The sequence below is a fragment of the Pseudonaja textilis genome, chromosome 4 (genome assembly GCF_049901715.1).
Source record: "Pseudonaja textilis isolate UNSWEBS1 chromosome 4, rPseTex1.2, whole genome shotgun sequence".
In the NCBI taxonomy this organism is placed as follows: Eukaryota; Metazoa; Chordata; class Lepidosauria; order Squamata; family Elapidae; genus Pseudonaja; species Pseudonaja textilis.
Genome location: NC_141993.1, coordinates 57,160,786 through 57,381,359, shown reverse-complemented (window position 1 = coordinate 57,381,359; position 220,574 = coordinate 57,160,786). Strand labels below are relative to the sequence as shown.

Here is a 220,574-nt window from a genome sequence, read left to right as displayed (position 1 = left end):
ATAATCAGTTGGGCTAAGAAATGTATGAAGGCTGTGGGAAAATGAGATTCTGAGAATTGGTACCTATGCATTTTCAAATAGCTTTTGTGGATAATTCTTGATACATTTACATAGTATATTGGCAGCATCCACTACATACTCACTGCTTCCTTCATATCTAGTCTTAGTAATGTGTGAAACCTGGATTTTGTTTACCAAAAAAACCTAAATTGAAACACAAAGGACAAATTATATATATTATGTATTATATTGAAATTATCTTGGTGCCATTAGTAAATGATATATTTACCGTGTGTGATCAGAATAAAACTGAGCCATAAACTGGGAAAAATTAATTACTGTATGATACCAAAATCAGATAACAAGTTTTCATATAGAATTGTATTACATTATTAGTTTTCTCACATATATGGTTTAACACATATAAAATAGAATTAAAAATAACAATGAATAATGACAGCACCATAAACATATATATCTTTAAGTACAATCATACAAAAAGAAATGCTATAATTTTGTTCCTTTATAAATTCTTCCTATGCAGAAAGAACACATACATTATGTGGCTATAATTAACATTATATATCATCTAGCATTGCTTTGTAAGTGAACGTTTTTCACAAAAGATCACATTCTACAATGCAGATGGAAGCCGTTTTGGCTCCAAGAGCTGCATAGGAAAAAGGGTTTAGCTCTAGATTAACACCCCCTGTTATTCCAACCCTCTGCTAGTCCAACCCTCTGCTCAGGCAAGAAATCCTATACCATTTCAGACAAATGGTTATCCAATCTCTTCTTTAAAATGTCCAGTATTGCAGCATTCACAACTTCTGGAGGCAAATTGTTCACTGATTAACTTCTAACTATCAGAAAATTTCTCCTTAGTTCTAGGCTGCTTTTCCCTTGATTAGTTTTCATCCATTGCTTCTTGTCCTGCCTTCAGGTGCTTTGGAGAATAGGTTGATTTCCTCTTCTTTGTGGCAACCCCTTAGATACTGTAGGCAGCTTTTAATTCATAGATGTACTGTACTACCAATCAGTATCAGTAAGGGGGGGCGGAGGCAGTGAGCAAAGAACTGCTGAACTTCCTACTAAAGCAACAGGTGACCAGAAATTCTTATGCTATGTTTTTCATCAGGTTTTCATCCTTTAGAAATCTGCAACAATAACATACTGTACTGTGCTGTCCACATATTCCTGAGCTCTGAAAAAGCTCTGAAAAGGCTATAAAAATATTTCACTTCCTTTTTAAATGATTTTTTTCTGTATTAATTCTGAACATTGGAATTTCCTAAAGAGACTCGGAATATCTTAATATTTTTTTTCTTCTATAGTAGCACACTATCAAGGAGTACATTATCACCATTCTTTCGTGGTGAATGGGGAACAGAATGAAGACTGAGAGCCCTAAACAAAAATGATATTAATTTTAAGTTACAGTAATTAGATTAACAGGATTGTTCTGCATGTATTTGATTATTATTGCTTCACATTCACAATTACTATTTGGTAGAAACTTTTGGATGAGGTCTGATGATTCTTTCTAAACTTTGAAAGACACCAAATTGTGGACCTCTGATAAACAGTATATGGACAGAGAATCAAGACCACTGTGTATATTTTACTATACAAAAGACAGTATTTACAAATTGGACCATCATTCTTAGTAATGAAATTGAATTCAAGTTCTGCCTTTGTATACTGAAGAGTGACATGCTATATGTGCTTGATTTTTTTGAGCAAGGAACTCCAAGAACATCAGAATTGAAGTTTGATCACAAGAAATAAGCTAAATATAAAGCATATTCAAAAACTCATCCAGGCAGGAAAGACAAAAATTTTCAACTCTCGTTATGGACCATTTGCTTAATCTTTGACAAGATGCTTGACATAGCAGAGATCCGTTGTGCGTCTTTAATCTGATATGCCTGAAACTGAAAAAAAAAAATCATATTATATCAAATAACATATCCATTACAGTAGAGCTGGCTTTTAAGAAGATATTCAGATCCAACAGCTTCCAGGATAAGGATACTGATAGGTTAGGGGAATCAGTATTGCCATGTGGTGGTACAAGTCTTGATCTCTTTGTGTGCTGTGGTGTCACAGGCACATCCTAAAAGGGCAAAGAATGTAACACCATGACATTACTACTATCATTCTCACAAAAAGCGAAAAATCCCCTGCAGACTGCTGCATTATTCTATAATTAGGATGGGTTCAATTTCCATACTTCTTTATTGGAATGGTTAATTTGCCAGTAACTGTTTCCCACAGTGGTTGGCAGGCATGTTGGTATTCTGGATAAGATTTACAAAAAGAATTGCTAAATGCATCCATAATAAATGGTTTTGTATTTCCTCTTTCTCATACTACCTCACTGTTTCTTACATATATAACAACCTTGCTGGAATTGCACAACTTACCACTGTGACAGTATATATTATATACCTCTTCCTGAAATTGGTATTCTAGATTCTATTGGGATGATGCTTTCTGATGTTTCTGTTCTCACACCCACGTTGGTTTATATTTGTCCTCAGCCTTATTAGGCACTACTGTATTGTCATATCAAACACTGCTGTATGTTTGTTTTGCCTGGCCTGTTTCATTTTCTTTTGATCAGACCTTGGGCTCTGACTGTTTATTTAACAGAGAGAAATGTGCCCTCAACTGAGTCAGTGGTGGTTGCCTGTGGATCTTTAATAATTTCTTAGCAGTGATGTTCAATAGCACATAGTCTAACACCCCCCCACCCCCACCCCCGCATAATGCTTGATGTATTGCTGATTTCTCTTTGGGAAGTAGTTTTTCTTTCTTTGAGCAATCTACTTTTCTGCTGTAAGGTGTGTTTCTTTTTCTTTAGTAATTTTACCAGTTTATAGTTAAAAGGCTAAAACAGTACAGCAATTAACTTAAAAACAATGAAGTAATAACCCAAGGGAAAAAAAGTAGTAATTTTTTTTATTAACTTGACATATTTATGCCAAAGAACAGAAAAAAACTTAGGGCTAGGTAGAAGCCCAATGAAAAACAGGTAGCACTCTTAAGAACAATAGGTCCAGAACAAAGGTGTTAAACCAAATTAAAACGCAACTGGAAAATATTTAACAAAAAAAAAAAAAAACACTAAGATAGATAACATTGCATTTTAAAATGAAATAATAACAAATTTAATTGCAATGCTCCAGATTTGTGACTTGCAAGAAGCACTGCACGTTTGCTGTCTTCTTTTAACTGCAGCAGCAAGGATTGCTTGGCGCTGCCACAGTGCAGAGTGAGCAGGACCATTACGTGACAGGTATTCTCTCTCTTAGTCTACGCTGCAGCAACAACTAGTAAGTTTATGGTGGAGGTTAATTTGAGGCAGTGAGATTATGCCTTTACCCTGCGACTGGTGGCAGGCAGCCTTGCACTGGTAGCTGACTTGCTCCAGATCTCCTGCACACAAAGGAGTGCTTTCCTCCAAAACAGTTTGAATTAATTTCTTTCTACCCTTCAAAAAAGGCTGAGTTTCCCATCTCCCTCTGGAAGAGGCTAATTCCTTCCTCCCAAACAGGTTGAGTCTGTAAATTACCCGAAGTCATTTAAATTGTGAGATAGGTGGTGTCTAAATTGATAAATAAATAAACATGAATGTCTCTTCAGAAATTATCTCTAACTCTCAGACCTCCTCACTTGTAAATACAGTGTATTATTGCTTTTGGTTAAAGTTTTATCACAGGAGATTTGAACGCAGCAGAGACCCTCATTAGAGAATATAATTGAGGAGCTTGCTGAAATAATACTGAGTAATTAAGCTGTAGAATGCCCCATTAAAAAGAAAAATGTCCACATATTTATAAGATGCAAAGTAAGGACTTAGCTCAGTCATCAGTGAATGCTAACAAACACGCATTGTATTTGTAGTAAAAATTACATAAATGAAGATGGAAAACCTTCCCTTGTCGGAGACAAGGGAGGAGCTGGCGCCGTGACGATACAGCTTGCAATCGAGCTCTTCGATTGCAGCCGATATCTTCATTTCCGGCCGGTCCAAACGGACCTAAACCATCCCGTAGGGATGGCTATTGTGAAGAGCGTACCCTGTGGACTCCGGGGACACCTCAAAGTCCCTGGATGACCCGGGAGAAGCTCTTTTTCCTGACAGTGGAGAGGCAGCCCCCATGCTGCTGAAGTCAGGGCAGCTCCAGAAAGAAAGAGTCTGAAAGAAAGTCTGTCGGTTGGGTGAGAAACTTTTTTTTTCTAATTTTTTGAGGTTTGAAAGGACACTTTGATTATTAGAAGAAATCTGTGTGATTTTTGACAAAACTGATTAAGCAGCGTTTTTTTAAGGGAGACGTCAAAGCGAGGCTTTATTTGTTTTTGGTTTTTTTTTGCTACCGGACTTCATTGTTATTTACTGGATAACCGGACTGTTCCTTTTTATATATATATTTTCTATTCTCCCTTTGGATTTTTTATATTCTAATTTTTTTAAGGCTAGAGGCTCCCTTTGGTTATTTTTTTTTTCTCCTTGTTTGCTTTTTATATATATGTATATATTTCCTGCGGGCTTTTTTTATTTTAATTATGCTATCCTGAGAGGAGGGGGGAAAGTGAGAACTAAGAAACTTTGTAACACTGCCAACTAGAGGCTCAGAAATATTCTACTTGAACTGGAGAGATGTGAAAGACTCCTTCTCAAGGACATTTCTTGATAAGATAGAGGGAAGAGCGCTGTAGAATATTATTACAGGTGCTTTTCTGGATTTCTGTCTATAATTAAATATCTATGGTTTAGCTTTGAAGCTTGTGGGAAAGAGAAGGGAGTCATAATTAGAGCCTTGGACAACTAAGCAGAGTGCAGTGTATTGTTTTCTACTTTCCTTTTTTAATCTTTTTTTTAGTTCCGCTACCCCCTCCACCAGCATTATTGTATATTTTTATTCTAGTAAGGTCTTTATTTTTAATTTTTATTTATTTTCAAGGGGAAGCCTTTGAATTCTTCATTTTTATTTTATTTATTTTTTCCATTGGGATTTTTGCTTTTCTTTTTAATGTATACTTTTGGACTATCTTTTTTTTTTCTTTTCTCAACTGAGATTTTTTTGGCTGGATTAAGGTGTGGAATTTGAAGAAATTTATTTGGGATTTTTGTTTCTTTTTATTTATAATTCTGGATTATTTTGGTCTCCTTGTCTTTTCTTTTTAAATTGGGATTCTTTAATTGGAAGAACCTGAAGATTCTACTTCTCTCTTTTTTTTTTCTCTTCTCTTGCTTTGTTTTCTTTTTTTTTATTATTACTACTACTGGGCTTGCTTCTTTTTATTTTTATTTTTTATCTTGGATTACTCTACAATTGGATTAGGGTTAGGAAGAACTTGAAGAATCTCCTTTTTTCTTTTTCTTTTTTTTTCTTTTTTCTCCTTTTTTTTTCTCTCTCTCTCTCTCCCTCACTATTGGATTTTTTTGCTGCTGGACCTTTCCATTTTGGATTATAACTGGCTACGTTTTTGATTGGATTAAATTTGAAAGAATTTGAAGATTTTGAACCACCTAAAATGAGTAGGAAACTTATACCCCCGGGTGCTTCCATATCTTCTTCTGCTTCTTCACCATCTGGAGGACAACGTTCAATGCAGGTAATGCCAAAGCAAGATAAAGAACAAGAAAAAGTAACTTTACTGATGATCATGCAAGGAATTCAAGACCTTAAGACAAAAATAGATATCATTGAACAAAGAACAGGGAAGACTGAAGAAAAGGTGGAAAATATCCAACAGATGATGATGAAATATGATGTGAGAATTCAAAAAGTTGAAGAAGAGGGTGAACGAAGAGTGGAGAAGATTGGAAATATTCATACTAGATTAATGGTGGTTGAACAAGAAAAAAGCGAGATGTTGAAGTGGGAGATGGAGAGGTCCAAATTTTATCTTAGATTTCAAAATATAGAGGAAGAAAAAGGGCAAGATTTGGCTGCGATAATGATAGAAATCTTGGCTGTTGTTTTGGAAACAACAGAGGAAAAGATGATGGATGGAGTAGATGAGATATACCGTGTTTCCACAAGATATGCGATGAGAAATAACCTACCCAGAGAAGTCCACATTAGATTTACTAAAAAATCTATTAAGACACAGATTTTACAAGCGGCAAGAGAGAAGGTATTTAAATACAAAGGTAAAGAAATCCGGGTCCTAAAACAAATACCTAGAAGAGTGAGAGAGATGAGAGGAGAATATCAATTTCTGACCAAAGCGTTATTGAAGAAGGAGGTGAATTATAGATGGCTGATCCCAGAAGGATTGATGTTTATATGGCAAGAACAGAGATATAGAATTGATTCAGTTGAGAAAGCAGAACTCTTCTACGCAGATTCTTTTGGAAGGAGAGAGGAAGAGGTAGAAAAAGAGGTCTTATTAACTGAATCCCAAGAGGAACAAATGGAGATGGTAAAAGAAGAAGGTGTAGTATGTGGACAGGTGGATATCAAAGACCAACGTGAACCAAGAAGTATGAGACCCGCCAAGACTAAATATAAAATATCATCATGGAAGAGAAAAAATTGATAACAATGAACATAAATGGATTGAATTTAGCGGCCAAGAGAAGGAAGACTTTTCATAAACTAGGGAAATTAAAGTTTGACATAATTTGTTTATAAGAAGTAGAGAAGACATTATATACGGGAGCCTTTGTGGTTAAACTGGGAGAAGATAAAAAAAACAATGTTATTTGAAAATTCCAGTTTGGTTATCGACGTTAGAAGCTTTTTCTTATTCTATAATCTATAAAAAGGAACAAACAGTTAGATATGGGGAATTACTAGATGAAAAGGGTGAACTTAAATTGATACAAAAATTAGAGGAATAAGGTACACAGACAATTGGCTTTCTTATGCGCAGATACACTCAAGGTATGATGAAGATTCCAAAACAGAGGGATTTTACGATAAACAGATCGATTTAGATAAGATTTTGACAGGTACTAATGAAAAGATGATTAAAAAACTATATGGTTACTTATTGGGAATTAAGCTAGAGGAAGAATAAGTTAAAGAAACTATGATTGCTTGGGGGAGGAATTTTGGATATGGGATTGATTTAGAGAAATGGCAGAAATTATGGTCGCAAAATTATAAAATGACAATGTTTACAGTTTATAAAGAAAATTTGTATAAGATGTTTTATAGGTGGCATCTCCCCCCGACAAGGATAGCAAGAATGTTTAAGAACAAATCAGAAAAACTTTTGGAAATGTCATCAGATACCTGGTTCATATCACCATATGTGGTCGACTTGTGAGGATGCCAGAAAATACTGGACTAAAATCCACATGTGGTTGGAAAAAACGACTAAGAGACATATAGACTTGAAACCGGAGTTTTTCTTATTGGGAATCTTACTAGAGGTTTATAGTAAAGATTTGAAATACTTGATTGTAAATGTATTGACTGTGGCTAGGATTGTATTTGCAAAAAATTGGAAAAATGAGAAAATTCTATTGCAGGAGGAAATTATTAAGAAAATATTGGAATGTGCTGAGATGAGTAGATTGATATTTGAAATTAGAGAGCAAGAAGATAAACAACTTTATACAATTTGGGACCTTTTCTATCAATGGCTGGATGATGAAATACAAAAATAGAATATTTAGAATGTTAGGTAATAAGGAATATTATTGACTTTTCTTCTCCCTTTTCTCTTGTTACTTGACATTACATTTATAAAATGTTTTTTTTCTTTTTTCTTAAGATACAATTGGTATGATTATATGATTTGTTATAGAATAAATTACTTAAATTATAGTTATCTCATAAGGCATGATTGAATAAAAGTATAGTCAAATCCTTTTTTTTAATAATGATATGTGGATATATAAGTTTGAATTGATAATAAGAGTTATTATGTAATGTAACTGTAATTGTGACTACGAAATGAATGCACAAAACCGATGAACCAACCGACACACTGTATATAAGTATCGAGGAGAGCAGATGTTTTTATGTTTTTGTTTGTTTGTTTGTTTGTTAAAAAAACAATAAAATTGTTTTCAAAAAAAAAAAATGTCCACATATTTATAAGATGCAAACTAAGGACTTAGCTCAGTCATCAGTGAATGCTAACAAACACGCATTGTATTTGTAGTAAAAATTACATAAATGAAGATGGAAAACCTTCCCTTCTATTTAAATTTCATTTATACCTAAACATCTTGAAGAAATGTAAGCAGAAAATTTATATATGTATATGTAGTTAAATGGTTACATGTAAAAGTACATCAATAAAAAATTGAATGAGCCTTCAATTATTATACTAGAGAATCCATGGGAAAATTGCAAGCTCTTACTGACAGGCCTGGAAAAAGATCAAATTATAAATTTTAAACCTCATATTTATAACTAATTACCTTGCTAAGCAGCATATCAAAAAAGGAAGTATCCCAGTAGTCCCTGTTTTCAGCTGGGAGTCGAAGTAAAGCTTTCAGACCATTATCCTTCTGATGGAATTTCTTGCCTTCTCTCTGGGCAAAATGAAACTTTAGGAAATATGTAGGACTTATGGCAAAGCTTTCCACTTTGGGATACAAAGCAGTTAGGTCCAGACTATCATTCTTGAACAGATTTTGTTCTGGATATAAAAAATGAGGAAGATCTTTGGTCACCAAGCAGCAGAGTAAGATCACCAGCAGACGATATACTGATCCTTCCAGACTCAGCCAGTCTTCAGAGGAAGGAAAAAAATGAGTAGCCCACAGCAATATCATCTAGAAGGAAATAGGAATAATTACTAAAGGCAGTGCAAAAAAGCCTTTCAAATACACTTAAAAACCAACATTGAATATATTGATCTATACTCTGGTAAATAATTCATATTTTAAAAGTTGGGGAAAATCTACTTTTCCCAACTTTGGGACACTAAAAGTAGTTTCCTTGTACAGATAGTCCTTGACTTACAACCACAAATTGAGCCCAACATTTCTGTTGTTAAGTAAAACAGTTGTTAAGTGAGTTTTGCCCCATTTTACAACCTTTCTTGCCTCACTTGTTAAGTGAATCACTGCAGTAATTTAGCAACCTTGTTAAGTGAATCTGGCTTCCCCATTGACTTTGCTTTTCAGAAGATTGCAAAAGATGATGACATGACCCTGTGACACTGGAACCCTCATAAATATGACTCAGTTGCCAAGTGCCTGAATTTTTATCACATGACCGTGGAGCTGCTGCATAGGTCATAACTATGAAAAATAGTCATAAGTCACTTTTTTCTGTGCCATTGTAACTTTGAACAGTCACTAAACAAACTCTTTTAAGTTGAGAACTACCTGTAGTCTTCAAACTTTTGGCCCTTATTAAACATTTAAAATGCAGCTTACTGTAAGAAACTGAATAGATCTTTTGAGCTTAATTCACAATAATAGATGGACCACTACTTTTTGAGCCTGTCTTATCTACGTTTCTTGGTGAAATACATGGCAAATTTTACTTAGGGTTAGATCACCATTAATTCAGAGAGCAAAATGGACATTGCCCACAGATTCATAGTGCATCAATACGTTTAGGAAGACGCTGACTTTTTGAGCTCACCTTATCTATATTTCCTAATTAAAATACATGGGGAAATCGCATGGTGGGGCAGTTCCATTTAGGGTTAGGTCTTCATGAATTCAGACATCAAAATAGACATTCGCAATAGATTTGTAGCATGTCATATGCCTAGAAGAATGCTGACTTCTTGAGCTTCCTTATCTATATCTCCTGGTAAAATATATGAGAAAATACCATTGGGAAACAAATCTACTTAGGATTAGCATTATGTCTCCATGAATTCAGAGTAAAATGGACATCGCCAACAGATTTGTAGTGCATCAATATGCTTAGGAGAGTGCTAATATTTCGAGTCTACCTTATCTATGTTTCCTGGTAAAATACATGGTAAAATTTGATTGGGGAGCAAATCTCTTAGAGTTAGGGTTAGGTATCCACAAATTCAGAGAGCAAAATGGGCATTGCCATCAGATTCATAGCTTGTTGATACACTTACGAGAGCACTGACTTTTTGAGCCTGCTAAAGCTACATTTCCCAGTAAAATACATGTGCCACGCAGCAAAGATATTGTTTGAACTTGGTAGACATTGTTTTGGAGGTATAGTAGAGTTCCCTGGGTTAATGGTGTAGGGAACAGTGCATTGAAGATGTTGCTTCTTTGATTTTCCTAAGCTTTTAAAGTTGCAATTAAAAATGCAGGTACTAGAAGCTTAAAAAGCCATTCATAAAAGCAAGATAAGCTTAATAAACTATTGTCCAATTAATAACAGGATTCATAAACAAAGCTGAACAAGAACAAACCATAAGTCTTACTTCACTCTGAAATTGGCCTCATTTCTCAAATGAACATATAGCTAGCTAAAATCAAAAGGTGCAATAATTAAGCTATATTTTTTTGTGAGCTGTATGGCATACACCCAGATTTTTTTTTTTTAACATGCATACACCCAGATTTTTGTAAAACGTGTTCTACTACTCCATCTTTTCTGCAGCGGTAAGGAATGGATCACATCCAAAACATGAAATTCTAACTGCCCAAGCAGCATTTTATATTCTGCTTAGGTTGTAAAAATTCAAAGCCCTACATTGAGTGAAAGCAAATGTTCAGAAAATTTCAGAGGTGCTCCCACTTACAGATTTGCAATCATGTTTAATTTACACAATATTCAGCAGTTTGTGTAAGCCATATTTAATATTTGTTTAATTACTATATGAAGCGCAGAGAATTAAGTGGGACTCATTATGCCTGATTTTCAGTACTCTATGATGTTCCATAGTGGGCCCATTTGCCAATCAGACATTAGAGAAGAAACCCAGGAAGAAAAAGACATCTGATCATTCTCTTATTATTATCTTTTCTGTGTTAAACTATTATATTAATAGCGATATATCTGAACAAAAATTAAGTTTTGCACTCCTTGAAAAAAATTCCACCAACCTTCAAATGTTGAAATGTGAGCCCCTTTTCTTCCCCTTTCTCTCTCCAATACTCATGGTTTATTTGGTCAAGAAGGCAGAGACTGTCCAGGCGATATCCCTTTAGAGTGCTTACAATTTGAACAAGTTTCGAGATGGGACGATTGGTGGAGTACCTAACAAGAAAAATATGCAACTAGAAGTTGACACTTTATTTCAGACTTTAGTCTGCTTCACTGTAGGATTCATTTATTTACAATCCATATTAATATCCATGCGGAGAATTACTGGAGAAATCAGCATGCATATTAGTATTCAAACTGATTTCTTGAGGACATGGCTACCTAAAACAAGGTGCCTCTCCATTCCTAACACTTCAACTTGCAAAGGTCATGAAATTATAATTGAATATCCAGAGAACTAAGGACTTTCTAGTTCTGTTTTAACGGACCTAGAGTCTGTGGAGGCAGCTTTTGTGATTCTAAAGGAGGATGCATTGTTTCTAAGCTGAACATAAATGACAAAGATCAGTTCACAAAAAAAACCAGTTCCTTACACAGTTCCGACATTCAAAACTATACAGATTTCTATGCCAACGTTAAAACATTCTTGTACAATCAGAATATAATATAATCATATGTTTCCTCCTAGGAAGAAAAGTGTATAGGTATATGTATCTAGAATTCAAAATGTTTCTGTTTCATAATGCATTGGTTTATCTCTCAGATTTGATGGTAAATATTTGCACTAAAAGGTGAATAGCATTCCATATATATACTGTGGAACATATAGGCATGTCAAGGGTGGGATATTCAGGTTCAGTAACATTTCCCTCTGACATACTATAACCAGGGCTATCATTTTATATGCTATTTTTGTTTTATGTATGTAGCTATTTCAGTCACTGCCTCATTTGCAGATATGTAACAAGTAAAATCAGCCCATAGGTAATATTAGCATATCTCTAGCCTCCCTCATTTTGTTACCATTATCTTGATAGTTGTGTGCTAGCAAGACTTCCCCACCTATTGTGCACTATACATTTATTCTGGCCAGATCAAATAGATTTTCTGCTTTGATTCTGAAGTCTCTGGGGATTCTTTATTTATATACCAAAGAGAGATAATTATTTTGTAAAATAAAACTTAAAGATACCTAGGAAAGTGAAATTCAGCTGTAACAAAATTCAAGATTGCGCTCAAGGTTCATTCTGGCACTGCATTATATAAATATTCAAATCACAATTTTCCAACATAGCAGAGCAATAATTGCATGGAAACAAAATTTCAAAATCAGCACAGATCCATTGTTTACTCTAAAAGCTCACCAGATTAAGATTTTATATTAATGTGAAGCTGCTACATCAAAAAGGAGAGGCATTTGGATTCCAACTTACTGAGGTTCACAATGAGTGGGACATAAAGCACTACTTCCCAGTATGAATAGAGGGCAAACTTATTTTGGCCAAAATACAATTCTTCAAATTCACAGGTTCAAAGCCATATATAGCTTTAAATATCAATACTAACACCTTGGTCCCAGTGTATTGGTAACCAGTGCAGTGATCTCAACATAGCAACATAGCAATATGACTCTAATACTTTGCCATCAGCAGTTGGAGTATAGTTAATGAATCAACTGCAGCTTCTAAGTTGTATACAAAGGAGCCACCTTGTAAAGTGTGTTTCTAAATATGAAGTGATGGGAAACTGAGTTGCTATTGCAACAGCATCCCAATCTGAGAAAGCCACCAACTGACCTGCCAGGTGAAGCTGGGAAAAGGTCTTCCTGGGTAGGAAGATATGATACTGATGCATCAGTAACAAACTGCACTGCTTCTTCTACAGGAACTTATTTTCTATACAGCAATTGACTTTGGTATATGATTGGCAATTGTTTAGATTTTAGGGGTAATCTAATATACTATTCTATCAGAGAGTTGCCATTCTGGTCCATATTCTAACCATAGTAAGAATGAATTTAACAGTTGACCGCTTTTATATTGGGATTATTTATGACCAATGATAGCCCTTTGCAAATACTTAAAGGCAGATCTATCAAGGTCATTAGTATAAGGCAGCTACATTTAATATTGGTATGAATTATTATTTTTCTCAGCCTTTCTATGACATATAATAATATGTAATCTTGAGAGGAGGATACTTGGTGTCAACTAATTTACTATAAGACATATTTATCACAATTAGTAATAAAGATCTAGTTTAAAAGTTTTCTAGAGTAGAGCTAGAAGTCACTCTGAAGAAGGAGCTTACAACTTGGTCAATTCGAAACATTGTTATACTGTATATATTTGATGTTTTCTATTTATTGTGTAAATACTTAAGATCATGAGAATTAGGGCATTACAGGTAGTCTTCTCTTAAGGATGATAAGTGGGACCAGTATTTTTATCACTAAGTAACACAATTGTACAACATCACATGACTGTGATGCTTGGTGATAGAAATTCCAGCATTTCCTGTTGCTGTTGTTAAGCAGATCCCACAATATTAAGCACAACTTCATGGGGTCACTATTTGTGACCTCCTGCTGGCTTGCCCAATGATTTTGTTTACAGGAAGCCAGCAAAAAAGGGTCACAAATGGTAATCATGTGATCATGGAGAGGCTGCAACCATCATATGTATAATGTCTGGTTATTAGTGTCACTCATTCATAATACCATCATAAGTTTAAATAGTTGCTTCATGAGTGGTTATTAAGTGAGGACCACCTGTACAAGCATGTGAGAATAAATAAAAAAATTGGTCTACTTTTAGTACTCAGAAGCCCATGTGTGTACCTAAAACTGTTTTTAAGTGCTGTGTCCTTGGAATAAATATATAGATATGATTTCCAAGTCATTTATTTATATTTATATGTATACAATCCCATGAAGCAAGCAAGATGCACAAAGTGGAGAAGCTGTGAGATTTAAACTTCCATTTTGAGACTGATCAAATTACCAGAGAATTTGGAGCTCAGACAGCAGTAAGAATGAGTCCACAGAACTATCAGAACCTGATGAGAATTCAGCACCTCTGCACAAGTGTTTACAATCTCTGCATGGCTTTATGAAGAACAAACAACTACTGACAGCAGCAGATTATATGTAATCTATTCCGGATGCCAACCACTTTGATTTTTATCTATACAGATTTTATGAGTAGATATAATAGTACATATCATGCCTAAACACGTTGCTTAAGAAAACTGCAGCAATACTTTGTTTGACAGCTTAAATTATAAACATCAAACAAAGTTTTGGATAGCACAACAATGCTTTGACATTGTATTGTTTGTTCCTTATATCAACTGTGAAAAATGAAAAACTTTCTGTGAGAAAGTTTTGTGGCCAGCAACCATACTTAATATTCTTGGTGGGTATGAAAACTGCTGTGGTAGAACAAACACCTCAGTAAATGGAATAAGATGTTAACTTTTCCTCTGAATTTTGAATGTTTTTAAATAATTTATTTTAAACTTATAAGTGTTATAGGATGTTTATTGTGTTTCCCATCTCAAAATGATAGATTTCCCTTCCTTTGATTTTTGACAATTTTATTATAAGAGGACTCCAAGGGGCTAGAAAGCACAGGTCTGGAGAGACATGTAACCTTGAAACCTCGTTACTTTAGGACAGTATCATAGAATTTTGGACAAAATGTTCTACTCCAAATTCTGTTCTAAGATAATTGAGTCTACATCTAAGCAACCCTGATACACTGTATGTAACCAATGTGTTATCTCTTCATGAGGGGATACTTACAGTCCCTTATAATATGTATCCAGAAGGAACAAACATTTCCCTATGGGTAAAGAAACTTTGTATTTTATAAAGCTAATTTTCCCATGTAAATTTTGGATATGTGAGTCCATGCTGCTGGAAATTCTGATCTGCCAGGAAAGGCTACCCAGCCTGTATATTTTTCTCAGAAATCTTGAGATTCACAAGAAGAAGACAGGTTACATCCACTGCATTCATACTTGCATTTAAAAAGAAGCACATCTTCAGCCTTCATGAACTTGGTGTAAAAATATGATAATACGTTGGTAGATTTGAATTGGAATCCAGAAGCCATGCATATGATCTATCTTTTTCCTTCCTTTACACCAGGGGTCTCCAACCTTGGCAACTTTAAGACTTGTGGACTTCAACTCCCAGAGTTCCTCAGCCAGCTTTGCTATACTATATATATACTTGTTGAAGTCCACAAGTCTTAAAGTTGCCAAGGTTGGAGACCCCTGCTTTACACTATACCATATACATCTTAGAAGTGCATCTGGGATGAGGCCTTTATGTTAAAAGATGGGCCTTTTCCAATAAGGCAGCTTTCACAACAGCATCATTTTTACCTCCAGTGATGATAACTGGCAGGGATGAAAACAGCTTCTTGAGTGACTTTGCTCAGACTGCCTTTTGGGAAACCTCTTTCTTGCCAGTTGTTCAGAACATCCTTCTTTCTCCTCATTACTGGTATAATGTTGAAGCAGATCATTTTCCAGTCACTGGAGACCAACAAAGGCAGCTGCATCCCATCCTCATTTAACCTTTCAGCACTAAGTTCACCTGATTTAAGGGGAAAAACATAGTGAAAGTCAAAGGACTATAGCAAACTAATTGTCAACTTCAGCCTCCTTAGCTCCCAGGTCTTAGCATCTTTGACAAATATAATGCTTGTGTCCAAGAGCACACACAGAAAGCAATGCAAACCCCTAATATCAATGATAAATGCCATGATATGAAACTTACATCACAAAGAGAGAGTACTGGAGGAGTCTACTTATGAAAAGTTAAGTATAATTTGCGTACAATAATCAAAATCAATATGATTATTGTACAAAAATTATACTTAGTTCTGTAAGTTTGCAGAATTACTTAATAGAGGGGTCCCCGACCCCAGTCCATGGACTGGAACCAGGCCACAACATGCCAGAAACCGGTCGATGTAAACAAGCGAAGCCCCATCTGTGGGATACAGGCAGCATGTAAAACCACACACCCTCCAGTCTCTGGAAAAGCCTCGCTCCATGGAACTGGTCCCTGGAGTCCAAAAGGTTGTAGACTGCCAGTAAAGTAATTCTCCATATTATCTTAATTAAATGAAATACAGGTAGTTCTTGGCTTACAACCATTTCTTTAGTGACCATTCAAAGTTACAATAGCACTGAAAAAATTATTTATGATTGTTTTTCATGCTTACAGTTGCAGCATCCCCATGGTCACATGATCAAAATTCAGACACTTGGCAACTGACTCATATTCATGATGGTTGTAGTGTCCTGGGATCATGTGATCGCCTTTTGTGACCTACTGGTAAGCAAAGTAAATGAGAAAGCCAGATTCACTTAATGACCATGTTACTAACTTAATTGCAGTGATTCACTTAACATCTGATGCAAGAAAGATTGTAAAATGGGGCAAAACTCATTTAACAAATGTCTCACCTAGCAATAGAAATTTGGGGCTCAACTGTGGTCCTAAGTCAAGGACTAATGTACTTATATGTCAAGAATCGTTGGGACTCTCCCATTCTTTAAAAAGAATTCATACTGATTTGTCTGAATCAGACACTATACCTTAAAACCGATTCCATATTTTAGCAATTTTGAATCCTAGCCTGCCTTCCCTCAATTTTTCTATACAACTTGGTAAAATAATTTACCCCACCAGCCCCTGGGAGGATTGCAGTGTGGAATTTCCTATTAAAAGATGTCAAGTCAGGTCATCTCCCAGGATATGTTCCAAGAGAAGGAAAAAAGTAGAGCAAATAAATTTGACAGTGGTAGGAGAAAGGATGGATCTGAGGGCCAGGGCTACATGTCCCATGAAAATAACTCACTATGTGGGGCACATGTTAAGAATAATTTGTGGTCCAGGGTAGGCAGGTATTAATGAGATATTGATACTTTGTGGAAATAACTAAATTTGTACTAAAATGTTCAGTTATTTAACAAAAGTCAATTTTGTTCCTTTATTTCTATGTTTCTATGTTATGTATATCTTCCCACATCCCACCCAGTTACATTTTATTAGAGACTTAAACAATTTCTAAAGCAGAAATAGATTTAATGATGGCAGCAGAACAAAGAGATAATAAAGGGAACGACCTCCATAACAAGGAAGGCAGGTGACACCCTCTCTTGCCTATCTGTCACTACCATACTTCAAAGTATTCTCACACCTAAACAAAGAAAGTTAAAGTAGGGAGAATAAACTTCTGTGGTATAAAAATTTGACATTATTATGACAACAGTAGGGCCAATACATAAAAGCTGTTTTAAGGAGAAAATTGTAAGAGTCCACCCTTACAAGTAATACCGTAGCAGTTAATTCTGTAATAACAATTAAATGAAAATACGCCAATGGTTTCCCTCATTTTGCCCAATAGCCAGGCCAGAAGTAACTTACTTTAACAGGACTGAAATAGTTTATGATGGCTTTCTGTGTATCAGAATTCTGGACACATGGATTTACAACTTTGGGTCTCTTGAGCGAATTCTTTCATTCCTGCCCAAGTTTTGAAATTTAAAAAAATATATATTTCAGTTGTTTTTGTTGCAAGCAAGCATCCTCCTGATACAGGAACACAATTTCCATCACCACAGATAACTGCTACCTAATAGTGATAGGAATTACAGTCCATTCATCTGAGGGTACCAAGTTTAGAAAATTAGCAGAAAAAAATTAAATAGTGTTTTGAAATCAACATAAGTATCCATAGTAGAGTTAGCAGTGGTTGACAGCTCACATGTGTTGTTCAAGTTCTTATTTGAATAACTGCTAGTTGTGGGGAAACAACAAAGAGAAAAGCTTGGGACTTGTTCAGATCCTGACCTGTTATGCATATTCGCATAATGCAAACATGTTAGTTTTTCCCCCACATTATCTGTTTTTCAGTGCTTAATGTTTATTCCATGTGTCTTCCAATAGCAGCATATCATTAGAAGGGTGGGGCAGAAAAGAAATTTGTATTGCCTTTTTCTGCCCTATCTCTGAATCTACAACCCTCATAATCTTATAATTGCCTTTTCTGTATAAACATATTTTTGTCATTTTTATCAATACCACATTTAGTTTTGATTGTACAATTCAAGCAACCATATTATTAGTAATATTTTAGAAATATATTTAACATTAATATAAACTTTCCTTATCTTTAAAAGTTTAACTTATCTAAACCATTATAATATTAACCATTTCTAGTTTATATTGCTTGATTTCCACTGTATCCAGAGATCTGTATTTATAATGTTTTATTCACTTCTTATAGTGTAGTAAAACTTGAGGAAAAAATATGTGCCTGGACTACTTTATTTACTTATCTATCATATGATGATAACTCTGAACAGCATGTACGTTCCCAACATTCATAAATTATGAGAACATTCAGCCCAGCAACTCTCCACAACAAAGGGACCTCGATCTCAATCTTTTTCCACCATTACCAACTGAAACCTCCCCTTTAAGAAAGAAGAGAATAACCACCAAATGGCGATCATCACTCCCAGCCTCAGAGACTATCCCAATAAATACCATGATAAATAGTGAAGGCTACTGAGATACCAGGCAATATTCAGTTGGACACATTTATCCTATCCTATTATCACCAGACTACCATAATATGTGTAATCTGGAATGTTTTCTAATATAAATTGTAAGTTAAATACAAAATGAGTGAGATTTGTAACAGAATGTTAGCAAGCTCTATTCAGTCCAAGCAACTATGTCTTGTTTTATTTCCTTTCCATTTAGTTTTTCATTACTTCATTGTGCTCAGCATTGTGTTCAGTTCTCACTGGGCCATTAGGTTTTATTCTGGTTCTACTTTTTGTAAAGGTTTATTCAAATCATTTATGTATTTGCCTTTGATAAAATCATTGAGGACATGTGAAGTGTCATGTGCTTGGAGAAGCAAATGCCGTTGTTTTCAAAATGAACAATCTAGCAAAAATAAGTATCATGGAAGATTCTAGAGCAGATCATAAAGAGACTTATCAGCTTTAACAAAATTAAACTGTATATTAATTTACATATATACTATACAAGGCAAAGCTACCTAGCAGTCTTCTCCACAATCAAGTAGATAAATACCTTAAAACATTGTGGTCATTACTAGAAAAAAACATAGTTTTGTAAACATTAAGTCTTGCTATATTAACATTGCAGCACCTAACTTTTTAATAGGGAATGTTTCTTAACAGAAGATGGGTATGTTACAGACGCAGTAGATCTTACTGAGAGCCAGATTGGTGTAGTAATTAAGGTGTTCACCTAGAAACCAAGAAACTGTGGCCTTCCTTAAACTGACTGGGTTATTTTCTCTTATTCCTATCTGACTCACAAAGTTGTTGGTTGGGGAAAATAGGAGGAAGGAGTATCAGTTATGTTCACTGTCTTGAGTTATATTTTTTTATTGGAAACCATCCAAAGTCACTTAGGTAAGATAGATTGTATAGAAATCTGATGAATAATTAATAAATATAAAAAGGCAAGATCAATAGCAGCAGCATCTTGATTTCAAAGTACCTCACAAAATTCTAATTAATTAAGTATGAGGTAGCATATGTCAAATAAACATGTATTTGGTTGGAGAATTGTACTCAAAGATTGCTTATCAGTGTCTCCTTATTAACTCAACAGTGATAATTGATGCCACAAGATTCTGTACTGGATCCATGAGTTTTCAGTATTTTTAATTAATATCTTAGATATAGTTATCTCATTGAAATCTATGTTTTAGTGATTTGGATGAAATGACTTCATTTGACCTGAATGAAATCACATTTACAGATGACACAAAATTGAATAGTATAGCTAATATGATAGAAGACAAAATTCAGAGTGACTTTGGCCGGGGAAAGAAATAGCTGAAAATAACAGAAATAAAATTGAATAAGGACAAAAGCAGAGTTATGACCTTGGAAACAAAAATAAATGAATAGAATAAAATGACAAATGACTTAATATTAATACTCATGAAAGAATTATGGTTGATTGCAAATGAAGTCAGTGTCTGATGTCACTGTCATAAAAGCAAATGAATGTTTTTTTTGTCTACATCATAGAAATATATTTTCTAAATTACAAAAGTAAGAGTTCCACTTCTTGTTTGTTTGTTTGTTTGGATCAGTATACTTCACTGAATATACTACTGTATCCAGTTATCCACAACATACTTCAGAAACTTGAAATAGGTTCAGAGAAGCCCTGTTAGAATGTCTTAGTAACTAAGTATTCTAAAGAGTTTGAAAGAGGCTAGTTTGTTTGGCCTTCTAACCATCATTAAAACTGTTGAAAATCAAGGAACTTGATCAATGAATAGAGGCATAGATCTGCTGGATGTAAATAGCTTATTTCAAGTCCATGACTCTGTAATTTGATCTGAAGTGAATAGAGACAAGTATATGTATCCCACCCTTTTGTTCTGAGTATCTTTCATGTCTGTCCATATTCAGTTTAAACTAAATAATTGTATTAAGGGGGAACACAACAACCATGAAGCTGCTCACTAACAATAAAAATCTGGATTAAATAGGAAAAATAAGTCAGCTGGTCATAGTCTGCTGAAATGCACTTATTGTAATTAAAATTATTTCACAATTTTATAGGTTTGTAAATTGTTTTAAATTTTGTGTAGCCTAATGATGCACATATAAAAGGATACCTTCAGATTATAGAAATCTGCATTCTGGTTTGTTGTCTTTCTAGTAATGTATTTCCTCTGTTTCAGAAATAAATTAAAAACCTGCCGTGGAAGATGTTTATAGTATATAGGTATGTAAATATTCTTCAAATAGGAAATACGTTTTCAATTCTTCAGGAACTTTATAAAATATTTTAATTTTTTGATGTAACTGTTATTTTTTTATGTTTGGTTCTTGCTGTGGTATAATTATTACTTTGCTTTTATGTTTTTTACTGTAAATTGATTCAGTGTTAAATCATTTCCTGTAATTCTTCCTGGCTTGATACAAATACCTGAGAAAACATTGCTGTAGGGTGTAACAGCACCAAGCAGATTGGAAATCAGCAGTCACATGAGGAGAAAAATGCATTCCCTTAAAAACAGGTAGAAACCAAATCCCTTGAGCAAGAAAAAACTTATCCCAAGCAAAGTATAGCATCACAATAAGTAAGCATTTGCTTTTGAGCAGAACAATTTGAGACTGGATAACAACACAGTGTGATTGTTATAAATGTAAATGAGAGCTGTAAAAAAATCTGCTAAATTTACTTATAAATTTTAAAGTAAGCCAACTAGGGCAAAGCAACATATATGCTCATTTCCAGCCCAGTGAACTGTCCTTAGATAATGGACCATAAGAAATAAGTAGTACAGAGCCATCCTAGTTGATTTGATTAAGAGCACCTGTGCCTTTTCAGGCTTCAGTGGGAACTTGAAAAAAAGCAAGCTATCACTATCTTAAGGAATCCACCCATTAAAGTGGTACTTTTTTCAAGTCACATTCTTTTAATGAATAACAGAAAGGTGCCATGCCAATGTGAAGAATGAAACACTTCTGATTAATGTTCAACATGTAAAGCTTTGCCTTCTCCAGAAATGACTCAAAAGAAGTTCTTTGGGATTTGTGCAAACATCACTACTTTGCTATTCTTAAAGTAGCTGGACCTGTTTCCAAATTTCTATATAAACCTGAAAAAATATGGGTGCTTCCACAATTAGCAAGTATGACATATTCACTCTTGTGAGGTGTAAAACATTTCTTCTAAAATTCTAAAGCATTCTTTTAAAGCATTATTTAGTACTTAAAGAGAAAGGCAGTTTTTATTTTTGGAAGATAGATGTCATACAAATAGGGCGACCAGATCTGGGCTGCAAAAATCAGAAAGAGCACTAGATGTTAGCAAAAAATTAACATATTCTTTATTCTTTTGCTGCCATTTTTTGATCTAGATTCTTACCATTCAGATCTAGCAAAGTTCTCTGACATTGGTAAGGTCAGTAAAGAGATACCACAATAATTGTAACTGTATTATCTCCTATTAACTTATTATCTCTGTGTGTGTTTGTGTGTTTCTGTATGTTTGTGTAAACATAACCACATTATTTAAACTTATTACCTGGTTAACATTATTTAACTGGTAGTGCCTGTGAAGCTCTTGCCCGTACAATGAAATGAACAAACAGTTTGGGAAAACATTTAAAGCAGCTGAACATAGCAGTTCAGTGATATGGTTGCTTTTACAATTTGGAGAGATCTACTCAGTCCATTCTACAGTATTAGAGAGCCCTTTTTGAATTATTTGAATAAGTCAGATTAATTTTCACCCCCAAAATGACACAATTATCCTGCTACTAAACAAGCAGTCATCTATTTTCATATCCAGAGAGTTTACTATCATATTTGGGCTTATTGAACTTCTAATAGTATTTTAAACATTTTAAAATAGCACATTATTAAAATTGCATCCCTCCTTACATAGAGGATTGCCCTCTTCTATTTATGCTGAGTGAATTTTTCAGTGGTTACAGTGTGTTGATAAGCTGCCACATATATAATGCCAAAGTATCAGGTTCTGGTATCTGCCATAACATGTTCAGCATTCCTGGACAGAACTGTTGTCATAGTTTGATGTATTGTCTAATATACTTCCTAAAGAAATTTATTACTACATAATAGTTGTACAATTGCAAGATCAACCTAGAATCTCAGTACTGAAATGTGCTTTAATCTAAGCAATGTGTTGCATAAAAGATCTACATTTAACTAGATATCCAACAAACATCACATCCAGCCTTATTAGCAGGAAGAAAGAATCACCAAGGATAAAGCCTAAAGGAATATTAAAGAAATACAAGAAAGTAAACCTCCAAATTAATTGCATCTCAGACAAAAGCATTTAGTTCCAAAATTCAAGATGTCCCATATTATAGAAGATAATACGAAGTTTCTTTTTTTCTACTTTATGATGCTGAAAATAACAAGTATACTTTATTATTGATACAGTAGCTGATAGCCTGTGTTTTCTTCAAATTAATGGAACAAATAGCAATTTACCTATGTATTAACTCAAGCTCTTCACCCATTCACTGCCTCTACCACTTCTCATGATGGTTTGATAGGATTTTAATATTGTATTATTTTCAACATGTAAATTTAATAAATAAATTTTCAACAAGCTAACAATTGATTTTGAATTTGCAGATTCCTGAAAAGATTTTGGGGAAATCCTAGGGATCCTAGGGTCAAACTTTAAGAAACACTCCTGCCATGCATTTTACATGGAGTTGCCTTTGAAAATGACCCAACAGTGCCCAAGATATTGGACTAAGAGCTACTACTATAATATAATACCTGTTCCATTGTGTTGGTTACCAATACATGTCCAAGCTGAGTTCAAAGTTCTGGTTTTGACCTAGTAAGCTCTTTATTACTTGGATCCAATGTACCTTGGTACTTTCCTCCAAAGTGATACTGCTTGTCCCATGTAGTTTTCCAGGACAAGGATGCTTTGGGCTCTATCCGTCAGAAGGATCAGACAGAGCATGTCCTGGGTAATCAGTTTTACTCAGTAATGGCCCCAACATAGTGGAATAACTATCCATGGGAGATTCTCCTGATAAGTTTGCTATTGATTTTTCATAAAGTTGGCAATGTGATTTTGTTTGAGCACTTTTATGTGTGTGTGTTTGTGCATGTATGTGTACGTGTGTAGCACAAATCTATTTGTGTGTAGCACAAATCTGCTGTTTGTGGCAATTGGGCACCAGGTGGTTGCTATGTTACTATAATTTTGAATACTGTGCTAATTCATACTGGAGTTTTCTTTGAATTAATTTATGAAACTACCTAGAATCTAGGTTGCTAGATTGTGTAGACATGAACAAAATTAAATAAATCAATAAATACAAAATAATCTTCAAAGTCTAGCTCCCTATGATGAAGAGTCAACATTTAGTGAGTACTCAAAGCAAGCATTTAGTATCTGGAAAAACAAAATAAACCACATTGTGGATTCATTGGTTTGTTTATAATGTAATAAAATGCGTTGTCAGAGATAATTAGTATGGCAGACACAGTTCTTTCACTAATGCTTGCACATTTGCTGGATCCTTTAATTAGGAGCACTGTTGAAAGTTTGTAATATGTAATGAGAGAATGAGTATGTCTTTTTTAAAAGCAAAGAATACCATAAAGGGTTCTTTCTTTCTTTCATCCTATCTCCTTTTCTGTAGCAGTAGCAAGCAAATTCTTTTTAATGTTTCGCTTCAGTTTTATTAAACTGGCCACTGTGAACTCATCTCTACTACAGTGAAATTACAAGTTACATAGATGCCTGTGGTTAATATTGTATTATTAAGTTTGTTTTTATCAGCAATATAATCACCTTGTCTCAATTACTATATATTAGAACAAGATAGTGCGCTATTGCAAATGCTAACCTTTTATGAGTGCGCACTTTAATTGGATAACTGTACACCATACTAGCTTATATTGTTCTTCCTGGTTCTCTAGTGTGTTTTATCATTCACGCTTGGAGAATAGTACAACATATACATTGTAATTTTTTTGACATATACCCTCATGAGAATAACATGCTGGTTTGATTAATAATTTAAATCTAGCCTCTTGTATTCTTCCAATCCTCTCACTTTTTTTCCAATGATAATCCTGAATAAAGATTTTTAAAAATATTTTAAATAGCTTGCTATCGTTCTTTCTTTACCTCCGAGACAGTACCTGGCTTAATAAGGTTCTGGTGCTTGCAGTGAACAATGGCAGCAACTATCAATTCTTTCAGAAGATGAAGAACTTTGCCTGGCACAATATGTCCTCTGGAATCGGTGTCATCCATAGCACTGAACACATCTTCTTTGGTCCAGTTTTCTAGGTTGGTTTCTTGCTTGGGTACCCCTAAATAGCATGGTCCTGGCATCTGGCAATTCCTATGAGTAACATTCTCAGAATTACTTGGTTCATCTGTACATGGTTGCATCAAGAGAACCTCAGCATTGACACATAAGGGAACCTCCATGGTAACTTCATCTTCTGCAGCTGAGAGGGAAAATTCCAAGGCTTCCAAGTTTCTTGAATAATCCACTATAATTCTAGGATCCATTGTCTTGACTCTTTCCAGTACAATAAATAAAATGTTTTCTGCCTTTTGAAAATGCTGCACTCTCTGATATTCACGGGACTGAATCACCTGAAGGTAGCTGTGCCAGTTAGGAACCTTTCCTGCCATGATGGAAGGTGGGCAGAGATGAAATGCCTCCTGTAAATCCTCTTGTTGCCCAAGGTAGCTCTGGAAGCAGACAAAAACATTGGTACAGCCCTGAAAAAAAAAAAACATGATATGCATAGAGGTGGGAGGGAAAGGTGTGGCCAGGAGAACTAGAGCAGGGAGGAGCAGCATATGCAGTAAAATTCCACTCATGCATTAAAAATGCCCTCCTATTTCCCTGTTTCATTGTTGATAAGGTGCCAAGTTATTTTAAAACAGTCAAACTGGTATGTTCAGGTAATACAGCTGAGGCATCTGGCTGTCTCAATATTATTTTCTGGTACATCAGACTTGTCCTACTCCGCTAGCCTGAAAAACTGGGTTTACTGGAATAAATCCATGCAGATTAAAGTGGGGTTAATCCAGCTGTGTTGACCCAGCATTCAGTTCCCACTCAGTCACAAAGCTTACCACAACAATAGTCAACATCTCAACAGACTTTGTAGTGAAGGAAAATGGTATGAATCAACTTAATTCCTGGGTAACTTATGGGCTGATGAAATATAAATGGGCTATCAAAGTAATACTGCCAATGGTAATTCTTCTATGATTATGCAACATTTTGGGTGGTCACTCACACCTTAGTGGCCTCACATTTGGACTGTTGCAATATGCTCTACATACGGCTTTCTTTGAAGTTTACTGCATCCAGAATGCAGAAAAGCAGGTAGTTATGGACACAGCTTGTTACATCCATGTGACACAATTACTCAGCAAGCTGCACTGACACTCAGTAGGCTTCTGGGTGCAATTCAAGGTGTGCCAGTTATCACCTTTATAGTCCTACATGACATGGGGCTGGATTACTTGTGGGGCCCTTCTCCCAAGACCATCTATTCACCTCATACACTCCCATAGGGAGCACACATTCTATGTTATCTCTGTTAAAACTTTGCCATCTTCTTGTACTTTTTGACGCTTGTCCCTGTGCTCTTTAATGATCTCCCTCGCCCTGTCCTGATACACAGTAGTCAGCCCAAATCTGTTTGCTGTTGTATAAGCCATCAAAACCTAGGTTCCCCACCACAACCACCACCACCCCGGCATTGGAGTCCAGTTGAATAGAATTCTCTTGGTTGTTTTAATTATTGTGTACAATTATCATTTTATATTTTATATGTTGGTTTGATTTTTAAAAAATGTTAAGTAACTATGGATTTTTTTTTTCTGTTTACTGTTTGTTTTTTGTTGCATGCCACCCAGTCTCATTGAGTTGGGCACCCTATAAAACCAGTGAATAAATAAATTATTAAAATGAATCATTGAACAAATCAACTCAGAAGTCTCACTGGAACTACAAATAAACAGGCCTAAATTATCTGGTGTTACACATATTGTGCAAAGACCAAATTCTTTGGTGAAGGTACTAACATTGGGAAAATGAAAGGAGAAAGAAGAAGAGGATGATCAGTAGCAAGGTAGATGGATGCACAGTAACAAAGAGCGCACTTCTGAAGATCAGAAAGATCAAAATAAGGACAGGCCATCCTAGACAACCACTTGCTAGAAGTCAACAATGTAATAGCACATCAATCAATAGGTACTTACAACATATATCAGTGTACAAGAAACTCAAAGATACAGAACAAAATTAACTCTAGTAAATTTATTTTTTTAAAGAGCTATGTAAAAAGATCACAAGAGAAACAAAAGTTTTAATTCTGAGAAGACAAGTCTAAGATTGCATTATATCAAGAAGTCTTCAAGAACATTACAAACTGGTGACTAGGGACTTTGTATAACGTACTTAAAATGTTTTATCTTTTTATGTTTATGTTTACATTTAATTCAGGAAAAATTTTGAAGAATACAGCCTAATAACATCGTTGATTCTAAAAAAGATTACTCAGTGCCACACCTTGATATATTAACTGTATTTTGTTTTAAAGGAAATGTTGCTATATCAAATAAAAGGAAATACTGTCTATAATTGATTGCTTAGAGCAGCCTTTTCCGATCTGGAATCTTTCAAGTAAATTGGACTTTAGCTCCCAACAGCTATTGCTTATGCTAATAAGACTTACAGAAATTATGGCTCAATAGGAAACATATGGACCCACACATGCTCCCTTAAAAAAAAACGTTTTAAATGAATGCATTGCTGGAGGTATACTGATTTAATATTTATGTTGAAAGCCACTTCACAAATACTGCTAATAAATTCTTTATGAATTGTCTACATATTTAATTATCCTTATCATAGATATGGAAATAAAATGTAATATGACTTATCAAGCATATTTCCTAGAATATCCTGCATAACTATGATGCATTAATAAGGAAATGAGATTAATGTTACACAAAAAAGACTATTTAAAAAAATAAAGATTCAATCGCTGGAATAAAGTTTTCCGCCGACATATACTGTCGAGTAAAATAGTAAAAGGTGGTGTCGAATGTTTTGTGGATGTGACTCTTGGTTCAGATTGTCTTCTAGAGAACGTCCAATTGTCCTGTGAACAGAGTATTTCCCATTTTCTCTGCAGCCTGACCTAGAAAAACAGTTCGGTTTGCCGCGTCTCTTGTCACCATGGCAACCCCGGGTGCATTCTATTTCTATGACAACATGAGGGACTCAGCGTTCTCATTGCCCTAGCAACTTGAGCCAGGTCTCTTACACGCCTCCTCGGCAGGGAAAAGGCAGGGAAGAAGGATCAACAGTCACTGACACCGGATTAATTGGGACACAAATATGCATGCACTTCTCTTGTTCTGCAAGTAGCGAGAAGTCTTGCTAGGCTAGCGTTGGTTTCCCTCTTCGGACTTGACCCGGTTTTGAGCGATGAGCGAGGGAAATGTGGAGAAGCCAAGTTTAAGGTTGGAAGCCGCTATCCAGGTTAGTGAAAGAGCAGCTTTTTAATACCTCCCCTCGAATCCCTGCACCGGAGACAAATTCCTTGTTTGTCTAATCACGCTTGGCCAAATAAAATATTCCAACTGACTAATTTCGAGGTAAAACAGGACTAAGCTCACCCACTCCTATCTCTCAATATTCCATTCCTAGAGGATCACCTGCGAGGCGGGGGGGGGGCACAAAAGGTGGGGAATACATTGAATCCTGAAGGCATAGTTCCGATGTTCAGCTTGGGTAGTGAAATAAAGAGGGTGGGAGCAGGTTAGTGGGCTCCCCTACAGTTTTTTTTTTCTAGGCAAAATACAGCTGATGGAATGCTAATTTTGTTTTTAAAAAGACACTGTAATAACTTTAACTGACTTTATTCTATGGGTTTCAATTTAAGTGATCCCTCGATGCAAATACCAGTGTAATAATTAGAATATTGACCAATGAGTCAATAATTCCAAATTCTACTCTCTCATGTCTCAAAGTTTGTTGGAGTGTAATGAGCCGCAATATCTTTTACCTCAAAAGGAGTTGTGAGAAGAATGTAAGTGAAGGACAATCTACATATTAAGGTCTAGATTTAGGGCTTGAAAAAGGGAAATAGATTGCGGTTTCTTAAATAGTTTCAAATTAAACGGAGAAGCTCTAGGAACAAGATTAATTTCTCATGCTTTTTTCTACATGGAACATTTATAAGAAAAGTTTGATGTCATGGCCAAATTAAATTGGAATGCAGGAAAGTTGTATCAAGTATTACAACATATAGTTTATAGAAATCATGAGGCCATGCTTAGTAAAGATCCTGCACAGGCCAGTATCTTAAACTAGATAGTGATTTAATTATTTGTAGTTTTGTATTTTGTAAACAAAGCTATAGTAGTTTGTCACTCAATTTATGGAAAAGGGGCAAAAAAAGTAGGTTAGTAGGCTTTATAAACCCACTCAATTTTGTTTATTCAATAAAGCATGATTAAGTAAATTAACCATAGGTTAAGATATTATGTGAACATGTTCTTATGCCTACTATTATGATTCAGAGCCAGCCATATAATACAATGTTATTTCTTTTCAGACTATTGTAATCTAAAGAGCACTGACATTTATTGCATAGTCATAAGCTTTGCCAAAAGTTGCATGCCCTGATATTATTTAAAATATAATCAGTAACATCAGCAACAATTACTATTTTTTTTTCCTTTGGAGTAAAGTTGCCTTGGATTTTTTGGAGTTGTCAACATTTTAAATACACTAGAGGGCAGTAAGATTTAAGGATTGAGAATAAAGAACAAAGGAGTAGTGAGGGCAAGAAAATTGCTTTCCAAGTAACTAAACAATTAACAGCATTCTTTTATGCAAGTTTACTCAGGAAGCACATTGTGCTTAATGGGACTCATCCCCAAATATGTATGGAAACTATTGCAGCTCTGGAGTGCAATTTCATAGTGCTTTAAATTTTGCAATGATTTTTACTGAACTTAACTAAGACTTCTCAGTGAAATTCTGTAGAATTCAGATACATACAATTCAAACTTCTCCTATACTGGGTACAGTTCCATTGGGAATATAAAACTAGATCACCACAGAGGAAACTAAACATATATCATCTCCTAGGATAATTTGCAAAACAAATAATAACCCTGGAGGTTACATTATAATTTTAGCAGTATTCAAAAATTGTTTAGAAAGGCAGCTTTTGGATTCTTCGTTCATCTGCCACTTTAAATAAGTGCAAATAAGTTTCAGGTCTCTCTTTCTCTCTAGTTCAGAATAAACATCTATAGGCTAGATCTGCTTTACCAGTATTCAGACTCCACCCGTATATTGTATAAACCCAGGAACTTCTAATAAAGCCAGCATTTTCAACAGAAATAACACAAGCAAGCTTTAGCTAATTGTGAAGGACTCCAAAGGAGCCAATTCTTACAGTACTTAAATTAGATTGCTCTTAGAAAAAGGGGACAAGATATCTTTGAAGTGTAATTGAGCATTCTGCTACATATATAGTACAGTTCTCGATTTACAACAGTTCATATAGTTACCGTTCAAAGTTACAATAGCTTTAAAAATGTGACTGATAACAATTGTGCACACTTAATGACATTGCAGCATCCCCATGGTCATGTGATTTTCATTTGGATGCTTGACAACTGACTTACATTTATGACAGTTGCAGTGTCCTGGGATCATGTGATCTCCTTTTGCAACCTTCTGACGAGCAAAGTCAATAGGAAAACCAGATTCGCTTAACAACCATGTTACTAATTTAGTCATAAAATGGGGCAAAACTCACTTAACAAATTTCTCACTTAGCAACATAAATTTGGGTCTCAGTTGTGGTTGTAAGTTGAGGAAAACCTATACAACTGTTTAACATAACAGCCAGTTTATGGTTCCTATTCAAAAGGGTACTTTCAAGAGTAGAACATAAAACCTTTTATGCTGTAACTGGTTTCTCTAACCTATTTGAAATGTAATACATTTGACAATAATGATGTGATCAGTTATTATTAATCTATCATGGTCATAGAAAATGTCAGCTTTCTATTGTGCTAATTTACAAACTAACAGCCGGAGAACCGGTAGTGGAAATTTTGAGTAGTTCAGAAAACCATCAAATACCACCTCTGACTGGAGATTTTACAGTATCCTTCCCCTGCCATGCCCACCAAGCCACACCCACAGAAACGGTAGTAAAAAAAATTGAATCCCACCACTGAGTAGCATGTTGTATTTATTTATTTGTTTGGTTGGTTGGTTGGTTGGTTGGTTGGTTGGTTGGTTGGTTGGTTGGTTTGTCAATTGCTTACAAGATAATAGGTATAAGTAAAAACATAGTTATGAATGCCATGGATACATATAAGAACCCAACCGAGAAATAATTCACTTATTGTTCAGTGTAACTAACAGAATAGGTTAATTATATAAGCTATGACTAAGTGAACGATTGGTAAGTATGTCATGGGAACATCACCTCAAAGTTACACAAGGTTTATATACTTATTGGTGGATAGCACTTTCTTTCACTTTTTGTGAATGGACAGCGTTGGCTGATACTTTGACCTGATTGATTTTTTTTCCACAGCTGCCCCATTTGTGCCAGCCTCTCCGACTGCAAAGGGAGCAGCTCTCTCCATGGTCCCTTTTCAGAGGCTCTGTAGTACAGTTGTAACTCATTATGAAGCTATTTTTTTTTAATCCGTGCCTTTGCTGATAGGCAACTTGACTGTTACAGTTATACAACTGGCATTTTTGCAACTCTCACATTTTTTTTTTTATATTCAAGCACAGCATCTGTTATGTTAAAAGGCAGAAATGCTAAAATGATTTAGAATGAACAGTACTAGTTGCTTCAGGGAGATGATTCCCTTACAAAACTATGTATTCCTCAGGGTTCTTTTTCCTGCAAGTTTTACAACTTTAACTATCATGTGTGTTATGTTAGTGCAATGTTTCTCAATTTCAGCAACTTTAAGATGTATGGACTTCGACTCCCAGAATTCCCCAGGCAGATTGTGGGATTTGAAATCCACACATCTTAAAGCTACTGAGATTGAGAAGCACTGATGTATTGTAGTATTTAATTAGATCATAACCTTTGGGTTGTTTCTTTACAATTATCTTTCTTTTACTCACATTTGAGAAAATTAAGAGATCAAATAAGATGTTCAATCTGTCCCCATCCCGTATCAAGAATGACACCCAAAATATATACACTGATTTTACAAATGGGTATATAATTACAGTTCTTTTTCATGATAGGACAATAAGCAGATAATACATCTATGACTACATATATGCGTGCAAACACAATGAGTGCAAACACATTCCTAATGCAACATGCTTCTAAGTTTCTCAGGGATAGTATTATGTCAACCTATTGAGACAAGTGAAATATCCAGGTGCAAATCAAAATATAGCAGAGATCAGACCTGGATAACAAACTACACCTAATTTGAGTCCAAGTTTGCAATTACAACAAAACAAACAATATTGACAGAGAGTTCTAGCATATAGCGGTGTCTGAGCAAGAAATCAATGGACTGTTGATTTTGCATATATCAAATCCTTCTCTTTAGCCTCTAAACACAAAACACATCCACTTTTTCCCCCTGCTCCAATTTTGCTAATTTGTTAAGAAATTGCCCCAGGCATTCAGTAATCACATGAGTAGAATAATGGCTATGTTTGTATGCTAGTTATCAGAAGGAGATGCGTTTCTTACCTTTGTCAGATGATGATTCTGACTTGTGCTTGGGTTTCAATCAAATTCGTACCACTTTGGGAGAACTGGTTGTTAACTTTCTGAATAGTTTGGTGAAGTGGTTGTTGGAAAAAATAATTAGGGCAGAGAACCAGTTGTTAAATTATTTGAATCCCACCACTGGATTAAATGTATTAAACTACATTCAGTGAACACCTGGTTTGCCATATTAGTTCTGTCACACTGCATACAGAATGGCTTTCCTAACCCTTCTCTTCTGATTTTTAAATTCTCACTTTAAAAAAAAATCTTTTATACTGATATAAAATCTGTACCTTTTTACACTTTACACATTTTAGCTTTTTACTTTATTTTTCTTTCTAATAGCTGTACCCCAATCCCTTAGGCTGGCCTATGATAATAAAAACCCAATTTGATTTGTTACCTTTATCATTTTAAGGGAGGTAATAAAAATCCAAGAAACTGAAGTGATCATTAAAGACAAAATTCAGAGTTACATAAGCACTTAAAGCACATTGCCACCAACCTCTTGACTTTTTTTTTTAATTTCCAGGAGAGATTTTTAAACACAGTAGTAGTTCAGTAGCACTACTGTGTTTTATTTATTTATGTATTTTTAAACTTCAAAGGCAGCAGCAATTACGATAGTGCCCAAAATATTCTTATATTCCTATAAACATAGTAGAGCTGCATCAGTAGAAGTATCATTGTCATAGCATTATTACACAGACAGACACCTGGATAGCTTTATCAACAAGAAGAGAAATGTTTCTATTCACTATAATCTGCTTAAATACCAAATCTCATCTTCACAAGAGAGTCATAAATTGCTAACATTTCCTGGGACAAATTAAACTTTTCTTCTGTACTAGTACATAAATTTAAAGGCATAATGCACCAGGGAATAATATATTTCAAATAGCAGTGATATTGCTATTTGACCAAAAAATATGCTCTCTGAAATTTTACAGATAAAAATAAAGTCTAGAGCAGTGGTAGTCAACCTGGTCGCTACCGCCCACTAGTGGGCGTTCCAGCTTTCATGGTGGGTGATAGGGGTTTAGTCCCCTACTTTATAAATCACCATTACTGTGGAACTAGTGGGCAGTTAGAAAATTTTACTAACAGAGATACAAAAGTGGGCGGTAGGTATAAAAAGATTGACTACCACTGGTCTAGAGTATCATTTTCAGTAGTGATATGTTGATATAATTTCTTGATGGAATACAATGGAGAGAAGAATCCCAAATGCCAGGAACATTATTTCATTAGAGTCCAACAGTTTACAGAAATGAATTCCTTTTCAAGAGCAGTCTAAAAGCAAAAACCAACACAGAAGAAAAGATTAATATATATAATATGCTTACAATATGCATACAATAATATACCAGACAATATATACCCGAACTGATTCAGTTTATGTATAAAATAGGATCGCCTCATGTTTTAGTATAGGCAAATGAATGTATTTCTTTAAAAACAGTGTTCTTATATCTATTTATTTAGCTTAATTACCACAGATAAGAATGTTGCTATAATAAATACCAAGTGAATATCAACAAGAAACATGAACATTCTTCAGTATATTACATGTGTTTTGGCATAGATAAAAAGTAAAAAAATAAAAGAGCCCTCTAAAGCCAAAAGCACAGTAATTATTTTACCTTGTAAACATTTATAAATTGTTGAATGAGTTGAAAACAACTGTTATGATTTATAGTACAAAAAAATGTGAACTGGGCAAAATACTTAAAGGAAAATATATCTTTAAAATCAGAGGTAGATTCTGAATGTCTTCATCTGGTCCTTTAGACTATTCTGTGATAAAATCCATTTGCATTTTTTTTTTTGTAAACAATCTGAGTTTTCCTTCAAAAATGCTTTAGAATCAAAGTACAAATCTGTAATATTTTGTCTAAAATGTTTTTCTAAAAGGAACTCCTGTTTGGCACTGCCAAAATATTCTTTTGTACTGATCATTAAAAGTTTAATAGTTACTATTAAATAGGTACTGTATGGCATACACAACATGAGGAGCAGAGGTGGGATTCTACCAGTTCGCACCTATTCACTAGAACCGGTTGTTAACATTCTAAGCATTCGGAGAACTGGTTGTTAGAAAAAATTACTGGCCTAATCCTGTAAGGAAGGCAGGAAGGAAACATTCTGGTGTTGCTTACAGAAACTACCTCTCTGTTAACCCTTACTACATTCTTGGCAGGACTTGACTTCCTGTCTCAGGAACTTCTCTGGAGATTTTTTCCCTCCTTTGCTAGTACTTTGCTTGTGTGGAGTGACCATTTAAAATTACATTGACCCTGAAAAATGTGACATGACCATTTTTCACACTTACAACCGTTGCAGCATCCCCACAGTCATGAGAGACCAGGCAAGGAGATGCGTGCCTCAATGTGAGTGATATTGAGTTGGCCTCACCCAGCCAATAACATGACCACCAAGCCATATCCACCCAGTCACATGACCACCTAGCCACGCCTACCACCTAAGCTATGCCCACAGAACCAGTTGTTAAAAATTTGAATCCCACCCCTGAGGAGGAGATAAGTTGTTTGCCTTTCCTGGTTTATTTCTTTCTTTTTTAAATAATAATCTGAGTTTTGTCTAGTATTTTCTGGAATTCTCTCATCTAATTACTTACTAGTCCTGACTCCACCAAAAACTGAAACACCCCTAACTATGGTATGAGCATACCCTATTAGCCTTTTGTATATGACATATTCATTTTTCTCATCCTTAGTTCATAGCTGTAGCAAAGTCTTTACGTATTCCAAGTTTAAAGTTATATTTTTACTGTTATTAAGGTTAGGATGCTGCATCAATATGATGATAAAGGGCTAGGATCTGTATGGCCTTGTACAATGTCTCAATTCATTCCTTTCAACATTCCTTTAGACAAGCTGAATGCATACTAAACTGAGAGGGTAAAAGCTGAGCTATGATGCTGGGTTTACTCCCAGGCTTGCAAAGTTCTCTAGCCCCACATCTTGCTGGTCATATATTAAATGTTGCTGACTGGGAAGAGCAAGACTATGCAATTAAATTCAGCACTCCAGCAACCATAGAAACACACACACACACACACACACACACACACAGAGAGAGAGAGAGAGAGAGAGGGGGAGAGAGAGAGAGAGAGAGAGAGAGACTTCACACACCTGTAAACAGTGTATCTTCACTCATAGATATGGAGGAGTGTTTCCAAGTAGTCCATCTTCTATCAGTGGCTGACTAAAATCCAACATGTTTTTAGCCTGGCTTTGATGTTTGAGTGTATTTCAGACCCTAGAAGATACAGTGCTGCATCCCCGAGCAAGCAGAGATGACAAAGCATTGACTGTGCGAGGGGAAGGAGAAAAGGCTGCACCTGTAACGATCCCAGCCAGAATTCGACAGATTATTACACAAAGTTTTTCTGATCCATCATCCGCAGGTACTGCCTTAAATTGGACATCCCTTTAGCAGATAATGTGTGTGGATTCAAATGCAGGGAAATGGCAGGAAGACTGACTCTCATAAATTGATACTAGAAATGGATTGACTTCCTAACTGGATGTGTTCTGGATGAGTTGCTCCAGTACCTCCCAGAATTTCCTTCACAAACGTGAAAAGATTGCTAGTCATCTATTTTTTCCAGTAAAATATTTAGTTTCCTCTGGTTCCAAGGCAGAGTATCAATTAAGTGGCTGTCAATTTGGAAAAGTGACTGGATCCATTTCCACGCTGTCAGTCCCAATCACTCCTTAAATGAGCATAAGCCATTTCTATAATAGCTCATAATGATCCTGATTGCATCAAGAGATGAGTAGTACTCCCTCCACTTGACCAACGAGGGAGTGTAGAAATTGGCTAACATTACATCTCAGTTCTATTGTGGAAAGGACAAAACATGTTGATGCTCAGTATCCATCACATATTTTATAGTCATTGGCAAAATAGTTTTAGTGCACAACTACTTCTCATTTATTTTTTTTACAGGAAGGCTAAAGGAGTTGTGATAAGAGGTTCTATGAAACTGGAAACAGCAAACTCTTTCAGGGGCTCTTTCAAGAAGAATGTGTATTCAAAATAAGGAAGCAAGTCTTCATATACCATAGACCTGGAGGCTGGGTTGATTTTTTTTTTCCAGGCTTAGTTTTTCTTAGGTCCTCAATTTTGCAAATTTCAGAAACTATGTGAAAATGTCTATGGACATTTAACATCATTTCATGTGCATTTCTCTGTAGGTATGCATCCTTGTGAGCATCTTTTCTACTATATTCATTTTCAAATTATTCTATATTCAAATTGTTCTACAAATTGAGGTTGCTTTGATGTAGTCTGTCTAATCAAGTTCTGATGCAACAGATTTATCATCCATCTCTATTTATGTCAAATATTTGCTAAATCCAAAATGCCAGCTTATTCTTTTTGATGTTAAGTGCTGGTGTTCAAATCTATTTACTATTGGCATTACATTGCTAAGAGAATTGTCCATGTTCCTGCTTCCTAAAAACAAGAGTATGTGGTGTTTGTGTATATGCATAAAGCTACACCTCCAGATAAAATAACAATACTGTATTGATTTCAAGCCACTAATTGATTGACTTGCCATAATCTATTGATGAATGTTTCAGATTTACAAAAAACAGACCTTCCAGCCAATATGCAAGAAGAAAACCGCTTATTGCAGAAGGAACTTTCTCGCCTCGAGGACCTGTTGGCACACACTCGTGCAGAGAAGGATGAGTTGGCTAGTAAATATCAAGCTATTAGTGAAAGGGTAAGAATTAGATATGTAACTTAATAAAGTAATTTTTGAATGAAGATTTATTGATAGAAGTGGGAACCGACATTCAAGTAATCATAGGAGTTTACTGGTTGTGAGCATATTTCATGTATAACACACAGGGAGGGAAAGATAAAAATGAAGGCGTATGTACAAAATATATATTATGTGTATGTATGTATCGGTAGAAATTTTGCATTTCAACATTTATTTAAAGGAGATAGTAATTTTAGTTCCACCATGTCTGGTGGATTGATATGACTTCTAAATGAAAGTCTTTTATGGGTGGGAGAGCTATGATATGAAAGGTGGTTAGTAATTTAAATAGTATTTTAGATTTTAAGAAATCAGATTGCTCCAAATTACAGTCTGTGATGGTAATGTCTGTTTAATAACTGATTTAGATCATTTGAATGAGTAAGTTACAGTATATAGAGTAGGTTTGCCATATTTCTTCAGAACATATAAAATTGTACAGGATGAGAAATTAATTCAAGTTTTGTTTTAAGTTACCGGATGAATATTAAAGAACATATTTCTTTAAATTAATTTAGAGACAAAATAAACTGCTAATAAACTAGCACAGCAGGATAAGTCTTGAGGATTGAATACTGTTTATATTTGCATTTGTTCTCTCTTTTTTTAAACAGATTAACTCTGTATTTTTAAGCATTTGCATTAATTGATATAATGGATGTGGCATATATTTATGCAATTCTAAAACTATGTTTTCATTTGAATAATATCTTTGGCAGAGTGTCTCCATTTCCATGAATAAATGTGTTCTTTTTGAGACACACTGTTTTTAAAAGAAGCTAACTATTTTTAAAAAATTTGTTTTGATCTTTTGAGATGGCACAAGAAAAGTTCTGTCTGAGTGAATTTCCCATACTGGATAAGCCAAGCAAATAATTTTCAAGAAAAAAAGTATATCTGTCCTTAAGTGGGCGTAACATAAATAATTGTGGCATAATTGCAGAAATGAATAAGTTCATGATCACCCCCTGCACCATCCATCTGCGCATGTGCATGCGACCCCCAGCGCGTGCTGCACATCTCTGCACATGCACACGTGTCTCCCATGTACCCCCCGTGCATGCCGCCAGATACCCGACAATCAGCTGTCGGGCGGTGGTGGTGCGCGCACATGCGCAGTGGGCTCTTCGGGGCAAGCTCTCGCGTGCTGGGAAAAATGGCTCTGCATGCCACTTCTGGCACATGTGCCACAAGTTTGCCATCACAGGTATATGGATTGTTTGAATATGATACTTCTCAAAGAATATTTATTTTAGCAAAATCTTTGAAAGTACTTCTGGAAACAGACCTGTTGTTTATTGTCAGAAAAGTGGTAAACCATTTTTTTTCACTCATGGAAATGGATCCTGACACATTGTACTTACATAACTTTTAAGAAACCAGCCCCTGATTTTTTGCTATTCTGTATGCAGAACCTTGTTTTGCCAATTGGATCACAGCAGGTATTTATTTCTGTAGCTGCAGCAAGCACAACGAGCAGAGGAGGAAGGAAGCACAGCGTTCCTGCAGATGAGACAGCAGTTTAAATCGGATGAAAAAGCACATAAGCGTAAGATGCAAGCCTTCCAGGATGGGCAACAGCATCAGGCTCAGCTAGTACAGAAGATGCAAAATAAGGTGAGTGGAATTACTTCTGTCAGTTGTGACTATGACAGGATCCTTTTGATGCAGCAAATAAGGAGTTTATAGCTTATGATCTTTTTGATGGAGTTTATAAGGATTAAACGTATTGAGGGTTTGTGCTGTAGTTCTTCATTAATTTGGAAGGTCCTCTGTTGAACAGTCAGAATACAGACTCCTAGCAGTTCTGGCTTCCTTCTGTTGCAATGCTTGCTAGCATAGGGGTAACATTCATGATTACATTTGACCTGCTGCTATTTTCTTTCTAGCCCAGTTTAACATCGAGAAGGACAGGCAAGTCATCCAAATTACTCATCATGACACTATGTTCAATTTTGCAAGCCATCAGAAACCTTAATACAAGAGGGATGAATGTGAATCTAGGATGAGTAATGGATTGGATGAAGGCAAACATATTAAAAGTTAATCTTTTCCTTCTACAAGATCAGAATTGGAGATGCTTCCTGATCTTTGTTTACGAATGTGCAGGTTTTATTTATTTATTTAGCATATGGCATCAGAGGTCATGCAATCACTGATATACAAATTTAGTTTAAATAAAGTGTCAGTAAATATACTGTGTGTGTATGTGTATGTGTACCATAATAAAATCACCATAATATGAAGCCATAGAATTGCAATGGGATAGATATTTTTCTAATTTGATACTTTAGGAACAGATGATAACAAGTTAGTAATAATTTTCTCGTGAAATATAATAGTTAATAAATAATAATATAGTGTTTCTTATTAGTTATTAATGAATGAGTTAATAATAATTAACTTATTAGGATGATGTGCCCTGTTATGTTTACTTTATTACATTTATTTCTGGAGAATGTGTTCATTGTTTTTTGCAAGTACATCTTCCATCTCTTAAACCTGTCCCTTCTATGAAATTATAGGATTCTGTTAAAAAAAGTTGCTGGAAATGGCTGATAGAGCTCTACACTTTTCAGACAAGTTTTTGAACTGCCCTATCATAGGTTCCACTCCCTGATTACAGAAAAACACTAAATATTTACTGCTTTATTACTTTTTAGAAACTTAAACTCTGTGCTTAAACACACTTTACTTATTAATTTATATTTAATATATTTAATTTAATTACAATTTCACTGATTTATTCTCTGTGAAAGAGAATTAAAAACTGTAGCCATTTAATAAAATAATATTTTAATAGAATTGTGATGATAAAAATTAGTTCTCATAATGAACTTTTAATCAGCATTCCTCATGTTGGTGTAGGAGAAGGAAAATTAGAGCTTGGGGACAGAGTCAAGAGAGGAATTAGTCTGGAGTCGTTAAGTTCAAGTGGTCCAAGTCCAGCCCTCTTGAATCCAGAAAACTCTTATCTATCACCAATTAAGTGCTGATCTTTGGTTGACTAGATTCCTGTGTATAGACATGAATAATAAATAACCTTAACTGAAACTTAACACATTGTCCTGATTCCTTGCATCTGACAGTCTTCAGAATTTGAAGTGCTCTTTAACCTATAAACCATGCCAATGATTTTCAACCTGTGGTCCATGGACCCCTGGGGTGGGGCACGATGTCATCACAGGAGTTCCACAAAAACTTGAAGAAATATTATGATTTAAATGGTTTAAAATTTTAGTTAAGCCTTGGAAAGTCCATGGCCATGGTCCCTGCCCACAAAAGGTATTTAAAGGGGGTCTGTGGTGAAGAAAAAAATTGAAAACCCCTGAATTATGCTATTTCAGAAATTACGATAATGGATATGTAATATGTTTTGTGGACACCAAATTGGGGAAGGATGATTTAAACAAATAATTTGCCAAAGGAATCACACAATCTAGATAGATGTGCGAATAGTAGCTTTCAACTGTCATATGGGTGATTTTTAGGATGTATGCAATAGCTACTATGAGGCAGAAACATATTTTCTATCTAAAAAGTTCTTTTTTAGGCTTTCAGAGAAGAATTAAAGAAACGAGGTACCAGCATTGGCCAGTTTTGTACCAGCCCATTAAACCAAAAGATCAGTTTGGAGTTTATTTGAAAGCAGTTTCCATAGGAATTTACAGGGTTCACACAACATGCTAAAACAAAAACAAAGCCAAAACCCCACCCCCACATTATGACTTAGCAAATCTGAATACTAACTAGATGTTTCGATCTATGAAACCTTCATCTCTGAAAAAAATTTCTGGGGAACAAACAGCCTTCCCAAGTTAATGTTCTTCAGTTGTGTTCAATTAGTTTCCATATGCACAAGACATTTGGCCAAAATCTGTATCCCATAGGATAGAGAGTGAGGAAATATCTTTGAAAAAGACTAATTTCTAATGTTTAGAGGGTTATATCGCTGAAAGTGAAAGTTCTTCCCTATTGCATCTTCTGCTTAATATTCACACTCATTGATTTCCCCCTCCTAAATCTTTACTTTTTAAAATCTATGCTACACATCCAAAAATGTTTTTCTTTTTGACATTTTAAAGGCTTCCCTCCCATAGTATATTCCTTTTCTTCTCCCACTTTAGTTTTGTCAGATTTCTGCTTTTCTTCTTACTTTTAATTTGACCTGGTTTTTATCACAATTTACATTTTATATATTTGTCTTCCCCATCTTCCCCACTCCCCACAAAAACCTACAATATCCCAAATAGATGACTTAGTGACAATCCAGGGAAGATTTCATATAAAGATGAATATATTGTCTCTTAAACTGCCTGAGAAATTAGGGCTGGGCTAACAGATCTGATTTCAAGTCTTGCTGCTGGCCAAGTATGATGGAGCCAGAATGAAAAAAAATATACACTGGATTTGATTGCATTTAAGTGTAAAATTAATTGGAAATTGCAGTTAAAATATATTCATTCCCTATGTATTTCATAATATGCTTTAAAAATTATAATTTTTGGAAAGGGCTGGCTTGACTTGGAATCTCAAGATGCACAACCCTGACCTCCTGGATCAAACTTCTATTTCTTTTACTTTAGTTAAATCATCTTCCCTCAGCTGCTCTGTTCTTTGTTCTTTCTTTTTCTCTTGAATATTCCGATTACCTAAATCCCTTTCTCCATCATGGTATAGGTATTGCAATACAAGAAAAGATGTGGAGAACTGGAACAGGAGTTACTGGAGAAAACCTCTGAGTGTGAGCGTCATAAACAGATGGTCTGTATTTTATATGAGGTTCCCTCCCCCATTAATGATAAAGCATATGGCAGGGGTCCTCAATCCCTGGTCTGCGACACACACATAATGCCATCCCCCCTTCACCCTCCCCCACCCCACTGCCACTGCTGTCACAGCTGCTGGACTGCAGAGCCAGAAAAATTGGGGACCACTGGCATAGGGCACTTAAACTCTTAACATTGTGCATAACCATGTTCTACAACGTCATGTTCAATTCAGTGGAGTGAATGTTTGGAAACTAGCCTAGCCAGCCAAAAATCATATCTGATATACATGTTTGTTGTATAATTCATATCATTTCAAGATTCCCACAGGTTTTATGAATGTCCAGTTGTTTCTTCCAGTAATGTATAGTTTTGATTTTAAAAAGCTAGCCGAGTTCTTTATTGTGAGACAAATCTTTTATTCAACCAGCTAGCAATGATAATTTAAGGCTAAGCCAGTTAACCAAGAAAAAATAAATTTTCTATGCATGTGGGTGATACCCTACAGAAGTCCTCTGGGTGGCTTTCATACAGTTACAATGTATATAAAATAAACTATTAAAACTTTTTAAAAGTGCTGTGCAAATTATAGGCGAAAACCATATTCTTTTAAAAGACAAAATGTATATGGAAGGTTGCATTGTGACCCTGTATTGTTAGCCATTGGAATACTTGTGAAGGTTTCTAAGCTGCTGACATTTGCCAAAAAACATTAATATCTGTAGAAAAAGGCATTGCAGCAGTCAGCAGACAGGCAGAGATTACACAGAACACTCAAATATTCAGTTTTCTACATTTATAAGCTTGGATGTTAATGCAGCAGTTAATTAATAAATAAAAACCTTGTGAAGTCCAAACTTATATTTGTAGTTCTCTGCATACAGTTATCCTAGCAACTCTATATGATATATAGCAGGTACCTGAAAATAACAGCCAAATTAATCTTAGTACTCTCATTGTTCATCGTAGAGGCGCTATCTTGGGTTGTGTATAATAGCTTCCCAAGCTGGTTGTTCTATCTATCTTGGATTTCAAATTCTAGAACTTTTAGCATTTGCTATGATATTTGGAAGTCATCCAGGTTGGAGACAGTTTTTTAAAAAAATTCAGTTAAACAAGTTACAGTGTTTCTGAAACACTGCAAAACTTTACAGAACCTGAACAAAGAAGCATATGGAATTAATAAGCAAGGATGTTTTTACCTCTGTTAAGGCTTCTTTGGTGCTCTGGAAAAATGTATACCTGATTGAGCGTTGTTGTTATTTTGTTTGTGTGTCTTAGTATATTATTATCATTATATGAACTAATTTTAGAATGGCCATGGAATTTTTATACATAAAAATAAAATTTGAAGGAAAGAAATATCTAAATTGTTTGATATCAGGAGCAAATGCACAAAATAAAAAGGTTGTCTAATCTGGATATTAAAATTGTTCAAGCATTAATGGGGATTTGAGTAGATTAAAGGAAAATCTTAAAACTGCAAAAAAAAGACAAAAACAGGATCAAAACATACTGAAAGAGGAAAAGAAAAGAGAAGTAAAAGCATGTGTTATAGAAGTGAGAAATCTGCCTCTTCGTGGGACTTCTAACTATGGTAGCCATTGGAGAACCATATCAGTGAGGTAACATACAGAGTTATGCAAACTGAAGTCTTTTCCTTGACTGATGCAAATTCAACTCAGAACACATTTCATTTCTAGAAATTGCCAGTTGATGGCATTTTATAACATACCTTTTCTCTCAAATCTTGAAGCTCAAATCTTGTAAAGGAAAGTTTCAGGATTTTAAGTAAGCAAATTGTATGGCGTATGATACGTGCAATTGCATACATATCCCAAATCTGCTAATGAATCTTTCTGTACTTTAATTATTGTTATAATTCAGTCTGTCATCTTTTCTTCTTCCTAGCTGCAGACAAGATTAGACTCAACAGAATTACGTTTACGACGCATTGAACATGACAATAATACAGAGTTGGAGAACACTCTCATCCACCTAGAAAAAGAGCAGCAGAGGTAACATTGGTATTTTTCTGGGATGAATTGTTTATTTTATTTGGAAGACTCCAAGTCAGGGAAGGCTAATTAGTTGCTTTAAACTGAAATGTACAACTACAGGCCACTGAAATTTTATGTGACGTTAGCAATATCCTTTTTATGACATATTATTGCAACTACGAGGAAGGCCTTTGAGTTAGATTTGAGAGATCTAGGTCCCATTTCTTGTACTTTAATCCTTCTTACCTACCATTTTTCACACTTACGACCATTGCAGTATCCCCATGGTAATATGATCAAAATTTGGACTCTTGGCAACTAGTTCACATTTATGACAATTGCAGCGCCCTAGGGTCATATGACCATCTTTTGTGAACTTCTGATAAGCAAAGTCAATGGGGAAGCCAGATTCACTTAACAACTGTGTTACTAACTTAACAACTGCAATGATTCACTTCTGTGGCAAGAAAGGACATAAAATGGGACAAAATTTACTTAACAAATGTCTCACTTAGCAACATAAATTCTGGGCTCAATTGTGGTTGTACGTTGTGGATTACCTATAGTACTATTGTGCCTTTTGTTTTGTTTTCCTGTAGGAGTGCTACCCTTTCTCAGATGAACACTTTACTTCAGGAACAGCTGGAAGAGGTGAAATGCTCAAAACAGAGACTAGCTGGGGAGCTAGAGAGGAATGCTACTGATATGCACAGGCTGAGAAGTGAACTAGAACAGAAGGTATCTCTTTGGTACAAAGGCAGGAAGTATTGCTTGATATTTTGGGGGGAATGACTTATTACACTATGACTAGAGATGTATTAGTTCCACGTTACATTATTATAATGCATCAGGGTAATTTGTTTATATTTTTCTTTGTGTGTTTATTTATGTGGTGATTTTAATCAATTTAATATTCAAACTGGGTCAACTGTTTATAATTTCATTTAGTTCCAGGATTCACTCTATATTTTCCTTATCTTATTGTTGCTGTTGGGAAAAAAATCAAGGCACGAGGCATATGGAGTTAATTAAACTAAGCCTTTCTGATACCACTACATCCAGGAGGCAGCTTTCAATTATAGAAGAATATAATATTAACTATAATATTCATACACTTCCATTGCTTTGGGAAATGCTGCATCCTGTATACCCTCTTCTCTAATAATCTCACCCTGCTAACTGAAGCCTTCTGCACTATGTGCAAAATAGGTTTTGGAGGTGGGAGTGATTTGGAATGGTTTAAACAGAGGATTACAAGCATGGTTCTTCCCAATCTAATTCCAATCTGGATTAGGAATTCCTCCTCCACTTTGTTTCAGCTTTAACATGTATTGCATGCCTACTAATTGCATGATTATAATCATACCCGGTTTTGTCCTCATTATTAGTTTGTTGGAAGGGTTGACTTTTCCCTTTCCATGTGTTTCTCTCTTTTTTTGGTGAAATTTTGGAAAGGTTAGTTTATGCTTAGTTAAACTCACTGAATATAGAACTTTTGTTTTAAAAAATGTAGAATAGGCTTTGTCCAACAAATAACTGACTCATCTCTCAAAATGGTAAATAAATTCACAAATGTATTGGAAATATTGTAGTATATGTGAATTTGGTTTAATTCAACAAGTTCAACAATTTTACTATGGATTTGTTTTTATATGTATACAATTTTGTTCAACTATTTAGCACAATATTCCACCCATAGTTTTTATAGATTTATGCAACAAAAGCATATATTTCTGGGTGGGAAAGGCAAAGATGGAGATTGCATATAAAGGGGGAAGACAACTAGTTCCACTGATTTAAAAGAAACTATTATTTATATGTTTGCCAAATTAGACCTAAGACAGAGAAAATATGTAGACAATTGTTATTTCTTCAATGAAAGATACTTTCCTACTTTTTGCATTATATTGCCTACAAGTACTTTGTCTACTATAAAGAAACGCTGTAGTAAAATATTCAGCTTTTATTACCAACTTTTTTGTTGGAACAACGTGTCTATTATTGCGTATATAAGAGTTGTATTATTAGAATTATATTTTTTGGCTCTCTGATTATTTGGCATAGGTTCATAAATCTTACAAGTATCAGATCACAATATGAATCTTTCTATGTGTATATTTTTGGAAAATAAGATTCCTCTTTCTCTTTCCTACACTAACTAGGTTGATGGTAGGATTTGGGTTTTTTACTATATTTAACCCAAAACTGAACTTTACCTTTCTGGACAATAATCTTGGTCATTTTGATTCCATATTAATTTTTGACATTATTTGGAATACTTTAAACCAGATATATTGCTTAGTTCAAGCTCTTATTTGTTCAGCCAGAGAAGATGCTAACCTTACCACGCAGAATGGAGAATTTACAGTTTTGTTACATTTGCAAGATAATGTAGCAGTTTCTCTCTTGGTTTCAAAGTGTACAGGTAGTCCTTGATTTACATCAGTTCATTTAGTGACCATTCAAAGTTAAAATGACACTGAAAAAAAGTGACTTATGATCTTTTTCACACTTACAACAGTTGCAACATCCCCATGGTCACATGATCAAAATTTAGACAGTTGCAGTGTTCCAAGGTCATGTGATCATCTTTTGTGACTTTTTGACAAGCAAATTCAACAGGGAAGCCAGATTTACTTAACAACTTTGTTACTAATTTAACAACTGTAGTGATTCACTTAATAACTGTGACAAGAAAGGTCATAAAATGGGGCAAAGCTCACTTAAATGTCTCACTTAACAACATAAATTTTGGGCTCAATTGTGGTCATAAGTCGAAGACTACCTGTAGCTTATGAGAAGCAAAATGTTACTTAGCACTTATAAGTAATGTATTTTTTCTTACGTTTTTCTTCATTACTTATATCTTTTTCACTTATACTCTTTCAAGATATTAAATATAATTAATGACAAGAAACCAAGTAATGCATTTTTGATGTTGCTTTTTTCCAAAGTTCATAATATTGGTAGTCCACAACTTACTACTGTTCATTTAGTGATCATTCAAATGTACAATGGCACTGAAAATAGTGACATGGCCATTTTTCACACTTTATGACCATTGCAGCATTTCCATGGTCACATGATTTATATTCGGATACTTGATGACTGGTTCATATTTATGACAGTTGCATGTTCAGGGGTCATGTGATCACATTTTACAGTCTTCTGACAAAGTCAATGGGCAAGCCAGGTTCACTTAATAACCATGTTACTAAGGTAACAATGGCAGTGATTCACTTAACAAATGTGGCAACGAAAGTTGTAAAAATGGGGCAAAACTCACATAACAAATTTCTCATTTAGCGACATAAATGTTGTGCTCAATTGTGATCATAAGTCGAGATCACCTGTACTTTACCATGTTCCCCTTTCCAGGAATTTCAGTAAAATGTAGGTAAATAATCAGTAATCCTACTATTTGCCTGTTCTACATTTCCCTGACTTCATAAGACTTACACAGAATTCTGTAGTATTGTAGAAGATTGCTTTAAAAGAGTAATTATTAATAGTATGGATGATCCCTTTGGCCAGGGCTGTCAAACTCATGGCCTGCGGGCCGAATGCATCAAGCTCTGGCCATGCCCACAGCAGGTTTAGCAAAGGGGGGGAAGTCCCGTTAGTCACATGATGCCACCATGAAGACATGAGTTTGACAACCCTGCCTAGCTATTCTCCATCAATAAAATGTTAAAAGTGATGGAATTTACTGTGTGTCAGTCATGTTTTTCCCACTGTTCTTTCCAGAGCTATGATTCCTATCTCAGCAATGAACACAGTGGGATTCTCCTGCTATGGCGTCAAGCAGCCACACTTCGTGGGAACTTCGTAGAGCTTCGCACAACAGTAGAGAGGTGAGCATTATCTAAATTTACCATTGCTATAAGAATGTTTCTCATTGTTCTGCAGAAAACAGGAATGCTCTGAAACATCAGATACCACTGTCCTTATGCCCTTGTAAGAGCCCTATTTTTAAAAAAATTGATGTGGTCAAAATATTATTTCCAAGCATGAAATAATACTTTGGGACTTGATGGTTATCCTCAAATTAGGAAATGGTTATCCTTAAGTCAGGTTATCCTCAATAATAGTGATGCTCAAGTCAGGAAAACTGACAAAAAGTAGCTCTGAATGCTTCAGCACCCCTCATTTGACTAATATAACCAGGGGTGGGATTCAGCCAGTTTGGACCAGTTTGGGCAAACCAGATGTTAAATTTACATCTGGTTTGCCAAACTGGTAGTTGAACTGACCAGCTGGCCCCGCCCTGCCCACCCCGCCCTACCCCTCCCAGGAGTCTCCATGCAGCCTGTTTTGGATGCAGGTAAGTGCAGGGTCCACACAGAGGCTCTGGAAGGGTGAAAAACAACACACCCAGAAATTCTAGAAGTCTGGAAACGGGCCTGTTTCTGGCTTCTGGAGGGCTTCCAGAGCCTGTGGGAGGCTGTTTTTGCTCTCCCAGAGGCCTGAGGGAAACCTCCGGACTCTGGGGAAGGCAAAAAACTCTTGGAAGTTCCAGTAGGCCACACCCACCATGGGTACGCCCACCCAGCTACTGGACAGAGAACCGGTTGTTGGGATTTTTGAATCCTACCCCTGAATATAACTGATATATACCTGGAAATATTAAAATATATAATGTTAGTATTATATATATATAAAATAAAGAACAGATTTCTCAGTACATTGCATCCTGTTAATTTTGCACAAAATAAAACAGCAATTCAAATTATTGACAATTATTGACAATCACTGACATGCCATTTTTGTACCACCTGGAAATGTTAGGTAATTCTATATACAGTAGAATTCTCAGTGAACAAAGATATTTTTCTCTCATTCCCAGGGGACTTGCTGAAGCAGGAACAGACATGGCAAGAGCTTCCCGCCGCCTCCAAACTGCCTGTCTCAATTTGGATTCCAATTTGCGCCTTTCTGAGAATAGCTCTACCTGTTTGCTAGAGAAGCAGCTTCGGGAGAAAGTCCGAGAGATGATTCAGCTACAGAGTTCTTGGGATGGAGAAAAGGCTGTTCTAAACTCCAAGTGAGAAGAATACTACTGTGTCTTTGATTTCTAAATTTCTACAGATTATTAAAGGACAAGAAGATTTAAAAGGCCTGTTGTGGGATAGGCAACCTTTTGAGTCTGGGGACACAGTTGGAATTTTGAGAACACATTACCCTATAAAATGACTGTCTTAGTGAATATAGTTAGTCATAAAACATCTACTTCCCAGACAATAAATTAGCCCTCCAGGATTCCCTTTCTCATCCCTGTTGAATTTTTATGGGACTCAAGGCAACTGTAAATAGATAAGTTAGAGGCTGGAACTTTGAAAGTCACATCCTGATTTCTTGACTTTCTTAACAAAAACAACAAAGATTGTAATGACATCTGAAAGAATAACAGACATAATTAAATACATTTTTTTTATAATAACCATCATATGCATCTTACTTCTATATCAAAGTATAGCTTGTGTGCCAGCAAAATTCCTTTTTCAGGGCTATATTACATACATCTGATTTAGTACAGTTAGATGTATGAAGTTTATATGATAATACCGGTAAATGTACTGTATATGGTATCTTTAAGCAGGAGTGTCAAACTCAATTTCATTGAAGGCTGCATCAGGGTTGTGTTTGATCTCGGGGCCTGCTGGGCGTGGCCAGGGTGGGCATGGCCAGCTCGACATCACTCATGTCAGGGGTGCCTGTGGTGACCCGAACACTCTACCAGCAAAATGGAACTCGGGAGGGCTGCACGCGGTCCTCCCGAGCTCCATTTTTGCTAGCAGAGGGCTGCAGGAAGTCGTCGCAGCCTAAAATAAAGTTCAGGTGGGCCACACAAGGTCCTCCAAGCTCCATTTTCACTGGCAGAGGCACTGTAGGCTGGTCCTTTGCTATTTCCAGGGTGGCCCCATGGGCCAGATCTAAGTACCTCGCAGACCAAATCTGGCCCGTGGGTCTTGAGTTTGACACCCCTGTCTTTAGGCATCTAGTTGAGACAGAAGGCCCAGTGAGGTCAGAAGAGTGGTATAAATAAGCATGCTTATTTACCCTGAGCTTGAGGACACAGGAAACCACACACACACACACACACACACACGGAAGGTCCCCAGGAAACAGCATTATCAAGAGCCTTTCAATATATCAGGCAGAAAGTAAAAAAGTACATGTTGGAATGCTGGTTGAAGGACTGACTCTTTAAGTTTGCACTCCTTAAGAAAGAGGGCAGATGAGGCAACCAGGCCTATGGAGGATATAGGCTATTTTCATTGCCTCCAATCTCTGGTTCCAGAACTTGCTCCTCCTGAGCATTTGTGTCAACAATACAAAGTTTCTTGCTGGATTTGCTTTTTTCTTATCATTCTGTGGTCTGGATTACATAGCATATTGTGATCTAATCACTTTCAGCTCTTTTCTCCAGCCTCTTTAAGCTGATATGTGAATTGGAACTTTTGTTTCTTTATAATGATCTCAAAGATGATCTCAAAGATGATCTCAAAGATATAAATAACATATTCTTTATGAGTTACTGATTAATCCTCCTGACTAATACATCTTCTGTGTCTGGTTTCTTGTCTTAACAGGATTACTGAATTGACCACTTTGGGTGATAAGCTTAAGGAACAGAACACAAAGAAAGACAAGACAATCTCTGCTTTAAAAATGGACATTCAGAAATTGGTACAACCCCCCCCCAACCTCAACCCTACTTTCTGTCATTCTGTCAAACAAAACCCCATCTGTTTTCCACCACAAGCATTCTCAAAAAGGGCCTAATAATCACATTGAGCCACAATACTAGATTGATTTGCCTACTCATGTTTCTCTGTTTTTCCCCCATGTCCATTTCTGAGCAACTGCTTGTCTTTGAACACTAGGAAGCCAGTAAAATTGGAGATCTAGAAGAAATGAAGGATCTGAAAGAAGAAACTGAATCTTTGCAACATACTTTAAAAAATATTACAAAGGTGTGTGAAATATTAAATCACAATGTATTTTGTAGATAAAATAGGTATACCATTTACCTTGGTGTATGGTACATATTTTATGTAAAATATAGAAAACTACATTTTAAAAAATGTAAATAAGATACCATCCATTAGAAAATTATGTAGCACAGACCTCACTGAAATGAATGGAAACTATGAAAGAGTATTCTGCTGTAGAGGATAAGCATTTGGTGGCCAGTATCACACTTTCACAGATTGTGCCCTTGTGTAATAGAATTGAGTTATTTGGTCTGGTTCCTAAAAGCCATCTGTTTTTTTGGCACAAGCTTACTTTCTGGTTCCTAAATCTTAAACCAACAAAATTGACAGCAATTATTTTTTATGAGGAAAAAAAAAGATGGATGTGAACTTTCTACCTGAACATTTCTTTTCATATAAGGAAGGTCCTACTGTATTCCTAAAACTGTTCCTCTGAAATTGCAAGAAAAAATTTCATCCCAACTTTTTGTCACCACTATATAGAGGGTATGGATATTATTTGCCTGTCTTTAAACAAGTTTAAAGAAATGATAGGTTAAATTCCCATCTGATATCTAGTGGTCACCTATGTATGTTTAGTAACAATAGTATTTTTAAATCCCAAATTTCCATGGCCTCAGATTGCACAGGCCACATATCTCTCTTGTCTCACACAAGTTGATATTGAATGAACATCCTTCTTCCTTTAGAGGATGCCCTTGAAACATACTCTATTAAATATCCAATGAGAAGACCCAAACTCACATTGCTCTTTATTTGCAGATGGGTCTCCAACCTTGAGCAATATTCCTTTGCTAGCTATAATAAAATACTCTAGGGCTGCACTAAATTAAGGATCCAAACATCTGTCCTCTTGAGTGCAAAGCAGGGGGCTCTGAAGTACTGATCTGAGATCCCAACATGTTGAATAAACATCAGTCAGGAGGCAAATATTGGAAAACAAGTAGCCACCTACCTCAATATAGTTTCATAGGAAGGTTTTGTACTATATGTTATAATTTTACTGCAGCTATATAAAGCTATACCATAGAGAACAATAGTTCAAAAATACTGGGAAAGTAATGGAATTGTTATCTCAATACACTGTGACCTAAGACCTACTGCCCTTATTTCTGGTTGTTAAATAAAATTATAAATATGTTTGTTGTACTTCACAATGCCATCTGAATTTAACTTAAGAGACTCTGGAATCCAACTCTGACATTCTAGGCAGTACTCATGCACCAGAATCTTTTCAATAACATTCACTTGATTAGGATTTACTTCTTCTGAACTTTCCTTTTAGTTGGCTCTTGCTGAATCAAAGAACATAGAACTTATCTCCAAAGAAAATGCCAAAGCTCTACCAGAAGAAGACACTCTATGGCACACTTATCCCCTAGGCTTTAGCTCACCTCAGCACCAATGGGCAATTCAGTCCCGGATACATTCTCCATCCTGCCAGAATGCAGCAATACAAGCAGTGCAAGCCCTTATCCAAAAGTCACAACAGCGTGAGCAGGTTGGATACACTAGTGTTTTTATTTTATTTATTAAAGTTTTATCTACTTATATGTCATCCAGGTCTGAGCAACTAACATACCTAAATGCAATAATAAGATTAAAATATAATTTAACAAAATAGTACAATATAATTAATTACTTAATAGGCTGAGAAATAAGCCATATCAATTCCTCTTCCATATCAATTCTCAAATGTTCACACAGTCAAGTTTTCATTCATTGAAAAAAGCCAGGAAAAGTGGGGCCCATCTGATCTCTGAGGCAGAATTATTCCAGATAAGGGAAGCAGACAGTCCAGCCCTTGTTCCATGTGAGTTACAACCCCTTGAGATATAGGTCCAGATACAATCAAGTTTAATAATTCATATACATTTCAAATAATATTAAATATATTTATTTAGGAGTTGTGACTTTTATGGAGAATGGGTCAGTTGTGATTTTCCCCAACTTTTAAATGCAATTCCCTGTAACATTTGGCTGCAAAGGCAGTTAAGACAATTTGGAATCAATCTGCAGTGCTGGATGTTGAGAAAGTTGTAAGTGCACTGGAGTAGAAAGATTTTTACTTGGGGAATTCAGAAACACTTATTAATTCCAATATATGTTGATTTATAGTATTTTAGATCTGGGCTAAAATATTTTTCCCAGGTTTTTGTTTTGTTTTTATAAAATTGAGAAATTGGAGATAATATCTGGAAGTTGTAACAAAAGTTTAAGTGAAGATGTTTGTAATTCTGTGGTCTATTTTTCTTCTTTTTTTCCTATAAAAGCACCTAGGCCACCATTCTAAATGGTGGCTTTGTAATACATAGCCAAGTGGCTGACCTTTTATGAATGAAATTAAAATATCCTTTGGAATCAAGTATTATCACTCAGAGCAGCAACTTATCTCCTTTCTATAGTAAAATTTAGAACAAAACATACTGAACAATGTCTAAATATCACACAGACCCTCACAACAAAAAAGTTGTTAGTATTCTTTCCTATTTTGTCTAGGGAATTGGGGGGAGAGTTACTTTGCCCTAGCTTATTTATAAATTAAACAGATATCAGAAACATCCTATAAGTGTGCCATGTTCGTTATTTTAATGTATTTTGAGTTGGCTAGGTTTATTTTCTGTCCAAGAAGTAAGCAGCGTGATGCTGGTACTTCAATTAAAGCTCACATTTTAGTGGCTATTGCTACCCATGCATGAATGCTGGCCATCCCAGGTGGATTTTGTGAATGCTGGAAAGATATATATGATCTGCAGCTGCAGATTTACATCTTCAATTGTTTAACTATAGTGGACTGTAGTAAACAGCTGCTGGAGATAATTTCAGGTAGTAAAGCAGTAACCAGAGATCAGCACTGAACTCTTTCTGCACTTACAGCTGTTCTCCCCAGCTGCTCTTCTTCCAGGCAGGTGAAACTGAAAAGAAGTCCAAATGGGATAGGCAGAGCACCTGGGGGATAGAGGAAATATTCAGCGGTCCTTACCGTCTCTCTCTGTGAAATCCATTCCCACTTCCCATGCATAGGAAGTTTCCTACCTTTAAACTATCCACATTGGCTTAATTACATGCAAAGCCTCTACCTTTCTGTTTGAACTGTCATGTCCATTTCAGATAATTTCCATTGTGATATAGAAGTTAAGAGTATTAGATTAAGATTTGGAAGTTCACAATTCAGATTTTGACTGTAAAGTTTCTGGGTAATTTAGCCTGGGTATTGCTCTAAGCATAATGTAGCCTACCTAAGAGATTTGTGGTAAACATTAATAAAAAGAAAACCCAAAAGGATAAAGCTGCATATTGAACCCATCAGCAAGTAGATGGGAAAGGAAATTTATGAATAATAAATGACCTTGGCATTTTTGCAAACTCTCAATTTTCTTTCCTTAAACTTATTCCCAACTGCCATTCACATAGACATTCTGAAAAACTTCTCACCCATCCATTTTGTTGTCTTATATGTTCCACGTATATTGAAAACTACTTGAATAATGCCTGTTTTCTTTTCATTTCTCTGTATATCTGAGAAAAAGCTATAGATCAGGAAACAACCTATGATTCCAACAAGGCAGGATACAGCCATCAACTACTTTTGGGAGGGGAAGGCCTACAGAGGCAGGATACAGCCATCAACTACTTTGGGGAGGGGAAGGTCTACTTTTGACTATGGAGCTAGACTTCAACAATCTCACCACCAAAAATCAGAAGCGTAGTGTAGGGAGAAAAATCCAGTCCGGTTCCAAGCCAGGAGAAAAAAATGCTGGAAATAAAACGGAGGCTGGTTGTTTATTTGGTTTTCCAGAAACTTCAGTGACAGCAGCATGTTTCGGGGGTGGCTAACAAAATGGCTAAGTGAGTGGATGGATTTTTATAGGGTTCTGGGGTTTGGTGATTGAGATGTGGAGGTTGTGCAATGTAGTGAGTCTTGTGTCTTACTTTTCCATGGTGGTAGGTTAATCCTATTATGTCCTAAAGATCATGTCCTGTCCTTAGAATTTGGGTGGGGGAATATAAATTCTTAATTCCATCAGCTCCAGCCTGGGGGAGTTTATGGCTGAAGGCGTTTTGTTTATGAATAGATTGGCCTGGTCTTTCTGAATGGATACCAAATCTCCATCCCAAAGGACCAGTCTCTTCTGCTTGAGGTTGTTTTCCTGTGGCAGGAAGACTGGGGCTGCTTTCTGCCTTTAAGAACATATTTCTCCATTTCTCCTCTGGGGAAATATTCTATCCTGCTTCTTTTTAATATTAAGAACAAAAAGTATTTTAATCTGACAGGGGAGTTTCCTACAATAGTTTTCCACAATTTGTGAGACAGAACATACACAAAGTATATATAAGCTGGAAGATCTCAGCCCATTTTCTATCATTATCACATCCTCAGCATCCCACTTTGAAATTTTAAGTTCCCCAAAGATTATGCATTCCATTTTAGATAAATGCTATTTTATAAAACTTGTCATCTCTTTATTAATACGTATTCTCACGCACTTGCTTCACTATGTTTCAGTGGAATGTGAAATTCCTAAGAGAGGAAATGTATATGCAAAGTCTAGATTTTACCAATGGAAATAAAATTCTTCTTTTTACTCCTATACTCCTTCATACAATTGATGCTAAAGAAAGAAAGAAGATAAAAGCTGTTCCTCTCCCATCCTTTTTACATGGCAAAGAAATAGCTATTATAACTCCTTTGACAGCCATAATTATCTAGCACATTGTCAGTGAGAGAAGATATAGCTCATCAGAAGGGCCCAGGGACTGATTTTGAGGCATAAGTTTCAGTACTTGTTTTCAAGGTTTCTTTTAGAAAAACCCAGATCCATTGCTGTAAAGATTTGACTCATTAGAATGGACAAAGATACTGATTGGAGCACTTGGTTTATCTGTTTAATGTGGAGAGGTTTTCTCTCCCCTCGTGTATGCTTTGTGGCATTTGATGTGCAAAGAACTTCCTGTTTGATCTCTATGAACAGGAATTGCATGTGCAGTTGGAATCCTGCAGAGATATCCTGGGATCTGTCAAGAAGCAGCTTGCGGACTGCCAGCAGGAAATGAAGGCAGCTGATCAACAGCTGCAGGAACAGAAGCAGGAATGTGAAGAGCTGACAAGAGCCCTGGAGGACTGCAGGCAGAAAGCACAGCATTGGAAATCCTCAGTGGAAGTTTTACAAAGGTGAAGGGGTGGGTGGGAAGAGGCTTGGCCTATTACTGTAATGATCTCAAGGGGCACGGCTTTGACTCAGTTCTTCTGGCAGTTGCACCAGTTGTGGCCTCAGAAGATGCATCATATAACTTTATTTTAGTGATTTGTCACTTGCAAAAACTCTTCTCGTTATGCAGATTCCCATAACTTCTGGGGAAGGGCTTTGGCACAGTAACAGAGTATCTATTTGCACACAGAAAATTCCAAATTAGTATTTCCAAACAGAACTGGAAAACTCTGCTGGAGAGTTGTTGCCAATCATTAAGTAAATCAGAATGTGGCACATGCTGCTCCACCAGAATGCTTTTTTTACATCATTACAACTCTGATTTTATTGCCAAAATTCTGTGATAAGTTACCAAGCAACAGCCCTTTTTGATGGGTTGTATGCTAGTATATGTATTTCTTTTATTGCCAAATAAAAGGTATGGTTTTTTAAAAAGTAAAAAAAAACCTCCAGTTATGGGGGGAAAGGTCAAAAATATTGGTATTTCCCTTCTGATGACATCTTCACATCAATTTTATGTCCCTGTAGCCCTTTGTCAATGAAAACATACTGTAGATTGTTAAAATGCTGCAGCTCCTGGTCACAAAAATATTGCCTGGTTCTGAGTTAGGTAGAGTTATTTTTTGACCGAATATAAAGCAGCCCCTTATGTCTCTATAGTGCTTTTTCAACACTGTCTTCTGTAAAATCGATATGTATTAGATCATTGTAGTTGTCTGTGGTTTCGACTTGGAAATACTGGGCATGATCCATTGCTGTTTACAAATACTGAGCCAAAGAATGTGTTAAAGAGGTTGGCTTTAATGGTGTCATTGTTGCAGTCTTTACCATTAGGTCCTTTCAGGGATGGGGTGGACCTTGAGTCTTTTAGTTTGTTGTTTACAAAATTGTAGAAAGCACAGGTGGAATTGGTGCGTAGAAGGTTTTCTTCTTGTTTAATGCGATAATTGGTGCATTCAGTTTTTATCTGGTGGCATAAATTTTTGTATTGGCTTTTGAAATTGGCAACATGAACAGATTTGTTTTTCAGCCAAAGTGATTTCTTTTTGGATTGAAGCTTCCTTATTGTTTTGGGTAATTTGTTTTTTTCTGGTTTTGGGAGTTGTTAATGGTACATATAGTTTGATGACACTTTTGACTTCAAGTAAAAAGATGTTGTAATGGTCTTCTACAGTATTGCATCCAGAGAATAAAAATTGCCAATCAAGGGATGAGAGTTCATTGTTTATAAGATCATAGTTGCCTTTTTTGAGGTTATAATTGGGGATTCTGTCATTGTGATGATTTTTGTGTTGAGCCAAAGGTCAATCATGTTGTGGTCACTGTTGGAAAAGGATTCTTTAATTTGTATTCCATAAATTGAATTCAAACTATTGCAGAAGATGAGATCGAGGCAGTTGTTAAGTCTAGTGTGGTTGGTTACTAGTTGTTCTAGTCCCAGATTTGTTACTGCATTGTAGAAGGTTGCATGAGTGGGTTCAGTTGTACATTAGTTAAGGGTCCAGTTAATATGAGGTAGATTGAAGTCACCAAGAAAGATAAAAGTGTGTGGGCAGGATGCTGCCCATGTTAGTAGTGTATTTAGCTTGTTTGCATGTTTGATGTCATAATCAGGGGCTCTGTAACATAGTAAGAACTGAAATTTGATATTTAAGGACAGTTCACAGATGATGGTCTCAGGAATAGCAAGCTCCTGGGTAACTTGGATATTTTTTAGATGTAGGGACTTTTTATAGAAGATAGCAACACCACCTCCTCTACGGATTTCATGATCTGATCAGTAAATATGATAGTCTCTTACTGTGGTAATGGAGTCAGGGAGAGATGTGTTGAGCCATGTTTCACAGACAAATATAATGTCAAATTTAGCTGTATTTAGTAAGAAGAGAAATTCAGGTATTTTATTTACAGGGCTTATTTACTGGCTTTAAGGCCAGTTGTGGTTGGAATAGAGGTAGTTAGGGGTGTGCATGCCTCGTTTTGAGTGATGTTGGATTAGATGGGGTGGGGTTTGATGCAGAGTTGTGGGTTGTGTGACTTTCTTTTGATGCAATCAGCTCTGTAGTCAATTTATAGGTCCTTTTCTCCATTGTCTAGACAGTTTTTGAGTTCTGTTCACGGGAGCGAATTCTTTACAGTATGGTCTTGAGCGAAGTTTTTTGTGGTTGGGATTGGTTTTTGCAATGGCATTTATTGTATGAATGAATATGCATTTGCTGGACTCATTTTTGCATACAACTCTACAAAATCTTGGGGCCACAGAGCCGTCACTGTATTTGTACCCATGGCCATCTCTGGTTATTTCAATTATATCTTCAGGAGAGATGTTTGTTGTATTTGAGTTGCTTATGAAATCACGAACTTTGGTGATGTCATCTGATTCGTTGGTGTCTTCGAGACCAAATAAGATGGCATTTGGATATTTCTGTTCACGTTCCATGGTGTCTGTGATGACCCGTAGTCTCTCAAAATAACCCCAAACCCAAAACATATATTAAAGTCCGGTAAGGCCTTCAACTTAACTTCATTGTTTTATTAGGCACAGTTTAAAGTCACAAAAGTAAATAATAAGGCAAACAGAATACCAAAACAAACCGCATTGATGAGAGTTCCGAAGCAAGCCAAGATAACTAATCATAAACTCTAGGAAAATAACTGAGAAAAGTCCATGGGAAAAACGCCAGCAAAAATAAACCTCTTTCAAGGTGAACACTAAATTGATTCCTGCAAATTCTAACTGCGCAGTTTGCAAATTTATATACATAGCCCCCACCTGCAAGCCACGAGGTGGATTATGGTAATCTCCTCTTGAGTAGACCTCACTTTTCCCTGATCCTCTCCTCCCTGCATGAGCTAGGATGGATAGGTGATGGGCCTGGATCCTCCTCTGACTGCTCAGCCGGCCTCTGCCCTTCCCCAGCCTCCTCCACCACCTCTGGAGCCACACTCTCATTCCCTGTTGGCTGTTCCTCCTCTTTCTCAGACTCAGTCTCCACCAGGGGCATGACAGTGTCTCTGATGAGTAAGGAGATATTATTTGTGGAATTATTTGAAGGGATAGTAATTGTTTGTGGCTGTGGTTTGGTGGTTATTTTTGGCTGTAGTTGTGATTGTAGTTGAGGTAGTGGTTGTGGCTGTTGTGGAATTTGATTTTGAGCTGATAGGTGCTCACTTATCTGTGCTGTATTTTTTTTTCAAGAGAAATTAGGCTTGCTTGTATAATTGTTTCAAAACGTGTTGCTAAGCGTTCTTCTATTGAGTGAATGAGTGATTCTATGCTTTCAACTTTGTCAGGTAGAGTACTCAGTTTGTTTAGCTTAGGAGAGCATAATGGACATAGATAAAAGAATGTATCTGAATTTTTAACCATATCAGCTAGGCTTTTGTTTGCGTTTAAGCAGGCAGGGTGGGCTAGATTATTGCATAGGCGGCATTTGATGTAAATTTCGCTTTCATTGATGGTTTCAAGATAGAAGAAGTCTGGGAGGTCATTGGTAGAGATATTTTTCTTTTGTTTGGGTTTGGAGTTTTTGGCTGGCATGGTCAATGGCAATAGTACAGTAATCAATTACAATGGCTAGTTAATGTGATAGGCAGACAGTTACTTAATGAATGTTGGTAATTACTAAATGTTAATTGATATGTTAGAGAACAAATCAAAAGTAAGATTGCTTATTACTAAAAATCAATCAATCAGTTGGTTATTCAAATCACTCTAATCAAATAATTTTGCTAAGCAACAAACAGCCTAATTTATTACAGTAATTACTAAACACACTGGTCAATTAAATTCACTAAATCACTGATTTTACTAATCAGATATTCAGTAATTACACTATATGCACCAAACACTCAATCATACTAAGCAATAAAAACAATAAATCAATTGATCATTTGATAAAAATTAATTATTTTAAAGAAATTGATGTTTTTGAGATAATGAAAATAATGAAGTAGCATGGAGTAGTATTGAGGGTTATTGCTTTGCTTTGTTTTGCTTAGCTGTTGCTGATATCTGAGAATAGGTTTATAACCCTTGATAAACTGGCAGGAGGTCTTTTTTCCTGGGCTGTTTGAAAACAATCAATGAGCAAGGGTTTACACTCTCTTGTTTTGTAGATGGAGTTTTTGAGATAGTAAAGATGCAAAGATGTTGAAATGGGGATCTCTGGCTCCTTCTTCAGCAGAGATAAACAGAACAATTCACTGGGAGGCAACAGGAAACTTTTGGTTTTGTTTTCCCTTGATGAACGGGATTTCTGGCCCCCTCCTAGTTAATTTAAATACACTTTCAAAGTTTGTTGCTTTTAAGAGAAAGAGAAAGAAAGATAGTCTTGCACTGGCAATTTGAACAGTTTATATTTTTACTATTTAGACTCAGATTTGTATTGAGCATTCGCTCCTGGCTTCAATATACTTCTGCTTCTATCACAGGAAATAAAATTGCTTCCAATCTTCACAGGAGTTCAGTTATAACAATACTTCCCTACTTATTGAAAGTCCAAAGTTACTGTCCTTTTAAAGAGCAAGTCCAGATTAGCAATTTGGGGAAGAGGGAAGAGGGAAGGAGGGGTGGCAGGGGGGAAGCAGTCTGTTTCACACCCTGGCTGCAAACATCTGAAGACTGACTCACAGCTCCTGGTGCTCACCGCCCTGCAAGGATGGGATGAATCTCACTGTCTCACCACCCTGCAAGGATGATCATTGATATAGTGGTATTATAGTGGTATTGTTTAGCTTTGATGTTTATAAAAGCATATGTATACAAGTGATTTGTTCAGAGAAAGTTATTTGGCAAGGAAAGGTATCCAGTAACATATAAAGAGGATATTTACAGATCCTCTAAATGCAGACATAGTAGTGAACAAATGCAACTTCCTATGCAAATGCATTTTATAGCCTCACAGCAATGCAAAAGACTCTCTTGTGGGTGTCAGTAGGGTACATCTTCGAAAAGGCCTCTACTGCAGCTCTCTACTGTTAGATAGGATAATAATGGTAAAAGCACACCTAGAATTTTAAAGGTTAGTATTACTGCCTTAAATTGTTCCTCATGAGCAATATTTTACATATGCAAGATGGTGCAAGAATTTATTTCTTTCATGCTGCATCATTAACATGAGTGTCAAACACAAGACTCACAGGCCAATGTGGTCAGATCTGGGCTGGGAGGTTGTCCTAGTCTACCCAATGTGAAGAGAAAAGATCAGGTCAGCCTGGCTTCGGTCCAGTGTACCCAGTGCAAAGAGGAAAGATTAGGCCAGCATGGCTTCGGCCCGGTCTACCCAATGTGAAGAGGAAACATGCCAGCAGTTTGGGGAGTGGCATCAAGATGGCCATGCCCACCCAGTTGGCCACACCTGCCCGGCCCCCCAAGGTCAACCACAGCCCTGATGCGGACCTCAACGAAATTGAGTTTGATACTGCCGTCTTGTAATTCCAAGTAAAAATAGTGGGGGAAAAGAAGCCAAACAACAACAACAATAACAATAATAATTCTTCGGGTTCTTGTATACCTTAATCCAATTGATTGGTTAGATAGCAGTAAAAACTCAAAAATGGAACAAAAGACCATAAACACACAAAAAAAGAAAAAATTGTTAAATCCTGGAACAAGCAGAAAAATAAAAAATAAAAAACTAAAGAAGAGAAAAGAAAAGTTCTTCAGGTTCTTCAACACCTTAATCCAATTAAAAAGTCTCAGGTATAAAAGGATGCATAACAAAAAAAAAGAAAGCCAAAAAAAAACCCCAATATGGAAGGTAAATAGAAAAAAAAAATACAAGGGAGGGAGAGAGAAAAAAGAAAAGAGACTACTTCCTTAAAAAAAAAAAGGAAGGAAAGCATTAATACTAAAGCTTTTCCTTTAAAATAAAATGCAAACGTAAAAATTAGACTTCAAAAACAAAAAGAAAGACAAAAACAAGTTCCAAAAGGCCAAAGATCCAAATAGCTATTACAAAAAGTAAGCTAGTAAGGAGGGTGGGGGGGGTTAAAGTAAGAAATAGCCCAGCTTTAAAAAAGTAAAAATAGCATACTGCACCTTGTTTGGTTATCCAAGGCTTTTGTTAAAAGTTATAACTCTCTTCTCCAGAGTCTTATCACCTTTTTTTTCCTATAAACTTCAACACCAGACTGCAGCTATTGATAGAAACCCAGAAGAGCACCTGCAATAATACTCTCCCATGCTCTTCCCTCTATCTTATCAAATGACAATGTCCTTGAAAAGAAGTCTCAGTTCTTTCTCAGCTTTGTCTGGTCAAGCCTTTAGTTGGCAGTGTTACAAAGTTTCTTCTGCTTTCACTTTCCCCCTCCTTTTCCAAACAAGATATAATAAAAAGTAATTAAAAAGGGGGAAAGATATTTAAAAAGATGACTAGAAGGGAGTCTCTAGCCTAAAATACTATAAAGTCAAAAAGGAAAGAAAGAATAGGTGGAGGAAGAGAAAAAAAAAACCAGTCCAGTTTCAAAATCTAAAATCATGTGTAAAAAAATCTAGCAATGAGAAAAAAAATAAAAAAATATTACTTTGACTTCCTGTTTAAAATCGCTACTTAATCACTTCTGTCAAAACTTTTACAGATTCTTTCTTTTCCTTAGGGTGTCCTTTCAAATCTTAAAATAAAGAAAAAATTCTCACCAAACCGGCACACTTTCTCATTCCGTTCTCTTTTGTTTCGGAACTGTCCCAACTTCAGCAGCTTTAATGGCTGCCTCTTTGCCGCTGGCAAAAAGAGCTTCTCCTGGATCTACCAGGGATTCACCGCCAGCCCAACTCATGTCAGGGTGGTTATTGTGGGGAAAATAGGAGAGGGGAGGTATGTTGAATATGTTGCCACCCTGAATTATTTGTAAAAATAATAAAGGCAGGATACAAATAAATAATAAAATAAATACATTTCTGCCCTATTCCTCCTTGGGAAAGAAAAGTCCTCTCAGCCCTTGAGCACAGCCATCAAACAGTCCCTGGCCTTATTTTCAGGACCAGTTGGTGTCAGGACCAGCTGATGTCAACAGGGAAGACATCAGATTTCTCTGAAGGGCATTTTTGCATTACTACATACATTTATCCAGACAATAAGAAGGACCTAAGAAATAGTTGTTGGATCCAAAGTCCCATTAGTACCAGCAAGCAATGCTGTTTAATCCATGGTTGACCCAGATCATAAATAGCTTTCCAGCCAGGAACCTGGGAAGGCAGTATGCAGAATGGGGATTTGCCTGACCGCCATTCCTTACTGTAGTGCAAAAGCAAAATATTTACTGATGTCATCATGACCAAGTTTTTTAAAAAATAAGTTTAAAGGAATTATTTTGATCCTTATGTTAAATGAAATGTACCTCTATTTGTTTGCTTGTGTCGGTCTATTGTAAATGAAAATGTGGATCTAGTATATCTAGTTAGTCTACTATGAGATCATCTCAAATCCTGCCTCCCAACTTCCTATAGCATTATAAACACTATAAATTAAAGGAAGATAATACAGCCTATGGTAGTGAAAGCTCGGCAAAGCTTCTTTGAAAAGTGGACAGACAAGATTTGATTTCTAGTAAAGGAAGTAAAAAAATTACTGAATTATCTCATCACTCCCTTCCAGTTCTGTCCCACACTTTTCTTCCAATAAGTATTTAAAATGTATGACTTTTATAACTGGTCAAAAAGCAAAGGGGTAAATAGCTGGAAAGAAAGGATTTTGGTGTGTGTGTGTGTGTCTGTGTGTGTGTGTGTGTGTGTGTGTGTGTGTACCTGTTTCTTCTACATTGTCTGGTAGAAAATAAATTATTCATCCAAGCCCTATTTTGCAAAGAAGCAATTGGTCTTTAGAGGTATGCAATGATAGTTCCACCCTGACAGCCAAGGCATGCCCATGTCTGAATGATCTTGACCCAAAATTGTTCATATTTTTTCCTCATTTCTCAGAGAGAAGGAGGCCATGGAGATAGCAGTAGAAAGCCAGTCTCAACAGCTTGATGCCTCCCATTTGGAGGTAGAGCGCCTGAAATCAATGAATGGAGATCTACAGAAACAGCGAAAACTCCTCGAAGAGCAAAAAGAAGATGCAATTAAGGAAAAGGAGAGGACAAGGAAGGAATTGGAGTGTGGGTGAGATGCTGCAATTGTGTCTCTAAGACTGTGTAATGAAAGAGAAATAGTCCAAGAGGATATTGGTGGGCAGCAGTTACTAGAAGACAGCTAAGACATTCCATTATGTGGGTGGGAAAGTAATATGTGAAGAACAAATCCTTTTCACCCATTAGAAGCCCCAAAATCTTTAAGAAAGACCTATCAAATTGCTTAAACATTTCAGGGCTAATTAATTCAGAATTTTAAAACAATAACTAAAGATAGAAAATTGAAGATACAGTAGGGAGAAAACATTTATTTATGCAACAGTTGTGGAATTTGATACTGCAATATATGAAGGCAATCATTTTAGTTTACTTAAAAATGGAGATATTTATGGAGAACAGTCAATAATCAGCTTAGATTTGACTACAGTTAATTGTTATTCCACAATCAGAGACAGCACAACTTTAATGGTTGTTACTGGAAAAGAACAGTAAGAATATCTATTTGCCTTTATGTTTAACCAGAATCCTTTCCAGAATCATGGTTACATGGGATTTTTTTAAGAATGCTGGAGTGGGGTGTTTTAACAGATCTCTTCCATTCTCATTATTGCAATCTTGTCAGTGATTACATCAGTATTCCTTACTAAATGTAAGGACAGTACAAATAGGTTTTGGAATCTTTTGGCCAATATGCCAAAGTCCAGTCTCCTTGCAAACATACTCATCTTGTTTTGTGCAGATTAGGATCTCTAATCCAGACAATACCATGCAAGTCAATATCCATATTCTCTAACTCAGATTTTGAATACAAACATGGTATCCCCACACATTCAGGAAGTATCAACAATGTGTTCGGCATAATCTGCTATGATTAGTTAAACTGCAAAGACTTTACTCTTTCCACAGGCAAAGGTCTCTGGAGCAACTTGAGGAAAAAATGTCAATCCTGAAAAAAGAGTTAGTGAATGTGAAGGAATCTTTGAATCAGGCCATTCTGGAGAAAGATATACTGGAGAGTGCAAAGGAAGGCTTGAGCAAAGCACTTTCCAAAGTAAGGATTGCTTTTTGATGTGTTTTCGCATGCCATTGGGCTCTATTCCCATCTTTGCCCTGACTGGGGAGTTGTCTCCACTTTCAGTTCAGAAGTAGTCTTGCTGCAACATTTCACTCTGTCATATTATCTTGCTTTTCTACGAAATATTTTATGTAGAATATTCTATGTAAAACCTTTAAGAAGTGTTAAGTACGTCTTTATTTTACCAGTTTTTGCTTGCAAAATGATGTTAACACCAGCCAGTGGTGGGATTCAGCCAGTTCACACCGGTTCAGGCAAACCAGTTGTTAAATTACCCACTCCCTGCTATCAAAATGGATTCCCAGCACAAGGAAAGGAGAAGGATGCTTTCCCTTTTTCTTCTCTCTGCTCCTCCTTCCCTCATGCTGTCCTCTCCATTGCAACGCAGCGTAGTGCCCAGGATCCACTTTGATAGCCAGGAGAGTGTGTAATTTAACAACTGGTTCACCCAGCGTCACGTTGGCCATCGCGGGAGGTTCATCCTGCATGTGCAGCGGAGCTGGAGGATGGGGATGAACCATACCTCTCATAACAGCCAACTTGACCCTGGGTGAACCGGTTGTTAAATTATTTGAATCCCACCACTGACACTAAGTAAACAAAAATGAGTATTGGCCTTAATTCTGTAGATTCATATTGTACTTGAACCTGACCTTGAACCATTATTTCCCAGATGAATGCTGACATTTTAGTCAGTCTACACTAATATATAAACTTTCTCCTTGGAAAAGGTATATTTGACTATGGTGATATGTACCTTAACTCCTATTTTTGTAAGCCATTGGAATAAGTCACTCACAGTTGAACTTTTGAATCAGACCCTAAATAATTGTCCATTTGGGGTGGGAGTTCCAAATGGAAATCATGAAAGCACAGAATGAAGAAAGCCACTTTAATTGCATCAGATCTATATTACAACTATAGAGAAGAGTGTTCAAACCTTCAGGGTTTCAAAAAAATTCAAGAGAGATTGAACTGGATCTTGGGAACATCTTACTCTGTTGCTGAAGCTGCTCTTCTGAGTTGTGGTATAAGCTTTAAAGCCATATTTGGAACAGGCGATCTGAAAAACAACTTTCTGTAATAGAAGACTACCTGAACATAAAGTTCTTCAGCAATGGCTTCCTTTATGTCTGCAAATTGTATCCCAATTGTAGGGATAGAAAAGGCATTTTGTTAGTTGCAGGCCTTTGCTTTTTCCTAATGGCTTTCTGCCACTGCATAAAGATCTTTTTCTGTTTTGAAAGCCTTCGGTTTCCAACAGATTAATTGGATTGCTCATACTTGGATACTGTTCCCAGCTAGCTTGTTTTTTAACATGTTTCTTATAATTATGGTGTTTAAAAATATGTATAGGGGTTTGTGCACAAAGAAAGGAATGATAGTGTACCAAAGCTTGCTCTAATCAGCTGTGGTGAACTTACTTTGCTGTCCTAGAAAGTTTAGGTGATGGGTGTAGATTTACCAACTGGAGGACATCAGATTGGAGAAAGGTAGTTTAAAATACTAGAATATGTCATTCTCTAATCATAAAGATCATAAATTGTTTTCCTGATGATGGTAATTAAATAATCTGAAAAAAATACAATAAAACTATTATTATCCTTTACTTTATTGCAAATCAATGATTGGGAGGGGAGAATAGGAAATCTGAAACAGGCTAATGCTGTAGAAGAAAAGAGCCAAAGTTTATTTTTCACAACTTTAGAGAGGGAAAAGCAGAAGTATGGATGAAGTGCCTTCCCTGCTGTCATATTTTCAGCAATTTAAGTGCAAAGTTAGATCTCTTTTCTCAGAAATATTATGCCCACTATGAAATATTATAAAGTCTTTGGGCAGTTCCTTCATGAGTAAGTGTGTTGGTCAAAAACTTCAGTAAAAACTACCACAGCTGCTCATGTTGGCTCAGCTTAAGTGAGTAGCAGAATTTTTTTTTGCCACCCACTCTTTTGGCCTGCTTAACATTTCTGGAAGAGAAATGGCATTTTCCTAATAAGAATATTTTTGATTACATAATGATCTTAAAGTGAAATAGCACTTTCATTTCAACATATGGATGCCAAAGATCCTTCTCATCTTGCTTTAGATGCAATTAAATTTGAGTAGTATTGAATAGGGAATGATCTGGTCAGATTTACATTTGTGAAATGTGGTGTTTTAATAAGATCCTTGATCCTTATGGGAATAATTTTGCATAACCTTTATTTTAACCAACATCTGATCAAATAACTAGCACTCAAAAAAGTATGCATTTTCTCTGAGGAATCCATGCATTGTATCAAAGAGAGAATCCAGGCAGAGAGAGACATTGAAGTAAACATGCATTCAAAATTAAAGAATTCTTTATCGTTTCCTGCAGATAGATGGAGAGTTTTATACCATTTTTTCTTGGAAAAGAACAGTCATTAAAAATAGTTATTATGCTTACAGTTTATCTATATAGTAAAAATGATAAGGTTTGATGAGCATAGTCTAATCTGAGTATGCCTACAATTTCCACCTCAGGTTGAAGCCAGCAACACTGAGCTTGAACTCTCTATACACAAGATGAAATCAGAAGATGCTGAACTAAGGGACTCACTAGCCAGGATGGGAGCTCTAAATGAAGGACTAGCAAATGATAAAATCAAACTAAACCACATCATCTTCCAGGTAACAGGATACCACAGTAATTGTGCAATTTTCAGGCATCAGGACCATGGATTAAGTTGCAGTTCAGATTATTTATTGCTCATGCCTATGCACAAGAATCTTAGTTAACTAATGGTCAGTACTAAATTGGCAGTGGTAAGAGTTAAAGGAATTCAAAATTCAAGAAGGGTGGCACTTGTACCTCTTATGACAACATAATGACTCCAAGCTGATTCCTCTCTTGACTCCCTCCCCCCACCCCCCCACCCCCGCTCTGCCTTTCTTTCTTCTACAGCTAGGAACAGACTTTAGCAAAGAGCAATAACTGTGCATGTCAGCTTGCTTGCACTTGATGAATAACTTTCAAGTGTTAAAGATTTAAATACTGAATGATAACTAATAACAGATTCTTAGATCAGAAGTAAACATATTAATTCCATTTTGTTCAAGAGACAAGGCAGTTACAGTATATTCTTCAAGGTGATAGTAAAGAATACCATTTTGTTTTATATTTTTATAATTGAACTCATACCTCTTTTTCTTTAAAAAGTGTTCCAAATATCTAAACCTGTCTTTTTGTATATTATATAATAAAGGTAAGGGAGCAATTCCTGTGTGAATTTAGTTAAATAAATATATAAAATGAGCTCTGCTATTGCTGCATATTCTCTGACGTTAATCTCCCATTCTTGTATTATTGGCAAAGTTTCACTTTTTTAATATTGTAGCAAATTGGTTCTGGTCACTGCCAGATTATGATTATGATACTTTTTGTTGATTCTCTCTGGAATTATTCCTAGTAAAAATATATGTGGATTTAGTTAACAGTTTTTTTTTTAAAAAAAAAACATAATGCTTAAGTGTTATTTCCTTCCAACATTTTGGGTTTACACACCTACACACACACCTACACATGCACAAAACCAATGCAATATACAGTAGTAGAATGTATTCTTTTTATTATTGCATTTCCCGCATTAATTATTGTTTCATTTGCCCAGCTTAGGAATCATTGACAGGGCTTGATACTATCTATAAAACATTTTTTCCAATTTTTCCTAAAATTATAACTTGGAATGCATTTTATTGATTTTTCTATAGATCTTCCCATTGTTGCAATTTAATTATGTCTTTGATATTTCGCATTCTATTTTATCCTACAAAAAAATTTTTTATTTTTTCTATCAAAAAAATTTATAGAAGAGTCCCAATAGATATTAATTTTGTTTACATGTTTCAAATTTAGTTACCTTTTTTGAGGTGTCTTGTTCTTCCCTGAGGTCACTTTAGGCACATTACCATCATTAAGCAATTCTTGCTATGTCTCTACAGCAGTACGATTTCTGAATCCAGATAAACCACATTAGCATAGATGCTGTTTTATGGATAGTATAATAATTCTGTCAATAATTCCAAAGATGGACAAACCATACAATAATCAATGCAAGGAATGCAATAATACATAGAACATTCTACAATGGGCATTGTTTTGTGTGTGTGTGTGTGTATGTACATATTTATAGATACGTACATGTATATACTACAAATACACACACACACACATACACACATATAAATTACTGTAATTATGTTGGAATAAAAAGTATTTGAAAGTGATGCTAATGCTGAAATCACCATTCTTATCGTCAGGAAGTTCCAATATTTTTTTTTGCAGTCTTTCTTCTTCTCCTCCTTCTCCTTCTCTTCCTCGTCTTCTGCTGCTGTTCTATTTATTTCTATATACCATTAATACCTATGAAATCCATTGGCTAAACTGTCTCCTTCTAAAACTAATATTCTGTTATTTGGATATTTTATCCATGTTATTATCCATAATAGACAATTTTCTTTTCAATTTTTGAATCTTACTCTTGTTTCTTTTCCACTCCATATGAATCTGTTAATTATTCTTTGTCATTCCTACAAAATTTTATCTGAAATTTGAACTGTTGCAAAAGCTTGCAGAAAACAAGCCATTTGTGATAGTTGCTGTTTGGCATTACTATATAATAATGTTTTGAATTGCATTCATTTTGTCTTGGTCCTCTACATATAGTCACTTGCTTTGTGAAATAGGAAGCTATATAAATTTGACAAATAAATAAAGTGTATATAATTCCTAGGTCTGAGAGAGGGAAACTAGCCCAGAGTCACTCATGTGCCTTTCTGCCTAAGGCATAACTCCAATTCAAAGTGTCTCAGTTTTTAGCTTGGTTCGTTAACAATCACACCAAACAAAGTAAAATATTGCAGATGTTTTTAAATTTATAAATTGTGGATTACTCCTAAGAGGAGATGAGAGTAAACAGGGTTTTTTTTAATGATGCGGTTTCAATTATATACACATGCACAGCGCACCTGCCTACATATATCCATTTAAAGTAACTTCATTAAGGCAATGACAATGGGAGTAGTTTAAAACCCTCTTTAGTGATCCCATTGCTGTATCTGCCCCTACATTAATAATAATAATAATGTGGATGTTCATTACATACATACTGTACATCTCAGTTGGCTTTTAAGGTTGCAGGCTGGAGAACTGCAGACGGCTGGAGATGTGCAAGTCACATATATAAAATTTAAATCAAATCTTGCCTAAAATGTTTTTCAGCACAAATGCCAAATCTATATTTACTAGGAATGCTCAATCAAATAACCAATATTTCTGTCCTGTTGTTTATTCTCTATTTGACACTTGCACATTTGGTAGAAATTTGTCAAAACATGGAACTAGGTAAATAAACAAACAATCTGACTTGGAGAAGGCAAGGGGAAAAGGTGTGTGTTTATTGTGTGTACCTGTGGTGTGTGAGTGTGTACACCAGCATATATCTATATAGAGGTGTATCTCTGTAAAATTTCTGATTCCTGATCCAACAGTCTATGGTTACAAAGTTGTTCATTTATTCTCAAAGGCAGTTTGGAACTTACAAATAAAGTTACTGTAAGATCGTACTCCTATGATTTCTCAAACAAATATTTCCGCATCATTCCCTTATGGTGGCATGACTCCAAGTTAAGCCTGCCATTTATGTTCCTGTCCACCTTCTGTCCTCCCACTTCTAGAACTTGTACATTCCTGTGTTTTCTCTTATTGTGCAGCTTGAAGATGAGAAGAGCAAGTTGGTAGGGAGGAAGCAGGAGCTGGAGCACGAGCAAGTGGTTTGGCGAGAACAGCTTGCACACTTTGAAAAGGAGCAGATGCACATGAGGGCAGAGAAACAAGAATTGGAGCGGAGTTGCCAAGCCTCCGAAGAGAAAGGGGAGATGCTGGAAGGAGAAATAGCCTTACTGAGAAGGGAAAGAGTCCAGCTACAGGACCAGATGATGCAGGTATGAAAAGATGCGGAGGCCATTTATCGCGGCAAAGTACAGTATGTACAAAGGAATTGGCTTGGATCAGCTTGGTTATTCTGATTCAGACTTTTGCATTTAGCCGGATAACTCTGGAAAGATGACAAACAGAGCTTGGTAAACAACTCGACCTACTTACATTCTGTAGCCAAATGAATTAATGCAAATCACCTGAAGTTATTGTAGTTTTGGTTTTCTTGATTACTAACATTATGGGGAGATTAAGTTAACTTTGCATCCCTACCACCAAGGACACTTTGTTCCCTCTCTTTATATTCTGGCATGTTAGGTATATGGAATAGTATTAGGATCCATGGATTGTTATGTGATAAGGATCTGAATAGATCTGAATAGATCTCTGTAAAGGCTGTAAATTTTAAGATATAAAGGATTCATTTTAATAATAGTTTCTGTGAGGGAACCCAGAGGTTTTCGTAGAAGACTTGCATTCAAAGTTGTAGCCCAGTGAACACAGGAGTGAGAAAAAAAAATTCTCCAGAAAAAAATTAATGGATCATTTTAGTCATTGCATTGATAACATTCTTCTTTCGAAAGTTTGCCTCTTTTATGAGTTCTTCAGCTCCTGCTACTAATATCTCTCTCTCCCTCTCTCTCTCCCCCTCTCTCTCCCTCTCCCTCCCTCCTCCCCCCACCCCCCGCCCCATCTCTCTTGCATGTTTTTGTCTATATTCTACCAGCTAAATAGCCAGAAACAAACTCTAGGTGAGCAACTGGCCCAGAGCCACAGAGAAATTGAAATGCAGACGGATTCACTCATCCGTGTGCTACAAGAGAAGGAAGAGATAGCTAAGGAAAAGGCACAGCTGGCTGTGGAGCTCACTGCAATGCAGAGGCAGAAGAAGTTGTTAACTGAGGAGACAGACACTCTCAGGTAATGATTATCTCTGATGAAACAACAGTACATGAAACAGCACAGTGACCTGCAGTTACATGCAAGTAAATTCTTAATGAACATTAGGAAAAAAATATTAACAGTAAGAACAGTTATATATTGGAATCAATTACTGAGGGAAGTGGAAGTCTCCCTTTTAATGAATAGATTCAAGAAGAGCAGCCATTTATCAGGAATACTTCGATTTGGATATAAATCACTCCTTTTAATTCAATGATTTGATGATTCCCTAACAGTTAGATTATAGATTAAGTTAAAGCTTAAGTTAACTTAATGATTCAGTTTTGAGTGTCTTCACATTACATCAGGTAAGATTTGCTTTATACTTGCTTAAACACATGAACTTCTGAACTCAAAACAGAGATGAAATGTTCACATGAAGATAGGCTATGGAGAAGTACTTCATAATATATTAAATGAGACAGGAAAGATTTAACCCATTCCTGAATCATATATATTTATTATTTTACCAATTGCCTAAGGAGCCAATTAAAATAAATTTTCATGATTTCACCACCACACAGAAAATTAATACAGTGATGCTTTCCTGGTCTAAATTGGATAGCTTTACTTTTGTTGCATATTCTTTTAATTTGGAGTAGGCTGCTTGCCTTCCAAAATCATCCAAACCTTTAAAGGAAACTGTTGTCCTGGCAAATGAATTATTTACTAATTGTTGGCTTTAACTAACTCAAACTTGGGTGGTGAAGGGTTTTTTTTGTTCTTACTTGACCAGCAGAAGAAGAGATTGGACAACCATTTGGCAGGGGGTTATTGTATTATTATTTTATTCTGTTAACAATGTACTTCTCTATTTCTGCAATTGTCTAATTTGCTGCTTCCATTCTTTTTTTTTTTAACCTTCTTGGCTCTGCTTTGCAGCTTTTGGTTCTCCACATTCCATAGAAACATGTTTGCTTTGTACAGTAATAATTATAGTAATGCCTCTCGTTTTCCTTGCTTTAGCTGCCCCAGTGTGATGAATGGGTCAGTTGGAGCAAAAAAGTAAATTATGGAAGAGAATAGGAGAGTTGTAGTTCAAAGTAAGATCTGTACACAAATGCAGCTGTGCTCAAGGCCTACTTCAAGACAACCATTAGTTCCTGAACGGACATTACTTTAACAGATTGATGGCTCCAGCTCCTCCTGTTGCAAAGCTGGATTTCTCAATACTCTCTAGAGTATAGGTGTCCCAAGTCAGAGATTTATTCTTCATCCCAATGAAGTGATGCCAAAACTATAAATGATCATAAAACTGTGCTGGCTAATTTCTCATCTCTGTTCATTTCTAATTTGTGACTGTTATCACATAGCTCCTGCAAATCCATTTCTAAAATCTCAGTGAAATAATGTTTAGTTCTGTATTATTAATATGTGTGTAGTGATTGAAAAACTAAAGAAATCTGAATAAACATGATGGTTTCCAACTTTTTCCTCATTACATGACTTATTTTATAATTGTTTTAGCAGATAGTGGTATCTAGCCAACATTGTCAAGTACTATCTATGGGTCTAGATGCTAAGTAAGGTCAGGCCAGGTTAGTATTTAGATGAGAGAACATCAAAGAAGCTTGGGATTATAAAGGACTATAAACTGGGAAGTAAGAAAAAAATCTTGAAAGAAAGCAATGGCAAATTATATTGGTACTACTGCTTAGAAAACTTCAGGATGCACCCATGTAATTACAGGAGTTGGGTTCAATTTGTGGGTGACTTTATTTTTGCACTGATTTCCTGCATCTTCTACAAAAACAAAAACTAATGTTTATGGTTCTCAGAGTATCTTTTCCCACAAATACAGTGGAGACATCTTGCCTTCTGGATTTCACATGAGTGAATGGTGTCAGATCCTATGGTGGGTTGTATTACCAGTGCCAACAAACATGTATGTACAGGTAGCCCTTAATTCATGACCACAAGCTGGCTGGGAAGGTTACAAGTGATGATCACAGGATTCTGGGACAATGAAACTGTCATAAATACATGCCTATTGCCAAGCCCCCAAATATTGATCACATAACCATGGGGATTCTGCAACCATCATAAGTGAAAAATGGTCATAACTCACTTTTTTCAGTGCTGTTGTAACTTCAAACAGTTGCTGAACAAATTGTTGTAAGTTGAGGACTACTTGTAAATACTAGCTGAACAATAGCCTCTTTTTAAAATCATTGCTTTGTGGGTATCTGCAGATTCAAGGTGAAGACAGCCTAATTGATTGGCACTGATTATATCCTAATGTGCTTTTAGAATGGAGAAGGAATCCCTGGAAACCAGCCTTTTTGAGGCACAAGAGCTGACTGCTCAACTTGAGGCCCGCAAGGAACAATTAGAAGGAGAAAATCAAGGCATTGGTCTTTCTAGGAAGGCCCTTCAAGGTACAGTATGCACAATCTGATTCAACAATTCATTTGGATTAAAAAAAATCAGCAAGTCTGAGTTTTTTCACTGAGTTTATTTTATGTGGCGTACCAGAATACAGCATTAGCTGTTGTTTTTATTTTTGGTTCCCATGCTGTTTCTTCTTCCTGGGAGGTCCTTGGGAGGTCCAGCAGTCAGAATGTGTAGACAATTTAGCCACAACAAAGTCACATTGCCCATGGTGCACCACAAGGAGACTAGTCTGCATTGCACCCATTTTCACTGAGTGATAATATTTCATAAGAGGTACATTTTTTGTCCAATTCTGGGTATTTTAGCTGGGTATTTTAAATCCACTGTGTGCCAGGCAACTTTTTAAAAATGTTTGTGTTAAGATTATGCCTAACATGGTTGGTTGTTAGCATTCTCATAATAACTAGTGAAAACACAGAAAATAGAGAGCAAAATAAACATTTTCATGCTAGAATCACATGCAAAGTGAAGTCTTAAAAAAAAACTGTTTTGATACCAAAGTTTTTACAATGTCTTCAAGTTGGATTTAGGAGTGAACAGTTAGATGAGTTGTGAGATGATATATGTTGCTGCAACATCACACCACAGATTCATTTTCAGTTAGTAATTTTTTCACAGGTATTATTACCAAGCTAGCTGTCTAGTTTCCAGTAAATTGGTTTCCCAAGTGAAGTTTTTCTGCTACCACATCACACTGCTAATTCATATTCAGTCTGCAATTAATTACTAGTTGTTCTGGTGCTTTTTAATTAACAGTCACATTATTTGAACAGAAAAGATACTAGTTCAATTTTTTAAAGTAGCTATAACTTTTTTTCTAAATGGTGTTGGAAAATCTATAATCAAACTTGCATTTTCCAGATGCAGTGCCAATTTCATTATTCATTTTGATCAAAAGCAAAGAAAATGTTCCAAGAAATAGGACAAATACTTAACAGTCTTCAATAATTAATATTAGTTTTATGGTTCATTTTTGTCAGAACATCAGATTTTGCAACATTAGAAAATCAGTATTGTTGCAGCAAGATATTGAAAAACTAAAGTACATCCTTCTTTTGGATCACCTATATTTGTGAGAGATAATATTGGTTGAAAAACACAGCAACTCAGTGTCTTGAAGAAATGAAGAATTTTTAATGAAAGACTATTCTAGTCACATCTGATCTCCAGATTGCACCTGTCAACAAATTACTTTTTGGACAACAGTGTTGCATATTCAAATATGCAAGGCTTGCATATGTGACAGTGATGCCTATCTGCTCCAGATTATAAATAGCTTTATATTTTTTAAAATTGGAAAGTAGGTGATCTTTTTTTCTTTTGTGCTTAGTATCTGTTACTCTTGTTCTTTTATTGGTTTTTATTTTCAATGTTTATTGAAATCAACATATTTTTTAATAAAATCAATGGGGTATATTTTAATCTCATAGCGAACTCTGTGTTACCTTCTGAATAACAGTTCTTTGAAATATCAACTTCTGGAAAGCAGAAAATGGCTTTGACCCTTATATGCATGTTTCTGGGGCTCTTGAATGCATTTGGTAGTTCATTCTATGACAGATAATGCTGAATTGGGCTGACCATTGGCCTGGGCTTATTGGTAGTTTTCTCTATTTTATTTTGGCTCTCTGGAAGTTTTAGCAAGTTGGTTATCAGTGGCTATAATCAAATTCAAAAGCAGATACACAAAACATGTAAGAGAAAACAATATTTAAAAATGATATTAATAAAAAATAGAGAATGGGATTATTATCTTTTGGAGGAATAATATCAGTGAATTAAAAGACAATGGTGAAGTCTGGTATGATTGAAATCTTTTTCAACATTCTGTATATTGGAAAATACCTAAGAATCTCTTCTAAATAGAGCTTGTTTTCTTTCACAGCGGAATTAGGAAAGGTTCGGCAAGAACTTGAGCTTCAAGAGAATACCCTGAGAAAAGAGATAGAGAAGTTGAAGCACCAGTTGACTCAAACAGAAGAAGAGTGTCAGTTGTCTATGAAACATCAAAAGCAAGCTTTTGAAGAGGACCTTGGGACTCTTAGAAAAGAGAAGGTCAGTGATGCAGGTCCAAGAATTAAATAGTCCTTGATCAATTTGTAATGATTGGTATCAAATAGTCCCTGCCTCCCTAAAATCAGTTCTAATATACATATCAAGTTCCACAGTTGGTAGCTATGTTTGGAATAAAAGCAACAAACCAACATGTGGCAAAAATGAATGTATTTATAATTATATGAATTTTAATCAACCACAATCTATTTCATCAGAATCCATTAAAATATTGTTTAAGGAGCTATAAGAACAAATGTTGGATTTATAAGAATACATTTGCCTCATTACTATAATCTAACTAATAAAAGAATTTTGAGAATTTACATGCATACCTGCTATGAGATCATGCTCCTTGCTAGGTACAAACACATTATGAGGATACTGATCATCTCAAACTTTCTGACAGTAGTATCTACTGTAATATTTTGCCATGGAGTTAATATAAACAATTTAGAATTCCCATTAAATGGACAAAATAAAATCAAAGAGTACTATCCAGTTTGATGCAAATGTGATAAATTCTCTTTGTCTATTCGACTCTCATTATTTAGGAGTTCCTAATATATTCATCTTAAATAAATTGTTGGAGAAAATTATATAATTGTATTTGTCTGCTGTGAGGAATTAGTTTCAACCTAGTTTACATCACAATCATATGTTTTTGAGAAGGATGATTGTGAGATGAGATGCCTTTTGAGTTGATGCTTCCCTTCCCCAGCCTTATACCAGTAGTTTTAAACATAAAAGGTCCAAGATTAGTAAGAAATCCAGGATAGTAGAGAAATACCATAATTAACAAGCTTTGACTGACATTTTTCTTATGAATATTAGATTATAAATCTTCAGGTCTAGTTGCTGGTTTTTGGAATGAAAAGCTAAAGAACATATAAACTTGATTAATAAACCATAAGGTTGATGTAGCTAAACATAGACCAGCATGAAGTTCCACATATATTCTCTTATGTTCAAGCCTTTTAATGTAATGCTTTTTAATAATATTTTTAAAAAGAGTAGACTAGGTGACCAATTTAGTTCCCCCATAAAACATGCAGCATTCCCAATTATAGTAAGGATATATTGCCAGCTTGGGCACATTTTGGGCATTATGCCACAGGTGCGACTAAAGCCCAGTTTTATACAAGGTGTGCTTGTGCTATTCTATTCAAAACTAGGGTCTCCAATCTAGAGATTATCTTGCAAACCAACAAATTGTTTCCAGCATCCCAGCAACTATAGAAGATACACTAGATATCTCTATACATTCAAGATTCTCTAATACTTTTTTAATAAATCATGAAAGTAACTGTATTACTAAAAATACAGAATTAGAATAGAATGTATTATGCAAAAGTTTGATCTTTAAACATGGATCTTCTCTCTCTAGCAATGAAGTTCAGCGACTAAGTTCAGGTTATTACGGTAGTTGTAAGTCAACTTATTTTAACCTATACTATAAAGTTATTATGATGATAAAATACAAGGACCCACACAGAAGATCTATGGAAAGAAGAATGTGATAGCAACCTATATTAATATATCTATGAACAATAATTATTTATAAATTGCATATTTTAATTCAAAATTTGAATAGAAGAGAATATATGTAGCTCAGGGTTAAACTGTGAAGACTTGGTGTTCTCTGAATTTGCTGTGTGCTTGTAGACATTTCATTATCCAAATAAGTAACATCACCAATAATATCATCATCCACAAGTCAAATTTATTTCCAAGCATATCATGCATGAATAAATAGTCCATGGCCCAGTACTCCATTTGCAAAGACCATGAGAGTGCAAAAAAACAAATTTCATCAATGCAAATATTTGTGCTTTAATTTCAGAAATATGACTAGTGTGGAAATAGAGGGTGTTAAGGAGGTCTTTAATTCCAATTCTTGATATCTTGTGAAATGGCCTAATATGTGCAAAATCTAGCTGCATGATACCCAAGTAAAATGCAATTATAAGATTACTAATAAGACTAAGGTGCCTTTTTGAAGTAAATAACTACCATATTTAGCTTTATGCATCTTCATCCCAAAACTGAGCAAGAATGAAAGCCAGAAATTTTCTGATCAATCCATTCTAGTAACAACACCATTGCATTAAACAGCAATCAGGAGGAGGAATTCAGTAAAAGTTGTCTTCCCCCATATTTGACTTATTGAAATCATTATTAAATTACCTTTATTAAATGTCTAAGGAGATTCTCAGTCATCCAAGTCATGGTTGTCCCAAAGGTTCTTTTTCAAAAGGCAACTGGGCTTTGTTTTTCCTTGAAGATGTTTTGCTTCTCATCCAAGAAGCTTCTTCAGATATGACTGAACATTCTTGGATAAGTGAAACATCTTCAAAGAAAAACAAAGTCCAGTTACCTTGTGAAAAAGCACCATTGGGATGCCTTTACTTCAGTTTGTTTTCTATATACTCTGAAATTCTATGAGATCAAAATCTGGAGACAGGATTTTAATTGCACTGTGCCCAAATTCAATAATATTTTAGTTGATAAATACAATATACTACTGATACTAGGAGATCCTGCGTCTGGCACTGATGGAGGAGAAAGATGAAACTGTCAGCTGTCTTCAGCAAGAGAAGGAAGAACTGGTGTCCAAGTATGAAGCTGAGAAGAGGGAGCTCATGGAGGAAATCCTCACCTTACAGCAGCGCAGAGATGAAAGCCTCCTCATGCTAGAAAATGAAAAGCAAAAGGTGAGGAGAGACAGTTGAAAAGTTATACAAGACGGAAGGAAACTTTGTTCCCGATCTCTCCCACAATATTATCCGCTGAGGCTATTACATATAGGAATTTACTCAGAGCTCAATGAACAGGGACTATCAACATGATCCACGCTGGGTAGTATTCAGAAGGGGAAAGAAGGGTATTTTCATCAAAAAATATTTCTTGAAGTGGTAGAATTGCATCTGGTTCTATTATCTGAATTGAAAACTTGATAATTTGTTCAAGTCATCTTTTTAAGGCAACAAACCTGATTCATGTTGTCTGGGCTAATAAGGAAATTGGGATGTACTTTCTTTTTCATACATTTTTTAAAAAGAAGTAACATTCTTATTTTAGCACTAAATACATAATAAATATCTGTGTTTTGTGGGAAAGTATGTTAAAATCTAATTTTCATACTTTTCTAAAAAAAATGATATATAGATTGAAATAGAAGACAGTTAAAACGTGTTGATGAGTAAGCACAAAAGAAACTGAAAGAGACTGATCCAGGCATTCTTAATATCTAATAGCTTTCAGTATCCTTGAGTTATTCTGGTATCATTTGCTACAAACCTTGTTTTAATGGGAATACAATATTTATTTATTTAATTTTACTAGACAGTATTACTCATATAAAATGGGAAGCAGATGGTCCCAGTGCCATTCCAGGGAATCACCCCTGACCCAGGGAGTTATTGCAGCTGGCTGACCTTCTATGCCAGATCTTTGTTGCAGTTTGGTACTAGAACTGGACATATAATACTATCCAATTAGTGCTTTGTTTTAGTTACATTTTGTTGAACAAATAAAAAGCTACTCTACAAATCATAGTTACAAATCACTGTAACACCTTAGCCCAAACTAAACAAAATACATATTGTAATGGCTTGAATTAAGTGTAAATTGAAAATTGCTAGCAGCCGTTGTTTTGTGCAACAGAGAAAGGCAACTGAGGTAAACACAAAGAGGTATCAAAAAGAATTACAGCACTGACAGGCTATGTACTTCTACAGAGGAAAAAGTAAACAAAATAGCCATGCTTCCTGTCCATCAAATGTGATTTTGTTCCTCCCGATAAACATCCCTGAGAATTTTGCTTTAGGGTAACCTTGAAAAAATATGGTGTCCTGATGAATCCATCCCTGTACCATTCTTGGCAACAACACAAAAGGGGTTTCCCATGCCCATCTTCTATGATGTTTTACATTATCCCAGTCTAGTTCATAGCTCTGATACTTCTTGATGATTTTCCAACTAAATCCTAAACTGGTCAGACCTTGCTAGGTTTCTGAGATCAAATACTATTTTAAAAATCTGTTAATAATATCAACATTGTTAATAAATAAAGGTCATAAAATATAGTCAGGACAGTGTAAAGTTGATAAAGTTGATGAGGATGTCTGTTCTCATCATCTTCAGGTAGTCTCTCAAAAAGAAGCTGAAAAGAATCTCCTTGTGGAAAAGCTCAATGAGTTACAACGAGAGCTGAAATACACCAGGTCTGAGATGGAACAGCTGAAGCTTGACAGTCTAAAGCGACAAGAGCAGGATAAGGTACGTATGAATTTTTTTCTGTGACATTGAGGGCAGAATTTTATTCCTCGCAGCTCTTTCAAGCCAAAGAAGGTCTAGGACCAAGCAGATCAGAAGATAACTTCTTATCCTTCATGTCTAGTAGATAGAAGGATTTGCTTTTGACTCTCCATATGAAGGTCACCTTTTATGGAACTCCCACAATAAAGCCAGCTTGCTTTGGTCCTTAAGGGACATCCACAAAAAAGGTGAAGATGTTTTTGTTCTGCCAGTTACATGCCAGAAGTGGGTTTTTATTCTTACTGCTGTATTGTTAAGTTTGTTCTGTTGGCAGTGACGACCGACTTCATTACTTTTGTACTGAATTCTAATGGTAATGATTCTTGAGTTCTTTTAAAAGTAGAAAGAATACAAATTTAAAATGTTGTTGGGTCCTTAAGCATTTTATTTTTCAGTATTGTTATTAAAATGAAAGGTAAAAAGATTAATAGAAATAACAAAACAGTACAGGCTTAAAACCTAAAATTTTGAAATCTATTTTGTGAAATTATTGGATTCTCAGAACTGTATATTCAGCTCAGCAGGAACCACAGAAAGGGATGGGATCTGACAGGTTTTCTTTTGCTTATGCTTTGGTGGAAAAATGTAAATTTCAGAAAAGTGTAAAATTGAGACAGATTGCTGTAAAGTTTTGTTTTCAACCCCAGTTACATTATTTTAAGCCTTTTATTGACATGCAGTGGCTCTCTAGGGAGTATAAAATATTAGCATACATTTCATGAAATTAGAAATAAAGCATATAAAGGAAATCAAAACATAGAAAATGTAAAAGTACAGGCTAGCAGTGAAGGGAGAGCATCAGCTGGAAATTTCATGTATGACTTAATATTGTCCTGTGTCTGCCTCCAGTTCTCAGTCGTGAAAATCATAAGATGCCAGCACTTATTTAGGGTTCTATTTTGTTGACATTTGTAATCAAAAGTTTATTTCCAGCTATAAATAAACTGAGATTAAGAAAAAAACCACAGATTAAGTTTCACAGAATTCATATTCCAATAGTTTCTAGGAAATCTATAATGCCATAAGGGGGTATTGTTCTTGCAAAAAATAAAGTCAGCTCTTTTTTTTTTTTTTACACTTCTGCCCAGCCAGATGGACTAAAAATGGCACCTTATTTGAAGCGCCTTCTCATGATCTTGATATAAATGAGGGTAACAAGGAAAAGAAAACATGTTTATAAGCCATATGTGTGTATACACAGCAGCTTATGAGAACTATTGAATACATTTAGGACTATACAATTATATTAAATATTATTTTAACAATATTTAATATTGAAGTGCATTTTAGAACTTTAATTATTACATGTATGTTTCCCCCTTGCCTTTGGAAAAGGAAAACAGTCACCCATGAGAAATTTAGTTGCATAAAAACACTTTGTGGTAATGGGTGACTACACTCAGCTCTATGGTCAAGGAGGTGAGTTCCCTATCCCAATACAGCATCTCTCCACTCCCTTAAAGAAACAAAATGTTGGAGAACTATAGCTCTGCCCAATTCCCCACTGTCATAAAATACCAAGAGCTTCTCTGAGGGAAGACAGCTATTCATGGGGAAAGGACCACCCATTCTTGCTCCATAGATGAGGTACACAGGTGTGGGATTGATGTAAGGGGACCAGTTTTTCAGGGCAGAATATAAACCACCAAAGGACTCCTAGTTACAAGGCTGAAGTGTGCAAGGGAAAAACCTATCCAGGTGTGCGAATGATAGAAGAAAATGTGCTGGGGTAGAAGAGGGGACAGGATTCTCAAGCTGACCAATGGAAATTAAACAGCACAGGCAGATAATTTTTTAATGTAATTCCTGAACTACTGTAGCCTTAATTTGAATCAAAGTTTTTATGGTTGCTTGTAATATTTTCTTTTGTTTTAAGACAAGAAAATTGATTCATGGATTTTGTGGTCCTGATTCATCAAGGTTTTTTAAAAAGAAAATATGTACTCAAAAAGCATTGGAACATAACTAATAAAAATTCCAATTATTTGAAATTAATGTGGCACAGCACCGAGGATGAAATACTAGCAACTCTAGGAAGTTTTCAGAAGGAAAGAACTAGTGCAGAATAACCTTGCTTTTTTGTAAATATGTAGAGGAGCGTGCAAAGAGATAAGTAGATACTGGTGATGTCATGGGGACATCTAACATAGGGACACTATGCTGACACAGGCATTCTTTGATTTCACTCCATTCTCCTGGCTCCACATTTTGTTTCTCATAATACATCTCTGGGTTTTTTCCTTTTTTCAATAGCCCTTTTGTGGGATTGTTTGATTCTGCTTTTAAATAAAAACACATTGGCAATATCAGCCAGAGCCCTCTTGTATCTCCAGAGAAATCTATTCACAAACTTGCAAAGCACAGCCTCTTAAGACAAAGCAAACAAACAGTACAACAAGGGTGAGAAACCCCACCAGAACAAATCTGAAAAGCATTTCAGCTGGAAAGATTGACTGAGAACCAGCAGAGAGCCAGCTTTAAAACAAATACATTCCCTGAAGGACTGTAAACAGTAACTCCACCCCAATTGCTTAGAGCAGCGCAGAATGACAGAAACTGGCCCTGTTGCTGTGATTTCCTGGAAATCTTATTTCTAGCCCTCAGTTTCTTGCTTTATGAAACAACTTTAAACTCATTGATGACTGGGATCCTTCTGAGACGGGACCTGATTCAGTGAGCTATTTTCTGCAAGGTAGTACATGCAGAAACAGAGTAGGAACAGAGGCTGGAACAGAGAAGGGCGAGGTAACAAATGCAAGCCAGATGCTCCTCCCCAGGGTAAGGATGTTGCAATTCATAGCTGGAAGTCGCATGGCTGTGTTCCATGCATGGTCCAAACTCCGTCCTCTTGGAGAAGTTTATGAGTGGCTTGCAAAGCAGTGAGCAAGTTCTTGGCTCCAGAAGAAAAGATCTTGCCCAAGAGCATCTCATTTCCTGGAGCTCCCCCTCTCTGAATCCCCAGAGGAGTTCCCTTCAGCCTAGATGGCAAAACACAGCCTTCCAAACACAACAAGGGAAGCAGAAATCATCCTACTCTACTCTGGGAAACGCAGTGCCTGCCAGGGGTTTCCTGCCCTTCCCCCCCACAGAGAGGAATAGAGCATTTTGTGATGTTACTCCTACCTTTTCTACTGCTTTCCTATCATTTAAAAGACGGGTCTATATGATTTATTCAAAGAGAAGCCAACTGTTTTTCTTAAAAAAAATCATCATCATACTAGGACCGTGGAAAAGATTTGCTAGGTGAATAGAAATGACTATGCAACTAACAACAACAACATTTCCCTTTCAAAGTAACAAAACCCAGAAACATGCACATGTATGCTGGCTAGGAATTCTGGCAGCTGCATTACAAACACATCCAGAGATCAGAAGTTTGGCAGTAGTCTTGAAGTGCTTCAAGATTTACCCAGTTAAAATTCGAAGCAATGTATGCAATGAGGTGATGACAAGGAATATGTTGGCTAACCTTGCCTCACATGTAACATTCCTGTACCAGTGTTGCAGCCATCTGTAGATATTATTTCTGCAACAGGGAGAGTAATGATCATAGAAACTGGGATAAAAGTCAGCAGGCAAAGTTAGTTAGCATGTCCCTGCTCTCTAATCACATAATCAAACTACTTGAGGTAACATAACTACCTCTGAAATAAGTTTCTCAAGAGATCACAGCTCTACGTTAGCCCAGGAATTCTGGAAATTATAGTTCCACACATCTGGAAGTCACAGGGTTGAAAAGTTTGAACTCTCCTAAATCAGAGGATCAAAATGATCAGTGATGTTTCCTCCAAGAAGTCCTGTGATGCGGGTGTTGTTTCCAATTATAAATGGGATGATTGAAAAAGCCAGATGTGTTCAATAATGTCCTGGGGCCAATACCTCTGACACTCATTATTAAGTAATTGTTAAGTGAATTATTATGTATTCTAACTATTTTAGCCTAAACCACTTGGTTAACTCTGGAAATGGTTTTGCCCTCCAGATGTATTGGATTACACCTTCCAACAGCTATAGTCAGGATGACTAACTATATTAGCTGCAGATAATAAATTGTCATCATATCTGGAAGGCATAGGATTGGGAAATATTAATGTTCTTGAGGAATCTTGGATGATGCACCTATATAGACTATATCCTATCATCAGGATTGGGCCGTGTCTCAGACTGCTGCTTCTTAGATAGCACTAGGTGGCACTAAGTATCCACAAGTCAATTCCCCATGTAGGCAAGAGACTTTTCTTATAAGGCAAAAGATAAATATTAGGGAAAAATTAAATATAGCCCATGGCAACAGAATCTAAGTCTTAGATAGCATAGGCAAAGCATATATGGGAATAATACACCAGAATTCATCAGAATACAGATATACTGATTGTCCTGAATTGATCAGGTTGAAACAGTAGAATCTCTGATGTTTTGAATAATGTTTTATTTTTAAAAAGTATGGGTTCAGAGGGATAGATGTAAAAGAGACAGGCAATGTAAACATAGTTAAAATTATGTGGAAATTTAGTAAGATATAAAGTGTATAGTAAACTATCCCAGTTTTATAGTAGTAGACAACTAATTACTCTAATTGAAAGTATGTTATTGTGGATTGTGAACAAAAGTTTTAAAAATGTTTTTTATATATGGAAAGTATGAATGTTTAATATCATCTAGAAAAGAGCAATGCAGAGACATTAGACCAACCTGCTTGATTTTTAACCCTTTGTATCCCTGTAGTCCATGATCTATAATTTGGTTCAGTAATCATCCCTCTTCTCTTTTGTATACAATTTCAATATGTAGAAAGGCACTACTATTTATGACATATCATCAAAAAAGCAAATTGATTAACAAGACAATACAAATATATTCAATACTACATTACAAATCCTCTCTAACACCCAATCTTCCTTTTCTCTCCTTTAGACAGATCTGGGCAAATTTAACTCATGTCTTTGGATTTGCTATTAGGGTGGTCATTATTTATTGGGTTTATTAGGGTTTTTTTTCAAAAGGGTTTTTGTTTCAATAAACAAAAGTCTCTATGTGCCTAACACAGACTTTTCTATCATAGCCAGTGGTTATTCCTTCAGCATTTTACACGAAATTTTCTTTCTGTACCTATGGAAATTATCTGTCATGCTTGCTATGAATCCTGAACTATACCTGAATCCCACCCAAAGTTCAGAAATCGAAGTCTCCCAGGGTGATGCCAATATATTCCCAATAGATCCCTTAGTCCTTTTATAGCAAGTTGGTCACCTTCCCTTTTTTCAATCCAGATGACTATTGTTTTTGTCTCTACCCAGGGAATAAAATAATCAACTCCATGTTTTATCCCACTTTCCCATGATACTGTACACTTCAACCCGCTTCATCCTTCATGCAGCTGCAACTGTTTATACATCTCTTCATTTTTGTCTTCTGCCTGTGACTTTTGCAATAGTCATTCTACTTCCACTGCTCCTCATACTGCCCACTGTCTTCCACATGCTGGCTAACTAGTTTCTAATGGCAGCACCAATAGATAAAGCCAGGGGTGGGCTTCAAATTTTTTAGCAAGGGGCTCTCTGCCGTAATGACTGGTTGGGTGGAAGTCGCTGGGTGGCTGGGTGGACATGGCTAGGTGGTCATGTGATTGGATGGGCATGTGATTGGGTGGGCATGGCTAGGTTGTTACGTGACTGGGTGGGTGTGGCCAACGCCGCTTCTTTGCCCTAATTTCCTAAAAAAAGATATATACTAAAAGGTTGTTTATTATTTCGTGCATTTGATACTTAAATAAAAGACTGGGTGAAACCAGGCTTAATAGCAGTAACTGTGAGAGAGATCTTGGAGTCTTAGTGGAGTTTCTGGTGAGTTACATGATTCTTATTATTTGGGAATTAATCCCCTCGGAGGCAGGGCAAGGAGTTTCTAGTGGCTATAGTGTCTGATTTTCTCAATGGCTCTCCCTTGCAAGTGCTGAGTGGATTGTTTATCTAGCTTGCAACATTTTTATGAGGTGTAAAGTGCTCTTGGCTAAACGCCCAGCAGTTCAATTAAGCCTATTAAGAGCTTTCCCTTGCTGCTTGTCTTTCTGAGGTTATTGGGGGCTCTCTGAGCCCCGCATAATTTTAGCTGGGAACTCTCCCGAGTCCCTGAGAGTCCCTAGCAGCCCACCCCTGGATAAAGCCATCCTTAAGTACAGTAATCACAGGATGGCTATGATACCAGAACCCTAATTGCAATTTCTGGCCTCTAATTTCTGCCCTGTCTATGCCAGCAGCCCATGCCTCCTGATCCAGTTTGATCTCCTTAAGTCTTGCCTGCCTGCCATCAGCTCAAATAAGGCAAGACACAGCTCCTATCTGTCTTAGTTCTTCTTTCCCTTTTCCAGTCTTGACTCCTGTTAGAACTGATAGAACTCTTTATGTTCCAGCCACATAATACCTTGATGCTCTTTAATTTGGCATGCTGTGGTAACCTACTCAGCTTACGTTTCCAGGTTAAAACCGATGCAACAGCACTATGCAAAGTGCTTTTATTACTAGTTCAGATTAAAAGATGAGTAACTCAGTAATACATTGCATGTCTGGCATGCATAAGATCCAGATTGACAAACCAAGAATGAAATCAGCAACATAAATAGTAATCCTTCCTTCCAAAATCCCCTTTATTACTATTGTCAGGCTACCGGTTTACTTCCATGAGGAAATAGAATTGAAGAAGGAGGAGGGAAATATCACTTTCTCTTCAAAGGAAAATAGATTGGCCATTTCAAGTTCAACAGAAGCACCCACAGAACTCCCCATGGGAATCCAGTCCTTCTGATCAAATGATACAAGTCACGGTGGTGTAGAGTCTTCTGCCAAGATAATGGAAAGTGCAGCTGCTTGCTGAACTGGTTCCCTGAGGCAGTCTTGAAGAGCAAGATGTTGGGAGGAATAAAATGCCTTCACCTGTTCTCTCAGCTGCCATACTTCTTTTACTGAGTTCTGAGAGGTTTAGCAGGAGCCATCCTGAATTTTGTTTTGATCATTTATTGCATAAATTGCTTCTACACATCCAGTATTATTCATCTTTATTGCTTATGTTATAAAGCAGCGGTCTCCAAACTTGACAACTTTAAGACTTGTGGACTTCAACTCCCAGAATTCTCCAGCCAGCACTAGTCTTAAAGTTGCCAAGTTTGGAGACCCCTGTTATAGAGTCTGTAGGTAGCAGCACCAGCTAATCTTGCCTGGACTCAGAGATTCTCTTTGGTTGGAATTTGAGTAGGAGAGTTCCAAGGAATCCTGGGCTGTAGGCTAGACTGGGCAGGTAAACACATCTTGGAAGAGGGCAGTAACAAACAGTTTCTGTACTGTTGCAAAGAATACTGCCTGAATGTGTTCAGGTTGTCACCAGGAGTTGAACTCAGTTTGAAGGATGTTCATCTTTTACAATGCTATAATATAGTGCCCCCCAATCTTTTGGACACCAGGGACCAGTTCTGTGGAGAGGTGTTTTTCTGTGGACTGGAGGTGGCATAATTTTTCGCATGCTGCCTATATCCCATGATTAGGGCTTTGTTTGTTTGTATGGATCAGTTTCTTTCACAGACTGGGGGTTGGGGACCCCTACTATAATGTACAGTGTGTGTTGAATTGTATTACACTGCTATACGCTTTCAGTACTGTACACTTCAAAATCTAACCAATGATTAGTTTTTGCAGTTCTTCTTTTCTAGGTAGATCAAACTATCCATGGTAGAAACATAGGACTGGAAAGGGCCATTTAGCTTTGGGTTGAACTTGATACTTGATACAACATTCAATCTAATCTCAATGGTGGGATCATAATAAAATATCCCTAAGCGATATCCAGTGAAAGAAAGCCCAACATTTTTCTGAGTAATTGGTTTTAACTCAAAATTGTCTTACTTAAGAAGTTTTCTCTAAAGTTTTCACAGATTCAACCATATCTCCCAAAATTCCTCATTGCTACTTGTGCTGACTGGGGTTTCTCAAAAACTGTTCAACAGTTCGAAAGGGTATCTGATTTTCCATTTGTGCCACTGATGCTCTGGTTACAAATCACGTGCCAATCCCATCTCAAATTTTGGATCATAGCCCCCATAATTCCACTAAAATTTATTATTGAACTAATTTTTTTTAATGTAATTGAAAGGAAATATTAAATATATGAAAAGTAAATCATATTAACCAAATTAACTTAGAATTCATTACTTTTAAATTAATGATAATGTAAATAAAATGTAGTTTTAATAGGACATTGCTCTTTTGGTTATCCTGGCCCTGGTCTTGTTCTAGAGCAGGGGTGTCAAACTGGATTTTTTCTAGGGCCGGATCAGCATTGTAGTTCTTCTCTATGGGCTGGCTGGGGGCGGAGAGACAGGACGGGATGCCTCCTGCAGCACCCTGCTGGCCAAAAATGGGTCATGTGCCCCCCATGACCGGTTTTGATTGCCAGAGGTACCGTGGGCTAGTCCTTTGCTATTTCCAGGCCGGCCCTGTGGGACAGTTTAAGCACCCTGTGGACCCATGGGCCTTCAGTTTGACACCCCTGTTCTATAGTCCTTGCTTGGTTATTCAGGAAATATAAGTTGCATGTTGCTGCTTTACTCTATACCTTAAAGTTAAATTTGCATCATTTCATATAAATGTAGCAAAAGTAGGACTGTAAGCAGCCTGTTGCTGCTTACATTTCCCAATTCCCATACAGCCTCTTGGCTTCAGTTTCCAGTATCTTCCTTTTCTCTTTTGCCAAGGGATTCATTTCCCATAAAAGATGCAAATGTTCCAATTAGTAGTTTTTACTAGATGACTAAGTTGCTTGTCTCAATTCTGCTACATGATCCCATGCCATAGAAGAGGAAGAACACCCAAAGCATGAATTGTAGCAGGGAAATATATTGGTATTTTTATTTCTCCTTTTCTGACCCACCAAAAGGGGCATTAATTCAGCCTACTGATAGTTTGAATGTTTGTCAAAACTTTTGGACAATGTAATTTTTGAAGTTGAGTATAGGATTATGGATATCTAGTAGCAGCAAAGGACCAACTCATCAATCTTTATGTTTCTGCTGAGCTTATTTGAGATCAAAACATAAATAATACAATAACTCTACGTAGATCCAAATGTTTTCTGTTGCCCATATTTTCACCAGAGTGTTGCTGAGTTAAGCCAGGGTAGTATATATGATCTAATCACTCACTTTCAGTTTTGGGACATGATGACTATGAAATACAATTTCATACAATCATTAATTGCCAGAAAGGAAAAACAAAACAAAACTCTCAACCAAGATTAAAAGTATGGACTTTAGTATCATACAAAGTTTGGTTGGTGAAAGTTGTTAGCAAATGTTTAGGTTTAGAGCAGAGGTGACAAACTCACGTCATCACAGCATGGTCGCATGACATATCAGGACATTTTTCCCCTTCGCTAAACTGGGTGTGGGTGTGGCCAGCATGTGTTGCATCCAGCCTATGGGACCGGGAATTTGACAGCCTTCGTTTAGAGCACCCTTCCCATTCTGCATCCTGGGAACTTTCCAAAGATGTGGATTTCCAATCCTATGATTCCCAAGCAGTATGGCCATTGCTGAGAATTCTGAAAGTAAGTCCATACTTGATCGGGAGGGGATATCCAAGCTGAAGCCTGGAGGATCAAGAGCAGCTTAATGGCATCTGCAATAGAGGTTTGTGGGCTGTTTGGAAAAGGAGAGGGACAATATAAGATCCTACCTAAGACAAAGAGTCAGACCAAGTTGAAGTGTCCCCCAACTCAGTATGTTGCAAATATCATTCATAGAATAGGAATAATTTTGGTTGCTTTAGTTGGTTGATATCTCACATTAAGCCATAGTGTGGTTTGGCATAATTGAGATACTGTTATTTGAAAGTAATGGTATGTTATGCAAACATAAAATTATGGCTACTTTAACCAAGGTTTGGTTATATAGCTGTAACTTTGAATGGTTGTAAATTCAATCTTTATATAACATAATTAATAGATTTTATAAAATATTAACTTGCAAAGGATTGGCATCTTTCGGTATACAGTGTTTGCTTGATATTGGACTTCTTTCTTTTATTCTATCAGTATGCAAGTGAAACACTCAAGAATGTTTCAATCTCAGATGTCTGAATTCACTTTCCAAGAAGAGAAAGAAACTGACACTGAAGAAAATAAAATTAATTGCTTTAGTAGTGGTATTTGTGGAGAGCAGTATCCTTTATTAAAAGGATTAGCAAACCAGATATAGTTTCATTCTATGACCATAAGGCTTCTTTCATGATATGGATAGCATAGCCTGATTTCACCATTCCAATTTCTTGTTTAATTTAAATAACTACAGTTTGTCTAAGTGCAACACCTACATTTCTAAGGGATGTAAATATCAAATAATGTACATAGTGCTTGATAGTTATATTCCTTTCTATGCACAAAGCACATTTTAGCACTTAAGAAAATTATCACAAAGTCACTGAAATAGGCATGAGGTGGGATCTTTGCTCACTAACACATTTTAAGGGAACTCAGCCTATACTGTAGTGATAGAAAAAGCTGCTGGCATAATGATGCATTGTCTCAGCTCTTTTGGCATTCCTCTATGTTTTACTATTGGCTGGAGTTCTGTGATATAGAAAACAGTGAGATAAGGCTACATAAATCATGGCCTGTGCTCAAGGAAAAGTGAACATCAGGAGAACAGAAGGTACAATTAGTTTTCCCCAGCCATTCTGAAGATTTTGTGAATCACTAAGGAAGAAAAGTTTACAGTTCAGTTATGTAATGCAATTTTCCTGTTCTGATACTTGATACTTAAACCTCTTGCAGGTTCTAACAATCTGTGCTTCTATAGATCTTATGAGATGGATCAATCCAAGTAGTTGCTAAAGGAAAATGTAACCCTATTTAAATTTGTATTGAACCTATAAAGCAAAGCTAGCTCAAGCTCATGCCATACTTCTTCCTATGTCATCTTCATTACAGAACACAATTACCAGCATCAACAAAGAACTACAGACCTTCCAGGCACAATTTGAAGATGCAATGGCTGCACACCAGAAAGAGGCAAAACGTTTAAATGAACATATAAAGGAGCTGGCAAGAGAGAAAGAACTTAGTGAGCGGGAGGTATGTATGTCTCTTTAGCTGTCACGTCTGGCCATTTCTTCTCTATCCTTATTGAATATTGGTCCTCCAAAGTGGACTGCATATCCATTTGTCAGCATGGGCTATCAGTGCAGGCTGAGAATATAGACAGATTTGAACTCTAAAGTCTTCTGCTTCCATAGAAGTTAAGAGTGATAAATGTTAGCAGAAACACCTGACAAAACATTTTAGGAAATAGATGTTAGAGATGCGCCATTCTTCAAATGTCAGAGTAATATGATGAAGGAGGAGGTTCAATTCATAACATTGCCACCTCTAGACAGACAAATTTAGCAAGCTTTGAAACACTGCAAACCTCTCTAAAAGGACATCAGCTATGTCTGAGAGCAGAATCAATCCATTCCTAGATTTGCTGGGATGTATTTGAAACTGCCATGGAACTTTTCCTGAAGAACTGTTGGGCAGTCTGTTTCCTCTTTTGCAGAAATTCTTACCCAGCTCTTTTCTCTAGCATATTCTCTGGGTTTCCAGGACAGCAGAACTTGAAATTATAATAGGTCAGTTTCACAACGTCTTTGAGAGTTTGGGGAATGGAAATGATTATACAAATGGTGCCGTGTTGTTCCCTGGATGAGTTTAAACCCCAGGGGCTTTTATCATAGCACGTTGAACTTGTTGAAAAGCTGTCATCTGCATGTATTCTGGATGGATGTGGCCTCCTGCAGAGCATGTGGAGTATCCAATGTGTTCCCAAGATGGGTATTGGCTAGAGAAATTGGCACTGATCCAGCTAGTCAGTGCCTTTACTCCAGTTCCAACACCGGCTTGTCATTGGTTAAATTGGAAGCAGAAATCACTGTCCACCCTGTCATATCCCCACTTTTTAATATCCAACTCTAGAGGGTGGTTTTTTTTTACATTCTTCCAAATATCTGCAACTCTGAAAAACTTCCCCAGATGGTAACCCTCACCCACTGCCAGATGTTTCCAGGGTTCTAATTCTTTATAAACTGAGAACGCAGAACAAAAATGACCCCCAGCCTGAGGGAGGAAAGAGAAAGAAAGGGATGGGGTGAGGGGGAAATAGAAAATTAAAGGACATAAAAGAGGAAAAGAGAGTAATTTAACATGACAGGCTGTTTATTTTGGCAAAAAATAGCCTCCTTTCAACAGATTTCAAAGTCCAGCCCCAGGAGGGACCACACAAGCAAGAGAAGAGGGTTGTTTCAGAGGGCAGGGAGGGCAGAAGGAATGGGGATGGGGTGAAGGGGTGAGGAAGATCTTCAGAGATGAAGGCAGGATGGGCAGAACAAGACTAACAGGATGGGAACAGAGACAACAGCACGCAAGGGAAAGAGGGAGAGGGGAGGGGGAGAAGTAAGTTGAGGGACTAATATAACAAGCTGAGGGCAAAGAAACACAGAGCAAAATCCTCACAGGCGCCAGCATTGACCTACTTATCACCATGGGAACCATAACATTTTCACAGCCTTTTAACTTGAGGAAGTCAGCCTTGAGTTGAACAGAGCTGCCCTCCCATATGTACAAGAACACTGACACGGACTTTTCTGTGCATGTACACTCCACATAACAATAGTTAAGCATGGCAGTCTATTTTGGCAAGCCGCCAGTAGCATGTATCTGTCCGTTGCTCACCTAGAGATTCTTGTTGTCCAGGATTCTCATGTACCTATCTGTTCTTTTTATGTAAACTTAATTACTTGAATTCACAGACTATTATGTGTGTGTGTGTGTGGAGTCACACTTAAATGCACGTTCACTCCTACCCATGCAACACGTGTCTTTTTCTCCCACCCTTGATACCTTCTTCCATGTGTCTAAGCCTCAGCTGGAGGCTTGGCAACCTAGGCATGATTTCAAAAGAGGCTGTTTATAAATGTTAGTCAATATATAATTATAATAATTTTATTATGAGCTTAGTTGCAATATTCTTGTGAAGGAGAAAACACAGAGAGGAATTAACCAGGAAAGAGTGAATGTGAATGGGGGGAGGGGAAGAGTTTTGTGTGATGTTTTCTTTTCAGTCCCATCCCCTGCAAACCCCCTCTCCTTATCCTGGGGAATAAAAACAGTTTATTTTATGATGGATCGCCCTTCTCTTTGGTCACTGACCTTTCTTCGTGAATTTCTATTGAGCTCAGCAGAAAAATTCTGAGTGCATTTGTGGATCCCATATGTGGGTGGGGGCTGGTAGAAAAAGGGTCTCACCCTAATCCTTCTCAAAAACAGAACAACAATAACACAGAGCTGGTTGGAATGAGCCAGGCCAACAGGGAGGATCTGGATAATGTTAGAGCTTTTCAGAGTAAAAAGATTTTTTTAAAAAAAGAAAAGAAAACTCAAAAGAAAAACATAGGACATTGAGGTTCTTATACAATTCTCCTACCCTTCCCCAAAAATACACAGGGCACAGGTCATTTCACAAACAAGCACAGCTTTCCAAGGAAGGCTGAATAAAATCCAGGCCATTCTTTCTTCTCCATTTTAATTCACACTGAAGTTCATGGGAAAGTTGTTAAGATGTTCTGTGGCTGTCCAGCTGAAGTTCAAATGGTACATGTGCACTGATACCAGTTTAATCTAGGAATTTCATCTATGTTGTCATATGCAATTATTCGGAAACTTCAAAATTGATCTTCCATTTTTACTGCTGTCATTTCTTCCAACCTTTTGTTGTAAATCCTTTGTTGGTAGAACCCATCCTCTCTTGCAGACAAGGTGGAATTAGTCATCTTTTATGTAATTCAAGAATGGGAAAGAAATCAGGGAAGAAGGAAAGTTTTGAGGACAGATCTGTAGACCTCATCAAGTTGAAGAAGATTGCTATATTTTTGCAATACAATTCCCGCAGAGCAGATATAGTCAATTCTCACTATTTGCAGATTCTGTATTTACAAATACACTTACTTGCTTAAATGTACTGTAACCCCCAAATCAATACTCAGAGCACCTTCATGGTCATTCACAGATATATGCAGAGTGGCAAAAAAAAAATTTTGAGTTACTCAATGTGCACATTTTCAACTGAGGTCGAACAAGGTGACACTCTGCCTTCTGGGTCCTATATTTCCTTTACGATCATTGATTGGATATTTGCTCATTCAGAGCTTGCAACAACTTTACAGATCATTATTATCACAAATAACACAAACTGACTGCACTTTTAAAAAAATCAATGTAATTCTCTTAATATAGACATACAAAACTTCTCAGTGTAGAGTGTATGAAACAGAACAGCCTTAAGATTACTGAAAGCCATGAGCTATTATTATAGTCAGTTTTCAATTCTTCCAATTAATTCGTTATTTGCTTCCTTCCAGATACACATTTGCTCTCTTCTTACTCATTTTCACCCTGAAATCTACATGCATATACAGTACTGACATCTTCAACAATATATCACACTATCTTGATAACTAAGAGCCATTTACTGGGAGATGCATAAACTACAAATTTTGCTCATTCTTCAGCAGAGACACAAGTTCAAGCTGAGATAAATCTACATTTCATCACATTCACTCTTGAACACATTCCTTATTTAAAAGTAGTAAAAAGGTTAAAATTAACAGAGAGTTATATGAATCGAAGAAACCTCATATCTTAGGTTGTCAGCTAAAATGTTACATATTAGTTGGTGCTCTCAGTGCTGGCTTGACCATATATTGCCATGAATATTTTAGAATTTTAGTTTCAGAAGGAGGGGTGGTGTTGGCACCTCCTAATGTTTGGCAACAAATTATAAGGCTGCTTTTGAGTATCTTGGCTTTCCCTAAGGACTCAGAAGTTACAGGAATAGCAGTTTCTATTCTTGTTTCCGTCTCTTTGGAAGCAGTGGTCAGGGTAGAGTGTTGGCATTTTTATAATGTTTAGGCTTTATTTACAAATACAAAGTCTGAGCATTATAGGAAGCATCAAGCTGAGAACAAGGGAAGGTCTTGTAATGTGTCAGTGAGAATGTTGGACTTGAACAAGAGAAATACTCTGTTTCTAGTCCATAGTCATGGAAGATTACTTGATATCTTTTAGCCAGTCACTCTTTCTTAAACCAACCTACTTGTCATGGTTATTGTTCTTTTTCAAGACCAGAATGTTGCCTCACTGTCTCCTTCCCTTCCCCCACTCTCTCTCTTTTTCAGTTTTCCAAAACCAGCTTCATTTGTCCTTTTTATGAGCTGCTCTAATTGATATTATCCTTGTTAGTGTGGGGAACGCACAATAAAATATGTCAGTTTAGAAGGAGTTTTGTATCAGAAAACCATATTTTAACAATCAACTTCTATAAAAAAACATTACTGTCCATCAATATTATTTGCCTAACAAAAATATTAGCCACAAGCTACCTTAGTAACAATATGAAAGGTAGGTCAAATTTTCATTAGAAATTTTTTGTCTAATATTTCAGACAGTGACATATCATCATGACTCATTTCTCATTTAAAAAGGAAGTCAGTAAAATTCTACAGTATAAACTTAACATTCAAAAGTAAGTCCTACTGAACACCTTTCTTCTTAATAGACATATATATCATTCTAATATATGTAGATGATAGATTTTGTTTTTATTGCTACTTTCCCCTTTAGTTAATATACACCAGCTCAGTGTTAGGCTTTAGATTAGGATTATATTTCCCCAAAACTTGCATTATAAATACTTCCTTTGTTCAGATATAGATAAAATAAAAAGATTGCTGAAGTTCAATATAGTTGGAGGGGCAAATTGTACTCAGTTGCAGATGTGTGCCTTTCCCGCTGGAGATCAAATTTTCATCTGCATGTTTTAATCAATCAACCAAAACTACAATCCACTGCATACTGACCATATGATACAGATAGAAGAGAATATTTGTGGTTCAGTCTTGAAAAGTGGGGTCCTTGGTACTTTCTGAGCTTGATTGTTTTCTTGCAGATGTTTCACTACCAACTCGGTAACATCACCTAGACCATCCTAGCACTGATGATACCTAGTTTAGTAATGAAACATCTGCAAAAAAGCAAACAAGCTCAGAGAGCACCAAGGACTTCATGACCGTTGAATGATAGGACTTATTTCTTGGTAGTAGATGCCTAATAACATGTGCATGGTGCCTTTAATTGTGTGTTTTGCCTCCAACCTCACTCTGGAACTACACCAATATCAATTTCCCTGGAGTAAATTCCCTAGAAGTCATTAAGTTTATTTTCCAAAATGCCTTAAAATTGATGTAGCTTTTTCTTAAAGGTAGAACAGTTCAAAGTCCAACTACGGTTGGCAGAAGATACCCATGCAGATGTTCACAAAGAACTCACTGAGCTTCACAAGAGACTGCAGGAGTCAGAAGAGGCGTGTGATCAGCGACAAAAAGAGCTACTGGAATTTCACAGGGCTGTAGCAGATGAGAGCAGAGAAAAGGAAGCACTTCAGAAGTCCAATGCTGACCTCAGAACAGCTGTCAAAAAAACAGAGAATGAGAAGCTCAGGTCAGCAGACTTGGCACAGTGTCAGGCTGGGAGAAGAAGCTGATACACATTGATGGAACAGGCGTATGTTTTTAGCAATGACTGATAATAAACACTTGACCTCTTGTAGACTGCAGAGAATCAAGGAAGAACGAGAACAGAAGATTGCCATTCTGGAAGAAGCAAAAGCCGCAGTTGAGGTAGAGGTGGGAGAGCTCCGAGTAAATCTACGGGAAGTAGAGAAGGCACACATGGAGGCCAGAAGGGAACTTCAGGAACTGCGCAGAGAGGTAGCTTACAAACAGACTTTCTTGTTGTTCAATTCAGGTCCAAGAATGTAACAGGTTGATGAAGAGAAACACTTGACATGATCAATGGAGGTTAGGAAGGATGTATGCAAGATCATTTGACATTATAGCAAATTAGTAGCATCATCCTAAATGTACTTACTGCTATTATTTGAAAATCCTTTGGAAAGTATCCTGATATCATTTTTCCATGTAATGACTGTCTCTTCAATTATGATGTAGTTTTGTTCCTAGAACTTCTTTTCGTTTTCAGGCCTTCCTCATATCACATGACACATATACAACCTACAGGCAGTATGTTCTCGCTGAAGAATCTGTTAGTTTTCTATTAGACTTCTATGTTTGGGGTATGATACAGTCAACCATGGCAGTTAGTTACCAATGATGGCAATACTTTTATGCAGACGAGTCCACATGTAGGTTGGGAATTTGGGGCACATATTCTGAATGGAAGAGTAGCTACATCCAAATTCTTCCTGCACAGGTAAAGTCCCTGGAGAGCAAGCACAGCAAGAAAACCCAGGAGGTCACTGAATTACAACATCAGTTGCTGCAAAAAGAACAACAGGAACAGCAGAACAGCAAAGAGGTCCTGGATCTTAAACAGAAGATATCTACTCTGGAGATTGGCCATGATTCTGCTCACAAGGAGGTAACAATGAGATAATAGCAAAGAGCAATTATTTGATGGGAGAAGAATTGAAGATAACAGATAATCAGAGTTGGAAGGGACCTTATAGGTCATCTAGTCCAGCCCCCCACCCAAGCAGGAGACCCATACACCCAGAGTAAGTTGAGACAGTGAAAGAAGGCAGCATTTTGTCAAAGAATGCAATGGAGATAAGATGTGTGATAAACTGCATACTTAATCGGATAAGGATGTAATTGTGAAGACCAACCCATATAGTAATAGAGTATTTTTATGTGTAATGGAGATGAAGTGTCCTTTTGAGTTGAAGTTGACTTGGTGACTTATAGAAAAATAGAAACATAGAAAATTGATGGCAGAAAAAGGCCTATGGTCCATCGATGTGATTTTCTTAACAATAGTATATGCTAAGAAATAATCTGCCACTATTTTTTTTTCCGGGATTTTTTTCCCATTTCCCTATTTAAAACTTCAGCTCTGTAATTTTCTGGAATCTCTCCTCCATATATACATTGCCCTCATGACTTTGTTTCCTTCCAGGTGTTGAACTTGCAGAAGAAGCTGTCTTCTGCAGAGGTAAAATCCCAACTTCAAGAGCAGGATTTAAAGCACAGCCTTGCAGAGAGTTGTATCAAGGAGAAAAAGTGGAAGGATGAACTCCATAGCCTGGAAGTGAAGCTTCAGGAAGCAAGCAGGTCAAATGAGAGTCTGCAGCTGCGCCTCAGCACCTGTGAGGGATGTATCCATGGCTTAGAAACAGAACTAGCCAAAACTGAGGCAACCAAGAGAGAGGTTGAACTGAAGTTAGTGGCAGTCCACTCCACTCTCCGTCGCACACTGGGACTTGGCAGTCGGAGTCCATCTCCCCAACGATCCTCGTCTCCAGTCAAAGGTTATTTTAAAAATTCTTCTCACTGCTATGGGCTAAATTAGATTAGCAACTCAGAATCTTTTGGAGTGCGCAGTTATAATAGATTCATAAATGTAATGAAATTAATGAACAAACAACTGGAAAATTGCTGTATTTTGAACCAGGAGAATGAAATACTCTAGGGGTCAGTCTTTATATTGCATAATACCATAGCTTTAAATGTGATTTATTGAATAAGTCCATAGTTGATTTATGGCACTAATCCAGAAATCATGATTTACAAACTACAAAGGCAGAATTTAGAAACTATACTAATCAAAACTATGTATTTAATAGCTTCTTATCTCATGTACCTTAGCCAAAAAGAAATTCTCCATAGCTAAAAGGCAGTGGACAATGGTGGTATAACCATCTGAAAAGATGTAAGTAGCTAATTATGGTAATATCCTCTCCTTAGGCAACAGAAAGCTTTTACAAATTAAAAAATATAAGATCTGTTAGATAGCCTTATTAATTAAATGAATGAATGAATCCTAAATTATGTAGTCTGCTAAGTCTTTTCTTCTGGAAATCCATTTCAACCTTGTCCTTTGGCTGAGACCAAGCAAGTACTTGGTTTTTTTTTAATAGGACCCAGTGGACACCAAACACCTGCATCTCGCACTGGTTCACCTGAGAGGAGCCGCTCCCGTTCACCATTTCATCGAACTTCTCCACTCAGGAGTGAGCAAACCACAAGTGAAATTGATCCAGAAGTAGTTCGAGATGCTTTGAAAGACTTCCTTCAGGAGCTACGGGATACCCAAAGAGAGAGGGTAAGCAAGGTCAAACATTTCTTCTAAGTTCTACCCCCATCGATTTAAATGGTATAAATTCATGAACTTTGAAAAACTCATAGCTATGAATTTGGTGTTTTATAAAACTATAAGAGCACATTCACTAATTTATCACAATCTGAATGCAGGGCAACTTTATTTTAATAAAGCTAATGCTAAGGAGTTGTGGCAAAATAGTGCCTTTCTTTTTGTGCTTCTGTTCATATTTTCCTGTCAGTACAAAGAAACATTAGTTCTCATATCAATTGAAGGAGAAGTTAAAAATAAAATCTATAATTAGGTGACTATTAAAAATAGGTTTTATAATCCATTGATTTCCATTAGGTTATCCATATTCTTTCAAATCTTCGTTCAATTTCTTCATTCATAGGATCAATCCAGAGAAAGTGGAATATTCTAAGGTTGAAATTCATTGTACAAAAATTGAGTCTTACTTATGAACGTATTGAAGTAGCAACATTTAAGTATTAGGAAGTATGCTTAAGACATAAACAGAATAGGCCTGGAATTATGCACTAGAGCCGTGATGGTGAACATATGGCACGCGTGGCACAGGTGGCATGCAGCGCTCTCTCTGTGCGCGCACAAGCCTAGTTCAGCTCTACCCCGCGCGCCTCCTGCCAGCCAGCTGGTCGTCAGGTCTCTGCTGCGCATGTGCAGGAGATGGGACATGTGCAGGGAGTGGAGTGGGGGGGCACACGTGCATGTAGGAGGTGCATGCGGGGGACAGGGGGCATGCACATGGTGGTTGCATTTGGGGGGTTCAGGCGAGCCCATCTGCTTTGGGCAGTCCGTCAGGAAAATATTAGCCATCACTGCACTAGAGTCTCTGTTCTGCTTTTCAGCCTATGTAAGAATGCATCCCTTAAGCATGTGTTTCTAGACATCCACTTGAAATAATATGCCATGCTTTTTTTCGGTATCCTGTTAGCTTTAAGGGCGTTTACTAGAAATTATCATCAAAGTTTCAGCATGATTATTTGAATGCCTGGAGAGCATTATGCACATAAATCTATCTAATCATTCTGGATCAAAGCCAATAATGGCTTAAAATATGTAACAAATGAATTAGTCCATTTCTTTTACTCACAGCAAAAATGGTTTATTTTATGTAATGCTATGTTTTAGCACTGATAATCTCCACAGTTGTCATCATCATCATCAACATTTCTAGAGCATCAAGTCCTTAAGGACTTTCGATAATGTACAGATAAAATACATAATAAATAATAAATAAACATGCAATAAAAGGACAGTATAAATAAATAAAAAGTACACAAATACTACTGAAAAATTAGTAATTATATTAGGTGAATTAAACCAAAGTAAATAAACTAGGAAATTAATCTGAGGAGCTTCTGGAAGGTAAACAGAGTGGAAGCCAACCAGATTTCCATTGGGACATCATTCCAAACAGCTGAAAAGTAGCATAATAATGCTTTGCCACTCTCACTCCCCTAAATTTCCTAACTACTATATCATTAGTACTTTTTTCTGGTGAATCAAGCTGGTTAGGCCCATTCCAATGAGAGAATGCAGTTCTGCAAATAACTAGGTACCAAATTATGTAAGGCTTTATGGACTAGTACCATGACTTTAAATTGCATCCAAATGCCTATTAGAACCAGTTCAGGGCTTGCAATGAGTTGCTCCCATCAGCAAACAGTGTCCAGTTGTAGACCACTTTCCTCTAAACCAGAGGTGTCAAACTCGATTTCATTGAGGGCCACATCAGAGTTGTGTTTTTGGCTGTGACAGCCTCCTGTAATCCTCTGCCAGTGAAAACAGAGCTTGAGAGGGTCACATGGCCGTCATATGCTCTGTTTTGGGCTGTGATGGCTTCCTGCAACCCTCTGCTAGCAAAAATGGAGCTCAGGAGGGCCACAGGCAGCCCTCTGGAGCTCCATTTTTGCTGGCAGAGGCACCGCGGACCAGTCCTGTGCTGTTTCCAGGGCAGCCCCGTGGAATCTAAGCACCCTGCAGGCCAGATCTGGCCCCCAAGCCTTGAGTTTGACACCCCTGCTCTAAACCAACTACAGTTTCTGAGTGATCTTCAAGGCAGGCCTATGTAGAGCATGTTGTTATAATCTAAACAGATGGTGATAAGAATATGAGTCACTGCAGCATGATTTCCACCCCCCCACACACGAAAGTTTATAACTGGCTAACTAGCCAAAGCTAGGAAAATTCTTCCCACCCCACCCCCAGGAGTCACAGCCTTAATTTACTATTCCTGAAAAATCCCCATCCATGAACCTGTATCTTCATGAGTAGTACCTTCCCATCAAGTGATACCACTGGAGCAGACAGAAAACCCCATGGAGAAACAGTAAATTCATTTTTAAAAAATTCAGTTTAAGCCTATCTTTCAAAACTGAGACTTCAATGGTATCACCAGCCTGGGGTAGCAATACGGAGCTGGGTACTATAAACATATCGATATTAGAGAACTGCCAGCTAAGCTGGCAGGATGGATCAAGTGAGAGCCTAGCTTGGAGTTATTGTGTAGCCACAAACAGCATAAGCATCACCTCCCTCTAAATCCATAAAGCCTTATCTGGTCATTTTCAGGGGAAGGCAAGCAATCTGGTGAGATTCTTATGGCACTGTATTACAATGCAGTGATGAACAATAAATTTCCAGCCTGAGGTTAACTATGAGTTTTCTGGTTGCTTGCACCTGAGATTTGATGAAACCAATCCCCAAAAACTTTTGATGAACTTGCCTGGTGCCTTCATGTAAATGTTAAATAGCAGAAGGAGAGAGCTGACCCTTGCAGCACTCCGCAAGGGATTAAGCATGATCTCTCCTGTCCCACTAGCACCAAATGGAATTGTTGATAAAGAAAGTAGATGAACCAGTGCAATACAGTGCCATTTATATACATGACAAGATAATTTACAAGCATAAGATCATGGTATGAACTTAGAAGTAAATAACAAGCTGTAAAAAGAGCACTGTTGCTAGGTACAAACTGTTACTCTTGGGAATAAAAGACTTTTGTTCCAATCCCACCTCTGTTATGGTTGGGTTGATATATAACATGATACTATTAGAGATTTTGTTTGTTTTGGCTTAGTATGAAGTATGCATCTTTCCACTATAGCTGGGGGGTTTTTTGAGCAAAAAATTTGTGAAGGCATATTGTTTCTTAAAAATTGCATCTATAGTTTTGTGAACCAGAGAGGGATATTCAAAATTCCTTCCAGTTCATTTATCTAGAACTGAAAATCATCTAGCTATTCTAACTCCATTTTGCAAGGATCATGTGAGCCAACTTAACTTATTGTGACCCCAAGTTGACTCCCAAGACATATGTTTAGCAACATTCAAGGGCAGTTCAGCCCTTTCTCTGTCATGTGCTATTTATTGCTCAAAAGCATGCCTCTTGTAAAAATGAATAAATATTTATACTGTACCAGAATAATTTAAAAAACATGGCTTGTCACAGTAATCATAGCATCAGATCATCCAACAGCCTTTCTGACAAATGAAGAAATCAGTTAATTCTGGGCTACATCACATTTAAAACATTCCTTGCTTTGTTGTCCTGTCCACCAAGATCCTGGAATTTATTGTTAACTTGTGTAAACTAGAAAGGAAAAAAAAGGGGAAAGTATCTACAAACAATAACAACATTTTTCAGTTAACGCTTTAGGAGCTATAAGAAACTCAGTGTTCTTGTACAGTCCTGATGCTTATTTACTTATTTAGTTGTAAAGAAAGCTATGTAGCCTCGAAACTGAAGGTGTTATGAGTTAGTAATAATTGTTTCCAAGGCCGCTGGCCTTCGCTTCAAGGAAGAAGCTTCAGAGCAGGATTTGATTTGTACAGTGAGAGTTTTTTCATAATACAGAGATTGAAATTGAATTATACTGTCATTTTCCAGTGCCCAGGAAAACTGCCTCAGACAAACCCTTTTGGGCAAAGGTATGCAGTGATAGAGGATGGTAGATCCTCCATATTGAGGAAAACGGGATAAAACCTGAATTTAATTTAAATGTAAATTTAATCAATTAAATAGGTAATATGAATTTCTCCAGGTACAAGGATTTTGCAGATCCCCCTCTTTTTATCACTTCCAAATCCAAGGCATTTTGGATAAGCAAACATTGTTGATAAACTGTTTAGTTCTTTGGGGATAGGCAAGGCCATACTTTCAGAAAGGAAGAGTCTTCTGCCAAATTAAGAGCCTGATATACATAGCAGGTAGTCTATTTCTGTCTAAGACTTGAGCAACACTAATATTTCTAAAATATGAAGGGCTACTTCTTTCATACCATACAATTCAGTAAAATGTCTTCAGTTACAGGTGCGGAACATGAAATTGGTTTTTTGTAAGGCAAGAAAACCATTTGAGTTAACTGTAGAGTATGACAATACAATATTTAATGCTTGCTTATGTCTCAGGAGCAATAAAAGTATGAACTAGTTTGGTTGAGAATAATTTCTCTGAGAAATTATTGGCAATATTATGTGTCATGTTATCAATAATGGTCTGATTACCGGTGATCTATCATTTGTTGGAAATGCAGTTACTTTGCTGTAATTTTAAATATGTGTTTTATTTAATGTTGACTTTAAGATATGTATTGTTTGTAGTTGTAGTTTCATGATGGACTACATAGTTGTTTTAACAGTTGTCCATATTAAAAATTACCCTTGTGGCTTAGTAAAGCAAATTATAGACAGTACAAAATAAATTTAAAAAAATAAATGTATCCGGTGTGAGTTTTATATCTTTCCTGACAACAAGCTAATGATATGAATATGTCCTATCTCTTGTTTCCAGGATGATCTAAGAATTCAGGTGATGAATATGAGTCATCAGCTGAATGAAATGGAGGCTGACCGCGACCAAACCCAAAGCCGTATCCTGCAACTCCAGAAATATTTAGCAGACTGTGAGGAAGGTCTGTTCTTTTTCTTCTTCTTCCCTTACTTTATCCCTTCATCCATAAGAATTTCTTCACCTATCTGTTTTTTCACCTCGGGTTATTTGCTTGTTTAGTTGGATAAACACAGTAATGCAGCAAGTTGTATATAAAGCAAATGAAATGAATCCCTAAACTTCTTAAAAAGCTGCTTAGAGACTGCTGCTTTAAGTGAAAGAATAGTGATCTAAGGGCAGATGTTTGATCTCCACGCCAGATGTTTCTCTGCTATGAATATGCTTTTTTCCACATATGGATCAAGATTGTGTGGATTTAGACATTCAATCTGGACTGAGCAGCAGATTCAGGACATGGAGAGAGGTCAGGAAGAGGATTAAGCTTATCTCTGCTTTAATTGCTTTTCTTCTTAAAATTGCAGCTCCAAAAGCTGCTTGTCATTTAAAAAGCAAATGCTGAGAATTAGTTACATATACGTGCAAATCATATTTACTCCTCATGACTATAATCAAGTGGGCATCCCTAACAACTTTAAAAACAAAACAAAATCAAATATTGTATAGGACCTGTGATTTTAATACACCAAAAGATTGTAAACCAATGCCAGGAAATTCTTATTAGATGGAAATCGTAATTGTACCACAGTTAGACATGTGAAGCTCCCACCTAATTTTCTACTGCAGGTAGTTAATGACTTACAACCATTTGTTTACCGATTGTTCAAAGTTGCTGCAGCACTGAAAAAAGTTACTTACAACCAATCCTCATAACCATTGCAGCATCCCAATGCCATGCGATCAAAATTCAAGCGTTTGGCAACTGGCATGTATTTATGATTATTGCAATGTCCCAGAATAATGTGATAGCTATTTGTGACCTTTCCAGATAGCTTTTGATAATCAAAGTCAATGGAGGAAGCCAAATTCACATAACAATCATGTGTTTTCTTTAACAACTACAGTGATTCATTTAACAACCATGGTAAAAAACTGCAAATGCACAACTCAACCTAACAAATACCTTGCTAGCAATGGAAATTCTGGTCCCAATTGTAGTTGTAAGTTGAGGACTACATGTATAGTTGTGCACAGAAAGGTTTAGGAAAAGGTAGGGCGATCTGAGGGTCTTTTTCATGCATGGCTGTTTTTACCATATAGCATCATAAATAAATTAATGCTTTATTAATTTGGAGATTCTGCCATTCATAAGAAATGACTAATTATAATTGTTCGGGTATCACTGCAAGCTGCCTATGGTTTCTATAGTGTACCATAAATGTCTATTTTTCATTAAAAACAACCAAAGATGCTACTATGTTTGTTCATTGATGGTCGTAACATGATTTCACATGATATGGGAGGCCTTTATTATCCAGGAGTTTATTGCATTATTTCATGTTTTAACTGATCAGGCATGTACAATACTACTACTAATATTAGACAAGACTGTATAGTGGGTAGGCCCTTTGGTGTTCTTTTGATGGTTTGGATTACAACTCCCGGAATCCTTTGTCATTAGCATGTTGCTTAATGAGACTGTAGCCCAAAACTTCTGAAGGCCACAAGCTTTCCCATTCATACTGCAGAACAGTATTTCTCAACCTCAACACCTTTAAAATGTGTAGACTTCAATCCCAGAATACTCCAGTCACCATTCTGGGAATTCTGGGATTTGAAATCCACACATCTTAAAAGACACTCAGGTTGAAAAACACTAACATAGAATAAATGATTTCACTGCTTAATCCTTGCATTTTGCAATTTTCTACATTTAGGTAAGAGGGGAACAGATGGCCGCCTGAGCAGTGCACAAGTAGCACTGATGCTGCAAGAGGAAACTATTCGCAAAACGGAACAGGAACGCCAGGCATCTGCAGAACAGGTGCTCAACCTGGAACGTAACTTACGTATTTGTCAGGATAGGAACAAAGAATTACAGGTGAGCATATTTTCTCTTTCAGTTAGGAAAAACCATTTCAGGTTATATCATAGCACTACTTCCTTTTCTATGACATCCTGCTTGCTACTCAACAGCCCAGCCAGCTCTTGAAAAGTAAAGTAAATGTACAAAGAGCTTGCAAAAAGAACAAGATTTAAAGAAACCTACAAAAGGTTTAATGACAAAAGGCATTATGAAAAGTTGTTAATGCACACAGGTTACATTGTGGCCAAAGATGCTTTCCTAAAAATGCATTTTGTGAAATACAGTAGGATTTACCTCTGAGGAAGTCCACTTCATACTGTGAACAGGAGACTGAAGTAGAGTGACTAGTACTAAAGTAGAAATAACAAATACTAAAGAATTTCGTAAAAGCTAGTCCACAAATTTAGTCCACATAAATTTTGAAGAATTATCATTGTAAGAACTGTAATATTTTCTCTTTGATGGGGAAAATTGTAGAAAAGCAATTACATCCACTCTTCTAATAGAGGTTTGTATAAATGAATGCCAAAGAATCTCATAGAAGGATTGCTGATTCTACCATTGGAAGGACTCACTGGAGAAGAGCCTAACACTAGGAACGATTGAGGTCAAAAGAGGAAGGGGACAGCAGAGAATGAGGTGGCTGGATGGAGTCACTGAAGCAGTCGGCGTGAGCTTAAATGGACTCTGGGGGATGGTAGAGGACAGGAAGGCCTGGAGGAACATGGTCCATGGGGTCGCGATGGGTCAGACACGACTTTGCGACTAACAACAAATTGTTTTTATTCAAATTGTCACTCAGCATAAAACAGTTTGCAAGGAGTTTTATCTAGTACCATCTGCCTTTCTAACACTTTTTCTTTTCTTTTCATTACTCTAATGCTGTCATAAGGCTTTTGTGTGGTAAGTTTTTATATAAACCGTTGTATTGCCACATTGGTAAACAAGGATGCTTTTATCTGGAGAAAAGATGTAAAGATGCAATGAGAAGCTGCCTGAAAAGGGACCACCTTGAATAGTCACTGCCCTTGATTTTACTACAGTGTTTCTCAACCTAGGGCCCTTTAAGATACTTTGCTGGCTGGGGAATTCTGGGAGCTGAAGTCGTCACATCTTAAAGGACCCTAGGTTGAGAAACACTGCTTTACTATATTATTCACTACTCATCGTGTTCTCATCTATGTAACATTCTTAATTTATAAAGAAGAAGAATATTGATGTAAATGTTTTTTAAAATGTATTGCAGTTAATTTATTTCAATTATGATGCTTGTTTTGTTAATTAACATAGAATGTCCCCAAACCCTTTCCCCTTTTTCCTAGTAAATTTCTCTTTTTATTACATCTTACATTCTTGTTTTGATCTGATTTACACAAACATTGTAATTTTACTGCCCGTCTTTTGTTCCCTCTTCATTTCTCTAAAATTGAGAATTATGTCAATGCACTGCACACAGTTTTAGAACAATGAAATCTAGGGATAGTATTACACTTGCTTTTCCTTGTACTGTATATGTATAGCCAAACAGAACAGCAACTCATATAACTGTAACCATTAGGAATTATGTCCTTTCTTAATTCCTAATGCATGACTTTTGTTATATTGTTGTTTTTATCCACAAAGAGAACTTTATTATTAAGCAGTTAATAAGCAAAAGTATTTAGCAACGCAAAATGTTGCCATATCCAGATTCTCTATGACTAGTCCAAGCAACTTTCTAAAAGTAGAAGCCCCAAGTGGTACCTACTAGAGGCCAAAAAGCCCAGAGAGGACAGGTCAGCAAGGCAACAAATCTGCAGCAAGGAGAGAGCCCAAAATTGCAAAGTACCTCCCAAATTCATTAAAAGAAAAAGATTGAGTGGAGAGACTTCTGTCTCTACTGAGATAATATCCATCAGGAGTGGCTAAAGACCAGGTTCTCTTAATTAGCGTCCTCATTGTCAGATGCATAGGCATTGCATTAATTTGCTTTCTTCGACTAGATACTGAGTGGTGAAGATAGTGCTAGTAGTCAGCAAAATGAGGCTTTAGTTGACCTCTGTAATAACACTCCTAGGTATAAGATGTTCCCATAATTTAATATGAGGTAGTCATGTGCCTTGTTAGATATGTTTCCCAGGAAGGGAGACATTAACTAAAGATTCTTCTAACGTTTACATTTTAGGATTCTCCTGTGGTACTTTTGTAGTTAAGACTCTAATGTCACCTGGCATTGGTGGCCAGTCCACCAAGTTTATTCTTTTATCCTCGTCTTAGTTGCTCTTTTCGCAAGCTTGTGGTATTCAAGATGTGGTTTATATTATAGGAGAAAGTCAAAGCATTTAAAACCAAGGAAGCAAAGCTGGAAACAGAAAAATGGAAGCTAAAAGAAGTTCTAGAAGCAGCAGAGAGCAGGGCCACCAAACTGGAGCTGAGCCACAGAGCAGTGGAAGGAGACTTACGACGAACACAAATGAGCTTGACTTCAAGGGATGAAGAGATCCAGTCCCTGTTGGAGCAAATCCAGGAACTTCGATGCCAATTAGGAGACAGGGAGAACAAAACTGCTCTACTGCAGCAAGAGCTTGACCACCTGACTCATTCTCTAGCCAGGACTGAAGGCACTGAAAGTCACTTTAAAGATAGGGTGCAAACTCTGTCTCAAGCACTCTCCAGTGCTACAGCTGGAACTTCCTCCTTGCAGGAGAACATCTCACACCTCCAAAAGGCCCTGACAGCTGCAGAGCAAGACCGTCGACTACTCCAGGTAGAAAAACCCAATTGTTTCAACAATCGGTCATCCTTGCCTGCACATCTCAATTAAGCAACTTATTTTCTAAACTCCAGCAAAATTGTGCTGTGCAAATCAGTCCCATTCCAATACTAGGTATCTGTTACAAGTCCCCTGCTTTTTTGAAAAAAAAAAAAAAGGCATGTTCCAAAGTATTTAAATGAATCAACTGATATCAGAATCCAAATTCATTCTCAGCATCTCTTACATGTAACAACCCCTTCAAAATGTCATTGATATCATGCTCTTTTTTGTCCAATAGCCCAAATTCATATGTCTTGCTAATATGCTTGGTCTTAAACCATAAACTGTGATTACTAACTTTTAAAATATCCAGGAAGGTATGTAGTAGAGGACATACTTTGCATGCATATTGACCCAAATTTAGTTCTTAGCGTCTTCTGATACAGCTAGTCTCCTACCTGAAACTTATAGAGTTGCTGTCATCAGTATAAGCAGTTATAAACTTGATGGGTTAAAGATCTGACTAATTAAAGGCGCTTTTGTGTATTCCTAATCATTTCTGAAAGAATACGTTCAAAGAAAAAAAACATACTTTTCATTATTTATTGCAGTACAGTTTGTTCCTTTCCAATGGTCTGAGCTGGGATGGAAGCAATGGAAGGGGCAGGCTGGCTTGCCGGATTATTTTTAATCATATAAACAGTCACTAGTACATGCATTGTATTATTTAACCAAATGTCTTTGAATTATTATTTCAGCAAGATTTCATTTCAGGTTGAATAATAATAATAATATTTTCCAGGATCGCTTTGACTCCATGCGACAGGCATTGTCAGATAGCAAGAGGCAAAATCATAGCTTGACTAATACAGTACATTTGTTACAAGATCGACTGGCTGACATGGAACTACAGTACAGAAATATGGAGAAGCAGAAGCATCACCTTCTCGAAGTAAGTGATGATGAGAGAGGAGGATTAATTTAACGAAACAATCTTATGGCGGCATGTTATCTTGAATCAACTTCAAGCCAAGTGGGACTCCATCCTTAATTGAAGATTATATGGATTATAGTAAGTCAAGTGTCACGGGAAGCTCCCTTTGAAAAGTGCATGTGCCGTCATTGTTGAAAAATGACAGAACCTTTTTCCTTAAAGCTGTGCACTTTTATGAATGATGTTTGTATTTCCAAATTTATTGTGGGCTCCTATTTTTCCCTGTTGAAATATTCAACCAGAGGAAACCTTACCAGTACTTTTAACAGAAAGAAAGAAACCGCACTCTCCAAAATCTAATATATATTAGAATTATATATTATATATCTAATATTTCACTGTCTCATATCTTTCTTTCCTCTTCATAGCTAACTTCTCCCAGCTCAAAGAATATTTCCTGCACTGAAAAAACATATTTTTCTTAGGTTCTGATCCACATTTCTTGGCAGAAAAGGCAACTTAAAAAATTTCACAATTTTTTGTCAAGAATTGTGGTATTTCCCATCTTGGAGAAGCAAGACCCAGTTTTATTGGAGGGAGATGATTGGCAAAAGAGTTCCACAACTCTTTTCTCTGAAGTCAGGGTTTGTCCTGGATATGCTTCTTGTTCTAAATTGTTCAGGTGGTAAAGCAAACAGATGTAACCTGATAATTTTTTGTAACAGTTATTAGGTTCTTTTTAAATGCAGTCATTGCACTAAAGCATTGTTAATAACTAATGTTTTTATTCCCATTAATTTAACATAAAATATAAAATTACAATATGGAAAAGGAAAAATTGCACATAATAATTATTTCTATAGAATTATATGTTTAGTGCCCTAACAAAAGGAGAAGAAGTAAGACAGACATCTGCATGTGACTTACATTTCTGCTGAGGCATAGTGCACAAAGTGACTTATTATCCATTATTTGTTTTATTCTTAAGCACTATAATATAGCAGCAAGCAGTTTAAAAAAACATATTCCTATTTGCATGCCTTATTGACAATATTCCTATTGACAAATAATATTGATTGTCACTGGGTTTGGGGGTTTGGTTATTTTTATTTTCTTTCTTTTCTACCTAAATTCTATCTAATTGTCTTTGGCATCATTGTAAGCCACTCAGAGTCTTTCTTGAAATTGAGCAGCATATCAATTGCAGGAATAAAAAGATAAAGTTATTATAATATGTGAAACATGTTGTTTTAAACAAAGATTTTAAAAAAGAAAACTTTTTATGCTTACAGGAATACAATTTCTATTCTTCCTGGCAAATGAAAATATTTGCAATCTTTATTTTGCAATTCCTCTCATATAATTTCGCTATACATACATGATTACTGCTCTGATGTTCTTTGAATGTAATCCAAACAAATGCACAGTATTCTTCGTTAAAGTTAAACTTCAGATTTCACTTACATATGTACATTTTTAGGTTATCTGCTTTCCTTGACTGTTCAGAGAAGTAACTAACATACAGCATCAAGGCACTGGTTCAAATTCACAGAACTCATTTGTCACACATCTGTTTGATATCAGCAGAGGCACTCTTGGATTAGCCTAATTAGCACTAGCCATGTAAATGCATAATCCAAACCATCCGGCAGAACCTTCCACTGAAATTAATGTGAGCATCTTCTAAGTGACCTTTGTACATTCCACATATAGCTCTCAAAAAGGGTTATATCTACCATCATTCTTGTCCCATTTTCTATTCTAATACCAATTAATCTGAGCAACATACAGCATTTCTTCAATTTTTTAACCAGGTAAGGGTTGTTTGAATATATAACTGTCTGCAGGAGTAATTGCAAAGTAGAGTAAGGTGTCAGGAATTTTGTGTATTTGGATATCAGACTTTCAATGTGAATTTTCTCAGATTGTTATATGGAGAAGCAGTATGTAGCTCTTATTCACATTTCTGGTCATCTAAACTAGAATTGTTGGGGAATTATGGTCAGCAATCTGTTCAGAGGCATATGTTGGCTGTCTTTGATGTAAGTTGTGATGTCAATAATTTCCTTCACCATAGCTCTGTTTTTGGCTTTGTGACAAATCATGGTGAGCAATGCATTGTTTATGCAACATACTAAGATAAACCCAAACCTATCATCTAGCTTGAGGTATGAATGCAGACCCTGATACATTTATATTAACCATAGCAGATGGTTACACAAATATGCCATCTCAAGATGCATTCACCCTAAAATGAATGCACCAAAAAAAATCAAGTGGAACAAATCCAGAGACACTGTTGGACTCTGCAAAAGGATAATGTTAGGCATGCCACTTTTATTCAGTTTTCTATTCACAACAGTCTCTAGAACCAGCACCTGTTCTAGTCCTCTGTTCATAACTGCTAGCAGTTTTTATTCTAATAGAAAACGTAACTCATGATTTAACAGTTCATTTCTTCATGCTCTCTGAGCTAGGTGTTTTCTTGCAGACTCAACTGGTTAACATCAGAGGGGTCAATATGCATACAGTGGGGTTTCCTGGTTGTTTACATACAGTTTGCTCTGCCACTCTTGGTTGGAGTGTGGCTTCCTCCTTTATGGTTCCTTGATAATGGTAATGTTTCTTCCCTATACTTCTTCCCGTACTTCATGTTTAACTGGGTGTTGGCTGTTGGTAGGGGATATGTTCTAGGCTGTTTATTTCCTTCGTAGGCTTTGGATTATGTCTTTTAAATGATATGTAAATAGCATTCATTTTATATGCATAATGATGGCTGATTTATCTGCCAAGCTTCCAGGAAATCCTTAGCATTCTTTGGATTTGGTTTGGTTTGATAGTTTCCCAGTTGAAACTCTGGTTGAGCCTGACCATGTGTTGCAAGACTTTCATCTCGTCTTAAAACTGCCACTTGGTGTTCATTATATGGTCTGTCAGTCTTCTACCTGTTTATCCTATGTAGTGGCTGTTATCATTCTTACCCTATATCTTGTAGATATCTTTTGAGACTTCAGACTGAGAGGGCACTAAAGGAATTACTAGGGTTCAGACGTGATTATCATACTGAGACAGCAATAGTTGCACTTACTGATAACATTTGGAGGGATCAGAATGGTGGTAGGTGCATTCATTTTGTCTCTTCTTTACATCTCAAGCTTTTGATACCATCAGTTGTATGGACTAATTCTGGACTAGTTTAGGGAGATGAGAATGGGAGACACAGTATTGCAATGGTTTTTCTCCTACTTCCAGCATTGGTTCCTTATTGGTTGTAATAGAAAAGAACAACCCTAAACATGCAAGATCTAGGATTCCACAAGGTTATATTCTCTCCAGTTTTTAAAAAAATACCTACCTCACACTGTTAGGTGAAGTCATATGAAGGTAAACAGTTAGATATCATCAGCATATACTAATGACATTTAATTCTATACCTCTGCCTCAGGTCTACCAAGTAATATTATCAAGGTGTGTTTCAGTGCCTGAAGAATAGGGCGTGGATTGGGAGAAATAAGATCAACTTCATCACTGGCATTTGAGTAGCTGTAAGGTTTGGTACTCATAGACAGGAACTTATTTTTGCCACAGAATGGATTAGCCTTCCTCTAGATGGTGCTTATGTGCAATTTGAGCATTTTTCTAGACTCCTGATTCCTGCTTGAGAGACACGTGGTACTATGGCTAGAAGGGCCTTTCCATACTTCTATCTTGTGTGCCAATTGTGCCCATTACTGATCCAAGAGATCCTGTACTTTGATTGCCTCCAATGTGAATTAATGTTATCTGTTCTACATAGGGTTGCCTTTGAACATCACTTGGAAGTTGCAGCTGGTCTGGAATGCAGTGGCATATTTTATTTCATTTTATTATTTTATTATTTCATTAAACAAATGGCTGCCAAACTCACACATAATGACTCCAACAGCTTGCAATGTTACAACATCAAACCATGTAACACCCCTATTCTGTACATTGTACATGCTCCCAGCAGAATTTCAAGTGTGATTGAAAGTGCTGGTCATCACCTATAAAACCCTTCATAGCATAAAGCCAAGTTATCTGTGGGATCACCTGTCTCTACTTCTTCAATGACTGGCCAGGCTGGCAGTACTTTGATGGGGTTATTATCTTTAAAAAATGTACCATAGGACTCCCTTTTGTGTCCCTTTCAGAAGGAGGAAAATCCTCTCCGATTTTGCAGCTGTTCTGACATTCTCTGGGTCCAAAAGCTGGAAGGCAAATTACATATCATTATGTTTATAATAAATTTTAAAGAACATGAATACAAATTCTGGTTAACTACTTTTTAACCAATAGTCCAATTTCACATGCAAAGTCAAAATAAACTTAGGGTCCCATGCAGAGCAAGTCATAGATATTCCTTGCTATGCTTCAGATCTGATTAATTTAATGAATCTTTTGTCATTTGTGCTAATTTAAGGCTTTTTGGCTTACTTGTTTTTCTTTAAAATTTTGAACTATAAGTTCTTGTGATTTTTTTCCTATGCTCTATGTGTAAGATTTTTATTTTTAAAATCCTGAACTGCCTCTGTGGACATGATTATTCTATTTCTAGCTGTTGTGAGTATCCCTAGAAAGGGTTAAAAATGTTATTGCCAGGTCCCTCCAGAAGTGATAGAAAAGGTCAGGCCAGGCATTTGTTGGAAATTATTTACTGTTCTTAGATTTTTCTAGCTGGAGAATTGAAAAGGGTGACGAATGTGCTATTTTTCTGTTATGGCAAAATAATGTTAGAAGCATTTATCTCTGCAAGCATAAAATAGCCATATGTATAGTGCCCCAGAATTCCCCTATGTAAAACATTTTTCCCTGGGCTGAAGAAAGGGTAGATTCTAGTTAATGAGTTCCAGAACATCAGGCCAGCGAAGGTAATTCATATCAACCTCATAAAAACTCTTTATTGATGTCTCCAGAGGGGAAATCCGGATGTGACCATTTATTTATTCTGGATTTTGGCCATGTATTTATTCTGGATTTTACCTCTCTCTCCTCTATTTAACATTTTCTTCTAGTGAGTCTTAAAGGGACAGAATATCCTTTCTTCCAAGCTGTTATTTGGAAGATTTTTCATCTGGCATAGAAGTATATTCATTAACTCTTGCAACCCACAGCCAATTCATTCTTTGCTTCTGTGTCTCTTTCAGTTTGAGAAACATATTTTGCAACATTGGGAGGGATGCTTTTTCTTCCCCCTCCCTTTGGATCACAGTCTCAGTATTGTTCAGAATGGTTGAACTAATGCAAAAATAAGGTTTGAGATAGGATGCCACACAGTTTTCCATTATAATGGTGTTATCTCTACTGCTAGATGTTTGGCTACCTCTTATGTGATTTATTAAAGCTACCATGCGTATTATAAAAATACAGCTATTTGATTATTGCAAAGAGATATTTTAAAAACCCTTCTCTTTTCTGCAATACTCTGAAGTTTGGAAGCCCACATACCATGTTCTACATTTACTAAACTTATCTCAACAGATATGAATCTAGGTTTAAGGAATGCACCCTACAGAAAGATAACGCCTTTTTCCAAAACTTTCCTTTTTTTCTCTTTAAGAAAAGTAAGTTTATATATTAGCTGTCTGGCTTATGGTAAGTCAATCCCTAGGCTAAACAACAAAACCAACTGCAACAGAAAAGAGTCAAAATCCCACTTAAGTTTAAAATGAAACAAAGCAATAGACCTAGTTACTAGCATTAATCAGACAAAAACATTTAGGAATGTTATTGATTCTGATAAAGCAGTTCCATGAGATGCTGCAGTGGGATGTGCCAGACTTTTAAAGATAAAATAAGTTCATCAAACATGTGTCCAAGAACAGCATCCAAGAAAAAAAAATAGATCAGCCAATTTTGATAGCCTGATCAGATGTCTTCTAGGGGATTCCTTCTGTACCTTTTTGGCATGAGGCTGAGTAATATGAAAATCAAATGGAGATATAGATTCATATAGAACACATTTACTCTACTTGCCGACATTCAAATAAGCAAAGATCAATGCCAGACAAACGATCAGACAGAAAACAATAATTAAGAGGCCATCAAGAAAAAAACTAAAACTGGCAGAGCAAGCTACTGCAGCAAATCTCACACTCACTTACACTGATTATGTTACCTACTTGGGTAATGAAATAACTATAAGCAAAAAATCAAGCTCAGGGACCACTAAGAACTCCATGGTAACTGAATCTGAATTGTATTTCTCATCCATGCAGCAATACCCACAAAGAGGTTTCAAAATAGGAAAGGTGACAGTTGTGGCATCATGATTGAAGCCCTATCCATTTATATGTAGATGCAATGTTAATAAATGTACTAAAAGAATGATGTCATGACCACCATCTTACCTATTTTGACAGCACCTGCAAATATTATCATCTTTCCCTGCTTCTCCTCACCATTGAACATAAAACATCCATACTTCTTACATGTCATCCTGTTCAGTGTTCATCTTTGTACCTTAAGTGCTCATTCCACTATCATGCTTGCATCAAACATTCTCCAAATATGCAGTGCAAGAAAGATGAGATGGGAGAACAGAACCAATTATGACCATTAAGAACCTGATAGAAAACAATTGTTGTATACTAGAGACTATATTATTAAAACAGAAACAAGCAAAATGGAATTGCATTGTATGATCAATGTGTGTGATTCTAATGCCAAAATAAAGCTAAAGTATATGAAAGCAGCACATTGGCAAATACATATACTGGGTTCAATTGTGCTCAGTTGGTTTGATTCACACCAATATTAAGCCACAAATTATGGTTCATAAACAGTACCTCAAAATTATGTTCACAGATTGTACTAAGCAAGAACCAAATAATTTCTAATTTAACATTATCTTTGAATAAGGAATTTTGGTGTCCTTTTTGTAGGCAGAGTGTGAGAAATTTGGGGAAGAAGATGATACTTTTAGACTCAGTCAGATGAGAGGACAGCCGAATCGATCCGTGAGTAGCCTTCAGCAGGAGATGGAAGACATCATGATGCAAAATGAACACCTGCAGGTTTGTTGAACTTATTGAACCTAGAGGTTACTAGACAGATTAATTATTCATAAAGTAGTGCTAAGGAGAGCTTTGTAAAATAAAAATATGTATACTTCTGCATTCTTATTTGCTAGTCTGAAAAACTTACAGCTTATTCTAACAGCCCATCTATCCTTTGGCTGGTATGTTGATGAACAGCATAATTTATTTTTTATCACCTCTTCACAGTCGCTTCAAGCACAATAATTAGAGGAGAAAGCAGCCAATGCTCATACCTAACACTCAATTTCTTTAAAAGGTCATAGATCATATTCTACTGCAGAAGAGAAGAAATAATTTCTCTAATTATTATAAACTAAGTTGTAAAGGCAGTGTGAAATGAAATCCATGAGAAACTGGCAAGCAAACAATTGTCTGCATGCTTTGGGGGATATTTTTGGTGGAGATTAATATTCATTCTGGTGAATTCTATTGAATGGCAAGAGGAAGGTAGCTAAACAAGTTCTAGTTATGCTTTTTTTCTTGTCTGTTTTCCATTTATTTTCCAAATGCACTAAGATCTGACATGGAGACACAGATTACAAAATCCAGCCCATGTAGATAACTGAGAGTGTCAACCCCGAAGCTGACCTGACCAAAGCCATTTTGACCGCTTCAGTGTTGCCACACTGGAGCTGAAGGTCATGGAGAGGCAATTTGAGATAGAGGGGATTTTGTAGCCAAAGCAAAGTAGCCAAGCATTCTCACACCTGGTCAGGGGAAGGCATAGTGATGCTACCTAGTTGCCATATCACACCGTGATTGGACCATGTGACTGATTGTTTTGAGAAAGTAGGTTTTTTTTAACTTTTAATTAGGTGAAAACCACGGGAGTTTTCAGAGTCAGTTTTCACCAGATATGTGCCAAAATGATAGTTCCAATAAAGTTATTCTTTGAGGAATCTACTTGCCTTGGAATTTTGCTTGATATGGATCTATTACTTGGAACCCTGACAGAGAGAAGGAAATACAATACATATTAATGTAGTTCTTCTTCTGTTACAAGAGACCAGTTTAGGCTTATGGTGAACATGCCCTGCCCCTTACCTGCTTGCTACCTGCAAGAAAAAAGAAAAATCACTTTAAGAAAACAGGAGAAGAATCAGAAAAAAGGAAAGGAAAAGGGTATTATCAGAGACAAAAAAGATCCTTTAGCCCCACCCACCATTTGCTTCAGGTTAGGCTATCATGTTAACAGAGTACAGGTTAGAACCTCAACCTACAGCACTTCATTTAGTGACTGTTTCAAGGTTACAATAGTACTGAAAAAGTGACTTACGACCATTTTTCATACTTATGACATTGCAGTATCCCCATGGTCACATGATCAAAATTCAGATGCTTGGCAAATGGTTCATATTTATGACAGTTGCAGTGTCCCAAGTATGTGATCACCTTTTGTAACCTCCTGATAAGCAAAGTCAATGGGGAAGGCTGATTCATGTAAGAACTGTGTTACTAACTTAATTGCAGTGATTCACATAATTGTGGCAAGAAAAGTCGTAAAATGGAGCATAATAAATATCTTGCATAACAACAGAAATTTTGGGCTCAATTCTTTATTGTAAGTCAAGGACTACCTGCTCCGTGTGGTTAGAATGATCATTAGAATACAGTATTGCAGCCAAACTCTGTCCGCAGTCTGGAATTTGAATCTGACAGACTCGTGGTGAGTTGAGCCTTCCATCTTTTCAAGGTTGGTAAAATGAAGACCCGGACTGTTGGAGGCAATATGCTGACATTGTATGCTGCCCAGAGATTGCTGTAAAGTGCTATTGCTACCTCTGAAGGCATGCAGCCTTCAACAACAAAACAAAAACATTGCTAACCCCTGCAGTTATGAAGCTCTGGAAGCCAACTTTACCAACATATTCACCATCACAGTCCCATGAAGCTATGAACCCCCATGAACCCCCATGAAGCTTCAACCCCAACAACACAAGAGCACACAACAGATACAACTCAATGTAAACCTCTTCAAACTCAATTGCAGAAAGTATAAATTCAGCAACAGAGTGGTCAATGCCTGGAATGCTCTACCTGACTCTATTGTTACATCCTCTAACCCCCACTCCTTTAACCTCAAACTAACCACTGTTGACCTCACTCCATTCCTAAGAGGTCTGTAAGGGGCGTGCATAAGTGCACAATCATGCCTACCATCCCTGTCCTATTGTCCCCATTTATTTGTACCTGTTTCCTGTATTCTTACTCATGTTTATACTTATATTATCTTGTAAGCGATTGACAAATCAAATAAATAAACAAACAAACAAACAAATAAATAAATAAATAAATAAATAAATTCTAGGTTCAGATTGCAGAGCTGGAACAAACACAGGCGCAGCGACTGATGGAGCTGACATCACAACATCAGATAGACATGGAACTAGAAGCAGAAAGACTACGCAGTGCTCAACTCCAAGCTGAACGGACATTGCAATCCCAGGAAAGAACCCATCGGCAAAGGGTGAAAAATTTGGAAGAACAGGTATAATATAGGTGTAGACTGACTTTCTTTTCTTAATAATGTCTAAAATCTGTAAATAGAATACTGACATGCACACTGAAAGGTTTATATAAATTTCCCATGTTTGTATGCATTGGGATAATGGTTGAAAGAATGAAGAAAATCCTGAGAATTTGGTTTGTTTAAAGACATCAAGGAGAAAAGAGTTTATTTTTTTCCAAATTCCTCTGTGAATGAACATCAGTCCAAATATCTTAAAGCAGGGCAGAAAAAAATCATTCTGTCCATTGGATTTTCTTGATGAATATTTTTTTTTAAGTATTTTGAGTTTAGGAAATCCTATTAATGTTACAAATGGATGGATGGATGGTTGTAGTTTATTCAATAAGCTTTGGTTAATCAAGCTTCAGTTCAATGAGCAAAACTTATTCTTCTAAATCATTTTTGTCTTCATCATGATTTGAAGATGCCATAGGCTGGATTTACACATGAATTTAAGCCAAAACCAAACAAACCATGTTATAGTTTATGAATGCACAAAAAGAACCCAGCCAATCTATGAGATAAATGAGGGCTTCCAGGATAAAATAAGGAAGGAGGGGAATAAAATAAGATGATGGAGGGTGCAAAGTTCAATTTTGATTTATGCTCAGCACAAGAATGTCTCACAATAGGAACTGCAGCTGTAGTTAATAGGATTGTTTGGTGATCCTAAACCAGAAGATTCAATGTACTGGCATTAAAAAGGTTTGTGAGTATTTTAATATTCACAATACTTGAGCCATTTCCCAAAGAAAGAAAAGGTATAAGATTTCCTCCAACATTGTAGTAGAATAAATCCGAATTTCAATTTATACTTTTTTTAGCTTGACCATACAGTATTAGATCAGCACTGCCTCCTAATCATAATTCAAGCTAATTATCAACAAGAGAAAACAAAGTAGGAGAATCACATCAGGACTGTGTGTAAATACTTATAAACAAATTACTATAATTTTCTATCTGAAGCTCTCTCATTTGTAAACAAGTTTTTAGAAGTGAAGAAAGTGATGGAATGAATTCATAGAAAACAAGAGTGTTAATTAAAACAATTGAACATAGTGCTTAAGCTATCCCTACAGCTTTGATTTTAGGAAATTGAATGTGAAGATGAAGGATTGGTTTAGGCCAGTGAGAACTGAATCTAAATCCATCCTCATTAGGGTCATGAAGCACACACAGTAACTATGACCTAGTTGCGATGACTCAGCTTTAATACTTACCGGGCTTGTGAAGTCAAAATCTGAAAACTTTTAAGTACTAGAAGAATGTAGCAAGAAGGATGATTTGTCCCCAAAATTCATTATGCCGCTCTGATGAATCTGATACTGGTTGCAGTTGAAGTCATAACTCTGAATTACCGTATTTATCGGCGTATAACACGCACAGGCGTATAACACGCATTCCCTTTAATATGCGGCGGGCGCAGCGTCACGACGCTGCGCTGCCGCTAGGCACTATTGGGAACGGGACATCGGCGTATAACACGCATACATCATTTGCCCCCTATTTTCAGGGGGAAAAAGTGCGTGTTATACGCCGATAAATACGGTAAATTATCTATTCATATTTATCTTTTCCTATGCTTATGTTTTTGTAGGTGAATTCTCTGAAAGAGCAATTGGATAAAGAAGTGAGAAGACGGCAGGTGTACCTGAGCCAGGTGCTTCGTACAGTAAAATGATGAATAAGCCAAACATTGCACCTGGATCTCAGATAGCCCAAAAGCAAATCCATCCTTCAGCATGATTCTTACACTCAAGATTTGGATTCATTCATTTCTTGCTTTAGGGCACTCAACTGAAGCACAGTCAGAGAAATTGAAGATCCAAGATGAGCAATGCTAGCATGCAGTATTTCTCCACCCAAATAGCACATACTCTGAACATTTGGAAGGCACAGTAAAGATACCAAATAACTAGGCAGCAAACTGCCAAGAGGAAACCCTGCTGTGTGGGCAGCTGTTCTCTTTAAGATGCTTGAAAGCCAGGGCACCAGTGCTTAACTAATTCAGTTAGAACATCTGACAGGGAGGGGATTCTCAGTTGTTTGGGTCTTGGGGTGATGTATCCCTGTATGCTCTCTTAGAGCTTTCAGTACTGGCTGTACAAACTTTGAAATTCCAGGTGTCTGCTAGGAGCACCCTGCTATTTATATATCTGCATTTCCATCAGTTGTCAGATTATTTTCCCTCCTGCTGGCAAATATTGTTTGATGCACTGTGCAAAATTATAACTTCCTCTTCCTGCATAGTTATACATGAGGTGGCTATTTGGTTGCAGTCTCTCAGTGTCACTATTAACCGGTGCATCATACCAAAACACAGTTCTGCTGGCACCAAATTCATAACACAGTATAGAGAAATTAGGAAGAATAGTGAAAACAATACCCAAAAATTGATCGAATGTTTGCTGTGTCTATGAACATCAACCCATTTTCATGGTGGCAGGTGGCCAGATTAATTCAAACCTAAGTCATTTTATGACATGCTGGACTCCAGATATGTCAAAGTGTTAACATTTGACATCCACCCACTCTGCCAGCTGACAGGCTCCAAGAAATCCCTTCTGGAATCAAACACTGGTTTCCCTGGGAATGACAAGAAGCCATCTTGGAATTGCTGTAAACATCACCTGTTATCATTGTTGCACATTTTTTCCTTATGAATATTTGATTTTCTGAATCAAGTTGGGAAACGCATGTTGCCAGTGAGTAAAATAAAGATGTAAAAACACATTTCCTAAATTGAGGAAAGCAGTTTGCATTATTTTATAAAGAAATACACTATACTGTATGTTTGCAATAGATAGTATTTAAGATGTGGTAGCCCTGAAATTTGGATAACTTTTAACAGCAGAAAGTTTTGTGGCAGATTTGTTATAGTATAAGCTGTCAAGCCGGCTGAGGATCACTTATGCATCTGATGATGGGGACTGTAGCCAATAAACTTTTGTGGCAAAACAATCTGTTTGTCCTTCTGATATCCCCAAATCTCTTTATTCAAGTATTCTTGCTACAACAGTTAAAACAGCCCCCTAATAACTCCCTATTGCGTTGATCTCTTTCTTGATTAAACACAGCATAAAGGACCCACTGTCCAAATTGAATCCCATACAGTGCGTCATACTTGTATTACAAAGTAAGATCCAAATGTATTCATCTGATATGATTACTAAACAAATAACCTGATACTTCTATAAAAGGAGGTTAAGGATTGCTAAGAATTACTGGAATTTTGGAAATACTCTTCATGGTTCTTTAGAGAAAATCTCTGATGGCTAAAATCTGCTTAAAGCTGACTTACTAAGGTTACATGCTGCGCATCAAGAATCAGATGATGAAATTTGCAGTCATTTTTATTAATGTTGATTTGTATACATATTGTTTGACTCGAGCGCTAGATCCATACCATGGCATATAAAGGCACCAATGTGCCTGTAAACCCTTTCTTTTCTTTGGTGGTTGCCAAAGTTCATGTTCCACTTGAATTATAACATCTAAAAAGCTTTAAAAGCAGGAAAAGTTAGAGTTAGGAAACACCACTAGCAGCCCAGTTATTTCCACAGATGCCTACATTAGAGGGATCTTATTCACTTGAGGCACTTTGTTCACTTGCTTTGTATGTTCCCCTATCTAGAAAGACAGAAAAGATAAGCTGGAATGGTACAGATGGAATAATAAAGACATTCTAGTGAACTGGTGCTTTTTAATCTATTGTATTATCTGTGACTTCAGTTTTATGAGTGAAGACGACAGCCATTTTATAGGATTGACTTACAACATTTTCTCTGAATTCCTGAGACTCCATATAAAGCACAAAATGTATATATCCATAAGTTTAGACCTACTTTTATGCTGGCATGAAATCCCAGTTCCATTGTTTATGAAATGCAGACATGCCTGTGCCCATAATGTGGTTGATTTATTCATTCTTTAAGCTTGTCTAAATCAAGATTAATTTAGCCAACCTCCAAGGACCACTTTCTGCCCTGTCTCTCATAGATAAGACTCGAGCACTAATGATCCTTTTTTTGTTATTTTATAAAATAACATAAATCATTACCCTTAATGCTAGAACATTAAGTGCCAAGCGGCAAGAGGGAGTTTGTTGTGTTCTTAATTTCCACCACCTGGTTTTGACCTACGCCTGTGCAAAGAGCTGGGAATCCCAGAAAATTGGTATGCATTGCTAACACAGTCAGCTCCAATGAAGGAAAGTTTCCACGGGTGAATTTAGTTAATCTGATGCTGAGCCCTGCTGTTCTTTTTCTGCTCAGTTTCAGTTCTTACACAGGAATCTGTTCCTTGGCCTCCATTCAGCGCTGTAACAGACCTTGCAGTAATTACCACAGCAGATATTTCTACTGCCTTTTTTTAGTATTGAATACAAGCAGCTTCAAAACAAGGTCCCGGTGGAAAAGAGCTTTATCTTCCAAACACTGAAAGCTAAACATTCCCCTTGTAGCTACCAACAAACACTGTAACATTTTGTTTTTCTACAAAATGTATCATAACAGTTGCCATTGTGTGGATGTGTATGTTTTGAAAGGTGAAAAAGGATTAAAACAAATACCAGCTTTGTTAAGCCATTTCATACTCCACTTGGATCATGAACTCCATAGCATAATTCATAGTTCCGACTACTGGAAGTGGAGCTTTAAGAGGGATCTGACTTTCTTTACATGAGAGCAAGTCAAAAAGCAACAGAGTTACTTGATACAAATCCAGCAACAGTTTGTTGAAATTAAGATATCTTACAGATGTGTTCCTGGAAGCATGTCCCAGGGGATTCATAGGATCTACTTTTGAGACACTTCCTTTGAAAGCAACAGAATGGGTACACAATTGTGTCCTACTTTTATTAAATAAAATAATACCCACATATCAATAGGTTTATTTCTAGGAAAGTGTATGATTGACATGTTAGTCATGATCAATTTAACTTACATAGTACAACTCAGCAACTTTTGCTGGGTCATGTAAAATATATTTCATAAGGGAACTAATCTGTCAATTTACTTGCTTATTTTGACAAGATAAAAATGCTAGTAATTGTAAATATTACCTGAAGTATTAGGTACAACTTTCTTTGCAACCACATGAGCTTCTTATAACTCTGCTTCATAAACACTTTTTTTTTTGCAGCCTACAAGAAACACCTATCTCCCTTGCCATCTTTTAAAAGGGAAAACTCTTTTCAGAGATCTGAAAAGCAGTGTATATTGGCCAAGGAGCATAGCATGTAGTCTTAAGAAGCATGCTATTATTTTGCCACTTTAACTCATAGAAGTCACATTTCCAGAGGAGTGGGGATGAAATATCACATTTTTCCATGGGGAGAGGTGGAGGGCTGGGATGGAATGGCATGTTTGAAGGGACATGGATGTATCCAGCCTTAGAAATTTAAAGCAAAGTTTTAAAAGAACCAAAAAGTGAGGCAACCAGATTTAGGCTCTGTTACTAAAATTCACCAGGGTGCTATGCAAATATGAGTAAGGGTTACGTATAATTCACAGTCTATGAATTCTGATTTCTTTGCTAATCTAAGGGAACATCGGGATACAAGCATCAACAAAATCAGTTAGCACCAGTGAAGATGATCTGGCTGCCTCCTCAGGCATCTTTTCCACCTTGCATACCACAGCAATTTCATGAGGTTTATAAAAAAGATAAATGCAGGAAAAGAACAACACGGAACAAACAGGAAAGGGAGCAAATACTTGTTAACTAAAGAGGCAAGGATTAAAGATTAGTTTGTTCTTTGGAAACAAAGTATGTACTTGCTTAAAGGTTCACTGTTTATTCAGCTAATTCTTGCACAACTTTGTCAATTAGTTTATAACTTTTATTCCTGAGTGGTAAGCTGCATAGGTGGATCTTAATGAGCTTTTGTATATCCTCTAAAATATGTCCCTAGATAAAGCTGGAATTAAATAGGAATAAGCCTCCCTTTATGTGGCAGGATAGCCAAGTGACATACATGGGTTCAGCTGTGATTCAATGAGAGGAGATAGTTGCATTTGTGGGACTAAAACTGTTCCAGAGCTGTATGAATGACAAACAACATACAATGCCACCATGGTATACAATCCTATGTATGAAAAGGAAATGAGATGATCTCATACTCGTGGCACTTGTTTCCCAGGAGAGTGAAGCCACAAAGTGGAAATATTAGAACTTGCTTTTTAAGTTAACTTTCACAGTACCATATGTTGGAATGAATCTATTGTTTTAATTAATTCAGTTTCCAAGACACTAATGAGAAAAATAATTGTTATATGTACAGTATGTTCTTAGCCACGAACTTCCTATATTGTTTTCCAACTTCCAGGGGAAGGAATGGCTTCTCAACATGTGGATTGCCAACTTTGCTGTCAAGAAGAAAAATGGCCTAGCTGGCTGTGATGCTTCCTATTAAAATGTCTCAGGAAGATGGATAGCCTATGTAGTTGTTTATTTGAGAAGCTTTATTTGTCCTCATGATCTAATCTGTTGAGAAATGAAGATCATTTCTACACTGAAAAACACTGAGCTGTGTTGAGGTATTCCCTGTTAGTAAAATGAGTGCACTCAGGGAAACGTAGTAAGAGTGGTGATGAATAACATACAACCAGTACATAGATACACTGAATAGTAAAATATAAGTTTTACTTCCAGTAAACAGGTAAACAAAGTCCAACAAACAGTCCAAATCATACACGGTTAAAGCAGGTAGTATTCAATACAATCAGTCCACGGATAATCCAAAAACGAAGTCCAGTATCATAAATAAAGTTCAGTAAACAGAGTTTGCTAATAGTTGCAAGACTCACAGCAATCCAAGCAGAACGATGATCAGGCAAAAAGCAACAGGAAAATGCAAGAGAGAACAGACCAAGTTTCTGGCTCCATCTTATGGCCGTTGGAGGAACCTCAGCCAATCACAGGTTACAACATTCTCTTAAAGATACAACAGTATTAAATGACTATCCTGGTTTATATATTGCCAACCCAACTGTCAGGTGACTATCATTCCTAACAAGCTGCTTCACACATACCACTAATACCACTTCATACCACTTCATTTAACCAAGACTTATTGCATAAAGCATACTTGGCTAGGCTTGCACGTCACATTAAGCATTAACTGATTGCTGACAAACCACACTGTCTGGGACTACGTGTCTTCCAATTTATAATGATAGATAGACAGACAGACAGACAGATGTCTGAAGCCCATTAACATCTAAGACAGTGATGGCTAACCTTTTCCACGTTGCGTGCCAAAAGTGTGCATGTGTGTGCGTGCAGTGCGCTCATGTGCCTGCACCCATGATGCAATGCATGCGCAACTCCCCTGTGAATGTGCGCATGACCCTCCTGCACCACACCCCTCCTCCCGCACATTGCATGCGTCTGTGCATACGCATGGATCTCCCCATGTGCATCAGATACCTGACAATCAGCTGGCTGGTGGGGGGCACATGCACATGTGCAGTGGGGCTTTTCCAGGCGATCTCTCATGTGTCAGCAGAAGTGGCTCTGCATGCCACAAGTTCGCCATCACGAACCTCTAAGATAATGATTTTCAAACTTTTCCTTCATTACCCCAAACTGGTTTTTTTAACCTAGTGTAGATAAAACACTTTAAGTCAGTGTAAATGCCCTAATTGTGATTGGGTAATGGTTCTTGTGTCATGAAGCAAAGGAAAACCAATTTTACTCTATTTGGGTAATTATCCAGGTTTGGGAAGCTATGTTATAAAGGATCTGATTTTTTTTTAAAAAAATCATACTATATAAGAGGTATCAAACTTGATTTCATTGAGGGCCACATCAGGGTTGTGTTCGACCTTGCGGGGACAGGGTGGGTGTGTCACTTGTGTTGGGGTGCCTGTGGTGGCCTGAGTGCTCTGCCAGTGAAAATGGGCTCCTGAGCTCTGTTTTTGGCTGTGAAAGCCTCCTGCAACCCTCTGCCAGCAAAAACAAAGGCCCTCCTGAATTCCATTTTTGCTGGTAGAGGCATCACAGGCCAATCCTTCACTTATTTCCAGAGCAGCCCTGCAGGCCAGATCTAAGCACCTCGCAGGCCGGATCTGGGCCCCGGGCTTTGAGTTTGACACCCCTGCTACATAATATCATGGTATGTTTGGGTTGATGAGACACTGTCTGAGTCAGACAGTGGGACCAAAGATTGTCATCTTATAAGCTTTCAGATTCATGCTGGAGCCCATCCTGAGGTAACTTCTTTCTACACATTCCAGTAGAGAAAAATTCCCTGAGGATGAGTTCTAGCATGAGTCCAAAAGCTCAGAAGACAAAGCCTCTGGTCCCAGTGACCAACCCAGATTGGATCCTGCAGCATTATCCTGGGACATGTATGGTATTTGCTTTCATTTGTGAAAAAGCCATTGTTTATTGCCTAGTGTTGTATGTGACTCAGGCAACAACAATCTATCTATTGATCCTGTGTGTATGTGCATGCATATTGCTGTCATTTAACCTTACTCTGATCTAAAAGTGTTCATCGATGTAGCCAAAGGGTTAAGATTTCCCACAAGTACCCTGGAAAATACATTTTTGTGAATATCCTGATTCTTGAGAATTCCACGAGAACCCTTGAATTCTTAAGACTGGTTTAAATCTTCAGTATAGCTCTACTCTTCTAGGGAAAAACGGGACACCTGTAAACATTGCAAGTCATGACAGTTAAACTAAACACAATCAAATTGATGCTTGTCCAACTAAAGTTCAGTGAAAATCTCATTATTGAGAAGCCTGTTAATTTGTGCAAAGATTTAGTCATCAAATAAATATATCAAAATTAGTGGGATTAATTTAAGTATTTCCTGGAATTCTATTTGTAAATTATTCCTTCAGAAGGCTATGCCAGAAACCTCTAACTTAGTTAGAGGCCATGCCCAGAAATACAAATGTTCATGTTAGGAAAAAAAAATCATGCCTAGCTATATTCATCTTGTCCTTGACAACTGTCAAGGTTTCTAGAGCTGATATGTTTGTTTTAAATGTGGCTAAGGCCATATAAGAATTAATGAAAGAATGTGCATAAGAGTTATCAAAAAGAAAGTAAAAAGATTTTGTTTCCTCTTTTAATACTGGCACGCTGCTTTCTTTTTTTCTTTTTGAGATGCTAAAAATAAGACCAGGAAATTCTTTCTCGCAATATGTGTTTTAAACTACATGCCATACTCAAGTAGCTCTTTGTCTTAGCTTAAAAAAAGTCAGTGTTTATCTTAAGCAAATTATTTTATCAGACAGGCTCAGAAAAGTTTCATTCTGCCTCAGAAGTAGGAAAGCCCAAGCTCTCAATTATAATACAAAAAAAAATCTAAATTCCATTTAGAATCAAAGCAGTCATTTTTATACATATTGATAATTAGAAAACTGACTAAAGATGTGAAGGTAAACAAATATTTGAAGCTGCTCCTGGATGCATATTTTTTTTCTTATAACTGAAAGCAGGATTAGAGCTTTTCGATATAATATAATCCCTTTTGGTTTTATTTTTATATTATAGCCAAGTCTCACTTACATATATGTGAATAATTTGGTAAATCTCTGCTCACTCAGAAAACCAAGTATGTGAAAACCTAGAAAGTTAAAATGATGTTCTGTCCTGCTCTCTGCTCTCATTCCAATTTTCTTTTTTTTTAAAATAAAATTTGTATTTAAGTTTTCACAAAACATACAAATACAAATAAAATATCTTTTTTTGAGAACAACGTGGCCCTGGGTTATCACTTCTCCATACAGACATAAACTCAATACATATTTATCTTATACATTCTAATCCATACCTTATAACTATTTTCACAATTTTTTCAATAGCTTTCCCCTTTCTTTACTTCCTATAGCCTTATTTTAGATTATCTATTTCCTTTCTTAATTAAATTACATATCTTTTTCTAATTTTTAAAATCTTTCTAATCAATGTTTTTATACTTTTGTCTGTCCTGTTTACAATTTCATATTATCTTTTCACATAAAACAAATTTTCCCCTGTAATTACTAGACTGGAGTATAACACCTTTGTATCTTTTTTCAAATCTTATTTAAAAATTTAAGTTACATCTTTACAGTTATAACCTTCATTTTCTAACCTCTATTTTATAAACACATACCTATTTTCAATCGAATTCTGCTTGGTACATTCCCTTAAAATACACGCTAAATTCTTAAAAGAAAAAAGTATATATGTATATATATCTGTGTATATATGTATAACAATAGTAAATGGAATAATTATTCTATTTAAGTACAGCTCTGCCATTAATATTAATAACAATCTTTTACATTTCTATTTCTTTTAACAAACATTACCTAGTAATATCAGTTGTCTTTCACTTTAATCATCTATATTTCATATTTTACTTATTACTGTCTTTAAATTAAAAAACCAAACAATAGTTATTAACAGTAGTCAATAAAGTTATTATTCTTATTCAAGTTCATCTTGTCAACTGACAAAAATCTTCCATGTTTCTTTTCAGGTTTTTTTAAAATGTTCTTTTTAAATCATTGAGAGCCTTATTCTCTTTACAAACAAATATTCCACTACACATCAATAGAAATTTTTTCTATCACTTTAATCATCTAACATATTTTCTAATCCTTTTCTATTTCTAATATAACAATGCTATCCCATGCACCCTTGCAGAATTCTCTCCTTAAGTTACATTTTAACCATTGTCTGTGTCTTTTAAATAGGTTTATACCTTTAATTCTTGTATGTTTTTCCTGTACCTCTATATCTTGTTTCTGTCTTTTGTAGCTTCTTTTCCTTTCCCTCTTCCCTCTCTTCTACTCCCTCCCCTTTTTATTCCCTTTTCTATCTGATTCTCCCTTCTGTGATCCTCCCTTCTGCTTCTTCCTGATATTATGATTACATTTCAAATTACTCTTTTTTTTGGTTGTTGCTTCAGTGCTTAAGTTTTTAACTCCCTTTCCCCCCTTTCCCTTTTTTACCCCGCTTAAAATTGCTTGGTCATTAAAGATGGCTTCTTCGTTGTCCCGCCCTTCTTGTTCTGCCAGCGTTTCTCGTTGTTTTTCATAGTTCAAGATCTCCATTTCTAAAAATTGAAATACGAAGCCAAAAGATCCTCTTCTGTCTTGTGCTTCTTCTTTTTGTTCGTTAAGTCTCATTTTTTACTCTTCAAGGAGTGATGCCATTTTAAAAAATTTTAAACAACCCTCAATTGATTTTATTTTATTTCATTAGGATCCTCCATCCAAAGTTCCAGGAATCATTCAATAATCCAAAACTGTTTCTTGCTTCAAAACTGCTTCTTCTCTCACTTTCTCTTTCCAGGGGTTTTGTTATCTTATAACAAAGTTTCAGCTACAATGTATCTTTTGCAAGCCTTGTTAAAATTCCACTATCAATTTTTTTTTAAGTTCCAGGTGGTCTCCTCCATTTTCCAGATTCCACCCTCTTTTTTCCTTTTTCCCTCCACTGCTTTCTTTCTTTTTTTAAAGAAAGTTTTTAAATTATCCAAGAATCTTTATCCCTTTGACACTTTATTTTCAGCTAGAAATAGCCTATTAATGTCAAAGTAGATTAGTATCAATTTCTTATTCAAATCTCTTCTTCTTAATGTTCCAAGTCAGTTAAAACTGTCGATGTTAGAGGAAAAAAAGCCAATTCCGTTTCTTTTCCCTTTCTCTTTCGCAGCTTAAAATCTTTTTTAGGAATCGTATTAGTCTTTAAAATTCAAGTTCCAGGTACCTTAAATAGATGTTCTCCATTCAACTCAGTCAGTCAAACTTTCTCCTTTAAACTTCCTCCTGCACAATTTTGTCCGGTCGGGTTCTTCTTTGAGGTGGCCATTTCTGACCACCGCTGCAACCGCCTTTGGGAAAGGGAGTAATGGCCAGCCGAGGAGGAGAGATGCGGCTCTCCTCAACCCCACTGATGGCTCCCCCTTCTTCACCACCTCTATGGGGTGGCTTCAGCCCCGAATCCGGGCGGTTTGGGGTGCTCCAGCGGCAAGCATGGATCAAAACTGTGGACGATTATGATTTCGGTCCATTGCTGAAGAAGCCCAAACCAGAAGCCCACTCTCCTTCCAATTTTCTGATATTAAATTTGTGTTCATTTATTCTATAACACAAAGATGGTTCAATCTGCCCCATGCAGTACACAAGTATTGCTGGATTTTGGATGCTTCTCTTCCTGGAACTGTTTTCATGTACTGATGATGTACCTAGCCTGTTAATGAAATGCGATGCAGGAAGAAAAGCACCTTCACAGAACACCAAGATGCCAACAGTTCAAATCTGAGCCCCATATATTCTTCAGTGGAATTAGTAGGATATTATTGTGGCATATTATCATCTTTAGAGCACAGAGCTTTGATTTTATGATTGACGGCAAAAGTGACAGGGACATATAGCAATAGCATTTAGACTTATATACCCCTTCACAGTGCTTTTATAGCCCTCTCTAAGCGGTTTACAGAGTCAGCATATTGCCCCCAGCAATCTGGGTCCTCATTTTACCAACCTTGGAAGGATGGAAGGTTGATTCAACCTTGAGCCTGGTGAGATATGAACTGCCAAATTGCAATCATCTGGCAGTCAGCAGAAGTAGCCTGTAGTACTGCATTCTACTCACTGCACCACCACGGCTCTTTCATTTCATATACTTCTTTCATTTCTGGATTCTGGTCATATATACATTTTTTAGCTTTAATTTGTCCTTTAATTCTTCATTGTATTCATAGAGATACACAAGCATGATTACAAGAATTACATTATCAAACATTCAGATTTGATTCTTAGGATCCAGAGAATGTCTACAAATCAAGGAATTGATTGACTGGGCTCAGTCATTGTACTAAACTGCATCATGAGTTATCTGATTTTGCCTTAGTGAGTTGTATACATCTATTTAATTTTTTTCTCATTCAGTAAAATGTAGCTTGCCACAGTATTTAATTCTAAACCACATGACAGTGAGGGAAGACAGAAAAAGAAGTAGAAAAGTTACAAGGAGCTGTGGGAAGAAATAGTTCAAGATTGGCTGTAGAATAGTGAATGGACTAAGAAGAGACTACCAGCACCTCAGATGAAGAAAATCTTTTACACATTTTTAACTGATGTATATTAAAGATCTAAGTGGCAAGGACTGAGTACTTACAATATACATTTGAATAACAGCTCCTCAGATTATCAACCAAGATGTTGCTAATCCTGGCTCAGAATTCGGGAAGACACTGCCACATATATTAGAAGGTAAGGTATGGAGAGAAGCTGATAAAGAAACAAAAATGCATAGATTCACATATTATACTATGATTTGTTTAGACTTTAAATATTATGTGAATTCAACTTTTTATGTTTGTAAACTTATAAATTACTATTTGTGAATGCAGATATTTTGGTATATTCAACAAAATATACCTAAACTACAGCAAAGCTCAATGTGTCATTGACTATATATTTGCAATGTATATTTGCAACCTTTGAAACCTCATATTTTCCTTTAACCTTTCAACTATCTTCTTTTTGCCATTTCCCTATTCATAAGATACACTGAACCATAAACTAGCTCACCAGTTATTAATCTAAATGTTGTAGAAACTCAGCCTGTGTAATTACTTTACAGTTTATGCAATAAACAAAAAATTGGGTTAAGCAAATAACAGTTATCTATGGTTGGTGTGTTTAATAGCTGAGAGAGCTGAATCTGCATTCTTCTGAGTATAAATTAGAATGCAAAACCAGAGAGCCCTATTGGAGATTGTAATCCTTTCTTTTCAAAGTAGAACTAGACAAGCTATGGGCTCCAAGGGCCACATGTATTTCTGGTTGAAAGGCACTTATTTACACATATACAACATTCATTCAACAGAAAGCTGCTCATAGTAGTAATCTTGTTCTTCCCAGCAATCCTATCCATTCAGTTCAAGACCACTGGTTTTCTGCTATCACTAGAGTAAAAAAACCAATAGCTTCTTTCTCTCAGTCCAGGTGATAAAACTGATAAAGTGAATGACAAGGAATTGCAGATGGATGCAAGAAATCATTGCATAAGTGAACAGTCAGACTCACCAAGCAAGTAAATAGGGAGATTGAATGAAGATATTTGATCAAGGAGATCAAACTAACTGTCTTCAAAGACAAGTTAAAAAAAATAAATGAAAATTTTCCATTGGTAGATCCGTCATATTGACATGTGGCAAACACTAGTGAACTATTTTGTAAGAACCTTTACAATTGGAATATGACAAGATAGAATAAAGCAAAACTTGACATTTCAAAATAGAAATGTTGCTCTTTTACAAATGGAACTTGAGCTTGTTCAAAAGTTCTAGGTGGGGTATGTGGCTATCTTATTCTTATACTCTTGACAAATAAACAATATATTGCTTCTATTTGGGGTGGTCACTTTTGTCTATCAAGCATAGATGTTTGAAAATAAACAGATGGAATGGGCTACACCACTTTAAATCAGATAATTACCTCATGCACTAATTCAGAGCATGAGATCATATTCAGGAGTGGAGCAAAAATGATATTGCTAAATGTATGTTCAGTTATAAACTAGTAAATTATGGAATCATGTCAATTAGAATTAATAGTTATTCAATTAACACCAGTGTTGTGCAAGGCTATCCAGCAATCATAGATGCAATTATAGACACTGATAGATTTTATGGCAAATTATATTCAATATCAACAAATGATACAGTTCTACTAATGGATGAATGGGATACTAACACTGATAAAAACAAAGGAACTAGATTTCAGGAAAATTTGGATTTGGTAAATGCAGGAGATAAATTAATGATAGGTAAGCACTTATGCATATAGATAGGAGCCAGTGACCTAGAGCTTCAAAAGCAGTAGGCATCAGAGCCTTGCAGGCATATGGTTGCCATTTAGAGATCTTTTGAATAAACCTGCTTGCCACTGATTCTCCCTTGTATTTGTTTTAACAATAGCAATAGCACCTAGACTGATATACGACCCCATACTGCTTTACAGCACTCTCTGAACAGTTTGCTAGAATTATTAACTTAGTATAACTATAAAGGTAGGTTCTATAAATGTAGACTGTAGAAACTGCAATAATCAGATGTACAACATCAGAATAAAACAGATGATATGATAGGGAACCGAAAATGGGAAAGTGCAGCTAATCAACGATGCTTCTAGATGCAGACTGTGGAAAGGACTGTAAATAACCTGTACCAAATATACAAATTACACTTAGATCCCAAAGGTGCTTTTCTAAAAGGTAACTGGACTTTCTTGGTTCTTTCCTTGAAAACTTTTCATTTTCACTTTTATCCAAGAAGCTTCTTCAGTTCTCAGAACTTCTGAGAACTAGTCCATCAGAATCATTCTTCCGAATCAAGCACTGATCCTTTGGAAATGGAAAAACAGACACTATGGGATAGAGGGCAGAAAGATGGATCTCTGAAGGGCAGGGTGGATAACAGTTTGACCCTACAAGAAAGCAAAGAGGGAAAAAATGTACAATGACTTTCCCTTGGAAGGGATTAAAGCTGACCAAACCAAATGTCTGGCGAAATACATGCTCTTCCAGAGCAAAAGCTTTAAAAAGTAGCAGAAGAAGCTACAGATATGTCCCTTTTTTGCAAAGAACAACTACAATGCTATCCATGGACTTTGAAGATGTGGGAAGGGAGTTTTGCCCTTGTCCGTGTTCCTTCCCCATTCACAGTACTGTAACTATTTGGAGGAAAAAATAAACTTCTCACAGAGGATGAAATTTAACAGACACAAATGGAAAGTTCATCACTTGGGAAACCGAAATTAAACAACAGCTTTAGGATGAGAAATACCTGACTTAAGGTTTGTGCTGGCACAGGGACAGTTGACTAATTGTTTTTTTTTTAAGTACAGAAGTGCACATGATCCTCAACCTACCCCCAGACCACCACGAAGGCAGCTTCGCTTTGTCTTGCTTCATCTTACCAATAGTTGTTCCAACTGTTGCTGACAAAGTGGGCTCTGTGGTCTATCTGCTATACTTCATTGTAGGCAAATGTTTCCAATTGGCTACCGCGCAACAGTTGCAGAATCTCCACTTCCTTTTGATTCCAGGTCACTGTCTTCCACAGCCATTTTGTCCCTGGCTATTTACTGCTTTCTATTTATTGCTCACAGTGCACCTTTGCTTTTTATTTTTATTTTTAAATGAGTGGACTTGTAAAACAGAGAAGCTGGGATTCTGGTTTGTTTCATTAATCTACTGTTGGGCATTTTAACATTTAAAAATACTAAAGCATTAAACACTGGTGGTGCAGTGGTTAGAATGCAATATTGCAGGCTAACTCTGCCCACAGCCTGGAGTTTTACCCTGACGAGGCTCGAATATGACTCAGCCTTCCGTTCTTCCAAGGTCGGTGAAATGAGGACCCAAATTGTTGGGAGCAATATGCTGACATTGTAAACGGTTCAGAGAGTGCTGTAAAGCAGTATGGGGCCACATATAAGTCCAAGTGCTATTGCTACTGTCAAAACAAATAGAAGGGAGAATCAACAGCAAGCAGGTTTAATTCAAAAGCTCCCTAAATGGCAACATATGCCTGCAAAGTCCTGATGCACACTGCTTTTGAAGCTCTAGGTCAAACTTGGCAACTTTAAGATTTGTGGACTTCAACTCCCAGATATGCTGGCTGCGGAATTCTGGGAGTTGAAGTCCACAAGTCTTAAAGTTGCCAAGTTTGGAGACCTCTGCTCTAGGTCACTGGCTCCTATCTATATGCATAAGTGCCTACCATCATTAAGACAACCAAAGGACCAGTGTACCACTTAACTTTGTAGAACATACACATTCCAGTGAAATGAATCTCCTTTCGTCTCTTCCTTCCTTTCTTCCTTCCTTGACAAGAGTTTTGCCTGTTCCCCCAATCGCAACAGTGCTGTGATACTATCCTGACACTTGATAAGGCATGGCCTAATAAAAATGTCAATTGCATTTTTGAACCTCTTGAAGCAATTGATTTTTTCCTGTCAGTGTAAAAGTGAAGTTACTTCTTATATCTACCACATTTGAAATTTGAAACTTTTTCTCTCATCTTTCCCCACGGCTTACAGCTTGATTTTTAATTTCTCAGGCTTCATGCTGGGAACCAATCGATTGTTCACATAGCCAACATTCCTATTTTGACAAACTGGAGATGAATATGAATCGCCAGTGTAATATGGTTGTTTTTTTTAAAAAAGGCAAACGTAATTTTCAGGCTGCATCAACATGGATTCTAGTAATAGTTCTGCACTGGTCAGCTCTTGCCTCAAATATTGTGATTACCTGTGGACTATACTGAACATTAAGAAAAAATCATACCAACTAAAGTAGACATGGAAATTGTAATGAGATGATTGCGGGGGAGGGGCGAGGTAGTCAATGTGGTGAAAGAAATTGGGCATGTGTAAGGGAGAATATGATAATACACTTCAAATATCTGAAAGGATATCAAACAGAAAAAAGGTCAAGTTTTTTTTATCATTATTTAAGACAAGGAATAATGATTTAAAGTACTGTAATAATGCTCATTCATATAGGGTATAGAATAACTGATTTAAGGCAGATTCCCATTAGAATTACTGAAAAAAATCCAAAAAAACACTTCCCTACAGGAAATGTACTTCAACAACAGAATCACTCACTATGACAGGTGATGGACACCTCTTTAATAGCTATGTTCAAGCAGAACTTCTGTCAAAAATGCTTTGATTAGATTCCCACACCAAGCAGAGTTGGACTCAAAACATAAATAACCCCTTCCAATCTGATGATTCTGAATGTAAACTTCAGGCTAGTGTGGTCCATGAACAGCAATCTGACATCCCTCTCAATATATACAATAATTATGATTTCAAGGGAATGCAAAGAGTATGGAACTGAACTTGGGTGGAACAACTGATCCCAAAAAGAAAAATTGAGGAAGTTATTTATTTCCCTAAATAATATAGATTAAGAAATACACACAGTCACACTTGTCATAAGCTTTCCATTGGGATATCTACCTAAGAAGTCAAAGGTTGAAGGTTAGGGTACAAAGTTGATCCTGAAAATGCCCCCACACACACACATAACAATGAACATGGCTATATTAAAAGACACAAAAATGGAGTGTGAAAAATAGGACAGCCACAAAACTTAGCTAAAACAGAAATATACTGTTGTCTGGTACTCTATCAGATTTGGTTAGTTGCAAAAGCCATTAGAAATTTCAACATGTACCACTTCCAACAAGCACACTGAATACCTCAGTGTATTTCTCTGTCCTTTTTATTCACACCCCACCATTTATAAAATCTTTAATAGCAATATTAATTCTCTATAGAAGAACTCAGCTGAGGATGCTTGGATGCTTGAAGTAGTACTTAATTTTAGAATCTGTGTTTGCATTAATTCTGCAGATTCTGAGCTCAGTTAACTGAACTAACTGCCTTATCTTTTTGTAACACCAGTCATAAACTTGTTAATCACATTGTAATCTAATGTTTAGTGCCATCTAGTGTAATGGTTATAATTTGAGTGCCCATTTAGTGTAATGGTTAAGATTCTGGCCTAAAAAAAACAGGATATTCTGAGATATAGTCTTGCCTTAGGTATGAAAGTCAGCTAGGTAACATTGGGCCAGTTACTCTTTCTCCACCCAGCGCACCTAACAGAGTGGTTCTTGTGGGGAAAATAGGAGGAAGAAGGAGTCTCAGGTATATTTACCACCTTATTTGAAAAAGTAATAAAAGTGGGATAAAAGAAATCTAAAAAATAAAATGTCTTTTACAGTTGCAGGACATGCTTGCCCGTTATTAATACAACCACATTTTATTCACTCCTATATGCTATTTTATAACAGCAAATTACAATAGGCTAACATATACTTGACATGTTTGCCAATTTAGACTAAAGTGGCTTAGATTTAAATTATTCTCAATTATTATGCACTCTTAACCATGATTAACATTATCATGATTAACAACTCAATTTTCATAGCATCCATGATACTCTGAACTATAAAAGCGATCACCCAAGCTGAGTTTGCACAACTGGCTAGACTAAAATTTGCGGCTTGGATTGTAGTGTAGTGGCTTTTGCATGTCCACCTATGCTACCAGTAAACTGCAGGTTAGTCTTAAAACATCTTGAAACACTAGAATCTGTAGCTGGGGCTAAGGCCAAGAAGACCCTGTCTTGGGCATCCATTTCAAAGCTTAGGTGATGCCCAACATTGCCACTCCTGCCAAATCATTCCAAAAATACAGACTTTTGTATCATCATCAGGTGACACCATCAGTCACTGTAGCCTAAGGGCACAGTATATCGTTGAGCCAGCCTTGGTTTGCAAGATCCAGAAAATAGCAATAAAGTGAAGAAAATAAGAGAGAATCATCTTTTGCTAGAAAGAAGAATGCTCTTTGATAATCGATTCTGGGAATAGAAGAAAATATTTTTCACATATACCTTTGCTTCAACTAGATCACTGTTGTCAATGAGGGTTGGGAGACACGGACTCTATGAGATTTTAACCACACTTCCATGAACATTGAATCTGGAAGCCTTTTCATGCAAGAAGCAGTGAGAAGTAGAGTGGGAGTATGACAGAAAAAAAGCTCTTGATCCTTTCCCCCCTACCAGTCTTAAGAAGTATTTTAGGCCATGTTGCCTGTTTTCTGAGCACAAGGAGCTCCTATGCCCAAGAGACAGTGCAGTCATGTTGTCTTTGAGCAGGCTGGGTTCATTTGCAATTATACATTACAAAGCAAATTACTTCCAAGTGCTTAGCTCGTTTATGGTTCGGTGTAGCGCAGAATCTTTGCTTTTGTATCCTCCTAGCGAGGCCTGCAAGCAGAAAACCAGTTTGGGGGTTGGGAGCAAGAAGTTCAAAAGGATGCCAAATGCTAACTAATCCTTGTGACTTACTAAAGAGCTGAGGGGGAATGCAAAGCGGCAGGCGGTCCCATCCTTCTTTAGGGACCTCACTAGGCACAGCAGCTTAAGACCGCGAGACGGTGTGCCTTGAACGAACTTGCCCGCATTCGGCCGCCGCTGCTCCGCGAGTCAAAGCCTCAACTGTCCCCCGACGGATCTTCATAGCGCTTTAAGAGAAGGCTGAGCCTTCCAACTCCGCCCCTAAGTTCCCGGGACGCCTCCGTCAGATCCCATCCCAATTGGCTGGCTAGGATATGAATATGTATGTCCCGACCTGTGTGAATGAGGCGCTGTGCCCTCCCTCGCCGCCGCACAGAGAGGCTTAGGGAGCGTGCGGGGCTTCGCTTGAGCAATCGCTCTTCTTCTGGTCGCTCGCCGAGCGGTGCCTTGGCGGCGGCTCTGCAACCGGCTTGGTCCTGCTGCCACAGAGCCCGGGGAGCTTCTTGCCTCTTCGCTGCCGCTGTCTTCCTCCTGCCAGGCACGGCCCCGACTCCACGCTCCTACTTGGCGGCGCCTGCCGAAGAGATGCGGGGCCTGTCCGGATGGATGCTGCTGCTGGTGCTCGGCAGCTGGTTCCGTCTGCGAGCAAAGGGCGCCGTGCCGCTGGCTGGCTTTTATCCCTTCGGGCCGGCGCAGGGAGACGCGGCCACCCCTCAGCAAGACGACGGCGGTTCTGGTCTCCAGCCCATCGCCGTCAAGTTCCCCTTCTTCGGCGCGACTCACACGGCGCTCTACGTGAGTAGTCGTCCCGTCGGGTGCTTCGGAAAGTGCGGGCACCGCCGCGCGGGACTTTTGCTCATCTCTGCGGTTCCTTAATGAGAAGTTAGTCCCAGAGGTGCTTTTTTTGTTTTGTTTTTTAAAGAGGCAACTGGACTTTTTCTTTGAAGACGTTTCGCCTCTCATCCAAGGAGCTTCTTCGGCTCTGAAAGTCCAGCTGCCTCTTGAAAAAGTACCTTCGGGACAAGCATGACCAGGATGACTGAGAATCTCCGTAGACGAGAAGTAGTATGCTTAGTGCGGAGCAATAATGCCTCGACTACGTGCACCAGCCCTAGCCCCTTTCTAAAACTTATTTTATCTCTGAATATTTGTTGCCACTGGGAAACTATTTTCCCATGATATGCCTACCAGTTAGGTTGTACTGCTATGTCAGATGCTTGCTTTTGTTGTTTTGCTTCCTGCTCCAGGATGCTCTGTCTTCAAAGCATTGGGTACCGATCCTAATGTCTTACCCAAACACAATGGATCTCACCCTTAACTGTAGTGCTTGGGACCCCAGCCTTTGAACCACCAAACCGGGTCCGAAGGAAGCTCAGGTCTTAATTGACTTCCTAAAGATTAGCGCTGGGGGCTGATAATAAAGTTTAAGCCTTGTGTTTAAACTTCCCCACGGTCCTCTTCTCCCCACATCCTTCAGAGAGGATGCTAGAAAGACAACGGGGTGTTATGAAAGATTACATACCGATCTTCACCGAGTTGCTGATTAATGATTATGGAAGATGTAGTATTTAACACGTTAGAAAAGAAAACAAGTTAGGAAAGCTGCTGAATTCACATGGAATCACTCATATTAACAGCCAGTGTTTTGATGGCTCAGCGTGGCTAGGTAGTGACACATAGTTGAGGTTGGGTGATCTTAAAAACTTGAGTGGGGCCAAGTCTGTTAGAATTTGGATGGGAGACCATTAGGGGAATTTCAGGGCCAAAAGTTGAACTGGAATTTTTATTTTATTTTTTTAAAAAATCCTGGGAAAAGACAGCGGCAAACCATTTCTGTAATGATACTAAGAAAATTACACAGATGTGTCCATGTGTCCAGTACTCAAATTTGATGAGAGAGAGGTTTTGCATTTACTGGATGATTAGGATAGAGAGATTGTTCCACTTACTATGACTGTCACTTAATATGACAACTTATATGCAAGGTGGTCAACTGTTATAATAAATTGTTAATAGTAAGAAAGTGAAAACTGAAAGAATATATAAGAAACCAGTAAGAAAAGCTATCAATGGTTTGCAGGAAGAGATGAGACAAAAAGGAGATCCTGGCTTCCAGACCCAGTTTTTTATTGAACAGTGCTTGCTAATCCTAGAGCAGGGGTCACCAACCTTTTGGACCTCAGAGACCACCAAACTCATAATTTTAAATCCTGCGGACCAGAGACCCTGGGAAAATCCCCAAAAAAGTCTTCAGGAAAATTCCCCACCCTATTTTCTTACCGATTGATTATTCTTTATTTGGGATCGCAGGATACCATCTCCAGCTCTGTTCTCAGGGGGAGAGAGAGAGAGAGAGAGACTTTTGGCTTCATGCAAGGAAAGCATCAGAAGCATCAGAAGTTTTTCTTTCTCTCCCCCAAACTCCACCAGAAATGAGTCTTTGCCAGCACAGCCTCTTGGAGCAGGATGCCTTGCAGGGTTCCAAAGACTCATTTCTAGCAGAGTTTGGGGGAGACAAAGATTTTGCTGCTTTCCTTGCATGCAGCCAAAAGCAAAAGATGAAAGAAGTAGAAAGAAGTAGCCCAATAGCCAGGTGAAGCATGTGGGGCCAGTTCTCCCCTCCATCCTTTCCCCCCTCCCATCACTACCTCGTGTTGTTCGCAATGCAAACGATGCAAGCTTTGTGTTCCCGCAGGCCATGTGGGCGGCACAGCCTTATGTTCCCGCATAGCCTGGATTAATTGCTTTTGGGGGGGGGGGACATTTCTCTACGGACCACCAAAATTTTGTCATGGACCACCAGTGGTCCCCAGCCCACTGGTTGGCAACCACTGTCCTAGAGGGCAATAGGTTTTGTTTTAATGTAACTTATTTAAGTATTCCAGTTTGAAAATCTACTCTTTGAATATTGTCATTTTGGGGGGGTCAAACTCGTGGCCCGCAGGCCAGATGCGTCAAGTGCTAGCCACGGCCACACCCAGTTTAGCAAATGGGGGAAAGTTACAATACGTCATGTGATGCCACCATGACAACCGGAGTTTGACACCCCTGTTCTAGATTTAAAAAGCACATGAAACTTCTTTGCGCCTGAAGGAGCTCACTGCTCCAGATCTAGTTTGACTACTAAAACAAATTCCTGGAATCTGCTTTTTCCTTTACTCTTATGGGTGTTTCCTATATCAGAGAATAAACCAAAACGGTTAAAATTTATGAGTTGTAAATAAGAAAAAAACCTCTGTTCCCTTTCAGTTATTTTGGAAAGCATCTGTAATCAGTTGGGTGTTTATAATTGGAGCTGGTAAGAGTTGTGCTCCAAAACATGTAGAGGACACCAGCTTGGCCAAGATAAGACACGATGATGCTATAAAATCACTAAAGAGTTGTTTAGCTTTGTTTTTTAAGAGAAAACAAAAGAGGCAACATATTTGTCTTCTTGGCATCATACATACTGTATTTGTCATGTTGTAACAACTTTTCAACTGTCCAGTAATTGTGGAAATTAAACTCGAATTCCTCCTCTTCTCATACCCCAAAGCAGATTTGTGGAATACATATACTACTGAGCACTTTGTAAATAATATGGTTGACAACTGAAGGTTGTGCAGTCAACAAAAATCAGTATTACTCATAGCTACCCAAATATTTGGCATAGCTTGGTGTTTAGGTTGATTTTCACAAATTCGTGTCCTTCAAATGTATTGGAATCTTGTTGGTTGAGATTTGTAGCTCCAATACAAATGGAAATTTACTGTATTTTAAACTTTGAGATTATTAGGAATAATTAGTTATTAGGAATAATGAACCCTTCAAACTAATTTTGTTTTCCAAATCATTTAGCACTAATCATCAGATAGAAAGGCTATAATAGTTTATGATCTAATCTTGCTTGCTGGTAGCAGCAACAATACTATGGTGTGTATAGTGCTTTTAGATACTCAAAAAATTTCACAAACAGCCCAGAAGGTGATGTTCATAATTTTTCCTGGGAAAGGCACACTTGGCCATGCTAGGAGCCATACCCCCCAAAAGCAATTCATAAATCCAGGAGTGAAATGGAATTTGATTCTATTCCTTTTAAGTATAAATAAATTGTAATACTATATAATCAGTAGAATTGCTTTTCAGTCAGATCAGTGGTGGTATTCTACCAGTTCGACCCGGTTCTGCCGAGCCAGTAGCAGCGATGAGCAGTGGAGACCAAACCCGTTCTCTCTGCCGCTCTGCTGTTTGGCCCACCTGCCCGCCTGGGATCCCATACTGACCTTTATCCTCTGAATTTGAAGCGCAGCTGCTTTCCACACAGAATAGTGCTGCACGACAGCTGCTGAAGCAACAGGGATTGTGCAGGCTTGCAGGAGGTGAGTTAGAACGCATCTACACCTACGCAAATGCCTCTGCGCCTGTGCAAAGTACATGTTTGGCACACACGCGCGCAAATTGTGTGCACACGTGCAAAGCACATCCACCAAGCCACATCCACCGAACCGGAGGTGAAAATATTTGAATCCCATCACTGAGTCAGATATTAATATTTTTTGCCTTTTTAAAAAAGAAAGCATTTCAATACACCCTTTGGGATCTGGAGGAGCTGTTTTTAAGGCTGTATGTTACCTGGTGCACAATCTATTCATAATATCATACAGCATACAGGGTGGCAGTATTATTATTCCCATAATACAGATTTGGAGCAATAAGCAGCAGTAGTGGGGGAGGAAGAAACGCAGTGGTGGTATTCAGCTGGTTCGCACTGGATTGGGCGAACCAGTAGCAAGAATTTGGCGTAGGTCGCCGAACCAGTAGTAAGTTCTGGCTGGCCACGCCCCCAATCCAGTCACCCTCCCGCCCGATGCTTGCTTACCTGCCCGCCTGACATTCGCCTAAGGTATTTCTTTTTTTCCCCTTCCTGACAATCAGCTGTAGATAAGATCAGCTGTGCCGGGATTCCCCTTGCTGAGGCCCAGGAAGGCAAAAAATGGGGGGAGAAGCTCAGCCCCCCTCCATTTTTTGCCTTCCAGAGCCCCAGAGGAGCCTTAGGGGAGCAAAAATGCCCCCCCCCAAGGGTCTTCTGAGGCTAGGAAGCTCCCAAAACGGAGCTTGGAGGAGTGCTGCCTGCCCCTCCTGTGCTCTGTTCCTTTTCTTCCAGAGCCCCAGAGGAGCCTTAGGGGAGCAAAAACGCACCCCCCCCCGAGGCTCTTCTGTAGCTAAGAAGTTCCCAAAAACAGGTGGAGGGGGCTGCAAAAAAAAGCCATGCCCACCCAGTCACATGGCCACGCCCACCAAGCCACACCCACAGAACCGGTAATAAAAGTTTTTGAATCCCACCACTGAAGAAATGGTGGTTGGTAAGATTATCAACAGGATAAGAATGGGGACTCCTAACTTTTTAATCTATCTCCTAACTGTCATCTTTCTCCAGGAAAATGGGTATTCAGCTCCAGTGCTTTAGATAACTGAACCTAAAGAAGTTCATAGAAAGAATGTTTTGTGATTCCTGTACAGTAGTCTCCTTTTCCCTTCATTATTCCTCATGTTACATTGTTGAAAGACAGACCACATAATCAGAGGCTTTTTGAAGTTTATGGAAGGACAGAGAGAAAAGAAAATGATTCTTCCCTAAGTATCCTTAATGTATCTTATCCTAGGATCAATATCTCCAGCAGCCAGGCTTCAAATTTAAATCGAAGGCTTGGCCTCTACAATCTCCCTTAAAAACTCTTGAAGGAGGGGGGATCCCCATTCCCATTCCATAACAACTCCAACCTCCAATGTTACAAATGAATAGCTTTATCTGCCTGCTAAGATTTTTGTCTCTGCCTTTTTTTGTTGTAAAGTCACTTATATTATTCCAAAACCATCTGGATTTACTTGGGGACAGTCAAACAGTTTAATTTAATTTAAGGCATCAAAGCTGTAACAGGATGTTGAGAATCGGAGTGTCTTTGCTGTATTAGGCAATTGCACTCTGCAGCCAAGGAGGCATAATGAACTAAATATTTTAGGTTCAAGGAAAATCATCATAGTCTTTCCAAATTCTTCTGCTACCCAGATTCACGGGCTGATGCAACTTGAGATTCTGTAAATTTGGAGATGATTTGCACTCCAGTATGATACTTTAGAACCGTCACTTGCTTTGTTTTTCCTCATTGAAAACGATTCCAATAGTGTTTATAATGCTTCCTTTTTTAGGAACTTCTATCCTCTTTGAGCTCCTTTTCCCACCAGTTTCCTCTGCCATGGAATGCTACTTATCATTGCTCTGGGAATATTAGAATTTAGTTCCTTGAACTGGTATTTTCTACTGAACTTAATATTCTTTAACTTTAAGAACTCTACATTGCATGATCACATCTACCAATGTGTCTGCTATTTCCATCTCCTAAAAGTTAGTTAATCTTATTGTCTTCCTCCGTTGTCTCACTGTTTTCTTTTACCTGCTATGATAGGAAATAGGAAATTATTTTGTGGTGCTGATCCACCAAACCTCAATTTCCTGGAATGTTAACATTACCTCTGCTGAATCTGTTACTACAGCAATACACAAGTAGACTCAAAAGAGGTCTCTTGCTTTGTCAGGAAATAGGTCAGTGAAAGATATTCCTTTAGCTAAGTCAACCCAAAACCTTGACTCTCTGGATACATTGTGATGTTTTAAATTTGAGAATCTGCCCACAGATACTGCTTTTGTCTTGCTTTTGTGATATATGCCATAATCTTACATGACAACAAACAGATTTCTTGTATTTGCATTATTCATACCACAGGAAGTATTCCAGTTAGTGACATCTTACAGGGTACATGAAATTTGTATGCATTTGAAAGTCCACAAAAAAAAATTCTACAACACAGAGGTGATAAGTGTATTCGAAATATATTTTTATAGTTTTATAGCAATTGCAGCATCATAAAATGCACTGAAATATAATTGTTTAGCTATCCCCAGGCCCATGAGGATTATCAGCTTGTTGACATTTTCTTTAGAAATATGCTTGTTTATAAGGATAATTTTTGAAGAAATTCCTTCTTGAAAGATGAGTTCAGCTGAAAAGTTTCTCAGTTAACCCTCCTCTTATCTTCATTAAAACATGAGAACACATTGAGTATTTGTGTTAACAAGGTTGGTTCAGAAATAGATTATACTCATATAATCTGAACGTTTGGTCTTATGCTAAATTTTTGAAATACAACATGAGACCATGAACAAACAAAGGCATTTCTAGTCCTCGCCCTGTTCAAAACCCAAGATGAGTAACAGTGAAATGCTGACATACACTGACAGGTGACTATTAGTCAAGTCAGCAAGAAAGACATAGGAGTGTTAGAATATTTTCATCACTATTTTTCATTCTGTAATGAGAGAGAGATTGCGGTTTCCTATGTGCAATGCTATTTTGCCTGATGCATTTTGTTTTCAGCTTCTCTGAACCCTGTTGTGATGCATTTGGGGGTAGCATTGCAAGTAGATATATGGAAATAAACCGGCACATAAATGGGGTGGTTGTTCTAGGACCCTTTTACTATTTTGGATTTGTCAACACCAAATGGCTTGACTTCTCTCAATTTTGCAAACAGTTTCAGAGCTTTATGTGTAACATTCCACCTCTATGTGGACATTCCCAGAGATGATAGCCAGCAGTGTCCTGAAGCTGCCAAAAAAACCAGTGCAGCCCTAGGCCGCATCAATAGAGGAATAGTATGATGATCACATGAAGTGTTAATACTACTTTATACTGGTAAGACCACACTTGGAGTATTGTACCCAGTTTTAGTCATCATGATTCAAAAAATACATTGAGACTCTAGAAAAAGTGCAGAGAATTGCAACAAAGATGATTAGGGGACTGGAGGCTAAACCATACAATCAATGATTACAGGAACTAGAAATATTTGCTCCTACGAAGAAAAGGACTATAGGTCATATAATAGCAGTTTTCCAATATTTGAGGGACTTTCATAGAGAGGAGGAGGTCAACCTATTCTCCAAAAATCTTAAAGCAAGAGAAGAAGTAACGATGGAGGTTTAACAAAGAGAGATGCAAGCTAGAACTAAGGAGAAATTGTGGGTGATTCAACACTAGAGGGTTTTTTAAAAGGTTAGACAGCCATTGGTCCAGAATGGGATAGCATCTCCTGCTTGAACAGGAATGGACCTAGAAGACCTCAAAGGTCATGTCCAACTCTGTTATTTATTAGTTTGCCTCATGAATCCTGATAATGCAGTATATTTGCATTTTTTAAAAAACATAGAAGGACAAAAAGCTTACAAGAAGGAAGGAGGAGAAGTCATAAAGCATCTCAGCATTTTAAGGTGGTATAATTATTTGGTAGGATGAACAATAGATAAGAGCATTTGATTTTTAAATACTTTCCTACATTGAAAACTCAGCTGCAGTTGGGAAGCTCAATGTTTTATTGGTTTAAAATATAGCATCAAAACATCATCTTCTATTTACATAATCTGAAATGGAACTACATTTTATAATCTGTTTTCCACTAAATTATTATTACTCCTGCATTATTTCCAAAATTTAGAGATGAGTGAACAACCTCAAGGAAAGGAGACCAGAACTCCCCTACCCCCAGTCCATGGACCAGCACCAGTCCATGGCATGCCAGAAACTGGGCTTTGCAAACAAGCGAAGTCCCATCTGTGAGATGCAGGCAGCAGGAAACACCATGCGCCCCCCCCCCCCATGGTCCGCAGAAAAACCTCTCTCCGTGGAACTGGCCCCTGGTGCCCAAAAGGTTGTGGGGGGCATTGCTTTAGATCAGGGGTGTCAAACTTATGTTGTCACGGCAGCGTAACATGAGGTATCAGGACTTTTTTCCCCTTTGCTAAATCAGGCATGGGTGTGGCCAGCATGTGATGCATCTGGCCTGTGGGCCGCGAGTTTGACAACCTTGCTTTAGATAACCAAATCACTAGCCAATTTGGGGGGCAAGGGGGCAGGGGTAGCAAAAAGGCAAAAAAAATTGCATGAAGTAGTTTGATTCTAAAATGATAGCTGGCACATTGACTATTAGCAAGGAAGAAGTCATTAGTTTTAATCATGGAGGTCACGCAAATGCATTTACCGTTTTCGAAAAGTTTTAGAACTTTTGGATTAATGCAATGTGTAAACCCTTTCATTTCTGCTTTGCATGCAGCTTGGGGAAAAACTGCCCCACTCAAACTGGTTAAAAGTTTTTTGTAAAATAATAAAACAAGACTCTTGGATGAAGCTTTGTCATTTAGCAGATCCTACATGGGGAAGCTGGTACATAGGGCTGTGCTTGAAGACAACCCGGAAACTTCAACTGGTCCAGAATGTAGCAGCATACACAATAATGGGGCTTCCTAATTTTGCCCATGTTGCATTTTCATTGCAGAAGTTTACTAGCTTCCAGTTCAAGCTCCTGCTCATCACTTTTAAAAGTGGCAGAGGTCAGGACCACCTTTTCCTGTCTACCATCCTAGCAGGTCAGATAGGATGGGCACATGCCTAGTTCCTTCCCCTAAATATTGAGTTTTGAGAGGATCTAGGAATTGTGCCGTTTCATGGCAGCCCCTCCCCTTTGGAACACACTTTGCCCTCTAAAGTTTGGCAGATCTCTACCTGCCGTACCTTCCTAAAGGTTTGAACCTGGCTTTTTCCCTAAGCGCTGGATAAGATTGGATGACTGCATATTAGAAGTTTGATTTGGCGTCAGGTTGTGTAGTTTTTAATGTTTTAATGTGTTTAGTTTTATATCTTAATATGGTATTATATGTTTTAACTTTTGATTGGGGGCTGCTCAGAATTGCTTATGGGCACCTATACTGTATAAATGTTTTAAATTAATGAAATAAATTAGTAAAGGGTTTTTACACCAAACCAAGTGCTCTTTGAAGTGTTGTGACTACAATTTCCAAAACTGAATCCTTAGAATGTGGACTAAAATGAATCTGGATAACGTGTAAAAAATGGAATCAGATGACATTATTTGCAATGTCTCCATTGACATGTGTATTTTTAACTTGTTGCAACAATACAAGAAGGGATTAAGGTTGAAAATTCTGTCTATAGATAGAACATTGGCTAGTTAAGCAAGGTTAACTTATTAGTTGAAAATAGCCATTATGTGTGTATGTCAATCAGTAAACTTCATGATGGATATTTATTGGGAGAAAAACAGAGCTAAAAATTGGGAAAGGTATGCAAGAATCATCAACTGATAAAAAAAACAAAGGAAACAACATCTCAACTCTGGGAAAGGAGGAAGTATGAGAAAGAGACTCAAAACAAATGGTATAACAAAGGCAGAAGGAAATGGCAGGTTTTCAAGATACTGTTACTGTATAATGATATATAAACTACAAGAGTAAAGAGGTGTGGTGGCTCAGTGACTCATTGATGCTGGAAATGGTTTTTTGGTCCAGTGGTTCAAGTCTTTGCACTGTATGTCAAGGTGAACTCCCTTCACTCAACCTCAGTTTGTCTCCGCCTAACAGTTTAAAAGCATATTCTATGCAAATAGATAAATAGGTACCACTTCAGTGGGGAGATGAGTTGGTGCTTCATGCAGGAAGTCAGATTCCTGCTCTCTGAACCTTCCTGGTTGTGGTGCCTTGGATGCTGCTGCAGGAAGAGCTGCTTGTCTTTTTTCTGGTGCAAAGCCAGCTTGCCCTCTTGTGGCACACCGTGGGAACAGAACTGGTATCTTGGCAGCCAAACTACTACTATGCAATTGCATTGTAGTCTCCTGGCTAATGTAACAATACCATACACTAATACTAATATATTATCTACAACAGTAAAGTGGAGTCTCCTTGCTGTATCTGTTTCCTAATTTGGCCTCCCTCAAACAGCTGATTTTGGCTAGTTCAAAAAAGGAATGCTGGGGTATTTAGCAAAAGCTAAGACCTTAGTTTTTGTATAATGAATATTAAATACTTCCATGTGGTATGTGTGGCTAAGATATGCAAGGCGTTTCTTAGGCTGGTTGGCAATATGTATGTGTCTATTTGTGCATGTGTGTTTATGTGTATATGTATGTATATATGTGTGTGTACATACACACACATACACATATTGTGTTTCCCCCAAAAAACAACCTACCCCCAAAACAAGCTTTAGCCCAATTTTCATGCCTGCATCTAATATAAGCCCTATCCCAAAAATAAGCCCTGGTGAAGCCCCGCCATCTGGTTGTATGAAGTGTGATGAGGCACAGGCATAAAAATCAAGCTAGGGTGGGGGTGGAGCTGCTTATTGTAGAATTGCCACAGCCAGGCCTTCCACACCCGGACACCTGTCGTGGCAAGGCCCAAATTCTGCAGCTGCTTGTGGTCACTCGAGCTGGACACCGGTGTCACCAGTAACACATCCCACAAAAATAAGTCCTGGTGTTTATTTTGGGGCCAAAAAGAAAATAAGACTGGGTCCTATTTTCGGGGAAACACGATATGTGTGTGTCTGTCTCACTATATTTAATTTGAATATATAATTAACACACAATTCAATATAATTAAATAACATTTCCTTCACTCCAGAATATGGTATTCGGTTTGGAAAAATTTTCCCAGCTGAAAGGAAGTTGAAGAAGAGCAAGATGACCTAGAGAAAGACCACAGGAATGGTTCTACTTCTCTTTATAGACAGTGATTCAGTGGATTAGTTGAGTGGCAGGTAGAAGGTTGGGTTAATTTGACTGCCTTTTACATGATAAGAAAATGTCACAAAAAAAGGTAAAGATGTTTTAAGAATGTCAAAAGATACAGCAATTTTACAAAAACAACAACAACCAGGTAATACGTTATAAAACTGTGAATATCTTAGCTTTAGAATCTCTTTTCCTGGAGATAATTTTTTGGGGGGTAGGGAAAAAAAAAAAAAAAAAAAAAAAAAAAAAAAAAAAAAAAAAAAAAAAAAAAAAAAAAAAAAAAAATGACCTGCATTATATATGATATGATATGATATGATGTGATATAATATAATATATAAAGATATGAAAATATATTTGATTAAAAGAGTTGAATTCCAAAAACATCTAGAGAACATCAGGTTCAGAAAAGTGGCCTCAATATGAAACCTTTGTAGCTTCCAAAAATATTGTGTAATACTTTTATAATCTGAGAACCTGCCACCATGTGTATGTGTGTGTGTAGAACCAATGCTGACTTGTATATTCTTTTTCTCTTTCACTGCTTCTTTTGTCAGCAATTTCTTTTTCCAAGAAAAAGATTAAAGAATAAGATTGCACATCCTTCTTGCATCACTCAATTCAACCCTGCCCCATTTAGACTACACTGGCTCAGCTCTAAATTTACATAGAATAGTTGTCAAATGTTTCTATTCTTTGTAACAGAGCCATATTTTAATGGCTTGCCTTCGGCTATGCTTTAAAAGGCACCATCAAGTGCAAAGGCACAGATGAATCAGGCTAAGAAATCTTGTGATGGATACATTTTTGGGATGTCATAATAAAGGCTTTTTCCTCCTTGTGGAACATGAAAGGGTCACTCTGAAAGGCTGAGAACCTTTTCTTCCTACTCTATGGCAGGCCATATAACTAGTCCCAACTTCCCATCACAGCTGGCCTCCTTTTTCACAGGAGGCAATGAACCACCTTCAGGTCTCCTTCAAGAAGAAAATGATGCTTGCAATATGTGGGAGGAATTAATATAAAATTTAATTCCTAATATTTCCCCAAAACCAAACTCCTTTTGCTCCATATTGCAGGCAGAAATTGTAAGTGTTCTGTTTTTATGTATTAAATTTGAGCACTCTTGAAAGTAGAAAATCAGAACATTCGCTGAATAAATAAATGTTTGTTCAGGCACTTTATCTTAGTAGTAGTTTATCTGCTTTGTATAAAAATGCATAAAACATAGCAATACCAAAGCTCCTTAAAGTATTATAATAATCACTTAACAATAAAGTAAAAGATGATGCCACACCATTATTCTCCAAATGCTCCCTGGAAAAGCTCTGTTCTAAACAATTTCTGCTGTGCCATCAGAATTATGCCAGCTTAATTTCAGAAGAGAAGCTATTCCATAAAATAAGGACCATCACCAAAACATTGTTCAGTGTCCCAACCTCCCTCCCACTTTAAAGTGGGTAACTACTGCTAGGAAAAATGTTAGATTCTGATTTAAGAAATCTGTCCTGGAGAACCTGGGACTCAAACCATATAGAAGTTTACAGTATAGGTTAAAAGCAGCACTATGGATTGCACCACAATCTACTGGAACCACAATATAGGCGTCATAGCACAGAAGCTACAAGCTTACAACAGGTCTCAATCACCAATAGATGAGTTGTTGTATTTTGCACCAACTACAAACTCTGAATGGAATTAAAAGATATATAAAAGATATATATATATGCAATATATAATCCATTGCAATAGTCTAGCCATGTTGTGATAAGGGTATGAGTTACTGTAATTAGGTCCTCCTGCTCCAGAAAGAGGGACAAGCTGGTACATAAATGGAAAATGGCCTTAATCCCTCTGGACAGTGCTTTTCCCACAAGCTGTGAGTCCAAGAGGCTCCAAAATCACGGACCTGCAGGAAGTATCTGACCTGGGTTAACCCTGGAACTGATAGCCTTTCTGAATGAACATTACTTATGCCTCTATTTATCAAAACCGCCATAGTATCTTTGGTCCAGTCTAAGGTTGACATATAACTGAGTTATTACAAGCATATTGATGACATTCATCTGAAACTGACTGATACCTCTCCTAGCAGTTTCAAGTAGTTTTTGAAAGGTAGAGGGAGGCAAACAACCTATAGGCATCCTTGTTGGTCAGACATCTATAGCCTCAGTGTACAATCCATAGGTCTCTCTCCCTGGCCACTTGAAAAGGATTTGTGGGCTGCAGTCAAGGCCTTGGGGATGGGGGGTGCGTTGGGTAAGGCCAGACATTAGTCAGTTCTGGTCCTCTGTTCTAATTTTTTTTAGATATTTAGCAATTGAAAAGTAAACTGTAATGAAAGGAAGAATAGCAGTGTCCATAGTCACAGGAATGCTACCCTGTTTATATCATTTTTTTTAAGTTAAAATATGCACTGATGGTACTAGTACATGCAATAGTTTTTTATGGTTTTTTATAATTTTATTTGTTTGCAAGCAGAGAATTAGCTCTTTAAGAGTTCCACATACTGTATCTGGGAGATTATTGATTCCTTTGCCAGTGCAAGGATAATTTAAAATCTGACTACATTTCCAGCTCAGGGCAAATTCTTAGCACATTATGCATATATTAACTTGAAAAATTGTACAGGATGAAAAGGAGGCACATCATCTAAATGGAAGAAAAACATTTTTCTGTCCAGCCTCTTGCATCTGAGAACTTAATCAGAATATCAGATTAACAAATGATGCTGAAGAGACTTGAAACAAGAGGTATTGTGTAAACCTATATCTCCTGCTGCAGAAACAGAGTGAGAATATTCTGCTCCCATTGTCATTAGGATTAAGAGCAGAAAGTCTTAAGCCTTAGCTTCCATTTGTGAATGATTTCAGACATGACCCCTCTGGTCTGCGTTACATATGTTCTCCTTAGCAATGTTTTATTTGGCAGCAATCACATGGGGATGACTCCAGGGAAGTAAGACGCACTAAAATGAAATAGTTTGATGCATGTCTCCTTTGGGAAGTGAGGGGTGTAACTTTAAAGGAGGATTTTTTTTTACCTCATTAACATACTGAACTCTGGCTTCCACTGACAGCTGTAGTGGGAGTAGCTAAATAGAAGATTGGCCAAGGCTTCTTTTCCACACAAGCATCAAAAGCAGATGTCTGTGGAATCTTGCCTGGATTTTCATGATGGGCAGTGTTGATGCCCTTATGGTTGTGCTATACAAGGCAGAATTGGAGATAGAAAGGAGAAATCAGAGGAGCTAATGACTGATATGAAGTGTCTCTCTCCATTCTCAAACTTTGCTATTTGCATACAACAATGATTATTATGCAGTGGTATTAAGATAAAAATTGTTCCTGGCATGACTTACAACTTCTGTGGAATGTGCTATTGAGATAAAGCATGTCATCCAGTGGTGAGATTCAAATTCTTTTACTACCGGCTTGGTGGGCGGGGCTTGGTGGGCGGGGCAGGAAGGTGGTGTTTGCCGGTTTTCCAAACTACTCAAAATTTCCGCTACCAGTTCTCCAGAACTGGTCAGAACCTGCTGAATACCACCTCTGATGCCATCCTATAAGTTCGGCTTTCCCAGGCCTTCAGATTGGCAGAATGAAGAAGGAGGATTCAGAACAGACTCCACATGTAGCAGAGGATTAAGGTTTTAATCTTACTCCAAAGCCTCCAGTTTCATTCCGTTTTAAAAGGTTTAAATGACCTATCCTCTATGGAAGAGTGTACTTGTAAAGATGTAAAAGGAGATAAGAGATTGTTATAATAATTATATACAGGAATCTTTCTTCCTGGAATAAATAAATCTATTCTGGGTTCGCTGTTCTGGAATACTAGAAAACAAGTCTTGACTTTCTGTATATTTTTAGATATTTTTCAAGTGCTGTTATATCCATACAAAAGGATAAACATTTCCAGTTCTTTCAGTCGGTCTTCAAAGATTTTGTTTATAATTTCCTGGTCATTCACATTGCCCTTTTTTCAACCTATTCCTATTTATCTAAATTAATTTTAAAGTATGCTTCCAGAATTGGACTCAATATTGAAAGAGAGGAAGGGATGATCAGCAGGTAATATTACAATTACTTCTCATTATTTTGAAACTCTTGAATAAGCGAAAAAGTGAATTTAGGGGGTTTTTTTGTAGTAACATCCTACTCTCATATTCGGCCTGTAACCAATTAGTATTTCAAGACTATTTTATCACTGATGTTATCAAGCTAGGTATTCAGAGGTGGGATTCAAATTTCTTAAGGACCAGTTCTGTGGGTGTGGCCTAATTTGTTCTGTGGTTTGGTGGTCATGTGACTGTCTGGGTGTGGCTTGCTTACTGAGCATGGCTTGGTGGTATGTGACTAGCTGGGCATGGCTTGTATGTAAATATTATAAATATTTATGTAAATATTTATTTATTTTATTAAAAAAGAGCAACTTTTACCCAAAATCAGACAAAGCAGACAGATAGATTGAGTTGCTCACAAAATCACAGATTCACTCAGAGATCTATCTTTCTGCCATCGGCTACCTGAGTCTCACTGAATAATAGAAACTTCAGTCCTAAGGAAGGTTTGGCTCTGTTTAAAAGCAGAGGCAAGGATCTAAAGATTAGCTAGAAAGCAAGAAATCCAACGATTTCCTGCTTTCTAGCTAATCTAAATCTCCTGGCACAGCAGAACAGCTGATGGTCGGGGGGGGAAGGAAAAATAGCAACTTAGCAGGCAAGTTTGATGGCGTGCATGCCAGTAAGGAGTGAGTGGGTGGGGCAGGGCCAGCTAGTGGCACGATTCTCCGGTTGGTAGAATCCCACCCCTGGTGAGAATGCATTTTGCATGCGTGTGTAGACCATTTCCAAAAAACCTCAGCTGTGCAGCCCAGACAACTGACAAGCGCTGTGCGCGGGTGCACAGTGTTTCAAACTCCTCTTCTTTCCTGCTTTTTCAACTTCAGCTGTGCCGTGCAAAGCAGCTGAGATTGAAAAAGCAGGAAATAAAGGACAGCCAAGAGCCCGTGGGGGCAGCTGGTCCAAACAGAGCAGCAGACACCGAACTGGTTCGGTGCTGCTGCTCTTCAGAGCTACCAGTTCTATAGAACCGGGCCAAACTGGTAGCATCCCACCGCTGTAGGTATTCCATACTCTTCCTTTTATTTTTTAAAGGAGTAACTGTGCATTGTCTTGAGTAAATATACAGTAGTTACATTCAGTTTATTTTTCTGATTATCATGGCCCATTTTTAAGCAGCATGATCCCCCTCCCCCCAAAATAGAATGGGCAGAGATAAGTTCTAGGAGGCAGTTAGCTTTCATTTCCACCTCGAGGATAGTCCAAAATAATGCTATCCAAAGTAGGCAAGTTTGGATAGCATGACAGAAAACCTGCATGAGGTTTTCTGTGCCCTCTTTACTGAAGGGGCCCAGTTCACCTGAAACAGAGTCGTGGGGTAGAATTCTGAAAATGCAGTAAGAGCGGAGAAGCAATGTTAGTTGAGGGATTACCTGTCTCCTATTTTATTTGTTTGCCCAGTCTGATCTGGCAGGATTGGGTGCTCTTGGTTCTTTCAATTAAACAGTCATCTGTTGGGACTCTGGAATTTAGCCTTCTCAATAGAGCTTTCTGGAATGAGATTCCTCTAAATTTGAACAGGGTCCACCCCACTGGTGTTTTCAAATGCCCTCAAGGTCTAGCTCTTCATCCAGGCCATTGACAAGAATAATTGATGCCCCTTTTTCTTCTTTTCCTTCTTCCCATTTGGGTTAGTTATCTTTGCCATCTTTGCTCTTTTTGTTTTCTATTATTTTCTTGTTTTAATTGCTTTATAAAAAATTGTAAAATAACCCAAATATCTGGGAATTGGGATGCATATAAAATAAAGTAGCAAAGCAGCAGCTGAATGGCTTTAATGCTACAGTGGCCACTCATTTTTTATTATAAAAAACAATCCATTTTTTTAAAAAAAATCTGCTCTTCAGACTTATTTAACTTAATTGCTTATTTTCTTGTGTTTCTCTTGAATTTTTCTTTGTAAAACAAAGATATAAATATATTTTTAATTCTTACAAACCTCTTCCAGATTTACTCCTTTTTCAGTTTTCAGATTTACCCATCATTTTGTCCAAGAAAATATGGTCACTGCATTTATGCCTCTTCCAGAAATGTCACTACATTACTGGATGGCCTTCTATAACCCTTCCACTGATGAAACTAATAATTGCAGCCTCCAACCATAGAAATTTCCCATTGCTAATTTAGTATAATGACTGATGTGAACCCAGGATTGTGGCTTTAAAAACATGAGTTATTTATTTATTTATTTATTTGAACTATTTATATGGCCACCAAACTCAAACAGCTACAGCTTTGAGCAGCATAAAACCGCTAACTGTACTGTCTAGTGCATTGTGTAGCTAGATAGTAGCTGAACATGATATATTAAATTAACATGAGCATCCCTCCTCCCCACCAAAATTAATAATATTTGGTTTGTTACTTTTCTACTAAAACCCATAGAGTCTTGTGGGGAAATTTCAGATGCATAATGCGTTTCATTTGTTTGTACTATTGAAGCCACTTCTTGGTGTGGAGGTGGGTTGTTTGGTTTCTTGGATTTGCACCACATGTTTCCCAACACAATGACGTTTACTCTCTTTTTCATTTATGCCCCCCCCACCCACCCAGTCATGAACATTAATAAGTTGTAGGGTTCACCCAAAAGATTGTACTATTCTTTGCACCACTGCATGAAGCTTAGGGATATTCTATTTTTATCCCTAAAGTCATTGGTCTGGATGTGACCAAAGCTCACCTGGAGTAAGTAAAAAAGTACATTTTATTGTGAAACTGTAAGATTTTCAGCTAGAGAAAGCTCTCAGCTATAAATAAAAAAGGCTTGTTATTCTGCATCAATGCTAGCTGCCATTTTGCTGAGTTAGATTTTGTTTCTTGCCTGATTTACATGGGTGGTGCCTGGATTGGCTTGTGTATTGCTGGATATTTTTTTTCTAGAAGTTCAGCTTGATTTGGCTTGAGAGTGTTTTCCCCTCTGTGACGTTTCTGGGTTTAATTTAGATTCTCTCTCAGCGCGCACGCACATGCGTACACACACGCACACGCAAACTTACACACACACACACTGTTCTGCTTTTATAGGTTGTGTTTATCATTTTCCTCGTTAGTTGCCTTATAGATTCTGAAAACAGTTTCTGTTTGAAGGCACCGTTCATGGCACATGTAGTCAGCAGGTGGTTCTCCCGAGTTCTGACAAATGGCAACAATTAGAAATGGGGGCTTCTCTAGGGAAAGTCTGTGACTCCATTCCTGATGTGATTTCTTGGAATATGTACAAAGTGTGGATTTTGTGATTCATATACCTCTACTTTGTGCATTTGTAGAATGCATCTGCATTTAATTTGAAAGTGCATTTTAAGATTAAGTGCATGGACTTTCAGAAATGGTTATTTATAAACTGGAAATCACATCTTAAAAGCTTTGTTTAAAATAGTATACTGTTATCCAGCCAATTCTAATAGAATATAAATGATAAGAAGATCCACTATGCAACTTTCCTTAAGTCTCACTTTAGAGGCAATTATATTTTGGTCTGGCATATGTGAATTGTTGACTTAGTAGAGAATACATAAAGTGCAAGTAAAGCAAGTAAAGTTTATACTGGAAAAGTTTAGGAGAGAAATAAAGGTAAGGTTTTCTATCATGTTCAGTTATACACTAACACCTTACAGTATATGCCTCTATAATGTCTATGAAAAAGTGAAGCTATTGAGTGACAAATTAATATTCTGACAGCATATTAAGCTAAAACATAGTTTTAACCAGTTTATTGAATACATCACAACTGGGTAAATTTATTGAGCATATTAAGTCAAATCATCCACAAATCAGTGGTTAGATTCTATAGAATTCTAAGCCACAAACAAGCCATCTTACTGGTTTAGAATACTGTGAATCCACTCTGCACATCTAGAAACTCATGAATGAGGACTGTCTTCGTAGTAAACATCACTGAGCCTGGATTGGATTCCTGAACCTATGCACTAAAATATTTATCATTTCTTCGTTATTATTTATCTTTACATTCAGACTTACTTCGAAGTTTTTGTGGCAGTTTACATGGGGATCTTCCTCTCATTTACTCCCCCAAAAGCATCTCTGTAAGGTAAATCAGCTAAGAGAGATCCAAAGTTATGGCTGAGATTAGACTTAAACCTCAATCTTTCCAACCTAATCCAGCACTTTAATCATTGTATCACAGCTATAATTGGGAGATTGATCTTTGCCATTTAAAGCTGTGTAGAATGAATAAGCATCTTTGACATGGTTACATTTCTGGGTGATGATTTTGTATTATGAAAATAGTCACTCCGATTTTCCAATCTGTATGCATAAAAAAGATATCTGCACATTTCTATTGAGAATTCATGAATATATTAAGGATATATTTATTTGATATGAAGTGGTAAAATTCTTTTCTACAATGACAGCTTTAACAGTTCATAACATTCAAAGTAAGTGTTACTAAAACCATATGCTTAACTATTACATGCTAAAAGTAAATAGTTTGATTTATTACCATGTAAATATGCTGAAATTGCAATGACTGCTTTTTATGATCCCTTGTTTATTGTATGGATATGGTGATAGCATCTAAATAACCTGAATTGCTTTGAAAATCTAGTTTGAAGCAGCTCTTTAAAAAAAAATCTTGGCTTCTGCTTCATCCCATATTTCTTTAATAATAGGAAGAATGTTCCCATGTGGACATTAAAAGGTTACTAAGAATTTATGAAACAGTAATCTTATTCCCCTTAGTCATGGCAATAACTCAACATATGTTTACACAGAAAGGTTGCCTCATATAAATGCTGACCTGAGGGGTTGCTATACCAAATTCTTCAAGAATATGTTGGGTAAGCAATGGACCTAATGTCCAGAACATGTAGAACTTTTGTTTTGTTTTTTGCTCCCACCCCAAGCTAGGAAGCAAGATGACAACAAACAGCAGTAAGTTAAAAGTATGTTGGTCTTGTTAGGAAAAGTGTGTACTATAGGTACATTGTTATCTGGATAACAATGTCAAGAAGGCGCACAAGAAGAATTATTTTGCAACTTATTCTCTGGTAGAATAAAGATCTGCTGCATTAAGTAGATCTTTAGTTATCCGCTATGAAGTTTCTTATTTATACCTTTTCTAAGCTCGTTTATACTACAGTGTCTACATCAATTCAAAGAATTGGTAAATCAGAGTGCGCTATGAATATTTCTCATTAAAATCCAGTAGAAATCACCTAAGAAAAATATGGATGATTCAAATGTCCAGAGAAGAAATGGTGGACTGAAAATGGCTCTGCTATAAGTGAAGCTGATAACCATGGTGGGATGAAGAGCTGATGAGGAGACTGGATCATTTGTAATTCCTCTCTGGACAAGGAGAGGATTGGAGTTTGCCCACAAGTGCTCCATACAGTCTCTCCTCACCAGGAAACCACAAGACAGTGGCCTCTTATGGGTTTAGATTTCTGGGAGATGAGGGAATAACCAAAAGACACTGAGTATTAGGTTCTAATACCACTCTATAAAGCCTTAGTAAGACCACACCTACGGTACTGCATCCAGTTTTGGTCACAACACTATTAAAAAGATGTTGAGACTCTAGAAAAAGTACAGAGAAGAGCAACCAGGATGATTAGGGGACTGGAGACTAAAACATACAATGAACGGTTGCAGGAACTGGGCATGGCTAGTCTAATGAAGAGAAGGACCAGGGGAGATATGATAGTAGTCTTCCAATATTTGAGGGGCTGCCACAGAGAGGAATGGGTCAAGCTATTTTCTAAAGCACTTGTAGGCCAGACAAGGAATAATGGATGGAAACTGAATAAGCAGAGAGTTAACCTAGAAATAAGGAGAAGCTTTCTGACAATGAGAACAATCAACCAATGGAACAGATTGCCCTCGGAAGTTGTGGAAGCATCATCATTTGAGACTTTCAAGAAGAGATTGGACTCCTATCTGTCAGAAATGGTGTAGGGTCTCCCGCTTGGGAATGGGGTGGGACTAGTTGACCCAGAAGGTCCCTTCCAACTCTGATTATCTGTTATCTGCTATCTGATTTGTATACTTCTTTTTCTAATTACTTTTGGAAATAGCTTGTTAACTGTTTTTCAGCTGTTATGGTAGGAACTTTTGAATCAACAAGTTTTATAGATTTACGTGAGTTTCCTTTAATCCTTAGTAAAATACAGTACATTTTAAAAACAAGTTTAAATTTTGGAATTAACAGTAAAAAGATGATTAGAACTTTGATTTTGGAAAGTTAAAAATGGACGGATAGATTTGAAAGAAGATTTTGGAATTAACTGTAGAAATCCTTCCCGTGGGACAGTGCTTTTGTTTTCAATTCTCTTAAAAATATGATGCCATGAGACTTTGAAGCCTGGACTCTAAAGGGAACTAGGAAGACCTGAAGATTACAATTAAAAGAGAAGAATGCTTCAATCAAATTACAGTTAAATTTGACTTACTATCACAGAATGAGGGAATATAATTTAACATTGGGCACAGTAAAGGCTATTTTTAAACAGTGGAATGGAATAATGATATGGGAAAAAATGATGCATTGAAGATACAAAGTCTGATGTCTTAATAATTAAAAGAAGTATATAAATAATAAACTAAGCAAGTGACCTCAATAATTTCCTGTATTGAATTTACAAAAGAGGCTTGTTAAAGCTTTGAAGAATTTTGTGAGAAAATACAAAGAAAACATGAAAAGAATTCAAATTGTAGGCCATTATTTGAAAGGACTAAAATTCAGGACTGTTAGAAGTAAAAAATAAAGTTAGTTTATTTGATCAAGGTTAAAAAAATATGTTGTTATCTTTGGTAACCCTTAGTGGACTTTTCCTGACATCAGTAGTGAAATCATGAGGCTTTAAGGATTTATTTACAGATAAGAATTGGGATAGGGGAGGACGAGATCATTTATTTTATTGTAAGAGAAGATTGTTTTTTCTTTCTTTTCTAATATTTCTATTCTTTCCTGCACTTTCTATTTTTCTTTACTTTTTTAGTTTTTATTAATTAAAATAACTAGTTAAAAATATAAAAATTGTAATTTTTAATAAAATTGCCATTGAAAAACTTCTGATGATTCAATTAACTAATCATTTGTATGATATACTCATAATAATATTCTTGATGGCAATCAAATAAGTGATCAGACGACAATGAAAAACCATAGCCATTTGATGGGAATCCTAATTTTGTATGAAAGGTAAAAGAGAATAACATTAACTTTGATTCCCATTTTTTAGAACAAATAGAAAATGCTGAGACAAAATAATTAACTCCATGTACCATCCTGAGTCAAGCCTTTGGTTGAAATTACTACAACTAGTACTAAAGAGAAGAGCATTTAAGGGCATATATATGTATATTCCTTCACATAAAGCTATTAATCCTGACTCCATAGGCCAGTCTTTATCACATTAGATGCCTTCAAGATGCAGGGTCCAACTCTTAATTCTTTGCAATGTTGCTATTGGCTGGAGATTCTTGGAAACAGAAATCCACAGATATCATGATGAGGATGGCTGCTACCAACAGAAAAAGATGTAGAACTAGTTTGGAATATTAAAGGGCAGAAAAGAATGTTCCTGATAAAAGATGGATGGATATTAATGAAAAAAAGTGCTAACAAGTCTGTAGAACCAAAAATATCCTTAACTAATCCTATGCAATGTATTCAGTTTAACTTTTTTTTAATTGAACTTTTCTGTAGTAAATTATTTTTAGGTCTTTAATGGTGCATGTTGGGCAGTATTCCAGAGATAAACAATTTACATTCCATATGCAAATATATAAAAGTTTATTTGATTGGGATATTAAAAGTGTGTTGTCTGATTATAGATAATCTGAAACATTTGTAGTGGTTTCATTAAAGCTGTTTTATGTAGTTTCCAAGGTGTACAGAGGCATAGCTGCCATGGGCAATAATGAATAAAGAAACCAGACACCATTAAGGCATTACACAGTCAGTTAAATAAATAAATGATACATGGAATAAGGACAAAAAAAACGCTGCTTTCCTTGAAAATGGATCTTCTTCCTTCGGCTAAATACTTGCCCATTGTTCACCCTCCACCCTCCTACCCACCATTAATTCTTTCTTTCTCTAATATAAGCAACAAAAGCCCATTGGTTCTTGGTCCTTGTAGAATTTGTTTCCAGCTATAAATCTGAAGTGCCAGTCTGAAAGTGGATTAAACCTATAGGGCTGTTATGTTTTTATAAAGGTATAAGTATTGTTCTAAATCTGCCCAGTTAATGTTCTTAAATAATGCCAGAAATTATATTGGGTTTTTTCCTATGCCAATTATTTTCCACGGGTCAAGATTTTTTAGGTTGATGTGGTTTTGTCTCATACATCTCTCTCTTCTTTTTTTCCCTTCATCAGATCAAGTTAAATCCATATTCTAGCGCACTGAAAACTATTGTTTATATATATATGCCTAGGTATAGTTTTATCTATTGTATTGCTCAGTATCCAAAGCCATTGGAGCAATACATGGCTCACTGGCATTTCTGAATAAATTTATTAATCAAAATTCTATTAGTCAAATTTGCATAGTTGGCTATCTCACAAAACATGACATTTGGAAGCATATAACAATCTAACAAATATCAAAACAAGAAATACATTTTAAAAAATCCAGACTTAAAAAAAAATATTTTAAAAACAAATGTACAACACTTCGGCAAAAAAGGATAAGAATAGCCATGAAGCAATGAAGGCCTGTTTACATAACCAGGTCTTGAGGGACTTCCAAAATGTTAAAAAAGACTAATCCAATCTAATTCGGGGCGGGGGGGGAATATATTCCAAAAGGTGAAGCAGTAGTACAATTTGGAGGTGACAAGGGCACGAGTGACTATAAGCAGGGCCTGCCAATCCAGGAATGGGTACAACTGATGAACAAGACTGCCACCTGTGAGTAGGATTCACCAGTGTAGGAGGACTTCCTGATTGTGCACAAGATCTTCCTCAGATTCAACTGGTTCAAACCATTTCTAGATAATCAGGCAAGACTCCTCCCCAGGCTTCTCCACTGGACCTGCAACAAGACCACCATCTAACAGGGAACAAATCCAACTGATTTTATCCATCATATGCTGTGCAAATTCCTACACACATCCCTGCAGGATGTTCTCCATTCTTCCTTTACCCAAGAAGACACGACCCACCCAAAATAGATGACAGATGAAAGTCTGTAGTACATAAGGGTGGAATAGTATTGGGGTTTCACTGCCCTTATAGTCACAAGGTAGGCCTTAATAGTGGCTCTTAGGGTTCTCTTGAGTTTGTTCTTTGTTCAGTGTCAGCAGTGTTCTAGACACCTCTGTTTTCAATTTGCTCAATTTCTCCATAAATCACAGAGAGTGGCTGGATCCATGAGAGGGGAGAGGGTACACAGAGATGATCTGATCCAAGCCCTCAGCTACCCACTAATTCCAACTAGTAACCAAGGCCTCAAATAGACTATGCAGCAGATCACAGGGACAACCCACCCCCACCCCAATTTCCTTTGAAACTCCCCCTCCCCCCGGTCCATCAGTCACCCGAGGCAGACCAATCCACTTCTCTGACAGGAAGAGCTAACTTGGCAGGTAACTGCTGTACCAAGTTGGGTTCTGGATGACCTGAATAGACCCATGGTTTTCATGAAAGCCATGAACTCCCATGCCTACGGAACAGCAGATTAAAGCCTCCCAGACTATAAACATGGAGAACTCCAGTGCCAACTCAGAAATGAGGTCAAGATTAGTCAGGAAATTTGTTATACAGTATGGAGGGTTGGTAACAACAGCCATAATCCTAACTGATCCCTAGAGCCCAGTTTAATTAACAGGGTCTCACTATCAGCATCCTTGAAAGCCGTAAGGGATTCCCTGATGACAATAGCCATATCTCCACTACTGCCCTGGAGTCCTAGCTGATGCCACATTCAAAACCAACCCTACAATATGCAAATTTGTCACATACTCTAATCAATTAGAGTAACAGTTTGATCTTTAAAAGCCCAATTATTTAAAATAAAGATTGTATCTAATTAATTAGGCAGTATGTTTAATGTTTTAAAGTAATTAAAAATACAGCAGATGGCAAGCACTACCTTTAATAAGTGCATCATTTATTTTATCTCAAATAAATGTGATATTCGCAAATCTATGCAGTGGCTAAAAAAACAATTGTCTTGCTTCAAAACTCATTATTGCACCCCGCTTTTCCTCAGTCTACTGCCTTGCTAAGGTCTGAGATTCCCAACCAAGAGGCTCTTTAACAGTGTTTCAAGTAATTCTAAGAGCTCCTGTCCCTGAACACATATGAAAGTGTCAGTGCTAATAGGCGATTGTGTGAAGGCTGCAACTGATTCTGATGAGTTCTGTTAGTTACATGAGTTCCCTATTTCAATCCTATATCTTCCAAAGTAGAAGGTGCACACTCCTAATATTGCCTGGTTAATCTGTGCCCTTTAACAGTTTTACATCTACATAGGCATGGGATCCTACCTTACTGTGGTAGCACAGTGGTTAGTGTACAGTACTGCAGGCTACTTCTGCTGATTGCCAGCTGCCTGCAATTTAGCAGTTCAAATCTCACCAGGCTCAAGGTTGACTCTGCCTTCCATCCTTCCAAGATGGGTAAAATGAGGACCCAGATTGTTGGGTGCAATATGCAGACTCTGTAAACCACTTAGAGAAGGCTGTAAAGCACTGTGAAAGCAATAGATAAGTCTAAGTGCTGTTGCTATTGCTACTTTGCCCTGTTCAACCTCACAGTGATGCTATTCTCAGGTTTTACTGAGATTGCAAGCACATGACTGGTCACTTTGCAGAGCATACAAAACATTTTTTGACTTCTGAGTTTGCTTACCAGAGTGAAACAGCCTCCACCCCCAACAAATGTCACACCTGCATCTCAGACCACATTCTTTCTATGCACACAGGCTCAGCTTCTTTCCCCAGCAGAATTTTTTCCTGCTATTTGATGCACAGGCTAGAGTTCAGAGGTTTTGAGGTTTCTTCTAATTCCAGAGAATTGACTGATCTTTGTGTACACACTAAACATGAAAGAGGCACTGAGTCAGAGGGGGCTTCCTGGTGGTGCAATGGCCTAATTTGAGCTGCTTTATCCTATAAAGGTAACATTAGCAAAATGAGAGAATGTAAAACATCGGTGTACACTGAATAACACCTTGCCTTTACCCCACACAAATATCATTGTAATTGTTAATGAGTCTTCATTGATTAGATGAACAAGAAATTTATACCATGGTATTCTTGAATTACCACATCTTTAACTAAAACAGCCATATATGAGACAGTACCCAAAGTAAAACCAAACTAGTAATATTGTAAATTGTACTGCGGTGGGTATTTGACATCTAAATGCTATTAAAGCTAAGAGTGATGCATTAGGGAGATGACTTTAGACTGACATAGGCAATCTTTGGCTTTATTTTTTCATCCCTACTTAACCAGCATTTCATGTAGATGTATTAACTATTACCCAAAGTTACACAAAACAGAGACAAGCTGCCAGCAGCTCCAACAGGCTTAGAAGTCTAACAACACAGAATCTTATCTAGTGCTGCTAGATGAAAAATGTTCTACTTATGTTACTCTGTGGTTGGACTTTTAAGTTTGTGTATACATACATCTCCCTGCCTACATGACACTCTTTCTTCCATGGAAGTTGACCGTGTGGTATGTAGTTAAACTTCAATTAAATGAACCATTTGTGGAGAAATGGTTTGTATTATGTATGAATCTCCATGGTAGCCAAATGTATGTTATTTGTATAATTTTGTAATTGATATTTGACATCATTTATATCAGTTTTCCAGATGATGCAGATTGATACAAATGACACAATGGTCATTGATATAGCACAGAAGTCTCCAAACTTGGCAACTTTAAGACTTGTAGAGTTTAACTCCCAGATTTTTCCAGCCAGCTATGCTGGCTGGAGAATTCTGGGAGGTGAAGTCCACAAGTCTTAAAGTTGCCAAGTTTGGGGATCCCTGATATAGCATATAGCTTCCATCCAGGCTGTTTATAATATAAATTGGTTTAATAAATAAATAAATTAGACAAGTTATGTAGTTTAATTTGAATCTCATTTAATATATCAGCTTCCTGCATTGTTTTGAACACAATAAACTTTGCCCATTGTTTGGAAATAAAATCTAAAGTGGTTTTTTGTCCGTTGTAACCAAAGTCTACATAATGGTGATCCAAAGAATCAAGGTTTGACTTCAGTGTATATGGCCTCCAAAAAATGTTCTTAAAAGGCACGAGGTTCTTAGATGGTGGAAAATGATTATTTATGTCCTACTTCATTTTTGCATAGTAAAGAAGGGATAAAGAACAAGAAGCTTCACTTTTGTTGGAAGAATTCAATCATGGTAGTCAGAGGATTAAAACATGGGCAAAATCCATCCAATATGACCCAGGTTATGAACACTGGAAAATAACGTAGTGTAGACTGTCCACTCAACTTCTATAGACCTGAACACTACTTTATATCAGCAACTCTCTGCCTGACTGAAGACTTCAGTGTGAAAGTAAGATAGCATTTCAGTCTATTCCCTATGAAGCTGTTTCTGTACATGTAAGGAATGTTTTCAAGGAAAAAGATAGCATTTGGTAGACTTTTTACAATGGCATAAAACAGATTACAATCCATTCCACTACTGTATCTTCCACTGAGGGTTCATGATGATTTTTTGTCTTTAGATACAGATAATCAGAGTTGGAAGGAACCTTCTAGGTCATCTAGTCCAACCCCCTGCCCAAGTGGGATACCCTACACCATTTCTGACAAATGGCAGTCCAATCTCTTCTTGAAAGTCTCAACTGATGGCGCTCCCACAACTTCCGAGGGCAAGCTGTTCCATTGGTTGATTATCCTCACTGTCAGAAAGTTTCTCCTTGTTTCCAGGTTAAATCTCTCCTTGTTCAGTTTCCATCCATTATTCCTTGTCTGGCCTACTGGAGCTTTAGAAAATAGCTTGACCCCTTCCTCCCTGTGGCAGCCCCTCAAATATTGGAAGAACGCTATCATGTCTCCCCTGGTCCTTCTCTTTACTAGACTAGTCAAGCCCAGTTCCTGCAACCATTCATTGTATGTTTTAGCCTCCAGTCCCCTAATCATCCTGGTTGCTCTTCTCTGTACTTTTTCTAGAATCTCAGAAAACTGGATGCAGTACTCTAGGTGTGGTCTTACTAAGGCTTTATAGAGTGGTATTAGTACTTCCCTTGATCTTGACTGTATCCCTCTGTTAATGCAACTTAGGAATGCATTAGCTTTTTTGGTGGCGGCTGCACACTGCTGGCTCATATTTAGCTGGTTGTCCACTAAGACTCCAAGATCCCTCTCACAGTCACTGCTATTGAGCCTGGTTTTACCCAGTCTATATGTGCACTTTTGAATATGTGTACTTCTGAATGAGAGATTTCAATTCCTTTACATAGAAATCCTATGTGTGATATTGGTAGAATGCCATAATATAGCTCAAACGTCTTTCTCTGTTTCTGAAACTGCTTTTGCTATTACAATGTGTATCAAGAGGATGAAACTGTATAGAATAGTAAGAAATAGTGTGTCAGAACAAATCATCTCTGGCCATAAAGTGTTTGCTTCTACATGGGAGAGGTGGTTTGCCTCTTGATTTCAGGGGTCTGCTTTTAGTTCACCCCGGCAAATGCTGCTTTGAGAGAAGAGCCTCACCTGCCTTCAGAAACGGAGTTTGTCTCTGAGCACCTTCAAAATATACTTTTCTGCCTCTTTAAATCATGGGAGGAAATGCAAAGTTTGAGTGCATTTGAAGGTGAGACTGGCCCAAATGAACTTCACCTTGTTTGTTTAAATCACTGTGGCTGCTGCAGTTTTCTCAGCTGTTCCTCCTTCCCTTGGCCCATCTCCGGTAATAGAACAGGGTATGGTTTGTTCTGCATGCCTTCTTAGATCCTTGGGTGATGGCTTTCCAACCCTATTATGCAAGAGGCAAGCAGGGAGTGTGGTTAGAGGAATATCTGAAAGCAGAAGCAGATCACTGGCTATTTGTCGGTAACTTTTTCTTTTGGTTTAATAGTTGAGAGAATTTCAAGGTATGGTTTCTATAACAAGCACTGAGACTTATATTGTGGTGTATTTTCTGGATTGTTACATGGTTTCTGCTGTCTTTCTGGTGCAAGGTCAAATAAGGCGAAGGAGTTTGCTTTATTCCTAGTCTCTCATACCTGAGTATATTTTATTTTTTTACCACATGTACCTTCTTTTTTCTGCCCAGGTAAACAACAATGGAATCATCTCCTTCTTGAAAGAGGTATCTCAATTCACTCCCGTGGCTTTCCCCATTTCCAATGACCGACGTGTTGTTGCTGCATTCTGGGCTGATGTTGATAACCGGCATTCAGGACAAGTGTATTACCGGGAAACCACAGATCAAGCCATTTTGGAGAAAGCCACTAAGGATATTGCACAGTATTTCCCAGAATTCCCAGAGTTCTCAGCTCAGTGGGTATTCATAGCAACTTGGAACAAGGTTACCTTCTTTGGAGGAAACTTGTTTTCTCCAGTAAGTATCAGGACCAGAATGTTGATTGATAGGTAATAAAAATAAAAAGAGCTTCCTCCCTGCCCCATTGTGATTAAGCTTGGGTAGAACAGAAATTGTAGTAAACTGTTGGCTTATCAGCAGAGCAATATTCATTTCAGATCTAAAGGTGCTTGTCCAAAAGGTAACTGGGTTTTCTTGGCTTTTTTCCTTGAAAACATTTTGCTTCTCATCCCAGAAGACGCTTCTGGGACAAGAAGCGAAACATTATCAGGGAAAAACTAAGGAAGTCCAGTTGCTTTTTGCAAAAGCACTTTATGGGACAATCATAACCTGGATGATTGAGAATCATCTTCCTTCATTTCAGACATCTGCATTCTATCTTTCCTATAGTATGAGAGATCAGAGAATAAAATACAATACTCATTGCATTGTTAAAAGAAAGAAATAAAAAATACAAATTAAAACTATTTTAAAAGATAGGACACACAATATAGCAAGACAATAAAAAATTCATTAAGTTCAAAGGTTGGTTGGCTCAGCCTTCCATCCTTTGGAGGTCCGTAAAATCAGGACCCAGATTGTTGTGGGCAATATGCTGACTCTGTAAAACCGCTTAGAGAGGGCTGGTAAAGCACTGTGAATTGGTATATAAGTGCTATTACTATTCTTGCCATGAATCAGTGCTCCTCAGAGCACTCTGCCTCTCTTGCAGCCAAGCAGTTCTTCAGGACTCAGAAAGACTCAATAAGTATTGTTTGAGACCTCCTTGAGAAGGTTTTACTTTAGTATTCACCAATGTTGCAACTTTCTGGATGTTGCCTACTGCCTTAATACTCTGTATGTGTTTTTTTTCTTTGCAGGTAAATACTTTCCAGATAGCCCTCATCACTGATGGCCTGCTTTCCTTCACTATCTTCAACTATGAATCAATAACCTGGACCACTGGCATGCATGCCAGCAGTGGAGGAAATTTAGCAGGCCTGGGAGGGATAGCAGCCCAGGTAGATTACCTGATCACGTTCAAGCAAATCTCCTTTCTAATACACAGCAAACATTCTTGGAGATGGCTGAGGGTGATGTTTATTGTCTTGATATTGTCATCATGACCAAGATAATCCTTAGCCTCAATTTAAATGATAATCTTATTTTTCCCTTCCCTTCAGAGCTAAGACTACATAGGACCTTTAGTGAAGGAAACTGTAGCTCTTTATTTTGGCCAGTGCTTCTGAGTTCCTTCCTTTCATTAGCCACCAACTTTTTAAAAAGAGTCATCCAGCAATGACTGCAGCAACTTACAACTTTCTCTTGGCATTTATATTTCATTCTATATGTTTTTTTTTCTTTCTTCTTTTAGTCGGTGGCTGTTCGGATGTGTGGATTTACCATTAATTGATCTATGCTTGGCCAGCTGCTGGCAGTCATCTGAGTTATCTCCAGTAAGCAGGAAGTTGCAGGTGTATAGGAAATTAATCTATTTTGAGCCCCAGAAATTCAGGAGTGTAGATTTTTATGATTGTAAACAGAGCAGTAACCACATGCTTTGGGTACTGTACAGTGCTTTAGGAACACCCTGCCCTGGCTCAGCCAAAGGCGGGAGAGAGAGGAAGTTGAAGTTTTTCACCAGGCACTGGCTTCTGACCAAATTTGTGAGAATTTGCTGCTGTAATTCACAACACGATAGAGTGGCCCGGCAGAAGCACCTCGCAGCTCAGCATGGCAGAGGCTGCTGCTTGGCTTGAGCTAACAGAGCTGTGCTCATTTTGTGGAAAGCAGCAAGAGAGTCCAAGATTCTCTTGGATTCACCCTGTATAGATGAATGGGGATGAAAATAAGCTCAGTGTTTTGTGCACTTTCCAGATAGTGAGTCATGGATGAGTGGGGATTGCTGGGGCCTTTTGGTGCCAAAAGCCATTTGGGAAAAGAGTTGGATAAGTAGAGCATCTGAACTCCCTCTTCCCCTCCCACCTCCCTTTTTCCTTTTAATGATGACAGTTATCATGTGTTGTAGCCAAAGTCTTTAATCACAGATGACATTCAAAACAGTAGGAGATGGCTTCTAGACTATATACGCTGCTTATTTTCTACTGGTTTGTCCTGAAGCAGCTGGAACACGGGTCCAAATAAATGGTCCTGAAGAAGAAATGCTTTGCCTCAGCATAAACTTGCAAGTAAACCTCCAGATGTTGGTGGCCCACAACTATGTTTGCTAATTGTGAACCAGTTTTAGTCATTTATGAACTGACAACTGTATGATTGCCTAGTCAAGAGTTCTTATCCCGGGAGTCCTGACCCCTGGCTTACAAGAAAACAGCTACATTCTTGCTGCATTTATTACACACACATCCCCTTTTTCCCCTGTGGAGTCAACTTGATATATGCTGGGTTTCCATGGGGTTCCCGTTTAGGCGTTGACAAGACCAAGAACCTCTAAGTTCAGGCAACATGTTTCATCAGAATTAAATTCCCTGGGAATTGAATGTTATGAAGTCCAGAAAGTGAAGATAAACTAGGAACAAGTGAAACTGCCATATGTCAAGTGAGCTCATTAGTCCCTTTTGCTGAGTTCTGTTAACACTAGCAATAGCATTTCAAGATTCTAGACCAAAGCCCTTCCCAGCCCAATCTGTGGAGTCAAAGGATGCTCCATATGTACAAAACGTGTGACTTTTCACTGAACTACAAGATTTCTCCTTGTAAGGAATTTGTCAAAGGAAAACTTCTAGAACAAACTATCATCTCCACCGAGGGATCAGAGGAGTTGTGTTGTGAGGGTTGCTAAGGCCTCCTATGCAACATAGTGGCTATTTAGATGGGAAGCAGAAACACAAAGCAATATTCAGGGAAATTGGATGCTTCCCTTCCTTATGTTCTTGCAGTCCATTCCTCTGCAGGGCACTGGGCATGGTGGAAGAGAGAAGTCCCTTGCATTTCCCCGCAGCTGCCCTGCTTTCCCCAGCAAGAGGTTTCAGTCTCTGCCCTTGTCTTCTAGGCAGGTTTCAATGCTGGTGATGGAAAACGGTATTTTAACATCCCCGGATCCCGCACTGATGACATTGTCGACGTGGAGATGACGACAAATGTGGGTATCCCCGGGCGCTGGGTATTCAGAATCGATGATGCCCAGGTGCAAGTGGGGGGCTGCAACAACACAAGTAAGAGGACAGCAGTTAGGTTTATTTAATGAAACCAATTCTTCCAGCCCTTCTCTTTGTCCCTGTGAAAGTTCTGTGAAGGGTGGCAGCCATGCAATAGGAACAGTTGTGAGTGGCACATAAACTTCTGAACACTGAGTTGTTATGTTAATGCAGTATAATAAATATGGTTAGCAAGATATGGGATGTACGGATGCTGAAACTGTGCAAGGTATAAATTTGGGGGATATGGCTGTGCTACTCAGACTGAATCCCTTGGTGGCTGTAGATCTCTTCTGACTGATTAAGAGCTACTTAATTATTTCTTGATAATGAAACAAGTAAAAATAAGAGATTAACAGAATACCTCTGAAAAAAGTAGGTCTTTATATGAAAGGATGTTGATCCTGAAATAGAGATGATTTCATCGATTATCTTTACTGTATTCTCAAGTAAATCCTAGATTCCCTCATTTTAACACTGAATTATTTGGAAGATGAGGGAAAGCTAGTTTCTTCTTAGTTAATACTCTGCTTGTTACAGTTCATATCATGGCATTCATCTCAACCATGAGCTGAAAATGGCATCTATGGTGCTTTCCCCTTCTGTTGGGCTGATAGAAATTGGCCCCCAATTATCTACATAGGTTCATGATGGAACTCAAGTCTTCTCATTAGTTTTTACGTGTCAAAGTGGTTGGCTTAGAAAAAGATCAAAGATTCTTAAACTGTAAATTAAGCATAAATCCATAATGTTTTCTAAATTAATTCAATCATGTCTGATAGGACTTGATCCCAGGTATATACCAGTTTTCTCCAATCTGATGTCCCAAATCTGATAAGATTGCAGTTCCCAGATTATTCTGCAAGCTTAATAGCTGGAATTCTGGAAGTTGCGATCCCAGTGTAATATCCAAATGGATACATTAGATTCTATCCCAGGTTTAGTTGCAAAATGTTTAATGCGTGAGGCTCTGAGGTCACTAGTAGATATGTTTGCAAATCCATATGGGACGTGATATCCATATCCCCCAGGGGTTGGCTAAAACCATCACTAAAAGCTATCCATCATGCCAGATATTATTCTCCTGTAATGCTGAGGATTTGTTCAAAAACTGAAACTTCCCACAATCTGTGACCCATCAGTTTTGCAGGGTCTGAATGGTTTTCCAGATAAAAACATGTATTCAGATTTTCCCAATCTTTGGCTTCTTAGAGTTAAATGACTGCTCTTCTAACTCTTTATTCTTAATTTAAATTTATCTCTTCATCTTTGAGATATGCATCTCTGCATATCTGTCCAAGCTATTGTTCCTTCTTTCTTCTCCCGCTCCCTGATTTCCAATGTAACAATTTTAGAGATTTAGTAGCTGTTTTCTCTGCCTGTTTTATTTCCTTGAACACATAATTCTGTTAAAATATTAATAATGTTGGCAAATTCTTTAATAATGGGAATTTTTTTGTTATTGATGTAATTCTTAACTCTTGGGATTGTCATAAAAGTATTACAATATAACAAAAGGCAAAGAGATGCCATGAAGATTATAGAATCGATCAAAAATATTTTTCTGTAAAAATGATTAAATAGGATTACTAAAAGTTCACTTAATAAAAGGCTGAATATTGATCTATTGAGGATATTAATGTTATTAGATTTTCAAAAAGATTGTAAAATTCCTACATAGATCAATAAAAGTATTGGCAATGGACAACTAAAGCAAAGAAAACCAACTTTCTTTATTTAAACTTATTTTTAAGTAATATATTTATTGTACATTTCAATCCAATTTAGATGTGGATGATGAGTACATTACATTGTGTGATTTTGAAACAAATGTGAACTTCTGCACATTGTTGATCTAAGTTTGTTACAGAAAATCACCTAAAAGAACTAAGGAACTTAGATTAGTCTAATACCTCAGTTGCCACGTAGAATCATAGAATAGCAGGGTTAAGAAGGGATCTTGGAGATCATCTAGTCCAAACCCTGGCTCCAACAGGAAACCTTATATCACCTGGATTATTTTGGTGCCTCTAACAGAGTTGACACCCCTGCCTTATATGAGAGCCATGAATTATCCAGGGATCCTACTCACAACTGACTAATCTGCCTCAGAGTGACAAGAATGTAGGTCATATTGGTGAAATGGCACAAGTACAACCTCTCCCACCCAAAAAAAATCCTGTTTAGCATCATCTAACATCTCTCTGGGCATGCTTCCAGCTATTGAATAATGGGTTTATTTCTTCATGCAGCTTCAGTGTGTCTGACACTTCGTCCTTGCTTGAATGGAGGAAAATGTATTGAGGACTGCATCACAGGGAACCCTTCATACACTTGTTCTTGTCTGGCTGGTTTCACTGGAAAACAATGCCAAATTGGTGAGTCCTACTTGTCTGCGGTGCACAATTGTATGGAGCAACTGTACTATTTCAGGCACAAATTAGACCTTATACAGCAACTTGTTTTATTTTAGATAATCTAAATCTATAGATCTTAAAGATTATTTTTTTCTCCCTGGGGGAAGAGGAATTAAGTATCTGAGTAAATCCTAATCCATAGCACCTCTCATTTTCTCTTCCAGATGTGGATGAGTGTGCTTCCAATCCATGTCATAATAAAGCATCTTGTATCAGTGGCATCAACAGCTTCAGCTGTTGGTGTCCACCAGGATTTAAAGGAGCTACATGTGAAATTGGTGAGAAATATTGTGTAAGAGCAAAGACACAAGCCAATAACAAATCTAAGGAGAAAATGTGATTATGATTTTACTATTAACAGTATTTAGCATTTAATTTTTTGTATTGTGCTTTCATTTTTTTAGCTGCCCTGAGGTTTTGCTTGAAAGCAGATTAGATAGACACATAACCAAGACAAACTCATAGCAGAACTTGTTTGTGGCAGTTACTTTAATTTTAGGAAAGAATGCGCTTTACTGACAGGGTATCTCTAGAGGTGTTGGATTACACTTCTCAGAATGCCCAGCTAGAATGATCAAAGAGATGAAGCATGATGTGCTGCAGATAAGACAGATGGGTATGGCTATCATGAAACTTCCCACATTTTCCTTCCCTATAATTTTCATTACAACCTACTTCTCTTCCATTAAACAAGAAACAATCCTAACTTCAATAGCTGGACTGTGTGCAAATTCAGAAGCTGAGAGATTCTATACCCTGTATGGTTTTGTCAGAGAAAAAAAATAACGTCATAATTTAATTTTCCTTTTGTTGTTGTTGTTGTTGAAATATAATAGAGGAGTCTCCCTGTAAAACCAAAGACTGCCAGAATGGTGGGGAATGCCAAATAACAAACACAACCGCTGTCTGCCTTTGTCAGCCAGGTTATACTGGAGAAGATTGTGAAATAGGTGAGCCAAAAATAAGCATGTGTATTTAATGTAATCACCGTTTAATCTCTTGCTGATCTGATAGCAATTGCATTGTTTGCTTCTGTTCTATGTTAATAAGTATTTCTGTTTATTTAATCAGTTAATTCCCTATTTATGAATAACAGATCTCATAGTGCTTGAGCACTATAAGTTTTATACAAAATGAACACTATAACTTCATTTTAGACTTAATATTTTTGTTCTTTCTTTTCTCTGCAGAAATAAATGAATGTGAGTCGAGCCCATGTCTGAATGGTGGGCAATGTATGGATCTTGTCAACAACTATACTTGTTCCTGTGCAACACCTTTTACTGGACAGCATTGTGAAATAGGTGCCTGATTTTATAACTGTGTGATGGCATCCTTCTTCCTACAAAGCTAATCTTTATTTTTTTTCTCTTTCTTTGCTACTTTCAGGCCCTTGGCTTAGAGCCATAATGTATGTGTTATCTTCAATTATTCAGCTTCATTGATCTATACTGAGGCTCCTTCTTCTTCATTCTAGATCCTTCAATCTGTGAGGGCAGGAACTGCAGGAATCGGCAGATGTGCAACTATATTCGCCCAGGGCGCTATGTCTGCACATGCTCACCAGGCTACTATGGGAACAATTGCCAATATGGTGAGTATATTTGTCTGTTTTCTCTAAAGGGAAAAATGTGTAGTTCAACCCCCTGTACACCCTGATCACGTGGAATGGTCTTCAATAATTTTTTTAATCCAGCGACTGGTAATGTTTGACATTCATATTGTTCAGCTTCTTCTTTAGTTTACTTTTAGGAAATGGCAATTGTGTTTCCTCATCCATGGTGGCGCAGTGGTTAGAATGCATTACTGCAGGCTACTTCTGCTGATCACTGGCTACCAGTAGTTTGGCAGTTTGGGTCTCTTTGGCTCAAGATGGACTCAGCCTTCCATCCTTCCAAGGTTGGTAGGATGAAGACCCAGATCATTGGGGGCAAGAGGCTGATTCTGTAAACCACTTAGAGAGAGCTGTAAAGCACTGTGAAGTGATATATAAGTCTAAGTGCTATTGCTATTGCTATCCAGCTACTACTTATTCATTAAACTGTTACAGCTCAAGGATAGGGAGCTTGTTTTGACCAGAGGGGCAAGATGACTCGGATTAAGTGATTAGCGGCATGAGTAATCACGCTCCAGACCTACTTGCTTGGATCCATGCTTAGAATGAACTAGTCACCATACTTAAACCTTGCATAAAACAATTCATTGCCCTTACCCCAAGCTCCTAGTTTTTAATGAAGCTTTGAAGTAGTCTTACCAGTACAAAGCGAGTATTTTAAGAGCTCAATGCCATTTTACTGTATGTGTTTTGTGAAGGAGTCTCCCTATGTATGCTTATTGCATTTTACTCCTGATGTTCATAACTCTCTTTGAACTATTTTAACATTGGGCATATTGAAGATTATTTTTGAAGAATGGACTCAGAAGTTAATTTTAAGAGTATCTGCCTCTGTAGATAGACTGTGTTGAAAAGATGCTATGGAAGAGGAACAAGTATTACCTGACATGATTGACACTGATTTAAAAATGAATTAAAAATGATATGCTATAAGAAGGACATGGAAAAAAAATGTTGCAAAAGAAACCAGTTAATGCCGTAATAATGAAAAGGGTTATATAAATAACAAGAGCGTAATCTGGATAAATACATTTACAGTAAATAGTATTTACAAAATAGGCTTGTTAAAGCTTTAAAGAATTTTGTGAGAAGGGACAAAAATGAAAAGAAAGTTCTAGGGCATTTTGAAGGGATTAAAGAAGAAGATGGTTAATTAAATATAAAAGGAAAGAATATAACATTGGTTTATTTAATCAAGATTAAAATAGATATGTTTTATCTCTGGTAAGACTTAATGGATATATGGTGACATTAGGACTGAAATGATGGCTTTTAATGTATTTTTTATGAATAAAGCTTGGATATATGGAAAAGTGATCATCTGTTGCATTTTAAGAGAAGAAAGGAAGTTATTAAAATTGTTTACTTTGTGATGAAAGGGGAAGTCACTTCTTTATATTTATTTTTACTTTGTTTTTATTTTTTATTTTTTCTTTCTATATTCTCTATTTTTTGTTGATTTTTTTTCTTTTTATTAGTTTTATTGTTATAAAATCTTTAATAATATTAGTATTAGAAATCTGAAAAGGTCTTATTTTTCCCCCCGCCAACCACAACTAAAAAAGGTAGAATCCAAGGAAGTTCTGTATTAATAGAGCAATAATTTAAAAAATCATTGCGGCAATTGATTCACAAATCACACCTCAAAATCCATTTAACAATTACAGGTAGTTCTTGACTTAACAACCACTTTTTAACAATGGTTCAAAGTTATGACAGCAAAAAATGACTTATGACCCATCCCCAAAGTTACAACAATTGCACCATCCACATGAACATATGATTATGCTTTAATGTTTGGCAACTAGCTCACATTTATAGTACAATAGTTGCAGCATCTTGTAGTCACATGTTTGTAATAACCTTCCCATCTTATTTCTAATAAACAAAATAAATAGGAAAGCTGGCAGAGAGGGCCACAAATCATGGTGATTCACTTAACCATCATATCAAAAAAAAGGTCTTAAAATTGGGCGCTATCATGTGATGCCTCAAAGGCCATGCTGCTTAATTATGACCTTTCTGGTCACAATTGCGCTTACATGTCAAGGACTTATCTGCATTCTGTTGATCAGCTTTGTGAAAAGAAATATTGGTATCAAAGTAGATTAATTTCAGATATTTTTAGCCTTCTGTCCAAATTATTTGAGGTAGGCCCTGTTAAGAAGGTAGAATCAGCTTCTTGGGCAGAACTTTCCATTCCATTATCTTATCCTTAGTAAAGCATTGCCCACAAGTGACCAGACTTTTTACACGCATGTAGGTCCTCCTAATATCTATGCAGTGGTAAAAAGTATTGATATGTAAAACTGGACATACAGGAACTGCCTCTTAACTTGAGAGCCTACATTTTGGGGATGCTAGATTATCTAAAGTCATCTGTGTTTACCTCTCATGTGTCCTCCCTATAGAATATCAAGAGAAGGAAGTGTATTTAATTAAATAATTTTTTATACAATCCTACTGAATGGTTCCCAGATAAATATATATAGAACAATAAAATAGCACAGTAATAAAAACAAAGAAGAAAATATGGCAGAAACCAGGCAACAACCAAACAAACCCACATTGCCTTGAAGGGAACCCCAATCGCTCTTGCCAAAGGCCTAGGTGAAGAGCAATGTCTTCAAGATTGTCCAAAATACCAGCAGGGTGGAGGTTATCTGGATCTCAAGGAGTCAGGTGATGAAGCAGAGCGTTTATATTTAGTTATCAAATTTGTTTATTTAATTTATATAGCCATCCATCTCACAAAATACAACCATGTAAGGTGTATAACAGTCCTGATAGATGGCATTGTTTAATTGAAAGAAGATGAAGCACATCAACCCTGCGAGATAGGATTGGTTGGGTGGATACTATGAGAGATAGGTGTCCCAAAAGTAATCAGGCCAAATGTCATGTAGGGCTTTATAGATAAAGACCAGATTCTGTATTTGATACTGAGAAGATGTTCTAATATTCTTTTTTGTGCTACAGAAATGAGTACGTTCATGAGTACTTCACTGATGTTTTTTAGGTGGCCCTAGAATGTCTAATGCCTGCAGCTCCAATCCATGCCAGAATGATGGCACATGTCTTGAAAGCAGTCAAGGTTATGTTTGTGAATGTGCAGAAGGATACGCAGGCACTGACTGCAGAGATAGTAAGTATTGGAGTCAAACACAGAAAACAAAATGTTTGTGCTCTCCTTGAGCTTCATGCCTGTATATATTTATTTCCAAATTAGCAGTGGAACTCTGCAGTCTGGGTGGGTAGTTTGCAGAAAACCAATTTGTTTTCATTTGTTTTCTTTTTCAGTGATTGCATTTGTGCAGGTTAGCTCTGGAAAAATTACTACTAATATTGTCTCCAACCACATTAAATTCCCAGTTGTTTTAGATTTATCAGTAGCAATCAGAGGTGGTATTCAACCAGTTCGCACCTACTCAGGTGAACCGGTAGTGGTTATTTGGTGTGGATTGCTGAACCAGTGGCAACCCCTGGCTGGCCATGCCCCCAACCCAGTCGCCCGGTCGCTCACTTGCGATCGCTCTCCTAGCTTTCCGTTCCCCACATCCTCTTTCTCCCTGGGGGAAAGGAAGAAAGGCATGGACACTGCAAGTATCGCTTTCCCTGTGTGAGTTAAAGTGTCTGGAATGAGAAGGAGTGCGGTCTGATTGTGGGGGGGGGGAATACACTCCAACCTTGGAGAAATTTAAAGGACCTGCTTCCAAAATGCTTGTCTGTTAAGTTCTCTCTCTCTCTCTCTCTCTCTCTCTCTCTCTCTTCTCTCTCTCTCTCTCTCTCTCTCTCTCTCTCTCTCTCTCTCTCTCTCTCTCTCTCTCTCTGTTTAGTTTCCATCCATTGCTTCTTGTTTACATTCTGCTTCTTTGGAAAATACATTGTCCCCCTTTCTTTGTGGCAGCCCCTTAAAAGCCTGTTGCCTATCACACTCTTGAGTAAAGCATGTGAGCCATTTCCTCTTTTCAGTGGTCCATGAAAGTACATCTATAGTATGCAGATAATAAAGTCAAAAAAGGTGAACAACATTTTTACAGAACTATAGATAAGTTGAGGCTGGGTGACAAGGAATGGCTGGGAGGGGAGGGACCAGGTGAGGCACCCCTTGATATGAGTGACATTGAGTTGGCCACGCCCACCCAGTCACATGACCACTAAACCACACCCATCCAGTTACATGACCAAGCCACACCCACCAAATAAGCCACGCCCACAGAACTGGTAGTAAAAAACTTTGAATTCCACCACTGGTAGTAATGATAAGATCCTGTCAGGAACTTGCAAAGGAAAACATTGGCACAGCTAGCAAACTAATAGTAGAATTGATGTCGCCATTTGCATATGGTGGTACTCATGACATGGGAGATAGTGACACAACTTCAGATGTATGGTGCAGTAGCTACTATTTTAAGTGTGTGTGTCATGGCCATCATATCTCCTTTCTTGAACTCTGCTGTCAGAATTTTCACAATAAACAGTTTGTAATGTTTTTCTGATGTCAAATTTATTTCAAAAGCAGATTTGGGATTTTAATCATTTCAAATTGGGGATTAAAAGCCAAATGTTAGCACAACATAAAACCAGTAGTAACTTTGATCTTTGTATGTTTAGTATATTGCTATCATTTAGAGCAGTGTTTCTTAGTCTAAGTGACTAAGACTGTACTTTAATTCCCAGAATTCCTCAGTCAGCATCCTGTTTGGAGAGTTCTGGGACTTAAAGTCCACAAGTCGTAAAAGATTGCTCAGATTGAGAAATGTTGATTCAAAAAAAACTCTATCAATTTTTAGTAACCAAGGCTCATATACAAGAGACAGGGCTGCAGTAAAAGATTATAAGCAGGATTTTAACATTTCACTGAAGTTGTATTTGAAAGGAATTTGAGATTTTTTAAAAAAACTATATAAAGTCTGCTTTAAGCTTTACACTTTCACTGCCACTGGTATTTCTTCCTAAAAATGTTAGGAGATTGTATCACTGATTCTCAGCAACGGCGATATTAAAATTGGTGGTACAGTTGGAGGGAACTCTGGCTGATGTAAAATAAGGGCTTTCAACACTACATAGGGCTACCTGTCCTTATTACACAGAGAATAGAATCAGCTCCCATCATGTGTTGCTAATTCTTATTTTAATGCCTATTATCCAGGCCATTTTTTTCTCCAGTTTCTGGAGAACTAGTTTCTTTCATGCTCCCACTCTGTCTCCTGTTGACCTCATTTATCTTCACTATGCCTTTCCCACTCTATAGCCTACAGGCACTAATTCCTGGCTCATACCGTCTTCTAGGAAGAGAATAGGCAGCGTCTGCTGTACCATTAAAGAAAAAGAAAAAGCAATAAGATTCATTAGAGTTGTTGAACCAGGGACAGATCCCACCACAAGGGAGTATTTAATAGGTGAAGTGTGATTACTCCTGTGGGGAGCACAGCTGGTTTGTAATTTGCCATTGCTTGGATCTTAATTAAAGAAAAATAACCAATGTTACAAGAAAAGGAAGTAAAAGTTCTTCAGGATACATAACAAGCTCTAATTCTGATATTTCCTTGCGGCAGGCTGTATCATCCTACTTTGGTTACTGGAAGTAGATTAATGAAGGCCTCAGATTTGCTGGCTCAGATGAGTCTAACTTGTCCTCCTCAATATTCTTCCTCCCTCCCTCAAATTTTTGCAGAAGTCTCAGATGACTGTGAGTGTCGGAATGGAGGAAAGTGCCTGGATGGAAATATCACTGTTTGCCATTGCCCACCTGGATATTTTGGGCTTCTCTGTGAATTTGGTAAGAGAAAGTTTTCTGATTTATGCAAACATTTTATTATCTTTAGATTCTTGCTGCAGGTGTGATAAGGTGACAGGGTATACTGTGGTACCTTAAAGTATAACACATTTACTTCTGTGTAAATTTTTATGGATCAGCTCTGAATCATAAAATGTTACATGATAATCATCTGGTTAGTCTTTAAGCTGTTATCGGATTCTATTTTTTGTGTTGTGAAAGATTACCTCCCTAGAAATTCCTAGAGTGTAATACGATGCAATCGTATCGCATCAATGGCATGTTATACAAATATACACACATATTCAAGGTGGCGAACATAGCTAATACTTCTGCTTCCTAATTTATCTGCAACAACCACCATGTCAGTTGGGTTGGAAGATTTGTCCCTCAGGATGTCCTGACATTATCTAACTTTGTGATTAATTACATTTTTCTTAACTTCCTATGAAGAAGGTAGCATGCATGATTTCTCTACTCATTCAAACTCCTATTTTATCTATATATCCATAGTGGATTTCATTATGGATTGCCTAGTTCAAGGTTACCTAATTTTCTTCATTGTTGAAGTAGGATCAGTTCCTATAGCTCTTCAATACATCTCCACTCAAACAAGACTGCTCTGGGCATAAAAGATACTGTACTAGTTGCACATTTAAATGCTTATTGTTTGCCTTTGTTAGTGATCTGAGATGATTTCATGTTGATCCCACCTCAGCTGTCTTGCCTAAACTTCTGACTGACATTTCCATTTGTGAACATGGGCAAAATAACTGTTTTTACATAACTGCCCAACCAATGTTTTGATTCTTTCAGAGCCGCTCCCTGGCATATGATCACTGAAAGCACCAAGAACCAAGATAACAGTCCAGATTTGTGTTGGCCATGAGTAATGATCTGAATCCGTATCTATAGCTAAAAAACCCCAGTTTTTTTGAACTACAGATCATATCAAGCCAGTGACTGATAATGTGACCAAGCTGAAGGGTTAGTCTAGTGAAGACAATTTTATGCCATGCAGCATTGTTTCTTCTCTTGTGTGTCCTATATATCCTTGCTTTGTAAGTAAAGTAGATAATTTTCCTTGAGGTGGATAATTGATCCTGCTGAGTTTAATGAGTGACATTTCTCATCATTATAAAGCTCATCTGTAGTGTGCTCAGCTGTGTAATAGGAAATCACCCTATATATGCCTTTGATCTATTGCAGAAGTGACTACTACACCTTGCAATATGAACACCCAGTGCCCTGATGGGGGTTATTGTATGGAGTATGGTGGCAGTTACCTTTGTGTGTGCCATACTGATTATGGCACTAATCACAGTAAGTAAAAAAAAAGGTTCAGAGGATTAGAGTGTGTCCTAATTATAAGAAACATGATTGGGAAGAGAGGAGTATGTCATATAATGATGCCAATCAAGAGTTAACCTGGTTAGTGAAGGTTAAGGGATAGGTTTAAAAATGAAGGAAGGAGAAAAGCAATCTTGAGAAATGCAATGTAATTTATAAGGAACATGCAAGTGACATGGTAGTGTGGGAAAATAATGTGCAAATGACTTGCACCGTCTTTGTTGTTTATGCTGCTCATGCAAATTATACTTTCTCTTGTAAATGGTGTGAAATTGGTGAGAATATCAAGTGGGCAGTTAAGTTTGGGGTTTGTGAATAGTAGGAAGGAGAGCCTGCTATATCTTTCAAAAAACGATCTTCCTTTGAAATTGATACTTTCTTGGCATCAGTTCCTTTAAAATGAACATTAACATCAGAGAATAGGGTGCTTTTTTTCTCAGCCATGCAGTATGGGAAAAAGAGTTACCCATCACTCTTTAGAATATTGCAAAATCTCCAACCACGCCTCTATCTTTACCCTGTGTATATTTAAGATGATGTCATTCCCGAGAGTGGGATGCTATCGGTTCTGCCCGGCTCTATAGAACTGGTAGCTCTGAAGAGCAGCAGACACTGAACCGGTTCTGTGTTTGATGCTGTTCGGCCCACCCACCCACCTGGGCTCTTACCTGTCCTTTATTTCCTGCTTTTTCAGCCTCAGCTGCTTTGTGCAGCACAGCTGAGGTTGAAAAAGCAGGAAAAAGGAGGCTTTTCAAACGCTACGCACCTGCCCGCAGTGCTTTTCAGCTGTCTGGGCGGCACAGCTTAAGGGTTTTTTACACGTGCGTGTCTGGCACACGTGAACGCAAAGCGCCCACTTAAAACATAGTCACCGAACTGATAGTAATACCAGTTGAACCCCACCACTATGTCTGCAATCCCAGGATTCCAGGATGCAAGGCCTGGAACACGGATGTCAAACTCGCCACATCACATTGCTGTCATGTGATGTTTTGTGATGTTTTTCCCCTTTCATGGGGTAGGCATGGCATGCACGCATCCAGCCCATGGGCCACCAGTTTGATACTCCTGGCCTAGAATACCCCTGGGCATCTGGATTCAAAGAGATGTGTCCTATTTTTACATGTCATTTAATTGAGCTCGTCTCCATGGGGCAGGTGGGTTTTTCATTTAGCATCATCCCATGTGAGGCCATGTCTGCTTTTGCAGCTGAGCCACCCTCTCCATGTGACTCAGAGCCCTGCCTGAACGGTGGATCTTGTGATGCTCACGAAGACTCCTACACCTGTGACTGTCCCCGAGGCTTCACTGGGAAATATTGTGAGAAAGGTACTTGACAACACAGAGGTGGTTGAACAGAATCTACATTCTCAAACCTGCTTTGATGAGAGACAACCTTTTCACCCAGAACAGGATTGGGTGAGAAACTGATTGCGAGGATTGGTGTTTTTTCTCTCATATGACTGCACTAGTGCATGGTTCATCCTAGGGCCAGCCAAAGTTGGGTGAGACTATTGAAGAAGTACTCTCTTGTTAGAACAGACATTATAGGATCCTTTGTAGGTCTGTATCAAAAAGTACCCAATATTGGGTACTTTGGAAAGTATTACATTTTGGAGCTTGGTGTGTCTTAACATCTTATCTAAGAAAGAATTATCAGATTTAGTCTTTCTCAACCTTGACAACTTTAGGATATGTGGACTTCAACTCCTAGAATTCCTCAAATTGGCTGGGAAGTATTTATTTGGAAGGGAGGAAAGTATGGTTTTATGTGGACAATCTGTACTGAAGATAATTTGGAGTGTTCATGGGGACATGCAGAGAACTGCTGGCAACTCCTTAAATCAAGCACTTCTTTTCTTGGGGTTGGCAGACAGTCACACAAGACCCCCATCCCTTTAAGAAGTTGTAGACAGTTATTATCTGAGTGTCCTCATGTGCTCCATGATACTTTCCCCTTCCCCTTTTTGTCCAATGCCAGCTTGTTCAACAAACCATTCTTAAAATAAAGCTTGGCTTGGCCATATTTGTGAATGTTATTTATAGAGAAATAGGTTTTGGCAAAGTATTTGGTTTTCTAGCTTTCATTTATTCATAATCCATATCTGTGGATTGGTTGGTGGAAGTTTAGGGATTGGTTTAATGTGATGAAAGGACTAGACAAGCAAGGAACAGACTACTTCTTTCATCCCATTTGCATGGGATGGTTTATTTCCAAGGATATATAGCAAGTATTATTACTTTTCTCTTGCCAGCAAGACCCAAATTGTGCAGCTCTGGACCCTGTCGCAATGGAGGGACCTGTAAGGAATCAGATGGGGAATACCACTGCACCTGTCCCTACCGCTTTAAAGGGAAACACTGTGAGATAGGTACTCAATGACATACCATTTTGTCCACTTGGAATGCTTTGTAATTGTACACTCTGTGACTAAAATATTTTGTTCTTATAGGTAAACCTGATCCTTGTACCTCAGGGCCTTGTCATAATGGGGGCACCTGTTTCCATTATATTGGCAAGTATAAATGTGACTGCCTGCCTGGATACACTGGACGGCACTGCGAAATAGGTATTGGCATAGGAGGGATCTTTGCCTACTGGAGCATAATTGTGAATCCAAAGACTTTGCCTGTAGCCTTTGGGCTGGGCAAGAGGTTTGTGGTTGGGTTCTTCACTCATTAAGCAGCAGGTGTTCCTATCCCCAAAGAATAAAGCTAAGGAAGTTCCTACTTTGCATTAGTATTTAAAATAATTATCAACAGTAATTACCGTGAGATGATATTTTAAAATAGCATTTATTGTAATTGTTAGAAAAATGTGATAAGCCTTTGAATAACAATTTGTTCCTTAATCCAGAGGACAGAGTATATTCCTTCAATTGTTGCTGAACTACAGTTCCCACCATCCTTTACTTTGGGCTTCTAGGAGTTCCTATTTTAAAGACAATGCAGTCTTCAGTCATATCCTAATCCTCTGAAAATTACATTAAAATAAAAGCAAATGAAAAAGTGAGGGAAAGGTTATGTTCAAATGCTTCATTAGCTTTCATGCTGCCTGTATAAAACTGCAAAGATATAGTTTAGCAACTCTTGCCTACTGTACATGATTAACCTCTTTGATAAAAATTAATGACATCTGCATCAAAGAGAGTCAAACTATAAAACAACTTGAAGCCTGGCTAATGTAACTGTGTTCACCTCTTAATATGTTTTTAAGATAATTTGTGGGCCTTAATCTTTTGCTACTTACATCCAGTGGTGGGATTCAAATTTTTTTACTACCGGTTCTGTGGGCCTGGCTTGGTGGGCATGGCAGGGGAAGAATACTTTAAAATCTCCAGGCAGAGGTGGTATTTGCCGGTTCTCCAAACTACTCAAAATTTCTGCTACTGGTTCTCCAGAACTGGTCAGAACCTGCTGAATACCGCCTCTGCTTACATCCCTCAAACAACCTGGATACCAATTCAAAAGAGTTCACTTTTTCCAAAAAGAACATTAATATTCTATCCTGTTCTATTATGTTATTGAATCTTTCATCCTCAGTGTCATGATTATTATCTTCATGAAAGCAGCACAGGAAATTTTCAGCCATATACATACATTTTGGGTCCTATGTCCCATTAAATTCAACTGGATATAAGTTTTGAGTAGTTTTTCACTGGAACTTGATTGGCACTTCAAAACTCTTCCCACCTTATACTGTATATGTTTAATAGAAAATAACTTGATAGATTTTTGCTTGAACAGACCAAATATGAAGAGAAAATAAAAACAAGTGATGAGTGAAAAGGCGATATTAGGCCTACCTCATAAGTACCAAGTGCCAAGTCATTATATTTCCAAGACTGTACAAGCTATTTAATTTAATGAACTATATATCATCTTAGATTCCAGGAAATTTTAAATTACTGCTTTGTTTTGCAGGTTTGAAGGACTAAGCTATATTAATGTTTAAGGTGCTAGACTGAGACCAGAAGAGCCAAATGCAAACCCTTCACATAATCATGGAGCTCATTTAGGTGACTTAACCCAGCCCTTCATAGTGGCATTGTAATAGGGTAAAGTCTGGCCATGAGCCATCAGAGAAAAAGGAGGTATAAATGTAATAATAACAAGAGCTGCCTAAAGGATACATATTTGGCTGTAGATTGGTCATCCGTTATATTTCCAAGGGTCATATGATATTATTGGGTAGGGTCATATTAATGCCTTTTCACCAGCCACTTATTTCATGCCCTGAGGTGCCAGGCAAGTCTAACGTAGCCCTGTTTTTTCTTGCATTGAGAAAATGTTTTAACAGACAGGAGCCTCCATCTAACCTCCAATTTCTGCCATTAGTGAAATTGTATTATGTTAAAGTCCTACACAGAACCTTTTGTAAGCTGGGAATGGAACAATTTACCAAGCTGGAATGGAATCTGTTTTACAGCTCCTTCTCCTTGTTTCCTGCATCCATGTAAAAATGGAGCCACTTGTGAGGATTTTGGCAACAGCTATGTCTGCATATGCTCTGCAAGTTACACAGGAAGACACTGCCAATCAGGTAACATTAGAAAAGCATAATACACCCTAGAAAAGAAGCTTCCTTGTTGGAAAAGATAATAATTGTCACCATGAGATTCATCTGTGCCAGGAAAGAGGGCAGTGCCTACATTTTTATTAAATAAAACAGCGGTTTTCTTTTTTTGAACAGAAATACCAATGTTCTAGAATATTCTACTTCACACTTTTTTTTTATTTTCAGAAAAAAAGGTGTTTAAAATCTGGCAGCACAAGTAGGGTAAAGCATGCTGGAATTTACAGCCCAGAGCTTTGCAAACAATTTTCTTTTCCCTCAGAGACTACGGAGCTAAAGTTTGTATCCATATTGATTAGAAGTTGTGCCAAAACTTGCATTCGTAACATTCTTTAAATAAGCATGCAGGTATGGTTGCATTCTTTTGGATGCCAATAGCTGAAAGCCTGCCTAATGGCAAGCTACAATAAAATACCTTTTCTAAAATAACTCTGCATCACGCATGAATGTTATATTTATATTTATACCCAAAAGCTCATCACTGTGAGGTTTTATTTATGCAAGTCAGACTATAATGGCACTCATTGCTTTTTTATCTTCTGAACCTTTATGCAAATTTACTTCCTCTCTCTCTCTCCCTCTCTCTCTCTAACTGTTTCTCACTCTTTCTCACTCTTTTTATTTTAGAAATTGACTGTGGAATCCCCACTGAAGTGAAGCATGCTCAGGTAGCATTTAACTCCACTAAGATGGGCTCCTTGGCAATATATCACTGTGCTCTTGGTTATATTATGAATTCCCAAAATAACCCTCGCCTATGTTTGGAAAAAGGCATCTGGAGTGACCCACCAGAATGCAATGGTAATTTGATATTCTCTCTCTCTCTCTCTCTCTCTCTGTGTGTGTGTGTGTGTGTACATATGTATGTATGTGATAAACAGAAAAAAAGTGAGACCACTGTTTTTCTGTCAACTTCAAACAACCATTTCTCTTTTGACTTATTTTTCAGCACTACTCTGTAACAATTAAAAATATTAATCTTGGAAGAATGATTGAATGAAATCAAACCTCCTTTTGATTTCTATATATCTTTGATTATGCTTTTAAAAAAATATTTGGAGACTGCTCTGCTTCTGACTACCCTAATTTAATAACCTTGAGATTCACTGGACTAATAATTAGTCTGGCTAGGGAGAACTGAAGCTAGTACATCTGGAGAGTTCAGATATGAGAATGCTTTTATACATATTTAATGATGGTTGGGAGAATATAAACTAATTTCACTTATCAGTAGCACCAAGATGGTTTCAAATTTTGCAGGTGTTTTGAAAGCTGGCATTTATTGATTTATTTCCACTGTAGCAATATAATGAATATATGATATATGTGTATGAAGTTTCTTTGGTCGGAAAGTTATTTCTCTGTCAATTCTCTGCCTTAAAGGTAGAGAAATGAGATTGTAGTGTAGAACTTCTCCCCAGTTTTGTACCTGCTTTTGACCATTAAAAGAGAATATCCTAATTATAGGAGACTTGTTGCTAGGACAAGCAGTTATCTAGCACCAGGAGCAGGCAAAATCGAGTGCTCTACACTTTTTAGAAGAGAAAGATAATGCTGATATGGCTACAAGATATAGATACTGAATTCTTCTTCTTCTTATACCATATATGTCATTGCACGTTGGCAATCATGTTGGTGATCCTATTTTTATAAACAGCCACACAAAAAAGTGCTGTTGAATTTTGTCCAAATCAGTCCCTTAGATTTTGAATATTGAATAGATATTGAATAGGTAGGGTTTATTGTGAAGGAGAAGCAATTCCCTTTATCATCCTGAACAAATAATAGGAAACTCCTGTTATCTACTGTAATCAATGGTACCTACAGATGACTGATGTAATATCCTTAACTCCCCAAATCATTAAACCATATAATATAGCTTGCAGCTATATAAATAACATCTTTATGCTTATGAAGATGCCTGTACCCTGGAAGTTTCTGAAAGCCACCCTTCATGTCCATTTAAACGAACTTGGATGCATTACTTTGCGGTTGGCCTGAGACTTTGCAATTTCAAATTTTGCCTGAAGCACGGGGGGAAAAGTTAGTTCCTGATTCATCACATCCTACTGCATAGATTTTTCTCATCCCTGAAGAGACAAATTGACTCTGGTGTGACATATTGTGGCTTTTCACTCTTTCATTCATGCTTGGTCCAGATAAAGTCTTAATTAAATTTAAAATAGAAAAGTTGAGGTTTATAAACTTACAAAATGGTAGGTTTGCAATCATTCCATTTTATGGAATGATTGCAGGTTCTTCATGGACAATTACTACATACTTCTATAATATCTTACATGTTTCACATAGGGGATTTTTTTTTTTATCTTAGCTCAAATTGGCATATTACCAGATATTCTAATCTTCTGTACAATAACCATATGTGTATTTACTCTGATTTAAAGTTTGAGTCATGTATAGTTTACATTGCCAATTGTACCACCCATGATGTTTGGCATTCATAAACATAATTTTCAGAAATTTTAGTTATATTTCTGATCTTACAATCGTCCTTCTATGAGATTATAAAGGTTGCAAGTTTCTAGCAATAGCTATGGTTTGCAGAAGTCACTATTTTTTTATTGTTTCAGGTATGATTTTTCGGTATTTTAAATATTATACCTGTGTTTTATTGGTACAGAAGGGGGAAGGGAAGAAGGAAGGAACTACATTTCCATAACGAGTTTCTGCTCACTGTTATCAGTGCACATAATAACCAACAATGATTATAACAACAATAATTATAATTATAATACATTTCCATACGGAGTTTCTGCTCACTGTTATTAGCATACATAATAACCAACAATGATTATAACAACAATATTTATCATTGTAATGCAATAATATAATTATAACGATGATATAATAGCAACAACAACAATAACCAACAATTCTTCCCTACAATAAAGAACTAATAAAATTCCAAAGGGAGGTAATTCTTCTTCAAGAAGGGATGAAGCATTCACTCCTCAGTGTATATGCTTCAAGTCTACGAAAGCATCAGAAAAATCTCCCAGAATTTAGGAAGTTGTCTTTTACAGGGACATTATGTATACAGATATAAGGTCCATTTGTAACTTTTTATAATTACTTGCACTGAGTTGTAGCAGTTCTCCAATGTTTTGGATGGATCTCTTAGTTCCACTTCAGGTTGTTAGGGTTTGAATCTAGAAATTTTTGGATCAGATATGACTCTTCTCACCCATATGAAATGTGTTTTGGGGACAATAGCAGATATTGCAATTGTTTTCTCCTTTTTCTGAGTGGTTTTTAAATGCAGCCCTATATAAAATGCATTGCAGTAGTCTAAGGGCACACTTTCCACTTGATTGTGAAGCAGAGCCATGAATTTAGAAGGATTGTGAAATTGCAAATCTGTTTTGTAACCTAGAAGTCCCTGGATGTTTAGTTACTTCTTTTAAAAATGAACATTGTGCAACCCTGTATTCTGATGATTGGGAGGAAGGGTTATTTTTAATATGCACATTTTTTAATATTCAAACTAATGATACCCCATATCTATATACTTAAGAAACAAGAATGCAACAGTCTCTTTCCAGGTGCTTTCTAGGCATCAGATTTTCCACTGCAGATAGGTGATGCCTGTTTCTTTTACCTTCTTTTACAGAAATTGATGAGTGCAGATCTCAACCCTGTCTGAATGGGGGGTTGTGCAAAGATCAAATTGCCCATTACCTTTGCTTGTGTAAAACTGGCTATACAGGAAACAACTGTGAGTTGGGTAAGAGAACATGGAAATATCTTTGCTAGGAAATTGTTTATTAGTAAAGTACATTTCTCATTGGATCACAACTCTATTAATACTTTGGAACCTTTGATCTCAAAAGCTGGGCTACTACATATGGTCAAATGACCACTTGGAGATGACAAAGAGATTCAGAAAATCCCAACACTTTTCTACCATCTAGTGCACTTCCAATATTTGCAGCCCATATATGATAGCCATACCTGAAAGCTTTCTTAACACATTGTGTCATAAGAAATTGACAAAATGCTATGAGAGAAGAGGCAAGATTCTTTCTGGGCAAATAACCCAGAGTCATTTGGTAGCTGTCCATTGTCATTGGGCTATTTGGATGGCTATATAAATTGAATAAATAAAAATATATATATATAACAATTTGCATAAAGGTTCTTAAGCCATTTTTGTTGGTTTGTCTGTCACATTGCACTGCAATCTGATGGCTCTTTGAAACAAACAAAACAAAACATCTACAGTACAATTCAAAGTAAACATTTTAAAATCTGCATTTAAAATCATAATCCAATAAATCATCCACACAATCACAAAAAGAAAAAGAAAAAATGAATAGAATATGGTTCAAGACATACTGAACTGAAACACTCTCCCAAAAGTTCACATGTTCATTTCTGTCTAAAAATCATCAGGGAAGGAGCCAGTCTGATCTCTTATAGGAGACCATTCCTAAACCACTGAAAAGAAGCATTTCTTGGCTTTAGTTCCTTGTCAACACCACCACTTCTAAATTATAATCAAAAACCAACCAACAATTGGTACAAGACTTGACAGTATTGGAGTTATATGTTCCCAACATTGGGTATGAGTCAACACAACAGGCCACTACATTCTGATCCAATTGCAATTTCTGAGTGGTTTTTAAATGCAGCCCTATATAAAATGCATTGCAGTAGTCTAAGGGCACACTTTCCCCTTGCTTGTGAAGCAGAGCCATGAGTCTAGGATTGTGAAATTGCAAATCTGTTTTGTAACCTAGAAGTCCTTGGATGTAGAAAATATACTTGTTTGGCAACTGACCAATATTTTCAGTCATTATCTTACCACATGTATCAAACTACAGAATTCCAAGCCACAGGTGCACAGGTAGCACGGTGATTAAAATGAAGTATTGCAGGCTAATTCTGCTGATTACTGACTGGCAGAAGTTTGCCAGTTTGAGTCTCACCGACTGATTCAGCCTTCTGCCCTTCCGAAGTCAGTAACATGAGGACTCAGATTGTTGAGGGAAATATGCTGACTCTGTAAACTGCCTAGAGAGGGCTGTAAAGGACTATGAAGCGATATATAAATCTAAGTACTATTGCTATTGTACGATTTAGCTGTAAACTACTTCAATTCCTTCAGATTTGGATTCTTTTCAGATCTCTTGACTGAATACCTGGAGGCTGGAGAGGGGCAGGAAGAAGTCTTCAGGCAAGGTCCTGTTACTTCTCCATATGTTCTGGAGAAGAGCTCTTCCTATGAACAAAGAGTTCTAAGGAAATAAGGAAATCAAAAAGATCACATCCCAAAGTGTCCACAGCAGATCAGATTAAAATGGAAAATTAAAGTGCATTCCATTTAAGTGCAGTTTTCACCAATCACAATGCACCTGACCTCCAGATGTTGGGGATAATCTTAATAACTAAATTTGTGGTGCGTGAAATATCCTAGTCTCAGAATAAGATTTTTATCAGTTGGATCACAATTTGGATAGTTGTTCTTTTCATTACCTGCTTGGGCGAACAGCAAAACTGTCCATTATCCTTTTAGATGTGAAAATTCTGTTTTGACAGATATAAAGGCAAAACCCCCAGCCACTCATGCAATTGAGAGAGAATTATCAGCCTTCTAAGAAGAATGAGAGGAATTAATGCTGGGAGCACTGCAAATAATTTATTGAGGAATGGAGTGATGCAAGCTTGAAATAATGCCATTGTTTACAAGGGGAGGATTTCACAAAAAATGAAAGTAGCAGAATATTAACCAAACAAATAGAAAGTTATATTATAAAATGGTGGTCAATGCATTCCACAGTTCTTTTTCAAATTACAAAATAATCCCAGGACATTCCTTGACTATTGGATGCATTGTATTGCATTATATTTATATTTATTTCTCCATCAGGCTCTGTTAGCAAACTAAATAAACAAAAATAAAATCTGCCTCTTTTTTAATCAGTTCACTCCTTGTAGAATTGTGACTATTGTCTTTTACCTGCTGTGAGCAAGTACATTTATTTTTGCTTGGGTCAGTATAAAAGCAACAACCTAAAATTAGCTGCTTCCTTTGTTGCATTTGTTTATTTCTGGGGTGGATAAGGTTGTCCTGTTAATCTGTTGCTGCTGTCCCTTTTCAGCACATCATCAGACAGTGAGGAAAATCATGACAATCGGTTCTTTGAAGCACTGTACATTGAGTGGCAATTCAGAACAGCCTCTAACAAATCTAGTCTGATTTGTTTGATTTCTATCCCATGCCCCGTGAGAGAGTCACCTTTTTTTCTGGGATGCATATGTGTTTTCAAGTCAGTCTTGTTCTGATCACTACCTGAGCTATAGACTCTGCAGTTTTCTTTACAGATTTTCAGAAATTGTTTGCTATTGACTGCTTTCTGAGAGAGTGGGGACTGGAACCAGAGACACACAGGTGGTTTTGTGTCTGTTCCCTCCTGTACACTGCAGCTGTTCGTGCTCATCCACATGTGTGCCCCTTACCAAACTCCACTGCAGACACTCTCCTGCCTGGCTATGCTCCCATCAGGTCACAGTAGTCACCTGCATGCTCTCCCATACTCCGCAGCAGCCAACCTTTGCCGAGACACATTTGTGGTTCATGGCGGCAGCCATATCTTCACTGAGTTGCATTCTGTAACACTCAGCCACCCACTGGCCTGCTTGCAAGCTACCCAAAACTTGCCACTTTGTGCCAGCTTCCACATTCACTTTGCTAGCAGGAAGTCCTCATTTAACAACTTACAAACCTCACCTAACAATAGCAGCAGGGACTGTCAGGATTGCCATTGTTAAGCCACATGGTCACATGATGTGTTTTACAACCATATATTGTGACATAAATTCCAATCCCAATTATCTTAGCTAAGTGAGAACTACACACCGTTCTGTTTCAAGGTTGCTGATACCCACTCATATAGTATTCAAAGATTTCAGATTCCAAGTTACGACTGTGGATTTTAAGAACCTGTAATCACAAAAAATATGGCTATTGTATCTTATGTATCTTATGGTACAGATAAACTCCAGGATATTCTTAAAATAAATTAGCAGTAACATGTCCCTTCTTTCTGGAATGAAATTGTAAAGATCTGGTCCTCTCTCCTCTACTTTGATGGAAATATTGAGAGAAACTAGTGTCAAACATAGCTGGAAGGTGAGAGACATGAAATGATGTCAAGAAGCACAGTCCTTATGGAGAAGAACAAATGCTAAGAGAAAAATGTCTGTATGAAGATTAGCTATACCAGAAGGAGGGGATCTATTCGCAAATCCCAACACACTAAAACCAACCTCTGATTACACATTGAACATTGAATGGGAAAAACAATAATTGTATACTAGTACAGTTGACATCTACTTAAAGCTGTCTCATTCATTGATAAGAAATATGAAAAGAACAACATTTTGATACAAATATTGTCAAGGCATAGTTGTACTATAGCTACGGGCACACAAGGACAAGCCATATGAGTGAGTCATTCTTCCAGTCATAAATGACACCTTGTGGTTTTGGTTTTTTTGGAGACTCCTAGGAATTCTGTTGTTACAATCATTGCAATTAAGTATGGCTGTAGTCACGTTTCTTGGCATATAATTCTAAGAAATGTACATTATCCTAAAGCATATCCTCAGCTATACCAAAGGTATCTGCCGGAGTCACTTCCAAATGTTTTCTGTCTCTTCTGGGCTTTTTATCTTTCATTGTCTTGGCAAGGATCTTGCATATCTCTGTCGAGGCTACCTCCCTTCCTCACAACAGTGTAGTACTAATTATAATGCATCCTTTGTTGCATATGTTGATCTTCATTTTATTCTGCTGTCCCTTTGCTTGCACAAATAATTGTTAAATCTCATTAATTTTTGCACTTGGTAGTTTTTAGTGACAATTCATTGCAGTTCTAAAATTTTGAGGAGCTGGCTATCAAGGACGAAGGTTATTTTGCAACTTTGCAAAAGTAAAATAGTAAGGTTTAATTGAAATGGTAAATAAGACAATAGCTTTGGACATTATGAAAAATTATTCCACAAATGTTCAATGATGCTGTTTTTCTAGCACATCATTACCATTGGGTTGAATAACTCAATTAGTTTTTAATTTTTCTGTCACACCTACAGAAATTAATGAATGTCAGTCTAGTCCATGCAAAAATGGTGGAGTCTGCAAAGACCAGCCAGGATCATTTATTTGTCATTGTTCTGAAGGCTTCGTTGGAACACAGTGTGAAATGGGTAAATAATGAATGAATGAATGAATTCTAAATTCTCAGAACTTCCAATATTACTTCTTACTAATAGTGGAAGATAAACATCTTTGTGCTGTTTGATCTGTCTCATAAATACATTTTATTCAGCATAAATGTTAATTTAACTCTTACAGTAAAAATCATAGCTATTTAAAGAAGTTATTCCTTCTGACATTGGAAGGCAGGGTGTTTGTAAGTTGAATAAGCTTTGTAGCTGGTTCTAGATTGTATAAGCCATTGTAGGTTGTATAAACCTTGTAGCTGGTCTGTGCACAGCAGTATAAATTAGAACATATCACTGTTCTAATTCTTAGAAAATGCTGTTAAGAGATTTACAAGTTTTATACATTCTGATAGAGATTTTAGGTGGCATGAAGTAGTCTCCTATTCATCTCATTGAGAATGAAGATAATCTGCAATGACTAGGCTATGTCAAGCCAGCTGTGATATATTCCTATTATTTTTAGACTTTTTGTACATCTCCCCTGTCATGAGGCTATTCATTACAGATAGTTAGATTGTCATTGCAGATAGTCACTTAAGTGATGTATTTCTTAATGAAATTGAACCGTCTGAAAAAGTTGTTAAAAACAAAACTGAAATTGCAGATACCTGGGCCCTATAAGTATTTTATCCTTAGGTTTTCTTAGAAATAACAGTGTTATTATCTGACATGATTTTCCTCCACCAATTTCTTACTTATTAGGGATAAAATATACAGTGCATTCAGAAAGTATCAGAACCTCTTCACTTTTGTCACTTTTGTTATGCTGCAGCTTGATTCTACAATTGTTGAAATTTTTCTCATTAATCTACACTCAGTACCCCATAATGACAAAGAGAAAACAGAATTTTAGAAATGTTTGTAAATTTATTAAAAAGAAAAAAAATGAAAAATTACATTGGCATAAGTATTCAGACCCTTTGTAATAACATAATTCTCTTGTCTGATGAAACCAAGATTGAACTGTTCGGCCTGAATTCTTAACATGTCTGAAGGAAACCAGGTACCACTCATTACCTGCCCAATACCATCCCAACACTGAAGCATGGTGCTGGCAGCATCATGCCGTGTGGGTGTTTTTCAGCAGTGGGGACTGGGAGACTGGTCAGGGTTGAGGGAAAGCTGACTGGAGCAAAGTACAGGGATATCCTCAATGAAAACATATTCCACAGGTTAACTTTCCAGTATGACAACGATCCTAAGCACACAGCCAAGGCAACACAGGAGTGGCTCCAGGAGAACTCTGTGAATGTCCTAGAGTGGCCCAGCCAGAGCCCTGACTACTTGAACCCTATTGAACATCTTGGGAGGGATCTGAAAATGACTGTCCACTGACGGTCACCCTCCAACCTGACTGAGCTTGAGAGGATTTGCAAGGACGAATGGCAGAAAACCCCCCAATCCAAGTGTACAAAGGTTGTTGTGTCATACCCAAAAAGACTCCTGGCTGTAATTGTTACCAAAGATGCTTCAACGAAGTACTGAGTAAAGCGTCTGAATAATCATGCCAATGTGATATTTCAGGTTTTTTTCTTTTCAATAAATTTACAGACATTTCTAAAATGCTGTTTCACTTTGTCATTATGGGGTACTGAGTGTAGATTACATAAGAGCGGACATCTTTGTAAAGGGCTATCCACCAGAAGCAGAGTCATCTTCTTAATTCCATGTGACACCTCCTACAGATATCTGAGTGAGTGTATTTATGCTCCCCAGAAGTGGATGCCTGTAAATCAAATCCATGTCGGAATCGAGGAAGTTGTGAAAGTCACAGTGGCTTTTACCTGTGTGTCTGTCCAGAGGGATTCTTTGGCTATCACTGTGAGTCAGGTAAGGTAACATGAAATGCAAGGGCATTTAGCAAATCAAAGGTACTTACTAACTTTCCAAGACAGTAAAAGGAATAGATATACACATTTTAATGAAGTTCAGTCTTCCTTTACAAACATTTTCACTTTCTTCTGTATAAACTGTGGTTCTCAATGAATTGCTTTGTCCTTCTGTCCTAGTTAGTGATCCCTGTTTCTTCAATCCATGTGGAAATAGAGGCTACTGTCTACCAACTAATGAATCCCACATCTGCACCTGCAAAGTGGGCTACACTGGCAGGAATTGTGAAAAAGGTAATCAAACTAAAAAGCTGAATCTACATTAGTCATTCTCATACATTTTCCTCCTCATTTTTTCTTCATTTGGGAAGAATGAAGAAAATTTCCTTCCTAATTTCATCTCAACAATTTCAATTGCTTGATGGAATTTCATTAGGAAAGGTCACTGGTTTTAGAATAGGTACTGTAATTGCAAAAACATCTCATTGATTCTTCTAAGGTAGATGAATCCCACTATTTGACTTTTGTTTCTCAGTTTTCCTTCCAGGTATATTGTAAAGTTGGGGAAGGAAATATGGGAAGGAAAACCTTTTCATGGGAGGGCACAGTGTTATTCAGAGAGGGAGGTGTTAAAAAGGTTAAGATAGTCACAACAGAACAAAGACCATCTCTTTATATATACATGTGATGCTGATGGACATACATATTGACTGGTACTTTGATTGCATTGCTACAACTGTGACGATTTACACACACTCATGGAGGGAGGGATGGGGAGGGAGAGAGAGGGAGACTCCTAAGATGGCAGTAATTTGAAGCAGTCCGACATAAAATATAACAAATGGCTGTACTCAAACTTGGGTGCCTCCAATATAGCTGCATATTCTGAAATTGTCTGAAAGAAATTAGTCAGTAGAAAACCAAACTACCTCATTTAAATGAGTTCTATTTTCTTCCTTCTTTTTGTTGGCACTGAAACCATGAAGAGCTGCTGCCACCAATGTCATTAAAGGTGGAAAAAGTGGAGGAGAATGCGTTGTCAATCTCTTGGCGCCCGCCCAAGGACCAGGCTGCCAAGCATATGATTGATGGCTACGCCGTGACGTACGTATCCTTCGACGGCTCTTACCGCTGGACTGATTATGTGGACCGAAGTCGTGCTGCCCACCATTTGCGGGCACTAGCCTCCGGCAAAGCCTACAATATTTCTGTCTTTTCAGTCAAACGCAAATCGAATAACAAGAATGATATCAGCAGGCCCATCATGCTCGTCACTCGTACTAGTGAGTAGCTCCTTTAGAGGAATAGAGTTGTGGGTGCAGAAATGCCTGGCTGCAGTAGCTAGAATGCCATGCAAGCAGTGCTCAAGGATCCTCAAAACATTGTGCAAGATCCTTAACATATATAACAGCCTTCCAGAACCTGGCTATTCTCCCTTAGAGTTCCATAATCTACAACTAGCATGAACAAAGCGCACTTGGTTGGGGAAAGCTGTACAGTAAGAGTAGTGGGACACCATTCTTCAATTTGTAATAGAATTTTCCTTTATACCAAGCTAGCATTATTACATTTAGACATGCTGTTTATCACAGGAATGTTTATCTATAACTAGTGGGAAATGAACCAAGTAGCATAGAAACAAAAGGAAAAATGCTGCATTAATCTTGTCTTGTTCTCCAAATATATATTACCTTATAACCACAGCCTGTAAAAGTCAAAGTTGCAGCAAATAACTTGCAGTGGCAGTTACAAAATTATAATCAGGCATCACCGCTCTCATTATATATATTTCTTCTATATGATGTAATCTTAGGCTGAATTAGTTCAGATTAATTGAATTTTCAGACTGTGCTTAAAATGCTCCCAACAAAGATTCAATTGGCTGCTGCTTGCTAGCTTGTGATATTTTGATTTCTTTAATTGTAATAAACAAAAAAAAACCATTAAAAGAACCTGAATTATCATGCTTGATAATTTACTAGTGTCCTTTGAATATAGAAAGAAAGTTAATTTTGATTACTCCTCTTAAAGGTATGGAATGTGTGGACAAATTATTTACAAAGTTTGTATGTGCTTCACTGTTTCATACTTGTCTTTGACACTAGTATTTGGGATTTAAAAAAAATTCAAAGAAGAGTCTTGAAATAAATAGCCCTGAGAGTGGGAAGGGAATTCCAGATAATATTAAAGAGTAGAATTTAATAGAATAGTAGAGAATAATATGGTTTAAAGTGTTTTAATTGGATAGACAAAATTAATATGAGTAAAATGACTTTTAGTCTATTAAATGACCTATTAATCGAGAATGCGGATGACTTGATGAGAGGAGATGGGAGCAGCAGGCAAGTAGGCTCTCTGCTTAACTAAGATTAAATTAACCTATTCTAATTATTACCTGCTTTTAAGGCTATTTTTCTATCATATCTTAGTCTTCAAATTTTTATTTTTATTTTTAAACCCTTCACATTTTTGAAATTTTTGCAGTGTGATCACTAATCCACTTTTAGTTATATTTCAGCTATGGTTTAGCTGTATTTTTAAAAAAAGCCCGAATTGGGTCTCAGCTAGAGGAGGGCCTTGCTGCTGCTTCGTTGTTGTTGTTCTAAAGATCTTACTCCTTTAGCTGGAAGTCTAGCAATGCCTAGCTTTGATGTGATTTCTCTTATATGATTTATTCTATTTTTATCCGCTATTTTATCATTTTTATTTACTCATGTTCCCTGCTCTGTCATGAGGGCAGGATCCTTGGTATACTTGTGAGGAGCTCTGCCATTGTTTGCATTAGGACTTGTTTCTTCTCGACTCCCGATTCCTTTTCCTCTGGATTTAGGACTTGTTTCAGTGACTAGACTCTATGCTATATTATACAGCTCCCCCTCTATTGTGCTACTTAATATAATAAAGACAAGGAAAAGGAGCAGATCTCTCACTGACCTGGTTCCTCAACCTTCTCCAAAGCAATCCAAGGTTGAGGACTTTGTTTAAGCTCGGCCTCTTGGTTTGAAAGCTCCTGACCTATTAATCTGTAATTCTTCCCTTCTTCTGTCCTGGTTTTTAGCAATTTGGTACATCAGAATAAATTAAGTGTAATGGAAAGACAGCATATTCCACCCTTCTAAAGTAAGAGCACACATGAAGCAATATACTAAATATCCTAGGCAATGCCACTAAACTTGAGATTTTTTTAGTCTAGGAAAACAAAGGAAAGTATTTCTTCCTCAAGGATATGAATGATAAGTCCTGAAAAGAACTACCTAAAAGGATGACTCATAATATTTCTTAATATTTTACAATGGTATCATTACTAATGTTCACAATTAAATAAGACTTTTGATTCGATCTCTTCTTCTAAGTATTAGGTGCTACCTGCAGTCTGGTGTAGACCTTAATACTGAGCACATGTGACACTTAATAAATGCCTGCAGTACCATGCATATATTTCTTAAACTGTTGAAGGAGCTGGGAACTTAAGAGAAGACAAATGCCATTCTGCAGTATTATCTTCTCTAAAAATTTCAGACAGCTCTGTTGGAATTGGACTGAGCTCTTAATGTGGACAAACTTTATTTGCATTGTTCTCATACTAACATACTAGCTTATATCAATCTCACTAACTTGTATCAACGTTCTTAAAACATTTTATGGGCAAAGGCTTTTTCAAGTTTTAACTGTGCTGCTTTATAACCCTAATAGTACAGATATTTCTCTGATCTATTTTATGGCTGTTGTTATTTCAAAAAGCAGAATAAGAACCAGTTAGATTAATAGAACTGCTGTGTCAATGAAATATTTGGGGGACTGATTGTTTACGGGTAATGCAGCTAAAATTTGACTAGTTTTCTGTGGTATTGTGCCTTGTGCTAGAATATGAATGCATAAGATATATAAAAGTCACATGCTGTTAGTACATTTGTTTCTGGGACTTCCCTTGTAATGTGAGTTACATAGCACTAAATTAGCTCTCAGAAAGTTGCTGAATAGATGGTATTGTTGTTAATGGATGTACATTTTCTATGCTGTTATGCTCATGACTGACTGGCGAGAATATCTGTCCCCCTCCAGAAGTCTGGAAATTATAATTCTCAGAAAATCAGGAATACTAACCACAATGTAAAGTATCAGATTGGAAGAAGCAGAGCTAGAGTTTGCTTTGTAAAAGAATAACCATGTGCATTCATGAAGTATCTTTATTAATGAAATTTATGTAGCCTCCCATGTCATGAGAAGTCACTCTGGGTAGTGTACAATAATTAAATAAAAAACAATACAGGTGATAGGTGATCCTCAACTTACAACCATAACTGAGCCAAAGTTTCCATTGCTAAGCAAGACAGTTGTTAAATGAGTTTTAAATGGGTCATTTTATGACCTTTCTTGCCACAGCTGTTAAGTGTATCACTTCCATTGTTAAGTTAGCAACCTGGTTGTTAAGTGAATCTAGCTTCTGATTTTTTGATCACGTGACCACAGAGATACTGCAAGAATTGTAAGCATGGAAAACAATCATAAGTCACTTTTTTCAGTGCAGTTGTAATTTCAGATAGTCACACAAAAAATGCTTCAGAGGTGGTATTCAACAGGTTCTGACCAGTTGTGGAGAACCGGTAGCAGAAATTTTAAGTAGTTTGGAGAACCGGCAAATACCACCTCTGACTGGCCCTACCCCCATCTATTCTCTGCCTCCCAAGTCCCAGCTGATTGGCTGGGTCTTCTTTTGTTGCCCTGCACAGGAGAACGGAGCTGGAAATCAGGTTAGTGGGGTGGGGAGGGAATGGAGATTTTGCAGTAACCTTCCCCTGCCACGCCCACCAAGCCACACCCACAGAAACAGTAGAAAAGAAATTTGTATCCCACCACTGGAATGGTTGTAACTTGAGAATTATTGGTACGTATATAAAAGCATTTTTTTTAAAGTTCAAAAATCAACATTTAGAAATTAGATTTTAATTTTAAAAATAAAAAATTAACAAATTCCAGAGGCAGAGAAGGTTATCTTGTTGCTAGTCTCAAATACAAACCACAAACTAAGATTTTCCTGGATATTGGTATAAATTGTGGCTGCATCCTTTCTATATGCCATTTACTTTACTTTTTTATAGGGTGTCTCATGGCTTCACTCTTTCCCCATTCTTTTTTAACATCTATGCCAGGGGTGTCAAACTCAAGGTCCGGGGACTCGATCCGGCCCACAGAGTGCTTAGAGCTGGCCTGCGGGGCCTCACTGGAAACAGCAAAGGACTGGCCCGTAGTGCTTTTGCCAGTGAAAACAGAATTATGGAGGACTGCGTGCAGCCATCCTGAGCTCCGTTTTAGCTGGTAGAGGGTTGCAGGAAGCCATCACAGCCAAAATGGGGCTGGGGAGCCCGTTTTCACTGGCAGAGCACTCAGGCTGCCATAGGTGCCCCAACAGAAGTGACATCAAGCTGGCCATGCCCACCCCAGCCCCCCAAGGTCAAACACAACCCTGATGCAGCCCTCAATGAAATTGAGTTTGACATCCCTGGTCTACGTGAAGCTGCTGGGTCAGATCATGTGTTGACACAGGGAATGGTATCAGTATGTTAGTGATACTTAAATGTACATCTATGCTTTGACTTTATCAGGTGATGCATTCAGGGTCTTTCCCATTGCCTGGAGGATTTGGGATTTTGAATGGGGGACATAGGCAATGATATAAATCAAATAAATAAATACTTGATAATTAAGAGTGTCAGAACCTCTTGAGGGAGACCCTTTACTATAGAATAAAATGCTTTTCTTTCAGTACAGTTGCAAGACACCATGTAGTTTACTGCCAAAGGAGGTAGAGGGAGGGTGCATTCTAAGTCCCAGAGCAACATTTGTGTTAGCAGGAAACAAGAAAAATATTTCTTGAGGAAGATCAAGTGGGTGTGTTGTCCATTGTAGTGAGTTGTAACAATCTCTTGCACTTCCCTTCTCTCATCCTCACAGGACCCCACCCAGTAGAAGGATTTGAAATAGCCAATGTGACTTCCACAGCCATTACTGTGCAATGGGCTCTTCATAAACTCAAACATGCCACAGTCAGCAAGGTGCGCCTGTCCATACGGCAGCCAGACGATGTTGAGGATCATGCTGTAGAATTAAACAATACTGTGACCAAATACACATTTTGGTGAGCAAGAAGCAAAAGATATAATGGAATAGAAGAAGGGAGGTAGTGGTGAATAAATAAAAGTAGTCCAGAGAGGTTTTTTGTAACTTAGCTAAACAGCTGGCTTGATAGAGCACCAAAGATTAGGCCAGGGTAAACAATTTAATAAGCAAAGCACTCATATAGATCCACTCCTCAAAGCCTCAGAATAGCCACTGGAAAGTTGGCACAGCTACTTCAAAGGCCTTCTGAGTTTATTGGAGCACTACCAGATTATTTCCATAGGCCTAGTCGAGATTAGAGATTAAGCAATTGTATTTCTTGCTTAGATGTTTTTTATGAAGCTTGGGAACCTCAGTATACAAACACTTCATCAAGAAATTAGCTTTAAAATTAGCTCTTGAATCCATAATAAAGATGGGAAAGGGAAGACAAATCAACAAGACCAAGTGGCAAAAAGAAAGGGAAAATTTATCTGTCTGAATCCACCTTTATTTCCATTAAATTAAATATGAAAACTTCTCAAATTAAAAAGACAATTGAAGCATTCTGTGACAGAAAATTGAAACTGGCATTGATTCAAGTATTTATCTTATATTGAACAGCTGTGTGCATACATCTGACTGAGTGGTTTATCTAAATTTCTGACTCATCAGTGGTCAATAAGGAACTGTGTTTTTTTTCTATCAGTAACCCTAACTCTCTGGTTAAGATTTATTCATCATATCTGATCTTCCATAAGGGACCTGCAACCAGGACAGAAGTATCTTATCCACATGTGGACCTTGAGTGGCCTTAGTAATGAAGATAATCCCACAGAGAGCTTTGCTACATCTCCTTTTTATGTCTGGACCCGTGAGTTTTATTGAACATTTTCTGCTTGCTTTTTGCTTTGTCATTTTGTAGTTCATAAACCAATTAAAACAACAGAGCAAAACAGTGATATAAGTGTAGCCCCCTAGATGATACCATAGGAGAGCATCTGACCAAACTTTGCACAGTTTATGATTTGAATGATCATTTATTTATAAAGCAGGAAAAATATATTTTTTGAACTCTAGTACATTTCTTTTCCTTGCCCTCACATATAAAAAAATGAACAAACTTTTATCCTGAACTACTACTGCTCTTCATGGTCACACATAATTGTACAGAGAGAATGCTGCCATTTAATAGCTGGCATTAGCTTCAAAATACTGCTAAAGAGGAAATAACCCCTAACAAACAGTTAAAGCCACAATTTGAAAATCATTAAACTCTGTTCTTCATGCAACTTCCTCCAAAATAAGACTCTGGAAAGTAAAGGAGGGAATGACCTACCTTGCTTGTCAATGGTATACAGCTGGAATGAACCCTTACCACTCATTGTGCATGATTTCTTGCTTAATTATACATTATATCATTAGTTTGGTTGATGCAGAAGGGTGGCTCAAATATGAATTAACTCCATAATTTCATCTGGAATGAGTTAAACATCCATCTCTAGTTTAAACTACTTTGAACATTGTTCCTCTTCTATACTTCTTGCTGTGAAGACCAGCAACCAAATGTATGCAATTCTTTCATAGTACACATGGGATGCCTTCTTTCCTATGAGTGGAACAAGGTTGAGGGAGGAGAGAGAATACGAATGTAAAAGATGGCACAAAGGTAATGCAATCCTAGGAGCCAGTTAACTAGTGAATTTCAGAAGCTGCTTGCTCATTTAAGAAAGCAGAGAAGTGAGTCTAGTACTAATGTTGAAGGTTCCCCCATTTTCATAACTATTTATTTGATAGGCAGCTAAAAAGAATTCCAATCAAATTTCCTTCTTCCCTCTGAACAGGACCTCTGTCTCCTAGAAACCTCACTGCATCCAGAGTTGCAGCCACCTCTGTCCAGATGACTTGGGAACAACCTCTTGTGGGCTCCGTGGAAGGTTACATCATCAATGTCAGTACCAGCCAGAGTGTAAAGAGCCGCTATGTCCCCAATGGAAAGTTGTTTTCCTACACAGTGCGTGACCTGAACCCAGGTCAAAGGTATCGCTTATCTGTGATGGCTGCTCAAAATACTGATCAAGGACAAGTGATGAGTGAGCCTGCCCATCTTTACATTACAGCCTGTAAGTGTAGATCACACATTATTCTCCGTACTGCTGTTGTTTACCTTCCTCAATAATCTGTCTATCTATATCCTTCATGCACTCAATGATCAGCTATTTCTATTTCTATTCTCTGTGATAAAAGCAAGATTTTTTTAAGAAAACCTAAGAATCAGTGTTTGCATCCTGTTTCCTTAGATGTGCAAATGAAAGGCTTAGATGTCTTGCTTGGCCTTTGATTTAAAGTCACATCATGCTGCTACCAAGGAAACAAAAATAGTTGTTGGAAATCAATCATTGAGTATCTTATTATTATTATTTTAAATAAATAAATAAATAATTGGGAAGGGAATAGAATAAATCTGGTTGTGACTGCATCCTCAAGGAAAGTTAACATATCTGTCCAAGATTATTTTTATGGTGAGGAAGATCTCCTTTGCTGAATCTGTTCTCTTCTGGGAAGATTTTTATTGGGTAAAATGGCCTAAAAGGAAAGGCGTAATTCTACCATCTGCACATCCTAATTACAGTAACATTCACCAGCATACTTTGAATTTTTTCCTACTAAGATTGTGGCGTAGGCATACCCTGCTAAAAAGGAGACAGGCCTCGAGGTAGCCAGATTTTTACATTCCATTCATCCAGTTTTGTTATTGTGTCTTATATTTAGTGCAGAAAGATGGCACCTCTGAAAGACGCTGGAGCCAAACTGGGCATCCCCGGTTGTTGAGAAACAAAGTGCCCCTAGCTTTCCTACCAGAATTTCATGTGCTTGCTGAGCACTCTGTCCCCGAGGAACCCTCACTAACACCCAGGTAAAGAATGAAACTAGATTACAATAAATTAAACTAGAATAAAATAACCATAGGTGCATGGGGTGCTAAGTTGTTGCACATCATTTCAGCTTTGCAAATGGGAATGTCTGAATGTTTTCTGTTTTTTAAAGATTTACAGAACTAGTGGATGGCAGAGGAAGGATCACTACTAAAATCAGCAGCTCTCCAAGTAGACCTGTTTCTGTGAAAACACGTATGTACTGTTCACCCTCCCTTCTTGGCTTTCTGTTCTGTCACACAGCACAAACTTTCTGGTTAAAATATATTCTTGCCTGCTTTTTCTAGAACCAGAAGCTCTCGTGAAAGTGGAAGAAAATGTGGAGGAATCAACTAGTCGGGCTAAACTAGCAGCGCAGCTGTCAGAACCTGAGAGTACCAAGAGAGAAAGTATGTTTGAAGAAAGGAGATAGAGATGGTCCAAGATTACCCCCTTGCCTCTCCAACCTTAAGTAATGTTTGATTTGTACTGGATTATCAAGAATCTTAAAAACAGCCAGAATATTACACCCTTCCCTTTGCATTACCAGGTGAGAGGCAGAATTGTTCCATAAACTTCTGCAAAAATGGTGGGACCTGTGTTGCTGGCTTAGTGTCATACAATTGTGACTGTATTCCAGGATTCAAAGGCAGATTATGTGAACTAGGTGAGTTAAGAGAAAAGTGTATTTTTCTGAACAATTTTGCCGCATGTTACTAAGAAGGAGCAAAAGAAAGAAAAAAGAGGGTAATAGGAAACTGCCTGAATATGCAAGTGTTGCTCCTCTTTTTAAAAGGGATGAAAAACTTACATACAGAATTAGAAATGGTGTTTAACAGTGCAGAATAAAAACTGCATAGAAATTTATCCATAGGCTGGAAGGAGAAGTTGAGTTAAAAATCTGCATTGGTAAATAGAGGAAGAAATTGATTTATGGACTGTAGGAAATATATGCTACAGTACTGACAAAACTTTTTCTGACCCAAAGAAGACATATGCCCATGCCTTTGTCGTAATTTTAATGTTCATCAGACTTTGGGAACTGATATATCCATTAATATAGGCCATTAACCAACGCTAAGTATTGTTCACACATCAGTCTGTTATACGTCTATGTTTTTTTCCCATGAACTAAAAAAAATACATTTCTGGAAGAGGAAGTAAGATTTGTGTACATATAGATTCTACGTATGGAATCTAATTGTAATATGATTGCTACAAATGCATAAAAGAAAAACTTATGAATAATTATGAAATAATGAAATGAAATTATGCCACCAAGAACAGTCCAGAAGAAGTGGTTTGTATTTAAACTCTGATAAACATGAAACATCTAACCTTAGAGTAAGTCACAGTGAATTAAGGAGGACATTGAAGGTGATCCAGTCTGCTATAAATTCAAATTACTCTTATTTTTACAAAATATAGGTGTCCATCTTTTTAATGGAAAAAAGAGACTACAGACATGGCTACTGGACTATTTTACATAATTAAGTACTGTAAACAGATATATGGATAGAAATTGAGCAAAGATTGAATTGCTGCAAGCTTGCTTTATGGAATGGAATTATTTCAATGTTGCTATTAGGAAATAGGAAATATGTCTGCACAGCACAATTTGTAATTATGTATCTGTGGACAGAACTGTAACTGGGAGGGAAGGTTGAAGTTTTCATGGCTGTTTTGTCTAGCATAATTATGATACTGAACTTTATTAAAAATTCTAACCTATAAGAGCCAGTTTAGTGCAGTGATTGAGGCATCAGGCTATAAAGCAGGAGACTTTTGGTGTCCTTGGGCCAGACATATTCTCTCAGCCCTAGGAAACAGGAAATGGCAAACCACATCTGAAAAACGTTGCCAAGAAAACTGCAGGGACTTATCCAAGCAGTTTTTGGAGAACCAGACATGATTGAGCAGAAGAAAAAAGAATTAAAATAAAAATGAGGGTGTAAAAAGCACCAGATTTTTTTCTTTTGAGAAGATGATATTCACATGCTTTACAAATGCTCTTCTTGCCTTACAAGGTGATCCTATACAACCCTCCTTAGTACAGCATCATTTATTATATGAGAGCAAACTGCAGGAACATACAATCAAGTTGTATCATGTACTTCTGTTATTGGTGGATTTCCTTTTTCCTCTTCAAATCTCTCTTTCAAGATATATTCCACACATAAGAACAGTTTAATTTAATTCCTTGGCACTGCTCTGAATAATTTGTCTGATTTGCACAAAGAAAATTAGATCAAATATGTATTTCTATTTATTGAAATGTTCTCAGTACATATTTTTCCCCTCCAGCTTGTAAAAAAGTGCCTCAGACTTGTACTCGGCTGTACTCTGAAACAAAATCTTTTCCAGTCTGGGAAGAGGGTGTCTGCCATTATCTGTAAGTATTGTCTTGACCATCCTTTTTTCTTCACATATCAAACTTCAGATTTCAGCTTGCTATTCCTGATGCTGTCTGCTTTTTATTCCAACCTGCCTGCTCACTTTTTTTCATAGGAGGACCAGAGAGAAAAGGGGGGGGGGGAAGAGAGATGTCTTTTACACTGAATTAAGGCTAGTTTTGATTTATACTACAAATACCATTTTTCTGCCTAAAAATAGCAAGATAGTATCTACTTTCACCGGTTGCATCATCAAAAATTGGCAATATGATTTTGGGGAGATTGCTGGTTGCTTGATTCTGCTGAGATTTTGGGGAAAATGTGAGTAATGTCTTTTTGACAGTGGCCTGGAGTTTTATTAGGGCACTGGGGGATTGTTACTCTTGCACAGTAAAAAAAAAAAATTAAGGGATTTAAGCTCTGGGATTTCATTTCCAACCCACGCTATACCTCTTTATGGTCAAATTTTCCATCATTCATTCTTTGATATATGCTTGTTTTCTTATCAGATACAGAAGAGTCTACAAAGTGCATCAGGACATTTGTTATAAAGAGAGTTGTGAGAGTACTGTAACAAATAAGGCACTCAGCAGGTAAAACAAATGTAGTTTTTATTTGGGGGAGAAATCCTAAGGATGCCTAACCTCCAATTTCTCATAGCACCAATTATAATTTTTAATAATATGGTGAACACCATACAACCTGGATGTTAATTTAGGAGGGATTTCAGCCAATTTGGATTTTGTAAGCCAGTTTGGTTAACCTTGGGCCAATCACTCTTTCTCAGCTCTAGAAAGAGGTAATGACAAGCCATTTCTGAAAAACCTTGTCAAGAAAACCACAGGGACTGCTTGTTCAAACAGTCTCTAAGAATTACTTATGAAAGATCCTGAATATCATAATCAATAATTTATATGTTTTTTCTTTGCCCCTTCTTTTGCCTAACACACTGTTGGAATTAAGTAGCATCAGAATAAAGAAATACTTAGAAATAAGTCTTACGTTACTGTGTAAGATAAATAGTCATATATTAAAATTTCTTATTTCAGAAAACAAATCAACAGGCATTGAAACCCACGGTAAGTATCTTTATTGGGCAGTGGATGGGAACGATGGTTCCATTAACTGATATATTAGATAAATCAAGGAATTTAGACACTTGATAAATCAGAGTTCCTTGAACAAGTCTCATTTTATAATTCCCCGTAGCTTAAACCATGGGTAAAGCATCATTGACAAGCAAATATTTACATCTCCTTTTTGAGGAACCTCTAAGATATTGATAGCCTGCCAAACATTAGAAGGAAACTGTAGCTATATTGACTGAATGCCACAAAATATTTTTTAAATGCAATGGAATTAGCAAGGCATGCTAATAATGACTTTATTATTTCAAAAAGTCAGGCATCATAAGAAAATTCATGACAACATTCATTTATTTTTATGTAACATTTATATATATATTATGCATTATGTTTATATTTGCATGTATTACAGTGCTAAGCAAAGCTAAACAAAGCAATGCTTCATAGCATACTATATAGGAATGTGTCTTTTCAAATCATTAGAGCGACCAGATTATTCATGCAGTTACTCTGTAAGATGTTTTTAGCTGCATGCATATATGTATGCAATTAGGAACAGTCCATAAAGTAGCCATGTGAGTCTTGCAAAGGATCCATCAGTTTTAACTGTTTGAAGATAGGTGCTTTGTACATTTTCTCATACATTGCAAAGTACCTTTTTCCAGGTTAATTCAGCCACAGTATGACTCATCTTTTTAATATATTGTATTGCAACTTTTATTTCTGCCTCTCTATAGTGCTTATTTGATAATGGCTGATGGAAAACAGTCTCTCATTTTAAGGTTGTGTCCTAATCCTTAAATGGAAGAGGAAGATTCCCTCCATTAAGTCTTCTACTGATAAGTGCCAGAGTTGTTGTATCAACAGAATTCCTCACCATGATCCTACTTGCTTTTGGACTACCAAGGAACTGCTCTCAAGGAATGCTGAATAACAGTGATCTGCTACAGATTTTAATTGCAATGTGAATAGAGAACAAATCCATTTATTAATTTACAATCGAAATACAAATATTTGGCATGAAATGGAGAATTAGCACATCAGTACCTGCAATACTGAACAATCTAGGTATCTTCGGCTCCACCTCATCCCAAGGATACAATAGCTTCATCATGTCAACTGATTTTTGTTTAAAGGGGGGGGACAGCTGGAACGAAAGACTTTCCATCTTTTTTGTTCAAGAGATGTTCACTATAAAGCCCCTTGTCTTCAGCAAGATTATAATATCTCACTTTCATTTCCAGCTTCTTTCCATCATAGGATCTAATTCCATTATATAAATTGAGTAAAAGTTCTTTTGCAAGCTTCCTGCATAACAGTACTCAAGTTTAATAGTATTTGAGATTTGGACATATAATCTGATTTATGGACTTCCTTAAACCTGAGTCCTGGGAAAAAAAAAGTGTTCTCTTTATAACCAAATCTTATTGCCTCAGAAATTGATCCTCAATACTTAAACCATATGTTGTTCCTTGGCAAAATTAAGGTAAATGAAAAATTATCCATTTTTTTCAGCCAACTCCCTCAATTCATTACTATTGCTAACAAATTATTAGCACTTCAGAAGTTAGAATAAGAAAAAAGTTGGCAATAGCAGCAATAGAGGACTGTCTTTTAGAAAAACCAAAATACTTTTAGTTGTTCAGCCTCCAGATGCTGTTAATGAAGGTTTCTGTGCTTTCATAAAGAATTTTACCAAAAATCTTAATGTTTAATACGTAAAGTATTTCCTTTGATATTCTTAAAAGACAAAATTCTGATACCGATGATGGAAAAAGGCTTCCATCCATCTTCAGTGGTGTTTATGTTGCAAAATACGATGACTAGCCTTCAAAAAGCCTTACTATTACCTAGCCTTTGTGAGTCGTATGACTAGTTAAAACGATAAGGTTGTGTTAATAGACATATATCGTATTTTATAAAGCAATACAACCAGAAAGTCATAGTTTTAAATTACTATTCTGGCAGGTATTGGATTATTGCAGAAAAGGCATACCCATTGCCTGCAACATAATTCATGGCATATTTTAAGAGCTGTAAATATTGTTTATTTAGCATAGAGGAGCATATTGAAAAGGGGATATTTTTCTAATTTGAAAGACAGTCCTTGCTATTGGCAGAAATAGCACAAAGCGGTTCCAAAGTTCCTTCATTCTTTTGATATTTTAACTAATTTTTACTTGTTTTATAACTTTTAAGGTGCTCAGAGTCACCATGTAGGGGAGATGGGTGGTATAAGAAATTAATTAATAAATAAAAATTTAAAAATCCTAGAAGTCATCAATAGATGCTTACCCACATTCCAACATAAGTTATTTATGTGTGCTGTGAATGATACTATCCATTTGTGATTCTTTTCCCTGATGTGGGATGGCACAACACTAAAGGGCCACAGATTGTATTAAAAATGTAGAATTACAATTTTAAAAAACCCTGCTACAGTCAATGTAGCCAGCAGAAATACTTGCACATTCATTTACATTACCTGGTTGAATTGGTGTATTGTTCCCTCTACTTCTGATGTTTAGATGTCTGCACAGGGCACTGTGCCCTACAGTAACACAACCTGCACACAAGAGAACCAGCACCAGGCTTAAGAGAATTACTGTGTAAAAACTTCAGATTGTGACAGAATCTTGAAAAAAAATAAATGAAATGAAAACTGAGCATGGTCAGCAGAAAATGTGTGTTGGGAAGACTACATGAAGAGGAAGAAGGAAGTGAAATTCTTGGTATTTTGAACAACCACATCAGTACTGCAATTACACTACATATTAGGCTTATGAGAACCATCTCATCTTTTAACTAGAATATTAAAGTTTCCAAGAATAAAGAGAAGGAAGAAGGGATAGCGCCAAATATTACATTTTTCAAAATCCAAAGTTAAGTTTTAAAATAGTATCTGCAGAAGACAAAGAGTATAAAAGATCTTTATTGCTTGTTCCTTGTTTGTCAGACTGTTTTCCCCAGAGACTGTCTTAAGGCAGAAGAGGACCATTATCAATCCAGTACTCTGTAGTCAGATCAAGGCATATGTAATGCACCAATAAACTAAAAAAGGTTTATTTTATTAAAGTTACCTTGTTTTTTTTTCCATTTTAGACTAAATATATAATTTATTTCAAAGTCATTCTGCTTTTTTTTTTAAGAATAAAAGGATTACTGGAGTTAGCTATAAAAATTGCATTTAAAAAAACATTTATTTTCAAATAAGGCTACCATTTAGAAACTTTATTTAAAGTCATATTTATGAATTGATGTTTGAGTTTGATTTCCCAACCTGCCTTCCATTTTTTAATAACTCATTTAAAAATATTCACAAGCATTAGATTTCTCTATTATCAGAAGTACCCATCTCCCTCCTTCCTATCTTAAAAAGGCAAGAAATACTACTACTACTACCAAATAGCAAAAACTTTTAAATGCAAATTTATTCAGAACCACTTCCATCATCATTCTCTGAATCTGAGAATTCTTCCATTGCTTCCTCCTGTTGCCTCCTCTGCTCCTCTTCATCAGCCAGCAACTTCTTAAAGACCTCATATTCTTCAATTGAGGAGCAGGCTATTTCAATCACAAAATCCTGTTCAGAAGCTCTGATAATACTTTTCAGTTTGGGATTGACAATTTGGGTCTGTTCTTTCTTATCAGGAGTTTGATAGCGTCCCAAGCGCTCCAAAAAATTTATTCGTTTGTTTATTTCAGCCAGCGATGCTTGGAAGAAACCAGACTGCACTATCTCTCTATGTTTAATTCCCATCCTGAAATAGGCAAACTAAAAAACAGAGATTAAGTGAAAGAATGAACACTATAGCATTCTACTACAAAGAATGTAACTCAAGACACAGTTCAACACAGAAATACACTAAATTGTGTCTGTTAGTTTCAAGAAGGTTATGCTCTTAATATAAATGGGCACAACTTGCAGCCTGCAAGAAAAAACTATCCTTATTCAGGTTCTGTACAAGAAAATTAGCTTTTATTACTTTATTACTTTTATTTTAAATCTGAGAATCAACTGGGATGTGAAAGAATTGAAACAAAGACTGAGACTGAGGTTAAAATTCAAGCATTATAAATTATAATTATGATAGCAGGTACTAATGGCGCTTGAATTCCAAATAACCACTCCAAGCCCTTTCTCAGTAGAGGTTATGCTAAAGCATTTTAGGAAGATGGTAATCAAGTCTCTATTTGAAGATCTCCAATAGGAAGAAAAGTGCCACTTCATGAGCAACTAGTTTCACAAGTATAAAGTCTGATCAAGGCAGACTGGAGTGGGACAATTACTTCTTGTGACCTGGACTTTATGAGTCATGTACCATTTTCCACAATTGTCAGGCCAAAAAAAGGCATAGCAATGGAAGGTTCCATTTTTTTAAAATGACAAGAAGCAAAATACAGTTAAAGATCGGTGAACTCAAAACATCAGGATGTAAGTTTTCCTGAAATAAGATATGAGGCCGAAGTCTTCATCATTGTATCTTCAAAAGCAAGAAAAATCATATGGTAGATTCAATATAGACAGATATTTCTCAGGATCCATATAATAAATTTTAATAAGCAAAAAAAGTGCATAGGAACCAATTTTTCTAACAATTATATTGTTAGAGGCAATATTTGAAGGAGTGATAAATGCAACAGTTAAAGTCACATTCTGAGAATAGGAATATATGAAATCTCCTAAAGCATATTTTTATTTTTTGAATTGCTCAAGTTCAGCAATGGAACAGTGTACCACCATGTGCAATCTGACATCAGGAAAGTTATTTTGAAAATACCTGGAATTTGTATTCAACATCATTTAACTCTTCTAAAAGGAGTTGTGGACTTGTTTGTAGAATTTTTGATACTTGTGCCATTGTGAAGAGACATTTTTCTTTAAGGAGATTCTCTAGGGATTTTATTCTCTTGTGTGGCACTGTAAATATACTTGGAAAATTTACTGCCACCTGGTTAATGCTTCCTGTTAAAATAAGAGGAAAGAGATAAGATAGCACTGACTAAAATCGTCTTTGTCTTTAGACAGACAAATGTATCCCTAACAATATTAAGAGCAAACTAGTATATTTTTAAGATATAATTTTTCCTAAGTGTTTCACATAATGTCTACACGTGTTCTCTCTAAATAATGCATTTGGAATATTTCTGAGTGTACATTACTACATTATCCCACTTTTGTACTTAATTTACTGCTCTTCGGTGCAAAAATAGCAATAGCATTTAGACTTATATACATACCTCTTCATAGTGCTTTACAGCCCTAACAGTCTACAGAGTCAGCATATTGCCCCCAACAATCTGGGTCCTCATTTTATCGATCTCAGAAGGATGGAAGACTGACTCGACCTTTGGCAGGTCAGGATAGAACTGCTGGCAATTGGCAGAATTAGCCTGCAATACTGCATTCTAACCATTGTGCCACCATGGCTATTTCAACATAAAATATTTCCACATTGACCATTGCTTGCAATTCCTTAGTAGTGTACAGAGTATAAATGTTTTGTGTGTGTGTGTTTGTGCATGTGAATGTATGTAAAAATAGGAAAACAGATGTTTAATTATAACAGAAGCTTAAAGCACTTGATCAGCCCAACTCTAGGATCTTCCCCCAGAAGTGTGTGTGTGTGTATGTGTGTGTGTGTGTGTGTGTATGTACATATATGGCAAAATAATCCCATTTTGTCAAGTGACAGCACTGCTCTAAGACCCTTCAATCCTCGAAGATGCCCACGAAACCCTCAAATATTTATTCTGGCAGCAAAAAAGGTTATGCTGAAATGAATGATGGTGGGGAAAATATTCTAGTATTCTCTTTTGGCAAGCAATTGGCACCTATATATAAGAAACATAGTGTGGATTAAGGAATTGATCCAGAAACATATGCAGCTATTTGTAGCAAGTTGAAGAATATCCATTGACTGTGTATATGATTAACTGAACATGAACACTTCCTTAAATATAAAGGACAGAAAAACTAAATGTATTGTGAACAGAATCTAAACAAATTGGAACTAAACAATCCACTCAATTCAGCAACTGCAAAATTCAAGAGGAGCATTACCTGCATCTAAATCAAATCTTCTCAGAAGATCCGCACGTTCCTTCAAATGTTTGGGTGACATTCCCAGCAGTTCAGGCTTCTTTTCTAGGGTCTTTAGTATTGTGGTAATGCTTAAACCCAATAGGAGTAATTCTGAAATTGCAGTCAATTTTGATTGAAATGGTACATCCAGCTGCAAGCTAAATAGCTGTGTTATCTGAGCAGGACTGAATCCCAAATTAACATAAGCACTTCTGTCCTCTTCTAGCTCCAAATGGTCCACTTTTGTTGTTTTTACTTCTTCTACTGGTGAATTAATTAAAGTTTCTTGGGGCTTTGGAGAGCACTCATAGTTTGACCTATAAGGGGGAAAACCTTTTTTGCTCTGTACAAAAGACCTGGTAGTAATCAATCTGCAATCCAGGTGTTGATGAGACCACCAAAAGGCAACTGGTAATACACTGAGAGAAGGTAAATGGGTAGAGTCATAGGCAACGGGGGGGAAGCTGTATTTCTCAAAAATCTGCAAAAATAGATTTAAAAAAGCAAATATATTTGTATTTTAAAGGAAAGAGCAAGTATAGTTGCCAGCAGATCAAAGACGCTTGCCAAAACTAAACTAAAACAGCATCACACCATAATTTATCAAATATTAAAGCTATCATACCTTGCCTCCCAATTTAACTTATTTGAGGTATTGAATTACAGTATCCATGTATTTCACACAATTAAGATGAACTTGTCACGACAGAAACATCTAATTGTTCAAAAAGTGTTACAGTTTATATTGAACATAACTACTTTTAAGCCTCATTCAAATCACAAAGGCCACATTAAATATTGTATTTTTAGAAAATGAGTAGCAAACATGTTCACAAATAATATGTACGAGAGAAATCTCTTGGTTTTGGTCAACACCAAAACAAAATGAAAAGTGTTCTACATAAACTATCAAACATCAGTACTCCATTTGGGGGGTATTTAAAAATTATGCTTAAAGAAAAATATTGTTCTACTGGTAACACTTGAGAAGCAATTTTTTTCCAAATAATATTTCTACAGCTTTTACAGAATATGCTGGTGGCCTAGTCTGTTCAAAAGATAAAATGTTCCATATTAATACTCATGAAACATTAATTTAAAACCACATCAGACTGTTCTATAATGATCTCATTGCATACTTTCAAAATTGAAATGTAAATCACCTAGACTTTAAATTTGAACTATCTACAGTAAAAGTAGTGATTCACCCAAATGTGACCCCAAACTCAGGTTAAAAAATTAAGATTGCTATATTCAAATGACATATTGCATCCAAATAAAGAATTAAGTAATAATTTGATCTACACATTAAAAAAAAAAACTTCGTTATTCTGCAGCATACCAAAACACAGTAGCTCCATTTTAGCCAAGTCTAGTATATTGTGTGCACATAAACAACCATGGCCAAAGAACATATGTAAATATAAAAGTTCAACTTATCTGATACAGTATATACCTCAGATTGAACAGGAATTTTAAACTGTTTGCTATCAAAAAAGGAGATTAATTTCAGATTAAATCTGCAATTTGGTATACATTTACATAATAATCCCATTTTGCTTTTAACTTTGAAATATGCTTACGTGTATGGATATGTAAGGTTTACCAAAAATTGATCTTCATAAACAATTACATTACAAATGTTTGCCATTTTCTTCTAAACACTATACACCCACCCACACTAGATGTGGTATTCAGCAGGTTCTGACCAGTTCTGGAGAACCAGAAATTTTGAGTAATTCAGAGAACCAGCAATTACCACCTCTGACTGGAGATTTTACAGTATCCTTCCCCTGCCACACCCACCAAGCCACACTCACAGAAGCGGTAGTAAAAAAATTTGAATCTCACCACTGACCCATACATGTAGTAAATATGTATTTTAATGTCCTTGAAATCTCCAGGTACATTAAATGAATGAATGAAAACCAGACTGTGATCTTTAACAGAGTAACACATGAATAGGAATCCCTGTTCAACCTCGCCCCTTTACCACGAACAGGTAAGATCGACCTTTCCCCCTTTATGGAAGCCATCCTTCTCTGGACACATGACCATATAACCTGTGGATGAAGTGGTAGCATCGCTGGAAAGCATGAGGCTGAAAACGATTACATAAAACTTCCATCTCACCCGTCCGTAAAAGGGAAACGGCACTTATAAGACAAATAGTGTTACGCCATTATTGCCTGATGAGCCACAATTTGCTTGATTTGTATTTGTCACTCAATCGTAAACCATGGTTACAAATGACACTTGCTGCGTTCATGCAGGATACGGAAAGATATATGGCATGCGAACTCATCAGGTATCTTTTCTTACGCCTGCTTATTAACCCATGAAAGTACAATAGTAAGCGGCGCTTCTGTTCACACATTATTTTTCGAAGGACAGACTGATGATAAGAAGCGTACTCACACGCCAATAGCGGATTGCTGATTTCATACTCGGCATCTCTGAGCTTTCGCAGCTTGGACAAGCGGAGAGAAAACGAAAGGGGAAGGTGCTCGTGTAAATGCTTTCCTACCGAAACGGAAGGTGGGGAATAAACGTTCCGTGGGACAACCGAAGGGCGAATAAAAAAACTTTGTAGTTGTAAAGATTGTGAATGAAGACCAAATCAGATATGTGAACAGAGCGAGTGCGCCATTATCTTTCCCGAGAGTAGTTAAGGGCGTATCGTACCTGACATTTGTAAAGAATCCTACTTGAATAGAAGTCCGATACTTATGAATATTCATACTGCTTATAAAGGATCTACCCGAACGAATCAGATTACATCTCCACAAACCAAGTCATGCGTCAG

The 220,574-nt window shown here is 37.1% G+C and overlaps 4 protein-coding genes and 2 long non-coding RNA genes across 12 annotated transcripts; 2 read left to right on the top strand and 4 right to left on the bottom strand.

Annotated features, from left to right (window-relative positions):
* Nucleotides 1-361: 361 nt before the first annotated feature.
* Nucleotides 362-25,268, bottom strand: MAB21L4 (mab-21 like 4). Its single transcript, XM_026701470.2, has 5 exons — nucleotides 24,657-25,268; nucleotides 15,306-15,519; nucleotides 10,973-11,126; nucleotides 8,396-8,752; nucleotides 362-1,934 (listed from the first exon to the last, which is right to left on the bottom strand). Exons 1-5 carry the CDS (start codon nucleotides 25,159-25,161, stop codon nucleotides 1,842-1,844), a joined length of 1,323 nt encoding a protein of 440 aa, XP_026557255.2. The 5' UTR covers nucleotides 25,162-25,268; the 3' UTR covers nucleotides 362-1,841.
* Nucleotides 25,269-27,841: 2,573 nt separating this feature from the next.
* Nucleotides 27,842-123,838, top strand: CROCC2 (ciliary rootlet coiled-coil, rootletin family member 2). 2 transcript variants are annotated; one of them, XM_087933148.1, is made up of 35 exons: nucleotides 27,842-28,036; nucleotides 35,565-35,715; nucleotides 36,899-37,044; nucleotides 38,545-38,703; nucleotides 41,767-41,850; nucleotides 43,767-43,873; nucleotides 44,455-44,593; nucleotides 47,603-47,709; nucleotides 48,702-48,899; nucleotides 50,449-50,545; nucleotides 50,743-50,832; nucleotides 52,139-52,354; nucleotides 55,827-56,026; nucleotides 63,985-64,167; nucleotides 65,043-65,187; nucleotides 67,717-67,863; nucleotides 70,945-71,175; nucleotides 71,895-72,088; nucleotides 74,360-74,487; nucleotides 76,389-76,558; nucleotides 79,090-79,269; nucleotides 80,702-80,836; nucleotides 91,847-91,990; nucleotides 97,209-97,447; nucleotides 97,557-97,716; nucleotides 98,219-98,386; nucleotides 98,924-99,275; nucleotides 99,885-100,069; nucleotides 104,883-105,003; nucleotides 106,757-106,920; nucleotides 109,211-109,651; nucleotides 110,442-110,591; nucleotides 117,476-117,607; nucleotides 119,940-120,119; nucleotides 121,738-123,838. In XM_087933148.1, exons 1-35 carry the CDS (start codon nucleotides 27,983-27,985, stop codon nucleotides 121,819-121,821), a joined length of 5,781 nt encoding a protein of 1,926 aa, XP_087789274.1. In that variant the 5' UTR covers nucleotides 27,842-27,982; the 3' UTR covers nucleotides 121,822-123,838. The 2 variants fall into 2 exon arrangements, with proteins under 2 accessions (XP_087789274.1, XP_087789275.1); XM_087933149.1 differs by lacking the exon at nucleotides 27,842-28,036 and adding an exon at nucleotides 36,261-36,508 and having other exon boundaries at nucleotides 35,589-35,715.
* On the bottom strand, nucleotides 111,397-140,181 carry LOC148125848 (uncharacterized). Of its 2 annotated transcripts, none has more exons than XR_015743559.1 (4): nucleotides 140,044-140,181; nucleotides 133,276-133,388; nucleotides 118,540-118,578; nucleotides 111,397-114,802 (listed from the first exon to the last, which is right to left on the bottom strand). It is a non-coding gene; the product is annotated as an uncharacterized LOC148125848 (long non-coding RNA). The 2 variants fall into 2 exon arrangements; XR_015743560.1 differs by having other exon boundaries at nucleotides 133,276-133,351; nucleotides 140,044-140,160.
* A 135-nt stretch (nucleotides 140,182-140,316) lies between these two features.
* On the top strand, nucleotides 140,317-214,753 carry SNED1 (sushi, nidogen and EGF like domains 1). Of its 4 annotated transcripts, XM_087933150.1 has the most exons (33): nucleotides 140,317-140,787; nucleotides 169,978-170,265; nucleotides 171,108-171,248; nucleotides 173,237-173,399; nucleotides 175,634-175,759; nucleotides 175,963-176,076; nucleotides 176,635-176,748; nucleotides 176,989-177,102; nucleotides 177,276-177,392; nucleotides 180,433-180,558; nucleotides 183,091-183,195; nucleotides 184,402-184,515; nucleotides 185,752-185,871; nucleotides 186,798-186,914; nucleotides 186,996-187,112; nucleotides 188,972-189,085; nucleotides 189,746-189,919; nucleotides 192,750-192,863; nucleotides 197,234-197,347; nucleotides 199,082-199,195; nucleotides 199,375-199,488; nucleotides 200,181-200,477; nucleotides 205,147-205,330; nucleotides 206,052-206,164; nucleotides 207,135-207,413; nucleotides 208,063-208,207; nucleotides 208,339-208,421; nucleotides 208,514-208,615; nucleotides 208,756-208,872; nucleotides 210,510-210,597; nucleotides 211,108-211,191; nucleotides 211,648-211,677; nucleotides 212,421-214,753. In XM_087933150.1, the coding sequence occupies exons 1-32, from the start codon at nucleotides 140,335-140,337 to the stop codon at nucleotides 211,667-211,669; spliced, it is 4,587 nt and encodes a 1,528-aa protein (XP_087789276.1). In that variant the 5' UTR covers nucleotides 140,317-140,334; the 3' UTR covers nucleotides 211,670-211,677; nucleotides 212,421-214,753. The 4 variants fall into 4 exon arrangements, with proteins under 4 accessions (XP_087789276.1, XP_087789278.1, XP_087789277.1 ...); XM_087933152.1 differs by lacking the exon at nucleotides 171,108-171,248; XM_087933151.1 differs by lacking the exon at nucleotides 199,082-199,195.
* LOC148125847 (uncharacterized) lies at nucleotides 172,250-181,037 on the bottom strand. Its single transcript, XR_015743561.1, has 2 exons — nucleotides 180,941-181,037; nucleotides 172,250-173,385 (listed from the first exon to the last, which is right to left on the bottom strand). It is a non-coding gene; the product is annotated as an uncharacterized LOC148125847 (long non-coding RNA).
* Nucleotides 214,754-215,082: 329 nt separating the features above from the next.
* On the bottom strand, nucleotides 215,083-220,267 carry MTERF4 (mitochondrial transcription termination factor 4). 2 transcript variants are annotated; one of them, XM_087933154.1, is made up of 5 exons: nucleotides 220,187-220,267; nucleotides 219,225-219,248; nucleotides 217,748-218,249; nucleotides 216,465-216,649; nucleotides 215,083-215,458 (listed from the first exon to the last, which is right to left on the bottom strand). In XM_087933154.1, the coding sequence occupies exons 1-5, from the start codon at nucleotides 220,220-220,222 to the stop codon at nucleotides 215,114-215,116; spliced, it is 1,092 nt and encodes a 363-aa protein (XP_087789280.1). In that variant the 5' UTR covers nucleotides 220,223-220,267; the 3' UTR covers nucleotides 215,083-215,113. The 2 variants fall into 2 exon arrangements, with proteins under 2 accessions (XP_087789280.1, XP_026557252.1); XM_026701467.2 differs by lacking the exon at nucleotides 219,225-219,248.
* Nucleotides 220,268-220,574: the final 307 nt, after the last annotated feature.

Excerpts from the sequence above, each read along its gene's own strand:
- MAB21L4 (XM_026701470.2), bottom strand. The coding sequence starts at position 25,161 with ATGGCAGGAAAGGTTCCTAACTGGCACAGCTACCTTCAGGTGATTCAG. Across the intron at positions 15,520-24,656 it reads CCAGAACCTTATTAAGCCAG|GTGAACTTAGTGCTGAAAGG; the intron begins GTACTGTCTCGG and ends CCCTTAAATCAG. Across the intron at positions 11,127-15,305 it reads GCCAGTTATCATCACTGGAG|GTACTCCACCAATCGTCCCA; the intron begins GTAAAAATGATG and ends TTTTCTTGTTAG.
- CROCC2 (XM_087933148.1), top strand. The coding sequence starts at position 27,983 with ATGAGCGAGGGAAATGTGGAGAAGCCAAGTTTAAGGTTGGAAGCCGCT. Across the intron at positions 35,716-36,898 it reads TTCTGATCCATCATCCGCAG|ATTTACAAAAAACAGACCTT; the intron begins GTACTGCCTTAA and ends TGAATGTTTCAG. Across the intron at positions 98,387-98,923 it reads ATGATTCTGCTCACAAGGAG|GTGTTGAACTTGCAGAAGAA; the intron begins GTAACAATGAGA and ends GTTTCCTTCCAG.
- SNED1 (XM_087933150.1), top strand. The coding sequence starts at position 140,335 with ATGAGGCGCTGTGCCCTCCCTCGCCGCCGCACAGAGAGGCTTAGGGAG. Across the intron at positions 176,749-176,988 it reads TGGAGAAGATTGTGAAATAG|AAATAAATGAATGTGAGTCG; the intron begins GTGAGCCAAAAA and ends TTTTCTCTGCAG. Across the intron at positions 197,348-199,081 it reads TGGAACACAGTGTGAAATGG|AAGTGGATGCCTGTAAATCA; the intron begins GTAAATAATGAA and ends TATGCTCCCCAG.
- MTERF4 (XM_087933154.1), bottom strand. The coding sequence starts at position 220,222 with ATGCCGAGTATGAAATCAGCAATCCGCTATTGGCGT. Across the intron at positions 218,250-219,224 it reads AAATTCCTGTTCAATCTGAG|ATTTTTGAGAAATACAGCTT; the intron begins GTATATACTGTA and ends CTATTTTTGCAG. Across the intron at positions 216,650-217,747 it reads AAGATTTGATTTAGATGCAG|GAAGCATTAACCAGGTGGCA; the intron begins GTAATGCTCCTC and ends TTATTTTAACAG.